Source organism: Seriola aureovittata, chromosome 17 (assembly GCF_021018895.1).
Source record: "Seriola aureovittata isolate HTS-2021-v1 ecotype China chromosome 17, ASM2101889v1, whole genome shotgun sequence".
NCBI classification, from domain to species: Eukaryota; Metazoa; Chordata; class Actinopteri; order Carangiformes; family Carangidae; genus Seriola; species Seriola aureovittata.
Window position 1 is genome coordinate 21,062,152 of NC_079380.1, and position 276,838 is coordinate 21,338,989.

Consider the following 276,838-nt stretch of genomic DNA (forward strand, 5'->3'; position numbering starts at 1 on the left):
TTCAAAAGGTATGGAGTCGTTCTAGCAGTTGTCCTTCACCATAGTTTATCACAGTACAACAGTTACCATGGTCAAAATACACCACCAGGACTGTCCCCCTTTTTATTTCATAGGTAAAAACGTTGGATATCTTAATGATATATTGACTGCCAAACTGGAAATGTCTGCGCACCTTAGGCTACTGCTTAAGATAGCTGCTGATGCCAACTCCAGTTAAGCCCCAAATAAACAACCCACTGCCAGCCAGCCATTAATTTCTTTCCTTTACACACACACACGCACACTTCTTGTGTAACATTAATGGGTGTTTGTCCAAGATCTGTTTCCCCGTTAAGCTTGGTTAACAGCTCTAGGTAGGGTTTTTTTTTTTTAAGCTAGCTGTGGCAGTTAGCTGATTAGCTAGTGACACACTGGAAACAGATGTGCGGGCAACGATTGGCGGGTGCTCTGACCAGTTGAATGTCCCACCCTCACGCTAAAATAAACATTCTGCAAAAACCATAGCCGAAAATTACTTGTTACTATACTGATCTGGAAAAAGTTAGTCAAAAATACAGCATACTTGCACTCAGAGGAATTGGGTCCCTCCTTTGGTCCTTCGTCTTTGTTACTGTTTCACTTTCTGGTTTTCTGATCACAAATTTGTTCATTTTTGCTGAAGCAAAGTCTGTTCGGTCAGAGCTAGTTTCTGGCCGGCCTTGACCCACATTGGCGCTTCATTTGACCCCGCCATGTCGAGCACGCGCGTCGTGTGCTGAGTCAGGTGGAGTGTGGCGAATGCTAGATCGGACCAATCGGATGGGCGCTCTGTGATTGCTGGTAAACTCAGAACTCAGGAAAGTTTTCTAAATGTTCCCGGAGCGTTAAATATGTGGTTCGCTAGTAGCATCAGCAAACGTTCCAGAGAATCTTTAGAGAACCTTTAGAGAGCATTCGATTAAGGTTCTCTGAAGGTTGCCTCAAAAATTAAAGGTTGTAGAATTTAAAGGCTCTCTTTAGAGTTAGGGTTAGGACACTGAAGCTTGCATACCAGCCATAGTGGTGTTTAGTGAAAGCTAAGCATGTTAGCTAACGTTAGCCAGTGGGTATCGTATTTGCTTGTTCGTGAGATAAAATTGTATTTATATCGGTGGTAAACTGTATTTTTGATTTTGCTGTTGCCTTTGACATGACTTATAGTAGGTTTATGCTAACTTGGATAGATAAGTTGACTCTTATGGAGACTTTTTGTCGACCGTTAGCTAAGGATGGCTACTTTCAATGTGAACAGATTATGTCAAACTGACTTTCAGTCTCATGATTTGTGTAAACTTCAGAGAGACCAGTTGCTTTCAAAGGCGCAGTACTTTTACACTAAGTTTGATCCACAGCTAAAAAAAACATTGAGTTTGTTGACGTCCTTCAGTTGTAGAGGTCTGTTGTTGTAACAGCAGGAAAAAGGTAAAGAACAGAGGAGAACCATAAGAAAGAGGAAGATTTTATTGGAAATACCAACATGAGTTATAGTGTCATTATTTTGGTATTAGTGCTCTCTGAATCTTATTGCTTTCAAAGTGCAGTGAGGTGAGTGGTGATCAATACAAATCCACTGCAGGACATATATAACTCAATGGATACATATATATATATATATATATATGTGTGTGTGTGTGTGTGTGTGTGTGTTTGTGTGTTTGTGTGTATAACTGGATCCCTACCGGTTGTAGGGACCTTAATCTGTCGTCTTCTGAAGTCATGGAAACACAACTGTGTGCATGTGTGTGCATCAGCCATCCTGTTAGGAAGAAGAAGGAAACATGTGCCTTAAAATTGTGATGTAGCTCATAGGTTTTGCTTCATCTTTGGCTTTTTACCCGTCAGATATCTACACCGGTGTTGTATCCCAAGTGATACATGAGAATGTGCTGATAATCTGTGCTGCCTGCTGGTTATGTGATAAGAGAGTGAGGATTTTGAGGAAACAGCTGCAGCAACTTATTCTGAAACACTTTGATTAACATCATGATAATCAGGAAGCTATAGTTCATCAAAAGTTTAGTTCTGCCACCATCTTCTGATAAGACTTCAAGCATCTTGTCTTGGTTTATACAATTCCTGTGTTCATGTAAATTCATGTCCTCAGTCGTATTTTTTCCATTAGAAAATTTAAATGTAGCTGTAGATCTGAGCTGTTGACCTTTCTGAATTGATGGTGCAGTTATATAACTCCCCGGAAGTGTTGCTGCTGTTCTTAGGAATGTAGTTGTTTATACATTATATCTCATTTCTATGGCATGTGTGAAATGTCAACACATAAATTCACTAAAATGTGTCTTCATGTTCCATTATTGACACATCACAACACACGTAACAACGTGTCATCTCGTTGGAATCTGAATCTGTTATTTGTATGTGAGTGTTATTTACAATATAGAATAAATAACTCTATTGTAATTATTTCCATCTGTGTCTTATTGGTAAAAGATGAGAGTTCATTTGGTGGTGTTTAACTTTTCTTACATGGGAGTATTCTGTTTTGTTTGGATTCAAAGTGGATCCCTGGATATTTGTGTGCTCAAGGTGTTTGTGTGTTGGCAGGCGGTCAGAGTGTAACGTCTGCAGCTGCCTCAGCACGATGTAATTTTTCTCTTTTTGTTTGAATCCAAACTAAATAACTAATTACAGTATGAGTGACCCCTTTTTATTTAAACATGAAACATTTCCAATATTTTTCCCCAAAGGACCGATGGACTAATGTCTTTTCATTTTTCATCAACATCCATAGGGAATTGTCCTGGAAAATCGCTTTATTCAATGATATTTAATTATTAAATGAAAATATTTACACTTATAAGAAAAAGATGTTGAATTTTGGACAAACCAACTTATTGACAGATTTTTTTTTTGTGGTATGTTGTACTTGGTTTTTTGCATCAATGAACTTACTGTATCTGTGGTTCCTGAACTCAGTCGGAGTCTCCTCTCCCCTCCCCAAGCTGTTTTCTTAGTAAGTTTCCCATCACTGATGAACCTGAAGGGAATAATTTTTTTGATCCACACAGATGTTCTCAGGAACATAGAAACATTATTGTCCACTTGGATCAGTGTGGGAGCTGCACGTCCAAGTAAAACAACGTGGGAAGGGCACTTTAGGTCCATGGACATTTTCAGTCACAGTAATCATCTACACAAGGTGTAAACCTGACCCGGGATGACTGTGGCCACCCCGGTTGCAGTCTGGCTGCCCCATGTAATACCGCATTTTGATTCACAGTCGTTGTTATTTTTTTTAATGTTTTCTGGTTTAAAGCTGTGCTATGATTAATATTTTGTTTAATATGGTTTCCCCCCACATAAAAATCTACTCTTACTTCCTCATTGAGACATCTGAAACAGGCCTTGTGCCTCGCTCACTATTGCAGCTTGCTCCAGGTTGACAGGTGAAACAGCAGAGCGTATCAAGATGGTTAGCGTTAGAGGAAACATCGGAAAGACTCGGCCACGTGTTTGAGCCTCAGTCAGACCCAGACTCAGATGAGGAGTCTGTTGAGACCAGAATCAGAGACTAGCAGACATATGAAAACAGTTAGCGTAGTTAGCATCTTTTATTTGTTTATGTTGTTTGTTAGCTTGTAACCGGCAGTGGCTGACACAGTGTTAGTGGCTGTGCTAATGCTAACTCTCTCTCTCTCTCTGTACCCCCCCCCCCCCCCCCCCCCCCGTCTCCACAAGTTTATGGGATTGGTTTGCATGTTTGCAAGGTTAAAAACTTGTTTTTCAACGTAGGTAGCACAGCTCAGTAAACAGCAAAGCTCAACTCTAAAAAGCAGAGATTCAGGCACAAGCTACAGAAGTACTGAAAGCTGCTAATACTGTTATTAATGATAATAAAATTAATAATAACATAAAATAAATGAAATGGCACTGTTTCTCTCTTATTGCCTTCACATCCACAGACTATCAGGGGCTTATTTTGGACACACACTTTCTGACCGTAAACAAACATAATCTGACCTCTGAACTCTGAACTCATTAACCTCATCATTGATCAGAATGATTGCTTTTACTTGAGGACATTAGTCAGGTTAATAAGAATTGATCTTGGAAGTGGCATCCTAGGTTTCAAGGTAAGGAAATTGGTGTCATAAAACTTGAAGTCATTAAAGTCTGTCTGTCATGCAGGTTCATTTGTCTCTCGCTGAGTTTAAGCATTCTTGCTCCGCATCATTAAATCTGAACATGAAGCAGCTATAATCAATATTTCTCTATGAGCAAATGATCGCATGACTACTTGTATTTGAAAAGGGGCGGCTCCAGGTGATAAGCCCACTGAGAATTATTGTCTGAATCTGTCGTTCCCTTCAGCTCTACAGAGCTCTCCTATTTTCTTCCAGTCATTGTTTTGTTTTCTGGCTCACGACTTTGCTTTTATAGTGTAAAGCAGCTGTTTTCAGTGAAAAAACAATAAAAACTCACTGCATACTACCTGCCCCGCAAAACAGACTATGTTAGGGACCAGCTGGTGAACATAGTGGAGCATTTAGCTGCTAAAGAGACCGATCAAAAACAGAGCTGAGAGAGAGAGAGAGAGAGAATACAGCACTCACATTTATGAGGTGGCCAGAAACACGACTCCAAAGGAATGAAAATGGTGCTACACTGTAATGAAGCAACTGTTTCTGCTGTCCTCAAGTGGCCGGAAAATCTGTTATTCAAGGTTAAAAGAACATTTTTGCCTGTTTTAAACCGCTGCGTTTGTGAAATGCCTACAGACATAATTTATTGGGAGGATTTGCAGATCGATCACTGAAGTACACGTCAAGCAGTATCAAGAGGAGGAATTCAAAAGCCTGTAATTATTCAATCTTTTCCAAGATAAAAGTGATTCTCTGATGAAAGGAAAGCCAGTATATCATATATACCTTGTGCCCAAATCATCAGCTTTTCCAATCTGTGGTGGGGGAAAGAAGTCGCCTACACTATACTGGAACTGTAATGGTGTGTATAGAGGCATGTCAGTCTGTGAACAGTAGAATAAAGTTATGATCAAGTCATCCGTCGAGACCACACATCTTGATCCTCTCCGGATTTTCAACCATATCACTATATAAAGGGTCTTTATTCATAGTCGCACATGGTGAATAGACGATGCACTGTGCTAGAATCAGTGATTGGACTTTGGTTTTTAATTCAAATCAAATGGTTGTTCGACTTGAGTGATAATGGTGCTCTCATCTTGTGAATCAAAGACTTTTCTGTCCAACAGACCACGGAGAGTGTTGATAAAAGAAAGGAGATGATTACGATAAATCTGTGGGACGGGGACACTGCAACAGACTGTACGTATTTTAATCACATCAATTCTCTGTGGTGATGGTGCACCTGAAATAAATGTAACAAGGGAACAGGTTGTTGTTTGTAGCAGTTGCAAAAATTGGCAAAATAATAATCAAAATGTTGCTTATTTACACACCAAGCACTGTCAGAGTAACAGTAACATCCAGAGGAGTCATGTTAATGACTGCAAAATGAAAGTCTGATATTAATCCTCCTTTTAGCTCTGTTTTGGTCTCCACCGACTCCCGCTTAGCTGCTAAACGCCTCACTACATTCAGAAACTAGTTGCCGTTTGGTGCTGGGCAGGCAGTGCGGACCAGGTACGTAAAGCTCTTTGCTGAAAACTGCTGCTGGCTGCGACTAAAAACACAGGGTGAATCAAAACACCCAAGTTTCATGTCACAAAACCAAAACAAAGAGCTGAAAGATGCTAAAATGCTCCGTAGTGCAGAGGGGAACCACAAAGTCAAGTGAATAATTTATGTGGGTTTGTCAAGCAACCATTTTGATATAAACATAGTAGTGTTAAAAAAAAATTTGAGTCATTACGCATTAGCATTATTATGCAGCTATCAATATATTTGCGATAGTACGGCATAGAAATGTGGAATATGAATCTGTAGACTGTCTGTCTGTTTTCTCTGACATATTCTTGAGCGATCATACGTGAATCATAACCTCTAAAATCTGGTGAGAGTAGAGTGACAGACAACACTACGACTCAGTGATATTACAAAAATCCTTCTTTTAGGCTTTTATTATCCATTTCTTTACTATTTTACTGATATATTGCTATATTTTTATGAACCTGTAGACTTTGGTAAACCCATTTCAAGCACCAAAACAATTCATCCACAACAGTGAAGGTTTGTTTTCACAAAATATTTGAATAATTTCAAAAACTGCTTTAATTTTTCAGCATTTGGGAGAAATTAAACGTTTACACAGGGAGGGGCCTCATTATAGAAAGAGCTGATAGTTGTGATATTAACCACTTGGGTATTATGTTATATGCAAGTACCCTTTTAAAAAGGTGAATATAAGAAATAATGCAGACTCTGAGAATATGTCCTTAGATCTCAGAGGGCAAAGAATAAAGCTTTTCACATTGACCCAATTGTAAGTGAGTCTCTTTATGGTTTAGTCAAAGACAATTTTCTCATTGCAGTTTGTGAAGTTGCTAATTAATTTGGATTGTCCCTGACTTTTAAGGTTGTATTAATCTGATCTGTTTTGAACCATGGCATATGAAGCTTGTATGTAGCTCCCCCTAGTGGCCGAAAACCCTTACAACCACAGAGTTTGCAACGCTCTCAGACCAGGGTACGAACATGGGTGATGTGCTATAGTGTTAGAATAAAGGATATGATGCAGCGTCTGAAATTGAAATCACATTTATTGTTTGTTCTGGAGTCGATTCACTTAAAACTTAACCCTCTGTGTACAGTACAGTTCTTTCCTCAACTGCATCTTTTTCTTCTTAATCATCATTGTCGTCTCACTGTCTTCTCACACACTCACGCACTCACTCACACACACATTCACACACACACTCACACACACACTAAAACAGCCAGTTACACCAGCTGAGGCTTAATCAGGTAATCTTAAAAGGGAACTCTAATGCACCAGCCTCGTAATTCACATCTCACACAGTAACGCAGCCGGAGACCTGTGAGAGGCCACAGCGTCTGCTACCCTGTGAATGCAGAGAGAGGATCACATCTCACTGTGCAAAGTGGCCCCCTTTAAGGCCTGCTTATTGGAGTCCTTTGATACCAGGACGTGACAATCACATTAAAATGTTTTCCTCACGTTCAGTCACTCGCCATCTCGCCTGCAACATTCTCACCAGCACCAAAAGTTTCAGCTTGGAGAAACTAACAGATAAAAATAAAAAATACTCTAAGATTCACCTTGCAGGACTGCAAATACAGAAATGCACAGAGCAATAAAAAATACATAGCATCAAAGGTTGAAATCAAATCACACTAGAGGAATTAAGATCACTTATTTTTTTTTAACTACCTTGCTATTAGAACTGCTGATAGCTCTACTAGCATCAACAGTTTCTTAAGTACATGTAGTTATATAGTATGTATCTATACTCCATAAAAGGGTTGGGGTATCGTTTGGATTGAACAGTCATGTTTCAAACACTGGAACAAACTTTTAAAAGGTCATCAGCCTACATGGACCCTTTAGTTCTTGCTTCAGTTTCTAGGTTGATATGAACATACTCTGAAGCAATGTAGAAAGAAACAGACTTCAGCCTCAGGTGCACCGAGGTCAGGTGCGTTTCTGTTTCTGGACTGAGGGCTGACAGTTCTCGAGAGCCCTGCTTGAAATCAAGTTTGCTTTGTGTTCATGTTTTAATTGGAATAATCTAACCCTACAGTAACAACGCGACTCCCATGAAGCTGCTCCAGTAGCCACGAGTCTTTCAAACCGGGTGACCTCGGCGGTGCCTGTAGTGGATGCAGATCGCCGCTGGTTTCAGTCCATTGTTCAGGGTGGAGCCTTGGGGAACTCGATAGCTGTGCAGAGTTTCCTCCACCATCATGTCCAATGTAAACAGCTGTTACAGAGGCAAGACAAGGAAGTAAACAGACTCTTTGGCACATCCTAACACGATGATGGATGCATATAAGTCCTGATCAGACTAGATACGGACATGCTCCAAAATTTAGTTCACTTTGAACTAAGGAGGCGTCTTCCCATCAAGCAGTTTTACTTCTGTCTTTCTCTTTAAAATGGGAAACAAATGCACATTTGCTATGCATGTACACAAACATACAAACACTCACATTGTGCACAAGAGTAAAAGTGCACCGCTGACCTATTTTCAAACATTCCAAAGATCTACTTCAGCTTTAAAATGACCTAGCTTACCACATTCAGATGCATAAGAATAAATAAATAATAATTTGGGTTACATTGAAAAAGGCAGGAAGGAAATGGCATCACTGTGAATGGAAAAAGTTGAAATGTGTAACCTTGAACATTTTCTATGGCTCCACTTCTCACGTCTGGGGAAAAAAAAAGGCAACTGCGCCTCCGACACAACAGCATCTGCTGAAAACAGCAAACTGTGGAGTAGCAACATCATGAAGGTTCAAACTTCAGAAGGTTTAGTAACATGGGGCGTACGTTTGATTGTGTTTGAATGTGTGCATATAAGGTATCAATAGGTGCTTTAAGCTACATTCAAGCAAAATGTATATTTGGGGGAAAGTATTACATTACAAAGTTAACTGGGAGGGGGGGGGTCTTCCCTTTTGGGGTAAAAACTTCCACTTCTTGCTCCTTTAACCAATCAGAAGTAGTCAAATTTCACCCATTTCAATGGGCGTTTGGGGTTAAGGTTAGCAGAGTGACAATGTCAATATTAAAAGTGCCTTTTTTTTTTTTAACACTAAGTGTTACCATCTGTTTAAAGTCTCAACCACAAGACTAGCATGATTATACATGTCATTTAATCTCAGTCAGGACCTGTATGTGAGAGCCTGAGGCCAATGGCCAAAGTCTCACAGGTCTTAGTATCGCACGGTTCATAAGGGGAAAGGTTTGGGGGGGGGGGGGGGGGGGCTGTACTAGACACGGGGCTGAAGTTTGATAAAAAACTACATTAACCCCTAAATCGCCCAGTGAATGTGAGGAGAGGTACAGCACCGGTCCAAATCAACGCCTGGACATTCAGTATAAACAAGTCAAAACACAAAACATTGGTTCATCTCTCCTCATAACCTTGGACAGTTCCCACAATCCCCAGTGCGCAGATAAGCCAGGAGAGCTTCGTTCCCATGGTAACGGGACTTAGTAACAGTCTAGAAAGCTGCTTCAAAGGTGCTTGGGGCTCAGAGGACTCTTTGGAGGGGAAACACTCCTCCACAACAACACTTTGTGAAGGCCAAAGGAAAGAAATAGATGGACGAAAAGAAAGGCAGGAGAAAACAAGACGGGGTCAAATGACAGCGAGCGATGATTTTAAGCTTACACCATCTGCGTAGGGAGGGGGATAGGAGTAGCAGTTAGGGTGGGCTGCTCCTCTGAGACCTTTACTATCTCTGTGGCAGTGACGGCGGGAGCGCACTCGGCCAGAGGTGTCGGGGAGCGGCTGTTAGAAGCTGTGGTGCGGGTCGGGGTGGAGGTGAGGGCAGGTGTGGTCGAGGTGGAACTGGAGGTAGAAGTGGAGGCTGGGGCAGAGGCCTGGACCGGGGCCGGGTCATCAGCCGGGGCAGGGGGTTCGGTGGAAGCTGCTTTGGGAGCAGCAGGCTTGTTGTAGTTCATCTTAAGGATGTGCTGCTGGAGATGTCTGATCCAGTCCTCCTGCACCGACAGCGGACCATGAAACTCCACCTCGCAGAACCTGACGCAGGGAGACACAGAGAAAACACATTTAAGATGGGAATTATGCAAAAATTAACACGGCTACTAATCTGTAAAATAACTGCAACAGCTATTGTGTCTCCATTAACGTTTTTTCACACAAAGAAATAAAATGCAATCTGCTGCTGGTAAAGTCAGTGGCTCCTTCGGGAGCAGCCGGTTTTGTAAAAACCTTTGTACTGTAGTTATATCAGAACTCACTGAAAATCTCAAATGGTTCACTATTCTCAATATAGTGCAGCAACACTATACTTCTCAGCAGGGGGTGGGGGTGGTGATTGCTGCTTGGGGATTAAGGGACTATTTAAAATTTAGCCAGACACTTCTATATTAATGCTGCCGTCTCACAATTTCTAATGACTGAATAACTGAGCACTTGCTGTGTCTGCTGTGACATACAGGTGGCACTCACCGGCACTTCAGGGTGTAGAGTTTGCCCACCAGTTTGACCAGCGGGTAGGAGGGTGGTTTGGGCACCAGGGCGGGCACGGTGCCTGTGCGGGGGGGCTTAGGAGGGCCGCTGTCTCTTTCTGTTCCATCGGGACAAGATGGATGCTTCAAGGGCCGACGCTCAAAACCTAAGAAAAGAGGAGGAGGCAACAAGTGGAGCAGAGTGTGTCAGTCCAGAGTTATTCAGTCGTTCGAACGCTGATAAGAAGAAGTTTCTTTCTGAACACAGATGAGGTATTTGTCCTCTTTCTTACAATGTGACCACCAAAACACAGTGACTCACAGAATATGAACTATGCCTTTCAAAGTGGCAGGAGGACACAGCTGATTCAAATCAGCTGATTAGAGATTCCCCCTGCTGTCAGTGGTGTTTATCAACCACTTGAGTCCAGCTACGTTCTGCTCCAACACTAAATACAAGACAATGATTTACACACAGTTCAACTGTTTTCACTAGGAAAATGTGTTTCACTGCAGTTTTAGTCACAAAAAACATTCGACGGTTCATTTCAGTTTGTCATTCTAACTCTGACTCCACATTACATATATTCTGATTGGTGGATTACTTTTGGAGCTCATTGTGATTGGTGGATTAACTTTGAAACTCAGCCTGATTGGTGGATTACCTTTAAACAGTGAGTGTGTGCTGAGTGCTACCATTTCAGACAGAAAGACAGACGGACAAGCTGACAGGCAGGTAGACAGGCAGACAGGCAGGCAGACAGTTAGGCTGGCAGGCAGACAGATTTAGTTGCAGCTCCATTTTAAATGTTACTTGCTGGCATTTCTAACAATGAAACTCAGATTCAGACTTATCGAAGCAGCCATCAACACAGTTTAGCCTCAGCTTGGGCATTTCTCCAGAAATTGCATCGTCTAGTTTAATTTTATACATGCTGCACAAATATTCTTCAGTACATCAAATGTAAAAATGTGGCCCTTTCACTGCTTTTCACAGCCAATTTAATGTCAAAAAAATAAAAATAAAAAGCAACTCCCTGTCACTGGAAACAAAGGCTAGCATGGTGCTGTGGCTCTACTCCAAGCATTTCATTTATTTCTCCTGGTGAAACACCTCTTTGTTTTTCTTTCAGCATAACAGACCCTGTTTACTTGTCATACATCTAATGTATCCCACAGTTAAAGCTGCTCTTGTGCTGCTGCGGTGAGTCACCTTTTTAAAAACGGTCTAGAGTCATGCCAGCAGCTCTGTGAGGCTGCACATTGGCAGTGGTGCCTTTTAGGTAAATGCTAATGTCAGAATGCTAAAATGCTTATGTTAAGCATGTATAATGTTTACTATGTTCACCATGTTGATCCTCTTAGGGAAGTGTGTTAGCATGCTAACGTTTGCTAATAAGCACCAAAAACAAATTACAGTTAAAGCTAACGGTATGCTCATTAGTTTTGCAGGTATTTGGTAATTAACTTCGCACTAATCTTTCCAATAATTGTCAAGACATTTCACTCAAAACCACAAATATCAACCTCATGTTGGTGCTATAGGAATTAATTAATGCAGTAAGCAACCAACATTGTCATCCCCAGACCCACGTCATTAACATAGTGGCTAAAACCGGTCAGCTAACCTCAGAGAATTTCAGTAGTTTAAATCAAATGGTTGAGAGGCTACAGTCCTCGCTGCAGTCGGCCCCGGTTCGAATCCCGCATCGGACGGCCTTTCACTGCATGTCATTCCCCCTCTCTCTGCCTCCCCGTTTCCTGTCACTCTCCACTGTGCTGTCCATTAAAGGCATAAAAAGCCCAAAAAAATATACTTTAAAATCAAATGGTTGAAATGTTTTTGTGTGTTTTTATGTGATGCGTGCAGGCACATGCACCTGACTGAGTGCATGAGAGCCAAAACATATGCTGGATCCTCACGTACCTCTGGGCAGGCGGACATTCAGCTCACTACGCGCCACCTGTGCTTGAAGCGGGAGGCCGCCGGCGAGCCGGGAGGGGCTGGGACTGCTGCGGCTGGGCCTGATGGCAGCGGCCTGCGGGTTGGTACCGGCTTCACCCTCTGTGGTCTTGGAAGAGCCCTGGCTGACCTCGCGGCTCGGTGGTCGCACCAGGCTTACGGCCAGAGAGGAAGACCACTGGGAGGTGGACGAGGAGGAGGAGGAGGAAGAGGCCTTCTGTGAAGAGATGGGGAGGACAATCAGAGGTGAGCTGCTCTTCTGGAAGATTGAAAAAGATGAGTGATCTTATAAACGACAGACAATGCAGCTGCCATGTCCTAGTTATACAAAAAAGGTCAAATAGTACAACACCAAAGTCTCTTTCTAGATATATCTCTTCAAACAACACTGACGGTATGACTGTACAGTAAATATGAAGCTTCTACCAGTAGCCAGTTAGCTTAGCACAAAAACTACAAACAGCCTGGCTCTGTCCACAACATCTGCTGACCAGCTTTTCGAAAGCAAACTAATCAGCATGTTACATTTAATTAGTTAAATGTGTACAAAAACGGAAGTGTAAAAATGATGTGGTTTTAGGAGGGGAATATGTGCTGGGCTACTTCGGTGATTTACTTGCTATTTCAAGCTAGTCGGCAGCTGCTGTTGCTTCTTTTTTTTTTTATTTTAATTAATTTTAATTTGCTTTAGAATAACTCTAACAGCATAAATCTTCAAGGAAATGTATAAAATGGACCTTTTAAAAATATTTTAGTGGTGGCGCATATTCATTGAATTAGGCCTTTTTAATGAACTACTTTATCGTCTGAATGTTGTTGCTGTATTTAAGGTATTTTGATTAACAACGTTCTACCAGAACGAGTTCATGTAGGTACCTTCGTATAAAAACACATATGTAAAGTATTCCATTTGAGAAATGTCTGACCAATTAGGCAGCTACAGAAAACATTGTCTCCATCTGTTACATAATTAATTAGTTAATTAATTAAAATACCGTATACACACACACTAGTGACCCCTGAAGCCTTCCAGTCATAAATAAAGCACTAATTAATAAAGCTTGGTAATTAAGAGTTTTATGTAATCAGCATCATGCTGATTTAGAAAAGGCAAATGGATTAGGCTTAAATACCATTTACTACCCCTTTCCAGAGCTCTCAACCGCATGTCATGGTCTTCAGTGGTAATCTTTAATGATGATAATGATCATAATAATAAGGCATAATATAATATAATATAATATAATAAGACTGAGCCGGATTTGACATTTCTCAAATTCTCCTGTTAAGTTTATCAGTCAAATTGGAAGTTGGGAGATTGGTGACATCACACAACGTCCAGTGTAGCTCCACCCACCTTCACCCTGGCCAGAGGTTTAATCATCATGACAAATACCTGTGTGCAGGTCTGTGAGGACGGTTCGATCACAATCAATGTACATGTAAATTAACTGAAATGAACATTTTTCAAACTGTTCACCTACTCTTGACTGGCTGCAAATCACCAGAGCTGAAACACGTCAATCAATTCATTGATTAGTCCAGCGACAGAAAATTGGCAACTGATCGAAATGTGAGTATTTTCTACTTTTGTGAGCTGAATATCTGCGTTTAACAGAAAAAAACTAAACTTTTGAAGACATCAGCAATGGATTCTGGGGAACTATGATGGCCATTTTTTTGAAACAATTATTTTCATAATTGATTAATCTGCCAATTATTTTGTCGATGCATCGTTTGGTCTATAAAAATTGTCAGAAAATATTGAACAATGCATTTCACAGTTCTCTAAAGCTCATGATGATATCTTCAAACAAACTGTGCAGACCAAACATCCAAAATACTGAGAAGCTGGTTTGCCTGAAAAATGACTTAATGATTAATCAGCTGTCAAATCAGTTGCTGATTAATTTTTGTTAATCAACTGATCAATAAATAAATGGATATGTGCGTTTCTACTCATACTGTCAGTCATTAATTAGTCCTCAGACGCAGGCGTAACAGTCCAACACATGTAGATTAGTTGGGTTCATTTTTCCCAGAATGAACAATATGATTACAAGGACGTTTAAAAGGTAATCCATTCTGTATGTGTGTCACATCAGAGCTCAGGGAAAAGGTGTGACAGTGACGCAAATGCACCAGAAACTAATTCAGGAGGGAAAAAGAAGAGAAAAAAAAAGAAAAAAAAAAGAAAAGAAAAGAAAACGTACATTTTCTTCTATCAACAGCATGCCATAATTTATCTGAAGATGAAACATAAGCTGCCAGGCACCCTGGTTACTATGGCAACAATCAAGTCAATAGCCGAGTTGTTCTGGCATCTGTCCCCACAGTGATTTTTGCTGGGTGTAAAGACACAGGATCTACAGTAAGGCTCAAAGCTGTTAGACAACACGTCTGAAGCTTTCCAAGACACAAAATGTCTGTCGAGCCACCAGCTGAGGCGTGTTAGATCTCCGAACATGACGCCTATTCAAAAGACACACCGCGAGGAAAAGTGAGTGTGTCAGAAAAGTAGCACAGTGGGTTACGATCTTTTATTGTATAGCTGCTCGGCTTTGTGGGAGGCACAAGTTCTTCCACTGATATGGTGCATTTTTTTTATTTTTATTTTTTCTGTGAGAAGAAAAACAACATTCATACTCACAACAGTAGATTTTGCTGGAGTGTCAGAGGCCAGAGATAAATCCAAGTGAAGCCTGAGAGCTTTTTCTATTCTAAAACAACACCTGCATTGACCTGAGTTATTACACTAAAATGAATTACCGACTGACTGACTGCATTGTCCTCACCTTCTTGAGGGTGGAGCGGCTCCCCTGCATGTAGCTGCGGTGCATCTCCAACACCTTCTGCGGCCTGCTCCGCATCCAAGCGCTAAGCGTCTCGATAGGGGATCCATTTACACACCACTCAGTCACACCAAACTGCCTCAGGTGGGCTCGAGCGTGGCTGGCCAGAGCCTTACGGTTCTCAAAGTAGAACCCACACAGCTCGCAGCTGGGATCTAGAAAAAAAATAAATAAATAAAACAACACACAGGAGAAAGAAAGAAAGAAAGTGCAAGGAGAAAGATGATCAGTGCTAAGACTTGGGGGGGGAAGTAGAAAAAACAAAAAAGCTAACAATGACTCACCTGGTGTCCGTGCTTGTCTGGGGAGGTTTTCCTCTTGTAGGAGAAATCATGTGGCAGAGGCGAGAAAGTCTTAAGCTGATGTGGTGGTGAGTGGGAAGTCTCCACGGACTGGGCCTCCTCCGACAGAGGCCTTTTCCCCAGTGGGGACATCCTGAAAAGCTTCCCTGCAGGTTGGGTAGCAGACGGGCCCAGGGACCCCAGGCCCTGCTTATGGAGCCTCGACCCTGACTGCAGCAAACCGAGAGGGGATTTACGGAATTTGGACGACTGGTAGCCTGAGACGCCCAAACCCTCCGAAGCGCCGGCGCCCGCCGCGTTCTCCCATCGGGGACTGTTGGCTCCCTGGCTCGACTCCTTCTTCACTCCCTGGTCCGAGTGAGAGGAGGCGCCCACCCCTCTCTTGTGCATGACCTCCCTCAGGGTGTCGATGGGCGAGCCGTTGACGGACCACTCTGTGATGCCCATCTGGCGCAGGTGGGAGCGGGCGTGGCTGGAGAGGCCTTTACGGTTCTCGAAATATTCCCCGCAGAACTCACAGCGGATATCCCTCGTTGGCTCCACTTCATGGGCCATGGCTGAGGAAGGACCAGAGGGAGAATGTAAACAGATTTAACACACAGACACGATGACACGGGCGTTCTTCACCACTCACTCCTAAGCAAGAGAGTAAATAAGTGTATTTCCCAGAATGTTAAACTGTTAAATAAGCCCTGCAGACAAAACTCAGGGTTTACGTTACCCAGGTTGAGGGGGAACACATTGTCAGAGCTGCTCCAGCTACAGCCGAGAGGTTCAGTAGAGAGGCCGCCGGATCTCCCCACTGCCCCGGGCGTGGTGACCTCCAGCTGCACCGGCTCAGGCTTCAGCTTGAGGATTAACCCGCTGGAGGACGTCGGTTGAGCCGAGCTCGATTTAGATACGGCGGGCTGAGGAGGGCTGGAGGGGCGTGCGAAGGCGAAGGGTAGGCGACTGAGGAGGGTGGCTGAAGGAGAGGAGGAGGTTGACAGAGGGGAACGAGGAGGTCCTGGAGAGGACGGAGGCGGAGTCTTGAGAGGTTTTAGAGGAAGGGCGCAGGGCAGGCCCCGTCTTGTGATGATCTCCCTCAGGGTGTCGATCGGAGAGCCATTGACAGACCATTCGGTGATGCCCATCTGGCGCAGGTGGGAGCGGGCATGGCTGGAGAGCCCTTTGCGATTCTCAAAATATTCCCCGCAGAACTCACAGCCTATTTCCTTTGGAGGTTCACCTAAGAGTTTGATGAAAAAGTATTAAACCTCATCCAACATTTGTGATTATTACAGCTAAGGCGCACTTTATGTGAAGGGGTTACCACTGTATACAACAGGCGGCACTTACTGTGAGGAAGGGCCATGAGCTCCCCACTACTCAGCCGGAAGACCTGCATGGAGGAGGACTTGAGACGCTTGGCAGGCGGGCCAAGTAGAGACGAGGAAGAGGTAGCTTTGGACGTCGACCCACCTCCAGCTGTGGTCACCTTGTAGAGGAGGGATGAAGGGGAAGAGGAGGAGAGGCTCAGCAGGGACTGCTTCGGGGAGGAGAGCGTGGTGGCGAGGCCCCGCGGTTCGGCGTGGCCGTCAAGCTGCAGCGCGCTGGCTTTGTGCTTGAAGTCGTCGGTGTCGATGAGCTGGTTCAGGAGGTCGATGGGAGAGCCCTTGGATTCAGAGTACTCCACCCCAAAGTGCCGCAGGTGGGCTCGAGCGTGGCTGGACAAGCCTTTCCGCGTCTCAAACCAGGCGCCACACAGCTGACAAACAATGTCCTTGGTGGGGTCCACCTCCAGCGCTGCACATGAAGAAGAAATAACTACACTGAGACTCATAAGAACAATAAACAGTGAGGCTTTTTACAGTGTTATCAGAGACGAACTCCGGTGAGTGCGGTGACACTTACTGAGGTTGAGAGGAGCATCGTTTTCCTGTGGCGCCCAGAGGGGTTTGGCTGCTGTGAGGGTGACCGGGGCAGAGAGGTTAGAGGTTAAGCTTTTCATTCCCCCGGCCTTGTGCTCCGGGGACCGCAACGGGGAAGACACTGGCAGCAGAGAGGAAATGGGGGCTTTCCTCACTACTGAGGAAGGGGAGCCAGAATGAGGCGGCGCTGGAGAGGCACCAGGAGAAGGTGTGGGTGTGGAGGAGGAAGAGGGTGCCACCGCTTTCGCCGCTTTGGCAAGGATGGAGAGAGGGATCGGTTTCTCGTCTGAGTCCATGTCTTCTAAATCCTCATCTTTCTGAGGAGCAGGAGGGGAGGAGTTCTTGGCTGAAAGGGGCTCCAGAAGAGATGAGCTTATTTGGCTGTCTATGTTGCGCTCCTTGGCAATTTGGTAGAGGAGGTCGATGGGCGCCCCGCTGCTCTCCGAGACGCTGATGCCCAGCTGGCGCAAGTGAGAGCGGGCGTGGCTGGAGAGCCCCCGTCTGGTCTCAAACTGAGCTCCACACACCTCGCACTTTAAGTTGTGGACTGCGAAAGAAGCAAGAGCAGCTGATGAGACACTTGAGAAAATTGTCATCTTATACATTTTTTAGAAATATTTCAAAATAAGGGTAACCGTTGACACTCCAAGTGCAGCATTAACACAAAGTTTGCAGAACAACAGCAGGTGGCTGAGGTTCTTTAGAGGCCACAGATATCCCAGAGGAAGTGTCACCTCACTCACCCTTCCTGTCTACATCTTCACCCAGTCTGCAGCAACACCGGCACAGTGTTAGAGGTGCTTTTATTAGCCCCTAGATACATTTGTCTACCTCTCAGGATTTCCCAGGGGACAACCCTCTCTGGTGTAGTTTCGCCACGCCTCAACGCTGACCTAAGGTCAGTTTTACAATTTCCCCAGTGACAGCTTTGCTGAGGGCTTTGCTGTAGCAAATCCAATCCCTTGTCAACACTCTGGGGTCAGCGCTCCCATATCTCTCTCTCACCCTTGGTGTCTGCATCCTCCCTGGGAGAGAGGCTGTCCGTGTCCGCGCTGCACAGCCCTGTTTTCCTGGGGCTTGAGCTCAGACTGTCCAGAGCTGGAAGCTGCAGCTCCTCCTCATCCTCTTCGTCAGCTGCTTCCTCCTCATCCCCTAAAACATAAAACACAGTATCCATATATATATATATATATATATATATATATATATATATATATAAAAAAAAGTGTAGATATATAAGTGTAGGACTGCCATGTTAATTAGGACAATTAAGTGAGTGTGATAATAAATCACCTTAAAATAAATGATGGTGTCTGAGGAATGTGTCTCACGACTAGATTTAATTTCTGTCTCAGCCTGTTAAAGCACATCAGTGTATTTCTGAGCGCCTTGAGAATAAAATAAAAGACGCAGGCTGAGAGCAGAAAAATTAACTCAGTCTCCTGAGCTCATTGCTTATGATTTCTCAGTCCTTGCAATAACAGCGCATTATAACCTCTCCTGTGAGGAAATGCACATGAAAACAATGCAAGTGATGAAACCCTGTCACAAAAGTACTAATTGCACTACTGTGTGAAACAAACATGGCAGTCCTGGTTCCCCGCAGTCAGGCATTCCTGGGACAAAAGTGCCATTTTCTGCGACAAATCGGTAAATCAAAAGAGACGTGGAGACAGACAATGCTTTTTGTCTGGTGGGCGGCTCTGCGCTTGTCAGTTCATCTCTTGACTGTAAAAGAGCGGCGATGTGACACCTCGGAGCGCAGCGTTATAACACCAGCTATTATAATGAAGACAATACTAAATCATCAGCTGAGTATTTATAAAACATAACAAAGTGGCAAACCGCTAACTTGACTTTGAATCCATGCAGGCAGAGAAACACTGAGCAACCCCCCCCCCCCCCCCCCCGATACTTCCAAGTAAAAGTGATACTTCGATTATACTTCGTTGATCCGGATAAGTTGCAATAAGATTACTGACTACGACCGCTTTCAGTCCACAAAGTTCCCACGTTTTCCGGAGCCATCCAACTCTTAGTTTATTGTTTAAAAAAACGTGCACAAATGCATGCACTTGAAAGCACAGCGTGTCCTCTATCAAAAATCAAAGCAAAGTAAAATGGCGAGGATTGGGCAACTGTAGGTAATTTTAGAGATCCTGCAGCATTGGAAATTCTGGACGTCATCCCAGACGTGCACAATAAAAAAAAAAAAAAAAAAAAAAAAAAAAAAAAACCTCTCAGACATCAAGAAAACACACAAACTGTAACAACAATATCACAACAGCCAAAAATCACCACGATTTAAACCGCGCGTGCGAGACGTGAAGACCCGAAACAATAACAATGACCAGCTTTATGAGCTTTTGACATGCATGTCATGGGCTACCTGCATGGCTGTGCGCGACACTGCTTTTCTTTACGTGGTCTCACATGATAAAGAGTTTTTTTTTTTTTTTATAATGGCTGTTGTCTGGCTACAATGTGACAGAAGATGCGGCGCGAGACACGCGCAGTGGAAAACGCCGCCGTGTGATCCGAGGGGCACGCGGTGCACAGGAATTACAGCGCGCGGTACTCACCGGTCCGCAACCGCAGTGCATCGGACTCCCGGCAGCTGAAGCCAGACAGTTTTTCCGCTATTGTTTGGGTCTGCGGGGAGGTGGAAGCAGCCATTTTGCCCCCATATGCACCGCTAAGCTAAGGCGTGACCAATCGAGTGGAGGCGGAGGTTGGGATAAATGCACCGAGTGCCACATCAACCACCGGCATCAGTGACTCTCTCACTCTCTACAACACACACATACACACACGCACACACACACTCACTCACTCACTCACTCACTCACGCATGCACGCACGCACGCACGCACGCTCTCTCTCTCACACACACACACACACACACACTCTCTGGCTCTCTGTGTTAGGGCTGATTTTCTCGACAGCCACCATCCTGATTCAAACACTTCACACAGTGCACTGTGGTGTCACCCAGGTCAGTCAGTCCCGTTTTTATTCACAGTAAAACATACAGGTGCACTTCAAACAGCATCTCAGCTCACACACCACTGCTTTATGTATTTGTAACAGTCTCCTTTATCTCCCTGTGGCATCATTTAAGAGGTTTTTACACCCTGTTCCAAGTTCAAACTGCCAACACTTAACAGGACCACCAGGTAGGAGCTACAACCAACAGAACAGCAACACACCTGTCATACTACTACTTTTAGGGATGGATCAATAATGAGAACTTACCCTCACACTCTTCTCCACCGTCCTCCTCCTCCTCCTTCCAGTGTTGAGGAGATGCTGAAGGCAGCGCATCACAGACGGCAGCACTCAGCGTCCGTTCACTTGTCTCCCCCTCCAGCTTTACCTGAGTGATTCCCTCGCCTTCCCCCTCCTCCCCCTCATCATCCTCCTCCTCCTCCTCTTCCTCCTCACCCTCCTCCTCCTGTGGTGAGCTGAGGCTCCGAGGGGGAGCGGTGGGGATAACAAGGTCCGGCCTGCTGGAGAATAACTCCCTCAGGATGTGGATGGGCGAGATGGTAACATCCCAGTTGGTGATGCCAAAGTCGCGGAGGTGGGCCCGGGCGTGGCTGGACAGGCCGGCCCGGGTGTCGAATCCGGCGCTGCAGAACTCACAGTGCATCACGCTGAATGTGTCCGGGTCAAAGTTGGCAACTGTGGAGAGGACGAGCAATACGAGAAGTTTAGACATGAGACTTTACAGCTGTGGTCCCCAAACCTTTTTGGCTTGTGGCCCCTTCAATCGAAGCTATTTCTTCTTCTGGCCTCGTTACTGGACGCACAGGTCGTTAAGACCAGTTCAACTTTTTTAAAACATTTCACTCCAGGATTTGCAGCGTTCATGTGTCGGTTCACATCTTTGGTCCAGAGTGAAATATCTCAACAACTACTGGATGAATTGCCATGAAACTCTGAAGACACTCATGGTTCCCAGAGGATGGACACTCTGCGTCCTCATTAATCTCTCTCGTTCCATCAGCAGGTTGATGAAGGTGGTTTTGAATTAAATGTCTCAGCAAATATCGGATGGATCGACATAAAATTTAGTGTGGACGTTCGTGTCCCGCTCAGAATGAATTGTAATGATTCAGGTGATCCTAAACCCTCAGCTGTACTTTGTATTTGCTGCTAATTAACAACCACTAACATGCTAACACTAAACCGAGATAATGAACACAGTCATCATACCTGCTAAACATCAGTTTAGATCGCACTCTCTCGTCTTTTTAGTATGTTCACTATCAGCGTGACTCATCAGCTTCGTCCTGTTTTTTCTTATGTTATTTGAATAATTTGTGGAGTCCTGAAGAAGTAAAATGATCCAATAATCAACAAGAAAAAGGCAAAGATTAGAAGAAAAAGTCTGAAAATATTCAACTTTGTGAAGAAGAAACAGTTCTTTACGTTGAGATTCATTTTGTGTCCCTTTGTAGGGGTCCCAGCCCCCAGGTTGGGAACCATTGCTTTAATTACTCAAGTGTTTCAAACATGTCATTATTCTTTCTGCATATTTTAAGACAAAGACATAAAAAATGAATTGTTTTCTAGAGTTACAGAATCTGCTCAGACAACATCTGCACAGCCTCGAGAAACACATGCAACAAGCTGCTGACCTTTTTTCTTCTTCTTCTGATAAGAGAACTTCTTCTCAATTGCATTGACTTCCTCGGGGGATATGAAGTGACGCACATTGTAGCTGACGCCCACTCGGTTCAGGTGGCCTCTCACGTGATTGGCAAGCCCGATGCCATTATGAAATCGATCGGGGCAGTAGGGGCATTTCCTCTCCACGCTCTTAAGCGCCTCCGTGTCCTCATCAATCTCGTCTTTGTCTTCATCCAAGATGCCCTCTGACAGGAAACGTCGCACACGTTCCTCGTCAATGTCGTCGTCGTCATCATCACTGTCAATTTCTGCAGGAGCAGCAGTAACCCGGGCACTCCTCCTCAAAAAGAAAACCTTTCCATCTTTCTCCACTTCCTGCTTGCCTTCGTCCTTCACACTCTTCTTAGGCGGGAGTGATAGTGTAGCACTCTGCTGTGCTGAACCGTCATCTATCAACAAAAAAAAAAAATCAATCTTCAATAAACAAACATGTCCTACTCAAACTGAATCAGTATCAGTAGAGGGCAAACACCTCAAATACTTTGAAAAGAAATTTGTCCACCTTATCTCAACCCTTTAAAGAATAGTTTTGATTTATTACAACAAGGGTTTTTATTTTGTAGTTATAACCACTGACCATTATTCCGATTAGTAATAATCACATTATACTCATCAAATTAAATGCTGTCATATGGGAACACAGCAACATAGCCACAAAGATATTCTATGGGGCAAAAATTGTTTAGGCCTCACGCTTTTATTTTGGCTGCCACTTCCGGCAATGCAAAGCACGGGTGTGGTTTCACATTGTTTACCACTTGTGTGGCGGGATTGAGACAAAGAAGGTGAGTCGGGCGCCATTATTTTTTGTCGAATGCTCTATCTCTTGACCTTTAAGTATTGAAGTACAACAGTTTCCAGTCTGAACCTGTGGTTGGTGTATAAAGTGTATAAAACTCATCTGGAGACAAAGTATGGGTTTGACAGCCGTCGCTACAGTAGTAATTTTGACTGCGCCCTCGTCTTTTACGAGATTACACTTTCAGGTAAAGGTATCATAGTTGTGTGCAAGTGTTTGGTCACATTACATGATTATTTTGTTGAAGTAAAAAAAGAGGTTAATACAAAACCCCTGCAGTGAGCAGGGACTCTGGGACTTGTCAGGCAGGTCAAGCATCGTCATTAGGGACCGTCAGCCCCAGAGATAATAAATCATCTGACTCTTCAAACCTTGTGGTGACATTCACCGACCACGGACTCCTCTAAGCAACTGACTGAGGATCTAAAATGAATCTAAGTGATAACTACAAAGCAGGGGAGGCTGTAAAAAGATATCAAAGTGCTTCCATCTTGCAATTTCCGCTGTCCGAAATGTCATTAAGAAATAGCCGTTAAGGGGAACTGTGGAAGTCATGACAAGATTTTGAAGACCAAGACAACTTCCAGATAAAACTGCACACCTGCTGGTAAGAGAGGCAAAGCGAACCCCCCCCCCCCCCCCACACACACACACACACACACGACTGCAGAGGAGCTGCAGGAAGGATTAGCTGACACACGAGAGGGGGTGCGCCGTCCCACTGTGCAGCGTTGATGCACAAACAGGGTCTACATTGCAAGAGTCATCAGAGGAAGTCGTACCTGTGACCTCTTTACGAGTCTGCACAGCAACATCTGGATAAACCAGAGTTGTGTGGGTAGAAAGTTTCTTGACTGACTGCTGGACATGCACATGCAGAACTTGGTGATACTTAGAAGAGTTCAATCTTCCCTCTGTCCGTGTAGTGTTTCCTCTGCGACTGACAGTATTTCCACCCTCGTGTTCAACAGTGAGCGAGATCTTCTTTTCATCAAACGCTGCTCCTTTCTTTCTCCAAACACACTTTTTGGTGATTGTGTTGATTGAGCGTCTACAGCACTTGTTTCCGAAGTGACTCTCATCTGGCTCATCCAGATGTTTGCTTTGCAGACTTCAGACGATCACTCTTGTGACGAGGTCGCAGGAACGGTTTCCTTCCAACGTCTCTTCCATGTAGACCCTGTTCGTGCATCAATGCTGCACACGCTGAACCATCCTGCAGTTTTTTCTGATCCACATACATCAGACTGGGTTTATTAAAAAGGTGGTGAGAGCGATTCTAATCCAATACACTTTTTGTTAAATCCAGTGAGTATCTCCTCCTGGTCCGCTAACGGCCCAAACATTTGCTATTTGATTATTTATACACACCCTCACCCGCACTCTTTAAGTTCGTGTATGTAGGAAAACCCTAAAGGAGGAAAGTTTTTTCACAGAGGACAGTGATGTTGCTGGAGGAAAACAGTATACTGACATGCTACCACTTAAGTGCTGGCAAACAGTTGCATAATTACACATCCAGCAGTTATGAAGCATTCGTCAAACGTCGATGCTAAAAGCTGCACTAACTTTGCCTGTCTGCGGCTTGGTGTTGGGCAGGTCGTATTTATCAAACGTTTGTCTGCGGGGTCGGTGCTGATGGGGAGTGGTGAGTGAGCCAAAATATTAAAGCTGCAGGCAAGAAAACCAAAACGATGAGCTTAAAGATGCTAAAATGTTCCCTAGAGCAGAGGAGAGAAGATAGTTGTCTATGGTTTCTACACTGCATGGGATGGTGCAGCTTTAATCTTTTCTTTTCCAGGTACGCAAAGTTTAAACTGGGATTTTAGAGCAATCGTGTTAAAATCTAATGACTCACAATCATCTGATTTGTGTGCATGCATTGCATATGTATTACTCGATCGACAAATGATCTTGCATAGAAATCCAGTACAGGTGACGTATTGTAAGAGTGGTGTCGTGTCTTAAGTTTTGCCGCTGAGCCTCACCTGTGTTGGATCGTGCTCTAGTGTGCCGTTTCACTCCTCCAGGTGAGTTGGCCTCCTGTTGGGACAGTTCAGTGTCAAGCTCTGTGCGCTCATATTCCTCCTGCTCCTCTTCTTCTTCTTCTTCATTTTCACTCCCGGGCAGCTTGTCGTTGTCCAGTCTGGGATGAAACTTGGCCAGATCAGTCCAAGCCTTTCCTCTCCTGCTGAATCTCCTGTTGCCGACACACTTGAAGACGACTTGGCTCGAGGGCCGAACCGCGGCGCTGTTTGGCGTTGTGCTGTCCTCAGAGGGAGTGACTCCTTCCTGGCTTTTGCCTTGAGCCGCGTCGGGCAGGGATCCAGTCCCAGAGAGGTGGTCGGAATCAAGGATGGGTTTAGAAATTCGAGCACCCACATTAGACTTTGAATGCTGGCCACTCTCTTCAGCCTGCGCTTCACTGATGGGGAACTGTCCCGGGTGAACAAGTTTCTGGTGTTCCCTCAGGAGGGTCTGACTGGAGGTCAGGAAGGCACAATGACCACAGGCCAGAGAGGTGGATGCTGAACATGATGGCGAACCTGGAGGTGGGGATTCGGCCGGGAGGGCGGGTTTTTTTCTGTTGTGGGTCTTTGAGTGATTCGCCAGTGCCTGGGAGGTTCTTGTGCTGAAGTTACACTTGGTGCAGAAAAAGCGACGGCGATAGGCAGAGACAGCTCGGGCCTGAGCTGGGGACTGAACTGAATTTGGAGGAGTTGCGTTTGAGTTAGCAAATGCTGGGTCTGCTTCTGATGTCGAAACTGGGGCCGGGGATAGAGGTGGAGATGTGACTATTTCTGGGTCTGACACTTTGCCTGGAATCGAGACCGGGCTTGCGTCTTGCATAACAGCTGGGTCTGGGCTTATACGTTTCACCGCCTTACTGTCCAGTTTCTGAATCTCTCTTGCCTTCCCGTTCTCATTCAGTTTCTCAATCTCCTCCAGGATCTTCTGACGGGATTCCTGGTGCCTTTTGTGGTGGTCTGCCAGTGCAAGCCGATTCGGCAGGCTCCACCCACACTCCATGCACCGAAAACGGCCGCCCTTTCCCAGACGCCTGCCGCCCCCCGAGCCGCTCTGACAGTGCTCGACCATGTGCTCCTGCAGGTGGACCTGCTTTTTGAAGTAAATGCTACATTCCACGCAGGTGAAAATGTCTTTAACTGGCTCTGCCCCACTTTCCTCCTCTTTGTCTCTTTTCCCTCCTCTGTCTCTGAACTTTATCGGCTCTTCCCCCGCTCCCTCTCCAAAGCCGACTTCCTCAAAATCATAAACCCCTCCACCTTGACTCAGCTGTGCCATCTCTGAGGTTTTTGATTTTTGAAGACTCACTCCTGCCTGCTGGCCAGTCTCGGGCAATGTGCGCTTCAAGGTGCCAAGTCCAGAGAAAGGCCTGAGCAGCACCCTCTTCTTCCTGCACCGCTGAATGAATGTGCAATGAGCCCAAGGGGCAGGAGGGGGACTCTCAGGGTCTGAGTCTCCAGGGAAGGTGTACACATCTCTCTCGGACTCCTTGGTTTCCTTTCCCTTGGGCATTTTCTCTCCCTCATCTCCCGCGCTGTTTTCCGCCTCCTCCTCCATTTGGCAACCTTCCTTTAGTTTTACTTTGGACAGAAACAGCTCAGCTCCCTCAGATACATTCCAGACTTTGCTGTCTGCTACTGTGAAGAAAAAAACAAAACAAAAAAGAAACAGAGGAATTATGAATGAGGGGAGCCTTAAGAGAAAATGAAAGATACAAAGTGTGCAGGCAGATTGTGTTCCTTCCTTATGGCACTTACACTCTGGTGGGCCAAGCTGAGATGTGTTTGGCTCTTCTGTCTTTGTGCTCTCACTGTTGTCGTTGTGCCCCTCCACGGGGGCAGATGCATCCCTTTTACTATTCAGCTTTTCGGCTTCTGCGTCGTCTTCACTATCGAGTCTGCGCAGCGTTGGAGGGAAATAGACATTAAATTAAATTCTGACCAAGTGAAGGGTTAGCTAGCATCACTGCCTGGAATAAATCACTGTGTTCCATTAAATTCATTACAGATCGTGTGCGAGCTCTTATTTCTTATTCTCAGCGCCATGATTGAGCCTACTATTGAGAGCACTGAGGTCACGTCCTTGATATTTCTTCAGGGAATTTTGTGGCTTTTAGCAAACTGGATGTAGTGTAATTATAAGCATACAAATGGTGAGAATGTTTTACACTGATTCCAGAATTTGTACACTCTATTTAAGGTTGACTACTTTTAGGCCAACAGAATAAATAAAGAATTGAATGTGTTCCCACCATGATTTTCTTGTAGGCAGCGTGGAAGAGGTTTTGAAACATAATTTAGACCTTTCATGTCGGGAAATAAAACAGTAACGCTTTATTTTACGAGTCTGTGATTTCCCAATTAAGAAGATGTTTGCTGAAAAGAACCATGTAATGTGGAATTTAGTGGCAGTCTCAGACTTTAGTCAGCTGAAGCAATATTTTGACATTTTGGAAAATGCATTTATTCACTTATCTACCCAAGGGTTAGATGAAAAGATATGACTATCGCATCTGTTTGTTATGAATAAGGCTACAGCCAGCGGCCAGTTAGCTTAGCTTAGCATAAAGACTGGAAACAGGAGGAGACAGTTAGCCTACCAGCACCTCTGAATCTCATTAATTAACACCTTATATATGGTTTGTTTAATCTGTACGAAAAAGTTTCATGTGTGGGACTATTTTCTGGCTTTCTAGCTAGCATCCAGCTAGCATCAGTACAGTTGATATATTGTCTGTTTTAAGGCAAATACACATAATGCACAAACGGTACGGCGTTCAAAAGAGTATTTGCTTCACTTTGTGTTAATAACTGAACTTTAGCTGCACTGGTGGACACATTTTGTTGCCTTTGGACGGAGCCAGTTTCCAGTCCTTGTGCAGCGTCACATCTTACGGACAGATATGAGGGTGGTATCAATCTTTTTGTTTAACTCTCGTAGAGAAACTGAATAAGAATATTGCTCACAATGTCAATACGTCCGTTGCTTTTGGTTTATATGCAGCTGATTTCCAAAGGTACTTCCTTGAAAGCACTGCTATATTTACCCCTCTGAGGTCTAAAGGCATTTTCTCCATTTCTACATTATTTCTTAAATTCACTTTTTAAAGGGCACTTGCATATAACATAATACCTCTCAACTCTTTCTATAATGAGGCCCCTCACTGTGCAAAGAGATAATTTGGCGCAAATGCTGAAAAATTGAAGCCTGGTTTGTGAAATTCTTCAAATATTGTGTGAAAACAAACATTTACTGATGTTGATGAATTGTTTTAGTGCTTGAAATGGATTCACCAAAGTCTATAGGTTCATTAAATTATTGTAATATGTGAGTAAAATAGCAGATAAATGAATAATAAAAGCCTAAAGTGAAATTTTTGAGTCATAATGTTGTCTGTCGCTCTACTTAAACCAAATTTTAGAGGCTATGAGTCATGTGTGATTTCGCAAGAATATGTAAGGGAAAGTGGAGAGACTTCAGATTCTAAATACATTCAAACCATATTTTTACACTGTACTATCGCAAAGATATTAATACAAACATCCATCGACTTCAGAGGGCTAAACATGAAAAATCCAAATAGTTAAAGAAAATTTGTGCCTAGATTTCTGTAGTGGGGGCCCCCACTACAACACATTACCTCCGTACTTTTAAAATCCTGGCTACTGCCTTGTTTAAATGTTTTATGAAAACTGTGACGTGGCTTCATGATGCCTCATTGTGAGTGTTGTGAGCGCCACCACCAAACAACTCGCCGCCTTCCCTCCTGCATCTCCTCCTCACCTGAGTCCAGAAGAAGGAGATCCTGGGCTGTGAGCAGCCAGACCATGAGGGTTAGAAAAGTGCTGTAGCTCCTCCTCTGACACATAACAGCACACAAAACACACAACCACAGGAACATCACTTCACGGCTCAACAGTCAAAATCCACAGTCAAAAATACAGCGCATACTCAGGTTACTCAGAGAGCGACAAGCAGACTGAATAACATTTAAAAGAATAAGGGGACAACAACGATAGATACACCGATGGCATTGTGTATTAGCTGAACTCAGCATTGCATCTAGCTTTGCCGCAAGAGTGTAAACACTACTACAAGTGTGCAACAGGTTTCCAATAGATATTAAAGCATGTGTTACCGTCTAGTGTTTCTTTCTCAGAATCAGAGTCCCAGCTTAGGGAGGAAGGAAAGGCTGAGGACCTGAATCTCCTCTGTGCGTTCTTCCCCGGGTCCGCACTGGGCTGAGTGCCCTCAGTCTGCGAGGAGCCCTCATCTCCAGTGTGGCCCCACGAGCATTTGGCAGACATCAGGCCGTCTCTCACATTTGGAGAACATGAGGACTGGAGGCGGCGAATGAAAACCGTTTACAATCTTACCTTGGGACGGAGAAATGAGAGAATAATGATGACGCTTTGATGGTGTCTTTTACCTGTAAGGTGCAGCTGAGGAAGGTTTGTGCTGAGTTGAAGGGTGGGGGCCCATAACTGGTCCCTGGGGTTAGCGGTCCCTCTGGCTCCATGGTCCCCCAGAGAGCAGTATGGAGTCCCACTGTTGACCAGTCTGCCTACATTGTGCAGCCTCCTCTTCCTCTGGAAACATTCACACATGAGCACACACTGAACAAAACAAAACAAAAAAAATAAAAGTTTTCAAGGGTTTTTAAAGTTACTGCCAATATTTACTGAAGTAATTTGCACAGAAAATGAGATTTCAAACAGTCAGCTCACTGTAAGAAGGAATTTTTAAAAAGCATGTCAGACAGTATGAAAGTATAAAATCTGCAGAGTCTGTCGTGTTTCTCCTGCCCTCAGTATTTTTTTTCTTTTTTTTTTTTTTTGCCTGCTGCAGTTTTCAGATTGTCTGACCTATTTTCACAATATGTCTGGTCTTAAAGAATGAAATGGGGCGCCCAATTGGTTACATAAATAAGTGGCCTTTATATTCAGGCCCATATCCTCTCGTGCTGCCCCTCTAAAAAAGCAGGAAAATGTCCGGGTACATCAAGGTGTCCCACGGGTTGGCCTCTGTTGCTTCAGAGGACGTGTCTGACATCGATCCAGTCGCTGTCAGGTGAAAATAAAAACAATGCATCCATGCACAATGCCTTTTAGAAACCCACAAACGCCCATAAACTGTTCTTTTTTTTTTTTTTTTTAGTGCAAATACTCACTGAAATCGGCCTGGGTTTTTTTTGCGGATCGCAGTGGAAGGGCTGGTTCTTCAAGCACCGTTCGCCATAGTTTGAGGACGGAGCTGAAGCTTTACGCCCCGAGACGATGCTCGTACGAGGGGTTGACTGCTCCCATGGAGAAACTTGCTCTTTTTAATCGCTGCTCAGGTTTTTGCATGGATCCTTTGGAGATGCCAGGCAGAGGACTCCATGTTATTTGGCTTGCAGGCACGCCACGGCTGCGTACGTAACGTCGACGGGGAGGGTGACGAGAAGAGTTTCGAGTAACCCAGCGGGGCTAAGTTTATTAAGTTGAACTTTTATGAGAGCCTTGTTTATTTCCTTTATTTCTATAATGAAATGTTTATCAATGCGAAAAGCTTTTTTGTTCTGACGGATACGTCAATGACACTCTGAAAAAATACGATATTAAACACTGATCACGTGTCGCACCGATAATGTTTATTAATACCGCAGATAATTTTATCCACACAGGTAAAACATTAACTGTCATTTGTGCCTTTTTAGATTCAGTTGGTAGCATCTGTTTATCCTACATATTAACTGCAGTGGTAAATGACATGTGTACAAAACATATTACAGACTTACCTCTCAGCGTGGTTTTAATTACAGGTGTATTGAGTTTGTCAATTTGTTTGTCTCACAAAATTCCCTAAATGCCGAAAATCAATAATCGCCTTACTACTGATTATTACATGGTCGTCTGGCGCCCCCCACTGGTCACAGATGGGACAACACGTTTGTTTCGTTAAGGCCATTAAAACTAGAATTACTAAAATATTCAGACCTTTAATTCAGCACTTTGTAGAAGAGGCTTCTTGGGTAAATCTCTACAAGCTTTGCAGACAGATTCAATCAGTCAGATTGGATCAGAAGAGTCTGTGAACTCCTGTTTTTCAGGTCTCTGACTGTATGAAGTTCCTTCATACTCAGTGTGACCAGAGGGCCAACTCTAGGAAGAGTCAGGGCCGGGTTCACAAAGACATGCTTTGACTTTGTCTTAGATATAACAAATAGTCAGACATTTAAATTCATCTGTTGCACAAAGCAGTTTAGTTCTTGACTACCTTAGGGCGGATTTATGGTACAATGAATTCTGGGTAAACTGTCTTTTGGAGGAATTCAACAATAACAAGGACGTTTTACTTGGGAAATTCAGCGAAGAGTGAAACATTAAAAAGAAAAAAAATGATTTTGGTCCCTTCTCTTTGCTCTCTCCATAACAATGTCAGCAAACCACTAATTATGAGCCATGTTTTCCTGCTTTTTGTTGTTGGGTGCAAAGGTTACCATGTTACCAAGGTAACAGTGGTCGCAGGCCCTGAGTTAGCCTGGGGGTAAGGTGTCTAATTTATTTGTTTTAAAATGAGTCAGTCTTTATATTTGTGAAGCGGTCTGACTTACATTAGACTGGTCTGAAGTATCTCTGTGAAACTGGCGGTTGCCCAGGTGGCGGTGATCGTGGGAGCACTCAAAGCTTTAGATACAGTTTCATAACTTTGCCCTCGACAACTATTTTATCACAGAGAATTCAATGTACCTCATGTTTTGTTTTTTGTCCTGACACGCAGGTTGCATTGTGGGACCTTACAAACACAGGTGTGTGTTTCTGAACCATGTCCGATCAATTCACTTCGCCACAGGTGGAGTCCAGTCAAAGATAATTAAAGCAAACAGGAAGCACCTGGAGCCACAGCAAAGGGTCTGAATACTTCTGTAAATGAAAGATTTCTGAAAGAGTTTTTGATTTTTAATAAATTTGAAAAAGAAAAAATTCTAAAAACATGTTTTCACTTTCAGGAGTGTAGACTGAAAATGGCAAATTTATCCCTTTAAAATTAAATGTAAAACATGATATAATGTGCAAAAAATGAAGGGGTCTGAGTATTTCCTGAAGCCAGTGTGTATCATATTATTGGATTTTAATTATTGATGTATTAATGTATACAGGACTTAAATGTTGCAGCTGGTAAAGTTGCGTCTAATTTAAATTCTTTATGCACTGCTGGGCAGCTTCTGGATTCCCCCCCAGGGATCAATACAGTCTTATTTTATCCTCTAATAATATATCATAATCTATTTGTTGATTATATTTTGTATTATTAATCTGAATCTAGTATAAAGAATAAATATAATGTAGCAGAAGTGTAATGTAGTAATGGTAGTAATCCCACACTATAATAGACACTTTATTAAAAAATAAAGGTTCTGTATTTAAAATTTTACTCATGTACAGAAGGTTAATCAGCAAAGTGCTTCAAGGATCAGGTGTGACATTAAGAACATATTTATTGTTTGAAGTTTAGGTCATCCAAAGCTCTTCATCTTGTCACGCAGATAATCACTTCTTGACCTCCTGAAAAAAAGCAAAAAAGATAGATGTTATTATCCTGTAACTTCTCATTTTTTCCTCAGTAAAACGTTTAAAAAATGTAAATACTCGCTTCTGAACATTTATTTCACATCAAACGTGTTGTTTTTGCAGACTTTTACTCAGTGGTGGTAAAAACAGAATGCCACTACAAATACCAAGGTGTTCTCTCGATTGTTAAATCGTCAGACATGCCCTGAACGTCTCAACATGTCCAAATAGGAAGATTAAAACCCACATAATGAGGGAAGCTGCACCCTGATGAAAGAAGGCTGCAGAGTCTTGCATACTTTGTGTGACATGCCAAGGCAATCAGCACATTAAAGGCTAAACCACTTCTATTTCTCTCTGGATACAGTATATAATCATGTATATAACAGCTGTTGATATGTGTCATACCCCAAAGTGTCCCCAGCCTTTGATCTCATTATAGAGAGCGTCTCCGGGACAGGAAGTGTTCACCACCTGTCTGTGGCCGTGCAGGATGAAGTCAGCTACCAGCCGCCCACCGCCGACAGCGCAGGACGCCAGCTGATCCCTCACCAGCCTCATGGAATGCCGGGAGGGCAGACTGGCGGCGTAGTCTCCGATGAAGGAAACGCCGTAGCCTATGGAGTTGTGCCCGAGGGTGTGTGCTCCTCGCCAGTGCCAGCCTCGGCCCTCGTAGATGTTTCCGTCGGAGCCTGCGACAAAGCTGTAGGAGCACAGAGGATATTGAGACTGTGTAAGTTAGTTAGGTGCAAAAATTTGAACACCCGCACACGGAGGCCCTGAAGTCTGACTGACCTGTATCCTATGTCGTCCCAGCCTCTGTCGTCCTGGTGGAAGCGCTGCATGGAGCGCATGTCTGCAGAGCACTGCTGGAAGGTGAGACAGGGCTGGCTCGGTGTGTGAGTGTGGTGGATGTACATGAAGGAGAGAGGCAGAGACAGGTTGGTGGGTGTCCCTCTGTACGGCTCTGCACCCCACATACAGCGAGGTATGATGGGGGGGCAATCTGAAACAGATGTTTAACCAGTTAGTAGCTGGTTACATGTAACTGGACTTAAGTTAAGGGATAAGTGATCAGTGTTTCCTCTGTGGTTTGGTCTCATGCTCACCCATGTACTTATGGAAAAACTCTTTAATTCCCTCCTTCACCGCAGCCATCAGCTGTTTCCTGTCCTTCACCTCCATCTTTGATCGCCCCTTCAGAGTCCGCTGCAGCTCTACTGACTTCATCACCTGTCTGGCCAGCAATGGAGGGACGACCAGGACTCTGAAGTTCTCCCTGCGACGTCGGCTGATGAGGCGAGGGGCGGCGTCCAGTCCTCCGTTGTCCAGCTGGTGGCAGTAGTACTCTGCCAGCAGACTGCTGAGCTTGAGAGGACGTCTGGCTTTGGCAGAGACCTCCATCCCTATAACCGAGCCATCCATGCCTCCGTTGACCTGAGCGGTGGTGAGCAGAGCGGGGAGGTCCGAGAGGGTGAAGACTCGAGGAGAGGTTAAGCTGTCCCAGCAGCCGTCAGGTCCCAGACGCTGGGCGAGAGGAGAGCTGCGCCTGAGAGGACGGCTGAGGTCTTTGGCCAGAGTGAGCTGGTACAGACCCCTGACACGCCCATTAGACTTGGAGAGGAAACCAGCCTCGATGCCCAGGAGGAGCGGCGCGAGGGCCACGGTGGTGCCATCAGAGGTCAGAACCACACCTTCCTCTCTGCCATCATCAGTCACCCTGTGCCGCACAGCCTTGCTGATGTAATCCGAGAGGCCAGCGTCCATGTGGGGACCACTGGGGTCGACTCGACCGAGGAAGTGCTGGATGAAAGCATCGTCTAGGCCAGCGGCCCGGCGCAGCCTCTTCAACACGGCTACTGGCTCTGCCCCAGGGTCCCCATCCTCCACCTGCTTCACCGCCCTGATGAAGTCATCCATGCGGCGGGAAAATGAAGCTGGAGACAGAAAACACAAAAATGTTTCTGTCATTCACATGAAAACCCATCTCTCCTACCCTACACACACTTGGATTATATCCATAAACACACACACACACTGTGGTCAACAGTGAGTGGAGCTAAGTAGAAAGAGCCCCAACATGGGGAGGGGCCTCACAACGCCTCCCTTTAAAGGTTTATTTTCATCAGTAACTTTGAACATTTATGTAAAATTATGTTCCTCAGTAAAAGAACTAGAAGTGTGATTGTAATACAGATTACATCAGTGTTTTAGAATAGTTCAGTAATAGCACATAATGTGGCTAGATCGTTAGCTTGCTGATAATCAGAATCAGAAATATCTTTAATGATCCGTGCACAACACGCAGTTAGAAAAGAGGAAGTTGAAAGTAAAAACTACTTGATGATAATGATAGTGATAATGATAAATACACAGTAAGTGAACAGAAAAATGTACAAACAACATGAAGTAGCATCGAATAAAGTTTCAGAAACAACCACAGAGAGTGAATCAGCAGCAGCTCCATCACCACTATGATCTCAGATTACTGAAGGTGTCAGACAAGCTGTGTTTTGATCGGTTTTACTGCTGTGCTTTTATTTATAACATGTTGCAACATACTGGGCCAGCACTCGTTGGAAGATAATCCACCTTAATTCTGTGAATAGAAATAATGCTGTAATGCCCCATGTGTGTAGAGATTGTGCAATTTCTTAAATCTGTTATAAACACTTCATTACTAATTACAACTGATAACCACATGTATTTGTTTTTTGACTGTTACTTGTACAGGCATGACAATATCAAAAGTTAAACTGAGGCTGCATATGTACACGCCTCAGGTTTTTGTGCTACTCAGCTTATAGTATGAAAAAAAGCTGATATTTTATCTATTGTTTATTATCAAAAGAATAAAAAATAAAAAAAATTCTAAAAAGAGTCGAATTTGCCAAGTAGTTACAAAATTACAAATCTCATCTGAGAATTTATCTGGCTAATAGTCAGAAAAAAAAGCATAAGTGTGCTGAAATTGGCTTTTGACAGTCTGAGTTGTTGCCTTTTTATTGCTTAACTGTTTTGTACTTTTAATGTGAGATTTTTCACTTGTGTTTTATGTTTTTTTATATTTATTGTTATTGTACAGCAATTTGGTCAACAGTGTTGTTTTAAAACAACAAAAAAAGTGCTTTATAAATAAAATTGGATTGGAAAATGAATACAGTTCCTTGATCTGAAAAGTGTAAACAAATGCTCTTACCTTCTGTGTGTGTGCTGGCCAAGACCACAACGAGGGCCAGGGTCAGTCTCCAGCAGCCTTTCTTCATCCTGAGCCTCGAACACCTTCAGCTCCAAATGTTTGTTACTGTGTCACCTCTCTCCCATTTATAGAGTCGTTCACGTGCAGATTAGGGGTGGGTGCTTATGTAACAGCTGTACACATACTGTAGATACGTGTGCATTTAATCAGTTGGTGTGGCCGACTGAGCAATGTGGGAAAATGGCACCTGTGGTGTGGGAAGTGTAAACCCGTGAGTCCTTTCCTGCTAAAGGTTTTCCTGTGTGCCTCACAAAAGCGTCGATGTGACCGACCTGGACATTTTTGAGAAATTCACAAGTTCTGTAATAAATTTCAGTCTTCTCGTTTGTGTCGTTAATGGAGCTGCTACTTGTGAAACGTACTTTCTGGGAATATTATCAGCCAGCAGCAAGCTCTGCATTATTGTACAAATCATAGGCACTCCTCTCTGAGGCAATACGCCGGCTCTTGTTAATGTCCAGAAAACACAAAGCCAGGCTGCAACATTGAGGAACTCCCAAAACCAATGAATCACATGTGTGCTTTGTGGCAGTGACAGAAACATATCTGATATACTGATTATTGATGAGCTGCTGGTTTATATGTGCACACAGACATTGGTGAAAGATCCACTGCAGTAATGCGTTCACAAACTGTTGAGGTTATAACTCACAGACCGGTGGTTACAGCAGTCACATAAAGACAAGAACAGGAAGTGGATGTAGTCTATGGGTGCGCTGGAAAGTACATTGCAGAAGGTCTTAGATGCAAATGAAGGTTAATGTTAAAGTTGCAAATCTAGCATTATTGTAATACGGATTTCTATAAGGAAGAACAAGAGAGAAGGTCACGCTCACAAAACAAACGGGAACATACAAAAATCAAAATCTCTGCAGTTTTTGAGGCTGGTGTGCAGATGACCGAGAGGAAAAGTGTAGATTGAAACTAAACTAAAAAAAAAACCTTTTTTCACAGCAGATGTTTGTTTTTTTTCCTCATCAAATTCAAGTGTAACTAATTACAATAATAACAGATTGCTGGAACTGAGCCATGTTATAGGTTTCACCTTTGCTTTTCCTGCCCAGACAAGTCACTGAGTTTACAACAGGTCTGATTCATATACGAACAAAGAAACAGTGCTATGATGTTAGCAAAGCATGTTCTAGATTAGATCTATTCAAAAAGAGAAATGGCGTGTAAAGAAGACAAGACAGACAGGGGGGAAAAAAAGTCAGTCAGTCATTCAGCACATCAGTCAAATCCAAAATATGTGTTGCTCCAGGGTTTACTGTCAGTGTGGGAAGTTTAACTTGTATTTTTCATTAGCACAACAGAAACTCAAAATAAAAATGCAGTTCATCAATCCATGTACTGTACTACGCATATGTAGGCTATTATTTTGTGTATATTAATTGTATAAGACATAATCTAGTTTACGGTGACCTTTTGACATGATACTTTGAAATTATCCTGTAGGATTAATATTTTTCTGATGACCTATGGACACTGTCCTTGTCTAGTAAACAACAAAATAAATGAATAAAAATAAAATGTAGGTACAGTAGACTACTGTAAGTAATTATATGTATGAGCCAAGAATGGAGCTTGTGATAATAGACAAATCATATGAGAAAAGCAAAATTTTTCAGGTTTTCTGTATTTAAGTCTATTGTCTATTGTAAGTACCTCCCCGGTACAGTAGGTGGCGGTATACAGCTTGAGTTGTGTAGTGATCAAACCACAGAGGCGGAAGTTGAAGAAGAAGAAGGAAGGAAGGAAAACTGAACATAATCTGATCTACTTGTAACAAAGGTTCGTTTATGTATAAAGACCTCACTTATAGAAAAATCATGATAACTGATATCACATATTGTATACTCTGTATTTGTGATTTTATATCGTGTAGTATTCATGTCTCCGCTCCTGGCAGGGCGCGCATCTTGACAGGAAGTATCAGCTAGCATCTGTGGCTAGCTAGCTAACAGCCAGTGGTCAGCAGCTGTTTCTCGGGGGTTGAACGGCTCAAACTGGGCAGTATTATAAACACTGCGGTTATAACAGCCAATCCCGTGTGTTGATAAAAGCTATCAGAAATGTGTAATTTGTATTTGTACTGCGTGGTTTAGATATAGGGAGATCTGGCCAAGCGGAGCCTGTCGATAAGAAGTAGCCACAAATTTGTCCTTAATCTGTGATGGAGGAGACCTCACCGTGGAGGCCGTGGTGGGGAAGTGGCATTATTGTAGCCTAATGTCATTTTATGTCATTATTGGTAATGACTCGCATTATTAATGGTAGGGAATTAGCCCCCGTTTGTGCCTCTAATGTGTTTCCATTATAGCACATTTGAGTTACGGAGCTAAGCAGCTTTTCCCAAAATAAAAAAAAACCCGTGATCTGTGATAAAATAAACCCAGAAGTCGTGATTTCTGTATGAAGCAACATGATGGATGTGAGTCACATGTGCTTCCGTCCCCACCTACTGGTTTATTTACATTATGGGTAATGTGGCAAGGTTAAACCCCTAACACTGCATTACTTTTAACTAAGAATTATAATTTTTACTTTTAGCAAAGTAATTAAAAATATTTATCTTACACTTAACTTTCAGATAAGTGTTTCACCTGTTTGTAGTGAAATTTTAGGTAATTATTTCAATCCTGTGTCCATTACTTTTGGCTAATTATTTTAAACTGTTGAATAATTTACCCATTACTTATACCTGACTGTTATGACTGCTATCTCACTAACTAGTTTGTATGCCTCAATGTCTCCTTTATCAATTTGTAATTTTATAATCAATTTTTATGTTCAATTTTCCACTTTCCTCTTTAAAAACAAACAAACAAAAATAAACATAGGTATATGTGTGTTTGTGTGTGTGTTTTTTCACCTCCTCGTGTGTCATTGGATAATAACCTGCGACTGTCATCACTCTTCGACAGAAAATGGACACAAGGTTCACTCGAGGGAAATCCAGCATCTTGGAGCGGTCGCTGACCCGACCCAAGACTGAGGTCAGCGTGAGCGCCTTTGCCCTGCTGTTCTCAGAGATGGTCCAGTACTGTCAGAGCCGTGTGTACTCTGTGTCAGAGCTGCAGACACGCCTGGCCGACATGGGCCAGAGTGTAGGAGCCAGCATGCTGGATGTGCTGGTGCTGAGAGAGAAGAACGGGAAGAGGGAGACCAAAGTCCTGAACATGCTGCTCTTCATCAAAGTAGGCAAATGTCAAATACTGATGTTATTTATAGGGTACAATAACTTTGTACTTTAGACTCCGTTTTATTTCCTTTTAGGTTAACGTGTGGAAGTCTTTATTTGGGAAGGAGGCTGACAAGCTGGAGCAGGCCAACGATGACGACAAGACTTATTACATCATAGAAAAGGAGCCGCTTATCAACGCGTACATCTCTGTTCCCAAAGAGAACAGCAGCTTGAACTGTGCTGCCTTTACTGCTGGCATCGTGGAAGCCATCCTCACACACAGTGGCTTCCCTGCCAAGGTCACTGCCCACTGGCACAAAGGCACTACACTCATGATAAAGTTTAATGAGTCGGTCATTGCCAGGGACAAGGCTTTGGATGGCAGATAAATAAGACTGGGGAGAGTGGCTGGTTATGTCAATCAATACAGGATGAGGATAAATCATCCAGGTCCAGGCTTGTGTTTGTTCCTGAAGTGTGGGTGACTGACTGAATTTCCTTGTGGTAACTGATGAGATAGCAACTTCATGAATGGATGAATAACTACAACGTACTGAGCCACATCTAGAGCTGAAAAGGTGCAGCTAACTGGTTCAATCCCCAGGGTTTTGTGGATCATCTCACTCGTGTTGTACCTCATGAAGGGACACAAACTTGTTTGCCGTAGATCACTTAAAATTTGTATCTTCATGTCACATTTTTACATCACATCATTCAGAAAAGATAAATATGTTGAATAATAAATTGATCACATTGTTTTGTAATTTTAGAAACTAAACAATGAATCAATCAAAGAAAACATATTACTTGAAAATGAAAGTAATTGTTAGTTGCAGCAAATGCCTGAAAGGGTAGCCATGAAACTGAGTAACAAAAAAAACTTACTGAATAGTGGCTAATTATTTTCCCTGGTGTCTATGTTAACAAAAAGTACTGTAACAATCTCTTTACTTATTTATTTTACAGATAGATGTCCAGACTATTTTTTTTTTCTGTATCTCATCCCAGTTAAACCTCCTTAAAAAAGATTCAGTCAGGGCCATAGCTACTTGAAGACACTGAGGTCACGTCCTCACTGTTTGTTTTCTTTTTAATGATATTTGTATTATTGTAATTGTGTATGTTTGCATACATGTAAATGTACATAGGGGAGTTTACATTCTACAGATAAAACATCCTGGTGACCAAGTGGTTAAGGTTCATTACCATGTAACTGCAATATGTCCAGTTTGATTCCAGCTATGGGGTTTTTGTATCTTACATCTGTTTCTATACAGTCAAAAATATAAATAGAATAGTTTGTCATTTTAGGGATTATGCTTATTTGTATTTTCCAAACTGTGGCAAGTATCAGATGAGAAGATGGATATCTATATCTTGTCTGTATGGTTAAAAAGGAAGATGCAGCCAGTTAGCTTAGCACAAAGTTTGTAAATGTGGTCCACAAAATCCAGCCCCTCTAAAGCTCATTAAGTAAAATGTTATATCTCCTTATGTAAAAACAACACATGGTTGTACTGGGGGTTACGGGCTAGGCTAGTTGTATCCCCCCGTTTTCACTCTTTGTGCTAAGCTAACTAGCTGCTGGCTGTAGCTTCATATACATATACCTATCCATACAATGTCATACACAGATTAAAAAGTGGTAACAATCTTCTCATTGTAAATGTTGGCAAAAGAACAGGTAAGCACATTTCCCAAAATGTCAAACTATTCTTAAAAAAAAGGTTTGAGGACAATGGGGGGGCTCATGACGTCATTATACAAGGCTTTAGCACTGCTGGTAATGTGCTTCTTGTTCTCATTATCAATTGTTTATTTGTCTGTAAATCTTAAATAAAACTTATCAAAGTATAAAAGTGAAATTATGTGCGTCTGAGTCATAATCATAACAAATATAACCAGATGTAAATACCCACGGCGTTTGACTACTTCCGCTTTCGTGACGCACAGCCTGAAAAGGGCCGAACAAACGAACTGCCTGAAAGTGAACGGACCAGCAACAACAAATGTTAAATTTATTCAGCGTCTCAACTTTGTGCTGAGTAACGATTTTCCCCATCAATCAATGTTTCAGTTCGATTCAATTTAATTCATTGTTTTAACCTATGCCTGCACCATACAAGTCAGCCATCTTCCCAGTCAAACAGGATATCTGATAGAGTAAACTCTAAAACTCTGACGCTGTCGGACTTACTTCCGGTACCGGGTAGTTGAGTTCTTCTGCAAACAAGATGTAAGAGGACGAGGGTTCCTGGAGACCGGCATGATGAAGAGGAGGAGAACCGATTACTTTATTTACTGACCGCAGACTACACACTGAGTCATGAGTGATTCACTGACGCCATCTTTTTTTTTTTTTTTGTCGTCCGTATTTAAATCCGAAATGGCGCCAAAACTGTCCAATCACCGCATTAGGACAGTGTATAACTATGCAGAGCTCCCCTCTGCTCGGTTTCTTCCCCTCCGACTCCTGCTCAACCGTCTGTTACAGTTGTTTGTTCCCTACCATGGTTGTATTATTCCAACCTAATATGTCCGATAATCGACCTACATCCATGTTTTCCAAATCGATGGTTCCACAGTTTACTTTTCACATGCTGTTATTCACATGACTCGGCCGAGACTGGGCCCAAGAAATCCGGTGCTGTGAGTAGTTTTGCCGCTTTGTCCCGGGGACACAGGAAAGGAAAGAGTGAACCAGCAAACATGAAGTCCAGCTGCAAGTGAAGAATTCATAAGCTGCAGCTAAAAGCCATGAACTGTACTGGAAGTGAAGGTAAAAGTCCAACAGCAGCTGTGTATGAAGTTTAAAATAATAATAAATAATAATCAGAACATTCATAAAAATACAGTTGCTTACTCTTTATGGGAACTGTTGGGTTTCTCTCTATAATAAAGTATAGGTATAATATTATGATTTGGCACTAAATGAATTGAATGAAAAGGGTTGGATTCTCCTTTAAATGCACAATCCATGATTATGGCATAGTGCTCCATCCCCAAAACATCTGGTGCAGAAAAATAACAGGCTAAAATTATACATATTAAAAAAATATTATTATAGAAGCCTGTTGGGGATTTTATTCAAATGATCATGTAAACTCAAAGATGAAGATGTAATTTTTCTAGGATGACACTGGACTTGATGAAATGAGCAAATCAGGAGAAACAGTCAACAGGTTCCATTTCAAAGTATTTAATTTTTTGCTCGCAGTCAGTCAGGTGTGAGTGGTAATATTTCTACAAATAAAAGTGCACATACAGGTCAAATTCTATCATATTATCTAGAACAAACAACAACTATGAACAAACAACAAGTACATCAATACATTCTCACTTTAAATATATATGTGAGAACAAACCAAGGAGATTAGATGTACTACTTAACAACAAAATAAACATGACTTGAGAAAATATAATGAAATGAACTCACTCAGGAACAAAGGTGAAATGATAGAGGGAAGCAGCTGAACTGAAGGGCAAACAGAGAATGAGCTCAGGACACAGAACAAAGAACATTCAAGGCACCTGTGTGCCACCAGTTAGCACACCTGTTCTCCTGCTGCTCTTCGGTCCAGCAGTCATGTGACCCCACTTCCAACAGTATACATTATTATTTAAGTAAACATTTTTTTAAATGCCCTAAGTAACAGATTAAGTAACCTTAATTAAATTAATAAGTTGATGAATAGCATACATACATGAATTGCAAGACTCTATAATTAATCTATAATCCAGTATTCATTGAAAATGTATTCTCGATCAGTTGTGGACTAGCAGTTAAACACCGATAACAGTTATTAATTGTGTTCATTTTTTTTTACACAGTTTGTTTATTTATTTAACTTAACTCTCCTTAAATTGACGCTGCAGCCGGCACGTTTGTTCAAAACGCGCAACTTTTATTTTGAAGACGAGCTGTTTCTGTTTCCGGTTCTCGACTTCCTTGTTCAATTTTCATGGTACAAGTTGGATAATGGAACAAACTGACGCTTTGGTTCGCTGCATTGAATTGCACGTCTTCATTTCAGTGGGACAATAACAGGCAGCATCGGCTAATGAATGACTCACGGACCCGTGCAATTGTTTTGTTTGGTTACCAAGCAGCAGCAGCACTACAGACATGACATCAGTCACATGACGCAGTCACGTGGTTATCAGGAAGCTGTGCTCTGTTTACCTAGGTGTCATCCATACACTGCGACACCGAGCACCCCCTTTTATTGAGATGAAATCCGGACACGCTTTAATGACATGATTTCACCCGCTGCTCGGTGTTTGTGCCGGTAACGGCTTCCTCCATCTTTCCATCTGTGATCGCCCACGCGTCACCATGGCCTCTTCAAGTTACACCTGCATCCAGGACAGCGCCACAGGTTTGTTGGTACACCATTTCTGTCTCTCTCTCTCTCTTTCTCTCTCTCTCTCTCTTTTTCTCTCTCTCTCCCTCTCTGCCTTCATGGCGCCAGTGAATCTGTGGCTCTCTCTCTCTCTCTCTCTCTCTCTCTGTGCTCCATTATTGTTCCAAATACTATATAATATATATATATATATATATATATATATATATATATGATATCCGGTCCATCTATTCTTTTCTATAGGGTAGGGTCTTACGCTTCGATGTGATCTGTATTATTGGTCTTATGAATCAACAAAGGAAATGTTTACATCATCGTCAAAGAGCCCCGCCTGTTAGATCTAATTTTATTTTTTTTATTCAAGTCCCCATTTGACACAATTTATTTTACAGGTGAGCTCAAGTACAAGTGATCTCAGATTTGATTGAAAACCTGGAATAAAATAAAAAATAATAATAGTTTGTGTTACAAGCTGGAGGTGTGGGGTTTGAAAGAAGAAAGCATGTCTGTAGAAAACAGATTATTTTCCTGATTAATAGTTTGGTCTATAAAACATATTTAAACAATGAAAAATATTTATCACAGTTTCCCAGAGCCCAAGATGAGGTCTTCAGATGTCTCATTTTGTCAGGCCAACTGTCCAAACCTCAAACAAGACAAGGAAGAGAAAATAAAATTGAAACCAACAAATGTTCCTCATTTTTTAGTTGATTAAATTTAATTAAAGATGCTACCCTGCTGTAATGTGGGAAACCTTGGATGGGTTGTTTTTGGAGTGTGACCTAAACCAGAGATTAAACATCTTGATATCTCTGTGTCTTTATGTCCTCCAACTTTATGCAAGTGCCAAATTAAATCACATGATAGCCCTTTTAACATTTTACCAATGCCGATGTTTAAGGCTCATCCTCTATCCCGAATCTTTGTGTTTCCCAGAGAAGGACAAGCTGCTCTCCTCTTTGGCCAGCTATGGGTCCCACGACCTTCTTGGGGGTGGGAGCTCCCGTTCCACTGGTGTGGTGGTCTCTGAGCTCCACCAGAAGCAGGAGGAAGAGGAGGAGGAGGGGGCCCTGAGGAGGAAACTCAAGTACTTCTTCATGAGCCCTTGTGACAAGTACTACGCCAAGGGCCGCAAGCCTTTCAAACTGGGCCTGCAGCTGCTCAAAATCATCATTGTGACTGTGCAGGTGGGAAGAGCTTTATGCTTTAGTCTGACATATAAATTCATACGACCTCAGAACATGATGAGATGTTGCAGTCCAAGAACAGTCTGTTTGTTGAATGTTATGCTGTTGAAGTGCTTTATTCTGACTGTCGTATCTTCGCTCCTGCTTTTACCTGATTGTTGTGTTTTGACGTTGACTCTCAGTTGGTGCTGTTTGGACTGAGCAACCAGATGGTGGTGACATTTAAAGAGGAAAACACAGCAGCGTTCAAACACCTTTTCCTGAAGGGTTACCAGGACAGCGTTCCTCAGGCAGTCCACACGCAGACGGAGCTGTACAACCGCATCCACTTTGCCATAGAGCAGGTAGCCTAATGCTAAAGTTGAATTTTCTCTTTTATCTCCAGCAGCATCTAGCCATGCAAATAGTTTTTAAATAGATTATATTTACTCAGGTTTAAATAATGTCTCTTATTTCTCAGAACAGTTTACATTATAATAATTTTTAATGCAGAAATAGTCCCTGTTAAGTCAGGTCTGTTGATCAGTGATTTCCAGCAGCGCAAACATACGACAGGGAGTGTGTAGAAAAGAATGTGGAGTAGCTTAGCTAATATGAAAAAATAAGAAAATTGGATTTGTTTGAAAATATACATATATATCCTTGTGTTTGTGTTCAGGAAGAAAAATAAACATTCAAATAAGATAATACATTAGTGCAAGGTTGAGCTTAGTATATTTACTGCCACAATAGCCAATAAAGCACAATTTAAGAAAAGCAGACAGCACAGAACACACCTCCTTTACACGACTGTCTGCATTCAAGTGCTTCATAAATAAAGTGTCAGTTTCTTTCACTCAAAGTAGCAGCAATATGAATGAAAACAAAGAGTCTGTGGAAATGCTAACTTCTCCATGAGGCTGCACATTGGTGGTGTGAGGGAAATACTAACAGTATTGGACAAATGAAAGTTTTGACCTGACGTGTTGGGAACCACTGCTGCAGAGGGATGGACACAGAATCTGAATGAAGTATGGTTGAAGCTTTAAAGGTTTTTTTCACCTTCAAAAGAAGATATGAAGATACCTGTGTTTTTGTTAATATGCTTCCAGTTCAGTTTTACTTCTTCACTTCTCTTTTCCCGTCCAGTACATGGCTCTGCCTCAGATCTCACTGGGGAGGTACGCATACGTGTTGGGAGTCGGAGAAAACGGAACTGCGCTGTCCCTCTGCCAGAGGTACTACAGGAAGGGCACCATAGACCCCGTCAATGACACCTTCGACATCGACCCCCATGTTGTCACCGGTAGGACGGCCTTTCATGTTTCAGACTCCCTCTCCTCACATTCAGTTGGTGTTCAGTAAATCTGTCACTGCCTATTTGACTGTAAAAGCGAAAGCATTGTTTTTAATCCAGCGCTCGTATTTTATATTCCCTGGAGGAAATGACTGTGTCAGTGAGTCATTGTGTCGCTGCTCCTGATATGTCGAGAGGTGCCCCGCAACTCTGCCCTACTTTTAAAGGCTTTAAATAGTTCCTATCACAAGAGAAATTAGACATTAAAGGTTTTTTTTTTTTTCCATAAACTCAGTATGTGGCTGCCTTGGGAAAGGGGTTATTTGCATACACCTGCTGATCCTGCAGATATGGCTATTGGCAGTGCATAATAAATCTTGTGGTAATAAATAAAATAAGACATTCAAAAATCAATGTTAATCTCCACGGAGACGATTATGCATTTAAATGCTTTGAGGAAGTTTAGAGGTTTAGTTTAGGCTTCATGTGATGTGGAAAAAGACGATTGGTATAGTTTTTTTTAAAAAAGCCTTCCTCGTGTGATTTTCTTTTTTAGTTCCTCTAATGCTATTTTCAGATTTTTTCCTTTTTCTTTTTTCCAGATTGCATCTGGCTGAGTCCACTGAATTACAGTCCTGGAAACATTGACTACAAGAATTTCACTCTCAAGTTTTACAAGTAAGTTGTTATTCTGTAGTTTTTTTTAACATTAGATACTTAAACAAAAAAAAAAAGGTTTTTCTTTTCTTTTCCAGTTTTAACTTTGCACATTCAGTTTTCTCTGTGTATCTCCAGGTTGATAAATGTAACAATCGACTTCCAGCTGAAGGCCATCAACATTCAGACCATTATAAACAATGAAATCCCTGACTGCTACACCTTCGCTATCACGGTGATCTCTCTCTCCTGTTATTTCTTTGCTTGACAGTGCAGGGCAGATAGAAATCTCTCCTCATTCAACTCTACATTTGCAGTTTTTTCCAATTTGTATTTTAAAATGAGCGAAACATTGAGAAAAGAGTTCAGATAAACTAATGCAGAGGTTGTGTATTCACCCTGGTTCTTGTTTGTGCTCTCAGATCGTCATGGACAACAGGGCTCACAGCGGCAAAGTTAAGATCAGTCTACATAACCAGGCCTCCATAAAGGAGTGTAAAGACCCCAACGTGTCTGGACACGGTGAGTAGCTGGTGGTGGACGAGCTGCAGTGGACACATGATGTGTGGAAACATTCACTCATCTGCCTCCTGATATCAACTCTATTATGTGTCATTTTCTCAACTGCCCTTGATCCCTCTTGTTTCTCTCCTCCTCCGGCAGCGGAGAGCTATGCACGAGAGTTCTTCGATGTGCTGGTGGCGATTGTCTGTCTGTTGTCCCTGCTCCTGTGTGGCCGCTCCATCCTCAGAGGCATCCTGCTGCAACACGTAAGAGAGCAGAACAAACATTTATACAGGATGAATACTTTATTCAACACTGTTTTCATAAAAAAAATTGCTTCAAATGGTGACGCAGGACCAGGACCAGAAAGAGAGAAAACATTTCACCTTAAAGTCCCTACATTAGTTACCAGTTTTTGAAGCACTTCATGGTCTTGCACCAGCATCAATCAGTACAGCCCCTCAGGTCCTCTGGCACAAGCCTGTTGGTTGTTACAAAGTGCAGGACTAAAACCTTCGGCGAGGCAGCTTTCAGCTTTTGTGCTTTTATGGTCAAGGCCGATGGAACAGTCTCCCAGAGGACCTGAGAGCAGCCCCAAGGGCTGAAACCTTAAAACGTAAACTCAAAATGTACCTGGCTTTTCATTAAATATGGTTTTTAGTCATTAGTCACTTTAATTTATTCACTTAATTTTTTGTAATTATGTTCTAAATTGTATTTTATTCTATTTTCTCTGCTTTCTTATTATTAATGTTCTTTGTTTCGGTTTGCTGAGGTTATTATAGCTTTTTAAATATATTTTTATTGTACCTCTGTCAGCTTTCTTAGTTATTTTGTCCTTTTTCTTTTTAGCTCATCAGTCGTCCTGTATGAAAAGTGCTGTACAAATATAGTTTGATTGATGCATACATTCAATCAGACCGTGCATAAGTGATTACATCCATGTTTAAAGCAGGCAGTTTTCTTCTTCTCTGCATCTTGCTGGCACATTGCTTGTTGCTTGTCATCTTACCACCACCTGTAGATCAGTGGAGCGGTGTGAAACCTTTAAACCTCGTCATAAAAACATTGCTTCATGCTGCAGCTGGTGTTAAAAAAAAAACTCCACAACACTGTTGAAGAAACAATAGAAATTTGAATATGACTATTTTCACACAAACTGCTGAACGAGTAGCATCATACACACACACAAGAAATAAAGACTGCTGCTTTCTATATTGTTGTTACTGACAGCTTCTCATTGCATTGGTCATCTCTTTTCCCAGGAGTACGTGCAGTTTTTCAAACACAGACTTGGCCGCAGTGTGAGCTGGGGAGACAGATTGGAGTTCATCAACGGCTGGTACATTCTGCTCATTGTCAGCGACGTGTTCACCATCGTCGGCAGCTTCATCAAAATTGGGATAGAGTCCAAGGTAAGACGGCTAATAACACGTTATTGTGAAGACTGCTCACTGTCTAGAAGAAGCTGTTGCAGAAAAAAAATAACAATCTCAGCCTGTGAAGTGAAAACTGTGGAGTTTTTTTACGGCGGTGCAGTTTCTGGTAATTAATGATGACTGTTGTGATGCAGAATTTCTCATCCTATGATGTGTGCGGTATCCTGCTGGGAACCTCCACTCTGCTGGTGTGGGTGGGAGTCATCCGCTACCTCAGCTTCTTCCAGAAATACAATGTACGTGAAAGACACATGCACAGATACGCACACACACACACACACACACACACACACACACACACACACACACACACACACACACACACACACACACACACACAGTAATGTTACCAGGAGATCTTTTTTTCCCCTCTTTATCTCGCGTGTCTGCCTCGCTGCTCTTTCTTTGAAGTGTAAATATATTTTGTTTTTTCCCTCTCGCTCTCGTTTTCCCACAGATCTTGATTGTGACTCTAAGAGCTGCTTTTCCTAATGTGATCCGCTTCTGCTGCTGTGCGGCCGCCATTTATTTGGGATATTGCTTCTGCGGATGGATCGTACTGGGGCCTTATCATGCCAAGGTAGTGAACACACACTCAGCAATGTCTCAATACAGAAATGAGGCGGCATCATTCAGACCAGAAGTATATGTCAGCCTAATTATCATAAAATGCCCTCTAGCATATCATCTTTGTAGCTATGTATAATGAGAGGAGAAAACTGACTATTAAATATGAATCATGACAACATTACTTTGGTTTACTATTTATGGCTTGCAATATTATGTATGTGTAATGTGTTCTGGTTAAAGGAGGGAAATCAATCAACTTCACAAATACCAGCTAATAAAACCTAACCTATAGCAAAATTTATAAAATACACCACTACAACAAAGTGTTTTGAATATATAAATGAACTTTTTAACACTGACCCCTTGTGTATACAGTTCCGCTCCCTGTCCATGGTGTCGGAGTGTCTGTTTTCTCTGATCAACGGGGACGACATGTTTGTGACGTTCGCTGAGATGGAGCAAAGCGGCACGCTGGTGTGGATCTTCAGCCAGGTCTACCTTTACACCTTCATCTCCCTCTTCATCTACATGGTGCTGTCGCTCTTCATCGCGCTCATCACCGGAGCCTACGACACCATTATGGTACGGCCTGTGGTTTGGTTTCGTGCTGTTACACGTTTCTTTCTGTGCAGTTTTTGTTTAGTCGGTCGGTCACTTGCTCCACTAATTTGGTCCAGACTGAAATATCTCAGCCAATAAACGGATTATCATGACATTTTCTACGGACATTCACGGTTCCCAGACAATGAATAATAATGACTTTTCATCTGCCATAGATCAAAATATCAATATGTTTAATATTTTAGTTTATACCAAGTAACTAGTGACATTCCCATCAGCCTGTAGTTGTACTTTGTGGTTTGTGCTATTTAGCAGCCCTTAGCATGCTAATAAGCTAAACTAAGATGGTGAACAGGTCAAACATAACACCTGCTAAAACATCAGTATGTTAGCATTGTCATTAGCATTTAGCTCAAAGCAGTGCTGTGCCTTTCTGTGTTTTGAAACACGGAAAGAAACGAACAACAACACGTGACGACACGTGAAGCAGCGATGAGGTTTACGTTGAGAAAATGTTGAGCTTGATGTTTGTCGTCCCACAGGCCCAGACACAGGAGCAGGTGCGCGTCACTGACCTGCACGCGTTCATTGCAGAGTGCACGGACACTCCCACCTCTGGCAAGTTCCGTGGGCCTGAGGGGCCGTCGTGCTCGTTCCTCTGCTGCTGTGACTGATGAGGAAGAGGAGGACGAGGAGGAGGAGGAGGAGGGCGGGGATGCACAGAGGGAGTAAGCGGTGTATGTGTGAATGGAAGACTTTTTTTTTTTTCTCTCTCTTTAAAGCACCAAATTTCCACTCCAGTGATAGCTGACTGCAATTTCACTCCTTTTTTCCCGACACCCAGCAGGGACTGTAAATGCCTTGAGAGTGAACCGACTGACCTTGGACTACAGTGTCCTCTGTGCCCGTGTTTGAATTTTGCATTTAAATTTGTGCTGGAACGGTAGAACGCACTTCACTGTCACAAGCCCAATTACCTGCTTCAGCTTTTGTACCGTATGAATAATTTATTGTCTCTTTTTGAAATGTCAGTTTGTTATGGCTTTGATGAGTAGGCGCATTATGCCAGTAAACACGTTCATTGCTGTAGACTGGACACAGGGTCCACCAAGTAAAACTGAATGCACCATATACAGGGAAACATTATTTTTGTGACTCTTGATTATGTTAATATATATATATATATATATATATATATATAGTTGTCATCTGGATCTTCATAGCAGAGGTAGAATAGACACAAGAGACAGCCGGGCGAGCTGGTAAAAAGAGCCATCATAAAGTGCTGTAAGTGTGCATTAGCTTCTGCAGCATTGTCAGTCAAGGCTGGTTCGTCCATTCCCTTTCTCATTTTTCACCCCTTATCCCCTTTGTTCAAGTCCTCCTGTGACTGGAAGGAGATGATGGCTGCACAAGGAAGGACAAGCCCTGCAGGCAACCAGTTAGTCATCAATATGTATGAGCCGTTTCTGCTGTAAAGAGCCAGGTGACTGCACGCTAATGCCCTGCAAGACAGAGCATTTTCACCATTTGGTTTAAAGTGCTCCATTCAAGCATGCAAAATAATATTCTAAAGAGAAAATCAGGATTCAAACAGTGTCAAGTGACGTTTGAAGAAAAGTCTGCCGTAGTAGAAAATTTTAGGATTTACACATTGTGCTAGATCTGCAGTAACTACAGGAACTAATGTTGAGATAAAAGGGTTTGAAGGCTTTCAGCTTTCAGACAGGTTGTAAAACCTTAATATTATGTATTTTTTATGCTGATTATTAATCGTAGTATCATAGACTTTACATAAAACCTAAATGCATTTTAATACAATGCACTCAAAATGTTGTGAATATGAAAATGTAGTCACGTCTTTTCACTACAGTGGATGGTTGCTAAGCTAGGCTAGTAAGAATTTAGCAGGACTAATTCATCTGGTGTACCTTTTTTTCTCCATTATGATTTTAGATTTAGCTACTGTCTTATTTATAGGTTATAAAAGAATGTGGGTAATTAGCTTTAGCTAAGGCTGTTACACCAGCTACCTTTAACTAGCCACTGCAGTTTGGTTTTTACTTGTGAATTATTCATGCTGTTTTTATCCCAGAAAAAAAAAAAAGGTATAATAGGTTTTATGGAAAGGTACGATGTCAGAAGTCAGATTCCTCACTCAGCTCAGTTTTAAGTGTCAGACTTGGACACTGTCATTGCTCTGACACTGAAGCCTTGTGTACGAGGTTAATAACTCATTCATTTTATTTGTGAATGACTTAAGGGCATCTCTACAAACCAGCAGTTCTTCATCAACGCTTTTTAAAGATATCCCTGTTACTATGGAAACTTACTGAAGTGGTAATGTCATTCCAGCGATGCTGTGTAAGGTCAAATGAAGGGCATTGTTCAATAGAAGAGAGACATTCACTGTACAAAAATTTGCATCAGGATAAAAGGGAACAAAAGGATTTCAGATGCTACACGAATGTTTGATGCTTTTGTATTTTCTTTTTTTTTTTGTTCTATTACTGCTTTCTGACATGTTTACTTAAATTAATTGATATTGTTTACAAACACAACAGGTGGAGCATGTGTTTTCTTTTAAAGAGGGTTTATTTACGCACTTACTTATTTGCACTGATGTACAGCTTCGTTTTATTTAAATGTGTCACACGGGAGCCATATAGCACAATGGAGCATGGAGCAAAGCACTGTGCACGTAATGCATCGGTTAATGTTCTCCTGACACTTCTGGGAAGGTTCTTCAATGCAATTTTGATTTAGTGGGAACAGTATTATTGCTCACTAGCTCTGTTTACTTATATTCTGTATGCTGTCTTAATTAATTTACCTCAATAGCTAAAAGGAGTTTATCTGTTACTGTATTGGAGGAAGTTGTACAGGTTTTTACCCTCATTTGTAGTGAATCTTTTCTGTGAAGATGCTGCCTTCTGAATGAAAGTACACATCAAAATAAACTGGAAACACTGAAACTGTGTCAAGATCAAGGTTTTTCTTTTAATTTATTTTCTGTTCCACAGTTTTACTGGTCAATTGATCAAATCTCTTACCATCTACAATACTATCAATAACTGTACTACTAAAAGTATTATTCACTTTAGTTTCTATTTCCACTGGTATGTTTAAAAATTAGTGTTAAAATAAGTTCATTTATCAACCTGTTGCCAAAATAGCCAGAAAAAAACAGTTTCTTCATGAGCCACTAACCAGAGGTTCAGTCCAGTGGTTTAGTGACATTTAACACAAGGGTGAAGATTAACATTTGACGTTTTAAAATGCAGTATGGAGCCTAAAAAATATTTAAATACCTAAATATAATACCTAAAATTATATATGTATTTTAAATAATTAGATATTTAATTTTTATACATTTTATTCCCTTGATTATTTACTATTTTTATTCCTTTATTTTTGGACACTTTGGGGGCTCTGCACCATGTTAACAGAAAGGCTGAAAATGTAGGAGATGTAGCAGTTACCCACTGCATACATTTTTCATGAACTTGGGTGTGATGTGATAGGACGGTTAAGAAAATGGATGAATGTAATACAAAGCTTGGATCTCATGAAGCTGATGAGACCCTCATATGTTGTGGTAGTGTGACACCACTAGAGGGAGAGAGCAGGCTCTGTCTGCAGCCACCAGCAAACCAATCACAGGAAATCAATTCAGTCCAGAAACAATAATGAAATGAGAGGAAGCTAACACACAGGCACACTGAAGGGGGGGGAGGCTGAAACATTAAGAAAGAGAGGGGTTTGTTGCCTTCATTAAAGATAAATAATGCTGAGACGCTGTATAATTAAAGTACTCAACCTTGAAGTCTGCCATTATCACAGACTACCTCACTTCTCAACATAAGGTAAGTGGAGGCAGAGTCGGGCAGCGCCAGCCAAAGAAAATGCACTTTACAAGAAGATGCAATTGGATGAAAATGAGAGAGCATAGGGGACAGACAAGATCAAGGCAGATATGCGCACACTCAGTCCTCTTAGTGCGGTGGAGTGGTATAGTTGTCCAATATCCTTAGTACCAGCATGCATTATTTACCCAAGGAGGCTACCAGGGCTGAGATGAAGCACTTAGAATCAGACTGACAGGAACTGGCCGTTCTGCTCTGGACATCATCAGGTTTCAAGGCAAAGCTGATTAAACCGTCCCATAGAGAAAACACACTGGCATGGCCTTGCAGCTGGTTTCTAGCTCGTTAACTGCATTAACAGGGCGACTCACTACTAATCCTTGATTAAATGACTAGAGTGAAAATCAGAAGGAATCTGAATCCTGAGGACACAGGTTACAAGGTTATTAATCTGTGGTTAATTTTATATATATATATATATATATACAGTATATACTGTGTCTGGCCCACATACTGCAGAAGAACATACATGACATATAACAGTGGTCCATTAATGAGGTTCCACTGCATTATCTGTGCATCTTTCTTCACATGTTGCCGGTCACTGAAGCAACCTTCATGTTAATAATATGCTGTGCTGGCATGTTGCGCTCTTTAGGGAGTCCATGCTGTGCAAACGGAGCAGCAGCCGCACCGGCGTGTGCTAACCTGCATCTGCCTGGTATTCATTCACACACACACCACCATTTTGTGAGACAATGATATTCATGTTAATAGAGTGTGAAGTGTTACACATGGTGATACCTCTCATGCATTTTGAAGCCACTTGTGTTAAGAGGGGTTTGATTTGTGAATATCTCCACAAAAAGATGGCGACTCTGTCTGATGCGATGGGTGTGTCTCTCAGTGCCAGCTGCTTTCTTATGTGGCTTGGCTGGCTAGCGTGAGATTCAGACCTGTTTACAATCTGACTGTACATGCTGGAATACACAAAACACAACAAGAGCATGCCACTATCTGCTGCCTGATAAATAAATAACGAATGTGTTGCCTAAGAGTTTGTCGAAGGTAGAAGATCCCTGACTGGAGGCCAGGTTGAAGGGTTTGACTGAGCGCCAGCCCTTTTGTGCTGTGGCTGCCCCAGCTGGACTGCGGGCCAGGGGGAAAAAACAATGAGATAAATAACACGGGAACTGTGCAGCGGGGTACACAGCCCTGCCCCTTCCTGTCTCCTGCTGCACACCACCGCCCGTGTGAAAAAAACACCTTCCTCTCTTTGTTGCGCCTGTTTGACCATGCCAATACGTCCATCAGCATCAAGCCAGCAGGCATCGAATCCCCCGGAGTCCCCACCCTCTTCCTGGTCTCCTTCCATGTCTCTAATACGCTTGCACACACACCTGCATGCACACAGCACCATCACATGTTCACACAATGAAATCCACTCACAGCTATAGGGCTGTATGTGGGTGCCATTTTCAACTCTGTACAATCTGACCAACTATTTGAATAACTTGATTAATCCTGCAGATATTTCAGTGGGTATCACTTGACCTTCATTTATGATTCAACAGAAAGACAAGTGGCATTGTTGAACGGCAGATAACACTGAGTGTTAGGAATTAATTGATGGGAGGTGCAGGTGAGTAGCCTGAGGTCAGACCACTAAAGAGGTGCACAAACAAAACTTCCTTTGGAAATCTGACTGAGAGAGATAAAGAGTGACATGATATAACATGTTTTTTTTGTTTTGTTTTGGGTTTTTTTTTACCAGTCAGGTGCATTATATACAGTGCAAGTTTTTCAGTTTTGTACCGTATGTTTCCACCTTGAGCTCAGACAAGCAATGCAGGGCCAAATCTCCCCTCTCCAGCATTTGGAAAGAGAGGAGTGCACCACAGGCTCGACATGAAAAGAAACCCATCCAGTACAGACCAGTACACAAAAGCCTGGCTCATGTAGACAGGGGCAGGCGGCTGCTGAGAGCTGAGCAGCAGTGCAGCAGACAGACAGGCAGACAGGCGGCATGCCCTCCCAGACTGTCTCTGATGATAAGCCCCGTTCTGGTGAGGAGCATGGCACACCGAAACAAAAGCCTTTAAGCCATGTAACAACGCCCCTCAGCCTCTAATTGTGACCGAGAGAAAACGCACAACTTAACCGAAAAGGCTTGCAGACTAACTGCTGCTCCTTGACTTATTTAATTTCTTGCTGGAAAGCTCACACTTTTCAATTAGTTTCTTCCAATTTCAGCTCTGTTCATTCATCTTTGTGGCAGACTATAGTCGCAGGCAGGTGCACATGTTTAGCTGCATGTTTTCTAACAGCCTTTTATAGCCTATAATCTGCAAGGCCTTCAATCTTATGTACATATTAGCAACATGATTACATCCTAATTTTGATCAAAAATAATCTTAATAACATTGTTGCAATCAACAGGTCTGAAATGCGTAGAGAGATTTCCAATCCTTGATGCAACAGTCACACTGACAGCAGACAATGCAGGCAACTTGATGCATGTGGGGCAGCAGTAATGCACAGTTTAAGAGTGAGTGTGTGTATGTGTGTGTGTGCAGTCGTGCATGGAGAAAAGAAGAAAAGGGTTTGAAGAGGAGAGAAAAAGGGGTGCGGGGGGCCTAAGAGGGAGGGCAACAGACAACCAAGAGGAACTCGGGCAATAGAGTAGGGTGACTTGCAAGAGGTGACATCATCCTCAATTTGAATAATCCCCCAGCCTGGGAGGTGATTGGCTGCTCTTAGAGAAAGCAGAGTTCCCCTGCTATTCGCTATTCACTCCTTTCAATTTGAGCATGGCGGGCTGTGGTGGTGAATGTTGCCTTCATGGACTTGTAGTAAGCTCCTATTTCAGGAGTTGAAATTTGTAACAAGGAAAAAAAAAGGAAGTTGTTTTTTTTTCTTTATCTTCCCTCAGGATATGTAGTGTGAGGATGCGTTTTAGGCACACCAGACAAAAGCCAAACCACCATTCCACCCTCCCTTTCAGCAGACTGCTGGGGAAGAGAAAGGGCGTAGGACAACACCTTCATTAACATTATGCAAATTACAGCAGTGTTTGCTCATCTTACCAGACTAACAATATTTGTTTTGTTCTCAGTCAGGCCTCTGCTGAAATTGATCTCGATTTACTTTTCAGTCTTCTCACACCCATGACTGACCAGCTTGGCAGGGCGGATCCCGGAATCCACACAAAAACATCTCTAATGATAGAAAATTAGACTTGTCAAACAGGTGTAAATGATAACATTATGTAATAACAGACACACTCCATGTAGATGTGCCAATACCTAGCTGGAATTAACCTGCAATGGATCCTCCCTATTAACACCCCATCCTTCCACAATGTGCATATACATAGCATTTTAATAATACTTGTCCTAAAGGTCGAAATACCAGCTAGGCTACTCCTGTTCAGGAAGCACATTTCACTGTATATTGTGCTTTAGCAGCACATATTCCTAAAAAAAAGGGACACATTGGGTCAGTTCACTTGTAATGGTAAGTGCTAAAAGCAGGTGTAAAGTGTTTTCTGTGGCTCTGCCGGGAGCTTTGTAAAGAGCTTTGTAATTGTTTGGTCAATGAAATCATAGAGATTAGTGAAATTGTACCAGAGTATTTCCTGGCCGGTAATTTCCTTCAGCCTCCACCGGTTGCCTGGCCAGTCCTCCCAGCCAAAAAATAGTGTGGCACATAATCCCAGTAAATCCCAGTGTTTTTACACTTTTGTTTTTTGTACAGATTAGACAAACAATATGTAATGTATTAAAGTCTGGATGTTTCCTCCTGTTTAAAATCTTTATGCTAATCTAAGTTAACTGGCTGTGGGCTAGTCCAATGGTAAGCAATCTTCTATTCTTACCAAGAAATAGAATAGACATATTTTCCAAATTGTTGAGTTATTCCTTTACATTATTAATCAAGTATCATGTTAGTTTTTTTGTAGATCGATTTATGAACCAGTATTTTAATTTCTAACACTGACACACAGAGAACCAGAGAACTTTTAGGGGCCCACCTTCCCTTTAGGACCCTGCTTTTTTACATTCTGACGAATTAATGTTGAATTTGTCTTTCATGTGTAGCCCTTTCATTATTCCCAGTTTTTCCAACAGCACCTGAAGGCAGCGGCAGCCCTCTCCTCTCCTCCGCCTGTCCATCCATCCGCTTACCGGTCTACTATCGTGTATGTGTGTGTGTGCGTGTGTGTGTATGTGTGTGTGTTGAGTGTGGACTGAAGCGTCATTCTCCTCCTTTCTTCCTTTCAGTGAACGCGCATCACTTGTGAAAAACGGCGCTCGAGACGCAGAAGTTTTCTTGTCTGTCGGCTCGTCTCCATTCGCTCCGCTCCGCTCTCCCGCGATTTCCTTCCGTACTTCCCGGTTTCATTTTTATCCTCATCCTCACTTTCTGTTTTTTTTTTCTGACTCGAGGATTCAGTCGGGGTGTACTGGCTAACACTGGGCGTAGCTGGAGAGGATTTTGCTAGCTCGTCGCTGCACTGACTGGTAAGGGCGAGATTGTTTTAGCTGTGGCTAGCATGCTAACCGTCAGTTTGAACTACTGTTTAGCTAATTAACGTTCATTAAAGCCGGTTTTTAAATTAACGTTACATCTGTCGTCAGTTACAGACGTTAGAGTCTCAGTTGTACTTACCACGTTATCACTTGTGGTTCCTAATTCCAAGCAGTGCATCGGAATTGTGGCTCTTTGTGTGAATGAATATTTTTACTAAATATGGTTCTCGTAACTGTTTTGTTGTAGTGTCACTATATCTTTTGTCGACGAGCCACCCTGCTTCAGATTCACTCTGATTCCTGAGGAAAGGGGTTGATGGGGCGGTGGCAGACTGCATGGTAGCTGGAAGTGCTCAGCGGATCTGTTAGGTCAACCTAAAACAGATAAATTGTTTCAATTAATACTGTTTTTTTCATTTACATGACGTTTTTCCTGATTGTTTGACCATTTTGTTTGCCTTTTCCCTCTTTAAACTTTTCATTCTTATCTCCCCTCCTTCTCCATCCTCCATCACGGATGCCCATTGTTCTGCGATGGGCCAAGTGGTGTGCGTGAGTGCTGAGAAATGTTTCAGCTGCCTTATAATTTTACAGATGCCCACTCAGTTTTCTTGTCAACTAAACAGAATAACCTTAAGGGCATTTGTGGCATGTTAAAGCAATAATTTTCCTCAGACCTTGGAGGGAGTGAGTAAAGCAGAAATATCTCTGAGAGGGCTGTGCACAGACTCAAGCTGGCATGTAATCAGAGGTGATTAATGTCACCCCCAAAAGTGATCAGCTATTGTGGTGTGAGAGTTAAAGCTGGAGGGGCCCATAGCTGCTCCTTCCCTGAGTCTTTTTTGGTGAGTGAGTGCAACAAGACAGATTACACTCCCCTCTGTAGAACAATGGGGAGGAGAAAACACTGCCAGCTCCCAAAGCCTGGCCAACAGCATTTAATAAACGGCAAACATGCAAGCATTGAAAATCTTTATCCTCAGCCCACAACTCTATTCCCTTCCCCTGAGGTGCTGCAGACAGCGACATAAATTGTCTCAAGCTTTGTGGCCACAGTGGGCATGGCTCTTTCAATAATGTGCGGTGATCGACCATGAGGTATTGATGTCATCCTGAGTAAATGGCAACCCAGGGCGACTAATATGAGGGCTTGGATTGGAGACACTCCAGTACTCTTAAGTCAGAGGTGGGCTAAGCCATCAGCTAGCACCCCCCCCACCACCACCACCACCCCCCTCCACTTTGCGTGGATGAGAGAATGGCTGACTCACAGTGTTGGTGGATGAGGCAGGGAAATGGAGGACAGGCAGCCTAATGCAATCATGTGAAATTAAATTTAGCTGCCATTAAAAACCACACTCTGTTTTATGAAGTTATTTAAGATGGTCTTAAAAGATTATTACATGAAGGATGAAGATGCCAGAGGCGTTCTGTTTGTGAAGAGGTTTTGTCTGAAACTGCACTTGAACAAATGAAGCTGATTATTATAATTGAGAAAAAATATAAAAAAAAAATGGCTGCAGTAATCTACTTTCCATTCTGGAGTGGACTGTGGTTAGTTTCTTCTTTGTTGCTGTGGGTCTTTATGACGATGTATCACTCGCTCTGTTGGAAGGGCTAGAATCAAGGGTGTGATTGTCTACAGTGTTAGCTGCTCAGTGCAATAAGAATGAGATCGCACTACCAGTGTCTGAAACAATCCTTCATACATTTAAAAAAATAACTACTATTACTGAAATTGTGATTAGTTTAATCAATGAATGGCTATTAATCGGTTGTAATTGTGATAATGGCTGATAATCAATTATTTAGTAGATTTTAATTAATGATATTCAGAGTAGTAATATCTAATAACAAATACATTGTGCTTATTGGCTCGTAAAAACAAAGAGTTGTTAGATTTTCTTTGATTTATGCCATTTTTAATTGATAATTTGGTTGTGTTAAAGCATCAGTTTGGGCTCTGGTAAAGATTAAAATTTTTCATTGTTTTTCACATTGACATTTATGTTCCCAGTGATTTCTTAATCAATTAGTTGATCAACAGAAAATTTATCTGCAACTGTTTTGATAGTCAGTTAGTCATTTCAATCATTCTTCATGTGAAAATGCCAAAAAATTCAGTGGTTTCAGCTTATAAAATGTGAGAATTTGCTGCTTTTCCTTGTCATACATAACGGCTAATTGAATTTTTATTTTTTTTTTGGTTGATTCTTTTTTTTTTTTTTTACATTTTATAGACAAAACGGTTAATCAAGAAAATATTTCGCAATTTGATTGGCATTTTCAATAATGAAAATAAGTGTTAGTTGCAGTTCTAACAGCTGCACAATGAGAGCCACCAAATTAATTCAGATTTACATTTTAAGCACACCAGCAACATGTCTCTTCAGTTGCGATTATTCTATGCAGAACCTACTTAAAAATTGCCATTGAATAGTTTCACATTGAATGACTTTCATAAGCTTGTATTTTAGGGCAATTTAAATTTTAATGACCTATTTTGCCCCCAGCTGGCTGCTGGGGGGCAAAATAGGCTGCCTCAGTCCTGAGAGGGGCGATGATTGTTGCATTAATAGACCTGTGTGTCAGATTGCCCTTAGCCTCAGGACTGGTGTTGGGGTGGGTGTGTGACTCAGAATGAGATCTCCCCAGCTCTGAACTTCTCAGTTGTGACAAGGGCAAGCCTGTGCCTCTGGTCATCCTCAAGCTTTTTTCAGCCTGAACCCGTGACCCTTGCACTTTTTGGCGTCATTAAAAATTACCACCATTATCTCTGGCCCTGTTTTAAGTCATGGAAACAACTGCACAATAGTTTCTTGTTTTGAGGTTATCAAGACACCAACAGAAACTGTGTTTGGCTGAATTTCCTCCTCTGTTTTCTGGGCGATTGAGCCTTGAGGAAACTGCTGGCGGCAACACAGTGAATTTGCACAGTGAAGATAAAGCTGATAAAAACTTTGCTGTTGTGCTCTGTGCTCACAGTCATGATAGCAACCACGGTCGATGGTGTCACAGTTGTCAGGGCATGCAGTTGGCAACTGACGGCATGGTTTTGAGGCTGTATTTGCCAGCAGCTGCAGTAATTTGCTGTGTTTGGACGCTCTGAATTCCTCTGGTGGGAGGATGGATAATGGATGTGGTTCACAGCCCTGTTGCTAGGCTTCAAGACCAAATTTTTCATGGCACAGTTTGGTAGCAGTGGCTGATTGTTTAGTGTAATGCAGCCTTGGAGATGGTAAAAAATAGGGCCAAAAATGACGTTTGCTATGTCAGTCATTAAGTATGCTCTACTACTTGTGGCAGACAGATATTGATGTCAGTGGCCCCCTCTTTACATTGGCATCGCTGTACATTTGCTGGTCTGGCCTGGTGGCTGATGTGGTCGGAGGCTACCCAGCCTGCCCTCACTATAGCCGTGTGTGGAATGATGGGCATTTGTGCCAGACACTGGTGCTCACAGAATGATAGACTCCCTTCACCATAGGCAGCTGTAGGGACCACTTTGTTTCTCTGTCATATCCATTTCCGCTGGTGACATTTAAATCTGGCTCTGTCCTGGTTCAGTGGATTTGTTGGCTGCCACAAAGATACATCATCAACTCTCTGTGAAGTGCTAAATGTATGTCTTTATGGTTGTTGTGGATGTGATTTTAAAAAACAACAACTGTGTATTAAGGCCATTTGTGTGGTTTGAGGTTTAGTTCTTAGAAAGCTGTAGTTAGTAGGTGCTGGTGTGGTCAACCATCCAACCTATCAGCCCTCCTGCGAGGGATCAGATTCCATCTGGAACGTGCCTTGTTCTACTTCAAACCGGAGGACATAATCCTCTTATGGCCACAGTCGTTCAACTTGTGCGTGTGTCCGTGTCCCTCGTGCAAAGTCTCGAGAGAGCTCCGGAGCCTCTCGGGTGTGTTTCTGCCATCCTGTCCAGATGCCTCGGTTCTGCCCTCTTCCTCCATCTCTGTATCTGCTCTATCTGGTGTCAATGATCCAAGCCACCAGCTGGTCCTGGGCTGGCCTGATCTCATTTACCCCCAGAGAGGAGCTAGTTTGTGGGCAGACGGCCCATTATGGAGATGATCCAGCAGCTCTTCAAGTTACAAATTAGCCTTAGTTTCTCTGTTGGGTCCTCTGTCTCGCCTCTTGTCTTGTTGTTTCTTACTTGTTTTCTCTGTCTCTGTCCCTTTTTACCACCCCACCCCCCTTATGTTATTGTCCTCTCCTATAACCTTTGTCACTGCTATCTCTCTTATCTCCCAGGGGAGAGGACTAACAGCATCAAGAGGAACCTGCCTTACTAATGCACTTCCTCTGTCTATCTGTTTCTGTCTCTGTCCTGCCCATCTGTGGAGCTGCTGTCCCGCCTCCCCACTCTCTCCTGTGCGATCAATATCCACACAGCTTAGCTCTACGCTGCCCTGCTGGTCATCCCTGCAGGCAGTGGAGCTCAGCCAGGCTGTAGTAGGGCCCGCGCGATGGGGCCTTGTTTGTAGTCGGGCTCTGTCTCAACCCTTATTGTTTTGGGGCTGATGGACCCTATAGCCCTGCCTCCCCACAGTATTGTCTAGTTTCTGGGACATACTGAGGCCTATGTAACTGCTACGTATCCCTCCCTCATTCTTTCTTGAGCTTCTCTCTGTTCCTCTTTCTCTCTTTCGCTGTAGCTGTGTCTGTGTAGCTACTGTTTGAGGACAGTCGAGGCCGACTGTACAAGATTAGCATCTCTCTTTGTCCAGGGTTAACAAGCTCTGTCATGTGTTAATCTGCCTGTCCCCAGGGGGCCGAGTTTCTCCGAGCCTGGACGCACCATGGGAAGGACAGGGTTTGAGTGTTTGTATGTGTGTTTTGTGTGCATCAGCTTGTTTGGTGTTTGTTGTAAAGGGGGGGGGGGGCTAAACTGTGATGGACATAGGAATTCTCCATCATCTGTGGTGATCCTACACGCATTATGAAATGAAACTCAATTAACAAAGAGGTATGTTTTTTACATAGCCTTGTAATCCCTTAACTTCAGATGAGTCCTCACTTGAGGACGTTGTAAAATCTTAGTGTGAATCTCCGAAGACTCCCAAGGATTAGTACCAGCCTTTCTGATCACATGTTTGTGTGATCCAGGTGTCTGTCACACAATCTGCTGCTCTCTTTCACCCACGCCAACACCCAAGTAAACAAGGCAGAGACTCTGAGCAGGACCTTTGTTCTGCCTCAGTTTGTCTTATTGAGCATCCCAGCAGCCCACTGACCCACTGGAAATCAATGGGTAGGAATGACTCTACTGCATACAATTAAGGAGTTCACTTAACTATCAGCAGGGGAGGAGACTGGTGTTGTGGCCCCACTGTCTTAAAGAGGTAGGTCTGGATAACTAATCGGCATCGGTGGACATATTTAGTTATTTTTTTTATGTATTTTGAATTCGAACATTAGAAAACCTGATTTGAAATGACATAAGCTAAAATATCACAATTTGTACATCTAGATAAGGTGTAAACTTGTCGTATAAACAAAGATAAAATGCACAAAAGGGAATAATTTCCACTGGGGATGGCGGGTACATTTCCCCCTCACATCGTATGATCTGTCAATATTTTCCTAAAAAGGTGCCAGAATTAAACATGAATACAAGCTTAGGCAGTGAAGCACAGGTCTCTTTTTTAGTATAGATGTAAATACACTTTATATATCATAAATCTTGCTCTGTCAAGAAATTAAACATTAAACACAGTGTATTACCATCATCAGAGGTTTATATAGCATTTATGTATTTTTGTACTACCATTAAAAGCACAATGACCAGTTTCACCATTATTTCTTATTTTCAATATTGATTTATTATGTAACTAAAAATACAAATCAGATAAGGCAGGAGTAATGTACCTTCGGATTATAGACAGTTACAACAAAACAAAAATTGCAACAGTCTCAGTGTGGGAAAAGCACACTGGGTTGCATTATTAGCCAGATTTTTGACATTTGCTCACAGCTTTGCACAACATTTTGATGGAAGCCTTCCTTCTGCCTCTCTCTTTCTCCCTCGTGGTTGCGTCCTCTCTCTCTTTCTCCTGCTCGCTCAGCCCTCCCACTGTTGGTGGGGAATGCCAAGGAGAGCAGCAGGCTTTGTTTTGAGTTTATTTGTGTGCAGGACGGAGGCTGAGGTTTCCTGACCTTAGGTCGGGGGTGTTTGGGGAATGTGTGGTCTGCTATTAGCATCAAGTTGATGAAGCCCCAGCTGCATTTATACTGCGAGTCAGCACCCCTCATCCAACTTCCACACATAAACCTCTCATTGCCATTCCTACATCCCCATGCACACATTCGCATTAGGGACATGTTTGGTAATAAGCAAGCTCATGTGTCATGGTTAGCCCTGAGACGCTTCCTCTGGAGATCAGCAGAGAGCCATGATGATGTGTGTTAATGCTGAGGAAGAGGCGGTGACATGCGGAGAAACCCTCCCACTGAGTGTCATGGGGATAGAGTTGGTGGTTGCAGTGATGGTGGGATGAAGTGGTATTAGCTTTGAAAGTATTTGCTGTGATCCTGCCACGGCTGTTACATAACTCCTTCACAATAATGACAGAGTTCTAAAAAGAAAGCTTATTTTATAGACAGGGTGAGTGTATTTGACATTTTTCAGCCTAAAACAAATCGCTTCATTGACTGTGGAAATAGCTTCTTTCAGCAACTTTTTTATGTCTTGTGCTCTGCCTGTTCAAACAGCATATGACTGATGGTAGCTGCCGCAGCCGTTATTCTGTTGTCGGTTTTCCTGCCAAGATTTGGCTGAGAGTAAACGAAACATGCTGCGGTGGGGAGTGGTAGCTGTACATTGTTACTTTTGATCTAAGAAGTAAAGATGGATCTCTCTCCCTGCCAGTCCCCGTAGCACTCATGTTCTTGTGTTTACATTTATTCTCCTCTGCTATCTCTCCTTCTCACCACCATTCGACTTGCTAATAAATTGTAGATAATTTGTCTAATGATACTGTAGGTTTTTGACAGTTCTTACAGTAGAGCTGCAACAATTAGTAAATTAATCAATTAGTTGGTTGACAGAAAATTGATCAGCAAATATTTTGATAATAGCGGGTTTTAAACTGTCATTCAAAACAGATAGCATTTTAAATTTATTTATATATTTTATATATATTTTTCCTTATTTTTATCTAGGGTTGCACAAGATTCAGTTAATAATATTAGATTCATGGCTCTAAGTAGCTAAATGGGGTGGAGAGTTGACTGAGCCTACTGTTGTGATTTAGAGTAGGTTGAATAGACAATCTCAGGCCACATGCCAGCGTGTGGCGTCTTGGATCTGACATTCTCCCCCCTCGCAGAGAGGAGGACTGATATACACACACATTAAAAAATACACATTCCACATATTTTATCATTTTCTGTCACAGTCACAAGTAAAACTACGTCAAATCTGACGCCACTTGCATCAGCCCACTTACCCATGAGCAATGGTGCCGTAAACAAGAGAACAGTAAATTATTAAGGAGGAACTGCAGAGTTTTGCTCCTCGCAGATTCAGGTTTAGAGCTGTTGTGCCAATTACAAAGAACATAAATCAAGACATTTTCTAAATAAAGACTAAATTTGGTACGGACTATTATGATATGAAGCATTAGAAAAATATGATCTTTAGTCTTTTATGGTTTGATTGATATAATTGAAAATAAATTGCATCCATATGAAGAGTGGTTTCATCTGTTGCTGGAGATCAATATTACTGTATAAGTTTGAAATTAAATGAACAGCTATTCAAGCAAAGATGGTGATGCATTGCATTTGTTACTCTACATTAGGAGATGTGCTTTGTAAATCCAACTTGGGCAGTGTCAGGGGAAGGAGGACGGTTCATTAGCAGTGTGAAAGAGCAAACGCTGCAGCCCAAGGTCTAGTGTTTGCTGCTCGTGAAGATAAAAGCATGTCAATTACAGGGTCAGAGGCCACTGAATGCTCATTAAAAATGCCTTCAAAACCAGACCCGACGATCTAACATCCTCTCCCTTCTCTGCCGGTTTCTCTGCTACAACCTTGTATCCTCTTACAGAGGCATTAGTTATGTCTTGAGTGACTCTATCAAGCTTGCACAAGCTCATGTCAGCATTAGCTGAGGGTTACATCGGCCACAAAAGCTCACTTTCTTTTTGCATCTTTTCTGCCGTCTCCTCTAACCCCCTTCCTTCCACTGCTTCCTTCCCCCACAATCCCTCTCTTTGACTACTATTTAGAGTAGGCCCCGGGGATAGAAGAAGCCTCACAGAGTGTGTGTGTGTGTGTGTGTGTGTGCGTGCGTGTGTGCGTGTGTGCGTGCGCACAGTTGTGTACTGTGAAAGCAGAGCCGACATTCTACCACAGCAATTCATACATGCTCTTAGACGGTTGGTTGGCCAAAGTGAGGGAGTGAGCGGGGGCACTTTGATTCAGGCCTTTGTGTAGTGAAGGCGAAGCGTCCCTTGTTTCTGACTGACAGTGACGGTGATTAGTCATGAACACACACCACAGCCCAAGAGCAGGTTTGACATTAACATTTAGCTCAATAACCAACACTGCAACTCCTTAATTTTAATCTGCATAATGAATCACTGCCACCCTGTGCACAATTTTTTTTTTTAAATATGATTCAGAAATTTGCTATTTTCCTGTGAGCAGTTCTTTAAAGTAACCTGCTGTATTCAAATCAGGCATGGTTAGTATATGTGAACCCCCGCACACATACGCAGAGTAGTAGATTGTACTTGATGCACAAACGGGGTCAAAGTACGAGTTTTCTGTTAAAATATGCTGATGACCTGATTATTCAAGAACGGCATGTTTGTGTCTAGACAGTCAGAAAAGCTCAGATCCCCCAGTGGAGCTGGATGCCTTCCAGTTATTGACAGTATTGGCCTAAACACTGTAGTGTTCCTGGAATACATATAAACATTTGAGCGCACACACATTTTGTTTATATCCCAGTGTGGGTATTAGGAAGGGATGATGCCTAGGAGGATGATCTCACCTCGCAGAGCTGTCTCGCCCATCATTAGTTCATTGCTTTAGGCCTATTAAGTGTAATAATGATGACAACAACAACAGGACTAAACTACGCAGCATTTGCCTGGAAGTAAACTGTACAAAATGTCTTACATACAGAATCCTTGTAATGATAAAATATAAAAACAAGTTACATTATATGAAATAAAATAAAAAAACTTATACAAATAATGTTTTTCAAATAACACACAAAAGTATGATAATCAAAACTAGAAACTATAAAGGTTGTTGCATTACAAGTCTATGAAAGTGCATGTAAGATAATAGATCACATCCAGCTGACGTTCAAACATGATCAGACGATGCATATGACTAATGAATTATCATACAAAGAATGTAAATGTGTCCGTGCGTGTGTGTGCGTGCGCGCGAAGGCTGAGGATGATCCTGCTCTCTAACCACTGCCTCTGGTTTTTGTGTGACTTTATTCGTGTGGGTTTCTTTTGTCCTCAGTTACTGTGTAGCTCATCATTGAGGCTTGCAGGGAATTTGGAGTGGGATGCTGCTTGGAAGCTCCAACCACATGACTTGGACACACTGTGAAGGGCAATAAACACATTTTTGCAAAGTCAACTACATTCAGAAGTTTACAGTAACAAAACTGCCAGACCTAGAGGATGCCAGCGCCACCCTCCCACTGTACTTCAACACAAATCTGTTCTATCTCCAGCTATTGTTTTTAGCTGAATACTGAGGATAGCAACCCCGGCCTGTTGAGTTAGTTATTCTGTGTTCATGTGTGTGTTGCTCATGCCACAGCAGGTCAGGACAGCTGATTAGTCTGAGCTAGTTTAACCAGAAATTCTCTGTAGCTTAAACACTTTTATGCTCTAAACATTTCACACAGCGCAGGGTGCCTAAAATCAAACATGTTTTGAATTGAACCTAATGTAGCTGACATAGCCATCTGTCTTGAATCTGCTGCTGGAAATATGCACTGGCTCACAGACCATTATGTCCCAGGTCATTGAATAGATTTAGTCCCTTATGGGTTGAAAATGCTTATTTGTGTATCACAGCCTGAGTTGTGGCCTTGGCAGGACAAAAGATGGGGTTAGAGAGGATATCCCAGAGCCAACCTGGGTTTTTGGAGTAAAGCCCAAGTGTTAAGACAGTTGGATGGAGGGTGAATTTTACCAAGGAAGTGATGACCTTAATGCCACAGCCACACTTTATTATTCATTCATATCAGATTGGTAGACTACAGGTGAAATGCAGGGAGGACTGTATTGTCTGGATGAAAAAGCTGTAATGTAACGTAATCCCCATTGAGTAATGTAAAACCACCTGCAGCAGCTATAGTTGCCCATTAACCAGCAAAACATTGTATCTCTAGTTGCTTTAGTGAAGCTGCTTATTTATTAATGGTGAAAACTTGCCACAAGTTATGCTAAATTGTTCCACACAACTCTATGGTCCAAATGTGTGTAATTGTACTAACATGAAGCAGGGCAAATAAAAAAGGATAATTTCTCTGCAAATTCATCCACGGATAGGTAGAAAGAAATTATTATTGAGGAATAAAACTTGCTGATTTAACTGTAGCCAGTTCTTAGAAAACATGGTTCAGGTTTTACAGTGTTTAGTAACATTACCACATTAAGCAATCATTTTACTGCCTCAAAATAGGCTTATTTATAAGTATCACAAAATGTGTGCCCTTTGTAGCAACAGCCCAGTCAGACATTTTCGGAGTGAATAACTATCTTCAATCTAATTAGGCTTAATAAAAACCTGTAATAGCATTAGTGGGGTGGTGTTTCAATTGGGAGTGACGCAGTAATTAGGGATGAAATTCATGATAATATAAAGCTGCTGCATCGAAGATTACTGTGCAATGAAGAGAGAATTATGTGTCACTGCAAAGCCTTTACGTATGGGAAAATAGACATTGTAGCTTATAATTGAGTTCAGATTTCTTCATGGTGGACAGAACAGTGAAGCCCAAGTGTTTAGTAAGTAGTGGTAAGAAAAATATGGAAAATTTAAAAACAGGGTCTCTGGATAATTTCGTCTGCTGAAATAGTGAAAGTGTCTTGATGCAGCTTGGAGCTGCCTCACCTTCAGTTTCTGTGGAGAGTGGATGAAAAAGCGTGTTCCTGCCCTGGTTTCTAGCCTGTTTATGCTCACCGCTGACTGATGGGTCTAGTGACGCAGGGCCGGCTGAATGAGCTATAGAGCCAGATAGAGAAATGCAATCTCACAGCTGTCTGGAGACGTGCGAGAGAGAGAGAGAGAGAAATGTTCCTCTGGCAGTGGGCGTGCAATCAGGATTTATCACTCTCTCTAAACCCACACACACACACACACACACACACACACCACTAATGTAGGGTACTACTGAAGAGGAGCAATGAAATGAACAGCCTAGCCAGATGCTTTAGTCTACTGTGGGAAGCAGAACGCCAGAGTCTGAAAAGATAAAGGAGGGAATGGTGATTTGACACAGTCTAATTTCCTGGTTCACTGCGTGGTCGAGTTAGGTCACAGTGTTGATAGCTATAACAGGTCTTAGTCAAACAGTAGTGTGCTTTTATTAGACATTTTGGAGGATCAAGTGGGTGGAGTTTGATGCATAAAAACTTGGAAACCTTTATTAATTTGGCACAAAAACAACATCTGGTGCTATGTAGCAGTTTGTTCCACGCGCTGTGTACTGAAACACAAACTAACAGCCACTGTTTGACCTGGTCTGGGCTGTAGGAGTATGTGAGGCAAAGAGTGACTCTCTGTAAGAGGGCAGATGATTAACTAAAGGTTGTTCAGAAGAGAACTGTGGGACTCAAACAAATCTTTTACTTTCTATCTTACCCCCACCCCACTCCTCACTCCAACCAGTGCTCACCCTGTCTCTCTCCTAAAAGCTGCGATTGGTTGTAAGATATTTAAACCAACTGTCCACATTTTGTAGCCTCACTGGCATTTAAAAACCTCTTGTGACCGACGGGTGCGGCATTAGTCACTTCTCGCAGCCACCCGTCGCCTCCCTCTCGGCCTCTTCGGTCGTTTTTGGTGGCGGCCTGTTGCACTGGTTGCGCCTATCTGCTCTTATGTGTTGTTTGGGATGCATGGCTATTTTTTTTTTTTCCCAGTGTCTCTCTCTCACTCTCTCCCCCTCTGGCCCTGCTCAGCTGCTCCAGCCATCTGTGCAAAGGCAAACAGAGAACAGAGGGATGGAAGGAGAGCAGGAGCTGTGGGGGAGGAAAGAAATCGAGGAGGAGAAAATGGTCAGGAAAAAGAGAGGACCAGTGGAAAATGAAAGAAGGCTTTTTGACATGTGAGATTTAGTTTAGAGGATGAGTAAAGGATCAGCGAAGAGGGAAAGAAAGACGAGGAAGAGTGTGCGGGAATTGTTTCCAGGAAGCTAGCGGCATAAAGATGATGTCTGTTCTCTTCTAGACATAGGGCAGTGAGTGTATTCTTACAAGTTTAGGTCAGTGGAAACTGGGATGACTAGTGATGTCTGGATTTTACAGTTCGACCAGCAATCATCAGCCAGTAGTGAGCTCATTTTACGTCTTGTTTTTCCCTCTCTGTCTCTCTCTTCCCTTCTCCCTCTCTCTCCCTCTCTCTCCCACCTTCTCTTGTTGTTCCCATGCTCCACAGGCCAAGCCTCTTCCTCTGGGCCGGCCTCTGCGTTGCCTCAGAGTTTGTCTCACCACTAAGCCTCCTGCACAGCCGGTTCCTTGCTCTGTTTGTAAACTTTGACAGGGCAGTTTCCTGCTACACCCCCCTACTTCCCTTTCTACTTCTCTCAAACCTGGGAAAAAAAAGATCCTTTTCCCCTCATCCTTTATTTTGAAAGTCACTGGAGAATCGGAATAAGGGACAGTTGTGATGCAGATAATGTATGACAGTGTATTACAGATGGTTGCCCTTTATCAGGCTTCATATGCTTCACGTCCCCATTTCTTGTCCTCAGTTGCTCATGTCTCTGACTGCTCTGTTTATGACCCATGAGTCAAACTGTCTCCCTGTCTTTGGGTTAACTGTTCATGCCTTGACCCACTTAGCAAATACATCCAAGCCTGTTTCCCACTCTCCTTAATTTCCTTTTTACAACTATTTAACTCTAATAGTTGGAAGTTGTGTGTGTTAACATTATTACAGGTGGCATATACAATCCAGTTGTGTGTATGTGTGTGTATAGTTTGCGTGCTAAAGCTTTTTGCACTCCCTTAAGTGTTCTGTCGCGGAAACCTAGTCTTCCACACTAGTGACTCCAATGCCATTTTGTACCAAGGAAAAAAAGAAGCCAACCCGTAGCAGTTCCACTAGCCAAGTGTGTCACTGAGCTTTGTAGTGTCACAGAGGGGACCATTTGCCACTGCACTGCAGTTGGCATTGAAATTAATGAAGGCTATTTGTAGAATATGTTGTTCCTCAAGTAGACATGTTGTCTTCCACTGCCCCTCCTTCTGTGGCCCCTGAGACCTCACACACACTGAACTGATCATAAAATGTGCTGGTCTAATTGTTTATCCTGAGGTTTCTCTCCGAGCATGACTTATGAGGCTGTGATCTATTTTCTTTTTATGGGTGCCTGTTCTATGTCTTTCTCTATGTATTTTACTGTCCTATATACGCTTCACTCCCCCCTGGGTTTATTATTGTGTCTGCTAACTCTTGGATGCTTGTCTAATTTTTTTTTCCATCCATGATGCTGAAGCTGAAAGAAGATAGAAGCCCCTGGTTTATCTGATTCCTAGGGCTAACAACATTCCTGGTGCTCTGTCTACTGATAGCAGAGGCAGCAAACTGCTTTTCATGCCTGGTCTTGCTGTTGACTAACTGTGTTCCACTGTATATTATCCTGTGTCTCTCCAGACCAGAGCTTGCTGTCTCCAGAAAGCCTGTAGACCTGTGGCCATCCTGCGAGATTTAAGTCAATCAGCCCTGCCCTGCAGAGACGGATCACTACCATTCTAGGGGAGATGAAGCCGGATGGGGTTGCCACGGCAGCGCTGGAGCCAATGGAAGCATTGGAATCCAATCCAGAAAATGAGGCAACACCAGCCGTGGAACAGGACCCCAACCAGGCAGCCAGTCCGGCGGGAGAGGAGATGCCACAGCAGCCTGTAGGAGAGACGGGCCAGGTGGAACCCGAACCAGAACAGGCCAAGGAAACCCCAGCTGCCAAGACCAGCAGCAAGAGTTCAGGAGACTCCAAAGCCAAGACTACCAACAAGGCCACAGCCAAGACAAAACCTACCACAGCTAACCCAACGAAGACCACATCTGGCTCACGGCCCAACACTTCTCAGAGCCGCCTCTCAAATGGCGTGTCTAAGCCTCAGACCAATGGAGTGGCTAAGAAATCCACACCTGCTCTGGACAAAAAGAGCACCCCGACCTCAGCTTCCTCCAAAAAACCAACAGGAACTGCTGGAGCCCCAGCTTCCAAGAGCAAAGTGGGTGAGAAGAAAGCTACAGGGGCTGCCCCCGCCACCAATGGTGCAAAATCAACGACCGGACCAACAGCAGCCAAGAGGACGCCATCCACAACTGCTAATGGTGTCAAAACCAGCACCACTGCAGCTGCTAAAAAGCCCCCAGGTTAGTGAAAATGTCAGCACAGGACAAAAAGTTGAGATGAGTGCAAAAGTATAATTCAGAATGTAGGCCATTTGTGACAAACACATCCACAGTAAGTGTAGGATAAACTCTAATGAGGTATGTTCATTGTAATGTGATGACATGCACATAAGATATATTCAGCACACATATTAGACATGCCCCAGTGGCTGCTGCTGATCTAGAAAATGCATATGCCCTATATCCTTATGACATACTGTGTGAAAGAAATATATCTGACCTTTATCTGTGGTACAGTATATAGCAAATAGTATATACTGTAATACTGTACTAGATGACACTGTTCTTTTTATACACATATTTATTAACTTTTTTCTCCTCTCCTCTCCTCTCCTCTCCTCTCCTCTCCTCTCCTCTCCTCTCCTCTCCTCTCCTCTCCTCTCCTCCAGCTCCCAAACCTGCCGCTGCAACTCCCACAAAGCCCAGCTCGACTGCCTCACCTAAGCCTGATAAGCCCCCTGTTTCCAAGACAACCAGGTAGGTGTGACATTTGTGTAGAGCTGAGGCCTCGCCTATGCTATCTATGTCTGAAATAGTTTTTCTGCACGTCTGTAGATAGCACAGGCTATAACTGGTCCTCTTCTCAGACATACTCCAAGAAAATATGTTTCTAACTTTCCTCCTTTTATTAAAATCCTTTTTCTGTGATTTGCCAGCAAATCAGCACATTTACTGCGGTGAATCCAAATAACTTACCAAATAGATAGGAATTGCTGGGAATGAGTTCAGCGTTATAAATCTTCTCAGTGCCAAGTAAGAGGCAGTTGGTTCAAAAGGCTTCGCTTGGCTACAGGTTCAAAGAAGACCCTGTTTAAGAAAAAACACCCTGGAGGAATGAGGGACAATGATCCCCCACATAGAGGCTTGGAGGGGCTGGGCATAAGTAGGCCAGCAACCAGCCAATGTCAGAACAAGCCTTAGAGGAATGCCTCACAGGGCTTCACCAGAGCAAGCATTATACAGCATTATTAATAAAACAAGTTTTAGGAAGGAGGAGGGGCAATTGGAAGAATTAAATGAGAGCAGGAATATGATCTCAATGCTTTGTTTCTTCAGAGTGGTGTACGGAAACGAAGACAAGCACTCAGAGTGTCTGTTTGTGTGCAATCAGGTCAGCATGTGTTCCTCACCTGAGTCACACTGGGAGCATGGTGTTCGGTCCTGAGGTGACTGGGTAATATACAGAGAGAGGAGGCTGAAGGAGGCCTTTGTCTGAGACAGTGAGGATCGTGATCCGATAGAGCCTTTGGCAATATCACTGTTCTTTCAGTATAATCTTATCCATTTGCCTCTTCCTGGTTGTTTATTTGTTTGAGGAATCGCCTCTTTCTTCCTTAATGTTTTGCCTCCATGGTGTATGGTATGATGTGTTATGTCACCATGTTGGTATGTCTGTATGTAGACACATTGTTCAGGCAGAAACATTTGCATCAAACAGATTGGACCATTTCTTGCAAACAGTGGGCAATCCTAGGAAGATGCTTTAAAAGACATTTTGGAAAATAGAAACCAGGGGGAAGCAGCCAGCCTGGCTCTGTGCAGAGGTAAAAAAAACCCACCTAACAGCACCTCTAAAGCTCAGCGCTGTATCTTGTTTGTTTAATCTGTAAAGATGAAATGTTAAAAGAAGAATTCGAACAGGATACAGCGTGTGTAGGGATCTTAGTGAGCTTCAGATTTGCTGGTGGATTTTTTTTACCTTTTGGACAGCTCCAGGCTAGCTGTTTAGCCCTGTTTGCAGTCTCTATGCTAAGCTACATTAGCAGTCTGTTGGTGGTAGCTTCATACTTACACACGAGAGTGGTATCAATATCACCATAATCGTATTTCCCAAAATGTCAAAGTTTTCCTTTAAGTGGATATAAAGCACATACTATAATAAAAATGAAGGTTTCCACAGTTTCTCTGTTGCAAATCTCATATTAAGAGATGAACTTTCAGTCAAGTACCCTCTCTTGAGCATGGGGAACACCCAGTGCTCCTACAGTTGTATTTGTTGGAAAAGGCTCTGCTATTGTTGTTAACCAGATCTATACAAGAGATTAGGCTGGGAGCACAGAATCCATCCACAGTAGAGCTAGGCTGATGTTTGTTAGCTCATGGCAGATATATCAGTGTCAGTGTCAGTACATATAAGAGGTCATTCATAAACAGTGTCTCCATTACATCATTTGTCCACCCAAGAGCTCTGATAAGTCCAAACCAAATTATGTTGATTTGTTTTAACCAGATTCTTTTAACTCTCAAATATCAAAATTTGTATTGGCCTCAACAATCCAGTATCGGCCGGGCTCCCGTTCACAGGAGGAGAGAGAGGAAGGAGAAGATGTCAATAGATTTTGCAAGTGTGTTTCCTCCACCTGAGAGCAAGGTGTTTTAGATTCCCCCCCCCCACCCCCCACCCCCCCTCTACACTCCACGTGCCACTGGTAGCAGTTGGACTGTAGAGATTACACGAAGATTACAGCTTTATACAATGGTTAATGTGCAAACATCTCATTAAAAAGTATTACACATGGGCATACCGTTAATCACCACTGCAGAACAGAACGCTCATTGTGTGACCTTTATGAACTGTCATGGTGATTTCATTCATAGAGATTGACAACCTTCACAGCTTCCTCACGTTCACCCAGTTTTCTTTGGGACATCAATTCCCACCCCCTCTTTACTCATAAAATACCTCGCAAAGAAAATCAAACACAAATGAAAAGTATCAGAGTTAAGTTCACGGGTCCACAGTTTTAACTAAAGTACTTATAGGCAAGCCTCGCCACTCAGCAGCCATCTTGGCAACACCCTCAGGCAGTTATTTCGGGCAAGCTGACCAGGCCCCTTTTTAAGGAATGGGGAGAGAGCCAGAACTTCACTCTCAATGGTCACTGGGACATAAAAACTGCATGAGATGATGTCTTTAAAAGTACACTTAGCTTTTTAATGCACAAATTCAAAATGTGCATATAAACAAGTGGAGGGAGACACACATATTGTCTGTGTGTCAACATTGATGATGTGCTGTGAACACCACCGGTTTGTTTGCTAAATAGCAGTTTTGAGTCCAAACATTTTCAATGAAAAGACCAATGAGCTAAGTAGGTAACATGGTCGAATTTATCAAGAGACTGAGCTGAAATCTAGCCGAGGCTATTATTGTAATCAGGTTAAGCTCAGAGTTTTAGTGTGTATCTAAGTAATCTTTGTGAGTGTATGAGTCAGTGAAATGTGTTACCGACAGTGGATGTGTAACCCAGAGAAAGATTTTGCCGCAGTAGACCTACATACGAATCCCCATGAGAGAGGTATAACCATTACTGACGATAGGCTCGTCTGACAGCACCGTGTACCCTTATAGGCATACTTCGTTAAGTGTGTGCGTGCACATCAGCGTCTGTATATGCAATGTGCTTTGACAAGGCCATAAATTTCTACTTTAATTAGATTTTGCCCTTTTCCTACCTCACTCAATCCTTAATTCAGGCCTGCTATCAGCAGAGTGGTGGAGAGCTCGACAGACCCATTCATTGCAACACTAGACACCCCCTGCTTCTCCTGTTGTTGTCACATACACACACACACACACACCCCCACCCTCAGTGGGTCTATCAATCTACTCAGTGTTTCTCTATGGCTCAATTGATTTAATTCCATCTGTAGCAGGTTCCACTTCTCAGAAAAATAAAAGTGCAGAGCCAATGGAGGTTCACTAAGTGACATCAATCTAATTTAAGGCCACTCGCAAGTGTTTTGTTCTTCTCTTCAGCCAGATGTTTTAGCAAAATTAGATTAGGTCCTTTAGTTGTTGCGTCTTACAGCTCATTCTTTGTCTGGCTGTTTCTGTGACAGTCTGCTCAGCCAACCTTTTTTGAAAGCAGACTTATGACTCGTCTGAAAGCTCACGTACATAAATAACTCTTCCGTTGTACACTTCAAGTTGAAAGAGAAATATCACAGATTGTCACAGCATTTCACTACCTAAGAAAACAGGCTCCCTTCACACTGCACTTTATGTGTCTACAAAAACAGCAACGGGTCAGTGAGTTTGTAGAAGCTGAGTTGATGGTTATAAGTTGTTTATGCACCACAGTGTGTATATACTGTGTCCACTTTAAATGTGTTTTTTCACGGGTGTGTGTTTGTTTTGCTTGCTATGGCACTCCTGTGTGTGTGTGTGCGTGTGTATGTGTGTGCACCTGCTGTTTGAAGCTGATTGCCCGCAGCACGCCGCCTGTGACAGGAAACATTTGAGCCTGATAAGTGTGCAAATGGAGAAAGTAGCAATCATTATGGGTTCTTTGAACATCATGTCTATGCATGCTGCAATGTATGCTAACTGATTATGTGTCAGGTTGTTTGCATGAATATGTACCAGTTTTCTTGGGCAACTGCAAAGATGATTCGTGTCCAGTTTTGCATGGATAATTGGAGACCAGTATGCCTGCAGCGTGCAACCTGCCCAACATGACTGTCGAGCAAACTGTGCATATTCTATATAGGTGGTTCAGTGTATGCACACATTATACGTGCTGTTCCTGGACGCCTGCATAGTAGGAGCAGCATGTAATTAGAATGCAGAGCATGTGTTCATTTGCCGATATATTACTCTGTATGATGTGGACGTAAAGGGGGAAGGGAAGCATACATAGCTTGCTGGACACGTGATACATGCACATGTGCCGCCCTGCTGTCTGCGGATGCAGCAGAGTTTAAGTAAAACAAAAATGGTGGCGGTGGACTATGGAAGCTACATGGCTGAATAAGTCATGTGTCCCCGCTGAGCTCCCATCACTGCTGCCAGAGATACATAGAGAGTGTGGGCTGCGAGTTGCCTGCACGCTGCGTGTGTGTGTGAATGTGTGTGAGGCAGAGGTGGAGAGAAGGCGGCGAGGACCAGAGGGTATCTCTGCGTGAAACAGGGGGAAATATTGCACTTTTGTAGATCAGAGGACAGAGCAAGGGTATTCAGTCCTTTTTGTACAAATTCACAAGAGAAAATGAGACGAGTTCAGTGATCAGGTGGTTTTCTATTTTTCTGCCATCCACTCAGCCTTTCATGTTCCCACATTAGTCATGCTGTTTTCCTCATTGATGGTCCCTAAGGGATGATAAATTTTTACTGCAGTGGATTGAATGCAACCCTCTTCATGATCTAACAAATTACTGCTGATGTAATGGTCCAGCACTGGTGTGTGTGGTGAGCAGTAGCCAGGGTCCTTGCCCCGGATACTGTTCAGCTGTCCAGCATGAAGCAGACGACATGTTGCGCAGGCTGTAAATCTTCTGTTCTGCCATGGGTGTGGCCGACAACTCTGTGATGCAGTCTTCTGCTGCCATGATTTTTTACGGGTGAAGCCGCCGAGCCAATTACCAAATGGATTTAGTGGGAATGAGTCTGAGGGAGGGAAGGAGAGAAGGACAGAGGGAGGCGTTTATGTCTGAGTGTGAGACAAAGGTTTGAGTGTGTAAAGGGTGTGTTTGTGGGTGTGTTCACTCCTGCTGCAGACATGTGGCGGATGTGATAGATATTGGGGAAAATGCTTTGTGGAAATAGTGTTTTTCTCTCTATCACAACAACATATTTACTTCTCAGTTTTCAAACCTAACAATGATATTTATTTTCATGATATTGAGTTTCCCTAAGTTCTCAATGCCTACTTCTCTAACTGATTTAGTTCATCAGTTGTACTTCCTTTGTGACTAATGTAGATGTAATATGGATAATTATTGGATCATCATTATTATATCCTCAGTATTTTATACAGTCTATGGAGATGGCTCTGCTGATACTAAAGCCTTATTTTCTGTTTTGTTCTGTCACACAGACAAACAGTTGAGAGAATGTTACAAATTTAAAAAAGCCTAAGAAGATCCGTGGGCTTTTAACATTTTTATTAAAACTAAACTCTGTTAGATTTATTATTAAGTTTGGTTTTATACATTTTCCTTTTGTAGAGGAGTTGCACAAATAATAGATAGAGCATCTCACCTAACATTGGATATGGTGGACACTCAATCGCCACTCCTGCAGCGATTATTTAGTTTGAATTTTATCTACATGTAAAACATAGAGCCTCAGGGTCCACACTTCCTGCTTTGCTGCAGCTTCAGAGCAGTGTGACAGGCAGGCAGATAGCACTGTGACTTAAGGCTACCGCAGTGACTTCCAACTAGTCTCCATACAGATACCTTGAGAAAGGAGGGAACTGCAGTTGTGATTACATTAAGAGAGGAGAGTCCCGATCAGGTTCATTTTACAGTAAAATTCCCACAGTGCCCTCAGTCACATGACTGTGTCCTCCCTGAAGTGGCTGAGGCCACTTTTACCAAGGATAGAGATCCTGCCTCCACATTTCTGCTGCTTAATTAACACAAGATCATCTTTAATTTGCTGCTTGTCTCGAGAAGAGGGAGGTCCTTCTACCATAGCTTGTTGCCTTTGCTGCAGGCAAGATGTCTGCCTGCATGCTTGCTTAGCTCCTGCTTACTCATTTGCCCCCTTCATGGTGCATCTTATTATTTAAATCATAGCCTAACTCTTGTTGTATCTGAACAAAGCAGCACCAGCAGGCAACCTCGTTTTTACACACATTAATCCTTTCTCCGCTGCAATGATTGAGGAAATGTGTAGCTGCACTAAAACCAAGGTGAACTATTTTGCTGTGTGCATCAGCGCGCCTGCAGTGACTAACTGTCAGTCATCGGATTTTTCAGCTCAAGTGCATTTCTGGGCCTTCTGGTTAACATTTGCGTTAACCCCAATTTATAGTGTTGTTTCTCTCAGCATGGCCTTTGGTGAAATATGAACAATGACCACGTTCTATTTTCCCTCTGACACAAGCTGCTCATTGAGTTAAATCTGGCACAAAGTGGCTTCATTTAAAGACAGCAATAACACTTTTAGTCTTCTCTGTCATTCAGCTGACAGTGAGCTTGATTACAGAATGAATGGAAGCTTAAAATAATTCAAGCATCAATGCGTTATTGTTTTCAGACATTGTCACCATGTTAAACAACATCTAATCTCAGAACACACAAGATCTCATTTTACTGTGGCCTGGTGTCATAAATACAATAATAGTTTTTCAGCTGTGCAGATTGCCTTCTTTGATAACACACTGATATAAGATAATGTGTAATCGGATGAATATTATCTGCCTCCTCTCTCTCTCTCTCTCTCTCGCTCTTGCTCTCTCGCCTCTTTCTTTCTCAGTGGCCTGGTTATTTTCCAGTGCTCTTAAAAGTACTCCTGCCTTTTTGGATTATCCATATTCCTTTTATCAGACAGATTATTGTGAACACTGTGTCTGAATATCCCTTCAGCATACTTCATCTCCACTGCCAGTCTCTGTATCCTTTAATTCTCCCCATTCTCCTCTGTCTGTAATTCTATTCTTATCTTTTCCTCTCTAATTCAGGCATCACAGAACTTATTCTCATTTCACCTTTTAACTTCTTGTTCACAATTTTAGTCTTAAAATCTTAACATCTCACTCACTGTTTCCCAATTTAAGATCAGGAGATAGAGCTTTGTGGTAGAGCAGCGTTATACAGAGGACATTTTAGATGGAATTTTTTTTTTGCTCAGACTAGACTAAACTTTCCTCAGCCAGCTCTGCAGTTCAGGCAAGGATTCGATGCAACGTTGTCTCACATTTTATCACTCTGCCAGCTGATAATCATTTTCATCTCTGTGTCTTTTAAACTGTCTCTATAACAAAATTGTAAGAGGGCCTTGTTTTGCCACGAGAACATTAGCGCATTAACTCGCAAATTTCCTTGTCAGCATTTTCCAGTAAACACAATCTCCTCCAAATGCAGCCAGTCAATGCATCACAGATGAGTCTGTGTGGTTTTGCTTAGCCAGAAGGGTTTCATATTAGCTGAACAGCACAGACATGATCCGGCAATCTCAATATCACTAACACACCTTTCACTACCCCAAAGCCAATTATAAATGATGTGGATCAGCTGTAAAAGCTGGTTTGAACTTTTGACGTGACCACACCCCTATTGTGTTGCCACCCGTTGCTCCCTGGCTTTAATCTTACTTCATGTTACCAAACCGTATTCCATTACATTTGCCAGGCTGCGCATAGCACGCACTACTTCATTGCCCTTACACAATGACTACGCTTCTAACACAGCCCGCGGTTCCAACTGGGGGATTTGGAGAAGTTATTTTTGTTCTCCTTTCAGCATTAAAGATTAACATGGTCTCAGCCATCTTCACTCTCCCTCTACCTCCCGCCCGTTGCCTGTTCTCTTTCTGCCAGTACAAACTCAATTCTTTATTTAGAAACAGGCAGTTAGTGTAGCATGGGCTCAGGAGATTGCACACCACAGCCTTGTCAGGACTACTAGATGTAGGTTACTTCACTCAGACGTGACATAGAATCCAGCTTTTGGGCCAGGCAGGCCGCCAGAGCAGGCAAGCTGATGCATACTGCCCCAAGTGTCATTCCCTTGTGAGTACAGGATGCAGACTGGGGTTGGGACGCCTCTTTGCGGTCCCTTGTGACTCACCTTCCAAACTGCATCGCTTCATAGGCCCTCAGGGGAGTTTGTCATGGGTCTGTGGAAGAGTGAGCTGGGCCTGGGCCTGTGACTAGTGTTTCAGATGCTAATACACTAAGAGCCAGTTCATAATAGACAAGAACTTGTTTGTACGACATGTTGTCAAACTGTATCTGAAGGCAAAAGTGATTAAGCTGTTCCAAACAGCTGTGCTGGAAGGCAAGGTTTCATAGAGAGAGGGGCAAGACGCAATAATTGTTTAAACATGGGAGTAACGGTGCATATCATGAAATGCTATTTGTTAAAAGTCTGCTATAATGAGAGGTGTGCGTCTGCCTTCCTGTCTTTGAGAGGACTGATGCCACATCTGTGAAAGGTTTTTTAGGTCAGGGCCTTGCCTGCTGGTGCACCCATTAAGAATGGTCTGTTCTGTCTTTATGAAGTGGAAAGCCTTGATGTCCTTGTATTGTTTTAGTCCTGTAAGCTTTGCAAACAGCCCTGCAGGTGTTTGTGCTGTTTCTTCTGGCATTAAGTAACGAGTGAGACGTCACAGTCTTGCTCCCTGTCACAATCCCTCAGAAACACTTGCAGCACAGAGTTGACCAGCACATGGTTGGGGTGAGACCTGATGTTTCCCCCTAGCTGTAAGTGACTTGACAACTCAAACGCTTGAGTCACCTTAAATTAATCTTCATCCTTTAGGTTTTGTAAATAGGGAAATCACCATCTTATTGAGCTCACTTAAGTCTGTCTGTCTCACGAGGGACCAGCAGAGAGAGAATCATGAGTTAAAATGAACATTTGCACATTTTGTCAGCTTTGTTTCTCTGCCCCAGTTCTCTATGAGGTGATATTTCTCTTAACCCTGTTCTTTGTGTTGTTTCTTCAGGCCCACTGCCGGCACAGCAGCATCGTCTCGTCCAACCACAGGCTCGACCCGGCCACCCACTGCCAGCACAACCAAGAGCTCCCCAGCTACAGCCAAACCTGCCACCCCTAAAACTTCCACCACTGCCAAGCCTGCTGCCTCCAAACCAACCTCCACTACCCCCTCTGGTGGCAAAGCCCCAACATCACAAACATCCAGGACTTCAACCCCTGTGAAAAAAGGTAAAAAAAAAAGTATATGTATTGTATTTTAAATTTATGGATTATAAAATCTGAAATTTCATCCTTAATTTGAATATATATATCATGTTGTGTTTTAGTTCCATTATAACATTGTTTAACCGTTCCTTGTGCTCTGTTTTCCCCTAGATGTTACCAAACCGGCCACCGCAGCAGCCAAAAAGTCTGCAGATTCTCCCCTTACCCGTGCTGCATCTACAACAAAGTCAACAAAACCTGAGACCCCCAAATCCGCCTCAAAATCAGATGTCACCGCCAAAAAGCCTACTGCTACTAAGGCTGCAGACACAAAGACACCTAAAAGCTCCAAAACACAAGAGAGTAGGCCCACACCTTCCAAGACGCCTGGCTCCAAAACGGCTGCAGGCAAGACCTCCAGCCCCAAGAAAACTGTGGGCAGCAGCACCCCCACTCCAGTGAAACGTGGCCCCAAAACTGCAACAATTGCTGAACCCGAGAAGGAAATTGCTGCAGCTGTAGCTGCTGCGGCAGCCATCGCTACTGCAGCAGCAGTTATTGCCGGACCACAGGAACCAGAACCTCCTGCAGAAGTAGCTGTGGAGCCTGTTGCTGCAGCTCTTGAAGCTGTACCAGAAAAAACTTCAGAGCCCACACCAGAACCAGTCTCAGCACCAGTGTCAGAGTCTGTGCGTGAACCAACACCAGAACCTGTACGTGAACCAACACCAGAACCCGTACGTGAACCAACACCAGAACCCGTACGTGAACCAACACCAGAGCCTGTACGTGAACCAACACCGGAGCCCGAACGTGAACCAACACCGGAGCCCGTACGGGAACCAACACCGGAGCCCGAACGTGAACCAACACCAGAGCCCGTACGGGAACCAACACCTGAGTCCGAACGTGAACCAACACCTGAGCCCGTACGGGAACCAACAACAGAGCCCATACGGGAACCAACACCGGAACCCGAACGTGAACCAACACCAGAACCTGTTCGTGAACCAACACCAGAACCCATACGAGAACTAACACCAGAACCTGTACGGGAACCAAGTCCATACCAAGTACGGGAAATATCTCCAGAACCCCCTGTCGAACCCTTTACTCAGCAGATGTCAGCAGAGCCAGAACTACAAGTCCATGAACCACTCTCCAGTGTTCAGCTGTCAGCCCAGTCGGACCTTTTCAAATTTGAGGAGTCTGCCAACGACTCAGTTCCTTCCCTGGGAACAACTGTCATGTCTCCTCCTTGTTCCCCACCAGGCCCCGTTTCTCCTGTCAGAGAGCCACAGGACGCCTCCTCTCTGCTGGACATGCATGTCCAGTCTGATCCCTGGGACAGGAGCCAGCCCCTGGCCTCGTATGAAATTCCTTCCCAGAGCGCGGTCAGTATGATGAACTTCCAGATAGAAGAGGAAAAGGAGAATAAAGAACACTTTGAGGAACAGGAGACAAGGGAAGAGGAAGAGGAGGAGGAAGAGAAGGAGAACCTCTTTATGCCTACCTCCATGGCTCCACCTGCAGAGGCCTTTAGTATGATGGCTCAACCTCACTCGCCTATGGATGATTTCATCACTAGGGGCCTGATCTCCCCTCATGAAAAGGAGGAGGCAGTGGAAAAGGCTGATGAAGAGATCAATGAGGATGATGATGAAGAGGAGGAAGATGAAGATGAGGAACAGAGGAGACTAGGCCATCAGCCGTCATCCATGATCACCGACATGAGCATGTCTCAGCCCTCTGATGAGTTCCAAGTCCGGTCCTCAGCCTTTGGCGGTTCAGCAGGTTGGCACGGTGACGACCTGCTGTCTGGGATGGACTCTGAGGACGTGAGCAGCTGCACCAGCAGTCGACTGCAGGGAGTGTCTGACCTCAGCAGCACCCAGCACACTGCAATTTTGGAGGGCACCCAGAGCTCAGACGCGCTGGTCGACTCAAGCCTCCGTGGCTCTGAGGGAGATGGTAATCTCATGTGTTCACCCAACGTCGAAACCCTGGCCAACGAGGAGGACGAGGACGAGGACGAAGAGGATGAGCGGGTGGATGATATGGACCTGAGTTCAGAGAGAGTAGAGGAGCATCACAAGGTGTTCCAGCAGCAGGAACATGATGAGGAGGATGATGAAGATGTAGAGATGCACAGTGAAGGCGTGACAGAGAGCTGTGGGAATGCAGATGAAGATGACTTTAATGAGGAGGAACGTTTAGACAACCTCAATCGCTCTGTTCCTCCACCTTGCATGCCCCCAGCCTCCTCCTGGGGTCAGACCAACCCCTTCTGTGATACCTGGGGTCAACCAGCCTCGCTGCTCTCTGTCTCCTCCCCCAGCCCTCTATCTGACCATGGTGCAGCTGAATCTGAAACACCAACTCTGTCTCCCGCCAAGGCGTGTTTGGACAGCAGTGGCCCTTCCTTTGCTCCTCAGTCAGAGGAAGAGCCCCAGCAGCAGGAGGAGATGAAGGGTTCAGCCAGCGAGGAGGCTCACATCCTGCTTGCTGCCCCAGCTGTAGGCATGTCTCAGTCCAGCACTCTGAGTGGCACCGGTCTGGCTGCCCACAGCAGCAGCGAGACGAGCACACCTGAGGAACTCCGCGATTACGACAGCAGCTCTGGGGTGGAGTCCCGTTCAGACAAGCAACAGACTCCAGTGCCTGCTTCAGTCCAGCCTGACATGGAGCAGGACCTGGGTATCCACTTGGAGAAAGGCGATGGAGAAGAAGAGGAGGCTGAGACACTCCCTGCCGACGAGGTCCTGGGAACCGGACCCCCAACTGCTCCGGCGTCCGCCCCGTCTTCCCCCTCCACCTCGGGAGATGAGGCCAGTGATACAGAGGGTGAGATGCAAATAAACGACCCAGATGCGCCGATGATGATGGGTGAGAGCGCTGGATTTGAAAGCCCCACTCCCACCTGTAATCTGCCCGCTCTTGAGGAGGATGAGGAGGCGGGCGACACACCCGCCGGAGAGGGCGAAGAGGACGGAGGCGGGGCAACCCCTCAGTCAGCCAACTCTGTGGCATCTTACGGCTTCGACTGCACCACATCCAACTCCAACGCCCACTCCATGGCCGAGAGCTGCGGAAAGAGCCCGGGGATCTTCTCCCTGGAGAACGAGGAGCAGCTGCCTGAGGAGGCCAAGGACCCCTCCCTCATCAAGGAGCTGACCCTGCCATCAGCTGCTGCCGCCGCTGCCCAGGCAGAGAACCTCCTGGGTAGACCCGTGGACCTGATGCCTCTGGGCCTCCCAGGAGACATCCAGTCCAGTTTCGATGAGCACCACTACATGCTGGGGGGGAAGGTTGCAGCAGACCACCTTGGGAAGACGATCCGTTGGAGCCCACTCACCATCTTGTGGCTGAGGAATCTGGAGACACCGGCGACAACCAGCCGCCGTACTACTCGACCATTTGTGATAAGACTGATAGTTTTCTGGCAGGTAATGTATAAGTCCCTCCTATTACCCCCGGAATGCACCTTTTCCCCGCAACCCTCCCCTTTTACCTGTTGTTCGTTTTCTCTCCAGTTGGGTTAGATGGCTTAGAAGAAAAAAAAAAAAAAGGAGAGCAAGATTGTAGGAAAAGATTTTAAAAAAATGAACAAAGGAGATGGGAAAAAAATGACTGTAGCAATTTTTAAATGAAGCCTCCCTCTTTCATACTGTTATGGTCATGGTTATGAGTGTATGGCTTAAACTCCTTTATGTACAGTAGCCACTACCATTTTCTAGTAGAATGTTCTTTTTAAGTAACACTGCATATCCTGTAGCCCCTGATGGGGTATTGACTGATTGGTCCAATGTGACTGAGCTTTTAAACCGAAAAAGAAAAAAAAACAAACAGATGGAATGAAATGGACTCATTGTGTATTTATCCTACTGTTTTTACCGAACAAATGTCAATGATTTTTTTTTTTTTTTGGTTTTGTATTTGCTTATTTGTTTATTTTTGTTTGTTTTGTTCTGTTAAAACCTGGTCCTCCCTACCCTGTGTACACACGCTTCATGTTCAACAGCACCATAGCGATAGTCACATGCTCCTTTTTAAAAGGTTGTGTTCTTGTTTCAAGACTTTTAGCTGTCAAAATAAAGGCTAGATATTAACACGGCTGTTTAGCCCTTACAGATTTGTTGAGGTAGGTATGGGAGTATTAGATTGCAGTTGGTGAAGTTTTTACTGTGTGCTTCAAGAGGTTCTGCGCTCTTTGCATAGGTCGTTAAGGTATATAAAGTGCAGTCACGTACAGTATGTGTTTCAGGCGTTTTGGTTTTAAGTGGCTAAGCTTCAAGCCTCAGTTAGCTGATCATTTGTGTTCCAGAAGAGACTAACAACTAGCCTATTATTTGTGATGAGACCCTGCATTGTCCTACATTGCTATCACAGCTTTACACTCGCTGAAACGTTTTCATAGTGGGCGTTTGGTTTACTATTTCAACAGTATATTGCATGTTTAACTAACAAAAAGACTGTGTACTACCTTGAATTTGAAACAATTCTACACTAGACATGTTCATAAATGAATGGTTCACACTAGGTTATCTTTCAAAATTCCATTAAAACATCATTGCAAGGCATTTTGTTCCTGTTTCTTATTTTCCCTATGGATCCAGCATGCCTGAATTTACTGTCCTCGTGTTTGAATCGCTGTGTATTTGTGTGTTTGCACAACGACTTTCCCATAGCATCTCCTACTTTTCCCCATGGGAATAACTGGTAAACAGGAAGTGATGCAACATTGTACAATGTTGTATCTAAAATGGAATTTTGGTTGGAAATCAAAGAGGTAATCCAAATGGTGTCCCAGTGCCCTACACTCCAGCATGCTTGTGCCTTCATGACGATCTCAGATTCAACACTAGTTGAACATCACATTGAAAACACATGCTTGGTAGGGGAGACTCAGTTAAAGGTGCCCTGTGGAGTTTTCTTGTAAACAAACACAAGTTTATCCTCGAGGTCTAACAGATGGGGTTGAGGTATTTCCCTTCTCCTAAAACATTTGCAAAGACAAATATTTTAAATTCTAAATTGTTTACGTCCATGTTTGCAATTTTGCAGCCTTCTTATTTGTTGGCGCGCTGTCTCCACCAACTGTCAATCAGGAATCCAGCAGCCAACATACTTGTACAAACAAAACAGGGACCCACTTGTAAGGATATTGCTCCATAGCACTTCCAGTGGTGAAAAACTTTACAGGGTACCTTTAACAGAAATCAGACAGGAAGTGCACCACACACCTTACTTTCCTCCTTCAGGATTTGTATGCACAGGTACCTCAAACACTCAAACAAGGTGAAACCTGCTCAGATCTGTCCACATCCTCCTGAATGTTCCCCTCGCACATTCAGCACATAGAAACACAAACATGCACACAGACATACTGGAGCATCTCCTCTCCCTACAAGCCACAAGAATGCATCTGAATGCTGAAGCTCAAGAAGACCAAACACTCTTCTCCCTCTCATGCCTTTTTCCTCTGACCTGCCTGCTCCTGTTCATCAAAACCCCGACATGGAAACACTCAAGACCCCCACCCCCCCCATGTCAAAATCAAAATCACACACACGCCTCTAAACCTGAAACTTCTCTGGTTTGTGATATGGGGCATCATTTCTTGCCTTTTGAAAAATACACAGTTAAAAAATGGCACCCAAAATTAGGTGAATCAGCTGCATAATATTTGTGGCTTGGTGATCATGAATGGCACAAGACAAGATGTAAAGTACACTTTCATATGTCCATTATCAGAGTCAGTTCTGTGTGATGTTTTTGTCAGTTTTATTCCCCATGTGTTCATTTGTCTATTCAAATACCTGTCGTCTGTATCGTACTGTGTATTTATGGCTGCTGTCTTGATAATCAACTTATTCCAAGAGGACAAAGAAACCTATTGTACTGTAGTCCACGCTAGTAAATCAATCACACTAAACTATGGTTATATTAAAGGAAATACAACTTCAGAGAGAAAACAACTTGCAGTAACTACCTTATGATGTGTTCTTCGTTCCTGGTGTGTTGATACAGTATACGGTATTGTACTCCTGTGTCATGGATGTCACTTTATTTTGAGAACCCCTTTCTTTTTGCGTCACACCTTCGCCTTCACCTCTTGTCAGATCTCTCCTGAACCCTCTTCTTCCTGGCCCCATGTTGTTGTTCCACCCGTTCTGTTTGATGCATGCATCTCTAATGGATGCACCAAGTGATCTTGACTGTCTCACAGGAGACGAGAAGAGAGGTGAAGTGGATGGAGACCACAAGCTGCAAACACACTCGCAGGAAGACAACCAGAACCAGAACCACACTACCACTGTCCGTTTAGCCAATGGCCACTACTTGGCATTGGTGCCGGGCAACAGGAGGCCAATTGACCCGAATCTGGCAGCACATTTTGCCAAGATCGCACCCCCTCCTCCTTTGATAGAGACTGGCATGGACAGTCGTGGTGGCGGGGAGCAGTTGAGGAGGCTGGAGCAGCACCAGCAGAAGCTGAGAGAGATGCAGCACCGCCAAGAACAGGAGAGGCAGAAGAGGCAGTGGCTGGAGGAGGAGCGGTTGAGGCTGGAGCAGCAGAAGCAGCTGGAGAAGCAGCGCAGGGAGCTCCTCCAGCTGCAGCTTCAGCAGCAGCAGCAGGAGCACCGCCAACGCAGGCAGGTTCTGCAGTGGCAGCTGGAGCTGGAGCAGCAGTACCGTATGCAGCAGAAACAGATCCAACAGCAGCAGCAGCTGAGGAGGAGCCCCACTGGAGTCATGGTCTCCCCATCCTCAGGGCTCTGCACCATCTACGAAGCCATGGAAACCAGCGACGAGGAGGACGAGGCCAGAGGAGAGCAGAACAGGAACAGACAGGTGGCAGGGAAGAGGGCGTCGTCCTCACAGAGCGCCACTCAGGGTTTCCACCGGCAGCTGCGTCCAGTGCCACCGCAGGACCTGGAGTGGAACAAGAAGGTGGACATGGTGCAGCAGCTCATCAACCAGACCTTGATGCTGTCTGGAGATGGGGGCTGCCCACCTCTGCTCCTCCTCCCTGTTGGGACAGGGGGCACCCTAAGCCCCTTGGAGAGCAGCATGTGGCCCAACATGCTGCCACAGTTCAGCCCTCCTGCTGCTACAGTCACCTCCGTCAGCAGCTACTCCCCAGACAGTCAGGGCAGCTCCCCATCCGGAGACTGGACTGTGGTGGAGGTGGAGACCCAGCACTAAGACCACCAACCAACAGGTTATCAACCAGTAAATAAACCAATCAAAGGAAATACGCTTATTGGCTTTCTGGTGGAGAATTAGATGAGGAGATTGATCCTTCTCTCATGTCTGTACACTAAATATGAAGCTACTACTAGCAGTTAATTAGCTTAGCTTATTTTAGCTTAGCATAAAGACTGTAAACAGGGGGAGACAGCTAGCCTGGATCTGTGCAAAGGTATCAAAATCCACCTGCCAGCACCTTGTAAAGTTCACTGATTATCAGGTTACATATAGTCTGTGTAACCCATACAAAACCACAGCATAAAAATGAGAAATGCTCATGTCATAGATGGGCTATTTGATCATTTATTAGTCTCCCCATGAAGCACAGATGGTTTTTACATTTCCATTGAAGAAAGAAGATAAAACGTGTTAGTTTGTGATGGTTGGTGGAGCTGGTTTGTCACCTTCAGACTGATCTCAGATAGCTGTTTCCACATTACCAGTCATTATGCTAAGCTAACAACAGTTATGAGAGTGGGATTTATTGGTCTCCCCTAACTCTCCATGAGAAAGCCAATAAGCATATTCCTCAAAATGATGAACTACTCCTTTAATCATTAATATGCAATTCACCAGTGACAGATTTGTATCTGTACTTAAACAAAACATTATCGTAAAACATATCGCACAACGCAGTCTTATCTGAAAGGATAAGAATAGTGATCACTACGTAACGTTTTTAATTCAGTCACAAGTCAGACCGTCATATGACCGCACAAACTTGACTTTCAATTAATTTCAGATCAACATCCTTATTATCAGAACAAGTAGACTGTAGATACACTGTGTCATTGATTACTGTTACCCAGACACGCATACTGTAACCTCACATTAGAGCATGTTTCCGTACCAGAGGCACTTAATAGCACTTAGTGGCACTCCTCAGCTGTCTGACTCTGAAATGCACTGTAGCGTCTGTGTGGGGCAGCGCTCCACTGTTTGTCTCTTTTGTATGTGTCACAACCAGATACTGAGACCAAATGTTGGTCACCCTCTAAAATGAGGACTTGAGCTATGACAAATTGCACTTGTTATTTCTTCTATTTTTCTTTTATTTTTTTTTTTATAGTGTGGGCCAGTGTTCATACAGGTAAGTGGCAGTACTGTTAATAGATTTACATGTTTGTGGACTTAGGAATCCTAAACCTTCAAGGTGAAGTGTGTGTGGAATTATTTGAAACAACCCCCATTGTATGCATATTGTGATAAAGCCTGTGGGAAGATGATGCTGTGATATAACCCCCCCTCCCCTCCTCCTCGCGCCCTCACGTCACCCAGTCTCCGGTCAGTAAATGTTACTATGACTTCACTGGACAACCAGGTTTTTATGGACTTAATAGAGCCGTCAGTCATGGAGGAGGAGGAAGAGGAGGGGGGGGGGGGGGGGGGGGGCGTGTGGGAGAAGAAGGCCCTCCTTGTTCTACTGCAAATGGAGGGAGAACAGAGGGGAGGCTAGCAGGGTGCTGCACTGGTGGGGGTGAGGGTGCCGGTCGAGGTGGGCGGGGGTGTAGCTGTTGTCTTCCCTCTCACATTCCAAAGTTGTAACCTCATTTCCTGGGTCGGCCAGTATTCAGGGAGTCTCCGAAGTTACCGATGATGTCATTGGTGGGAGAGAAAGGAGGATGTCTGAGATGAGACAATGTGCCACTCTGGAAAAAGGCAGCCGGAGGATGGGAGGAGGGGCTGGGGGCGAGGGGATGGGGTGGGATGGGAAGATGGAGGGCAGGGGGGGGTAGTCAAGTACCAAAACTCAGCCCCTTCTTAATATTTACTAATATATATTCATTATAATATAAAATGGTTATGAGTTTCTGCACGCCGTCCATATATATTTTGCTGCGTCTTGTGATTTGTGCAACATATCATTAACATGTTTGATCCTCATCACTGGACGAATCAGGTAATCAGAACATATCGGTTTATCTTATATCAATAACTGTGATTTTAAATGTCTTGTGTGGAGAGAAAAAGCACCTGCGTGTTTCTCTTTGTGTCTGTAAAAGGAAGGTGAGGTCAGTCTGAGCTCAGACATTTAAAAAAACAACACCAACACTGCCACCTGTTGGCTGCATGAGAGAGACACTCACCTAATGTCTATTCTACAATATCACTATGATGATGATTTACAATAAATCAATAGATCTGTGTTTCTTCTTCAGATCTATAATCTAAAACTTTACTTTTATGCAGTGCTACTATTAACAAAATGCACGTTTTTATAGAGGCACATGAATCCCAGATAAATATTTATGACATTTGAAAGCAGCATGTACAGAATATAGTTTTATAAATCATTTATACTGCAGCTACACTGTGCATGTTCTATCAAATTATGCTTGTGTAAAAACAGTAAATGTAGCTAGTTCTGCTATATTATCATATCTAAGAGTTTCTACTAGTTTATCAAGAGGTATAACCCTATATACATCTACTATAACAATGCATGCACTTATGAGTGGACCTATATGTTAACCTATATAGTTTTAATAAAGTCTACAGTGCCTGTAAAGTTCCTTTACATTGATATTTTGTGTGTGTGTATCCTTGCAATTAATTTTCATATAATACAATTAGCGTACAATATAAATGTTTACATTATTAATATTTTAACATTTGTTCTGTGAATGTTTGCCATCATCTTTTTTTGTATTGCAGCAATCTTTGGTGTGACGTTGTTGTTCCATTTGCCAAATCATTTTCAGTATGAAATGGGAAAAGTCACGGCTCTGCATATGAAATAAAATTGGTTGAAATCTGTTGTTCGTGTTTGTGTCGTAGTGTGTCAGACTTTTAATGCACACTTTAAAAAATAAATAAGAGAGGAAGAACTCCTGAAATGTTTTTCACTGAGTATTATTTATGTAGCACTTACAAAACGGTCTTCATAAAGAGCTTCAAAGGAGAAGTAAAACTGCTCCTTCTACTGTCAGGACTGATGTCAGACATGCACAGACACTAATAAAGAAATGATAAGAATTAGAGAAGAACCAAGTGGCAACCAAGTGCTTTGAATATATGAAGGGAAACTGGAGCGGCACTCAGACAGTTCCTGCTGGTGAATTGTCACCTTTACTCTGAGTGACATGCAAAGCACATGGTAATTAGAAACTGCTCCCCTGCAGTGATGCGGCTCAGATGTTGAGCGGCTCAGGTGGTGCTCTGTGCTTTCTGAGTGGCTGAGAAGCTGTACAGGTATTAACTCCAACGACACATAACCTGTCCTCCTGATACACCTCTAAGTACAGTCGTAGGTTACAGTTTTCCGCTCTTTAAATACTATTTTAAACTAGAATTCATTTAATTACTAGTTCTTTGCTTCAGGTCACATCCCTCTTTATCCAAATCATATAAAATATGAACCATTTGTGGGAAGTTTTGTCATAATTGCTGAGTGAAGTCTTGAGTAATGGCTGAAAAGTGTTTTCTGAGGTCACCGTGACCTTGACCTTTGACCTAATCAGTTCATCCTTGAGCCCAAGTGAAAGTTTGTGCCAAATTTGAAGGAATACCCTTGAGGAGTTCTGGAGATATCGTGTTCACAAGGCCAAAATCATGTTTTGTGAGGTCACTCTGACCTTGACCTTTGACCTTTAACCACCAAAATCTAATCAGTTTGTCCTTGGGTTCAAGTGAACGTTTGTGCCAAATTTGAAGGAATACCCTTGAGGAGTTCTGGAGATATCGCATTCAAACGGCCAAAACTTTACTTACAATAGAGAAATTATTACATGTTTTTACTCTTCAGCTACTGTGTTGAACACATTAAATCTACATTCCTGACCCTCCGACACATCATCTGCCTCTAACAAACACTAAACTAAGATGGTAGATTGGACAGCATCTAGTAGTAGCTACCTTACGGGGTCAAAGGTCAACAAAATGCAGGATCCCACATGTCTCAGCTCAGTTCAGTTGAATACTGTGTTGCTGGATGAGGGGAAATTTGGTTTGCAGATGACATAACTAAGTGCTGAAAAACACACAATACACAACAGAGGAAAACAAGCAGCATAGACAAATCACATCAAACTTAATCAAATTGATTTTGTTAATAGTGTTAAAGGTTTAAGTTGTGGCATCTTCAAGCTGCTCCTAAATGACCGGTTCTGTCCAAATCTGACTTTCTTGGCAAAAGCCGTCTTTGCTCATTATTTAATTGACGGTGTAATGAATGTATGTCAGTGGGTGAGTTAGTAAATTTCCTCTCCCTGCATATGTTTAGGGTCATGCCTCTTTTACGCCTGTGAGAGACTCCGGTGACACAGTGGTCATATTGTTGCAGCAGAAGTCTCATGCACGGCAAATTCCTCTTGTGCCAATAAGGCTTTCATTCATCCGTCTGCTGTGGTGATGTGCAGCGCAGGCTGGTTTTCTTCTCTGATTCGCTGACAGCAGATGACACTGCAGAAGAGAACAAATGCAAGTGTCTGATAAATGCCATGACACAGGTTTATCTGCCTTTGGTAAACACCAGTCCCCAGAAAGTGTTGACCCAGCTGGAGTGCTCTTTAACCCATATAGTGTAATACCCAAGCGTTTTATTTGACAATTTTTAGAACAATCTCAGCTCTTTCTATGATGAGGCCCCTTTTTGTCACAGAGCACTTTGCAAACAGATCATTTGGCCCAAATGTTAAAAAATAAAAGCCTAGTTTTTTAAATTCTTCAAATATCTTATGTGGATCAATTGTTTTTTGTGCTTGAAATGGGTGTACCAAAGTCTATAGGTTCATAGAAATAGAGCAATATATGAGTAAAATAGTAGATAAATGGATAATAAATGCCTAAAATGATATCAGAGTCGAAATGTTGTTTGTCACTCTACTTTCCCCAAATTTTAGACACTGAGTCATGTATTATCTCAGAAGAATCTTTAAGAGAAAGTGGAGAGTCTACAGATTCGAACATTTAAACCATATTTCTATGCTGTACTATCACAAACATATTAAAGAATATCCATCGACCTCAGAGGGTTAAAAGGGGTGGAGGGGATCCTTTTATCTCAGGGGCCCCTGTGTGGGTTCATTACCATGTTCTTTATTATCTGCATATTCATTAAAAAGAGAGAAATGGTATCCTCTCCAATGATCGCTATGAGCTTAAATGGTGTGATTCAAAAGCCTAAAGGCCTTCTTAAACACACATGAGTGAGCCGTACAATACAGTACATGTCCTCCAAAGAATTAGCATCAGTGAAGCTAACACAGTTGCTAGCTTCCTCAACAGGCCAGTACGCTGTCATGTTCAAATGTGATCAACAGGTCTCAGGTTGAAGCAGGAGGGCGCTCGGCTGCCGCAGAGATCTGTGCCCATTAACAGCTGCGTCAAGCTGCCTACAGAAAGCAGCGACAACAGCACAGGAAGAAGTATGCTGCTGTCAAAATAAAAGCATAAAGAGACTACCACATGCCAAATACAACAGGTGTAATCAGTTGTTAGATCACAAATGATGGCCAAAACAATGATTTTTATAAATGCTGTTTAAATGTGTAGAGCTGCAATAGTGTGCACAAATTTGCAAAAGGCAAATTATTAGAGTATTAATAACTCGGACACAACGAAGACATTGAGAAAGAAAATATACACAATTACAGTTTGACTCTCAGTCCTCCATTCAAACACAACAACGTTCTTTTAAAGGACACTGGGACTAGAGAAGCGGTAAAAATGTATTAACTTTCACACTGTGGCTGATTTGCAGTTGTTTGACGCAACTGCTATTTAACAGAGCCCCTGCAAACTTGACCGGTGCAACCCAAACTGTTGTAAAGTTATTCTGTCCCTGTGGTAGGTCTAACTGTCGTTAACTCTGTCAAAGTGCTGCTAAAAGTTTCTGTTTGACGGTTAAAATGTGTGTCATTTGTGTAATATATGTACAATATGTTACAAATTACTACAAAGATGCTTCAATGAGTAGCTGTGTTGTAATTTGATGAACAGCCAACAAACCGCTCACATAAGGTTCGCTTCATAAGAACCGTGTGCGGCGTAGCTTGCTAATCAATAATTAGCTAACTGTTAGCTTAAAGTTACTTTTTACGTAGAGTTAGATCCAAAGATTTATTAGGCCTGTGTGCCCACTACTGGACCTCTGATGCCTTATGTATATGCCCATGTTGTAATTTGATGAGTATTATACCACAGCTCACATATAGTTAGCTTCATAAGAACCCCGTGTGGCGTAGCTTGCTAACCAACAATTTAGCTAACTGTTAGCTTAAAGTTACTTTTTTCTGGAGCGTAATTCGTTAACGGAATGAACGTGGGGCTAGAGCCAAAAACGTGGTTACACAAACAAGTCTTTGTAAGGCCTGTGTGCCCACTACTGGACCACTGGTACATTATGTACATGCCGATGCTGGAGAATGTTTGTATCCGTTTATCGATTCAAGTTTTAAGTTGAAGGTTTGAACCGGAAGTCACATTTTTTTATTCTCAACCTGACTTAACACTTGTTTCCCCCCCTCCCCAGCAGCATCATTCACCGGCTCTCAGCTTTCCGCAGAGCCGAACAGGAGTGCACCGCCGTGGGGGAAGATGGCTTTAGTTACCCCAAATAAACAGGGCAGAGTCTGGTGGTGAATCCTGGCGGGTTTCGGGTTTCCTCTCAGTGTTTCCCTCACTGAGGATGAGAAGAAAGCCTGCAGCAGCGGTCGCTCTCTCACAACTACAGGACACACTGCACTGCGTGATGCAGATCAGAGTCCAAGAGTTGACATCCTGCTTTTAGGAGGTGATGGTCTCCTCCTCTCTCCTCTGCTCACCTGCTCTTCACTGCCGTCACGATGTTAACATTGTGCAACTCAGTACATCAAACTGCGCCTTTTTAAGAAAAATTCAGGACATCCGTGCTTGTGTTTAACCACTGGAGGACTTCACTTGACGTGTCTACAATGATCCCTCGGCTGTAAAGTGAGACGTACATTAAACAGAAGTCACCTGGAGTCACCATCTGATTGGCTGTCGAGGCTCATGATGGCTAATAACGAGCTACAAGTGAGTTTGACAACTTTTTCATTACTGTGGCAAGGCTGCTGTGTTAATGTGCATATTAGAGCTCAACATGTGCATGTAAAGATGCAATGACGCAAAACATCTGATGATTTTTTGTTGATATCTGTAGTGATGGGAGGATGTGTGTGATGGAAACTCCTTGTTTTTGATGTCTGATGAGGGATATTGTTCCTTTAAAGGGGTATTCTGGCAATTTAGTGTTAAGCTTTAATGATGTTAGCATTTGTAAAAGATGGATTTTTTTTATGCAAAATTGATGCTGCATCCTAATTTGTGGCTTTAGTATGGGTTAAGTTTTAAAAATGCTAGATACAACAGTTTCCATAATAGAACTCAGTAGCATGTTGTTATTAAACCTCACATGCCTGGTAAGTGCCCAGATCTTTCAAACTCCACACACCAAATCTTTTCACACAGATCTGTTAAAATTTGTAGTATCCAAAGCCGCACTCATATGGAACAGGCAGGTAGAGATTCCCACGTTTGTGAGCTGTGGGCCTTAACATCATTCAACAACTCAAGCCAGTTTAAAATGCATGTGTTTGCTTTTTCAGGCACTTCTTTGTAATTGATTGCAAAGCTGGAGAAATACATTTTTTCAATCTTAATTTCAACGCGGTTGTAAGAGACTCATAATGACTGAAACAACATGAATGCAGCACAAGCTCAAGCCAGGGTTATCTAGGAGTCACAGACATTAGTATTCTACTGTTTTCACAGGCTGGGGAGTACTGTCCATTAACAATTACTTTCATATATATATATATATTTTCATATTTATCCATCAGAAGTTCCCACAGTCAAAGGTGACGTCTTCAGATGTCTTATTTTGTCCAACAGAAAGTTTAATACACAAAGAATATTCAGTTCACATTGAAACAAAACAAGAAAACTTCACATTTGAGAAGTTGGAACCACAGTTATAGATTATCAAAATAAGAGTAAGCTGCTCTTCGTGGGTGGAGTGCTCCTTTAATGACTGTGCACTTTACGAACTCAAAGAAAGGCAGTAGTAAATTAGACTGTATGACACATTAAAGACAGAAAGTAAAACTGTACGATAAAACTGTATTAGACTGTGTTTGCCTTTGCTGCTGCCTCGCCGAACGTCTGTGCCCCTGCTGTGACCTCCCGTCAGTGATCAACATATAACAAACAGACAATGGACAAAACAAAGTCAGTGGTATTTGCAGGACAGAAGACTGCACTTAAAATGTTAATGCAACTTTAAAGCATTTCTATTTCACAAAAGATAAAAGTGGGTGAACACTGTTTCGCAGCATGTTTCCACTATACCCTTGATACAGATTACATGGAATGATTTCCCATTTGTGACACAACGGTTTCCCTCAGGTAGTCAGAGTTGAGTCATGGAGGGCGTTGTGGTGTCAGAGCCTCAGGTCTAATTTAGAGGGCTTGGGTTACAGTTACCCTGGTGTCAGTCCAGCCCACGACACAGCAGAGGAAAATGTTAAAAATTTAAAGCTGGGTTCTCGTGCCAGGAGCCAGCACATCCCCTCTGTGGTTAGTAACTCGTGTCACAAGGTTAAACTGCTGCAGAGAGCATGTGCACTGGATGTTATTGTATATTTTGAAAATTTTTAGTCACTTCAACTTGATAAAGGTTTACACAGCTGAAATAGATTTAAAAAAAAAAAAAAGATTTGTGATTGATTGTGCGACAGCATGTGCTGTAATTACAACCACAAACCACTAATGTTTCCTGTTTCTATCTACAACCTGTGTGGGTTCAGGTTCAAGTCTTTCCTGCAGCCAGTAAGCAACAAGTGTGAAGATATTTAAAAAAAAAAAAAAAAAAAAAAAAAAAAGTGTGGCAGTACCCATAAATCAGACAACTCATACTCCATCCTATACACAAACCATTTGACGTGGCTGAATTGTTTGTTGTGAGTGAAAACTGGCTTCTTCCCTGACATTTAGCAATTTCCCTGAACAGGGAAGGTGCCTGCAGTTTTTCTTGGAAAGCTGCGTTGCCTGTGCGGGAAGAGGGATCAACAGCAACAGCTAATATGTGTCATAGTGCATCATCATGTCCTGCCTTGCACCAATGGGACGGTCACAGACACGCAGCTTTGTACCTCAGTCAAACAATCAATTTGCCATTTTTAAAAAGTGTCCTCCTCAAGAGTACGAAAGAAAAATGATGATAATTGAAAATATTTTAGGTATCTTGACAACCTTGAGTCAATGATAATTATCTCTCTTGCCTTAGAAATATTGAGTAATAATTCATTCTGGCTGGGTGTTAATGTAATATACCAAAATAGGTATTTTTGTTGTGTTTTGGTTAAAAAGAATTACCTTAATTCATTATAGTGCTGCGTGGCTGTGGATTGTTGCTGGTGTAACATGGCCACCAGAGTTGTTTAACTGTTATTATACTGAACATGTCTATATGGATCATTAAACAGCATTTTGTTTTTATTTATGTTTCCAAACGTCCTCAAGACAAATGACTTCAGATTAGGCCGAGAAAACATGCAACATTTATTTTGCAATAATGTTTTCAGACATCTTTGCAGGTTGATCCTTGAGAAGTGTCCTGTAAATAAGAGCGGCACATTTGAAAGGACACTCCAGCACTTTAAGTGTTGCACTTCCACAAAGTTGGGGAACTTACAAGTTACACATTTTAATCTCTAATTGGGGTCAAGCTCCAAAAATAATGGGTACTGCATTTTCCATAGTGGCTAAAACCTTGCGCCAGCTTGTAATGCAGACTTTCAGTTATAGATTTGTAGAGAGGGCATCATTAGGTTTATTTTTCTCATACTTTTTCCCATCAGAGATTTTCTCACAGAGCGATCAACAAGCTTGTACACTGAACTCTACACAGTAGTGTTGAGTCATACACAATTAACTCTTGATTTATTTTTGCCCTGCTATGTTGATGATACATTTAAACACGTTTATGGCCTCAGGACTCAATTTATATCTCCTAGATGATTGCCTGAGCTGCACTTGAGCATTTTCTGCCCAGTGTGACGAATTCAGCTTCCCTCTGTGGCGATGACGAGGGTTCAGTCATCATTACTGCAGGCCTGCAGACAGGCACTGAGCAACGGCTGATTGAGATCAAGGGTCCACGTTGGTAATGGTGATAGGCTGAACCTGTCAAAGTGGACCAAGGCACAGCGCCGTGGTGATTGAGCTCTTCCCTTTATTTCTCCTGAGTAGCTCATCAAGGCTGTACTTTTGCCGACACTCATCCTATTGGAGGTCACGACTGCCAGACTCACTGAGGAAAACAACTGAAATGACCCTCTCTTCTTTCTCTCTACCTCCATCCCCCCTCCCATCCCTATATGCACAGAACGAGGATATCAATGTAAAATGTAGCTTAACTGTTGGTGCTTTTCTGCACTTTTCTGTGCTTTTCCTGTCGCTGACACTCCTGCATTCATCAATTTGCAGCCAGTTTATTTGTTGGCCATTCCTCTCCTCCTTCAGATGCCTTTAAGGAATGTGAATCAAGCCTCCTGCTGAGGATGTGAGCTCTGCGCTGAGCTGATAACATAACCTACACTTTGAGTTAGCTATACACTCTGCAGCCGCCCTCTCATGAATTCTTTATTTCTGCTGGTTTCCCGTCGTTATCATCTGAATGAGTTCTGCAAGTCAGAGGAGCTGGTGCTTCTTCCTTCTGTGGCAACTCCAGATTACTTTTTTATCGATCGTCCGAGAGAGAGAGAGGAAGCAACTCCGTCCATTTCTTTTATGGCACCTGAAGACTTTTGAGCACGCTCATATGGAAGTGCTGCTGGCCGAGATCCGTTGATGGTGTCACGTATGTTATAATACACAGTGATGTCCTGCATCACACTCACAATAATGTGTGTCTCCAGCTGCCACTGCTATGGATAATAGGATTAGGAAACTGTGGACTTGACTGTGTCTGACCTCCTACGAGGGTAGCATTAGTGCCCTCAGTCACCCACACATAGGCTCACATGCAAACCCCCCCCCCCCCCCAACATCCAGTGGCTCCTGCTTGAATCCAGGATTACACTGTGTCTGCAGATCTGTCTCTCCCCCAGATACCAGCAGACAAACATATAACTGCTGCATTACAGCCTCAGTGCTCTGATGGGACATCTTAATGGCATTCATGAATAAAACCAATGAGTGCGTCTAACCCTAAGATCACTCATTAGGCTGCAGTCAGAAATTCCCAATGCCAGGGCGGAAGGCTGGTATCTTAAATACCAATGCAGAAAAAAAAAAAATCTGAAAAATTTCAAGTATCCCTTCAAGTGAGGATCCGTGACTCTCTGTGTTTCTATGCCAGTCTAAGGATCCATTTCCATTCAGCTGACCAGTCTGAACACCAGCTGTTGTTGCTATATGCCCATCACCCACCAGGCTTTCAGAGGATTAGTTATCATTGATACCAAGCCAGAGAAGGAAAAAAATTAAGGAAAATACTACTGGGAAAATACACGTGAAGAATAGATGTAACTACTGGTTACTTGTGCCCAGCTACGTTTTGGCTTTTTCTAAGCTGGTTGTGCGAGTGTTTTAGGGCTTTAAGGGATTGTTGGTATTACAGGATTAAAGAATGTGTTGCTAAGAAGGACAAGTTGGAGAAATGGTGTTATGTTGAAGGAGCAACATATCGTAAATTCAATCTGGAGATGGTAATTTTGTCAGTAAGACTCGGGGATAGGAAGGTCACAGAGGAAGGGAGCCATTTAGGAGCCATGTGTTGGTCTGAGAAACGAGCATTGATTGGTTGCTAAAGTAGTTTTGTAATGCTAGTGGGCACTGAGGCTCAGCGGTGCTTGTGAAAATAGCTTAGACTGTGGTTTTTAGCCTGGGTTTGTCACAGAAAGACCTCTCTGAGGTAAAAGGGACAAACAAGAAGACGGGGTATATTGAATCAGCCGAACAGAACAGCAGAGCTGATCGATACTAACCAAATCAAATGTGATATTTTTGATTTAGAGCCTTAGACCGAAAACCTGATATTTGAATTTCATGATATTAAGGAAGTAGAATCGGTTAAAGGAGCTATTTGTAAGTTTAGCTATTGCTACATCACCAATATTAGCATTAACAGCTGTTTACTTACCAGTCTAGAAGAAACGTTGTGAGTTCAGCATCAAACTTCATTCAGTTACTCACCAACAGCTGTCTCCAGAGGTGGAAACCAACACCGATGTTAACTCTTGTCTCTTTCATGTCTTTTCTTCTACTGAAGTTAGCACGCTAAGCCGCTCACCGTCTCGTCACTATCTGAAAGTGACTCGCTGTAGCCTCCACTCTGCCCTGAAGATGCAGCACTGATGATGTAGGATGTATTATAACCTCTCGTCTTGTAAATGTAGTGATGGCCGAAGCTCTTGTCAAGCGACAATCACCATCACCTGCTCCTGGCAAGAAACCACGTTTTAGCCAGAAGAAGAAAATGACAGAAGGGAGTCATCGGCACAGTACAGAGAAAACTGAAATAAGAGATTGGAGCTGTTGTGACTTGTGGTTAGCGTGTTAGCAGGTAGTGCAACGTGCAGATTTGACATTTTTTATCTTGCTGTGACACCTTCTGGTGTGACCAGGCTACGAAGCGAAGGTAGAACTCGGTAGTTGGTCGCCAAGCATTTTAAACTTGTAGTAAAATCATGTGCAAAGTAGAGAAGTTGAGGTTGAAACAAGCTAATTGAGTAGAAGCTGAAGTAGAGAGAAACAGAGGAACCTGGTGCTGTGTGACCTGATTGTGGTTACACCTGAGGCATTTGAGATGAGTTATCCCGCCGCCGCACAGAGGTCATGTGATAGCCTGTGTGTTGTGCCGCGGGACTGGTGTTGGGTTTAAGGGAAGCACAGACCTGAGGCTTCATGGGAGCAGCGGCGCTCTCGGCCGTGATGCTGCCCTCAACAGTGGACTGTCTGTTCTGTCAGCCCAGAGGCCATAGAAGTGAGACAGACAGGGGAGAAACACAGCTATTATTACCTGTTTGAGAGGGACGGGCAGAGGTAGTAGCAGGGTAGCCCAACAACAAGCCTACCCTTCTGAGTGTAACCCAAACTGAAGCCATTGTTGTTATTAAAGTCTCAAAGGCTGAATTGCTGGAACTGAGAGATACTGAGACACAAATAGTGGCCAGGTGCCATTGTGAGTTTGGCTTCTTTTTTCTTTTTCTTTTTTTACCCACCATCAACAATGCATGAGAGATTATGAGAGTTGTAACTGGAGGAGTATAAATAGTCTAATGAAAAGGATGCAGCGTCTACAGAGGGAAAGTCCAGAGAAGAACACAGAGAAGAGAAAGTTATACAGATATGTGCAGCCTGTTGTTCTGCTGCTTAACAAGTTGACATATGTCATCTTTCATCATCAGCTGCCGCCATGTGATTTGTCATGGGCGCTGAAGCAGTATCATGAGCTGTTGAGTTGTTGTCAACTTGCTGCTCTGTGGAGCCAAAGCTTGTTTGAGGAAGTTGCCTTTTAAAAAAAAAAAATAAAACGGTATCTGTTTTTAAAGATCTATATATATATATTCAGTAGGACCCAATAGGCTTAGGGCTGAGAGCCACAGACAGGGTAGGGAAGTCACAAATTATTCAGATTGAATACCAGGAAGACCTAACGCGTTGTTGGTTTTGCTCTTTTTACTGGATTTGTTGACAATAAGAAAAATAATTCTATCCTTTTCTCTTAAATACTGCAATGTACCCAGGTCTGGGTACACATCAGAAACCTGTAAACAGCTGGGTATTTGCAGATGAGCCGCTGCTGTCTGTGGACTGCTGTGACCTTAAAGCACATTTCCTTTACTAATGGAGTCTTGTTTTCATTAGCCATTATACAGTAATTAAAGTAGCACAAATCTGTAAAGATTTGTGCCGCTTGTGTGTGTTTTTCCCCCTCTTGTCCTGTGTTTATGAGTGCCATGCTATCGTAATCAACGGCATCAGTAAAGAGGGATAATCATCTGCATTATGGAATGGACCTCTTATCCCCCTCAGCCCTTCTGCCATAATCATTTTTAATCTGCTTTCCATGTCCATTACCATCGTGCCTGCTCAGCCATTCCATTACATAGCGGGGCTCTCAGCAGACATCATGGCCCCCGCCACACAGCACTGCGCTCTGTGCCTCACACTTAAGCTGGTAACTACCAAATGTGAAAAAAACTGGGCATCAAACATTTAACAACTTTTTCAGACTGCAGTCTGCTCCATTCAGGTTTCTGTCTTTCTGCAGGTCAGGCCACAAGGACTGAGTTCTGATTAGTTCAGTTTCCAGTCAAAAGTCTTCAAACAACTACAGTGCGAAACATTTTATATTTGTCTTTTATTAACTGCCACCTTCCCTATTTGTCATCTTACACCTCCAATAAGTTTTTTCTCTTTATATACAACCCCAGCTCTCCAACATGTTTTGTATGTATCTTCCTCTCCACCCGAGAGGTGACGTTCCACATTCCTAGAACCAGTCTACAGTGCCAGAGGTTGGCATGCCTAGGTCTCTCCTATTGCCATGACACCCAACCCTGATGCCTATCTCTGCAGGTGGTGGGCCCTCAGGGGGGGCCAATCCATTTTTTTCAGCACATCAGCAGTAATGCAGGTTTTGTTCCTGACCGTTGTGACAAAGAGGGGGCTGAGCTGGAAGGCCAAAATGAGTTTGCTCCCTAGGGAAGCATCCAGACATCCAGTGGGAGCTCAGAGTAGAATCGCTGTTCCTTCACTTTGAAAGGAGTCAGCTGAGGACGCCTTTCATTGGAGGTTTTCTGGGTACGTCCGAGTGGTAGGAGAACCTGGGGTAGACCCAGAACCTCCTGGAGAGATTATGTAGCTCATCTGGGCTGGGAAAGCATCAGCATCTCCCATGAGGAGCTGGAAACCATCGATGCAGAAAGTGATTCTGGACTATCTTTTTTAACCTGCTGCCACTGCGCCTCAACTCTGGATCAACTGCAAAAAACAGATGGATCTTCCTTTTCCAACACCCACCTGCCCAATCTGGAAACATAAAATCCAGAGCACGACGGTGGTTAAAAGTGTAGAGCCATGAAGTGTCTCATTAGTTCTCCTCTGAGTAACACCCTTATCCAGGTTGACTGTTGTAGGTCAACAACTCTGTTTGCTGCCTTTTTTATATGCAGGTAGTGCTCACTGGAGCATTTGGAGAACAGGGGGCAATGTCTGTTTGATTCAAGTCCAGGGACCCTTTTACCTCTGACCTGGTCAGTGGTTGCACTTGACTGTTGTTTTTGTTTATTGTAAACACATCAGAATGTACCAGCTTCATCTATTGCTTGAGTAGATAACTATTCAGAAATGCTTTTGTTTCTGCTCAGTGTGCAAAAATTGTATTTTTGTCGTTTTGTTTCAGTGTCCTTCACCTGTCCCATTTGCGCAAGCCTCTGTTACATGCATGACAGAAGCAGATTAAGTGTGTGCACCGCAGAGCTTTTCTCACTGGGGGGTTTACGTTGCCTTATTCCTCAGGAGCCTGCACAGAGCGACTGTTTGTTGCCGCAGAGTTCACAATGGACAAAGCTGGGAACACAAACATAAGCGTTTACTGAAGTCTCTTGAGAAGATCGACTCTTTCACAAAGATGCCATTCATGGTGATCTGCTCCTCCCCAGCTGTGGAGTGGACACTGCTGGAACACACACGCACACACGCCGCCTCAGACGCAGGCATGCAGACAGATGTGCACTGAAACACACACAGAATAGTCTTTCTCACCTAACCTTCAACACAGTCTTTCTCCTGTTTGCTCAGACCGGGAGAATCGTCTGCTCTCGCTCACGCACGTGATGCCTTCATCAAGCTGTGTTTGCACAGAAGGATATACATACAGCCATGATGCACTGTAAAACGGCAAAAGGAGATTTGGCAACAGAATTTCCTCTGGAATATGAGGGATTTTAGGGATTAACAGGAAACACACATAGTCCAAGGTACATTCTGTAAACTGTTACCTCATTCATAGAGGGCCAGAGTTGAATTTGTAACATAAGACTAGATATCAGCTGGGAATTTGGGTTTACTAACTTGATGGTTTTGTTTATATTTGTTATTTGTTTAAACAAGTTCCTTAAACAAGAGAAGTCATTGTTTCCACTCTAAGGATTAAACAAAAGAAATATAATATGGTTGATTAATGATCTTTTAGAGATACGTTTTGTCACCCTTTCCAGGCTTTATGCTAAAGCTAATTGCTAATTGCTTGCTATGATATTTGACTTTGTCAATCAGTACAAATTACAAAACCCATAAATCACCAAATGGTTGTTGAGACCGAAGTATCGTTTAACCTTGCTGCTCTGCAGTCGAACTGGCCCACTCACCCACATAAGAGTCTGCTCACTGAGTGTGGCAATGTCCTGAAGTTAACTCTGTAGTACGCAGACTTCCCTCTGATCTGCTGTGTTGGCATAATGAGCAGCAACATTTCCTCCTGCTAGCACTCACAGTATCCAGATGACTTTGTCTTACACTGCTGTTTTATTTTTTATGAGCAGTTACAGTATATTAGCCTCTGTGTGTGTGTGTGTGTGTGTGTGTGCACATGTTCAAGCTTTTCCTCCATGTGCCCATGTGTATTATTTATGTTTTTCATTTGGTATCCGTCAGTTTATTCTATCTGCTGTGCAGTGTGTGTGTTTAGAGAGATTAATTGGAATTCACTGTGTGTGTGCGCCCCCCCCCCCCCCCAACTCCAAACAACCCCCCCACCTCACCCCCCTTCTTAACCCAAATCCCATCCACTGTGTGTTGTAGGAGGCTGTGTGCAGACATCAGGATGTGAGGAGAATTTTAACGTGTGTTTTTACTCCCAAATTCTGTCTCGCTTTCTCTTTTACAAGCTGTGTTTCAGTCTGTAACACACACACACACACACACACACACACACACACACACACACACACACACACACACACACACACACACACACAGACACACCATTTCAGTAATGAATGGCACTATTAAGAGAACAATGACCTCCTAACTTTACTCTTTCTCTTTCCCTCTCTCTCTCTCTCCGTCTTTTCACGTTGTGGCGAGCGTCCAGCTTGGACCACTAAAGTCATGTTTTCCTCTGCCTCTCTTAATAAACCACAGTCCCTTTCTGCTCTCCTGAGGTTGCCACTTTCTTGAACAACTAGTTCAAGGGGTCACATTTGTATCTGCAGCTTCCAACAATATGTGACACTTGGAGCATCTTCAAGTTGACACATAATAAAAAAAGAGCCACATCCACTCATGCGAAAGCTCACGCCATGAACTTGTGTAATCCATATTTTCCTGCTAATAAACATATTTTCATCAACAAGAACTTCCTGGAAATCGCAATCCCCTGTTCCCTTACAAAAACACCCCTCCATGCAATATTTGGCTCAGGGTAAATTTATTAAATGATGGTTATTTTTGGCAACGCTATATTAACAATTAGGTTAAAAGTCCACTCCCAAGCCCCATCATTATTATTGCTTCATGTGAACTACAGTTGTTGGTGAGTAAGTGAATGAATGAGTTGATATGACAGAGTTAGGGCTGGCAACTGGAGCATTCCCCCACCATCTCTACTACAACAAAATGGACTTAATCTCTATTTATAGGCACAGGCACAGCAAGATGAGCTGACGGGCCATTAAAACTTAATCAGAGGGATGGTTTTCTGTCACCTACCATCAGCACCGGGCAGAAGTCTGCTAACCAGAGTTTGTGACAGGATAATGCTTGACAGATTGGTGGCAATAAAGATGAAGAAAAACAGGAGCGAGAGGAAAAGGGGTAAAGGTGTAAAGAGATGGGGAAAAAAATAAAAAACAGGGGGAGATGAAAGGTGTTGCAGATTTTAAGAGATGTGAGAATAGCAATAAATCAACATGACGGAGAAAAATTGTTTTGTTTTCGTTTTCCTCAGCAGCAGGTTTTCCCCTGAAAACAAAAGATATGTTGATTACAGCCTTAAGACCTGCAAACAGCAGACCCCAACCCTGTGTTAGAGACACTAAAGCTGCATGTTTTCACACAATCATAACATTGCAAAAGCGAAAACAGGACTGCCAGAGCTTTAACCATTTTCAGCATGACTGAATATGCCATGACTTTTAACGGCTTGGTTATACCAGAAAAGAAGAAGTTTGTATGATCTGCTGTCCGACCACATCAGAAGGCAAAGGTGTTCAGGCTGTTCGGCCAGGCTCAAAGGTGGTGGTGATAACGGCGCGTATATTCAAATAGTCTGGAACGATTCGTAGTGTTGCACAAGTAGTTCAGAAAGGTGTGGGGGTGTTCGATCATCCATCAAGCACTGCTGATGAAATATACAGGCACCTTTACCCTTGTTCTTGCTGTTTTTGTAGCTTTAGTTAAATAATGTTAACCTTGGTATTTTTTTTTTTTTTCAGCACATCATCATTTGATATGTCTCTGTCTTGCATCATTGGTGTAAGGGCTTCCTAAATAGCGGACAACTCGTTCAAAAACTATCTCTCTCTGTCCGTCTCTCTCCGGGTTCTCCGCTCAGTTCGCCCCTCCCCCACCTCCCTAAAATATTCAGCCCGAAGAGCAGAGTCAGCGGATTCAGACTTTTTTTTTTTTCCATTTCTTCATACAACAAAAATACAAATGCAACGTCAGCCCCATGCCATTTGCATTCTTTTACACACGTGAATATGATTTTTAGATTAAATTCATATTATCCTATTTCTGTTTTTACAAAAACTAGCAAATCGGTTCAAGCCAGCATTCTCAAATAAAGCTGACAGCGATGCTCAATGTGACTTTATTTCTTATGCTGAAAAGAATTCTGCATCATGCAACGTATTGAACCTGCCGTGTGATTTGATCACGCTGCCGTAATCAGAGTCTCCTGAGGGGCCAACACCACTGTTCACTTGTCTGTCTGGTCTTTGTGATGCATAAATAAGTGGTCTGCAAAGTGGGTGCCACCCTGCATTTGAATTCTTTTTATTGTGCAATTTAATGCGGTTTACCACCAAAATTAACTACATTTTTATATCTAAGCAACTATAATCGATAATATTATTATTTCACTTCACTTATATATAGCTCCAGTGAAGCGTTGGCACCAGTTAATGTTGGATATTAATGAAACTGTCAGACAGTCATTTTATTTCCATTAATCATGAGATGAATCATAATCATAAGATGATTAAGGGAAATTAAAAGGAGAAAATTAGCTGTTAATGTGTGTTGTGGTTCAGTCCTAACCTGGTGAACAGGTTGAGACTGTAACTTTAAGAGCTGGTATCTATAAACCGATGTGATCTTAGTTCCTGATACTGTGGTCAGCACCGTTTTAGTAACTGTATCTATTTCACAGACACGATGAACGAGACGGTTTGCTGCTACAGGCATCACTGCAGCTCGTGTTTGTGTTTGAGGTTTTAAGAATCCAGCTAGTAATGATGAGAGCTGAACCGTATCTGTGAAGGTGAGAGACAGTATGGATGCATGGGGGCTGCTAACTCTGCAGCCACCAGTCCACATTACACGGGAAGTATTCAGAGTCGCAGCTGCTCGGTAAGGCGATATTTTACTACCTGCCCACAGATATGGGGCACAGCGTTTATTTGTTTTATCAAAATGATGTCAAGCAAGAGCAACTGCCATGTTTTGCATATTTTGACTTAACTTCATGTTATTTCACTTCCTATTCCCCTATAGCAGTGTGAGTGAAGAAGAAGAACTAGACATGCTTTGGTGGCTTTTTTGAATGCCATGCTGCACCTTCTCTGTCTATTAGTGCGTTTCCTTTTGTGTAACCGTGTGTGTTTCGACAGATACAGATAGGGAGCCAGGGAGGGCCATCTGCCACACAGCGAGGGCTCGGAGGGTCAGTGACCCCCGCACTGCTGAGAGTCAGATAAAGCCATGGTCCTGTGTGGGGCCCTTACTGACAGGAAGAGGACAGTCTGTAGCCACCAGAACAAGGTCGAGGGGTCCGGGATCAGTCGGTGCTGCCTGTGTGTGTGATCTGTGCTCGCTCGTGTCTCGGAGGTGACGACTCAGCTTGTTGTTCTGCTTTTTGTTATGCCAGCTTGTAAAAATGCAGTTCATCTTCCAGTGGACTCGCACACAGCAGGCGAACGACCATCTCTTCCTCTCTGTGTGCACTTCATGACCATATGGCGCGGTGTTACGTCAAGGGGACGTCACAGGACTCAATGCACGGATGCTCCATTTTTTATGTTTATATTTTTTACAATTTCTTTTCATTTGTAAATTGATGCTTTTGTGAGGAAAAGTTCCTCTAGCTCATAATTATGAAGCCTCATCCTTTTTACAGCTCAATTAGATGTCAGGTCCCCTACAGTAGAGGATCTATTAAGTACTTCATGGTGGGAAATGATTTGCCCCTTTGACCTTTTATCTCTGTGTGGTTTATTTTTCACCACTTCTCATTTACAAGCAAACACAGACCTGCAGGTAAAAATGTGTGTGTGTGTGTGCATATGTATATATAAATACATGTTGTACTTCCAGGCACACACACACACACATACAAGATATACATGGTCTGATAGTCCATTTTATATGACCACAATCTATCACAACAGCCTGTCTGTCAGCATTGGAAACCCAGTAGCAGGAAGCAGAGTGGCTGTGAGCTCTCACACTTACAAAACCACCCGAGTGTGTGTGTGTGTGTGTGTGTTTCTGTACAAAGTGCATGACGCCTCAGTCTCTATCTGGCATAGAGCAGAACAGGAAGCAGCGAGGTGGGGCTCAGAGTATGCCGTTCTCTCTTCCTCTCCTCCGCCTCGTTCACTCGCTCCGGATTTAGACTGGCTTTTGATTCCTGGCGGGAAGGACATCCTGGATTTTGAGGAGGCAGGAATAGCACTCGGTGTTGCCTGATTGGCACTGCTGTCAGTGTTGGGTGTGTGTGATAGTGTGTGTGTGTGTGTGTGTGTGTGTGTGTGTGTGTGTGTGTGACAGCGGAGGGAGGGGGCCGGGGAGTGAAGCCACAGCCAGGCCAAACATGGCCAGTGAGGACGTACCGGAGGACCTGCCAGGGGATCAACCACTTGATTCCCTGGTACCCACTGAGCAGGGTGACACAGAGTCTTTGGTAGGCAACTGTAGACAGAGCAGGCCTCAACATGGCCGCCTTTTTCTTTCCATCCATTACTATGGCCCTTCTCTTTTCTGTCGGCTTCCTCGTTCGCTTCCTGTAAAAACATCTCCTATCAGACAGCGAAGCACTTGCGAGTTTTCATTCCTGTGTGCTGTTGTGATTTTGCCCCACTGTGCGATCTGTCTTACACCTCGCTCCAGAGCTGCTTTGTTGTAAAACACCAGGGATTAAGTTGTATTGTGTTGAACAGGAGTGCGTCACGGTACAAACTCTCCCTTCCTGTCGTTCATGGTGTGCTGCTGCCTCTGCTCTCTCTTCTGCCTTGAATAGCTGTGGCGTCCGCTGCTGCTCACACTCACAAACCTCTCAGGCCACATCCACGATGATATATGCAGTATATATGTATACATGTTCATGTCTCTGTCAGCAGTGTCAGTGTCTGTTTACATCTTTAAAAAGATGACAGATGTGATGAGTTTCTTCCACATCAAATTCCTTTAAAAAAAAAAAAACTCTTCTAAAATAATACATTTCTGCACTGTTATTCCCTTTTCTGACCTTGTTCTAGCAGCAGTTTGAAAAACATGTTCAATTACATTGCCTCAGAGTTGTGCAATGACATAACATTGCATTAAAGCAGCAGTTAAAATCCTGCAAGCACTTGGCCTTTTTCCATGTGGTTTGGTTGGCTGCTCGGGCCGAGCCTGACTGTTGTACTGTATTGTGCTGCAGATGGATTATGGCTTTAATGAGAGCAGAGCTGTAGCCCCAGCCTGCATGTAACTGGATGGACATAGAGACCTAAGAAGTTGTAATCAGATCTGCTAAGCTGGATGGCTGGCTGCACGGTGCAGTGAAAGGCCCTGAGCACCCCGTCATCATACTCTGTCAGAGGGGAGGGGACAGTCCTCACTGTCCCGAGTGTGTGTACGTGTGTGTGTGTGCGTGCGCGTGCGTATGATCTGATGAGATCTAATATCACAACATTAAATTAATGTGAGACACCTCCAGGCTCAACAGGTTTATAAAGAACATGTGTGGTTCTCTCTGTATATGATAAAATATGGACAAATGAACATAAACAACTGATAAAATGCAGTTGCTCTGAAAGATACAGTCTTCTTTTGTAAAGCTTCTAATGTTCAGATTGTGTCAAAGAGCTGGTGACTGTAGAGACCTGTAACATGGCGGTGCTGCTGGTGTTCACATTGTTTTGTCCCCTGTCTTGGGTTCAACCCGCAGTGACCGGTGACATCTCAGTTTAGCAATTCATTTTTAATATGGATGAAAACTGTTTGTTTTGTTTGTTTTTTTTTGCCTTTATTTGACAGTTCACAGAAAACAGTAAAAAGAGGCAAGAAACAAAAGCGGGGGGGGGGGTGACTTGCAGTGATTGAATGATTTAAGATGTCTGTTGAAGCTAGTTAGAATAACTCGCTATATATTATATCAACACCTGCTGAGTCAGAGGCATCTCCCACACACTTGGTGTTGTGTGTCCCCCCCCCACACACATTATATGAAGGAGGGGGGTCTAGCCAGCGTTAGATGTGGCAGTTTAATGGCTTCAGTTGTGATGATGACAAAGGACCAGACTGTCAGGACTCACAGCAGTGAGTCATTGTCTGATCTCCGCCGCTTGTATGTTACTCCGTGATTCAAATCGCAACACGGGGTAATGTGTCGCGTCACAGAGTCAGGCAGATGGAGCTTAAAGCAAAAACACTTTGGAAAAGAATAATACAATGGCTGCTACCACAGTAAAAAAAAAAAAAAAAACAACTTTAAATTTAACTTTTTTTTCTTTTTTGTAATTTCAGTATTGAACAGATATTTTATTTGTGCATTCTTTCTTTCTTTTCCTCCTTTGTGGTCTTCTTCTCGCAACAGAAAATCACAACAACTTATAGTTAAACAAAGTAAAAAAATTAGTCATGAAAAATCTGGGTGTTTTATGATGAAAGCCACACTGCATGCAACACCGGTTACACAACTGACGATTATCTTTGCACATCTGTGTTACATTTTTGGATGTTACATATAAACTCTTTGTGTTTATGTTTCCTTGTGACCCATCCAGAAGCAGACGAGACCCTGATTGATTTTAGTCTGTATTAATGCTGTTCTAATCTGCTGTAATCTGATTAGTGTTGATCAGTAGGAGAGCTGATGTGAGCACTCAGCTCTTTACACACTTAAGCGCTGCCTCTGCTGGGACGCTGCCTTACAGTCTGAGCTCGGCAGGTTTGGCATGTTGTCGGTTCACTCACAGAGTTGCTGTTTTTCGCCTCCTTTCATCCCACGGCGCTTCACTTGGTCAGAACTGTGCAGGATGACTGTTCCCAGCTTTGTCTGTCGTAATATCAGCCCAGCAGCGCTCAGCTGGAGATGTAACCTTTCTGAATCAGTTTCTCTTTCAACTCAAATTGAAAAATCCCCCTCATACACAGTTGGCTAAATATAGTTTAACTTTTGTTCTTATGTTCTTCATAAGTAACAACATCCCCTTTGACTCCTTCTTGTGTACTGTCACCACCTCCTTCTTTTTTGGCCTCTCCTTAACCATCTCACCTTCCTCCTTTTCTCCTTCCTCAGAGTGATCCAGGTGGGCTGTCGGTGCTCCAGCAGCTCGGTCTGGACCAAAACTCGGACTTCTCAGACTCCAGTGTGCAGCAGCGCCTGGACGAGCACCGCGAGAGGATCCGGAGGGAGATCCGCAAGGAGCTGAAGATCAAGGAGGGTGCGGAGAATCTGCGCAGGGCCACCACCGACAAGAGGAATGCCCAGCAGGTGGACTCGCAGCTCCGCAGCTCCAAGCGCAAGCTGGAGTTCCTCCACGCTCAGCTGCAGGAGCTTGACGCACACATCGTGGTCAAAGGCCCCGATGACAACAAAGGTAGCGTATCCATGGAGAAGTGGTTTTTATAAGCTACTGTGGCGCTGTGTGATGTAGCAGTTGTTCTCTTTGAAGCAGCTGGAACATATTTATAACACCATCATTTATTCATAGTTTACACCAAAAGATCAAACCAGTGGTTTTACATGTTTTATCCCATCACTACACATCACATGCACTTTTTTACATCACTGGTGACAAATTTCCAGAGTATGTATGATATGTTTTTTAATGTATTTACCTTCTCTGCAGACATTGGTTTCAGTTATTGGGAAAAACCTGTCGACTGAAAACCTGCTTTAGTGAGAAATAAATCCAAGTGAATCAACGGTCACATTAACATATTTTAATAAAATGCAGATAGCATAGCTAAAAATAGATGCAGTGTTTGCTGTGATGGGTTATATCCATCTCATATCATGATTTTCCTACCATACTTTCATAAATTGAAACATATGGCTCCCTTAAAATCCTACTGTGTATATGATCAGTAAGCTCAGACCAGCTTAGTGGACAAAAACAAACTTAGCGGGCTAAAACATGCAAAATCACTGGTCTTTAGCTTTATGTGCTGCCAGAGGACAACAATGATGTGTTTAAAAAAACGCCACAACAGTAACCCGTTCTCTGACCAACCAATGACAGATACCCCTAAGTCTCCAGGGTCGGTCAGTCGGACGTCGGCCAATCAGCACCGCATCGCAGCTTTGGAGCGGCAGCTAAACATTGAGCTGAAGGTCAAACAGGGAGCAGAAAACATGATTCCAATCTATGTCAATGGAGGTAGCAAGGTACTCAACCGTCAGCTGTTACTTTTACTTTACTGCACTACAGACTCTGTAACATTTGGTCTGTGCCCCTTTGCTCTCTCCCTGATCACCTCCTGTTTTATTTAAATACCTCAACAGGACAAGAAGCTTCTCCAGTCGGCTCAGCAGATGCTGCAGGACAGCAAGACGAAGATCGACATCATCCGCATGCAGATCCGAAAGGCCATGCAGGCCACAGAGCAGTCTGAGGAGAACCAAAGTACCTATCATTCCTTTGTTTTTATGTTCATCCCCTCAATTCCTCTTTCATCCCACCTGCCACTCTTTCAGCTTATACACACTGCATATTTTATGATGCGGGTGGATCAATTCTTGCTTTAGAACTTAACAGTGTACAGTCTTCCAGCTCAAACACACACACACACACACACACACACACACACACACACACACACGCACACACACACACACACACACACACACACTGTCCATTACAGCCCTCTCACTCTCCCAGGTTAGAGCCTTATTGATGTTCCTGCATCCCCTTGATGTTGCCCAACAACTAAAAGCCATGCCTCATTTAGCAGAGGTTAGAGAGGGGGCAGGTCAGATGCGGGGAGTCAGGAAGGGAGTGAGACTGAAAGGACTGAGTCAGAGATGACGACAGAGTGAAGTCGAGGGAAGGAAGGAGTCGGGGGATGAAAGAGAGAATAAGCAGGGAGAGAAAACAAAGCTCAGACCAGCAGAAAGAGCAGCAGTGATCCTGGAGAGGACAACAAGCTGACTGATTTAGACATATGCCTCTAATGAGTCGGTTTTCTCTCCGTTCTCCTTTATTTTTCTCCACATGCTCTCTATTCATCCCTGTGCTTTTGAAGCTGCTGTAATCAGTGTTTTTATATTAACATTGATCGCATGACTACTTGTTAGTTCATCTTTGTTTTTATGACACACAGCTTCACTGTTCTGGTTCACTCTCACCGCTCTCATTAGCATCTTTTACGGCCACAACAAAGTGACATGGCTCTAAAAACCCACTGTACCTTACCTGCTTTGCACCAGACGTCAGCAACTACATAGTAGCGGATCATTTAGCAGTTAAAGAGCCAGATGTTTCCCTCAGCAGCTGGTGGAGACCAAAAACAGCCAAAAGAAAGTGAATACCTGACTTATTTCATTCGTCAGGTGGCCAGCAACATGTCTTCATATGGATGCTAATGTTGCTTCCTGGCTGCTGGATGTGTTAATAGGCAAATGTAAAGATAAAAGATCAGTGTTGTGTTCACAGCCAACAGTTGTTGCAGGTTTAACAGTTAATATTAGAACAGTTTATTTGCATTCTGCCCAATAATTTATATTCCCAACAAAAACAATGTTGCATCAATATGATGCCAGAAATGAAATTTATGAAAACCTAATAGTTAAAATGAATTCTCTTGCTCTGACACATAGTCATGTTTCTGACTTATGCAATGGGGGGGTACAAACCTCACTGTATCTCCTCTGCATGTTGCTGCTGTTCATATGTTATGTGCTAAAGCTGACACCGTGTACCAGGTAAACCAGACCTGTGTGGGACGGAGCTACGTGTGGAGGAGCTGTGGCATCACTACCGTGTGGAGCACGCCATGGCCGAGGGAGCCAAGAACATGCTGCGACTGCTGGGTGCAGGAAAGGTCCAAGACAAGAAGGCCATGGCTGAGGTCAGAGAACGGACGGGGACATTACACGGTTTAAAAAATAATACAGGGTTCCCACGAGATCCCACATAGTTTGCCGTCACTGGAACGAAGCACAGAAGAAGCGTGTGCACATTCAAGCCTCTCTCTTTTTTTTAATTGTCTGTGAGCCTCTATAAAGCCAGTTACTTCTCATTATAGAAATTCTTCGTGTTGTAACTTTAATTAACCTTGAGTCGTGTCTCAAACTATGCTGTGTTGGGTCCTTGAATTTGAGGTAATTGGGGCCTGGAAAGGCCTTGAAAACTTTGAATTTGATGTTTTGAGAAGTTGTGGGAACCCTGATGATAAGTGCAGTCAGTTGTGCTCTGATAAATGCTCATAAAATGTTTACACACCAAGTACAGAGCACTTCACATTTTGTGCCGTTGTAAATTTTATAAATATTTTGTATATTATTTACATTTTTGTAATGATTTCAACATTTTAATGTATTTATTTAGCTTTTAATTTTACACTTGGCTGTAAACTTATACATAACTGATACAAGATGGACACCGCTGTCATGTCTGTGTGTTAAATATGAAGCTACAGCCAGCAACCTGTTGGTTTGACAAGACTGGAAATGTGGAAACAGCCTGGCTCTAAAGGGAATAAAATCTGAATGAGATATAACATGTAAATTAAGATTTTGTCACCTTTGGGCAGGACCAGCCCGTCTCCAGTCTCTGTGCTAAGCTAAGTTTAACAAGTGCTGAGTGAATTTCATATTTATTATAAAGACATGAGAGTGGTGTCAGGCTCCTCATCAAAACATGAGACTCACATAATTCATTTTTCTCTTAATTATACTATCTCACATGTTTTGTTGCATATCAGTGCATTTGAATTATTTGCCTGTATTGTCCTTTTTACTGTTAGTAGCTTATACTATTTCTGCAGAAAGAAAAAGAAAGAAAAGAGAAAACAAAAAACTACCTCTCCATGATCATCTTCTCTCTGTGCTCTGCAGGCTCAGTGCGGTCTGAGCGAGTCGTCCCAGCGTCTGGATCTGCTCAGGTGCTCTCTGGAGGAGAGGCTGCAGGAGCTCCCCGAGGATCACCCCAAGGCCTGTCTCATTAAGGAGGAGCTGGTGCTGGCGTCGTCCTCAGCTTTCAGCTCCCGTCACAGCACCCCCTACGTCCATAACCAGTACAGCACCCTGAGCAAACCATCGCCTCTCACAGGTAGACGCAGAAATCACACGTAGACGTCTCCATTTTGACCTCAGTCCGTTTATGTGTATAACTTCTGGAGGTGTTGAGTTTGGCTTTTCTTCCTTTTCCAGGTACGCTTCAGGTGCGTCTTTTAGGCTGCGTGGGGCTGCTGGAGATCATCCCAGGGCGGAGCAAAGGGACCCCGGTGGTTCTTCCCTCTCACTCTCCGGGAGACGGACGCTCCTCCTTCAAGCTGAGCGGCCTCTACAGCCGCAGCACCAGCAGCATGAGCCTTAAAATCCCCGGCAAGACCGATGAGCTCTCCAGTAAGTGTGTCTGTTCTTATTCTGAACAGATAAGCCTCAAATATTTAAAAAAATTGTGTTGTTCACAGTTTTTGATATGAATCATAATGTGGACTAATCAGACGTTTTATCTTGTGTTTTACAGCGGAGGTGAGCGCAGTGCTGAAGCTGGAGAACACAGTGGTGGGTCAGACGGCTTGGAGAACAGTTGGAGAACAGGCCTGGGATCAGACCTTCACTGTAGAACTGGAGAGGGTAAGATACAGTAAACCTGCAGCGTGTTACATGTCTTGTGTAACTCACAGAGAGAGTGTGATTCAGCCTAATCTCGGTCTCTTCAACAGAAATTTAAAGCTGCTGCATCATTGATGTCGGCTTTTACCATTTTCACAGAAAAACTGTTTTTAATCTAAATGTATGTCCCCACACACCCAAAAGTACTTGTGTTTTATGCTGCAAAAAGACACTGATCACCATGTTGTAGAGTAAAAGATGTTGTAATGAACGCTGCTTTGTTTTGAAGAGAGTAGAAAAATGGAGAGAAAATGGAAATGAGCTGCTGATTATGCATCAAGTCCATGTAAATAAGTGAATATATAAGAAGTGTTATTCTTAAGTTTTTAAAGATAAAAGCCGACAATAATCAGCCCTAGACACAGAGAGTAGTTTAGATCCTGTTCCGTTAATGGTAATCCTGAAACAGAACCACAGACTTCAAATATTGATGCTGGACCAGTGAACAATTTTTCATGTCACATTCCTGGTGTGTTTTGTGTGATTAGTCCAGAGAGATGGAGATAGCTGTGTATTGGAGAGATTACCGCTCCCTGTGCGCTCTGAAGTACCTGAAGCTGGAAGAGTTCTTGGACAACCAAAGACACAGAGTCAAGCTGGAGCTGGAGCCGCGGGGGCTGCTGCTTGCTGAGGTACCGGACACACACGACAACAATAAACACACATCATCAACCATAAAAACATCTTGTTATGAGTTGTTTGATAGGAATAATACATCAGAAATATTCTCAGCTCCTTGTAGCCTGTATTTGCATGTAGGGACGCTAACATCCACAGATTCTGTTTTCAGACACACACTTACTGTAGTTGTTGTTCCAGGTGACCTTCTTTAACCCGGTGATAGAGAGAGGCCGACGACTCCAGAGGCAGAAGAAGGTCTTCTCTAAACAGCACGGTATGTTCAAGTGACAGCCTTCTGTCGTAAACCTCAAAACTCACAGTCTGACTTCAAGGAACTTGATGTTTTTGTTCACTGGTGAAATTGTTTCCAGGCACCGGGTGTCTTACAGGGTTCCTTCTGGTCTTATTCAGTTCAGGTGATTTGGTAAATCTGAGAAAAGTAACTGTGGCTTTGAAAGATACTAAAAGTGAAATTACTGCCTTCAAAAATGTGTTAAATTTTAATTTTAAATTAACGACATTAACAAGTTTTAACTGAAGTGCAACAGTTTAAAGCAAATTGGGAATCAGGAGCAACACCTCAGCCAATTAGTCAGCAAAAGAAACAGATCAATGTGTGTGTAAATGTGTGGCTGCAGCTCAGGTGCTTGAGCAGATCATCCATTAATGATGTTTCAGTTTCAGCCTCTTTCTGTCCACGTGTCAATGTGTCCTTCAGCAAGGCACTGAAACCCAGACTGCTTCCGCCTCTGCAGAATGAATGTGCTGTAAAGAGATATTACTGTAATATATATCAGTTATTATTATATTAGAATAATATTTTTATGTTATAAAATTGTATTATTAGTTATTATTATTTTAGTTTAATTAATTATACTATTATAATATTATTATATTTTTATATATATATATAATATATATATATATATATATATATATATATATATATATATTGCTGTAGCATGAACTGAGATTGGAATAAATTGGAAGAATATCTATGACTCAACTTGTAAGTCAGCTCAAACAGGATTTCCTTGTAGCTTTATCAGTATCAGACACAAACGGATATGACCTCACCTGTTATGTTTCTAGAAAATAAGTGTAGCTCATATAATCTACTTCTGTTTTCCACTGTCTTTATGTGTGAATCAGCTACTTTTGCTGTTATTCATAAACACTGATAACACTGCGGATAGCAGAGAAATACGTCAGAGTTCATTTTATCGTGTGTCACCTAGCAACAGTGTTTGCATAATTAAGAGTAATTAACACTTGAAAGCCAAGCATATCATCATGGATGTATTTTTTACGTTGGATGACTCTCTTGAAGGAATCTGGGGGATCAAACCGCCAACCCAGGGATCAGCGACCTACCACCTGAATCACTCCTCCATGCTGCAATTATGACTTTATCAATTAAATATGAAGAAAGAAATAGCACAATTAAAATAAAATATTTATAATATATGATATAGCGATCTGCTGGATAGTAACTGTCTGTAAGTCACGCTGTAAGAAGTAAGGCAAAACGCAGCCGCAGTGAGGCAATGATGATTTCACTGGTCAACCTCATACAGGGGGAGAGCAGAGGGGGAGAGCAGAAGTTTCACAAGTGCACAGAAGCAGCCTGAGTGTGAGAACAAGGACTCAAAGTGAACCACAGCAACAGTCTGAGTGCAGACGAACGGTTCAGAGCAGCAGCAGAGTAAATTTGTGTTTGAGCAGGGGATGTTTTAGAGAGAGAGGGAGAGAGGGCAGGGGGGTTTGAAGGAAAGCATTAAAAAATCTGAACGTGAAGAATTAATGCTTTCGAAAATGAAAGACCGCGCTCGTGAATACAGATAGGAAAGAAACTACTTACTCTGATAATTGAACAACAACCTAAACAGAGCGGTTTACCCACTCTGCGTGCCATGCTTAATGCCTGCTGCGTTCAGAGGGGGTTATAGCCAAAGCGGTTGAGAAGCGCTGCCGCAGATAAAGTGTTAATGGCTCCTGGTACTCTCTGGAACTGGGATTATAAACATTCACAGGAAGTGCAAACCCAGGTCATGACACAGCTCAGTTGTCTCGCATCATTAAAAGCTACAGGAGGACTCCATCAGGTGCTGAAGTTAGCATGAATGGATACACACAGACGGAAATGAGTCGTCGCTGTACTAATGTTTGACTTTTAGTTTACCCGCTGTGTGTGTGTGTGTTTCAGGTAAAGCCTTCCTGCGTGCTCGCCAGATGAACGTGGACATCGCCACCTGGGTCCGCCTGCTGAGGAACGCCATCCCCAGTGGAAGCAACACATCTGCCTATACACCCAGTTTCACAAGCAACACACTCGCACACAACACAGGGTATGTAACCTACAGTATGTACCTGCTGGTTGACAACAACCACTTCAAAGTGCATGTAATTACTTTTTCATTTGAAGCACATTTAAGTGTTTAAACTAAATCCTACATTCAGGAACCATTTTCACAGAAAACTATTATTTGTTGCGTATAGCTGTTTGAATCCACAACACTGTATTCATGCACAGTAATTTCCTCTTTTTTCACACATTGATCGTTTTCCTCCACAGAGTCAATTGATTTTAATTTTCAGCGAAGAGCTTTTATTTGTGCCTGTGCAACATAAAAAAATCTGATTTTTGTGTTTGTTTGCGTTGCAGAGAAATCTCAGTGGAGAAGCTGAACCTGGGCAGCGACTCTCCTCCCAAGCCTGAGATCAGGAGAGATGTGGTGGATGCACCGGCTCTCTCGGTGAGTGAGACGGGAAGAGAGGGACGAAGGCCAAAGAGGAAGGGAAGCAGACAGAGGATTTTCAGACAGGGGAAAGATGGGAATCTTTACACTATCATGTTACTACTTTGCTCAGTTCCTACCTGCAGCCTTTGGCTTGGAAACAGTGCTCCAGTCATAGGCCACTGCACCGTGAGCTGCAGGGAAATCTAAGACAGGGTCCTGACAGCAGGGAGAAAGTAGAGGATGAATAATTAGAGAAATAGAGAACTGAAAACTCAAGGAGACAGCTTTAATGAGACATAATTGGATGGAGGGGAGCTTTAATTTGATCAAGGCCAAATCCGTGTTAGTTTCCCAGTGTGAAGAACACAATCTGCAGAGGGCGATAATGTGGCCGAGGAAAGGAGAAAAGATGAAGTGAGAGAAGGAGAGAGAAAGAAAGAAGAGGGGAGAAGGAAATCAAGAGACGGGTGAAACTGAAAGAGAAATGTAGGATAGTTACTCCCAACAAAACAGGATTGTAGAAAAATCAAAGTAACAAACAAAAGTTCAACTTTTACAATGATTTTTTACGAGTCTGACCGTCGGTTTCTTCCACATTCAAACTCCTCTAAAATCATATCTCATATCGAACTGACTCTTTCTCATTTTAAACAACTTTTTAATTCATGTAATGTATTTTGGTCTCAAACATTATTTGTGTTGTTTTAAGATCTACCATATCGCTGCATTTTAAGTCTTTTAATTTAATTAAAAAGTGGGTTAATTGGTTTTTGATACCTAGTTAAAAAAAAAAGTATTGGTTTTATATGTGATTTGCTCATATTTCTATATACTTAAGTAAAGTAAGGATGAATAAGTGTATAATGAAACTGGATTTAAGAAATCCTTAATTCTATACAGGTTACAATAGATTTTGACATCTGTGCTTCAGTGTGATGATTTCCACTCATATATTGCTCACATTTGGTTTCAGACATTTCTTATTTCAACATCATTTATAGCTTTGTTTTGTAAAGTTGTGACACAGTTGCCAAATTTAGAGAAAGTCAGTTAAAATCAAATCAACCCCTTTAGTTTTAAGACGTTTCCTTTTATAACAATTTTGTTTTTCATATTCTCACCACCACAAAATAAATAAATAATAATAAATAAACCTTACATAATATATGTACAAAATAATGGGCTTAACACTAAGTCTTGAGGAACCCCGTAAATTACTCTCAATAAATTTGAATTAATATTACATAATAATTTTATAATTGGAAGAAAGAGAAACTGAGACTCATCTCATCACATATTTTTATTTATTTATTTATTTATTTATTTTTATTACATTCTGAGTCATTACATTTACACAGTGTGGCTTGTTAACATGCTTTGGCAATGCAGTGTTTAATTATGGTCATGGCAATGAAGCAAATTTTAATTTTAGGGACCGGAGAAACAGACAGACACAGAATTAGACCAGCACAGAGAGAGTCGGAGGGGGAGAGGGCCTGTGGCAGATGGTGTGTTCAACGGGGTTGAAGTATTATGGGATTAATTACTCTGATGTTTTTTAGAGAACTAATTAGCAGTGAGGAAGGAGTGGAGAGGACAGGAAGAGGGGAGGAGCGAGGCTGTCGGCCAGCAGGGGATCTGGCAGCCGGACACGATGAGCTTCAATAACTGTCTGTTTGTCTGCTTTTACTGAAGGTCGTTACAGATGTTGGCAATCATTTCGTCCTCATTTCTCCCTCCTTTTCTGTGTCTCCCTTGTTGGCGTTTTTCCCCTCTTATTTCACTGGTGTTCCCGCTTCCCCTTCCGTCTCCGTCCTCCTCGTCTCTGTGGTTTTTCACAGGAACAGACGCCGGTCATTGAGCCCCCGTCCACAGCGGGAGTTCACCCTGTTCACGAGCAGCCAACCAGATCGCTGTCCCAGAACTCCTTACGCAGGTGCAGAAACACACACGAGGACCTGTCTCTCTCTCTCTCTCACACACACACACACACACACACACACACACACACACACACGTATATATACACATAGAAACCACACCTGAGCATATCTTTTTGCAATATGGCCAACACAGCTTGACACCAGAAACACACCCCCACACACAATCTGGTGCTGTGCTGTAACTTCTTCTTCTTTTTTTTTTTTTTAAAAACGATAGTGAAGCCAAGTCATCATCATTGTGGATTATAGCATATGTCAAGAAATACTCGCTGAGACACAGAATAAACACTGCGTTTATGCTGTGGACGTCATAGGATGTGTGTTTTTCTGATGCATCATGTTATGTTATGTCGCATGCACCGGCTGTAATCTGCCTGTAATCTTTATCTCAGACCCAGCAGAGGCCCTCTTTGCCTGCAGGACTTCAAGCTGATAGCAGTGCTCGGCAGGGGCCACTTTGGAAAGGTACTCATGCTTCGTTTATCCTCACGAGAAACAACAAAACCCCTTACGCTGCTGATTTAAAGGCCACGTCTGAGAATCAATATTTCTTTTAACAACAGATCAAATGACTAATGTGAATAGAAATACTCTAATAGAGAGTTATCACTTGACTCTGCAGTTCCTCTCAGAAAAACAGAGTTTTAGCGTCTTTCAGTTGCAGAGTTAATGTTTTGATTAAATCCCTCAGCTGTTATCAGCCTTGTTGTTATTGACAACGCACTGATGAACCCACTCAGCACCAAACAGAAGATAGACGCAGTTGGCGACTAGCTGTGGTGGAGACCAAGCACAGATCTAAAAGGACAGAAACAACTGTAAATAAACGCTGATGTTGCTCCCTGTCTGCTGGATGTGCTGCCACCAAATACTAAATTAATGCAGGTTTAGATTTTATCTCCTGGAAATGACTTCTTCTCTCTCAGACGGTTGAACACCGCCTTCTTGCACCATAATGAAATACGCTACTGACGTTTCATCTCATTGTTATTTAAAGCTCAGGCCTGCTGATAATTTATTTTTTTATTAACAAAATTCCATAAAAAGACGAAAACCAACAGAGAACTGATCTAATACCAACAAAGCCTGATGTATCTTATTCCTCTGTGTCATAGAGCTCCATTGTTAAAAACACATCGGGGAGCCACAGCATGTTCCTTCATGAACACAACCACCTTTTCTAAATATTCACTATATAAATTAATCCGCCACTAAAAATAGTCCCAATAAATGCACTATTTGTTCTGTTTGAATAATGTTTGCCAGAAACTACAAATGCTCAGCTGTTTTAGGAAAATGCTGAACTAAAAATGGAAATATATATACTTGTGAAGTGTTTTAAATAATAGGAATAAATGAAGTTGTGATGTCAAAGTGCAGATGAGTGTTGGTTCATGGGATTTAGTGACAGTTACCTATAAAAACGTTTCCTCATGTTCGTTCCATTTGTATTTTATTATTGTAAACGGTGAAGTGATTAATGAAGCTTTCTCTGGACTCTTCAGGTGCTGCTGTCTGAGTACAAAATGACCAGCAGCCTTTACGCCATCAAAGCCCTAAAGAAGGGAGACATTGTCGCGCGGGATGAGGTGGAAAGGTAACTGTACGACACAGCACACGACGACCTCAAACAAAGTCTCTGCTGCACAACACGAGTTCATTCACCTCATAATTACACCTCGTAATGTTCAGTAATTACTGTCTCATTCGCAACCCCCCCCCCCCCCCTCTTGTCTGTCTCCAGTCTGATGTGTGAGAAGCGGATCTTTGAGACCGTCAACGGCTCCCACCACCCCTTCCTGGTCAACCTGTTTGCATGTTTCCAGACACCAGAACATGTGTGTTTTGTCATGGAGTACACGGCAGGAGGAGACCTCATGATGCACATACATGCAGACGTCTTCTCTGAGCCACGTGCTGTGTGAGTTCTGCTGAGAGAGAGAGAGAGAGAGTGTGTGTGTGTGTGTGTGTGTGTGTGTGTGTGTGTGTGTGTGTGTGTGTGTGATACAGAGAAGAGACATTTACTGGAAAGCTCCATGCTCTATGTGTCTATGTCCGCAGTTTCCCATTACTGTATGAAGTGTGAATATGTCGTGGTGTGTGATGTTCTGCTCGCCGTGTGTCCGACAGGTTCTACTCAGCTTGTGTGGTCTTGGGTCTGCAGTTTCTTCATGACCACAAGATTGTGTATCGGTGAGTAGTTGGATCGTCTCCGACACGCACTCACTCTCTTTTCTCAACACTCGATATTTGGCGTAAATCCCATTCTTTTCCTCATCAGGGATCTTAAACTGGACAACCTGCTGCTCGACACTGAGGGTTTTGTGAAGATAGCAGACTTTGGTCTCTGTAAAGAAGGTGAGTGTCCATTATTTATTAGGCACTTTGGCATGAGGAGAGGTTCCATATATACAACGTCGCTCATCACTCTCACAGTCAATAACGGTCTGTCTTCCCCCTGTCTTGTCTCTGAACCACTCCCTCGTACCAAGGCATGGGTTTTGGGGACAGGACCAGTACCTTCTGTGGGACCCCTGAGTTTCTGGCCCCAGAGGTGCTGACGGACACATCGTACACCAGAGCAGTTGACTGGTGGGGGCTCGGGGTACTCGTCTACGAGATGTTGGTCGGAGAGGTGAGAATACGGAGTCAGAACACATAAGAATGATTCATTTATTAATTAATTTCAGTTGTGAGTGTGACTACTGTAAACAGAGACGTTTGGTAACATCCGCACCCAGACTCATTAAAAGCAGAACTATTACTATAAAACTATATTTCATACTTGATGGGAGTTTTAATTACAGAAACACTGGCACTAAGAATACAACTGGTGAGAGACTAATAGTCTGTTGACAGTAATTCTACCAGGATAACCCAGTTAATATTCAAATCAAGAATAAATGAATTCTCTAATAATAAGAATTATGTGTTATTTTTGTGCATGATTAAAATAAAGTGTTGAATTGTTCAAAAATAGAAATAGTCCTGAAAAGTGTAGCTTGAGTTTCTTTTTCTTTTGTTATCATCTGAACCGTCTCAACCATTTTATAATAAACAATGTCAACACAGTTTTAACACGTCTTTCTCTTATGTCTGACCCCCCCCCCCCAGACTTATGTCTCCAACGTTGTCTATCGTGATTGGCTGAGAAGCATCACCTGACATAAAGTGTCATAAAGTTCAGAGAAGCTGCGTGGGTTAAAATAGAAACGCTCCGTCAAAGTTTAATAATCCTCAATAATTTATAGGTTATACAGTAGGTGCAGGTCCTGACTACAGTCTGCCTGTTGGTGACCTCTGCTGCACATCTTAGTTCTGAGTGCATGAAATTTTAACACTGTGCCGACTTCACAGTTAGGCTAAAGGGAAAACTGTTAGCGCTCCAAGATAAACAACAAACTGCGTGTTCAGAGAGCTCGAGGTGCTTGAGCCCGTGAGGGGAGGAGGTGGACGGGTCTTGACGGGCAGGTCTGGCTTCAGGCGCTAAGTCCAGGTTGAGCTTCAGGTGGTGCCTGACAGTAACGACCAGGCAGGCAGTGCGGTGTGCCTCCACCTGAGTGTCAGATGGGTGGGGGGGGGGTAAATATTTGAAAGAGTTGTAATATTTGACATATATTATTAAAGTCCCCGTCCACTCAAAAATTTGTTTTGCTTGTTGTTACTTGGATATTTGAGCAGAATGATGGATGTGCAGAATTTGACACTTGGAGGCTGTTTTCACATTCATCTGCAGAAGGAGGAAAATTTCTCTGAGCTCACCTTTAAAATCCAAGGAAAAACATGTCAGACACAAATTATTATCCAGAGCAGAATATTTGTATAAGTCTCTTCTGGAGAGGAGGCAGTTTGGACAGTTGTGATATTGTAATGCAGCGTAAAATAATGTGTGTTTGTTTCTTTCAGTCTCCGTTCCCCGGTGATGATGAGGAGGAGGTTTTCGACAGCATCGTGAACGATGAAGTGCGCTACCCTCGCTTCCTCTCCACCGAGGCCATAGCAATCATGAGACGGGTGAGACTCACTTTCTGCTCCTGGCTGACTTACACTCACTCTTTTATTCTTACATCTTTTTTCTTTTGCTAGGCATGTTAGAAATTTAAAGTTATAAATGTCAAGATTATGTTATATATATATATATATATATATATATATAAATCTGGAGGAGCTGACGGTAACAGTGGTGAAGACATCAACTCCCATGATCATACGCCATTTCATGACGTCGCCCCAACGTCGTCTTTTTGTTATTGTTTTGAATGAGAAACCCCTAAAGGCAGAAGTTACATCCTGTGCCTTTAAACTCTATATATGACAACATCTTTTCAGCCTCTTATCACAAAGAACACTGATGTCAAACATGTTTTCTGGCACTGTTTGTTGTTTCTCGGCTGCTAGTTGTTGAGAAGGAATCCTGAAAGACGTCTGGGCTCTGGAGAGAAGGACGCTGAAGACGTCAAGAAACAACCTTTCTTCAGGGTGAGTCTGTGTTTTAAAGCTTTTCTCCTTATTCCTGTTTTTTTTAATGTTCATGATGAAGGAACTTGATGTTAATACTAAACTGAATATATGTCATGTAGGGTATGGACTGGGAGGCACTTCTTCAGAGGGAAGTCCCGCCTCCGTTTGTCCCGACCATCGGAGGAAAAGAAGACGTCAGTAATTTTGACATGGAGTTCACAGCCGAGGCTCCGGCCCTCACGCCGCCCCGCGAGCGCCGCACCCTCTCCCGCAAGGAACAGGACTACTTCAAGGATTTTGACTACGTCTCCGACCTCTGCTAGGGTCAGGGGTCATGGGGTTATTAGCTGCCCACTGCCAGCCACAGACTCTGAAAGGAGACTAAGAAGTACAGGCTGACTCTCTGCCCTGCGAAGGCAGAGAGGAACTCGATGGTGACGAGAGGCGAGGATCGCTCTCCCTCTTTCCTCTTTCTCTCTCTCTCTCTCTCTCTCTCTCTCTCTCTGTGTCTGTGTTTGTGACGGGGTGAAGGACTGGCTGGGCCAAGCGTGTGCGAACGGGGATCAGTGGAGTCTGATCGTGTGTCACACATACGCAATGCCACGGATCCGCTGACCTCCAGACAATCTGGAGTGGCTTTTAGAGGAAGAGGAAGTTGTGATGATGACAGAAGATAATCCAGATTATGTAACAAATGGAAGATGATGGATCCTGCTGTTTGCCCTGCCCGGCAACAAGTGAAGCATAAAAAAAATAAAAAAAATAATCAGTGATTGTACTGAAATGCTCCAAGAGCCTCAAAATCCCAGAATGAGAGAGAGAAAAGTGATTAATTAGAGAGGAAGCTGTTTGTCTCTTTTCTTCCTGCACTTGTGCTTTTCTCTTGTCCCTTTATCTCTGCTGTTTGTTGCTGCTCAGTGTGTGTGTGTGTGTGTCGCTGTGTACGGTGTCCCTGCCTCAGTCATGAATGTATCCACAGTTACAATCATGCACCACCTGTACATGAACACAAGGGGGAGCCAGAGGAGAGAGAAACCTCTGCTTATTTTTCAGAGCTGCCTGTGGATCGTGTCAAAGAGAGGCAGAGGAGGAGGGGGATTTGAACGGAGAGGGAGGGGAGTTAGTCGCAGTTTGTGTGTCTGTATCTCAGATAGGACGCCTCTTCATTGTCCTCTCTTTCTGTCTTTCAGTACAACACTGATTTTTAACTACAATCAATTCTCAATGGCAAAAAGCTTTTACAAATTCTGTTTCTGTTTTTGTGATTTTAGAGTTTTTTTTTTCCCCCCCGTTTGTTTCCTCTTTTGTCGTTTGCTGGTGAAACGTGTTGGAACTGTGACTCAGTAAAGATGTGAACCCAACACAGAGGCATTGATCATTTATTTCATTGAGATTTTTGCTCTAATTTTTGTTAACAAATCTTTTTTTTTGTAAATATAAAATGACAGGTACAAATCATTCAAATTGTTTGCGTACACGTGCACGTACATCCTGAAGTGCAGCCTCGCTGTAGCCTCTTACACAGATATAATGTCTTTTACCTTGTGGGCACATCTTCAGTTTAGATTTCCTGTTTGACAAAATTGCAAGTAGTAAAAAGTGTTATTTGAGCTCTCTGGTTTTGTGTACCTGCGGCCAGTTAGCAGCTTCTTGAGGCAACGTTGCAAACCAAACCAAAGCACAAAATATCATAGACTTGCTAAGATAAGTTAATCAGTGATGAGGAAGATGACTGCGTCAGGAGAGGAGAGAACAGCATCTTATCACAGAGCAGCTGAGAAAAGAGACCCAGGCTCATAATATGTTATTGTTCTGATGTTGAGGGTGGGGGATAGATCAGACTATGGCGACAGATGTTTAAAAAATTAAAAACCTGGAAACTTCATGTTCCTTACAAACTACAGGATGAGTCATGGTCATTAGTCATACAACGCTCAGTAACATAGAAATTATGTTTTGACTTACGGAAGATTGCACAGATGTTTCCAGAGTTTCTTTGAATGCATTAATTTCAGAGAGTTTGAGCTCAGAGCAGCAAACAGCTGTACATATGATTTTGTCTAAGGGTCACACTGACACCAGGCCAGTGAACTCGGTCCAAAGCCGTAGCAGCTGATGTCCACATCATTTTTCCAAACTCACAAATACTCAGATGGATTTTGCAGACACAGGTAAAATTTAATATGAGAGCTTAAAATTTCTAGCTAGCTTTGCAGCAGTGGGTAGCGAGTTAGACGGTGTACAGTGAAGTGCCTCTGAATGAAGACTCATGCAGAGCCAGGCCGGGTCCCAGCTGTTATTATTAATGATTTCCTGAAATGGTAATTGTTAAAAAGATTCTTAGAATTATTAGTGGGAAGAAAACAGGACCCAGAAGAAAAATGTAGACACACACACACTCTAAAAAAAGACTTATAAAGCAACCAAGAAAGCTGAACTATAGAACTGTTATATGAGTGGTCATTTTTAGTTTAACAAATGTGTTTTGTGGAAAAAAACAAATCTGGAAAACAAAGAAAACCTAAACTGTATTTCTTCTAAATGTTCCAAATCACTCATCCACTGCACTGCCTGCTTCACTGAGGAAGAGAAACCCCCTCTGCCAAGGGATGAGGCTGCAGATGGATGGATGCCTGATCTTGAACAAATGAACAAATAATGATGCCAGCCATTTAATTCAATCTACACCAGCGTTGTAGCTTCAGCCGCCATAACTGCAACCAATGAAAGAAATGTTGTTGCTGGTATGGATCAAACGCCTTGTGGTTGTATGTCTTTGCCACTAGTTTATATGACTCTGGATAAACAGGTTTACATCCCTGTTTATCCAGAGTCATATAAAATATGACGTTTATTGTCATATTTGCTGTGTGAAGTCTTAAGTTAAGGCTAAAACGTGTTTTGTGAAGTCAACTTGACCTTTGACCTTTCACCACAAAGTCTAAACAGTTTGTCCTTGAGTCCAAGTGAATGTTTGTACTAAATTTGAAGAAATTCCCTCGAGGTGTTACAGAGATGTTGCGTTCAAAAGTCCAAAACTGTGTTTTGTGAGGTCACCACACACGTGACCTTTGACCTTTGACCACCAAAATCTAATTGGTTCATCCTTGACTCCTAGTGAATGTTTGTGCCAAATTTGAAGAAGTTCTGTCAAGACATTTCAGAGATATCGCGTCCACGAGAATGGGACGGACGGACAACCCGAAAACAGTATGCCCACACCTACATAACCCTGATGACATCACTATGACATCATCAGGGTCGCTTTGTCAGCTTTTAGAAAGCTCATCCAGAATCACAGAAAACAACTTTTTTCACAAACTTTCAGTCTAACTTGCCATTAAACTGGCAGAGTTAAACCAGCGATAATCAATATTTTATTTATAATTTATAATTTATTTATTTTAAATTTATTTTTACAATAACAATGTATCAAATGACGTGAAAAACAACGCGTGAAAACTATAAAATATACAGATGCAAGCTGTTATAAGAGGTGCAACACAAGGCGATAAATACTCAGGGGGGTAATTAACTAATGAGACAGAAACACTAAGTCCAGGCAGTTTTTACAAACAAAGAAGTGAACAGCCTGTGAGTCCATGTGAATCTGAATCTGTTCAAATGAAGCTGCAGTGTTCTTTGTTTTTTATTTTTCCTTTTTGGTTCAAAATATCTGCTGCATTTTGAGCCGGATGGAAACATGTCACATATAAAGTAACAATGGAAACTATGCTCTAAAGAAATGAAGTGTGTATGTGTGTGTGTCGCCCCCCCCCCCCCCTGCATCTTCCCAAACATTTCACCCGCCAGTCAAACTCCTGAGGTCCACCCTTCTCCTCCTCCATCCCTCCCACCTTCCCTCCTTCCCTCCCTCCAGCCCTCCTTCCTGTTGCCATCTACGTTTGGAGACGTTTTCGGAGCCTTTTATTCCTCTCCTCGCCATCTCTCTCTCCACTCTGTCACACCATCCCACAGTCCCTCCCATGGCCCCTTTAATTGTCTCTTTTACAACCGCTCTCCCCGTCGCTCCCACTCGGTGCGTAAAATGAATTTCCCCTGAGAAATATTTCCCACAAGTCGCACCTCAGCTGGATGAAGACGCCTGACGCGACACGCAGCTGAGAGTTGAGCATTTTGCCTGGTTCAAGATGTGGAGGGTGTGTGTGACTGCGTGGTTGTGTGTTTAGGAAATGAGGGGGGCGTGTGTTGGGTCGTGAATGCAGCCCTCACAGTGAAGTCTATAAGCAACAGCTGGATCAGCAGTCCAGCCTTGTCCCTCCGCGCCGCAGGTGAGTTCAACTTCTCCTCTCATGTTCGGACCACAAAGGGTTTGCTGAAGGCAAAAAAAAAAAAAAAGTTTTAGAAACCCTGAAATTAACTGTAGACATGGGAATATAAACTCACACAAGGTAAGTGCTAAACCCTCTAAACGGACAGGCTATTTAATAATAATAACAGCATTAAAAACTTTATATTAGAATATTCCAAATCGGAAAATTGCCTTTTGTTTCCTTATTTAAAAAAGGTCGTAAAATGTGTTTTAGAAAGTGTGCACGTCAGATTAAATTGCATAATTTCCCTTCTGTTTGAATTCAATAGATATTATTTAGTTGTCATTTCATAGTTCATGAGACCATGTTAAATCCACTGCTTGTTGGTGGGTGTTAAGCTTTTCTTTTCTTTTTCCTTTTGAAAAACAGAAACTAAATTTGACTTTGTAACCCATTATTACGTAAGACATTTTTTTAGCAACTTTCACAACATCAATTTTTTTTTTGTTTATTTTTTATTTTCCCAGGCTTCCATGTGAATTACAGGCTTGCTTTAAAAATGATGATAAAAGTGGGGCTGCAACTACCTTATGAACTATTTTCACTGTTGTTGCTCTTCTGATTATTGTTTATTTCTTTAATTGATTGATCATTTTGTGTATAAAATATGAGAGAACATTAAGTAAATATCAGACTGACCATCAGTCCAAAACCTAAAGATTTTCAATTCACAATAATAGAATAATAGACTATATGACAAAGAAAAGCGTCAAATATTTATAGTATTTATTTATAATATTTAATATAGTTGCCTTTTAATATTCTGTCAATCAACTTATTGATTAATCAACTCCTGCCTATGCACAAATCATGTGCTGAATAACTCAGACCTACATGCTGTAATGACTCAGTGATATCAGTTTGTGATATAACTGTTGTGTCTGTTTGGCCGGGGGTTCGATGCCAGTCCTGGCCCTTTGCTGCATGTTATCCTCTGTCCGTCTCTCCTGTGTCTTTCCTGTCTCTCTCCACTGTTTCATAATTAAAGCAGAAGTACCAGAAAAAAATGCTTTGACTGGGCAAATTTTGAGAGCACTGATTAGCTAATGTATAAATTGTGTGATTGTGTTTCTGTTTAACAGGCTGTTGCATTGGGGCCTTTCACATTAAATCAGTCTAGTGGTTAAAAGGTCATGATGCCTTCACTGTCAGGGATCGGAAGGACTGTTTTCTGTCTCCTTTTGCTCTGGAAGAGAACAGCAGGTGAGAACACAGGTGACACTCGTCAACATTGCACCCATTTATCTTAAGACCTAGAAAAGTGATGACTTTGTTGTGGAAGAAATATCAAATTAGACATTTCCTCTGCTCAAGCAGACAAAAGTCATTAATTGAAGTGTCAGAACGAAAGTGAAAACTGTTACAGAAATTCCTCTGGGAAATTCTCCATTGGCCTCTGGCAGGGATTTAAACACAGCATGCACTTATCAGACAGTCTATTGTGTAACCCACTCATCATAGAGAGGAGGAGAGTGAAAGACGGCAGAAAACAGAGGGAAAGTTATGACACTTGGCTCAGCAAACAGCAGTCATGTAGGTTTTGGACTAGTCTGCCTGCATGTTGAAGCACGGCACTGTTCTCACTCATAACTCATGCTATTTGTTGTCTTACACAGAGGAACACCACAGTCATAACTTCTGTACTAATAAATTCAGGTTTCAGTTTTATCACACTTCGTCGTCACACCTCTGCTGTTTCTTTCTCAGCTCAAAGTGAAAAGGTGCAATGCTCCGCGGCCGGTCGAGTGGGCGTCCTACACCCTGTTCAGGGTCTGCTGGAGACGTTTGAGGCAGGTCCAGGCTGTGCTGCTAGACAACACGGGAACAAGGAGACTCATGTGATTGCTGTGGGGAGAGTGACAAACAGCCCTGAAAACAAGGTTATATTGTTAGTTAAATAATTTAAGTGGATTATAACAAGTTATGTAACGCTTCATACTTGTCCTTTAACTACCAATAAGTTGATCAAATTCATTAAAATTAATTAATTAATGAATTGAAAAATGAACTAAAATGTATTTTACTCTTCTTTTTAACTTTAGCAAGCTCATTTTATTTTGCAACTCCTTCGTTTTCTTATTCATTTATTTCTTATTTCTCCCAAATAATTTAGCTGGTAGGCTAATGCTAACAAAGTTAGTTAGCTTAGAAACCACCGTGCTTCTGTCTTCATGACATTAACTTCATCTTTAGTTGCATGTCTCTTGTTTTCATCAATACCACAATAGAAATATAACTCAGATTTTATTAAATGTCTTAATTCTTTCTCATGAAAATAAAATAAACTAACATATTCTTAGTGAAGTTAGCTAGCTAACTTTGCTAGCGTTTGCTTGCTAGCCAAAAGTCTTTAGGTATTTTTACAACAGTTTATACAGTAATACATTAACTGGTGTCAGTAAATTACTATAGTAATGTGACGTGAGGGTTCGATATGTTGTGGTTTGGATCACTTTTGATAAAAGAAACAGCTGGATGGAGACAGGTTAACTTTTCAAGCAGCAGTTTTACTTCTCCACACTTCGCCCGCTTCACAACAACAACACTTCCTGTTTCTGAGTCACATGTCGCTAACCTAGCCAATCAGAGATCAGGAGGACTTAGACCGTGGTAAATCAGAGGAAAACTAGAGAGATGGATTCAGGAAGTTACCGTAACTGTTTTTAAAGTTGCACATGTAAATATTTAAATGTGTAAATATGTAAATTATAATTGTATAGACATAAATATGTAAATAGTTAACTGTAAACATAAATATGTAAAAATTTAACCGTACAAAACACTTTAAATATATATTCTTTTAGTAAATTAACTCAAATATACAAATTAATTAACATCTAAACCTTACAGTAGTAATACCTCTGTAGTTGGAGTATTATTGTAGTCGTATGATTAAAGTCAGCTTCAGCTAAGAAGCTAACATTAGCTCATAAGATTCGTAAAACAGCTACCAGTGTTTTCGGTAAAGTTATCAAGCTTCACTATTCTCTCAACTGATCCACTCATGTTAAACACAAACACACTGGATGAATTAATAAGGAAGATGGAAATGTGTTGAGGAATATAGGAAATATAGTGAGGAAAATGGAAACTTTGTCACAGGAGAAATAAGGAATAGATAAATGGTTAAATGGTATGTAAAGACCCCAAAAACAGGACAATGTATTAAACTTGTCTGATAAACTTTTACTACATTTAGTCAATTTCATGGCTCCATAAAAGAGCACTAAAATACATGTGTTACAGCCTCACATACTGAACATGGATGAATTTAAGAACAGAGGGCTGGTTTTACAGTTGCACCCCTCTGCTCTTCTGTCTATAGGTGACGGTGTTGCTGAAGCCGTTGTCTCTGTCCCTGTCACCTCTCAGAGTTCTCCACCTGCTGCTCAGCTCCAAGCTCCCAGTCAGCTGGTGGCTGGAGGCTGAGAGGCTGCCCCCCAACCTCCCAGTGCTGGTGCAGGTCAGTCAGAGCGCACAGACGAGCGCATCGATGATCCTCATCTTCGCTATCAGTTCATTTTTTTTTTTTAAATCTCCTCCAATTCTTTCCCCTGAAGTTTTCCCTTTTTGCCGTCATCTGCCAGGTTTCCTCAAACTCCAGCGTACAATCCCACACACTGCGTCTGCATGTCCACGCGGTTCCTTTGTTACCTTTTCGCCCACGAGCGCTGCACCGCTGGGCTCTGAAACACTACGGCAACCTGTCCTCTCTGACACACACAACACACGGCAACCGGGTCTACGTCCGACTGGGAGAGGGTGAGCCACCGAGGAACTAAACGTCATCGTGATGTGAAATTGTGTTCCAATGTCTACTCTATTCTGAATGTTGAAGAGTCTTTAGAAACAGGCTTACTGTAAATTAATAGAACAATAACTGAAAATGAAATTGAAAGTAGAAAACATTATCTTTACGTGTTGGTGCAAATGCTTAACTGAAACATCTGTGCACTGAACTGGGACAATGTGGGTGAAAATTCAGCTCATATTATCTTATCAGTCATCTCGCCTCTCTGTTCTCAGCAGGTAAAAACTCTAGGTTCACACTGATAGTGGAGAAAGAGCTTATGAAACTACCAGCTCTTACTTTGTGTCCATATCGCAGATCCAACGCAGCCTGCGGTGTGCCAGCTACAGTCCATGTTCCTCTCTCACAACTACTTGACCTCTGACCTGCAGCCACAGGAGGTGCAAGGCTGTGTCCACACTCCAGCAGGTGGGATCGGCCCTGAAGTCCATGTGATCAAGCTCCATTCGGCGGGATCAGGGCTGTGTGGGTGAGAACATGCAGCCTCCTGCCAAAAGCATGTGTGGCTGTTGTCGTCCTGCAAACTTAAAACATTGTTTTTTCCCCCCTCAGCTCTCTGCAGGTGGAGGTGATTGTCTCTCTTGTGCCCCCGGTGGCCGACTCAAAGGCGCAGAAGGTTGTACTGGTTCTCAGCAGCTCGGTGCCGGTCAACTGGGCCATTGTTGCTCATGGTGTCCGGGGTCATATCTCTGTTCATGTAAGGGCCACATCCTTTAAGATCTTTTCCAGATACCAGTTTAGGAATTATCTGAAGTAACTGAATGTGTCATCTGATTTATTCTATATTTTTCTTTATGTCAGTACTGAATGGTTTCTACTCACAAGTTTTGCCCATGTGGCCGAAGCCTGACATATCTTATGACATTACGAGCCACACTGGGTGACGTGTTCCTTCATTACAGTGAACGTCGGCACTCAGTCAGACACCATCTTCCTGCTGTGAATACTCATTAGAGCACCAGATTTCTTTATTAATCCACACTGAAAATAGTTCCCAACAAATACACCACGCACTCCTGTTTCAGCAACTTGTGTAAAACCTACAGTGTCAATGTTTTACCAAATTAAAGTAGGAATAAATGTGTCGGGTCGGTCGGAAGTTTTGTAACACAGACGAACACATTGTTGGGTTTGGTCTTTTCAAACCTGAGTGTATTCGACGACATACTGTTCACAATGCACAAATCTGAGGTTGTATCTGGGGCCTAGAATTTATTTTGGGATCCCCAAACAGGTTCATGCATATTAATGTTTTTCACATGTACTTTGATTATTTAATTCTTATAATGTGTATGTGCCTGTCCTCTAATGTCTCTCCACAGTCCTCCAACAGCGTGTCCCCACCCTTCCCTCCTGAGCCTGACCTGACCCTGTCCAGTATGCTGAACTCTGACCTGTCCACCATGTCTGACCTTCTCGCCTGGGCAAGTGAAAGCGGCTACACCAAGGTGACCTCATACACTGAGGCTGACCTGGCCAATCGCTTTGTGATCCAGCTGGCTGGGGGCGGGACAGGTCAGGACCCCTGTGTGTCTCTTGTTTCCATCACAGTGTGAGTGAACTGATCATTTCTGTTTTATTTTTTAACCCACTTTACTTACTTTTTGCTTTGTCGTCTGTGTCCCTTTTTAAAATGGAGAATGAGAAATGAAAGCAGAATATTTCCATCAGCACGTAGAGTATATGTTGAATGAAGGGGTTTTAAAGTGTAAGTGTGAGTATTTAATGTCTGTGCGTGGCCGTCTCTGTGTCTCCTCTCTGTCTGTACCACAGACGTGCTCGCGGCGATGAACCCTCTGGTTGTGAGGCCTCCCTGGGCCGAGGAGCACAGGCTGAGGCAGTGGCTGAACGCCGGAGGCAGAGCGGGAGAAGGCCGAGAGAGTTTCACAGTGCAGTGTGAGGATGGACGCCTCAGCGTGACCGTGGACCAACACATCCTGCAGGTCTTCATACCTCAGTATTAGATGCTGTGATATGTAAACAGTTCAAAAAGAAAGAAGCTAGCTACCTATATACATTTCCAGCGGCTTGATCAAAACGTTCAAAGCTGCATAAAAGGAAATGGAGGGACAGTGAGACGGGGAATGACATGCAGCAAAGAGTCGAACTGAACTACCGTATTCCTACGCACAAGCGCACCTACGGAGCGCACTGTATTACGCCGCAGCCGCAGGTCAGCTGAGTGAAGCGGCGTAACACAGTGTGCATCCCTTTAAGCCATAACCAACTTATTAATGCATCACGTCAGTTTGTGTTGGCTGTTTGTTGCAGAAAAATAATTGACGATGATAATTTGATATTGGGTGTGTCTGTTGCCGTGTATTTGCTGAAGCAGCACTATTTTAATATGTAGCTTGCTGTACCTTGACGATGTTTACCACTACTGCATCGACCAAGCACCTGTTGGTTGACTGCATCGCTCCAGTGATACAGAGAAACGATTCAGTTTGGAGGTTACGTGGTCTCACATTAGTTCTCTGCTTCAGAGCTTGTCTGTCCCAGTGGCTGTCGTGACTCTGCAGGACCCGACGTGCCAGGCTCAGTCCAATGGGAGCCATTTCCTGTTGATGTTCCCAGTCATTTCCTGTGGGACTGAGGGTCTGCTCCTGGGACAGCCCAGAGGGGTGCAGTACAAAAACATGGTGAGATAAGAAATTTGGGCAGAAAACGAGTAGGGATAAAAAAAAAAAAAAAAAAAACTGTCCTTAATTTTTCTGTCTCTCAAATCCTACATATTTCTTTATTTATTGTCTTTATCTTACTACTTTATCTTACTACTAATACCTATTTTATGAATTGACTTCCTTTTTTATCATTTAAATGACATAAAATTTTGTTATTATGTCTATAATTAACACTCACCAACAGAAACAGAGGTAGAGAAAATTACAGAGGTGGCATGAGACGGAGAAAACAGCAGATTGAGTGAAGCGTTCAGAGCAGAGGGGAAAATATATGAATTTCAAAATAAGGTGAAAGTCAGTTCTGATGGTGGTGAAAACAAAAACACTTATCATGCATATTGCATGTGTGAAATTGTGGTAAGTGGAAGTTGCCCCCGGTAAGACGCGTGACCCAGGTCATCATGACCAGAACAGAGCTCAGTCAAAATCTAAAAATGAGATGCTGCACACAGGCAAATTACTGTTTTTCTTAAATCTCACTGTCACAGGCAGAAAATTGGGATGAAGGATGACACAGTGAGTGATTTCAGAGGTGAAAAATGGAAAAACAACAGAGGCGGCAGATGTATGTGATGATTCACACTGTTGCTCATTAAGTTGGAATAAAATATTTTTTACCTCTTTCCATGAAATGATTGTGACAATGTGATTTATTTCATTTCACCTGGGTAGTTGGGACACATAATGTAATCATTGCACCTGGTCAAAAGTGATTACTGATGCATTAAAATAGGAATAAACTGAGGATTGTGTCTGAAAACAAAATTATTCCAACTTTATGGGCAACAGTGTATAATGTGTTGAAATATATGGGACTTTTCTCTATGTTGTTGAGTGCAACAACCTTGTTTTTATTCCTGATAATAATCATTTCAGTGATAATATCAATAATAATGACTTTATTTGTACGGCATTATTCAAAATAAAAGTCATAAATTGCTTTACAAAGCACGAAAAATACATATACAAAAAGAAAATCATGAGATATAAGTAAAAGAAAGATAATGCAGATTAATATACACATGAGACGAAGAAATAAAATATAAAATCACACTAACCGATACTGAGCTTTCTTTGTTTTCTCCATCATCCAGCGTTTGTACCTGCTGCTTCATCACAGATCTGTTAAGTTACTCGAAATTAACCACCGTCAGCATCTTAATGGTCAAAAAAACATTTGTAACTGGCAAAGGGGAGCCTTTGATTTTCTTTTGTTTTTACACTTTACAATAAGGCTCCTTTTAACCAGTTATAAATGATTGATCTTGCCAAATAGTGAGACTGCATCAATGTATGAAAACTGTGTTATAACTTGTCAATAATGGTTTATTTATGATTTATAAAGTCTTAACAACAGAATTAATAATCCAATTATAAACCATTTATAAATCCTTTATAAGTATTGTCTTATTGTAAAGTGGTACTGTTATTTGTTAGTGATTTCCATGTACATAGAAAACAGTCATGGACCTAAAATTGAGCCCTGTGGCACACCACAGGTGAGATGGAAGAATTACCAAGAACAAGAACAAGAACGTTTCATGTTTTTTTCAACGTGCTCCTTCCTGTTGGACATTTATGAGTAAACCTGGTGCTGATGTAGAAAACTGGGCTAACACATTTGCAACGAATGATCCCATACAGTGTGTTCGTCTGTTTCAGATCTTATTGTGGAGGGACAAGCCTCAGACCATCCTGGCGCTCGATGAGACGGAGAGGAAGTCCAAACGTCCACTCGGCATACATGTGAGACATCTGTGTGTTTGTTTGTTTGTGTGTGTGTCTGTCTCGAAAATGCAATTATTCATTTACTACTATTCACCATCTCATATTCTGACTCTCCTCTCAGTTTAGCTGCTTGGCTGCAGTGCCCAGCTCCTCCGGCCCTGCTGCAGATAATGTTGACGAGACGAACAGTCCTCAGGCCGGGCTCTCCCCCTGGACACCAGGGGATCCAGGGCCCGATCCAGGGCGGACCCATCTCCCGACACCCAGACACAGATCTGGGCCCATTCTTATTTTAAGACTTTTCGTCACTGAGAATTACGAGCAGAGGCTGATCGGCCCCTGTGTCATCACTGCAGGCCACCGTGTCTATGTCGAGGTCTGTGTCAGCGGATTGTTGAGCTTTATTTTCTCTACATTATTCTGACCTGAGTGGAGCATATTAGTATATTGGAGTATATTGCCACAGTTTGTCTTCTTCATCAGTGTTTCGTTGTCTGTCGTACTGCAGGTTTCAGCCAAAGGACCCCTCGCAGATGTGGTGGAGGTGAAGTCATGTGTCGTCTCTCCTCTGTCAGACCCAAAGAAATCTCCTTTCTGGACCGTCATAAGCGACGGCTGCTCCTCAGACCCCTCGCTGACCCTCAGCGCAAAGTCAAAAGATGAAGACGAGGAAGAGGAGGAAGATGACGGCGACCTGGACGAGGAAGAAGAAGAAGAAGAAGAGGAAGAGGAAGAAGGAATGGAGAATGAAAGAATCAATCACAGAGATGGAGATGTCTCACTCCGACATAAAATTGAAAGGAGGAGGAAGGAAAAGAACCGCACAAGCATGGGAGCAGAGCAGGAGATGCAGCTGTTGAGATTTAGTTTTATCCTGCGGCCGGTTCATAATGACTCCATGCAGTTCCTCCACTGCAGCCTTCGTATGTGTGTCTCTGACTCGACCAGAGGGGAACCCATGAAGGAAGCGGCGAGGAATGAGTGTCAGGGCAGACTGCGTATTCCACCGCTTGTATCTAAGTCCCCCAAACATCAGGTACAGACACAAATGACACTCCAGAGAAAGGATTTATAGGCAAATGCCAAAATTGTGAGAAGCCACCATTACCAACCTTGTTATTATCCTGACCTGTTACCCTTTAACCCTCTGAGGTCGATCGATGTTTCTATCAATATCTTTGTGATAATACAGTGTAGAAATATTGTTTGAATGTTGTTAGAATCTGTCGACTCTCCACTTTCTCCTACATATTGTACTGAGCTCGTACGTGACTCAAAGCCTCTAAAAAGCAGTTGGTCGGTTAAAGCAGAGAGACAGACAACACCACGACTCTGTGATGTTACAAAATTTCATTTCAGGCTTTCATTATCCATTCATCTCCTATTTTACTCATATATTACAATATTTTAATGAACCTATAGACTTTGGTGAATCCATTTCAAGCACCGAAACAATCTGTCCACAACAGTAAAGATTTGTTTTCACAAAATATTGTGTAAACTAGGCTTCAGTTTTTCAGCATTTGGGCCAAATGATCTCTCTGCACAGGGAGGGGCCTCATTATAGAAAGAGGTGAAAATTGTGATATAAAACACTTGGATGTTATGTTATATGCAGGTGCCCTTTAAAAGGTGAATTTAATAAATAATGTAGAAATCACTCAGAGGGTTTTAAACCTCGAGTTGTGCGTGGTGTAACACCCTCATGTTCATCTGTTGTTGTTATAAACCTGCAAGGTGATATCAGCAGTCATTAACATCTAGCCCTTCTCCTGTATTCGCATCTCAGTGTGAGATCAGAAACCTGTCCAGGCCCATGGTTGTCACCCAGTCGATCAGCTCCCTGGCACCCAAACTGCCGAGGCCTCCTGCTGGACAAAGAACCAAGAGGCTGAGTGTCTCTCCACTGGCCAGTCCGGACCCAAAGCACAGCAGTGAGTGTCATTTGTTTGGTCCTTTTTCTTTTTTTTTTCCTCTTCAGACTATGTAACCAGCCGTCGCTCTCCCTGTGTCTAGGCTCTGTGGTGCAGGCAGGATCAGTGTTGGGAATTGTCTTTACAGCCTTTATGATGGGTGCCAGCCTGATGGGAGGGCTGTGGTGCATCTACAACTATACAGGTAATGAGATTAGCTTCCTTCTACCTCTGAAGAGTTATAGTGTGGATTGCATCATCTTACTACATCCTGAAATATCTGTTTTGCTGCTGTTGATCACCGATTGACGTAACACAATAGTGAGTTAACACGTGATTCATAAAAGCTTCTGCATTTGCAAATTTCGTGATTATTTGGCCACTTATCCAGATTCATACAAACACATGATGCATTTTTAGCCCTGCAGCCTCTAGGTATGGCAGTGTTAAATATAAGAAGATATAACAAGGTAAGATAAGATAAGATAAAATAAGAAAAGATAAGAGGAAATTCAAATTGACACAGCAGCACAAAGGGACAAATGTAATAAAGAAATAACAAAAGAACAGAAAAAGAATCCAGAATAAATAAGATAAATTAGAAATACTATATATAATAACATATACAAATGCAAAGTAGGCATTTTTATACATGCACAAATATAAGAATAAATAAATAATAATTTTGTTTATGAACAAATACAAAAAAAACCTAGCGACATTCCTACTGTGTTGCTAAGCAGCAAATGTTAGGGTGCTAACATGCTAAACTTAGGCTGTGAAACATTAAACCTGTTAAAAATCAACACGTTAGCATGCCGACTTTAGCATTTACCTGAAAGCAGGTCTGTGAGTAAGTACAGCCACAGAGCTGCCAGCAGGGCAGCGTATTTAAGTGACACAGAAATTAATTTTTGTTTCACTCTAGTAGTATTACAGTACAAACGAATCCCTATAAATAGCAAGTGAGGTAGATCCGTTTGTCCAGATAGTAAAAAGGCAAAAATACAGATTTCACTGTTTGACTGAAGTTTTACCCTCGAACATTTTGGGTTCAAACATCGCGGCAACCTCCAATCAGTAGTCAGTATCAGCGTGCACGTGAACGTGTGACAGCTGCACGGTTGTTGCTACCTAAACAGAACAAACAGATAAATAATCTTCTTGTTTAATCTGGAGCAAAGAACGAACATGTTTTCAGCTGTAAGATAACATCAGCGTGAACCTCCAGTCAGTATCAAAGAAAGAAACCGACGTCTCGATAATGAGGGAAATACGGATCTTTCGGGTCACCGCAAAAAATTGTTCACTATTTTGTACAGTATGGGGTTCTGTGGAGACATTATAAAGGAACTATTACTTTGTGTATTTATTGAAGCAGCGTATTCAACATTAATTGGAAGAGAAAGTCATTTAACTGACCAGAGCCATGGAGGCCACAACACCTGGAATCCACTGTCACAGTCTGATCAGTCGTCCAGCTCGGTGTAGAGGTAAGACCCGATGACGACAAAGTTTATTGTGTTATATGTCCTTTTAGCCTTTATTTACACATTTCCATTTATGCTACAGTCATTTTCATATGCTGATTAATATAAAGTTCAATAAGAAACAGCTTCACGGGCTAAATTCGTCTGCACTTCAGGATTTCCTAAAGTGCTGAAGCTTAGGAGAGTGTTATGATTCAGTTGTGGTGTTTTGAAACTACTCTTCACACTTATATACTTCACCTGTGTTTATAAAGTACTCAACACTTCCAGCAGAAATGATGTCGGTTCAACTCAGTAAAAAAAACAAAAAAAACAACAAAAAACAAAAAACGAAGAAGAAAAAACTTTTGATTAAACTATTATGATATTATTATTATGTTATTTTGAGGTGCTACAGAAATAAGATTAAAGCATTCGGCCAGTGAAGAAAAATAAAATGCAAACAGTTTGTCGGAGCATACTGTCAAGTCACTGTCACTTGTGTCGTCACCAGTCAACCAAAGGTCTGCTACTACTCCCTTTGTTCAAATGAAACACATCGCCGTACTCCAGCTGGGCGGCACAGAGCGAACCTAATGTCAAAGCTGTATATTAAAATAAACTTCAGTGGTTAGAAGCATCGACAGTTTCAGAAAATATATCAGCATTGGAGAAAGCACCTGCAGATTTTCAACTCTGATCGGTCTGAACAGTTTTATTCTTTTATCTCTGTCTCAGGATTTCCTCCGGCAAATCTGAGAAAAGGAGAACTGGGACAGAGGTTCTAACAACTTGTGTGTGAGCGAGCACAGCTGCCTCTCTCTCTCTCTCTCTCTCTCTCTCTCTTTCTCTTTCTCTCTCTCTGTGTGTGTGTGTGTGTGTGTGTGTGTGTGTGTGTGTGTGTGTGTGTGTGTGCAGAGCCGTGTTTGTGCAGTCCTCCTCGCGAGTATCGTTCATCGCCGTGCAGCAGAAATGCAAGAGGACTGAAACCATGTGAATACAGTAGCACCTACTCACCGCCGCTTCGTGACAAGTCAGATGTGTGACTCAAAGTGAAACGTTGTTTGTTTGATGCCGGACGCCACTCTACACCAAGTCATTTCAAAACTGGCAGCGAATCATCATATGGAGAGACGTTTATCTGGATTCAACAGGAGCTAAACTTGTTTGGAATGACTCAGACAGAAACAACATCGTCATCGACAGAACACAAGGTCACACAGGATTCATCAGGTTACCGTGCGTCTGCCTGTCTGAAGAGTCTGTGTTTTACAGAGTCATTTTCACTATTTGTCCTGTAACTGTGAATCAGCTGGATTTCAAAACTACATCTATGTGTATGTGAATTCTCTTGTGTTCATGTGGCAAAGAAGATGTTTTACACTGAGCTATAAATCCATGTGGTCTGTCGCTCTCGAATCACATGTGACGCAAATACAACAAAGGAAGTTAGTGTGTTATGAATAAGTCAAACATCTACGGTGTGTAAAATATATTCATCTCTCTGTTTAAAGCAGTAATAAATTATTTTTTGGCCTCTGAAGTGTAGCACAGTAAACCTGCTTTCATATCTGTGCATGTATGTTTGAAACGAACCCTAATGAGAGCAGAAAGAGTAAATCAAAACATTAAAGTTGTGTGCATTAAAATAACTACAACAGCAGTTCCCAACCTTTTCCGACTCATGGCCCATTTGAAAATCTCAAACATGTTGCCGACCCAAACCTGGCCAAATAATTCTCAGAGTATTTGTTGTTTTAATGATAATGAGAAACATAAGCTCAATTATTCTGTCTCTTTACTCTCTTTCTGTTTCATTTCTTTCACTCTTCCTGTTGCTAACCAGCTATCCATTTTGATATTCCATCTTTTAGCGCGCAGTCAGACTGAGATAGCAAACAAGTCTATGATGCGAGCTTTAAATAAACATTTCCTTTTAAAACATTTAAAAATAATATTGTGCTGTTTTGCGAATGATTAGTCGGCCCACCATTGTGCCCTGGGCCAAAGGTTGGGAACCACTGGACGAGGTGAAAGATTCTCAAATTGAGCTGAGTGGAAACCCCCTCAGATTTCAGATAGTCAATCAATCCATTGCTCCATTGCAATATTATTGTTTAGTGCATCTTTAAATCTCAGTATTTTTATGTTGCATTAGAAATGTTACTCATGTTTTCACGTGTAGTCTGTGTTTTGAAACTTTTATTTTTAGAATATAATTTCAAAATAAGCTTCCTGTTGTGTGCAGCAGAACAAGAACATCCTGTGAATGGATCATCATCAGTTATCGCTGTTGGTAACATGGCTGCAGTGTATTAAGGATGCCTGCTTCAGTAATGGTAGAATCACTCAGACACACACACAACAGTCACTCACACAACTTTTTTTTAGGAAAATAGGAAATTACACTGGATGATATTACGCTGCTGCCCAGCACATACTGGGAAAATAATCCAATTATCATCTGTGATGTGTCATCATGTTTCAAATTGAAAAAAAAAGCACAAACCTAAAGGATGAAATGTGTTTTTTAAGCAAACCGGTCCTGTTTTATTTAACATTTTTAAGCATGCATGTCATTACTTAATGCATATTTTCAGACTTTTACAATTATGAATGATTGCAACTTATTTACAAATCCCATTTCACTCAGTTGCGTCATGGCCTCAGTTCTGAGTGTACATGTTTCCATAGCCACACTGTGTCTCTTGGTGGTGCTGTAGGTCAACCCTGCGCTGGAAGGTGCGCTGACAGTGGGGGCAACTGAACGGCTGATAGCTGCTGTGCTTTCGGCTGTGGGTGATGAGGTTGGAGCTTTGGCTGAATCCTTTACCGCACACTTTGCACACGTGTGGTTTCTCACCTGAGGGAGGACCGGAGTGTAGAAGTGTTTAATGTTTGAGAGCAGGAGTTTGAACTTTACACAGTTTAGTTTATTCGCTTTTGTGTTGACTCACCTGTGTGTATGAAAGTGTGTTTCTTCATGTCTGACTTCTGGTGGAACCTTTTGCCGCAGTACTGGCAGGGGTAGGGTCTCGTGTCCGAGTGGATGAGGAGGTGTGTGGACAGGGTGGACGAGCGCTTGAACACCTTTCCGCACACCTTGCAGCCAAAGCTACGCTCCTGTATATACACAAACAAACACATGCACACACTCGTGAACATGAGGACAGCGTTTCTTCCAGAGCTCATGATGTGTTTGCACTGAAAATGATCAAACCTTCGCACATGTAAATATTCTCACTGTCCACTGTACCTTCGCTCTACTGTAGCTGCCAACTGCCCTGAAGCTGAAGGGCATGTGGGGCATGTTTGTGGCTATGGGGGATCTTGTCAGTGGGACAGAGACTGTGTTGAAGACATGAGCCTGCAGGCCACCTGATAGTAGGACTTCTGAGAGAGACTGGGGGAGACAGAGAAATAAAAGGAGACAGAAAGAACATGTTGTGTTAAACAATTCAACATTTTGCAAAATCCATTGGTGCAGAGTTAAACGAGAAGACTGACACCATTGCAAATACACAGCCAACAGTTAGTTAGCTTAGCTTAGCAGCAAGACTGAAAATGGGTAAACAGCTAGCTTGGCTTTTTCAGAAGGTAATTAGCACCTCTAAAGCTCAGAAATAAACATGTTAAATTTCATGGCTGCTACTAGGTAGACTTAGTCACCTAGGGACAGAACCATGTTAGCTGTTTCCCCACTGTTTCCAGTATTTGTGCTAAGAAGCTAAGCTAACCAGCAGCTAGCTGTAACTTCATATTCACCGTATGGACATGAGATTAATTTCCATCTTCTCATCTAACTAGTGCATTTCCCAAAATGTCAGAAGAGCAAAATTAACAGAAGAGCTGGACTAATATTGATCGGCCTTGCTGATATATTGAACCAATATTAGCTTATTGCAGATATATCTGTATCTGTATATTGGTATCAGTGTAAATGGCAACCAATAAATTACAAGAAATTACAAAGACATGTTTGAGGCAATTTTGAAAGTGATATAATTACACATTTGATTACTTTACTTATTTTTATATTTAGTTGATTTAGTTTGAATAAAGCTAAAGCACATATTCTATAAGGCACAATTCTTTAACACACACGTTTAAGGAATCCTCGTCAAAAAACTTTTTATCGAGAAGGCTTTGAAAAGAAATATTGATATCATTATCAGCTTCAAAAAGATCCAGTGTGAATCGGGCTCTTTTAAGAGACTGGGGACAGTTATTATATCATTTAATTAAACCTAAAATACAGGTTTCTGAGTGAAAACAAAGTGGAACAAGATTTCACTGAATTACACTGAAAAAAGTGTCAACATAATCTGTAAAGTTACATCATTTACAAATTACAAATTTATATAATGTAAATAACTAATTGTAAATAACTACTTACAAATTTTAGAGAGATTAGAAGAGATTTTAAGATATATTTTAGAGTTCACTCATATTTTGTGGTGTTTTTTTTTTTTTTTTGAAACAACAAACTTAGAATTGGTTGAATTTTTATCTTACACACCAAAACACTTTGTTGTGTCACCGACATGTAAATGTTACAGTTACTGACACTGGTTTCCTTTTTTCATTGCAGCAGCTCATAAAGACAAAGATCAAAAAGACGCGACAACTCTCACAACCCACAGGCGGACGTACCTTTTCACAGAGTGGACATTGGCTGACGGGGGATTTTAGGTCAGTGTGCGATGTGTGGTTGAGTAGCATGAAAACCAGTCTCTCCAGTTCCCTCTCTCTGTCAGATGCCTGGTGTCTGTCTGACGACCACGGCGACACAGCCAGAGGAGCCTCTCTGTTCTCCACAGGGATTTTTGCTAGAATATGAAAAGATGATGATGATGATGACGACGACAAAGTGTCTTTAGTTTATAGAGGAGGGCGAAGAATGGCTTTTGTGACCTTTAGTGTACAAGAATGAATCCTGAACGTTGAGTTGCACAAAACTATATTTCTCACATAACTCAAAGCTTCCTTTTGTCACCTTCATCACCCCTTTATGACTTAGTAAATTTAAATCACAGAGATCAACAACTCTTTCAGATGCCATCCACAGAACATGGCTGTATACTTACTCTATTTCTTACAATTTCACTGTGTTTAAATGTAGAGAAAGTGTTTGGTACCTGAAGTCCACGGATCATCTTTGTGGGGGCTGTTAAACTGGACCCCATCCCATTGTGAGCAAGCTTCAGCCAGAAGGGTTTTGACCCCAAATGTGGGGGACGAGGGCTGCACAGCATCTTCAGGATGCCTCCTGTCCTGTCGCATCACATGCTGCACAGGCTGCTCAGCATCCGTTCGGGACCTGGAGTGTGATCTGTAGGAATTCTTCGACGGGCCGAGGAGGTGAGACCTTTTACTCTTGACGAGGAACGACCGCGGCATAGCAGAGCGGTGACTGGAGAGGGGAGTGATGGGAGACGAAGTAAGAAAACAGAAACCTGCAGCAGCTCTTTTCATGTCACTTTTAGAGCCTCACGCACTCAGATGTCACACACCTGCTGGTACATGTTCAGTTACAATGCCAAAGCTTGAGGTTTCCTTAACAAATACAGCCTGCCACCTGCACTTCAGTTTCAGGGCTTTCACTGAGGATAACCCTGCTGTGGTGTAAACAGCTTTTTATACTTCCATTTGAACTGCATACAGTATGTTCTTATCTTAAAAGTAGAATCACAGCATAATAATTTAAATTTGAAAATTTCAACTTTACCAAAATAAGCAAATCAATAATGTCAATTATTCAGTCAATTAGTCAAGTGCTGAATTTATTCATTTATCATTTGGCAAATAATTGAATAGGAATGCTTTGGTATTAGTTGATTATATTAGGTCACTAGTTAAACAAGAAAGAGGAAAGCCCGACAGAAAAACTACATGAGACAAGTTTAGAGAACTACGCTGCTGCAGATGAATAAGCAAATTTTCCCAAACTTGTTTCACACCTTCTATAATGAAGATGATCAATTTATTAACCTCCTTCTCTGAAATAATATCCCTCACAACCTGAAGTTGCACAGAAGAAGTTGTAGCACACCACAAGGCTGAAATTGCCTTGTTGTATGTACAAAAGAAAGTTGAAAGTTGAAAGTATGAATTAAACGTAACCATGATACCAAAACAGTGAAATCCCAGTTGCATTGATGATCTTACCTTTGTATTGCGCAGCTGAATGTTGAGAATAATTGTTTCTCGTGTCCTCACCGTTGACAACGTCCTCTTTTCTCTTTCTCACACCCATCCACTGATGACATAACACAAAGAGATTTGATTTGATTTTGAAACGCTGCTGAGGATTGTGGGGCTGGAGGCATAGGAGGGAGGGGAGGGGGAGCCTCAAAAACTTTATCAAAATTACAAAAACATTAAAGACTATCATTTGAAAATCAATAAAAATACCCTCCATCTTTTGGGTTGTTGTTGCTACCCTCATCTTGAAAAGCAAAGTCTATAATAAAGACATGATGCCACAACGAATGTCTCAGCAGCAGCACTGCACACTCGAAAGTGTGGGACCCACTGTGTGTAAAGATATCGCAACTAATCGCACTAATGTCAAGACTAAACTATGTTTACTACGGGACCCACATTCTTGTGTCACTGCTGGATTCACCACTATAGTGACTCTTCATGTGGGTGTACTCGTAAATACACTCAGCATCCTTTGGAAAGTTTGAATATCTCATCGTTCTCATGTGAACATGTGGACCTTTACTACCACTTACACATTACAACATACCTGCCTGTGTGTGTGTGTGTGTGTGTGTGTGTGTGTGTGTTGTGTGTGTGTGTGTGTGTGTGTGTGTGTGTGTGTGTGTGTGTGTGTGTGTGGAATCCAGCCATCCCACACAGTTCCATCTGTGAGTGAAGGGAGGGATTTTTATTTTTTATTTTTCTTCACCACCTTCGTTTCAAACACTGAATTACATCCTGTCTAACTTTTTTTTTTTAATTTCTCAGGAAGACGCTGAGAATAATTACATCAAAGATTATTTTGTTTGATCTAAAATCTTGGCAGGAAGGCAGATGTGAATATAGATTTCAGGGTAATGCTTCATGATAAAAATCAGTTAGTAGTAATTTATAAACTCTTAATTAACGGTAAACCAAATATTCAGTCATTAATGTTATTTTAAAAGTTATATAATTTGCAAGTTATTTGCAGTTAACTTTCAACTGATAATATTTGTAAAAATTTTAAGGAAACATGAAAAGTGTTATGATCATTTATGAAGAATGTGTAAACTTTAACACGCGAAAAAAGAAAAAAGTGATGAATGATAAAAATAAAATATACTGAAGAGTCATCGTGCTGTGAGTGACTTGTCAATAAAACGTGCAAAGTTCCTCCTTCTTCCCAACAAGACATGAAACACCCCCCCCCCACATGTTTACCAGAACACAGCTAACTCCTCCAGCACCCACCACCTCACAGAGAGAGAAGCAGCTTTCTGTGTCAACTTGTGAACATTTACATCTTTTTCAAAGCCACAAATTCACACTCTCTGATCACAGCCACAATGATACAGAGGGGCGACAATTAATGACCATTTAAACCTTTACAAATGACCTTTAGGTAATTTATTGTAGTACTGACATGATTTGTAAATTATTCCTTATTGATAATTAATAAAAAATACTAATATTGATTGTAAAAGTTTTGCAGCCTTTACAAATGTATGATGTACAATTTCAGTGTTCCTTATCAATTACAAATTGTCTGGAAATATATATATATATATAATAATAATTTATGAACTGATTACAAAGCTTTTTCCACACCTAAATCTAAAGTTCTGCACCTCTAATAAATAATCTATACAGCTTAATCAAGTTCACGATATCATTTTAATTTCATTTTAAAGCCAAATTTAATTTATTTTATTTAATTAACCTTATGAGGCAGCTGGATTTAACTGTTATTAACCACAATGGTTCGGACCAACCTGTGAGGGATGAACTACAGGCAGCTACAGTCTCAGGTGACGACAGCGAGAAGCTACGGCTCATTAACAACAATGGCAGCTCCAACAGAGGTTAGTGTAGATGCTGCTGTAGCATCAAAAGATGTTTTCACTCTTTGGCAAGAGTTTGATTTAAAACTGGGTCCGCTGGTCGTGAAAAAATGTAAAGGATGCAGTCTGATTTGTTGAAGTTAGCCATAGACTGTAAATAAAGATGGATGTGGACTCTGTGACGTCATCCATAGGTTTCTGAAGAGCGGGCTGCTTTACTGTCGCCATCTTGGCAGTACCTGACTCCGCCAAACTCCCGGCTAATCCGGAAATGGGCAAAGAGGAGGGGCGTGTGTGGAGCCGGCTTGTGGCAAGCATACGATCCCCCACCTGTCACTCAAAGCGGCACGCCCTCCATTATGCAGAACTTTAAGACTTAATAAAGTTTAAACGGGTGAGCACGGTTGTCATGAAGGAGGAAATTAGTTCTAGAGAACAAAACCGTTTGTTGTACCAGGCTGTAAACATGTTTATTTCTGCTGTACAGTTGGACATTTTAACATGGGAGTGTGTGGGGATTGACTCACTGTTGGAGCCAGACTCTAGTGGCCTTTAGAGGAACTGCAGTTTTTGGTACTTCCCTGTTTGGCTTAATTTTTCAGTCTCGGAGGTGGTCGCTTGAAGTTATCCCGTGATAGACAAATATTTTTTGAAAGCACCTTTCCTTTTCCAAAGATGGTTCCGTGTAACAAATACAGATTTGATAGGAATGGTCACTGGAGGGATTTGTCACATGAATGCACAGGTCACTCAGAAACAGCTAGAAGGATTCCACTTCGTAGAAACTCTGAATGACTTTTCCTTCAAATTCAAGTTAGTGCTGAAAATCACATCAGTTGGATTAAACAGAAACATTCCCAGACGGGAGGAAGTTCGGCCATAAAAATGAAAACAAATGAGACGTGAATCATTGAGAAAAATGTGCTTTCTTTACCCATGAAAGAGTATTTTGCAACTACAGTGCGTAGGTGTTGTACTGTCAAGCACCGGGGTCTGAATCTGACCTCAGATTGAAATCAAATCAACAAGAGCCTCATTTGAAATGAAACCAAAGCATCTCTGAATGTGGCTGTATTTTTTTAAATCTTTTTTTGCAGACATCTCATTTGACTCCTGGTATGAACAGCGCAAAATGGAGCTGAGTTCGCCTTGATGTGCACGAAGAGAGGCATGTCAGAGCACGGTGGTTGATGTGGTGGGGGGCTTGCAGCCTTTTCCCAGGGGCTGTCGGGCAGAGCAGACGAGAGGAGTGCAGGGAGCTGAGGCGGGCTGGTGGGTTCCGTGGCTTTGTGCCTCATTTGTTTTGAGGGGGTTCAGGGGGTTCTTGTTCCCCTCATGATGATAGAAACCTGCCTTTCTAGGAACCTGAAACTCGTGGAGGAGGGGGGGTAGGGGTGGGGGGGGACAGAGAGAAGCAAGTGTAGTTAAAAGTTCATTTTTCCACTGTTTTCTACTTCTACAGATGTTCACTTCCTATGACTTCTTAAATCTTGCTATTTTATGGTAATGGATGTGAGTTCCCCGAGGTGTTTAAAAGCCTTTTCAATGTTTCCTTTTTTATTTAAAATCTTCAAAATCTTTCAATATTTTAAGCTTAAATTAAAGCTGTTTCCAATAAATTTAACAGCATGTTAACATATAAGGTTTCTTTTCTTTGTTTCTCTGAAACATATTCTATTAACTTTTTATATCAATAATAAAAACAGTAGTAACCTGATGCTTTTTAATAATCTGTGGATTTAGTTGATAACAGTCTAGACAGCTACAGGTCCATCTCTTTAAAGGGACACTCCACCAATTTTATACAATTAGAAAACGCTATTGATGATATTGGGAGTGCTATTATTCAGCCTGTAAAAACAGTTGTACGATGTCTTCTTCGGCTCCAAAGTCCTCAGATAACCCTAATGATGTCATGGGTCAGGGTTTTCTCTATTTGTGCTTGGAGACAGCAGAAAGTATCAGAGACTAGAGGCGCTGAGCTTGAAAAATGTGGGTGTTTACCAGGCAGCGAACCTAGTGAAAAGATGCTGTTGAGCTGCATTATGGGGAAGTGTAGGTAGTAGTTTCTTTTTAAGCTTCACCCATACCAGGGGATAAGCTTAGTATCTTTGATTTGTCCCCTCTTTTTTTAAAAACCTGTGTCTTGTATGTCGCCAAACTTTATAGAAGTGAAATAATAAATCGCTGCCACACCCTTTTTCTCTGTTGAGCTGACAATTGATGATATTAATGCAAAGCATAGCAAAGTAACGCTTGATCTAAAGTGGCTATAACTGATATTTTTATAATAACTATGTGGAAGTGGTTGCTCATAGTCATGAACCCACAGAAAATAATCATCCAACTCTACAGTTCCTCTTGTTTAGCTGTTTTGCATTTCTTGCCTGCAACATTATTGTTTTGTTTCACAGCAGCGTTAAAAATAAATCCCTAAAAATTATTCATACACTGTCCAGCGCTCAAGTTAGCAACTACACTGTTTCTCATAAAGTTGGAATAAAATATTTACTATAAACTATAATACTTTCCATGAAATGATTGTGACAATGTGATTTATTTCATATCACCTGGGTAATTGGGACAGATAATGTAAAAATTGCACCTGGTCAAAAGTGATTACTGATGCATTTAAATAGGAATAAACAGAGGATTGTGTCTGAAAACAAAATTATTCCAACTTTATGGGCAACAGTGTACATGCTGAACATAATGCAGAGATGTTTCCCTCAGGAGATGATGGAGACAACAAACAGCACAAAAAGAGGTTGAACACTGGACTTACATTCATCAGGTGGATGCAAACATCCCTCCCCATGAATGATGATGTTGCTCCGTAGCTGCTGCTGGTGCAAACAGGGAACTATTTGCTAGTAAGTTCGCCACATTAACTTAAATGGCAATGGCAATTTTATTTCTATAGAACATTTCATTACAAGTTAACGCAATATGCTTTACAAATAAACTACACGGCAATAAAAACCTCAAAATATCAACACAACCAAATAGAAACCCCTGCTAACTCCGCTGCGGTACAACCAGACGACCACTGCCTGGTGACCTGAGAGCCTGATCGGGTTATAATCAGTGAGCAAGTCAGAGATGTAATTAGGAGCCGAACCATTAAGTGTGATATGGACGATAAGAAGGATTTGAAGGGGATTCAAGGGGGTTCTGTATTGTACCAGGAGCCAGTGAAGTGATTTAAGTACCAGAGTAATATTATATTATTATTTTATTGTATATAAAAAAACTAGAGTGGTTGTTTCTCTCTGCCAACCAGCCAAGTTGCAGGAAATATGGTCACAATCTCTTCTTCCTGAGTTACAGGAAGTGTTTTTGTAGAGCATTATGATGTCGTGCCAGGGCATTCCTGATATATCACATTCTCAAGAACGTGAGGTCACAAGACCTTGACCTTTCACCTTTGCGCACAAAAATCTAATGATTTCATCCTTAAATCTAAATGAATGTTTGTGCCAAATGTGAAGAAATTCCCTCAAGGCGTTACTGAGATATCGCGTTCACCAGAATGGACGGACAACCTGAAAACATCACCAGCGTGGAGGAATAATGAGAATATGTCAGTGTAGAGTTTACAGGTTATTTCCACTGCCCCACGTGACTAACGCGTGATCATATATCAGTTATTGATTGGTTAAGGATAATAAAAAGTCAATTGCAGCTCAGAGAGAAAATGTAATAAAGGTGGTGCAAGATTTTGTCCAAGCTTAATCAAGCACACGACACATTTCTCCATAAAGATGAAGGCACAGCAGGTGAGGACGCACATATATACTGTATATTGTATGCACGTGTACAGACAGGTTTACAGTAGAGCAACTATTATTATATGTTATTTGAAAGATGTTGCATCGGAGTAAAAAGAGACAGGAGAATATACAGTCCTAGCTCAGGGTCTCATAGTCATGCATAAAAATTACAGTTGACAGGAATCACTCAAAACTCAGTAGTCTGTTCAGGAAAATTTATGTGATATTTACTTATATTTGCATATATGAGAACTTTGCATGCACCCATTCATGTACTTTCTCAGTGCGTGACAACAATGTAGGTGTTTCACTGTGTTAAATGACATCACTGAATCAAATGAACTGTTGTCATTGATCACAGAAAGAGAAACATCACATTATCAGGCCGCAGTCTCAGCTCTCTGTTGTTTATCTGTGTAGCTGCTGCGGCTGGTGGCTTGCAGTGGTTTCAGTTAGGGGACTTGACAAAAGAAGTGCTGTGCCATTTTCTCACGGCCAACAGCTTCTCTAGCTTTCTGTCTCCAGTTTACCCCCACCCACCCGTTCTACAATCATTTCCTCACATCTTTTCAACTTTCTGTCACTTTGGTTGGCAAAAGAGCAAAGTTTATAGACAGTGCAAGTGCTATTTCGTTTCCCCTTGATGGGCAAGGCAAAGACAAAATAATAATAAAAAAGGACAGAGAGCTTAGTGAGATTTTGATGATGATGTTGGTAACGTGTTGAGTCAGAATTCTCCTGGGAATAAGGTTTCACTGAAGTCATCGATAACTAAAGATAAGCAGTGGCGACAGGAAGAAGTAGACTTTCTTTGCAGTACATGACATATAGAATCTATATTTACCATAGCCATGGGAACCATGGACTGTACTAGCTCTCAATATCTTACCATATCACAGGGTCATGTACAAAGGTAAAGCCACAACACTTAACTAGGCTTGTGCCTCCTACTGAACAGGAAACAAGTATTTGCTGAGGTATTTTTCTTTCTATGTCACAGCTTATCATCATATCCTCCTACTCGTTGTAATCAATTTCTGTCAGATTGAAATCATCACTGATTTAGATTAAAATCTAATTGCAGTTTTTTCCATCATAGAAGTTACTGAAGAGAAGAGTTTTCTAGTCAGACGTAGCACCCCCACAGTGGTGTCTATGAAAACATTTTCCACTCTCTGGCTAAACGCACTACGACTGTTACAACACCATATAAAGAAGAGAGTGAACATGATGATGGTGATATTGGTAATGGTAATGATGATGATGATGACACCTTCTTCAATTCATCCAGCCCGATGGGCATCCCCACTCCCACACATGTATTGGTATCAGTCTGACAGTGCAAGGTTACAGAAAGGTAAGCGGGTGTGAGAACACCACAATGACATGGTACCCAAGACTGAACGCTGCCCACACTGGCAAAATTGATGGTGGTATATGTAAAGAGAGGTTAAATATGAATGAACAAGCCTAATTAGTAAATAAATACAAGAGCATTGTATCAAACAAGACTTAGAGTCTAAGAGACTATAGGCTAACTGCTAATGGTGATGCTCATCATCTAAATTTAGCATAGTTGCATGCTAATTTTTTTGCTAATTAGCACAAAACACAAACAGCTGAGGTAGAACCGCACAGTGAAATGTTGATGAAAAGTTTCATCCAGAGGGAAACAATCCATCCAGTAGTTGTTGAGACATTTCACAGGGAAAAAAAAAAAAAAAAAAGGAAAGCAAAACTGTCAACTTCACGATGGTCCGAGAGGAAACGTCAGCTGAACATCAAAGTTGGTCCAGTGGTTGTGGTGGACAGATTAAAAGACTGACCTTGACATCTCTAGTGCTCATTCAGTTCAATGAAAACACTGTGTTGTTGCAGGATATATTGTCAAATAAATGCATTTTCAGAATTGTAAAAACTTGTCTTAGATTTCAACAAACCACTGTCCAGTAAAACTATATTATTAATAGTTTGATATTTTGGGAAATATGCTTACTTGCTTCTTGTAGAGGCTAAGATATTAAGATAGACTTTGATCCCTGTAGGGTAAAATATCAGGATACAGCCGGCAGACATTTAGCTTAGTTTAGTACAAAGACTGTAATTAGGAGGAAACATGTAGCCTGACTCTGCCTATATATATCTAAAGTCTAATTAACATTTTGTTTGTTTAGTTCATATAAAATCTTAAGCGTAAAACATAAACATATTGTGATTTTACAGAGAGTTGTGTGTCGGACAAGATTAAGCTACATTACAATTTTCATGTTTTATTCGTTGTTACTATATTGTCTTATTGTCTAATTGTCTTATGTTTCTGTTCATGATCAATACGTATTGTCTGTCATTTGGAATAAGAACCAACTCCAGACAAAGAACAATACAATTTACTTCACATCAATTTTTAATCTAACTTCTTTCTCCAAAATCCTGAAACATTTAGTCGAGGACCATCTATTAACTTTGCTTACACTAACCTTTTTTTAGTCTTTTTATTCAGGGATTATAAACCAGAGAGGGAGTTATAATGTGTGTAAAGTGTAATGTGTTTACTCAAATATTTGATATGCTGAGGTCTGTTGCAAGCTTGTGATGTTTTTTTCACAACATCGACGTGTGAATCCTTTCACATAACACGACCCCACCCAAAACATCCCTGCCTATGGGCATGATTGAGCGAGTGTGTCAGTGTACTTGTGTCTGTATGTGTATATTGCAGATGAAAAGGTGTGAAGCCGCAGGCCTTTTTCTTTGCAAAACTTTGAAACCGAGGGTGTTGATAGGACATCGGCCACTTCTAATGTTGAGCTTGCCATACCACAGCCCCGCTGTCTAATTTTAAATTCTTGTTACTCTCACAGGGATATGAAAAACTCAATCAGTTTCTCATGAGATGAGCACATGGGACTTTAATGTCCTCTTGAAAAACAAACTAGCGACAGGAAGACAAAAAAAAAATCTTCAGGCACTATATTATCTCATTTACCAGTGTTACAGTTGACCCTTACAGGGCGTAATGAAACATTTAGTTTAGAGGAGCTTTAGGGTGATCGTTTGAGTTATTTGAAATGTGGTTGTGTGAGGTACATATCTATAGTCAGTGTATTTCCTGCAGTAGATTTGGATCAGTGACCTCCCAGTTTAGAGAAGCAGCAGGGACCGACGACACATAAGCTTGGTGATGTACTGCTGTGGAAACGTGTTTTAGCCCACAGAAAAAAAAAAAATGAAATGTACATTTCAATTTGAATATTTTCACCATTTTATCAGCCTTTTCCTTTGAAACTAAATTTTTTCAACTGTTGAACTACCGTATTCCTACGCTCAAGCTTTGCTATTCCTACATGGGTAATGTTAGCATTAACAGCTGTTTACTTAGGAACATTATCAATGTGCTTAACACAACTAAAAGAAGCATGAAAATAGAAGTAAAAAGCACAATAAGAAAACAGTATAAAAACAAAATAAAAACACAGATTGTAAAATAGATATCACATCAAAGTGCAAGATTAAAATTTAGATGAAGTCAGAGGAAACTTACTTACCACCAAAAGCTCTGTCTCCAGCTCTTGTTTTGCTTCTACTTCAATCACTTCTTTTCTTCTACTGAAGTCAGCATGCTAACCAGCTAGCTCCATCCTGGTTGGCCCGTCTGGTCACTTTCTGATACTGAATCACAGAAGCGTCCAGTCTGCCATGAAGAAATAGTTCTGCTCAGAGGGCGTATTTTAACCTCTTGTCCTGTAAATACATTAATGGCTGAAGCTCTCTGCAAAACTTGGTAAGTAAAGAGCTGTAGCAAGTAGCAATAGCAAAACTTACAAATAGCCATTTAGACATAGACATTTTGGGTAATTCACTTTCTTGCCAAGAGTTAAATGTGAATATTGATACCTCTCTCATCTCTGAGCGTCCCAGGAAGTCCCAGGAAGCAGTTACCTTAGCTTAGCATGAAGCTATTTTTGTTAGTAGCGGCTAAGCTAGGGACATGGTTCTAGGGATAGCAGTATTCTGTATCTGCTGGGTGAGTAAATAGGCAACTGTTTGCTAACTTGCTAACACATTAGCCATAACAACTTTGCAAGTGATTATGATATGACTATGTTGTGTTTACAGCTGGACAAAAAGTGGATTAATGCAGGTTCAAGACAAATTCATAATTAAAGTAGGTTTGGTGTTAGAGTTGTTGATATCTGGTTTGATAAATGTACCTGTTGCCCTCATATATGTACTGTAACAGCACTATTTTGATGTCTTTAGCTGCGATCAGTCAGTCTGTCACTCAGTTTGGACCGGACTGAAATATCTCAACAACTGTTGGAGGGATTGCAATGATATTTTGTACAGATATTCATGGTCCCCAGATGATAATGCCTAATGACTTTGCTAATCCACCGACCTTTCTTCTGGCACCACCATGTGTTCGTATGAAAGGACTTGACAATTAGATGGATTGTCATTAAATTTCATCTCCCCCAATCAGGATAAATTGATATAATTTTGAAAAGTCAAATTTGTTCACAAATTTGGTTTGTGACCAAATACCTGCAAAATTTATAATATTCCCATCTGCATCAGTTGTAATTTGTGTTTAGAGCTAGTTTAAAGCAAAATGCTCACATGATAAGCTAAGATGATGAACGTGGTACACTTTATCAATGCATTTGTATTAAATGCAGTCAGGTTGCCAGGGCAACTCCAATCTGTGATTGTTTTATCAGATAGCACCCATCTGATAATCTTGTAGATTTCACAACTTTCAAAAACACAGTAATCCAAGAACAATATATTGTGGGCTTGACTTTGTATTTAGCAGTAGCTGGTGATAAGACATTACCTAAGGAACTGTCCTCTTCCCTCACAGTTACACCTATCACGCTTTATCTGGAGATTTTTCACTGTACCAACAGTAGATGCCAGTCTCAACTCGCACTTACCGTTTGCCACCGCTGCTGCAGCTACCACATTCTGCACACACACACACACGCACACACTTACACACATGCACACATGCACATTTAGCAGAATTCACAGTAAATACACATGCCAGCTGTGGAGAGTAGATCACATTGTGGTTCACTGTCAGTTTGAGTCTTTGCTCCAGATTCTTCTTACCCCAGATACAAGAGAAACAGCGCACTGACTTAAATATGACCCTTACACACACAGACACACTTGACTGGCACTCCACAGTCATCAGAGTCTGTAGCTTCTGTAACCTTTAACCTCTGAGGAAGCAAACCTGTTTCAGAAGCACACATCCATTCATAAAGTGGCAGAATGACACAAAACAGAAATCAGTCAGTCATTTCTTATGTGGGTCAAACACTAAAAGCTGCAGCATGACTGAATTAGTCAAAGTCGAAAACTGCTGTTTAACTCATAGCCCTTTCACTTCAGCAGCCCCTGCTGGATATTGTTGGATATAGAGTTGTTATTTTATTTCTATATGGAACCCAATAGTCATGCAAGTGAGTGAAGTGAAAGTGGAGGATGTAAACTACATTTATCATTTTTATTCCATCTGCTAATGTTGGTTAAAAAATCTTTCATCCAAATAAGTGACAGAAGTTGACAATTAACTTACTAAAACTCAGCAAGCACATCAGTGGTGGAAAGGCCTACATCTGTAGGGTATTTTTATATTAATACCCAACTGTTTTGTTTTAGATAAACTGTAAGAACAAGTTTTCTTGTGACTGTGATTTTTGTCTGACACTCCCGTGATGTTTTCCTCAGAGTAACTCAGTTCTGAAGGAGTTAAAGGGTGCGGACGGGCCCCCGGTGGGTCTTGAACGCGCTTCTAGTGCTGAATTAGATTTTTCTGCCACACATCCTCCGCTGCTATGGCAACCCTTGAAAAGCTGTGTGACGGCCAGCTGAGGAGGAGTTTGTTGTAAGTTTCAGGAGTTTTTCACGGCAGAACCGGACAGCGCCGGAATGAAGTTTCTGTAAGGAGGCTGCTGGGAGCTGATCAGAAGAGGGGGAGAAAAGAGTTGTTTCCCTAGGTAGGTGAAAGTTAATCTGGGCTTTAACTGTAACATGAATTGTTTAGTTCTGATCTGCATTTTAACCCAAGAAGTAGAGTTGGCTACAGTGGAAGTTTTGTTTATTAGTTTACTCTTTATTTGCAACCACTAATCAAAAGATTTTTATATGATCGATCAAAAAACTTCTCTTGTAATTTCCTCTTTTATCGACTCTCCTTGAAAGCACAAAGCTTTCCTTGCAAAAGGTCCTTTTGAAATTCTTGTTTAAAGCCCCTGAAAACTTGGTTTCAAATCTGCTTTGGACCATTAAATATTATTGTTATTCAAAGTCAAAGTTCAACTCGTAGAAAATAAACATCCTTAGGTTTAAAGATTTTGTTAAATCCTGATTGCTGCGTGGACGAACGTCACATCATCTTTTTCAAAAGCAAGGACAAAAACACAAATACAGAAATCTCTCGGAAAATAAAAACACACTCTGTGAACAGAAAAAAGGTGTGTTCATGTAGGACCACATTGTTCACAGTAAGAAGCTGTTTGATAACATTTGCCGTCGGGGCCTTTAAAACAGGATCTTTATTGGGTATATGATATTCTGTGATCTGATTAGGATTTTCCTGGATCAGGCCGTGGTCACATGCTGTAGTTGTTTTGCTATTACCAGAACTGGTGACTCCACAGACAGGTCACATATTCTGACAGCTGTTATCACATGTGGTGACCCTTAAATCTTTAGATAAATTAAACTGCATTTAGATTTGTAATAATTGCTGTTGCAGAAACTAGTGTCTAAATCTGCCTGTAGAGCCATAACACTATCTGCCAATATTAGACTCGTCTTTGTTCATCACTACATCAGTTTATGTGCGCGGCCCAGACCTTTCTTTACCATCTTTTACAGTCATCCTTGTTGAACCCGGAGGTCGCCATGTTTTCCCTGTCAGAGCTGGCGCCTCTGAACCAGCATCAGAACAGGTCTAAATTGCTGAAGCCGTGGTGGGAGGTCTTCATGGACTACCTGGTGGTCCTGATGCTGATGACATCTGTTTTGGCTTGCACTGAGCAGCTGTCCCGGGACCGAGTGGTGTGCATCCCCTTGGATCCACTTACTGCAAATACAAGCAATCACAGTTTCTCAGCTAGCAGCAACGTGGCACCGAGTCCATCGTCAAAGCCTCACAGTCCACACAACATCAGCCCAAATCTGTACTCCGCAGCCCGGGGTCGACGTACTCACCTGGTCTACCAGCAGTATGTGTACATTAGCCAGGTACTGTCATACTCGCCTTACTTGCCTTTGTAATTTGAAAGCAACAAAAAATTTCATCTGTAAAGTCACTTTAAAATGGCTGTTACAAACAACGGATCAGATGATGTATGTATGTGAAAGGAGTCATGCGTACCGGTGAAACCTCAGAGAATTATGACCTGATTCTGCAGTTCCCCTCAGCTCCACTGTGGTTCATGATGATTTTCATGTCATCGTTTTGGTTTTCTGGCCCACATTTTTACTGATTTGATTCACTCACAGATCTAACCAACTGTGCATATGTGCCCTGCACTAAACAGCAGACAGTTATAGTTAGCAGCTAGCTAGTGAAGCAATTAACAGCTGAAGAGCCAGATATTTCCCTCAGGAATTGTTAGAAAACCAAAAACAGAGCTAAAAGAGAGTTTATATTGGACTTAAATGTATTAGGTGAACACAAACACAACTCCAAATGAATGCTTATGTTGCTCCGTACTTGCTGGATGTGTAAATAGGCATCTGTTTGATAAGAAGTTGCTTACTTGGTTGTAAAACGTCAGAGTTGTGTTCATAGTTTTTTGTTTCTGCTGCCCCCAAGTGGCCAAAACATCAATGATTACAGGTTGAAATGTCTGTCTGTCTGTCTGTCTGTCTGTCTGTCTGTCTGTTTATCTGTCCAGGTGTGCTACCATGAGGCTTTGCCTTTGTGCTCCCGCTTCTTTCCCTACATGGCCTTACTGCAGTCTCTAGTGCTGGTAGCCAGCGGCTCCTTCTGGCTCCACTTCCCCCACACCTCCGCCCGCATAGAGCACTTCCTGGCCATCTTAGCAAAGTGCTGCGAGTCACCCTGGACATCTCAAGCCCTGTCGCACGCTGCCCAGCAGGAAAACACCCAAGAGAAGGAGCTGGAGAGACGACAACCCCGACCTCCTCCCTCCTCATCTTCACCCCCAGTGACCCGCACAAGACGTTCAAGCATAGACTCAGGCACAGACAGCCCACTTTTAAAGAGGTCAGACAGTGTGTCCTCTGCCGTATCTCCCTCCCCGTGCCCTTCCACTCTCTCCTGTAACTCCACCATGTCGTCTGAATCTCTCGGCCCCCCCACGCACTTTCCTGAGTCCAAGCCGTCAGTCATGGTTGACAGTCCCAGGCAGGTAATCAGTCTGGATAAAAGTGATGGGGAGCAGGCCAGGGCGCTGTTCGAAAGGGTCAGGAAATTTCGGTCCCACTGTGAAAGCTCAGCTGTCATTTATAAGGTGAGAGATCCTCTATAAGATCTATACACCATATTGATAAATGATAATCTTACAGCATGATTGAACGTTTAGTCAAGCTCAATTGTTAATTTATTCATAATACCCCCTTTCATCCATTTAGGTCTACTTGGCTCAGACGATATTCAAAATGCTGATGGTGACGCTGATAGTGAGTTACACCATCCCACTTCTCAACAAATTATCCTTCACCCACACCTGCCACCCTGAGGAGCAGGCCCTGGTGGGCTACGCTACCTTCGAGTGTATCCATGTGCTCTCCTCACTTCTACGCAAACTGCTGGTGGCCTACCTGACCCTGCTGGGGCTGTACGGCCTGCTCAACTTCTACACCCTCAGCTGGATTTTACACAGGTGTGTGTACAGTATGCAGGGATGAATGTGTTGGTGCTGTAACCTAAAACCATATTTGGATAAAAACTTTTAACGCTGCTGTAATATGTATGATGTGAAAATGTTTGGTTGTAGTTAAAATCCCACAGAGAATTATCACGCAATTCTGCAGTTCCTCTCAGCTCTATCGAGGTTTTCACCCACAACTTTCTTGTTTTAATTCACGCAGCAAGAAACTGTATTCAGTACATAAAGCTATAAATACCCACTATACTTTTCTATGTAGCACAAACCAGCAGATAGACGTAGTTGGCAACTTGCCGGTGAACAGAGTGGAGCATTTAGCTGCAGAGCCAGATATTTCCTGGAGGAAGGAGACCAGAACAAAGCTATAAAGCGAGTGTATATTGGATTTACATTGGCCAGAAAAAGGGATCCTAAAGAACTGCTAATATTGCTCCACATCTGTTGGATCGATGAATTAAGTGTGAGCTGTTAACTGTTTGCTAACACGTTAGGTCAATCAATTTAATATGAAAGAACCATTACCATTTTCCATTACTAGTACCAATTTGTTTTCATACCTTTCATGCAGCCCTTTTCATTTGTTTCAGACTTACATCATTTAACTTCATTTATCATCATTTAATTTACACTACTAACATCAATGAAATAACAAAACTGACAAAAACATATGACATCATAATGCTCCATGTGATGAAATACCTATCTCAAATTCTCTGTACATTGATTTTCATACTTTACTTTAGTGAATCCTGAGCTTTTGAAACAGCAGTGACGTAAAGTGTGAACAAATTGTCATCAATGGGCGAAAACATGCAAAATGTACAGTAAGTGAAGGGAAGACTGTCCATGCACAGCCATTGAGGGGTTAAATAGGCTTATGCATATATAATTTATTGCATTTCTTACACAAGATAAACTTGTAAAATGTCAAATTAATAATTTTAAATTGACTACACAGGCTGTGGTTGTTCAAAGGGCCTTCAATAAGAACAATGCTCATGAGGTGGAGCATACCAGAGGGCCTATAATAGGATTACAGTTTAATGCTGTGTTTTGGGCTACATTATTTTCTCTGTGATATATTTCTCATTTTGGTTTTATGCTTTGTGCCCTGTGTAGCTCTTTACGACAGTACTCCTTCCACTCACTGAAGGAGTTGTGCTCCCTGAGGGATGTTCCAGACCTGAGAAATGACCTGGCCTTTCTTCTGCACATGTTGGACCAGTACGACCCTTTGCTGGCCCAGCGTCTGTCCGTGTTTTTGTCCCCAGTCAGTGAGAGCAGGCTGATGGAGGAAAGCTTAGAGAGGCGCTGGGGGGAGGAGAAGCTGCGTGCCATGAGTAGTGTGGACGCAGACGGCTGCTCCAGACTGCAGCTGGTGGCGCTGCCTCGCCTCCCTCCGGCCCTCTTCACCCTCAGCCAGCTTCAGGTCCTCAAACTGGAGCTCATCTCAGATGCCAGGTTTACTGCACAGGTAGCCAAGATGACCTCACTCAGGTGAGTTGTGCAGTGGTGTCGTTATGCTTCACACATTTTAAACAATGCACATCAAATCAAAAGTTATTTCCAATGTTTTATTTTTAAATTATATATATTTGTATTACATGAATGTGATATACAAATTAAAAACATATATTTCTGTGCATTTAATTTGTTCTTTTATTGGCTACTCCTTCAACAGAGAGATCCACCTCTACCACTGCACAGCAGCTGTGGATCCCAGTGCACTTGGATTCCTCCAGGAACGTCTGGAGGTCCTCCACCTCACCTTTACTCAGGTATCAGAGATCCCCAGCTGGGTCCTCTCCCTCCGCAGCCTGCATGAGCTCCACCTCTCTGGTCGCCTGAGCAGTGAAGGTGGGGTAGGCCGCAGCTGGGCACTGGGGAGCCTCCGCCAGTTGCGTCACCTCCGTGTACTGGTGATTCGAGGCATGTTGCAGCGGATCCCTGGCGAGTTGTATGAGGTGGCAGGCAGTTTGGTGAGACTGGAGATCTACAATGAGGGCACCAGGCTTCTTGTGCTGACAGGATTGAAGCGAATGGTCGACCTGACAGAGCTGCTGCTGCAGGACTGCCAGCTAGAGCGTTTGCCCTCTGCACTGCTGGCTCTGACCAAGCTGCGCACCCTTGACCTGCAGCATAACAACTTGAGAACTCTGGAGGAGCTGCTTAGTCTGGCTCATCTGCGGCGTCTCTCTTGCCTCAGACTTGCCTACAATCGTGTTCTAGCGCTGCCGGCTAGTGTTGGTGTGCTTCGAGGCCTAGAGCTCCTGGATCTGTCCAACAACCACCTCCAGAGCCTTCCTCCGGCGCTCTTCACTCTTCTCCGCCTGCGTAGGCTGCTCCTGGCTGGCAACTTGCTCGAAGTGCTGCCTGTAGAGATAAAGGCACTGCAGCTGCTTACAGAGCTGGACTTCAGTGGGAACAGGCTTGAGCGCCTGCCCTCTCAGCTATTCAGTGGTTGTTTGGAGCTGCGCATCCTAAATGTGGCTCACAACTCTCTTAGTTCATTACCCAGGGGGATTGCAGCTTTGAGTCAGTTGTGCAGGTTGGACTTGCGCAGCAACAGTCTGGAAGAACTGCCCGCCGAGCTGGGCTGCTGCTCAGGGCTGCATGGAGGTGGTCTCCTGGTGGAAGACTGGCTGTTTCTTTCTTTGCCTTCCCATGTCAGGGACTTCCTGACTTCATGCCCCACCTCTGGTGCATACTCAGAGGGTCATTCCCGGCCAGAGTCTGACAGTTTCCCATACTTCTCTCCGACACAGTGGAGCTTCTCCTCTGCTCTGGAATCACAGATATAAGACTAATGACTATCTGACTCCTAACAGCATCCTAACACTGACAGTATTCTGCCTGGCACCTTTTTGTATATGTATTTTGTATTTTATAATGGGATTTCCTTTTGCAGTGCTTTTGGCTAAATTTTTCAGGCATTCGTTTAGAATGTAGTTTTCCTGTTGGTCCTTCTAATGTGAGTTTTTAACACAACAGTGTTGTTGTTTGTACATTTTAGCACACACAATAAACATGTATTTCTTTCATTTTTGTTCATGTGTTTGTTTCTGATTCCAGTTGGTCACTTTATCATGAACATACTCACTGAAAGTGTTTATTTGCTATCAGGTCTGACCTGATGCTGATGTGACAATTTCCAGCAGATTACATCAGTCCCAACATTAAAAAATTTTAACACAGTTTTTTCCATCAATACTGCTATTGATTTTGTTATGTATAATAAATATAATAAGTTGTACTTACTAGTTGTGATTTTAAAAATTAGCACTGTGTGTTTCTGTTAGTAATTTAATGTTGTGTTGCTTCTCTGTGAGCACTGGAGGGCAGTACGCACCCGACTTTCTGAACAGTAAACTCCAAGTATCAAGGCAGACATAATACTATACTAAGACCTCTGGTAGATATTAAAATAAATATTTGCAAATCGATTGGCCTTATAACATTAACAAAGGTTTGATCTTTACAGCTGACACAATAATACTTGCTACAGTTCCCACCTATTCAAGGAAGCTACAAGACTAAGTTTGTATTTTGGGGCACAATGCATCACAATTTAGAATATCATTTATGTCGACTTACCTGCTCTCAATCATTTATTCATTTTATTTTTTAGATGAATATAAATTGCTTTTTTATTGTGATCATTTATCAATTAAATATTTATTTCTTTTCCGTGTCCCTCACGAGCTCCCATACCCAGAGTTGATCTGCGATGTATCCCCTCTGGTGTCCCGCTTTTTTGAACTGCGCTGTACTGCGGCACACTTTCTGTCGAATCGCTGGCCTCGTTTTTCAGCGATCGTCCGAATCCACCAATGATGTCAGAGCACTTCACCGGAGGCGGAACTTCCGGTTACTCGTATAAACCAACTGAGGCCTCCCCATGCGGTTTTGATCTGAAGTGGACTGGTAGCTAACGCCGAAAAGAAAAGGTAAGAACGCAATATCGATTTATTGTTGTAACTAGAGAGTTTGTAAAACTTAGACTGGCATCCAGGATGTTATGAGATTAATTATATGAGATTTATATTGCTAAAGTCACAACGTAGCTACTACGCAATGAAATAAGTTCTTTCATTGTTTGCTTGAGGGTGCCGTTCAGCTAGGCTAGCGTTTTGTAGCCTAGCATAAGATAGCTTAGCCAACCATCCAATCTTCCTCATAATAGTTTTCAGTAATTGTATAGCCGTTTTACATTCTTCGTATTGCGTTCTTTACAATTATCTGTATAACATCTGTGAATATCATGCGTGTTCTTTACCTGCTCAGCTAGCAAAATATCCGTTACCGTATAGCACTTTAGCTTGCCACGTTAGCAATGGTTATGCAACACAATAGCGTTTCAGTGTTGTACACGACTCTGAAGCTAACCGGTAATCCGACAGTGTCGGCTAAAGTCCAAGCCTACGTTTTGACCAAGTCTGTTTATGATATTGTGTCTGTTGTAGAAGACACTTTGCTTAAATTTAGTGCTTCAACCTTTGATTCATGTACTAATATATTCCAACTATAATGAGCTAAATTAGCTAGCATATCTCACTCGGTTGCCGCACATTTTATTATGGGGTTTGCGAGAGTGAATACAACAGTGGTATTCAGTGTAGGTTTATATCAGTACTGGTTATACTTGAATCACGAGTTGGACAAAACCTAACCCATCTTTTCATAGAATGGCGACTTCCTCACTTTTCACCCACCGCTCAAAACATGTTACTTAAATGTATCAAACCGTGTGGTCGGTCCTGGCACAAAGAATGGCAACAACTGGTGGGCTTGATTACCCCCCCTTTGTAAGCCCAGTAAGGGGGATATCACATCAGGTAGCTGATGATTAGATAAACCGACTTAAAAACAAACTGTGTTTTCCGTGTTTTTAAACAGACACAATGGCTGAGAATGACGTTGATAACGAGCTGCTCGACTACGAAGAAGATGAAGAGCCCCAAGGAGCCCCCGAGAGCGCAGCCCCAGCAGGCAAGAAGGAGGTGAAGGGTTCCTACGTTTCCATCCACAGCTCTGGGTTCAGGGATTTCCTGCTCAAACCAGAGCTGCTCCGTGCCATCATCGACTGTGGTTTTGAGCATCCGTCTGAAGGTGAGGAGCTTTTGCTTGTTTCGGTCTGTGTGTCTGTTAAGAAAGGGGCAACAGTAGTTTCTGTTGTTCTGTGTACACTATGGGGCACCTACAAGTTACTAGTATAGCTAATTAATTAAATGCAAACAATACTATTTGCATTGTTTTTTTGTTTTTTTTGTACAAGAGGTTGAAATAATTTCTATGTTCTTTGTTTTTCTTACAGTCCAGCATGAATGCATCCCACAAGCTATCCTGGGCATGGACATCCTTTGTCAAGCCAAATCTGGTATGGGCAAGACAGCTGTGTTTGTGCTGGCCACACTGCAACAGATCGAACCAGTCGACGGACAGGTTAGTATCAGTGTTCAATACAAGTTCTGTGTGTTAAGAGCATTGTCATAGACTTTCTTCAACAAAAAATGACCCTTTGGGTTGTTATCTGAAACACGCATTTGTTTTCATCCTCATATCTCATTAACCCCCTAAGACCCGAACTCTTGCATGGCGTGCATTTTTAATTTCTCTGCTATTTAGGCTGATTGGGACCTGATTAGTGTAACAACAAAGAATTATCTTTTTACATGATGTAGTTTCTGAGAAAAATGATGTCCACATATGAGGATATTAGTTTTAAATTTCGATAGAAACCAATAAAGAGGCAATTGAGTAATGATGTGCAAAACTATTTATTTGGTGCCAGAACACAGCAGCATTTTCCTGAGTGCAAAAACAAAATGAGAAAGAACAATTGTGCCCCTTTGAGGAATATGGCTCATTTGAAATACTGCTAACAGTTGCAGAAAGACGTATGTCTGTAACAAAGTAAAAAACATTCTGAACATTTTGCATTGTTACTGTTCTAAACTGTTCATTTCAATTTCTGAACATGGCTCATATGTGGTCACCAGGCCCTTGTTGAGGAAAAAGTTAGTATTGTGGTCTAGAGAACCCAAAATGTGAGGTCCACATATGTGGGCGCCAGGTCCTAGGAGGTTAAAGGGCTTCCTGTCAGCATCCTCAGATGATTTAATGGGAGAAAGAAAAGTTTAATTCAGTTTACATGGGTACATAACTACATGTTTAATTGTTTGGTAAAAGCACTTAGATCTCATAAATAGCACAGACTTTTCGAAACCCTTGTCCTTTGTTGGAACAGGATACATATTGTGTGCCGAGAATGCACACTTATATTGTTTCAATGACTTCTGCGTTTTTAAATCTTGCAGTTGAATTTTAGGTTGCATAGATATTGCGCCTACACATTTTGAGGCTAAAGAAAGTTTCCAGAAATTCACTGAAATTGAAAGTATCTGTTACTGTACTTCTACCTCCTCAGGTCTCTGTATTAGTCATGTGCCACACACGAGAGCTGGCCTTCCAGATCAGTAAAGAGTACGAGCGTTTCTCCAAGTACATGCCCACGGTAAAAGCAGCAGTATTCTTTGGTGGCCTGGCCATCAAGAAGGACGAAGAGGTCTTGAAGAAGAACTGCCCTCACATCGTCGTCGGAACACCGGGCCGCATCCTCGCTCTCATCCGGAACAAGACCCTCAGTCTGAAGAACGTGAAGCATTTTGTCCTGGATGAGTGTGACAAGATGTTGGAGCAGCTAGGTGTGTTCTTTAGTCTTCGACTTTTCTTCTTAGCTCTCTTTTATTTTTCTTTGTAAACTCAGTATTTTATCTGTATTCATTTGTATGCCATTGACGTCCCTTCTGTGTGGCAGACATGAGGCGTGACGTACAGGACATCTTCAGGATCACACCCCATGAGAAGCAGGTCATGATGTTCAGTGCAACTCTGAGCAAAGAGATCCGACCAGTCTGCCGCAAATTCATGCAGGATGTAAGTGAAAGAGGAAGCAGTGTTTTGTTTCACAGAAAATCAAAGCTTTTTTTTTATTTCACATTTTATTTTAATGTTTTGCTACTGTAACTACTGGACTAACACTCTGCCATCTCCCGTGCAGCCCATGGAAGTATTTGTGGATGACGAGACCAAACTGACACTCCACGGCCTGCAACAGTACTACTGCAAGCTGAAGGACAGCGAGAAGAACCGCAAGCTCTTTGACCTCCTTGATGTGTTGGAGTTCAACCAGGTAACCTGACATAGCTGCTGCATGACTGTCCCAATTGGCTCACTATTTTACTTTAATTTTAAGAATTGGAAAACATACAGATATTTATAAATTCACAAGCTGTGGTACTTAATTTAACCTCGGATTATATTAGGGGTGGGGTTCCAAAGTCATGTATTTTGAGATTTTACAGAAATGTTTATGGCATTGGATAATGTTACTCTTACCAGATGTATTTCTTGGTTGGGAGCAGTTGTTAGGCAACCAGTGGAGACTCCAGGAAGTTACTATTCTTATCTGAGAAATCCTGTGGCATATAACCCACCATAAAACTGCAGTTTATAATTTTATACACTTTGGTTTTTGTACATGTTAAACAAATAAAATTTTAATTGGTGAGCCTTACAGGTTGTGGTAGGCAGTTTCCAGTCGGCTCATCTAAGATAGTCGACACTTGGCTGTAGGTTGATATTGAAGGGTGTCGCTCTTATTATCAAACTCTTTTCCTAAAATTTCAAACTAATTTTTTTTAAACTGTTAAGACACCGAGATAAAATTCCACCGTCCATTTACAATCCCAAATTCATAATCAGTAGAAATCCCAGTTGCTGGCCCGTGTTGTCTGAGCAGCTGTGTTTCAATGCGTCTGCTTCTCCTCTAGGTGGTGATCTTTGTCAAGTCAGTCCAGCGCTGCATCGCTCTGTCCCAGCTCCTGGTGGAACAAAATTTCCCTGCCATTGCCATCCACAGGGGAATGGCTCAGGAGGAGAGGTAAGACAGACACACACACACACAAACATTTTCCTCTTACACGCTCTCATAAACATATTCCCTATTGCACAGTGATTGCTAAGTATGTTTATGGAGCATGAGGCCTCATCAGTTAACTCAACACATCATTGCCTTCAAAGGGGATACAGTCCAGTAATGCCTACAGCAGCTGTGTTGATAAGCCTCTCTCTGGCTCTGTCCTCCCTCCCTGCCCCTTCTTAACCCCCCAGGCTGTCTCGCTATCAGCAATTCAAGGACTTTCAAAGGCGGATCTTGGTGGCGACTAACCTCTTTGGCCGAGGGATGGACATCGAGCGAGTCAATATCGTCTTCAACTACGACATGCCAGAAGATTCTGACACCTACTTGCACAGGGTGAGAACTGCAGAGAAGGGAGAAGCTGCACTTGTTTACCCTCCATGTGTTTGCCTTTTGTAGCATCAGTCAGTACAAATGTTCAGGGACAAGGTTATTTTCCGGGACCGGAGTATTGTGCCATAACCTTTTGCACGATTCTGGAAATTTTTCCTCATTGTGCAAAGTATTGAATGTTTGGTACATGTGTTTGAGATTTCACTCACTCTTATATCTCTACACCCACCAGGTTGCCCGTGCTGGTAGGTTTGGGACCAAAGGCCTGGCTATAACCTTTGTGTCTGACGAGACCGATGCCAAGACTCTGAACGACGTGCAGGACCGCTTTGAGGTCAACGTGGCGGAGCTGCCAGACGAGATTGACATCTCCTCTTACAGTAAGTCTTTCCATATCCGAATGGCTGCTGAAAATGCTGTGATGCTTGATGTCCTTTATTGAAGTTGGTCTGTTGGCCAGACCAGTTGGTATGATTGTAATTTGTGGATTAAACGGGCACTTACGATTGCCCTACAGATAATCAGCTGATGGAATAAACCTTTAGAGTTGTTTTGGCAACTAGAGGCAGCAGTTGGTGCTGCCATGTAACCGCAGAGCTCTCGTCAAATCCCTTACATGTTTAACCTGTTGGTGAAAAGCCGGTATGCTCAGCTGTTGCTCGTCGCTCTGATCTTTAACATGCTCAACTCATGTCTCTCTTGCTCTGTCCCTCTTTTAGTCGAGCAGTCCAGATGAGTCGTCCATCCAAGCAGAAGTCTCCTCTCCATGGATCTTGTGTCTTGTATTTGGAAGTAGATGTACTTCACTGTTGATTTGAAAGCTCTGCGTGTTCCCTATGTTCACCAAACATTTATTTTTATTGCCAGTTTTTGGGGACGGGGGTATGGTCGATTTTAATTTGTCTTTTACTGTTTCTTTTTTTCTTTGCTCAATGAAATTAAAACTTTTTATAAAATTCCATTTTTACTATTGTGGTCTCTTGAGGGGCGATTCCTGTCTCTACCACATTTTCATTGATTTCCGTGTCGAGCAGAGATCTGTTCAGAGAAGTAGTCCTGAGGAACTTAAAGCAATTTTTAGCCCCCCCTTTTTTTAAATTAGTGTGTGTATAGCAAGTATTTTGTTTGTTGTGGTTTTTTCCCCGCGATGCGACACAGTTGATCTTTACAAAGTAATCAAGTAGTCATGTAGTAACAGTTAACGAAGACACAATTTTGGCTCATATGGCAGCTCTTTCTCTGAATTTCCAATTGAATGCCTCCAATAAACAAAAGTCACCCAGTTGAGTAATAGTGGTGAATTTTCAAATTTTAATACGAGTATGTCATTAGCACACTGTATAATGAAATGATTGATGTTTTACATGTATCTGTTTATGTTGTTTTTAGGTATTAAAAAAATACTTCACACACAAAGCTGCAATGACAAAATGTCATTAATTCTATGTACTGTTACTGTTCGAGCAAAAAACGGTGATTCTTTCACTAAAAGCCGCCTGATAATGATACGAAGTTCAATGATGATTATTAGCCTTGCTAGCAGAATGGCAGAAGAAACGGTTCTTTTGTTCCATCACTTTGGTCCAAACTGAAATATCTCGGCCGATCCGTTGACTCCATCTACTGCCACCTTGAGGTCAAGATTTTAAACTGTTCAATATTTTCATTTTTCATATTCAATACCTGCCAACTGTCATTCCCATCAGCCTCAGCTGGACTGAGTATTTGAGTGCTAATCAACAAATGTTAGCATGTTAAAAGGCTAAACTAAAATGGAGACAATCATGAACATTAAACCTCATAAACAGCATTGTTACTGTGAGCATGTTGGCATCTAATGCTGTTAGCATCGCTGTAGACACTTGATCTTGTTGGCCGTTAATTAAAACATCATCAGGTAATTTAATCTACTTCATAAGAAAATTATCATATTAAGTTTTCAACACAAAGTGAAGTGAAGGAAAATTTCTTTATTCAAAAAAAAAAAAAAAAGCAAAACGATGAACTCATTGAAATGTGTGTAAAGCAACCAGAGGAGAATTTGTGAGGAACATGGTAAATTGTGTTTTGCCTCTTGACTCTTTTTTTTTTTTTTTTTTAACATATAATCTTAGAAAGCATGACTTCATAATTACAGATGGTATTAATGTTCACTAGTAGACATACAATCGTCATGCTTTTAAATTGGCACTTTAATGCTCATAAAGGATCTGAACCCTGCCTCGTTCAGTGCTAAACTATACATGGACTACTTCAGTATAACTCTGTAAAAGGATTGGCCCTTATACAGCAGATAGAACTACAAAGAAGGTAACAAGGCATCTGTACATAGCTGCTCTATAGTGTCCTTTAACAAATCTAGACATACAGTACCAAAACCACAGCATCTACATAGGCAAATAGGCAATGGCAAACACATTTTCACATAATCACCTGTAAAGTTAAAAACCCCTTAACAAGGTTGTAAGTATTAGAGGCAGCAGTCTCTGAACTAAGGAAGCCTACTGTGGCCAAGAGATGGTAGAAAATGCAAAAATATCTTCCAGTTTCACAGAAAACTGCAAAAATGTCACTATGTCACTATCTCATGGCACAAAAAAAAAAAAATGAAATGGTGCTTCAAATGATTCAGAATCACCACTTTATGGCAAATGCGTATGCAGTAGAAATAAAAATCCCAATCGCTCTGCATTACATTGTCAAGAGAGAGAGAGAGAGAGAGAGGCCTGCAAGGTCAGGTCGTGAGTCAAGGCTGTGGTAAGGTGCGTGAACTTTAACCCAACCACCAGTAAAGGAAGATGCCTGGGTTCTTCAGTCATTATAAAGGATTTCAGTCACAAAAATTAAACAATAATACAGGATTCCTCTCCTTCAACCGTGTCTTTAGCAGTGTCCTTAGAAACAGGTACTTGTTTGACGTCTGGCTCCGTCCTCTCCATTGGCCACGGAGCTCCGACAGTGACGTCAGCCTTCAACAGCCTTTAACAGCGTTTCTCAGAAATAGACACAACTTAAACACGACGACGCATGAGTTATTGTTTCGTTTCAGTGAGCCGGCTTGTCGCTCGATTACAGGCCAGATTGGGCACCAGAGCGGTTCCGCCCGCGAGTCACAAATTACATGTTTACCTCAGTACACGCCGTTTTCAAATTTTATTTTTATAGCAAACCAGAGAGTGGCTGATTTTCTCTCACTGCCCCTCAGAGTCAGGATTGTAATTTGCACAGAATTAGGCGGTCGACTTCTTGACGCCAGAATCCCAGGCTTGTTCTTCTGGTGCTTGCTAAATGTCTCAGTTTCTTGTGGAGGCAAGGCAGGGGATGAGCCCAGCTGTGTAAACAACCTTTGACATATTCCCCACTAATGCGTGCAAAGCCTTAACCCATCAGGTTCAACTCTGTCTTTTTCCAGTACATACCGCCTCTTCTCCTGCAGCCTTCATCATCCATCATTAGATATGGCTCTCTGACCGCTGTGACCTCTGATGCGACCCCGGGGGTCAAGCCGCGGATTCTGTGGGAGTCCTCCTCTCCCTGTCATGGGTGACAGCTCTCAGCTGTTTTGTCCCTCTCAGATACCTCAGTTCAGCCACACTGATGCTCCAAACATAGCAGCGCCGCCTTCCCTGGTGGCAGGCCGCTGTGTCTGTCCCAACAATAAATACCAATGAATAAATACCATAAAAAGACACAAGCCTCGCTTCTGTCAGAACATCTGAGATGCTCCTCCACCTTTTGCCATCCCAGTCTTCTTTGTGAGTCTTCATTTGGTTTATTGTCACTCGGCTATTGGAGTGCACAGCTGGTTTCATATTTGGCTCCAAAGCACCAGCCAGCCAGACCAGCTTCGTATCAGCTCGTCCGATCTGTTGCTCAGTATCTGAGGTGCGAATTCACACCGTCAGCGTTCACTCGTACGTGTCAGCTCTCGCTCCATTGTCCCCAACAAAAGTCTCAGAGTTCAGAGGACGTTTTGGTGCGTGGCAGCAACATGGCAGCTGGCTGCGTCCATGCTTCCACAAAGATTTTTGTCAAAGTCTGAAGTAGTCTGGCCGGAACAGAACTACTTTTTTATCTACACTAAAGCAGGGGCTGGTCACTTTGCTGTTTCCAAGTTGGAGATGCGCCCATCTGATTCGTTCTTCTCCCCATTCCTCCCCAAATTATTTTCCAGACAAGATGTTTTGACGTGTGCACCTTTTTCTCACGTCTACTCAAAGATACACTAAGGACAGCTAATCTATTCTATGGGGGAGTTAAAGTCTTGTGAAGGAATGTAGGTTTGGGGGTGGGGTGGGGGGGGGCTGGGGGGGTACCGCTAGTCGACAAACTTATGTGTGTCGCCGTAGAGCCATCGCTGTGGAGGCATGGCGGCCTCGTTAAGATGGTTGCACTCGTCGCTGCACTTGCAGGACTGGATGAACATCACGGACCTGTTGAAGCGTTCGCCGTCAGGGCAAGCGAAGGTCACGCTGGCGGTGCGCGTGCGGCGGGGCGAGCAGCAGCGGCCGTCCCTGCATACGCCGCAGTAGTTGGGCCTGTACAGGCGAGTGCTCCTGCAGCCGGCATAGGACAGACGGTGAGGCTCAGGGGCCTTATGGGTACGAGAGCACTTCCTTCCTTTCTGTGGAGGAGGAGGGACAGAAGAGAGAAGGAATGAGAGGAGTCTACAGACAGACAGACAGACAGACAGACAGACAGACAGACAGACAGAAAGGCAGTGGATCTAGGAAGTGGCGTGTTGAGATAAATGCTAACGTCAGTATGCTCACATGCTCGCAATGTTCACCACCTTAGATTAGCGAGGGGGACATGAATGTCTGTACCTAATTTCATGGCAACCCATCCAATATTTGTCAAGACACTTCACTCAGTACTACGACTGTCAGCCTCCTTTGGGAACCATAAATGCCATTACAAAATTTCATGGCAACCCCCTTGAGTAGTTGTTGAGATATGTCAGTCTGTGACCAATACTGCCATCCCTCGAACCACGCTGCATGCATGTCTAAAGATCTTTCCTTTGGCACAGCTGTGATGCTGCGGACGACAGAAATGCGGAGCAGGTTGGATGCGGCTTCCCACTGAAAGCTTTTTAGGATCACATCACCATTAGCTCGGGATCAGAGCTGCCGTTACCACACAGCAACATGACATAACTCATTATTCAACTCTGAGACATGAAAATCAAAAGTTAATGCAGTTAAGCGCAGAGACTGGAAAACAAACTAAAGGTCAGAACAACAGATGAGTGCCGGGGAGAGGAGCATGCCAGCGATAGTTAAGGATTGACACCGATGCACATTAACACCCACAGCAGCTCTGCAAACACAGGGAGAGAGCGCAGCAAAAACAGGTGCATAACAACCCATCAGCCTCATGAGTGGCTGGTGGCGGGGAGGCAGAATGTTTCTGAGGGTGTTGTGCATGAGATGCGAGGGAGCAACAGAGTGGGCGGATTGAGTGCTCTTTAAATCACGCAGCGCCGAGCCACTGAGTGCAGCTGACAGCCACAGTGTCGCAGGTTCAGTGTGGGAGAGCTCCAAACCCAAAACCCCCAGAGTTTGTCCTCTGTCTCTGAAAACACTTTTTTAAAAATCGTGTTATTTATAAAGCTGAGCTGCAATGATTTTCAGCTATTTAAAAAGAAAACTTGGACGCAAGTTGACAATGAAGTTAAGTGCAGCTTTAGTGTTTTGGGGTTTTTAAGGCGAGGAGACATTCAGAGAAAAGCCCAGAATTCATGTTTTACGGGGGGTGGGAGGGGGGACGAGCCAGACTGCTTGACTACTACTTCTTGGCTCCAGGCAACAACCAGAGGCTCCACGAAGTTTCTGCTCCCAGCCAAGACAGGTCCGGCACATAAACACATCAAATGTCAAACGTCTGGCTGTATCTTCATATTCAAGACGGGCGTGAGCGTAGAATCAATCACCTCATCTCATCTCTGTCTTTACAGCGGGACCAGCGTGAAGCTGCAGAGGGGAAACCTGGTCTAAATCAGCTCTGCCATCATCCTGCCACACGGCAACAGAACCGTGAATAGACAGAATGAACCAGAAAAGGCTCCAGCTACAGAGGGATTCAGGGGTGGGGTGGGGTGGGGGGGCTGTATACATGCCATGATATTAATACCAATCTGACCCCTTGAGAGACATCCTTTCCTGAATCCATTTAGCATGGTGGCTTGGCTGCATAGTTGTGGGCCATTAGAGGGAACCACTGTAATTTCTCCCTTTATAAAGAATCTTAGAAGCACCACACACACATTCCTCACCTTGACGGGGATGGACATGGAGCTGCAGGGCCGAATGTTGCACAGGCGCGTCTCCTTGATCAGCTTACAGCGGGCATTGTCATTGGTAACACGAGAGGACACGCCCATCCCACAGCTCCGAGAACACTGAGACCAGGAAGTAGTCTGAACCACACACTGATCTCCCACCTGCCTCCAGGCTAGAGGAGACGAGAGAGAAGGGGAACGTGTGAGGGAGAACAACAATGGGGCGATGCAAACAAAAAAAAAAAATGGAGTCAGAGAACGAGCAGCAACATCAGCAAAAGCAAATCGAGAGGTGGGAAAGGGCCGCTGGGAGAGAGAGGGAAAAGGAGAGATGCAAAGCACACTAGCCTCATTCACCGAACAGGCAACACTGACGCATAGAGAGGGTGATTACAGAGAGGGGAAAGCTGGGTGACAGAGGTATGTGCTGTGTGAGAGCAGTGTGAGAGAGAGAGAGAGAGAGAGCACCTCTGGTGTGCAAGGAGCCAGTGGAAAACAAGCCTCACATAAATGCTGACACACACACACACACACACATGCACAGATGCAGAGGGAGCGGCTCACAGTGAGGCCGTTTGTGCGTCAGGAGGCTAAAATGGTTAAAACGTAAACATGATGCTTTGCTGCGCGGAGGAAACAGACGGCGCTCTGAGGCGACACGGCGGCACCCTCTCTTACCCGCCAGGTGCTTGTTTCCACGCGGCTTGTCCCATTTGCGCCCCACCTCCACCAGCTCGTTGCCCATGGTGTCCTTCTCCTTTTTGGGTTTGTAGGGATACAGCTTCCGGAAAGGTTTGGGGTAAGGCTTGGGGAAAGGGTAGGCCGGGTAGGGAATGAAGGGGTAAGGCGGGTAAGCTGGAGGTTGCGGCCGCCTGTGCGCCGGGGGCATGACGGTGGTCCCCTTGTGGCAGTCGATGCTGAGGCAGCACTGGCCTGGCACCTTGACCAGCTGTGGGAAAGGACAGGAAGGCGATGCCAGGGGCACATGGCTGGGGCAAAGGGGCACGCAGCCCACCGCTCCATCGATGCAGGTGCACTGGTGCTTGCAACCGGCGCGGAAATTCTCTCCGTTTTGATAAATCCGCCCATTGTATTCGCAGGAGCGGCCTTCTGCCTTAGCTGAGGGGACGGAGGGAGACAGACAAGACGGTCAAAACACTTTAAAGAACAAAAATATTCCGTCTGCAGAAATCTAATACTGTTGATCCAAAACTGGGAAGAAAGAACAAACAGGAAGAGGCTCATGTGTAAATGCATCTTTAATTGAGATAGAAGGTAGATAAGAAGAGAGAGGGAGAGACACACTATCTCCAGATTTATGCAGCAAGCTCTATTCTTAGACCAGAGGAATTCTGACTTGTTTACAATGTCCTTCCCCTTCGCTCCCTCAGTGGAACTCCCCATACAACACCCCGGATACCCCCCTTTATATAGAAACACCCCCAAATAAACACACATATAAAAATACCACTGTGTGTGTGTGTGTGTGTGTGTGTGTGTGTGTGTGTGTGTGTGTGTGTGTTTGTGTGTTTCATGGGGCTGTTTGTGTACACATTGAACTACTTATATAAATCCCGGACTTGGCCAGGTTTCAGTCGCAGCTCATGAAGGTGCTCTGTTTTCGAAACGTGGCACGGGCTTCAAACCTCGAGCCCCTATCAAAGAGAAAACTCCAGCCGCTTGGCTCGGAAGCCAGATTCCCCACCCTGAAGTTACACATTCCCCTCGCTCAACCCCGAGCTAAACCCCAAAAAACTCTGTGCCCGATCTAAACCCAAAAACTCATTAACCCTCCCCGCCTTTGATTCCTGCCGCCCTCTGCTGCACGTACCCCTGCAGATGCCGTGGGTTCGGCCCACATCGTTGCCGTAGTTGCACTCCAGGCCTTTGTGGTGGTCGCAGGGCCGTCCTTCGTGGCAATCCTGGTTGAGCTGGGCGGCGCACACCTTGCAGCAGCCGCAGCCGTCAGGGACTGAGCTGACCCCCGGGGGACAGGACGGAGGCCCCGCCGGACACTCGCAAACCGCCGGGCAGCCCGCAGTCACCTACAGGAGGGGGGACGTACGGCACAGTCATGACTTTGAGTACACTGCTATTAACCTGAAAAAAATGTCATACAGTAAAATTTCTCTGTGAGGAGGAGTCACACTGGAACCAGGCAGGACAATAGTCTGACTCATGTTTCAGAGATCACAGAAATTCCTCAAAGTGTGTGTGTGGCTTAAACATCAGCTGAATACCCAGCACTGTCCCAAGCCCCACAGGGATATCTGTAACCCTCTGTCGCCTTCCGCTTGGCATTCGCGGCGCGAGCAGGGATGAAAGGGACTTTCTCTGACCCAAAAGCTCCCCACCTCCCTGCTCCTACATCTTTTGTTTCTCTCTCTCTCTCTCTCCACACAGAGTCACTCCAACAACTCCCAGCAGGTACTGAGATCACAGGGAGCTGCCAGTCTGACTGCCCGTACTCAGATCACCCAAAGGGATCCCTTCCTGACCCTGCCACTCTCTGAACCCACGGCCCCCCCCCCCCCTCACTGCTGTCACTGACTGTTGAGGGGTCTCGGGTTGGTATGAAGGTTGGATATGACATCACACAATAACTTCGTATCACCTGGCACTGATATACTATTCCTATAGACACTTGTAGAGAGAGTGCAGTGGGTTCATATTGACATTAAGTGTATTTTTATCTCCATTGATATAACATGTTGCGTAATATGACTTGGTGTAATTTTGGACCCACAGTTTGTACTTATAGAAGACCTATAAACTCTCACAAAGACTCTGGAGAGGCACAAATTTCCTCCAATGTTTTTGTTGTTTTATCAGATTATTTAGATTTAAATCAGTGTCTCAACTTTGGACGGGGAGGTAGAAAAAATCAGCAGTGAAATGTAACTTGAGTAAATTTACTCAAGTACTGAACTGAAGTACAAATATGAGGATCTTGTATCATTTCATGCCACTTTATTTGTATACTCCACTTTTGTATTTTATTTTATTTTTTAAATCAACTACATTGCAAAACAAATGATGAGTTTCTAAAACATGATGCATTGTTATAGATTAAACTATTCAACAGTGTGTAAAATGGTGGAAACTACTTACACATTAATGCATCAGTAATAAGAATATACTAATATATGACAGTATAACAGAGTAACACTCACATTGGCAATTTCTCTGCATTATGAATGATTTTACTTTTTAATTCTTTTAAGTAAATTTAGCCAATAATATTTTCGGGGGCAGGACTTGTAACAGAGTATTTTCATATTGCAGTATTACTACGTTTACTTAAGGACTGACTGCTTCCTCCACCACTGGAAATCTACTGGAATTCATCTTTAATTATCCTGATATTAGTCCTCAAACCTGTGGTAGGCTTTGGGAACTGGTCGCTTCTGCACATGGAGGGAGAAGGTGAATAGCTGCTGTATTATAAATGACTGGTGAGGACCTGGATGGCGAGTTGGGTTTAATGACTTTGAGCATTATTTTTTGACAGGCATTACTCACTAAGATTAGGTTGTATGGAAATATTACCAGACGACAGCAGCTCAAATCCGCTGGAGCTGCAGTTACAGTACAGGCACGTGAGTCTTTATTCTTCAGTGTTTACGTGCAGCTAAACAGTGTCACAGAGAAAACTCCATACACTTACCAGACCGACTGTCACCACTTGCAAGACAGCAAATAACAGCAGTGTCCCCATGTTTAAAAAAAACAAAACAAAACAAAACAAAACAACAGCAGTTTATATGACAGAAAAATAAATCCACAAACAATAGGTTTTGTCCACAAAGGTTAAATCCGACTTGCACGACGATCTTCAAATGTCCTCCATCAGTTGTAAATTCCCATCGATCAAAGTTTGAGCCATGTTTTTATATCAGCCTCGTGCTTTCTGTGCCAGCCACGCCCACTCCAGACCTCCTTTAACCAATTAGGACGCAGGCGGGCGGCCAAGGTGTCTCAACGGCGACGGAGGGGGGCGGGGCTTGGAGCTCCAACACGGATGGCTGAGGTTTGGGGGGGGTGGGGGGGTGGAGGGGCGTGGTCAAGCATGAATGCAGTCATTCATAAAAATTCAGAATTACTACATTCCAAAGAGGACCTGGCTTTTGGGTGTTTATTTATTTATGTTTGAGCGAAAATAATATTTTTGATGCTTTAAAGTTCTTTTCACACGCATGCCTCTGTCCGGCTGCTGCTTTGTGAAAAATAAAATAAATATACTCAGCTGCTAGTCTGTGCTACATTAATACTTTGGGCAGCCATGGAAAACAGCTAGGAATTTCCTTCCCCCACTTTGTAAAAATACTTTTAAACAAGAGCTGGACAGATAAAGTACATATACAAGGAGAGCAGAGTTGGCTGTAACTACATGATTGAGTGATAGTGGTGTTGAAAATGATTATGATAATCTCCTGTGCAATTCATCACGCTCTTTTCCTCCTTGCATATCCTGTCTTTAGCCCCCACATCCCTTTTACCTACTTAGAGGTTCCCAGGCCACCACTTTCTACACACACACACACACACACACACACACACACACACACACACACACACAAACGACATGTAAACAGACAAGAATTTATTTTTTGGTTGAAGGTTTTCATTGAAGAGAGCAGAGCGGAGGTGAGAACCACCTGGATAATCTTCTTGTCATCCCCGCAGACATGCACACAGGAAACCGGCCATCTCAGTACCTGAGCTGGTGGCTTACACACACACACACACACACACACACACACACACAACACACACACACACTGATACACACTCGTACTGTATGTATGTGAGACGGTTAAATACATATTCCACATACGCACCCTCAAACGTTACATTAAACTGCACAGGCACACACAGTGGGCTGCTTGCTGAAATTGAGTGAGATGGATTGTGGGTGACTAAATTGTTATTTTCCCTTACAGTTTCCCTAACATGTATCATTAAGCAGAGGGATGGCTGCAGACATATGTGCCAACAGGGAAGATTGCATCCCCCGTCATCCTCTATAGATCACCGCCTGCACTTAACCAAATGCTTGCATTTTGAGTGGTGCGTTCAGTAGACTTGTACACAGTCGTGGAAGACTTACTGACATCCTTTACTGGAGTAAAGATGAAAATAAGTCTTTACTGATCCCCAGAGGAGAAATTCAGCATAAAGTAAAAAAATAAATACTTGTAAATATATACAAACATACGTCAAATAAAGTGACAAAATTAGAGTTTACTGTATGTAAGAGTAATATGATACCATTTACTATAAAAGTATACACCACAATAGTATATACTATGATAAGGTAATGATACCTGTATTTTTCTGTTAATAGAAATATAATATAATATTTAATGTAATAAAACAGTATAACATACTAACAAAAAGTAAAGTAAAAGTACATCAAATACTCAATTATGAAGTAAAAGTCCTGCCTTCAAAATCACTCTCAAGTTAAAGTACCAAAGTTTTTACTGGCGAAATGTATTTAAAGCAGAATTCTGTAACTTTTACTAACACCAGTGCCAATGGTAGTAAAATGGTGGAAGCTAAAATGTGGTATAATAGAAGCACAAGTAGAGAAGAGTCATGAGGTTAGCAAACTGACATACTGATGGCATTATTACAAAAATGTCTCTCTGAAGTTTGCTGACATTAGATGTTGGTCATACCAGTCCAAATGAAGCTGTAGCGGCAAAATCCCTGTGTGTAATGCATTGAAAATGTGTTATTGAATGCTATAAACTTACTTTAGGTCTTAATTTGTAAACCTATTAACTGTAGCTGTCACAAAAGTAAAAAAAAAAGAGTAATATTTCACCCTGAATTGTGGTGTGGTGCAGAAGTATGAAGTAACATAAATCGCTGCATACACCCTCATTGTAAGCATACTCACATTAGCATATCACAAGCTCACTCCACAAGCACTTAACACAGACATAGAAGAGACCGTACACACCAGCATACACATGCACGGTATGTCCTCATACATACACACACACACACACACACACACACACACACACACACACACACACAGAGGCCTACACAGAGAGCAAAGTTATGTATTTACCAAACCTCCATCCTCTTCCCACACAATCCATCTCTCTCTGTCAGTGCACGGAGGTGATGTAACAGGCCCGTGTAAACAAGCCCAACACGGTGAGAGAAAGTGGAGGGAGAAAAAAAAAAACACTGGATTTGCTGAAGCTTGTGTGTGTGTGTGTGTGTGTGTGTGTGTGTGTGTGTGTGTGTGTGTGAGGGAGGAAGGGAGGGAGGGAGAGAGAAATATGTTTTTGTTGTTTTCATACTTAAGTTCCATTGACTCATCAAAGAATGTGTCTTTTCCACTTTGGTCTCAGTGGCTTCCACCCCAGACATAATAAACAAACATGCACAATTTCCAACACACCAAAGCAGAGGCATTCATTAGCTCTTTCGGGGATACTAGACTCTGCCACTGGGAACTTGCCCCGTGCGGTGACCTTTACATTCTGAGCTGACAGCGAACGTCAACTCGTAATGGTTAAAGTGACACAAGTCTGCTTTGAGAGTTCACTGGAAAACCTCCTTGTCACTACTATTAAAAAGTCAAAGGAATGGTTGGAAGTGCAGGAGGAGGGTAACGGGCTCTGAGCAACGGCAGGTGAGAAACAGATCAAACCTTCAAAAACAAGTCAGTGGAAATAAAAGACAAGCAGACTGGGGTTTAAGGAGAGAGAGAGAGAGAGAGAGAGAGAGAGAGAGAGAGAGGTGTAAGGCACATGCACGGAGCCAAGGTAATATTAGGCAGCGAGAAAAGAAGGAAGTAGATAGAACAGGATAGTAGTGTGAGGTCAGTGGAACAAACTCAGCTCACTTTTCACTTTTGATTCGTCGCCACAAAGAGCACAACACTGTGAGTCAAGCAGAAAAGTGTTGTTTTTACCGTAAGGAAAGCGAGTTTGTTTATACATGAGGGGAATGGATGTGGAGGAGGGGTGATGGGGGGAGGGACAGGTGTGGAGTGTTTGTTTAGGAGCGCTTCTGCCACACCTGCTGCCACAATTCCCACTCTTTGTATGATAACGCCTACAGATGCACACATAAATATGAGTATGTCGCTTGTTAGCTCTTGCAAATTCTCAGATTTGATCCGGTGTTTAAGCTCTGGTTCGCTCAAGGCCGAGGTGTCAGGATTTTATGATCATACTGCCGTAGATTTATGCCTTTTGAGGAAATTCCAACAAGTCATTTTTTAATAATGCCTTCAGATGTGAAACTTTATTATGTCAAAGCATCGTAACGTCCTCTTTTATCCATCTTTCATGCAGGGGAACAGGTGTCTTTGTTATATCAACACTTTGTGAGGGAGTGTATTAAAATTACTACGGGCTGGAGAGAGGGAAAGGTAATGTTATTTTTAGTCTGACTTTTCTGACAGATCCACAGTGGTTCTTTCATTTTTATTTTTTCCTCTGCAACATCGTTAAACACCAGCTCTGTCTCTACTAAATACGATGGTGAGGAGGATAATCGTCACACCTGCTTCACACCAGGATGATGCCACAGTTGTGCTTCGAGCTAAATGCTAAGTAGCAGAGCTGCTAGCATATATACACTCTTCATCTTGTTTTGATTTATGTTTTCCACTATTAGCTATCTCTTTTTTTCTTTGCCCTGTTCATCCCAAGGATAAACGGACCAGAGTCTTATTTCTGAAAATGGCAATAGAAACATGTTTAAAGAAAACAGAGTGGAGCAAAGGGAAGTTGTAGATGTTATTAAATTTGTTCGGGGTGTTTTTGTGTCCGTGTGTGTGTGTTTGTGCGTGTGTGCGTGTGTGTATGTGCAGCAAGGACAAAGACAGGGTGACTGAAAAAAAAAAAAAACAGGCTAGAGTGCACAGCCTGTTCCAAAAGAGAAGACAGGGGAAAGAAAAACAAGTTAAGAGAGAGGTTAGGAGAGTGCCAGTAAGAAAGGATGAGAGGAGGGGGGCAAGGAATTTTAGTCCTAAAGTTATTTTTAAACCAAGAACAGGAACTCTACTGTTGACTTCCCAAACACTGAAACATAGATCGGTATAAGAGCGGGGCTGGGAAAAGGAGACAGGGAGGGTACATACAGGTGTCTCATCCCATACACATGCACCCCTCCAGACACATTCCTAGCATCATTTATGCTCTCAAACTCACACTTACTGGGAACGTGTGGCTGCATATTCATCACATCTTTCACAGTACACAGCTCTGTGTTTTAAGACGTTCAAACCTTCAATAAAAAACGAGAAAGGCATTCATTTAAACTTCTATTTGTACAATTCCATATATATACATATATATATGTATATATACAGCATCTGGTCTGACTGACTATAATCAAGACGTGGTGTACACAAGGAACAGAATCTGCCAATTACAGGCCAATGGTAAATGGAGACAGAAAGTGAGGAGTCACAACGTTTAAAAAAAGATGACAGACCAGCAAAAGGACATGTAAGGAGATTCAAAGATGACTGAGGATACAGTTTCACACTAATTGAAATAACTACAAGGTCATCTACTGTAATCGTCCTCTTGGCACGATCTGTTCAACAACAAGCCTTATCCTGCGTGTGCTTTTCCACAGGGTACGCCACCAGGCTGTTATTAACAAATAAAGACATCTGGGTTTATGGGGAGTGAGTTGGGACAAAACTCTCACACAAAGGCGGGAGGGAGCGTTCTGTGTACGCAAAGAACACACACCCTGCCATTCATGCGTGCTTTGTCAGGGGCTGTTATGAAACCTCAGCTTCATCAATGGCTGTTGTATTCCCAACTGCAGGCTTGTGCAGCCGGGAAACAAGCGAGGAGTGGGAATAAACAGCCACACGAGGAAAGCGATCAGGTGCAGCAGTTACAGCCATCCGAAGAAGTCGTTATCTGTCAGGAGACACGCAGTACAGTTTGCTCTGCGTCACAGAGTATCACTTCCTTATGACCTTTAGCCCGGGTCAGCGCCTTCGGTGACGAGAGAGGTCAGCCTTAGCACGCACTCCGGGCGCTCCTGATGGGGTCAAAGGAAACTGGGTCACCTGTACCTGTTCATCAGCGAATATGTATCTAACTGTTGGTGCCCACCAACCACCCAAGGCAAGGTCACGCCCTTCCTTCTGGATCCCCCCTCCCGCCTCGCGTCTTCGCCCTCCCTTCACCTCCAAGGTGTCACAGAGAGCACCCTTGTTCTAGCCCTCTCCTCCTTTCCACCGGGACCCCTCAAAAATCCCAGATATCCCTGCAATTTCCGGTGCAATGTTTATTTGGTGGAAAGAGGGCTGGGGGGCGAGCTGCCTTGAAAAAAGAGCCTCACTCACAAACAGTTTGGGCTGCGTTTGAGGGTAAACATGTGCAGGAATGGGTATGTGAGGCGAGCGGTAAGAAGGACTGAGGCTGGTGTGTTCTGGTCCTGACATACAGATCCCACCTCTGCAGGGACACAGAGCACAGCTCTGTTCGGGCCCCAACGGCCACAGTCTAATAAACACCCCACCTCCACCACCGCCCTCCACCCCCTCCTCTCCTGTCTGTTCAACGGATATCGCCCTCTCCTGGAAAAATGAGGGCATGACATGAAACAACAGGTAAGACCAAACAAACCAAGACCCTGAAATAAACATCTCTCACAACATTGAAATTATTTTGGTCATTTCATGCAGCATTATAATAATAGTCAATGCAGAGATTGGATGCATTACCATGAACACCTCTTGAACAATATTTCTTCTTTTTTTTATCTAACATAACCATATCTGATTCACTCAAATGCCCCTTCATCGACGCCACCAATTATTTTCCAAATGTGTTCATTTGAATTGATTTTAAATTGGATGTTATTTGACACCGTCTAAAAGTGAATATTGTTCCAATGTATTTTCATACAATTAAACTGTTCAAATTGGGTTGACCAGTTAGCAATCGAAAGCTATAGTACCACTTATCCATTACCTTTAAGCTAGGTAATGATTCTAATGTTTAGCCACTATTTTTAGTTACATGTTTTAACCATTTACCCATTATAGCTAATTAAAATCTTTACCTGATTCTTTTAGCAATCTATTTTAACTGTTTATCTCTTATTTTTAGCAATTCATTTCAACCATTTATCAATTACCCTGAGCCTTTTTTTACCATTTTTCCATCGTCTTTAAGCTAGCTAACGTTTTCAACTGTTTATCCATTACCCCACTTTTAGCTATTTCAATTTCATTTTTACCTAACTATTTAGACTGTTTATTAATCACTTATAGCTATCTATTAAACCCATTCATCCAATGCTTTTAGCTAACATCTCTGCTCACTTGATAATTACTTTTCACACTCATTTGCAACAGGTAGCGTTCAGCTGACTCAATATGTCAATAAATGAAATTGGAATTTCAATTTTTTTAAATTAGCTGAGCTAATCGACAATCTGAATGCCTATAACACGTTAACATAATTTGTTAGGAGTAAAAAAAAACAAACAAAAAAAATACAACATGAAATAATGGAAACATACAACAGCTCAACCACCTACTGAACAGAACCTCAACATCTACACAGGTGTTCATGTTATCGTGACCTCTTGTAAAACATGGACAAGGGAATAATCAAGATGACAAGAAATTAATGTATTAGAATGACCTACACAGTTTTTTTTTAAGCATGTCCATATTGTTTTTGAAATGTTTAAATGTCTGAGAGGCAGTGAGAACATAACAAGGCATAAATTAGAAACGCAGAGCCGCAAGACATGAGGAAGTCAGTGGTCGCCCTTCTTTGGCTGGACAACTGCCCCTCACTTCCTCCTCGATGAGAGTGGCTGCAGTGGCCTTACAGGTAGGGAATGGATGGGGGCGTCGGGGTAGGTGCAGGGTGTGGGCGGGGGGGAGTTTTCAGGGAGCAGGAGGGGCACATGTAGGAGGGAGTCCGACTGACAGATGGGAGGTAGGAAATGGGGGCGTCTGTCTCTCCTGTGGCTTGCCGCTGTGTCTGGCTCTCTGTGGCTCATCACTCCCCTGCATCTGGATACAAATAGTCGTTGCTGGTTGTTTGTGTTGATGGTGTCTTTCGCATTGCTATCTGCAATGCCCAGACTTTGTAACCATTCACAGAGCCTGGCATCCTCTTCTTTCTCAGTGAATGATGGCACTATGTATTTCTGTTTCCCTGCACAGTCCACCTTATAGCTCCTCTTTCTCCTCTTTTGTTGCTGCTTTTCTTTGATCGCAGGTTCCTCTGATGTCTGAATTGGAGTCACCAATCTGCCCTGTCTGCCTGTGTTTCTGCCACTGGCTCTAGCAGACGGACAGAGGTGAGAAAACAGATGTCTGTCTTGCTGCCCACTTTGATCCTGAGGACTCGCTGACACTAGAGACCATGTATCTGCAAAAACCCCTGACCTAAACACAGCTCTTCTGTGTAGATCTAAGTCCACTTCAGGCTCAAGTGCATTCAACACGGTGCTAGACTGAATATCCTCTGAAAGTGCATCGTTGCACCCGAGTGGGCACATAATTGTACGAGCATGGTTGCCTGTCAGTATGTCTGTAAAAGTGTGTATGTCTGAAGTTTCAATATTGTGTGAGTTTGCAGGCAACACAGCCTTAGACCTGCAGAATATAGAGCGAAGCCGTCTGTGTGGGGGCACGCTGGCAGAGAGCCCAGACAATCCTATGCTGCGAAACAGCGGAGGCGGTCGAAGAGTGGGGGAAGGTCTTGAAACTCCAACTTTCCTCTGAAGGCTTTTATCCATCCTAATACTTTGGGACGTGCTTCAAAAATGCCCCTCAGATGTCCTCCGGCGTAGGAATAAATGGCCCATTCCCATGTTCAAACGTGCTCAAATAGCCTACTATAATAATTCAAATCCAAAACAGTCCAAAGTGAGAGTGATCAAAAAAGACATCTTCTTTACATCTTCACTGCTCTAACCTAAAAGAGTCCAAATGGAGGTTGTTTAGTTTGTACAGTGACAAAATGTGGCAAAAATAAAAGAGGGAGTCTGACTCTTCATCTTTTCAAGAAGATGCTTGTGGTTGTCATGACAAATGACTCAAAGAACCAAGTGCTTTTCCTCTGCAATTCCTCATCTGGTCCTGGAAATGGTTTACCACAACGACTTTATGCTTTAAATCTTCTCCCATCCACTATTTCCCTATACTAACAGTTAATCTGTGCTCCTCTCTGTCCAGTGGCTGGTTCAGTCTATTTGAGTCTGACTTCTTTCACTGAGCCTTGGATGACACCCACCTCTATTCTAAACAACCCACCCACCGTCTCTCTCTTTCATCCTGTTGCCCTTGCGCATCAAAGGCTCGGTCCATCCACCGAGCTGTTCCATCTCTATAAATTATGAATTAATCGTGCAGAGCATGAGCGTAGGAGATGTCATGTTTTTACTGAAGAAAATTGGACCCACACCCACAACATATTACTTGTTTATTGTTCATATACATAAAAAACAAACAAACAGGCAATGATGCTTCACCCAATGCTTGTTTGTTATCTTAAATTATATCGTCCTACCCGTACTTCAGGGCAGTTCCTAATTCTAAGGATTGTTTTACAGGTAGGGAAGCATGCTTATTTGCTGTCTTGTCAAGAATTATATGAGAAGATTGATAATGCCTCATGGCAATAAATATTAAGCTACAGTTAGCGTAGCTTAGCATAAACACTGCAAACAGGTGGAAACAGCTAGACTTTCAGTACATTTATCTGATATAAGTAGGACTTTAAATGCAGGATTTTTATTGAAAATGGGGTGTTTTTATATTACGGTATTAGTTCTTTATATATTTATACTTAGGTAAAAGGTATGAATACTTACACTAGTGATGGCTTAACTTGTTTTGAGGGTTAAATCTCACCTCTCTCTATTGCTCCTCGTAAACGGTCCATTGTGTACTTCCGGACCTGGCCGGGGGGTGGCGCTGCTCACAGCACCGCAGCCAGGACGAGGCGATAAAAAGCCTCTCGGTCCCTTTTGTAATCTGCGGCACCAAAGCGGAAGTACTTCAGTAGTCCGCGAGGTCAAGATCAACGCTAGCTAAACGGCAAGGTAAACACGGAAAGTACTTGGCATCAGTTTATTTAATCTGTTGTTGTACGTGGTAAATGTGTTAGAGAAACAGTCCGGTGTGTGTGTGTTTGTGTGTATGTGTTTTATAAATGGTTGGAAGCAGTGAAGGGTAATGCTGGGATGAGGAGGAGGAGGAGGAGGACGACGACAACGAAGAAGAGGGCAAAGTCATACGTAACGGAGGTTAATGGAGTAAACGAACAGCCGGTAGATAGGCAGCAGACACGAGAGACGCAGTAAACCACTCCAAGCAAGTCGGGAGTGAATGGATTACTAGTAAAGAAGGACATGTTGATTATGAAAGTGTTGAACGGCTTTAGCTCGGTTGTCTCTTCGTCTGTGTGGCGTGAGTGTTGTAACAGCAGAACATCATGGCTGTACATGTGTTCACAGAGAAGCTGACCGTTAATGAAGTTAGCATCACTGGGCAGTTTTACTAGCATAGCTAAGTAGTGAAATACTAGAAAAGAAACTGAAGTCGAAAAGTGTTTGATGGAGTAAACTACCTTCACAGGCCACAGAGATTTCCTAAATCAACATTACACATCTATTGCTTGAATGTAAGAAACTATTTATTGTACAACAGCAGATCTAATGGTGATTTCTTTTTAAACTGTTTCTACTGCTAGCAAGCTCTGGGGGGTGAGCTGCTGCTGATCCCATTACTGACTGCTTAACGGGTTAAACCGCCAAGCAGTGACACTATATCTGCAGGGACTGAACCTAAAAGTCATTTTCATTACAGCTAGAGCGATTAGTCGACAAATTGTTTCTTCTATCTTCTATCGACAGGCTATTAATCGCCAGCAAGTTTGATAATGGAATAATAATAATTTACATTTTTGAATGGTGAAGTGAATGTTTTTGGGGTTTGGATGGCTGGTTCAGTCCAAACAGTTTCAATACTACAACTTGGGTTCTGTAAAATTTTGATGGGATTTTTCACCATTTTCTGCCATTTTATAGACCAAATGATAAATTGGTGAAAATGGTCATTACTGTTCTTGAATAATTCTCTATAGTACTATTATTAAATAATGTTTTTGTTTTTTTTAAAAAACAGTAAATTTCTTGTATTTTCGCTCAATGAATTGTCGAATGACTGTTGAGTTAGTGACTAATTGGCACAGCTCTAATACTCTTCCTGGCAAGGAAGTAGTGCTAATATTTTATACCTGCAGGGATTGAAGTGGATTCAGACTTTAATGCCCTGCCTTTTTATGACAAATCAGATAAGACCTATTGCTGTTGTTGATGGATTTCTTTGTGCTATGTAAACTTACATAATGTTATTGACTATGAGAGTCTTGTGAAATCTTATTTGTGCTTCAGTTTAACAAGCTTAAAGCATACAGGAAAACACACCCACCCATTGTGCACTCTGCATGGAGAAAGTGGCTGTAAACACGCTGGACTTACATAAGTGTCCTCTTTAGTGGTACAGTAAAAGCATTGAGAAGTCCTTCTGCTTTTACCTTGACCTGTGTCAAACTGGCAAAAAAATTTAAATGAATTCTATTGAACAACATTAATGTTTTGTTATCTTCTGTCTATTTTTACAGATGGCTCACAGGCTGCTAGTACGTAGAATTTGGACGCTGTCAGTGAAAGAGATCTGCTGCCACCCAGCATCCACAGCCACCACCGCTTCCTCCTCTTTTTCCACCTCCCTGCAGTCCGCCACAACCCGAGTCTCCTTCCTCTCTCCCTCACGCTCTCTTCCTCGCTCCCTTCCTCACACCTCCTGCCGGGCAGTCTCCTTCAACGTTCAGGACCATGAGGACTTCACAGAGAGGGTCATCAACAGCGAACTACCCGTGCTAGTTGACTTCCATGCACAGTGAGTACTCCAGGGACATATGGTTATAGTTGACTGATAATTTTTGTGTTTTTAAAATGTATAATGAAATTAACAAAATCCAACAGCTCTCTACATTTGAGAACGAACAACTATATAGTGCTTGTCACTTTATTCAAAATAACTGAAGTTATTAATTACTTATAACAACCAGTTGAATGAATAATTTTTTAACTAAGTGACTGCAGCACTATAAACCCTCTATATGGGATAAAATAATGTAGGACTTGAAGATCAGGCCGACTAATAAATATTTGCAAATAATGTTTAAGTAGAGATTTTCTTTAGATGTAATGTAGTGGTGACACAGATTTTGCCTGTTCAGAAGAGTAGTGTTTAAGCCATGGTTGCTAATCATAAATAGTTAAGGCTGTATTTAGGAAAACACTCCTAAAAGAAATATTTGGACCTCAGTTTTTCTGAAAGAGCCTAGATGGGTTTGGAATGCAAAATAAGAAAAGAAGGATAAAAAAAGTTAAGCTTTTTTGTCTTTATGATGAATTCACGATTCAGATTATACACAAATATAACCATTTCTATTTTATGAATAAACATGAATCACATCAGAGACTAAATCGGCGCTGTTAATCCCACAAAAGGTTTGTCAAATCTGAAGTATATTAATCATGAAATGATATTCTTTCAATCCCTACTGCAGCCTGTTTGTTCTTTTTCACGCTCTCATTACTTCAACTGAGCAGTCATTACACAGATGCTGATTTGGGTGTTGCTTGAAGCTGCTCTGTGAGCCTCCCCTTGCTCCTCGCCTCCTCCGAGACACATTTAGGGGATGGGAACGTCCTCGATGATAGTGGACCTCGATTAATTTTCTGGTTCATAGGCTGGAGGACAGAAGAGCAAGGAAGGGAGGAGGCATAATTAATTAAATGGGGGGGGGGGGGGGGACCCTGGTGCTGTGCTGGATCACTCTCACGGCTTACTGAGAAACTTGAACATGGCAATCGTTAATGTTATGTTCAGTCAAAACATCTGCTGTCAAAAAGACCTGCTGCTTTATACTTTATATTTTATATTTTTCACCTGTTGTTCAGCACTTTGTAAACCTGCTGCTTTAAAGTCTTATACAAACACATATAATCATAATTAGTTGAAAAGCCTTCAGCAGCTTGTAGTCACACATTCTGTTTGTCTTTGTTGTTTTTTTAGGTGGTGTGGTCCCTGCAAGATCCTTGGGCCGAGGTTGGAGAAGGCTGTTGCGAAACAGAAAGGCCGTGTTGCCATGGCAAAAGTTGACATAGACGACCACACAGACCTGGCTATTGAATATGGGGTGAGACTTGAAGTATTTCTGTGGCATTACTGACATTTTTTAAGTTTACCATCTAAACTTTGAAGCTTGTAGTTTGTATAGAGTATCCATTGTTAGTGGTCGTGGAGGAAATTTTTATAAAATTTTGCTAAAAGATCACATGCAGTCAGAGAGGAGGATAATACATTGCATTGTACTCAACTGCATTACATAACAATCATCAAGTCATAATATTATTAGTCTTGTCTTATAAAACATAAATTTGTCCGTTGCCAGGTGTCTGCGGTTCCGACAGTAATCGCCATGCGGGGAGGTGACGTCGTCGACCATTTTGTGGGGATCAAAGATGATGATGAGCTGGACTCGTTTGTCAGCAAAGTCATTGGACAATAGACCAACTGTTCCCGCCCTGCCATTCACCACCGTTCTGGTGCCGTTTTGTATGATTCTGGCATGGTCGGCAGCCCTTAGCCGCCATCTTGAGCCTGTTTAGCAGCAGCCGACAAATAAGTAAAATCTCTGCTGCAGTCCCAGCTGGCAATCTCTCAAATGCTCACACCCATCCCTAGACACACTGCTTCAGCTGTGCATTACTGCTTCTGTCTCTCTGTCTCCCTCTTGTTTCTTTTGTCTAGTGCTGGGTGTGTGCCTCCTTTAACCTTTTTAGTTCACGCTGTGCTCCATTTTGCAGCAGTTCCATTTCTTTCAAGTAATGTGACGGCTCCGCGGCTCTATTCATACCGCTAGAGCCGCAGAGCTGGTGTGTAACAGTTCGCTGTAAAAGTCTGTAGAATGGGGGAAAATACACCGCTGTAATGCACTTATACTGTATGACATGAGGGATGAACATTTATAGTTTTAATGGTGAAGAGGATTTAACTTAAAACCTGACAATACTGAATGAGGTTTGACAGTGTTACCTGTAGTTCCTGCGTATGTCCACTAGAGGGTGGCATTTCTTTGACATCGCAGAGCCACACATGGTCATTTTACACCAGTATGCCTAATAATGTGAGAAAGGAAGATATGTTTATGTGTATGTCTGTCTGTATGTTTGTTTGTGTATGTGTGTGTGTGTTTCTTGGGGTCCTGACTGTGAAACTGAAGTCGAGCAGGAATTGCAAATTATGAGTTTGATTTAGTTTATTACTGAAATGAACTCAATGTACCACAAACATGATCAAGTGATGTAATAAAGGAGAGAAAAGATGTTCTGTATTTGATTTGTGTGTGGTTGAAAAAGAGACGAGGGTGGAAGATTTACTGTCCCTAATGACGCTGAGGCAATATTTCTGTGAAGTTCATGGACTTTCCCGGCCCTGGATGTTTTGACAGCAGTGGAAGTCACCAGAAATAAGCTGCTGTTTTTTTGTTTCTCTGTGTGTCTGCGTCTCTAGGAATCAAAGGAGAGAAAGTTGGTGCTCAATTATTCCCTGTTTTATTATGTCTGTGTTTAGCATGCAGTGTTATATATTCCCCCATTTCTGTCTGACCGTGAGGTTGTTACTCATGCTGTCACAACCCTCTCATCAGTGTAACTGAAACGCCTCCACACAACCCTCCACTTATTGCCTCTCTGTAAATGACCTCCCTGCTATCATCCCCTTAAATCGACAGTGTCTGCCTTCTTGTCTGTCTCTCTAATCCCCACAATATCTCCGCGTCTCACACCTGACCCTAACGTCCTCCTCCAAACCACTTTTCCCTCCTCGATCAGAGTTGGGGTCAACACATGTCGAGCCAGACAGTTGACTGCCCCATTTGACCTTTCGTTTTCATTTTCACCTGCTTGGTAACATGTTTGATCACTCACCTGTGTCTTCAAACATCACACCAACGTACACGCCTCTGTACTTTGGATTTCTGACTTTTGGCGCTGCTTGCTTGTTGGGATGTTGCCATGGTTCCCAATTATTAAACCAAAAGTAATAAAGTGCTGTGTTATCACCGGACATTGTAAATGTTTAACAGTGGAATAGCATGGCAAGGCGAGTTTGCATAGCACAACAAGTAAATTAAGTGTTGTACATAAGACTAAAGAAGTATAAAAAAAAATACTTTTCCAGTGTTTTACCTGTCTCACTGGGGGGTGCACCTACATGCACTTCCCATGCAAAGACTCTTTCCTGTGTTTGTGTGGACTGTAGGATTAAGGCGTTTCTGTGTCATCGACCGCCAGAGACACTCGAGTAAATGAGGTCAAATGGGGCTGAAGGAGACAGAAGAGCACCTGCAGTCAGAGAGTCATCATTTCATCATACCCTCTTCTCTCACGACCTGCTAACCATAAAAACATTACCATCCCAGCCTGCCTTCCCATCCGGCATGCCGTAACAGAGACCACAGCTGACAGAATCATGACAAGGGCCTTCAGACTGCTTATTAACTGCACATCATTTGACATGTTCCATCTGCATTTTCGGCGGTCCCGGCTTGGATTAGATCATCGCAGAGGAAGCCAGGGGATATGATCGTGCTCGGTAGCAACCGGGTGCAGAGACCCTGTGGTTTTTTCTTTTTTGGAATAGAGGGAATTCCACTGGCATTACATAAGCAGGTGTGAATGAGGCAAGTGATCCAGATGCACAAACAAAGTTGTTGTTGTGCGCTGGATGAAAGACATTCCTGCATAGTTTAGCGATGTCTAGGGCTGCATCATAGCACCTTTGTTAATGATCTGCCATTTTAACCTCTTTCAACCTCTTCTCTGCCTCTCAGTAATCACCGAATGGTCTTGAGGCCTCAGGATTCACACTCATGAATCAATCTGCCCCCCCCCCTTCTCACACCCCCACACCCCCCTCCATGTTGTCTGCCCATCCTCTTTGTCTGCCCTCAGACAGGAGGTGACTGAAGAAATGACGACAAGCTCCAAAGGTTCAAGAGCAGCGCGTAACCCTACACCTCTTCCGCAAAAAACAATAGACCACACCTCCACCCTCGCTCCCGCTGTCTCTCTCTCTTACTCAACCACTCTTGTGACCATATAAGGCAAAAAAAGACAGGGGAAGCCAGCGGCTGCTGCTGAACAAACGGGCCGAGAGGCAGAGTTGCAGAATTCTTCGAGTGACTCTATCCCTACTCTATTTGCTCGCCTCTCTCAGAGCCTGAAACTGTTCATGTTTGCTGTGTGTTTGTTTGAAATTAAAGCAGCTGTCACTGGGCCAAATGCTTTTGCTCTGTGTGTGTGTGTGTGTGTGTGTGTGTGTGTGTGTTTGTATGTACAAGATGCATTGCAGTTTCTGTGTGTGTGTGGGAGAGAGAGAGAGAGAGAGCGACTTTGTAACAACACCCAGATCTGGCACGGCCTGAGAGCATTCTGTGTTTATAGTAAATACATAGCTGTATTTGTATTTGAAACACATGCTGCCCTCCACCTTGTTAGGTCTTCACTCTGTTCCAGACAAATACCAACCCGAGACAGACAAAGCAGCCACTGCCAGTTTATATCCCTCCATCTTTTCCTCATGCAACATACAAATGGCTTACAACAATATATCGACTTAGAGTGCATTAGTGATGCATCAGCAATCAGCACAGATGATGAATGAGCAAAGAGACGTCTTAACAAAAGAAGGGAAGCGTTCTGTATTTTCCCCTTTATTCCACATTCCTTGGTTTTGTGAGTCAACATGTGTCTTATCACTCCTTCCTGTGTACTGATTACTACGGAAAGGAGGAGGATGGTGGCACTGGAAGCAGGGCGAGACTAAAGAGCAGAAGACAGCCAGTTACTCTGCCATACTCTCATGGCTGCATTATCTTAAAAGCTGGAGCTGCTCTTAATTATTCCTTGTGGTTCTTGCCTTTTAGGTACAAACAAACAAACACTTGGCTTTATGATGCCGAGAGATTGTGTGAACTGAAGCGAGTGGCGTGAATAATTTTGGCAGGGTGTTGTACACGGCTGGGGAATGATGTCGAACAAAACGGCAAGTTGTTGAAAAGATCACTTTGAAGCATGTGTGTGTGTGTCGAATCGTCTCTCGGTATACGTCAGGTAAGAAGAGGTTACAGCTACAAGATCTGGGTCAGACAGGAGTATTAAACAACCTATTTACCAGATTTGACAAAGGGCTGAGCCACTGTATGTACATATTTCCCTGTTCATGGATGAAGGCACAGAAACGCGCACATTCTCACCAAGACACCCAAGCGTGAATACCCACACACATGAATTCACACAAGCAATTACACAGCAAGCATGGTCAGTGAGTTAACATGCCACTCTTTTAACATGCTGTCACTGAATGGGTCTCTTTCTTTCTGACTGGATGATATAATGGCTTTGCACACCCTGAATTACAGACACACCCTGCTGCTATTACAACCAACTGAAGGAAGGAGAAAGAGAGAGAGAGAGAGAGTAGGTCACAGGGAAAAGGAGAGCGTGAGGTAGCGAGAGGGAGGGAGATAGTGAGGTCAGAAGTGTCCATATTTGGTCATTTATGCCTGCATTTTAATCCTACATTTCTTTCTTTGCCCAGTTCTCTTTGTTTTGTGTCTTGTGCCATTAACTGTGTAACTACTTTTTACTTTATAGGCACACGGTTATTTTAACGTGAACTTTTCTTTCGATTTTGAAATTTGTTTTGAATTCAATGTTGTTTATTTTATCATTTTTTGTATGTAAGCAGTCTCTCACTCTCTTTTACTCCCCCTCATTCTCCTCCACTTGGCCCTCTCTCCTCTCTCGGCATCTGGTCCTGCTCAGCTAATAGGCGACAGGGTGACCTTTGACCCCGTAGCTGAAATTTTGGATATTTCCCATCCATCCCGGACAGAGATTTATTGATTTTTCCAGGCAGCCTTGCTGAATGTTCAATGTTTTGCTCTACATACATGTGATGCCCAGCTGCTAAACGTATAGGAAAACACACAGACACATTCTTTTCATAATGACACATAGCGAACATAAATCACACGTTCTGCAGAAAATGTGATTTTCCTATGTTTGTGAATGGATGGCAGCCATGCCTGAGGCCCCATTATAATGTGAATTCTTGGGCTAAATATAGGAATAAAAAGTTGTCTTTGTGTGGTGTGCTGAATGTGCAGTTGATGTCACTGATAGAAGCAATATCTGCAACAGGTCTTGTTGAAAGTTATCCCAGGACCACAGGGCAGCATCATCTGTTTCATATTCCTGCCTCTTATCAGGCATCACCTCCTGAGTGAAGAATGGAGGATAAAACAGAAAGAGGTCAAGATTTTGCTTGTCTGAGAAGAATTATCTTTGCACTTCCTTCCTCTAAACCATTTTTTTTCTTCAGATTTTTCAGACCTATCAGAAGATCACACCATCAACACCATCCATCGTGTTTCTATTGTGTTAGTTTGACCTGATTATAAACTACATGTTATTCAGTACTATTTGATGTGCTAATATATAAAATACTATAATTTTGTCATATAAGTGAACTGTCAAGGGGTTGGGTCAGTTTGGTGAAGTTTGCATTTGCCCTGTTAATGGCAGAAGCTAGACCTTTCAACCATTCATTCATTACTTTTAGCTATTTCAACTGTTTGTCCGTTACTTTTAGCTAACTATTTAAACTGTTTTATCCATTACTTTTAACTAACAAGTTCACCTGCTTTATCTCTTACTTTTAGCTAACCATTTGTACCGTTTATCCGTGGCCATTTATCAAACTGTTTAGACTTTTCTGCTCACTTGTCAACTAGTTTTCCCACACTCATTTGCAACCTGTGGTGTTCAAGTGTTACAGCTGACTCAATCTGTGGATATTTATTTTTCAATCAAATCATGGCCTAATATTTTTTTTCCCAAATTAGTTGAGCTATACCACAATCTTTCCACTGGCAACTGAGGTTACACCCTGAGGCACAAGTACCCCTGGTTAGGAATCGCTGCTTTAAATTATATTTCGGCCTCAGTTCGTGCTGATCAAAGCTGCTGACTTTTTTAATCCATGTTTCCCACTGAAAAAAAATGAAAAATATCTAGTTTCCATTGCTAATGTTTCCCTGCTGGTTGTGGCATGCGTTGGCTCTGTGCCGTCAGTTCCACTCTACAAACTGTGCTCACATCAACCAATTTGAATCCCAGAGGAACATTTGCAGTATTTGAAGTAAACAGGTTCACATTGTACTCTTCCATTCCTCTGCACAGATTTTGGCAGTGGCATCACGGAGCTTTTATCTCCACAGCCATCACTTCACACTTCTCTTTTTATTCAGTTTTCTTGCACTGTCCCACCATCTGTTCCTCTTTTTCTACCAGTGCCACTGTTTTTTTGTTTGTTTTGGGTTTTTTTTGTTTTACAGATATCTGTTGCTTTGTATTTGATTTCATTTGATAAATATGTGTTCCCTTTACAAATCTCTTTGTCTTCTTTGTTGTTTACTTTTCTGGCAGACAAATTGAAGAGCTAAATGTCAGGATTGATTAGAAGTCTGAACAAATATTTCTCTCACTCACATTAATTAGATCACCACCTGCAGCGGTTCCCAGGTAGTGCTGACATGTCTGGTCATGAATCTGGTTCTACCTGACTGCGTGATGGGAACCTGTGAGATTAAATCTATACTGTACTATACTGATCTAATCTTATATCTGACAGGTGCACTGGTTCATTTACATCAATGCGATATTCATGTATAAAAACACTGACAAGACATACTGAAAAGTCCAGTTATAGGTTTAAAGTTGGAATTATGAAACTTAAATATAAGAAAATCTTGGTTCTTCTGTTGTGGGATGGATCACACGCTGCTTTGAGAAGAGGAGTATGGGAAAAAATTTGATGATCAAATTAGCATGCACATGAATATTCAATTATCATTACCATTATTATAAATATATCAGATTTTTTAAAGGGTACTTAACTTTACATGCAAAGTGTATTTCACACATAGTTTCATCCAAGAACTCAGGCAAGCAAGAAAAAAGCTTTTTTATGAAGTAGATTATATAAAATATTTAAAATCCCTTGGCTTGAAACAGAGGCCAATAGGGTGAAGCTATTATTTTTAATAGTGACATGATCACTGATGTTTTAAATTCTTCAACAGTTCAAGGCCCTATAGGCCAGTGTCCACCCTGCCAAAGCGTCACTACTAAATCTTTAACAGCTCCATTGGTCCTATACTGCTGTTGACCTCCGACCTTCCTTTTTGGAGGAGGCGAAAGCAACTTATAAAGTGCTATACTATTAATATAACACTGATGAATATATGATCTTATTTTCAGGTGTTGGCCAGAGGTAGGTGTACAGTTTTCTTTCTGTGGAGTGAAAGTATTTGATAACACAAACACTCAGAGATAGGAGGACCAGTACAGAAGAGCCCAGACAGACCTGAGTGCGTGGGATTTGTCTGATATGTGGCAGCCTTACAGCAGAAGTAGTATCAAACCCTTGGAGCCATCACTGCTACTTGTTTTCAATGTAGACATTGGTCAGACTAGACCCTGTTGACACATAGTAGGGAGACCCTGGATGATGCAGTCCATCCTGAGAGTGACTGGTACATATATGGTCATAAAAATCCTTAGTATGCACATACCTCTCTCATTAAACACAGCTTTATCTGTCCTGCCTCCGTTCTCTTAACGCTTTCAACTTCAGTTTTGCCCATCCCAGCGGCTGTCAGCCCTCAATTTATGCACGCCCTCGGGATACCGTGATTGGCCCAAAGTGTGTGGATTATAAAAGCGCGCCAGACATTGGCCAGAGGGGCGGAAACATGAGGGTTAGGGGCCCGCCTCGTCCTGGACCGCACCCCGGCGCCTGCTGTCTACGTACTGGGTGAAATTACGCGACCCAGTGAGCAGGCAGTGGAAGAGGGAGGGCAGAAGGAAGAGGGTAAAAGAAAAAAAAAAAAAAAAGATAGAAAGAGTGACTGAAGTAGAGAAAAGAGAGGGAGGAAACAAGCGCTGTAGTTTAGCCTGAACTCTCTGCGAAGCTGCTGTCGACAGGAAAAGAAGTTTGACTCACGGCGACGCTGACTGAGCCACTCGGTTGTTGTTAGCCACCCTCTTGAAAGGCGTCCTGCACCCTAAAAGCAGGTAATATTCTCACATTTGAACACTTTTGTCTGCCATGCTCTCCCTCGGTGTACTCTTTCATTCAAGTCGTTGCCCGTCACTCCAGCAAGTGCAGCTGAACCAGGAAGCACGGTGGCTAGTCCACGGCTGCAACTCCAGCAGCCGCGCGCTGGGTGGAGCGGGACCTCCCGACCAGATTTAACCCCGGGTTTCTTTAACTTTAACGGCGCTTGAATACGTTTTTATTATTGTTTTAAACGTTTTTTTTTTTTTTTTTTAATGCGCGGAATCGTGAATAATATGCGATGAGTAGGTACGTCAAATACAGCATCAGCTTTGTTTGGCAGCTGGCGAGAAGCTAAAAGCTATAACTGTAGAGGCAGGAAGTGATTCGCTTGAATGAGTTGCAGGAAAAAAAAAAAAAAAAAAAAACGACCGGTGAAGAGTTTGAGCTCCGCTGGAAAAGAGAGAAAAATTGGGTTCAGACTTTACACGAACACCGGCTCGTTCGGGGGAGGGGGGAGGTCACCGGGAAGTGTAGCATCGCTAGTTTTGCGGTTGAACTTTTCGGTTTGTAACGGTCAGAAACGGGACGACGTGTGTGGCCAGCAATGTGTCTGGCTGGCGGCATGACGTCACCAGGTCGCCGGTAAATCGAAAAAATATATATTTTTTTTTAAAAATAAAATAAAATAAAATAAAACGAGGCTGGAGCACCTCACTGAACCATGGCATATCTATGTGTGTTTTCTTTTTGTGTTTCTGTCTGTGCGCTCGTGCTGCTGGTAATACCGGGGCCCCTTGAGGGGTTTTCAACGGGCTCCCTGTAAAATAAGGAACACATTTGACTATAGGGTAACAGTATGTATTGTATTCATTATAAGTTACCTTCTCCATTCTGTAGATGGACCTAAAAAAAATTCTTTATTATTTATTTATTTATTTATTATTAAACCATCCTCTTTTCAGAGATACATTATCTCCTTTAAAGGGGAGACTTGTCCAAAATGACATTGATAGGATACATAACAGTGAGATAATACATTTACAACTCGTTTTAAGCCTGTTGTATTCTTCTTAAAACATGTTTTGGATGTTGCGTTTGAATGTCTGATATGAAGGCAAATTAAGTTTTATGCTGAAGCTGAGGGTGCATAGTATGGAAATGCAGTTTTAACAGAATGGACTATGAAGATTATCCATCTGGTTTGATAACTGTAATTTTACAGAGGTAGATAAGCATTGGTTGTTGTATCAGTTAGCCAGATTTCTTACCCAGAAATACACAAGAGTGCCAGCTGAAAATGACCGGGTTTGTCTTCTACTTACACTGCAGTTCACTGAGATGATCATGAGCTGGGCAACATGAGTTTTCCATGGTTTAAGAGATTTTATGGGGTATATCAATATCCAAGTGAAGTACATTTTATTTCTTCAGGCCAATGCCACAAATCTTCCTCAGAGAGCTTCATAAACTGTAAAACATAAAATCTCCCTCTAATCTGGGAGGCTTGAAAATTAAGGACATATTGAGGCTAAGTTAAGTTTTTCGATGTGGAAAAACGTGGATCAGTGACGGCTTCAAACACTGTCCAGGTAGAAAATTGTATCTTGTAATTTCAGTTCAGTATCAGTTAGGAAACTTTGTTCTCTCTGCAGTCAGTACATGAGTCATCACATTCATTCAGGCTACCACAAATGCACATTACTGCAAGACATTTGATGCAGTCATTTCTTCAGGCCATACTCAGACATTGATTTTTTTACAATCTGACTTTCGTCTCATTCTCATGAAGCCTGACTCTGCTATGTCATGGTACATTTACATAAGTGTTGTGCTGTTGTCAGTACAATTTATGTTCGCTGTTTTGGCAGATCATTGTGTTTGCACTTAGGGAAGCAAATAGACTCTGGTATGCTTGCACGCCCTTCTGAGTTTACGTATGGCAAGTTGTGTGGCTCAGTATCTGGAAGAAAAAAAAAATATTACGTGTGAACTCAACCTCAAGTCAGACTGGGCATTGTAGCACTCACAACTCTGGCAAACCTGCTTCCCATTGTACCTAGTGTTAGTGGTCTCAGAAAGTGAGAGCAGCACCTTTTTTGCACTTATTTTTTATAATTAGAACCGTACACTTATGTTGTGCTGATGTTTTCTGCCAAGCGGCCATTAAACCACAGTGTGAGTTTACCACTATAATAACGTTTTGATACTCAGGCATTGACTGTGCAAATGATGGTTCATGCTGATATTCTCTTAAAACTAGCTGATGTGTGTGTGTATGCAGGTGTGTATCTCTTTTTATCAAAGTCATCTGTCACGGTGGTGTAGTCTCCGGATGATACACCGACACTCTTTCCTAGAGCAGTTTCAGTCATTCGCCGTGTTGCTTGACAGAGACACGTCTGCAAATATTCTAGCCTTAGCAGGACACATTGGGTGACATGTGGTATGTTCATATCCTGTTATTGCATTTGAGTCATTTGGTTGAATAAAGTCCTGGCAATGCATTGTGCAATACCTTCTCTGGAGGCCAGTTCCTCTCACAGGTTGCCAGTTTCAGTGCAGTTATGAAGCCCCCCGCCGAGATCGTTACATTCCTTCATTCGTGTGTCAGCAGTGTCCATACTCGAGGCCCCCTGGGACAGCTATGTACTGTAGGCTGGACAAGATTAAATGCAGACATTTTGAACATGAACAGGGAGCTGGTATGTGAGGCTGTTCAGTCTGAGAGAACATGCCTGTGGATGTTTAGATTTCATTGAACAGACAGTTGTCCTGGCTGAGCCAGATTACTTGCAGGCCCCTTGCTTTTTGTTGCAAATGAGAGCGCAGCATGGAGAGGGCAGTGTGACACAGTTTGGCACTCTGCAATCCACAGCTGTCTTCTGTTATGAAAAGTCCCAAGGTTCTTGTGAACCAAATGTGAGGTGTCTCTAATCTTTTATCTGATGTGTGTGTGTGTGTGTGTGTGTGTGTGTGTGTGTGTGTGTGTGTGTGTGTGTGTGTGTGTGTGTGATCTTCTAACTGCATTCATAGGCTCAATCATCCCTTTACCTCACATTGTCAAGGATAAATTAAGCTGGTAACACAGGCTGGAAAAGCTAAAAAAAAAAAGAACTTAATTGACTGAAAAATGACTCAGAAACTATCTTGATAATTGATTAATCGTTTGTTGTTTTGCTTAAAAGATGCCAAAAAATCACTGCTTCCAGCTGCAAGAATTAGCAGACTATTTAATCGTGGAAACAGTTGTTAGTTGCAACCCTAGTCTGAGCTTAATCTTTCTTCAGTAATACACAATATGTTAACATGGTTAAAGGGCTGAAGAGGGGGCTGCCAGTTTTGTTTTCTGAGGACATTGTACTCATTTGTTTTCTAGTAATACTTGGTGCTAATGCTTGAGAATGATTGATGGGGCAGTAAGGTCAAGTGTCATGCATATCCTAGTTTCCTACATAGTCAGCTGAGATTCATTCATGCAGGCAAAACATTCCAGTCAGAGCGGAGTCTGTTAAGATTCTCCATTAACCGTGGCGGAGCTGATCATGCCATTTCTCGGCCTGTAGTTGGAGCGTTGCTCACAGTCAACACAGGGTGAATTACTGTGTCCAGAAAAACACATAAAGTCTGTTTATTTCAGACGGACTGTGATGCAGGCAGTATGAAACACAACAGACTTGGGCCTGCACACATGTTGAACGTGCTGTCTTTACGTTGTGCAGTATATCATTAATGTTGGCCCTTTTTTTTAATTCGATGACTTTCAAACGGCAATTTTTTCTTGAATATATATGTCTATTTTGGTTCTGCCCAAACGCATTTCTTCTGGTTGAATGAGCAGCATAATTAAGTTGCCTCAGTCAGACTGGTTGAAATGTCTGGGCTCAGGATGAATCTGCAGTCGTGTCTGCTGTGGGTTTCCTATTTCCTTTCACTGCACTTTATTTTATTTTTTTATATTTCCTTGGTGCCTCAGCCTCCTCATCAAACCTTTTCTCATCGATCTCTGTTCCCGTCTACATTCTCCTTCATTTCCTTCTCCTCTGCTTGTGTTTGTTTTGTTTTTTTTTTTTGCCATCACCCCATCCTTTCCTCTATCCTCCCCCTCACAGTATGCACCTGTAAGCTTTCAATACAACCAAACAATACAAGGAAATGGCCAAGCTCTGACTTGGACTACACACAGAAAGGGCTTGTTTAAAAAAATCTGATCTCAAAGGACGGACCTTGACCATGCCTTTATTGTGATGATTGTTTGTGGCTCAGTAGATAAAACTGCTTTCTCTTTTGTGGCAGAAATAATGAGGTAATGCTTGATCAGAGATTACAGACTTATAGTCGTGCCTTCTCTGGAGTACCAGTTTATTGATCCAACTTCCTGTTGGGTTGAATTTACGGGAAAGTCAACACCTGACTGTTAGGTTATTTTAGTTGGCAGCCTTTTTTTTTTTTTTTTTTAGAAATGTTCTCAACTCTGCTGTCGTGATTTACTTGGCTCAATGCAAATGAACTAAATGGAAATAATGCAAGTGAAGTAAAGAGGTAGCGCAATGCTGTTTTACAGAAGCTGAGAAACGCCACACGATGACCCTAACACAGAAAAACAGGATCGGTGGTGACTGTGGTGCAGGTGTGTTACTGTACATGACAGAAACTAGACTTTGTTCCCAGGTGGGTGTGTGTGAGCTGCACATCTGACGTGGAACTGTGTAGAGAAGTGGTTAATACTTTTGACATTGCGCAACACGCTCACCGCAGATGCTTTAACCTCTCGTTTGCACTGTGAACTTTGAAACGCGCTCTGTAATGGGTCTTCTGGCTCCTATTGGGCATGTTTTTCCGGTGTCTGTCCGATTCGTGCTGCACACCAGATGTCCAGGTTGTCAAACTATCATGTGGCTCTTGAGTACTGTGAACACATTATTTGAGGAGACGATTGTTAAAACGAGATATCTTTGTATTGTCTGACGGAGAGGGAGTGCCCCAGGTAGAGATAACAAGTGATAAAAAGAGCTGCGTAATGATCCATCAGGGAAAATAGGTGGGGGCTGTCTGGTGATAGGATGATGAATAGTGTGACAACATAGGATGAATATTATAAGTATACAGGAGCAGATGTGAAGTAGAAGTAGCAGATTTTCATCATCGGTTCTGCCAGAAATAAAAAAAACCAAAAAAAAAAAAAAAAAACCCCAGTTGTGCCAGTGCAGCATTCCTCCGAAGAAAAACGGCTGCTGACAAACAGAAATGTGTATCTTAACTCCCCTCTGCATTCTTTCACTGTCTGTCAGCGGCTTACGTAACCATCTATCTATTTATCTAGTGGTCAATACTGGTGGAGTGTTTCAGTAAAAGGCCAAACTGGTGCTGTGCAGTATCTGCCCCGTTTTAACATATAACCAGTCGATCGTGCGTTCAATGGTGTAATCGGATAGCTGTTTTAAAGATAGATGTGGAATTTGTTCTGTGGCCCTGAAAATGACGAGCTTATCAGACCAACGCCCTATTTCCAATTATCGATTTAACTTAAGTGTCCAAAAGGTCTATCTATCTTCACACTCAATGGGTGAATGCTTGAAATGGGTAGAGATGAAATCAGTGGAAGCAGTTGTATTGGTCGGTGATTCCCAGCCAGGAGGTAAAAGATGAATAGTTGAAATGGCTAACTAAAAGTAAAGGATTAAGGATTAACATTGTATGTTGTGATTGAGAGTGTGTGAAAACCAGCAACCTAAACACTGACAATTCAGTCACACGAATGATTACTGTAACATCCCTGTTACATAATGGTGTTCAATAAGTTTAAAATCAATTCGAATTAACACAGTTGGGGCACGACTGGTGGTGTAGATGAGAGCTGTGGGGGGGAAGCCTACACCAGGCAAAAAAGGGTCGGGAACCACTGGTGTAGGTGATGTGCCGAGGGTCTTTAGTGAGACCTAGCAGGGGCCTCTTTTAGTTGTAAATGGTAGATGGCATTGGCCAGCTTGCAGTTCAAAGAGAAATTGGATCCTGGTTGGAGCAGGAATGTGAAAAGTAATGTGGAAAGTGATGTAGATCTGTCATGCAGTGCGGTTATTTTCCAGCAAGGGCTTAATTTACTTCTCACTCCTCAGAGCCGCTCTGCATGTGCTCAGGAAAGCGCCACCGTCCCTCCTCCTTGAAAGACTCGCACACAACAAGTTCCACAAATGGCAAAATAGTTTTCTCAGTTTGTCATTTCCTCTTTCCTCCCTTCGCTTCTCCTTGCCCCACCCTTCCCACTTTTAGAGAAGGAGGGCGAAGGGGGGAGAGGGAGAGGGAGTGGGGGAGGAGGAGGGGGGGGGGGTCGACGTGTGAGCCCATAATGAATTTTGACTGACTCGGTACCTTTCTCCGTCTGGCCCCCAGTCTGTCTCTCATGAGCGTGAAACTCGCAGTGAAGGGGATGGAGGGGTAAAGCCATGAGACACAAGAGGAACTGTTGCCCTAGGAATGGAGATGGGGATGTGTTTGTTAGAAAGGGAAATATAAACAGTTAAAAACCAAACAAACTAGGGTGACAACAGTGTAAAACAACATCCATGGCATGAGGAAGGACGGCTGAAGACGAGCAGATGTGGTTCAGTGCAAGCTAGCTGGGATGTTGGGAACGGGATGCGGTCGGTAGGAACACAGTGTTATTGACTTTGCTGCTGTTCTATTATTATTCCTGTCAATGGGCAGTCAACACGGCGCAGCTGGTTTATGGGTTCCCTTTAGCCGGAGCAGGAGGGTTTGACTGTACATGGATGTGCGGTTGTAGAGGCTGTCACGTCTCCTGGCTTTTCTTTTTTTTTTTTTTTTTTTTTTTTTTTACAGTAACTCAGGGAGGGTCAGTGAGGTGGAAAGGAATGAGAGGGAGTCAGACTGATGGATGGATGGCCTGAGTTTTCTATAAAGACGAAGGTTGACCTGCTTTCTAAACGGGGACAAACGGGACTGAAAAGGACGCTCTGTAGCTCGTCCCTTTTCCCATTTCTCTCCTTGTTCCTCCTCCACATCTTTCTCAAAGTCCTGGCCACTGCACTACTTCCTCTGTTTGTAACCACAGTCTGGTCTCTGTGATGAGGCCGGTTTCTAAAACTGGCCCCTGTTCTCTTCCTAGTGTTATTTATTTTGTGCTGCCTCTTCCTCTTTCAAGCCGCTGCTGCTGCAGCTTTGACAGGATACTGCTAACTCTGTTGTCATTTGGGAATTTTTAGAAGATAATCCTTTAATGGTATCTCAGTCAGGTTCCATAAAGTTTGGGGATTTTCGTCAAGGGTTGTTTCGGGATGACTGTGTGTCCACGTATTCAATTAATGAGTAATCCTTGTTATGAATACCAAGACCAGCTAATCTCGTCATAAATGGGCCTCGAGAGAATAGATAGTGAATGCTTTCGCATCCGAGCAGCGTTGCAAAGTAACAAGGAATCAAGGAAACTGTGATTCTTACAGGATTAGAGAGGACTTGGCAGGAAGGCTTGCAAGACCCTGAGCCATGGACCTCTGGTGGGTGGGGGTGATTAGTGTTAATGCACATTGTTTTATCTCAAAGTCAAGTCAACATCCCTGTCTTACCATAACCGTCAGCCTCCATGTGGGAAGGCCTGGGTCTAAAAATGTCTGGTGGGAGTTCTTTATCCCTCCTCTTCTCTCTACTTTCAATATAGACCAGCGCTTGTCAAACTAGAATAGCTGTTGGAGTAATTTTTAGTCCTCATGCTACTCTCTGGAGACGTAGTTTGAAGTGTGTCAACGAGTTATCTGTGTCAAGCATGTGTGTCGGACTGTGGCACACATCAGCGGGCTTGACTCTCACTTGTGTCTTTTGCGTCTTTACAAATTATCTCAGTATTTGAGGCGAAACAATAGTTGATTGTCAATTCATCATCAATCATCAACAGTCTCATCGACCGTTAAAGGCTTTTTTTTTCAAGCAATAATACCAAACATTCCTTAGTTTAAGCTTCTAAATCAAAGGTTTTGCAGAGTTTTGGACTGTTGGGCGAACAGTAAAACAACTCAAAGAAGTGATTTCTGACATTTTTTAGACCAGAACTGCACATAAATTAATGGATTAGATCGACAGAGAATGAATTGGCACCTGTTCAAAAAAAAAAATTGCTGTTTCTATTTGGTCAGATACGAGGATCTGATGCTTTTCTCTGCCACATGTTTGTGTTTTGTGCAACTGTTCAGCCAAAGAGAGAGATCTGAAGATGTCGCAATGGACTGTGGGAAATTATTAACGCCATTCTGAATAGTTTCTAGCAGTTTAAAGACAAACGTATATCTCCCTTAATGGCAAAATAAGTGGCAGATTTACAGAAAATAAAAATATTTGCTAGTTGAAACCCTAATGTAATTTGCAGGCGAAACAATTTTGAAAATAAATTAGTTGCAGCACTCACACACACACTAATATAATCAGACCGTTTGTTTCTGTATTGCAACATTAAATGTCTGAAACATACCAAGCGAGGCCTGAACAATTAATCAAAATTATTGAAATAGAAATAGAAAAAAGGGTAATATCCAAACTGCAGGAGCTTTAAAATTATAAATGAAGCATTGTGATGCTACAGAGATGCCCTGGCCTACAGCTCGTATTCCCCAGGTGTGAGGGAACATGCTTGTTTGGCAAAAGTCACATCATAATTTTTTTCTCTTTTAAGGCCTATCATGATCTACATCAGCAGCAGAGTTTTGGGTGTGTTCACCCCGTTCTGCTCCACCTCTTGTTTTTGCCAAACAACAAAGCTACAGGGATTATAATCAGTCATGGCTCGTATTCAACCTTGCATGGGGCCAACTGATCCAAATGTGCTGGAGCGAGTAATGGTCAAGTGAATTTTTTTTAAAGGAGCATGGGAACATGGTGAAGGCATATGCGCTATGAACAAGAGCGCTCAGGTCTGTTCGATCTGTGCAGCCGGTGTGAGCTGATGTTGATCTCCCCTGAGTGATGAAACACCGAAGGGCACACATGACCCGCTGGTGTGATGGGAATAAGGGAAGTGGGGGGAAAAACAGGAAGGAAAGCCAGAGAATAGGTCTGAGAAAGATGTAAGGGAGGAGGCACGGAGGATGGAGGACAGAAATTTGTGGAATGCCTCAGCTCGCTGTCTCTCCCTGATAAAGGGGGTGAGTAAGAGAGGAATGCGACCCTGAAAGGACTGGATAAACAGACAAGGGGGGAGGGGGGTGTTAGGATTCTGGAGAGGAATTGCAGGGTGACTGAAGGCAGAGGAGGGAGTGTGGAGCCAGCTGAGAGGTGTAGCAGGACTAATTTGCCCCACGTTCTGCTGCAGGATGGGGTCGGCACACCAGGGATGGGAGTTGGGGAGGCGGGGTGAGCAGCTTTGGGTTGGACAGCGTTGATGGAGGGATGGAGGGGTCATGAGAAGAATGGCTCTCTCCCCCTTGCGTTTCTTTCTCACAGATCAGGGTTAATGTGCTGGAACAGAAGGGACAGACACAAGCCTGTTAAATGCAACAACTTCTACTTTTTCTCGAGGGTTTGTTTTTTTTTCATAGATAGTAACTTGAAAATACAAAATTTGCATCATCATAGTTGACCTACTGTTCATAAATTTCAGGGAATACAAAATTAGTTGAAAGTTAATAAAGTCTATCACTAAGCCAGGGAAATGAAATCAGTGTTTTTTTTCTGCACTGTTAAGTACAAACAGTGTTTTATGATGCTGAGCATGAGAATTTGGCTCCAGGATCTCCCACTGGGCCACATAGCAATGTGAAATTACTCACATGGACACATAAAACAATTCAGCTAATAGTCTTCCTTCATGATGATGAAGTGTATGAGCTGAACCTCTGCAGTGATTTTAAAAAAAAATTCTTTCTTTCTTCTTAGTGTTTGCATATGAGCCACACAGCATATGCAAACAAGTGTCCATAATGCTGCTTTTTACTGTTTGCCTCGGAGGTGAGGGAACATCGAGGACGGCTAACGACCCTGGCGCTGCTGGGAAAACGTTGTCATGCCCCTGCTGCGTCGGAATGATAATTGAGATGGTAAAGTCTGGGGCACCAGTGTCAGTGAAAGCACACCATGTTCAGCTAATTGCCCCCGAGTCACTCTGCACTCCCTGAAGCGCGGGCGGTTTGATTCCAGCCCACACTCTTCGTCTTTTTCCTTCGTACCGGTTAAACTTGTCTAGTCACTCTCTATATGGGTTAAACTGCAGCACTCCCTGTCAACAACATGTTACTTATGAGCTTTCAGAGGTTGATGGACACGAGAACAGCTTGTGCAGAGTTTGTTGTCTATATGCCCGAACAAGATATTGTTTACAATCAGCCGCTCATATTTCACATGAAGCTTCAGCACGCAGCGTTAAATGTCAAGCGTTTGTGTCGGTTCGCTACAAATTTTATGGGAAATTTTAGCCAGTTTGACTTGTATCCTCTGACTCTAATCAAATTCAATCAAATTGTGTATTTAAAGTGGCAGATGCTTCTTTTCACTTGACTCCTAGAAGTTTCACCAATGTCCCATTTCCACTGCCAAAGCTTTCTAGGACATGAGGGTCTTTAATAACCAGCAATAACCTGGCTCCAGTTTTTTTCCTGCATCCCAACACAGTTACTAATAACCCAGGAATATTTTAGGCAGAGTGGAGTACTGAACTTTGCTGACTGGAGATAACAATTTGTTCCAATGAGTAACATAAAAAAAAAAAAGAGAGATGGTGGGCTGCCATGAGAAGGAGTGAAACAGGAGCCAAACAAAACTTGAACTTTATTTAGTAATTGTGGTTATGGACTAAAATCTGAAAAATAACCACGAAGTTTAAGAAATCAAGAAACGGTGAGTTACAAACAACGCGACTCTGTTGTTTAATACAAAAACTGAAACTTGCTTTTTATCTTTACTGTTCATCTTAACCAAAAAAGATGGAAAGAGGAATTGTACATATGGCCTGTTTTTCCAGATGTAGTTACTGGGACTATTTGTTTGAAAAGGAGGTTTACAGTATCTCATCGAGATCACCCTTACCAAGCAGTAGGAATAACAACAAAGGCCTGCTCCCTCACCGGCTTCCCACCAGCAAACGGACCGCTGTATTTGTCGGAGCACTCCAGCCAAACTTGGAGGCGCCTCTGCTGCGAGATGAACCGGTTTCTCTGTGATCCTAGGCAAAGGTTTTCCCCCCTCTGTCACCCCGATGGTCCAGCAGCTGGAAGTTTGATTAAGTATTCACAGCGGTTAGCGAGGGAGTAACATGGGGCCGCGTTTGACATGGTTGTGTGTTTTGTCGACCCGACCTGACTTGAGCAGACGTTTCCTGTTGTACGTCACTTCAGTGGTGAACTTTGCATTCCTCAGCGATTGCATGTGAAGATAGCAAAGGCCTTTCTATTCTTTCTTCTTTTTTTTTTTAACTTAACCACCAAACTTTATTTCTACCAGATACATTTAAATGATAATCAGAATGAAGCAGTTCAGACTTTCTGAAATTTTTAAATTTCACTGCACTGACCTTTCCCTCCCTCTCTCTCTGAAACAGCCACCATGTCAGACGCAGACAAGTTCCTGTACGTGGACCGCAACCTGGTCAACAACCCCCTGGCGCAGGCTGACTGGGCCACCAAGAAGCTGGTATGGGTGCCCTCTGAGCGCCTGGGCTTCGAAGCCGGCTCCGTGAAGGAAGAGCGCGGCGATGAGTGCGTGGTGGAGCTGGCAGACTCTGGCAAGAAGATCAGGGTGAACAAGGATGACATCCAGAAGATGAACCCGCCCAAGTTCAGCAAGGTCGAGGACATGGCCGAGCTCACCTGCCTGAACGAGGCGTCTGTGCTGCACAACCTGAAGGAGAGATACTACTCTGGTCTCATATATGTGAGTATGGAGCAGCCTTGAACACATCAAACATAGCATTCTTTCATTTGTGTTTTACACAAAAGTGCAGCTAAATTGGTCCCATTGGCGTGCTCTCAAAGCATTTTCTTCGTAATCATTTTAAGGGACCGGTGTGTAGGATTTATTTGCATTTAGCAGCGACTGAAAAACCCCTCCCCTCACCCCTCTCTTCCTAAGCGTGTAGTCGAACCTACGGTGGCCTCCAGTGTTTGGTTTGTCCGTTCTGGGCTACTGTAGAAACATGTCAGTGCAACATGGCGGGCTCTGTTTTTACAGGACCCGCTCCTCATGTAGGGCTCATTTTAAGCTAATTATAAATATTATATTCCATTTCTGCCGACAGATCCCTCTAAATCCAACACACTGGTCCTTAAAAATCCCCACAGGCTTATAGAAAACAATCTCCCATGGCCATTCTCCAAACCAATTCATCTCCCTGTCCGACCTCCTAATTATCTCATTAGTCCCCATTGTTTAAGATGATCTATTGTGTCCAAATTGCCACTGCAAAGAAACACAGTCCGTGCTATACAAGCGTTCTTTCCCTTCGCCCTCTTCATCTGTCTCTTGTTTTTTTTTCTTTCTTTTTTTTTTTTCCTCTGTGTTTGGAGTTATCTTGTAAACAGGAAGTTGAGGGGAACAATGAAGTACACAGCATGAGAGATGTGAAGAACAGCATTAAGGGAGGAGGGAGGGGCCAGGCTTTGCACAGATGGACATGGAATGTAAAATGTGTTGTAACAGCTATTACTGCCCCCATAATTAATGTTATTTATCCACCTTACCCTGGGCTGGGAATAATTTGGTCCCTTTGACCGGGTCATATCAACACAGCCCCCCCCCCCCCCCCAGGCTACAGTTGGTTTGAGAGGCTCCAGACTCCTCTGTAGTTTTTCGATTGAGTGTCTCCCAGGGGAGAGAGGGTGTACAATACAGGCAGAGATGCCTGGTACAGAGATGGTGGAAGGGCAGCACAGGAATGCAGCACGTAGAAGAAAAAAAAATCAGAAGTCAGGAGGAGAAATGTGAAAGATTTCATGGAGTTTACAGAAAGGAAGTGTTTTTAAACACCGCCTCAAAGCAGAAAAGATAATTCTGTCAAGTAGATTTGAGATAAGACTCGATGAACCACTCAAGTCGCTAGTAGTTTGACAAAGCCAAGGTCACTCATCAGTTTAAACTTGCAGCAGGGCGGGGTTGAGATTACATAATTCAGGAGGGAAACAAATCAGAGTTCATGAGAAACTTTCAGCTTGGTGTTGATGGGGGGAGGGAGGCCTTATTAATGAATGAAATACAACTTCTCCTTTTTTATGAAGAAGCCATTATACTTCAGCATATGATAGCTTGTGACATAACCAATCCATGATCCTGATCTACGCACTGAATACAGTCTTTGGAAATCTCATTTATCGTATTTTTAACCATCCCATTTCACACAAACACCTTCCTCTTCCTCTTGTGCCTTCACTTTGTTTCCTTATCCCACATTTAAGGGAAGATCTTATTAAATGCCACCTCTCTCTCTGTTCTGCAGACATACTCTGGTCTGTTCTGTGTCGTCATAAACCCCTACAAGAACCTGCCCATCTACTCAGAGGAGATTGTCGATATGTACAAGGGCAAGAAGAGGCATGAAATGCCGCCTCATATCTACGCCATCACTGACACATCTTACAGAAGCATGATGCAGGGTAAGTCATCGTCCTTACTGGATATGCAGTCTGCTGGCTCACATGGCTCACTCATACTTTCTTCTTCCCAAAGCTTGTAATTTGCATCCCTTTAAGACTACATTGTCAGTGACGCTACCGTGTCCTGAGTGGTAACACACTGAGCTATAAACTGTGAGGCTCCGAAAGCGAACGCGTTTTTACGCACACACGCTGTAATACTGGCCGATTATTTGCATCAGAGCCTGCTCTTAAAAAATCAAATGCAGTGCATGAGAGTAGTTTGTATATTGAGTTTGGGTCTTAAAATAGAATAGAAGACACCGGGGACCAAGTACTGGGGAATATTAGAGTTAATACTTGCTCGTAGTGTTTGACATGATTCACTTGCCCCAAGGGCCTCAGAAAATGCCAGACGCTCTCAACTCTTGCTAAGTTTTATTAACTTCTAGCTAAGTTGTATTTTTTATTTAACCGGGCCTCCTATTTATCACTCTCTTTGTGCAGGATATACATTTAAATCCACAAAAGTTACAGATTATGTTGATGTCATTGTTTTTCATTTTGATCTTGCGACTGATTGAGCTCAATTTTAATTTCTCAGGATATTATTCACAGTGATTATGTTAGAAACATATCCCGTCAAGTGCTCTCATCACTTTCCTGTCTTTTCACTTGCATTTTTCTTGAGACACAAACTCTTCCCTCAATATATAATTACATAGTATTGTGTAACTTAAATGTACAGTTGCAACAGAAACGTAACATTACGAGCACCTAATTGGTATTTCCTGCGGGACTGCTGTGTTTCTTTAGTCCGCCTCCTGTAGGCCTGTCTTCCCTCGTGTGCCGAGCTCCGTCATCTTTCATGCACCAACACCTAAACTACTCCCCTCCCCTCCCTCTGTCGCTTTTCTGGTTCTTTTCCCATATTTGGCTCCAAATTGTTCAGACCACGTTACAAGAGCTGACGGGTAATTAACCGGCTGGTTAGAAACCCGGCAGCACCTCTTTCCACTCACAGGAAGCCGGATATAGATTTCCTGCCTGTGGCCAATGTACATCCTGTTGTACAGAGTGAAACTGTATGTGCTGTAGTGATAATGTAGGCTCACTTAGAATACGCAGCATTGTTGCTCTGCATAATCAAGCTTTTGCACATTTTATTTTGCAGATCGTGAAGACCAGTCCATTCTTTGCACGTGAGTTTCAGATACAAAACGGACAAACAGACATCACATTCCTCTAGTGTTGTATGAACAGCGCTCTCTTTTAGACCTTCCTTCTCTCAATCCTTTGCCTTTTTTTTCTCTGTTTGTCTCGAATAGAGGAGAGTCTGGTGCTGGAAAAACAGAGAACACCAAGAAGGTCATCCAGTATCTGGCTCACGTAGCTTCCTCTCACAAGACCAAAAAAGATCAGGTCAGTCCTGCCTCTCTCGTCTACACAGTTCACCCTTCAAACCTTCCTCCTGTTACTCTTTTACATCCCCTGGTCGCACCTTTGTTTATCCATCATCTTACTCCCTTCATCTCTCCTTTCACTCCCTGCTGTTACTTCTTATTCAAATCGTCATTTTCAGGTGAGACACGATCCCTAATCCCTCCAGTGCTTTTTATTTTCACAGGATCAACATTTTCCTGTTCCTCTCTCTTGATCAACCACGTTTTTTATTTTTCATTTGTGTTTGTGCACTTGATTGTGTACATGACTGTTAATCCATCATCTCCATTGCTGTGTTCAGTGGACACATTCTGATGTGGTACTGCTGCCATCACAGGAAAAGGGGTGGCAGTCAAGATAACAGCTCCGCAGGCACAGGAAAACAGTAGTGCATATTTAAAGGCTCCTGGCACTCATTTGACATGTTATACAAAGCAGAGGCCTTACCTCATCCGTCATATGTTCTGTTTCGCTGATATTACTGCATCTACTCATCTGGAATAAAACTCAGTCTACCATGTAGCAGTCGCACATTACGTCAGAAAAACCTGCTCCCCTGTTATCTGGCCTGCCAGCCTTTTGATAGATGCTGCTGAACGCAACATGGTTGGGGTTTGATGAAAACCACATCTGTCATCCCTTTTTTTGAGGTTGTTGTATTTCTCTCTTCCCATCAACAGAACAGCTCGATCCTGTCACATGTGAGTTAACTCTCTCCCTCCATTCACCCTTCCTCCCCACCTGCTTCTGTCATCACCTTCCTCCTCCTCATCCTCCTCCTCCCCCACCCTCACCCCTCATCCTCCCTCCTCTTTTCTCCTCGCTGGAGTGCACTGTTGTGGGAGTCACTTTGTTTTAAGGGCAGAGGTGACATGTCATGCCAGCCAATAGGAAGTAAGGAGGAAGTTTGTTTGCAGATCAGTGGCAGCCGTATGTGTTCCTGTGAAAAATTCAGCCAGACAATGGGAGGATAAAGGGGGAGGGGCTTTTGCTGGAAAAAGAAACAAACAAAAAAAACAGCAATTTTTGCTCTCATGACTGTGTTCATATATTTGTCTGGTTGAATTTTTCATAACTTGTATCGCTACTTTGTGCGTGCACCTGAGTCCAAAATTGCTTTTCTCTATTTGCATAAAATTTTTTGCTTGGTGAGTGTGAGTGTGTGTGTGTGTGTGTGTGTGTGTGTGTGTGTGTGTGAACAATTAAATGATATCCTATAAAAGCGTACCTGTCTGTACCTGTTTTTGTGTCCCTCAACTTAAACCAAAGTGATTTGTTTATCAAAGTTTTTTATTTATTTATCAAGATGCTCAGTGAAGGAGCAGTAGTCCAGAATCGGATTTGCTGCATAGCTTGAAATTAATTTGATAATCCTGGACCTTCAGTCAGTCGGTGGTACAGACCTCTGACACAGCAGAATGTCATTGCTTTGAATTCTTATGCCCTTATTCGATCTTAACATGTGATATGGGCTTTTACCTATGAGTCGGAGCAATGGCAGCTTTTGGATTTTAAATGATGTCGGTCCGCATAAAAAGCATAAAAAATAGAAGTAAGAAAACAGAATAAGACAACAATAAAAACAGGGTGAAATGTTGCTGAAAATCACATATTGCTCAGCAAAGAGGGAAAAGATTTTTGCCTTTCTTTAATGACTGTTCATATCATATGTGTAAGGGAAGTTTTTTTTTTTTTTTTTTTTTTTAATTTAAAAATAACTTACCAATGATGTGATACTGTATTGCACACAATGGTGCACTGTGTACGTGCAGAGACTTCACTGAAAGCCAGTACAGCTCGAGGGAAGAGGTTAAATGTTACACTGAAGCTGAAAGGACTTCGTTTGTCTTTCGGGGGTTCACTGGATTATTCTGCTCTGGGTCACAGGTGATGGGTTACTGATGAGGGTCTCGGGGTCTCTGGGTGTTTGCAGATTTGGGCACTAACCTGACATTGTGTGTGTGTGGGGGGTAAAATGCTTGGGTGCAGTGTGTGTGTTTGTTTGTGTGTGTTGCTGGTGTGTGTATATGGTATCCCTCTTGTCACTTGTTGTTTTTTAAATGTCTTGTACACTCTATGATCTCTCTTGTCCTCAGACGTAAGTACAACATGGGTAAATTTAAATTAACAAATATCACTATGTCAACATATTTATTTAAAAGGAAGCAAAATAATCAGTTTTCTTACAATGACAAAACATTATCAGTAAGTGAACAGCAGATCGCATGATACATCACAGAGATTAATCCATTGTCTGGTTAGATTTCAATCCATGGCTGAGAACTATCCAGGTTTTAATGGTGGTGCAAAGAGAACGTATACTTTATGTTGTGCTTTGCTTTTCTCTTCATCTCCACCAGGGGGAGCTGGAGAAGCAGCTGTTGCAGGCTAACCCCATCCTAGAGGCCTTTGGAAATGCCAAGACAGTCAAGAACGACAACTCGTCCAGATTTGTAAGACTCGAAGCTTCATCTTCTTCTTCTTTTTCTTCTTATAATAAACCGCCTGCTTATAGACCTTTTTATTAAATGCCTTTTTTTTTCTCCTGTAGGGAAAATTCATCAGGATCAACTTCGACGTCAATGGTTACATCGTTGGTGCCAATATTGAAACTTGTATCCTTGAAACCGTCCGATCGCTTCCCTTTTTAGAACTGAAAACACTGCAGTGCTTGTTTTAGCCTCGTTTTTTTTTAAATGCTGTGGTTTAGATCCACTGCAGGAATTTTAACCACTAGTGTCACTACAACGCACCAAACAGTTGGGAGAGCTTCATCACAGTAGTATCGGAGAACTTGTCCTTAACAGACTGACCACTAGACCTGTTGGAGAAATCCCGTGCCATTCGCCAGGCCAAAGACGAGAGGACCTTTCATATCTTCTACTACCTGCTCACAGGGGCTGGAGACAAACTGCGCAGTAAGCAACGCGTTACGTAACTAATATGTTTAAAGACTTAAGGACTTTCATAGTAGTAATGATTGTTTATTTTCATTCTGACAGATCACAGCGTTTTAATTTCTTCTGACATTTATCTCACTGCCATCATTCTCCCCTCAGATGAACTCCTCCTTGAAAATTACAACAACTACCGTTTCCTCTCCAATGGGAACGTCACAATTCCTGGGCAGCAGGACAAGGATCTGTTTACAGAGACCTTGGAGGCCATGAGGATCATGAGTATCCCTGAGGACGAGCAAATAGGTAAAAGGCAGACAGCAAATTACTTTAAAACATATTTTTTTATTTATTTATTTTTTATTCTTTAAGTGGAACTTTGCCGTCGAATTGAAAAGTGCAACATAAAACCATGTTTGTTCTCCTCCTCTGCAGGCATGCTGAAGGTGGTGGCCTCTGTCCTGCAGCTGGGGAACATGAGCTTCAAGAAGGAGCGACACACAGACCAGGCCTCCATGCCCGACAACACGGGTAAGTTACACCTTCACATGTAGTTTTAAGATCCTGCAGTTGTATCTTAAATCTCATTGTCTTCCCTCTTCTCTCTTTTTTTCCTGTCGGCTCCACCATTTCTCTGTTTCCTCTGCACCAGCTGCCCAGAAAGTGTGCCACCTCATGGGCATGAACGTCACAGACTTCACCAGAGCCATCCTGTCACCCAGGATCAAGGTGGGCAGAGACTACGTCCAGAAGGCCCAGACCCAGGAGCAAGCTGAGTTTGCTGTGGAGGCCCTGGCCAAGGCCACATACGAGAGGATGTTCCGCTGGCTCGTGATGAGGATCAACAAAGCCCTGGACAAGACCAAGAGACAGGGAGCCTCCTTCATTGGCATCTTGGACATCGCTGGCTTCGAGATCTTTGAGGTAAACAACCGAGGCAAACTGTAAATGACTTGCCTACAGGGCAGTGTATTAGAACAAAGACTCTGTATGTACAAATAGGGCTGGGAGATTAATCGAACTTTGTTTTTGATTTATGATTTTGGCCTCAAACGATTTATAAAAACAAGATAATCGAGATAAAATGATTATTGTGTCATATTCTGTTTCACTGTGAATTTCACCCATTCAATTTGTATTTGTGCTGTGGATCGACGGTGTTCTCACCCATTTATTTTTCTTCCTCCCTCCCCAGCTGAACTCGTTCGAGCAGCTTTGCATCAACTACACCAACGAGAAGCTGCAGCAGCTCTTCAACCACACCATGTTCATCCTGGAGCAGGAGGAGTACCAGAGGGAGGGCATCGAGTGGAGCTTCATCGACTTCGGCCTGGACCTGCAGCCCTGCATCGACCTCATCGAGAAACCCGTGAGTTTGTTCGCTTCTGTTATTTTACTTGTACGTATTTTTTGTTTTTTTTTTCTGTTTCATGCTTTGAGCTCTGAACTCTTCCTTTGCTTCCAGGCCAGTCCCCCTGGTATTCTGGCTCTGCTGGATGAGGAGTGCTGGTTTCCAAAGGCCACAGACAAGAGCTTTGTGGAGAAGGTGCTGCAGGAGCAGGGCACACACCCCAAGTTCTTTAAACCCAAGAAACTGAAGGATGAAGCCGACTTCTGCATCATCCATTATGCCGGCAAGGTAAATGTGAATTTTAGTTATGATGCCATCTCATTAATGCATCACTTAAGCCTAATTTGTAATAACTTTACAAACAATCCCCTAAAGATGTGAGTCTAAAAAACACACCTTGCTTCCTGTGTGATGTCACCCCTCAGGTGGACTACAAGGCGGATGAGTGGCTGATGAAGAACATGGACCCGTTGAATGACAACGTGGCTTCACTGCTCAACCAGTCCACTGACAAGTTTGTCTCTGAACTCTGGAAGGACGGTGAGTTCAGACAGAAGTTACCTTGTCGCTGTATCCCAGGAATCACCGCCTCTCTAAAGGCGGTGCTCGATGTGGGAATATATTTTACGTTGGCTTCCTGTTCCTGTTTTGGCATTTCATCCTGCTTTTTCTTTCTCTTTTTTTTTACTGTCTGGTGTGTGGACCTTTGTTTTTACCTTCTCAAATCCCACTTGTTGTTGCCGTCCATTTCTTCCTCTGTACGGCCCCGTTTTGTCTGTCATCTTTTTTCTTGTACTGGGTCTCAGAGGTACAGAATTGTCAGAGAGCCTATTTTTATCAGCGTTTTCCTATTCTACACTCAGACTCAGGTGATGAGGTTTCTTTTTCATTTATGTAGTCTTTCCCCCTCTCTCCTGCTCTCTTGTTTTTAAACGTGCTGACCTCCGCTGTGAATCGTCCTTTTCTCCTGAAATTATCTTTCCAAAGATGCCAGCGAATTTTGTCAGTTGCTTCATTGTCTTTTAACCAGCTCTGTGTTCAGAAACAAAATCTTCTGGTCATCTGAGGACTTTGTTGCTCTGTCATTGAACTCTTCCTTCTCTCCCTCTGTGTGATAGTGTTGTTTGGGGACTCCTGGTGTTGGTCATGGGTACTGCAGCGATGGGTATATACTGCATGGGTTTGGTTTTGTTTTGTTTTTTTTTTTGTTGTTTTTTTTGTTTTTTCTTGTCACCACAAAAGATACATGCCCACTGCAAGCACCTCCGTTTGTCACCACCCTGACACACATACATATTGAGGTGAACCATCGCACATAGGTTTCACTCAGAGAACCACAGGCAGTGTGAACAGTCGACAAACCCCCTTCACTCATTGCACTGAATATTTTTTCATAATGGTGTGTGATCTTTCCACACTTCACTGACTTTTTGTGACCCCCCCCCCCCTCTGTCATCTCCTCTCCCCCCTCGATTTCTGCTTCCCTCCACATTCACTGTTTGTGTGGTGTTTCACTGGTCCCATCTCTCCTCTCTCCTGGTGTGTGTTTACCATGAGGAAGTGGAGAGACAATGGTCATATTCATTCTTCCTTGTGACATGCATTTGGTTTGAGTTTGCCTGGTTGAATATTTAAATTATTAAATTAAACCCTCACTGACTTTTTACAAAATGTCATTCCCCCTATTTCTCTCTTCTTCTTCTTCTTCTTTCTTTCCCCCGTCTTTCAGTGGATCGTATTGTGGGTCTGGATAAAGTGTCTGGCATGTCTGAGATGCCCGGTGCCTTTAAGACCCGTAAGGGCATGTTCCGCACAGTGGGCCAGCTGTACAAGGAGCAGCTGTCCAAGCTCATGGCCACTCTGAGGAACACAAACCCAAACTTTGTCCGCTGCATCATCCCCAACCACGAGAAAAAGGTATTGGAGAATTACAGGCCTCTGTTTGGGCCGTTCCCCTCGACAGAAACTTTCCCACGGGGAAATCTTTTTGAGGAACTCAGGAACTAAACCTGCTAACAAAGGAACCTTGTAGCTATGCGGTAGTTGCAGGTGCTAAAAACAGTCCCTGCTGCAGGCGAAATACCTTCTAATTGTTCAGTAATCTTCATTTCACTGACAAACACAGACGACTTGGCAGCTACAACTTCACTATTTCATTTACAAATTCACTAAACGATGAAGTAGGTATTGATATTAAGAGGAGGGGTGGACATTTTTGTGTTTATAAATGTTAAAACTAAAGCTAGAGAGTGAGGGAAAGGCAGTAGAGTGAAGTGAATCAAGGAGAGAATGTGACACAAATATAGAAATAAATGGACAACAAACACTCAGCAGATCGTCGCTGTGGGTAGATGCTTCAGAGTTTTCAGTGTCTTATTTTTACCTCTGCACGTCTCCCTCTCCTACATTAATTACATCAGAGTCACGCAGCAGTAAAATCATAGAATAACAGGATCTGTGTTTTTGCTGACGTCCTAAAATTGTGTTAAAGAGGTGAGAACACAAACAGGAATGAGCAAAAGAGACTTTTAGATCCTGAGTTGAGTTCCTCTGGTTCTGTAGTTCTTTAAACATATTGTTGTAAAACTGTTTGTTTCTCTTTTTTGCCAAATTGCTGATCAGAAAATGTTCCCCTTCCTCAGGCTGGTAAACTGGACCCCCACCTGGTTCTTGACCAGCTGAGGTGTAACGGCGTGCTGGAGGGGATCCGTATCTGCAGACAGGGTTTCCCCAACCGCATCGTCTTCCAGGAGTTCAGACAGAGGTGACAGAATAATAACATGGTCTCCATTGTTTCTTATTGTTGTCATTTAGCATTGTGTAAGAAAACACTAAACGCGTATCATCTACTCCTCCCCCAGGTATGAAATCCTCACTCCCAACGCCATCCCCAAGGGCTTCATGGACGGGAAGCAGGCCTGTGTGCTCATGGTAACCAGTCTACAAAATTCGACTTAAGCGCCACAATAATCTAGTCCTAGAAAATCATCCCTCCGCAGTGCGATTGATCCGTGTATTTCCTATTCCCGTCAGATCAAAAGCCTGGAGCTGGATCCGAACCTGTACCGCATCGGCCAGAGTAAAGTTTTCTTCAGAGCAGGTGTCCTCGCTCACCTGGAGGAGGAGAGGGACATGAAGATCACAGACATCATCATCAGTTTCCAGGCCTGGTGCAGAGGCTACGTGGCCCGCAAGTAAGAACACAACATCACCACATTCTGTGACAGTTCTGGAATCAGGATCCTGTTTAGAAGCTGCTGACAAACAACATGGAGCATCATTTAAGTGACATTTCGGACGTAAACAAGATTTCTTCTGCATCTCAGCTTTTTAGTCATTTAAAAAAAAAACTGACTTGAGTGAAGCTGAATCATGGGAAATAACTTGTTTTTTGATAACAGGGTATTTCTTATCTTAAAGTTGGTTGCATTGAAGTGCATGGTGACAGGAAATGTGATTGTCTGACTCTGTTTGAATATTTCCTTGCAGGGCTTTTGCCAAGAGACAGCAGCAGCTGACTGCAATGAAGGTGATCCAGAGGAACTGTGCCGCTTATCTTAAACTCAGGAACTGGCAGTGGTGGAGGCTCTTCACCAAGGTGAACCCCGCTCTCCTACAACATCTTAGCCAATATCTTGCTTACTGCACTTTTTCACAACCGTTTTTTTTTTGTTTCCCTTTTATTAATACCTAACACCGCCATTTTGTCCTCAGGTGAAGCCTCTGCTGCAGGTCAGCAGGCAGGAGGAGGAGATGCAGGCCAAGGATGAAGAGCTGACTAAAGTGAAGGAGAAGCATCTGTATGCTGAGCAGCAGCTGCAGGAGATGGAGGAGAAACAACAGCAGGTAACATGAAACGTAGAATAATGAAGGAGGATGCTTTGAGCGCTGTTTAACCGATGCACAATATTAAAATCGTCTTTTTACTCCGCTTGCAGCTGAGTGCCGAGAAGATGGCCCTGCAGGAGCAGCTTCAAGCAGAAACCGAACTCTGCGCCGAGGCTGAGGAGATGAGAGCGCGCCTGGCTGCCAGGAAGCAGGAGCTGGAGGAGATCCTCCACGACCTGGAGGCCCGCGTGGAGGAGGAGGAAGAGCGTGCGTCTCATTTGACCTCGGAGAAGAAGAAGATGCAGCAAAATATTTCAGTAAGTAGAGAGAGTTCACTCCTTCTCACTCTCCACCAACTTTACATTTTTTTTTATTTCAGAGCACTTACTGATTTCTTGCCTCATGTCATTCATCTAAACTCAGGACCTGGAGCAGCAGCTGGATGAGGAGGAGGCAGCCAGACAGAAGCTCCAGCTGGAGAAGGTCACCCTGGAGGCCAAGATGAAGAAGATAGAAGATGATGTCATGGTTCTAGACGACCAGAACAACAAACTAAACAAGGTTAGGATTAAAAAAAAAAAAAAAAAGACCTAGAATCACAGTGATTGGTTAATTTCAGTAGTGAGCCATACTTTTAGGGAGGTAGTGACGACTCCCGCCGAGCTTGATTTCAGTCTTTCTGCTTAAAAAATAACAAATGAAAGTGTGCCATCTCTTACTAAACCTGTTGTTTACCATGTTTGTGAATGCAGGAGAAGAAGCTGATGGAGGAGAGGATCTCTGAGTTCACCACCAATCTGGCAGAGGAGGAGGAGAAATCCAAGAGTCTGCAGAAACTCAAGACCAAACACGAGGCCATGATCACAGACCTGGAGGGTAAGAAGAGAAGACGACAGGGACATGCAGTAACATACGTTATAACCATCATAGATCCCACTGGCTCTACACTGAGTCTAAACAGAGCAATATGTTATCACAGTTTCCATCTTTGTCTTCCTGCACATAATTTGACATTTGCACTTCTTCTCTGTCAGACCGCCTGCGCAGGGAGGAGAAGCAGCGTCAGGAGCTGGAAAAGAACCGGCGCAAACTTGAGGGCGACTTCACTGAGATACACGACCAGATTGCGGAGCTGCAGGCCCAGATTGCTGAGCTCCGTGCCCAGCTGGCCAAGAAGGAGGAAGAGCTCCAGGCAGCTCTGGCCAGGTCTGTGTGGACTTCACAGCACATTGTTTACAGCTCGTTATTGTTTCCCTTTGTTGCCCTGTACTGAGTTTATTAGTCAGTTGTAGAATTTAGGCCGTCTTATTTAAACCCATGATGGATGGATGGATGGATAAGTTTGACAAAGATTCCCCAGCTCCCGCTCCCTGTTCTCATTTTCACTGACCTATCTCTCCCTGAAGGATCGAGGAGGAGGCAGCGCAGAAGAACCTGGCCCAGAAAAAGATCCGCGAAATGGAGGCTCAGCTCTCTGAACTGCAGGAGGATTTGGAGCTGGAGAAGCAGGCCCGCACCAAGGCAGAAAAACACCGCAGGGACCTGGGAGAAGAGCTGGAGGCCCTCAAGACCGAGCTGGAGGACACTCTGGACTCCACTGCAGCCCAGCAAGAACTCAGGTAGAGATAAAGGTCTTGGGACAGCTACAACAGTTAAATATTTCCCTCTCGTGTTCCGTGCTGTTCGGGGTCCGTTGGACATCTTGACACAAGCAGATTAACCTCTGCTCTTCCTCCTCAGGTCCAAGCGTGAGACAGAGGTGGCGCATCTTAAAAAGACTCTGGATGAAGAGGCCAAAGTGCACGAGCAGCAGCTGGGTGAGATGAGACAGAAACACGGTCAGGCCTTCGACGAGCTCAATGAGCAGCTTGAGCAGGCTAAGAGGGTAATTAAATACTTTTTTTTTTTTTTTTTTTTTTTCTATTTTTATCTCTCCTTAATTCACATGTTGTTTTTCGACTGCACAAACCATTAACGTTTGTGTCCCTCCTTGCAGAACAAAGTGTCGATGGAGAAGGCCAAGCAGGCTCTGGAGTCGGAGAGGAACGAGCTGGCCATCGAGATGCAGACGCTGATGCAGGGTAAAGGAGACTCCGAGCATCGCAGGAAGAAGGCTGAGTCCCAGGTCCAGGAGCTGCAGCTCAAACACTCAGAGAGCGAGCGGCAGAGGCTGGAGCTGGCCGAGAAACTGTCAAAAGTGCAGGTACAGCTCTTTGACTTGGCGGGACTCTACTTCTTTTGCTTTTACAACTATCATATGTTTACTGTTTTCTGTGCTTCTTATTACATCTGTGTTTTTTTTCTTTTCAGTGATTCTTTTGTTGTCTTCTGTCCACAGGCTGAACTTGATAATGTAAACAGCGTGCTGAGTGATGTGGAGGGCAAATCCATCAAGGCGACCAAGGACTGCTCTGCTGTGGAGTCCCAGCTGCAGGATGTCCAGGTACGCAGACGCACTTCCTGTATATTCAGAGATGTTACAAATGAATAAGTTACTCTCCCTTGAGATGCTTTCAGGACATACAGGGACATGTCCATTTGAACTTGACCATTACCCCCTTGCAAACATCGTGTTACTCAATCGAAGGGCCTACTTCATCTCATTCAGCTTTACATGTTCATGTTTACAACAGGAGCTACTCCAGGAAGAGACGCGCCAGAAACTGTCACTGGGCACACGTCTGCGCCAGCTGGAGGACGAACAGAACAACCTGAAAGAGCAGCTGGATGAAGAAGAATCAGCAAAGAGGAACGTAGAGAAGCAGCTTCAAACTGTGCAAGCTCAGGTAAAACACATGATCCTCCGTCAGACCAGTAGCTTAGAAACTTGTTCTGCCTTCTTCTAAAGACTTCAGTTTAACTTTATCCAGGATATTTTATGAAGCACAAATCTACCTCACAGCGTTGAATGTTTGAGTGACACCACCTCTTTCCATACAGCTTGCTGATATGAGGAAAAAGGTGGAGCAGGACGCAGGGTGTCTGGAGACAGCTGAGGAGGGAAAGAAGAGGCTTCAAAGGGACCTGGAGGGAACAAACCAGCGCCTGGAGGAGAAATGTGCTGCCTTCGATAAGTTGGACAAAACCAAGACGCGTCTCCAGCAGGAGCTGGATGACCTGCTGGTAGACCAAGACCACCTCCGACAGATCGTCTCCAACCTAGAGAAGAAGCAAAAGAAGTTTGACCAGGTCAGACGGTGTATATAGTGTAAATGCAGCATCGAAGTATAATAATAAATACATTTTTGATGCTTCAGGATTTGAGGATGGTTCGATTACATCTGTCTTCGTTTGAGCTTCACAAATGTTAAACACTTTCTCCAGATGCTGGCAGAGGAGAAGACCATCTCCGCCCGCTACGCAGAGGAGCGTGACCGAGCTGAAGCTGAGGCCCGGGAGAAGGAGACCCGAGCACTGGCTTTAACCCGCGAGCTGGAGTCTCTGATGGACATTAAGGAAGAGGTGGACCGCAACAACAAACTGCTGCGGGCTGAAATGGAGGACCTGGTATCTTCTAAGGATGATGTTGGCAAGAACGTAAGTCTGGAAAAAGTGTTTGCAGAGGTGTGTTTTTGTCTGTGCCTGTGTGGTCTGCTCATACTGTCGTCCTCTTCCCTGCGGTGCAGGTCCACGAGCTGGAGAAGTCTAAACGTGCAATGGAGCAGCAGCTGGAAGAGATGAAGACTCAGCTGGAGGAGCTGGAGGACGAGCTGCAGGCCACAGAGGATGCCAAGCTCCGTCTGGAGGTCAACATGCAGGCCATGAAGGCCCAGTATGAGAGAGACCTGGCAGGCCGTGACGAGATGGGCGAGGAGAAGAAGAGGGCACTCGTCAAGCAGGTACTGATGGATTTCAGACTGGAACCCACTCTGGTGTATGTTAACTGTTGTCTGCTTCCCGTGGGACATTCTCGACTGTTTGAGGGTGGACACATACAAGTACAATTTCTTGTATGGGACGTGGTTGAAATCCATTGCGCATCCTGCAGGTGCGGGAGATGGAGATGGAGCTGGAGGATGAGAGGAAGCAGCGTTCTGCAGCCGTGGCCTCGCGCAAGAAGCTGGAGTTGGACCTGAAGGAGCTGGAGGTGGGCATCGACATGGCCAACAAGAACCGTGATGAGGCCCTGAAGCAGCTGAAGAAACTCCAAGTGAGTTGGTTGTTGAAATATCTTCAATACAACAAATCATCTCCTGTCTCCTGTAGTTTTTTTTTTTTTTTTTTTTTTCCCCAGTTTCCTCGGACTTAGCTTTGCTCTTCTTTTTCCTCCTCAGGCCCAGTTGAAGGATCTTGTGCGGGAGCTGGAGGACACTCGCATGTCCAGAGAGGAGATCCTTGCCCAGAGCAAGGAGACCGAGAAGAAGCTGAAGGGCATGGAAGCCGACATGATCCAGATGCAGGAGGTCGGCACGCACGCCTCTCTAACCTTCTTTTCTATCGCCCCCTCCCTTTCTTAAAGCAAACGTCCTCTTTAAGAACTGGCTGTCACACTTTGATGAACCCCTCTTTGCTGATTCTGTGCAGGAGTTGGCAGCTGCAGAGCGAGTGAAGAGACAGGCCCAGCAGGAGAGAGATGAGCTGCAGGATGAGATTAATAACCAGGCCACCAAGAAGTAAGACGTCCTTCAATTATCAGTAAAAATAACCAAACTGTCGGTCGTGTCTATAACGTATTATTCACCTACGTCTCTTCCCTCTCTCCTCTCTTCTATCTACCTACCTATTTCTCTCTCAGTGCTCAGGCTGCAGAGGAGAGGAGACGGCTGGAGGCTCGTATTGCTCAGCTGGAGGAAGAGCTGGAGGAGGAGCAGTGCAACACTGAGCTGACCAACGACAGGCTGAAGAAAGCAATGCTGCAGGTTTGCAGGCTCACGTTATACATTTTGTCACTGCAGGTTCTGATATGACATCCAAGCGACTCGAGGCTGTGAGCAGTGTTAATCCAAGAGAAACACTGATTCCTGATTATTTGTGGTACGAAAATGTGTGTTCGGCCCAAACTGACGAGTCTGTCCCACGTGTCTAGACCGACCAGATGAACGTGGAGCTGACGGCAGAGCGCAGCGCCTCGCAGCGCGTGGAAGGGGCTCGTTCTCAGCTGGAGCGTCAGAACAAGGAGCTGAAGCTGAAGCTGCAGGAGCTGGAGGGGACGGTCAAGTCCAAGTACAAGGCCAACATGGCCGCCCTGGAGGCAAAGATCTCTCAGCTGGAGGAACAGCTGGACATGGAGACCAGGTGAAAGCTTCAGCCATGGAAATGAGAGATAACTGACTAACAGCTGCACATTTACTTAAATAAGTAAAAGAGGTGATGTTTAATCAAAGCTTGGAAAAGTCTCAGTGGCGGAACTTAAATACATTTACTCAAGCGCTGTACTTGATTACAGGTTTTAGGTACTTTTACTTGAGTATTTCCATTTTTTTCCACTTAATACTTTTATTTCACGTTGATCATTTTTGATGATTTTATAAAATATGATACACACAATATACAAACAGTTTAAATTAGCTCCAGCAACAGTAAAATGCTACTTGCATGTTATGCATCAGTAATAATACTAGACCTGCAGTCCAAGTTACTTATGTGACATATTAACTGAAGGACTTTTACTTGTAGGCCAGTGGTGGAAGAAGTACTAAAATATGTTTTTACAGTCTTAAAGTCGTTAGCCTGATCAGTGTTGTAATCTTGCCTCAGGGAGAGGCAGGGTGCCACCAAACTTGTGAGACGCACAGAGAAGAAACTGAAGGAAGTCATCCTGCAGGTGGATGACGAGAGACGCAACACGGAGCAGTACAAGGACCAGGTCAGAGGTTTTCCAGGAGCTCTGCAGTGGCTATTTCTGTCTCAGTATTCTGGCTTTTCTGAGTATTATCAGTGTAATGTTTATGCTGATCTACATCAGCACTTTCCAGAAGCCTAAAAACTGAAATATAAAAAAGTAGACGGCTCCAGTATTTTATCAGATGTACTATGAAGATCAGCTTTGCATCATTGTACCTAATCATTTTACGTAATCTGTCAAATTCTTAGGTGGACAAGTTGAACTCTCGTATGAAGCAGCTGAAGCGTCAGCTGGAGGAGGCTGAGGAAGAGGCTCAGAGAGCCAACGCCAACCGAAGGAAACTGCAGAGAGAGCTGGAGGATGCCACAGAGTCGGCAGACGCCATGAACCGTGAAGTCACCACCCTCAAGAACAAGCTCAGGTGGGCGGAGTGACTCTAGAGACCGAGCTGCTTTTATGTTGTTCCAGTTTACCGCACAGATAGTTGAAGCAGTCCTGCGCACATCTGTTGGGATTAGCGGAGAGCAGTTTGCAAGATGGTGCCGTGACTTTATCTCGAGATATTGTCTGCTCGCTCACTGTGTTTCTTCTTCTCTTGTTCTAGGCGTGGTGACCTCCCATTCACCGTGCGCCGCACCGTTCCCCGCGCCGGCATCGAGAGCGACGAGGAGAGCGAGCCCAAGAGCGAGACCCCCGAGCCCAAGCCTGAGTGAACAGCCACAGTGCCACTTGGCTCCTTAGAACTGCATCATAAATAGACAGACCCAAATACACATGAGCACACATTACTGTACCTGCTGAACAGAGAGGGACACCAAACAAACACAAGGCCGTGACAGTCTGATCTCTTTAAGATTGACAATCTATGCATTCTTAACACACTTTCACACATACAGAAGCCAGTAAACTGGGACAATCACCATGCTGACAAACACACACGTTATTTTTTGGGCCAAATTTTTCTTTTGCTTCATTTTTCGTTCTCTGGGAAAAATAAAAAAAAGAAAATGATATTTTTATAAGGAAACATTCCAGCTATGATAGTCCTGATTTAGGATCTATTTTTCTAATTGAAGAAAGAAAACAAAGAAAGAAGTATACATAAATGAAGACCGATTACTGGAAGGGGACCAAAGTAATATCTCAATCTATAGAATTGTATTTTATGCAGAAGTTTTTTTATAATGGTTAAGAATGGAAGTGCTTCATGTTTATTCCGCTCACGCTCTCGCCTCAGTTTATATTGAAGGTTTATTATGCTGAAATGTATCCTATCAGTTTAGCTGCAGTTAGCACTTGTGACTACGCTTTTGGGCTTAATAATTTGATGCCCACATTTCATGTGGAAAGTAAAATTTGAGGCAGATTTGAAGTAACAATTGGAAACCCATTGACGCATACTGAAGGCATTTGATTGTGACTGTGCTGAAATATCTTAATTTTGCACTGACAAGGAAAAAAAACACTTTAGCCTAGACATCATAAACCACTGCATTTTGTGTTTAATGGAAACGCTGACAGAAGTTTTGGAGAGACTGTGTGTACCTGCTCATTTAGCAGACGCACAGACTGCCAACACACACTAAGGCCTTAAATGCAGCTGAATTCTTCTGGGCAGGGTTGTTGGCTTTTTTTCTGGACATGCATTGATTTTTATTTTTATCAATATCAGTGTTTTTGTTAATGTTCAGGGTAAAGTTTAAATGGGGGTGGTGGGGGTAGTTTAATACTTACAGCACACACTGTATTCTCAGGGCACAGCTTGTTGAGGGAGGAGTAGCTGAGGTTGTTACAAACCAAAGGCAGATTCAGGAGGTAGGGAGCGTACTTTGTTGTTAGTCTAACCTGTGTACACTATACTCTGACCGGCCTATAGGGCTTCATATAGACATGGGGAGGTGATATGTGGCCAGGTATTGAGTAGACGTATCAGATGAAGTTCTATTGACATACAAACCCCTCACAGGCTGTGCTCAGGGGCGGCTTTTGGCTCACACTGCTGGGAAGTGAGAGGAATGTTACTTAAAGAGTAACGGTTCACAATTAAAAGGATCACATCTTTCGCACTTAAAAACAAAGGAAATCCAAACAAAATCATGGAAGAAAAAAAACTGCATCTCCTCAATTCTTTTGTAATGTTCGTCTGTCTGCACCTCTGATTCTCATTTGTGAAATGTTGGTATTATTGCAATTAAAGAGGCTTTCTAAACTGCTACATGTGGATCGTGTGTCTTTATTTCATACTGATGTTTATTTGCAGGGGTCCAGCTTGTTGTTTATGCTGCATTGTCACCAGCAGAGGGCAGTCAGGGTTTTCCATAAGGGACTAGCAGACCGCAATCAGGTCAGAACTGGTTTCACCATAGAGTAAAATATAGTAAACAGGGATCTGAAAGTCTGGTTGAGAACTCTCTCTGGTATTTTGTCTTCTGTCATGTTTCTGTTCTAGTGCAGCTTTTGAACTGAACACTTTTATGACATGAATAGAAACAACATATAAAAGAACAAAAGCTGTTTTGTTTTTTTCCCGCTGTTACTAGAACCACAGTTGTGATTGTTGTGAGAATGCCCCTGGTTTTCTTTAATACAGTCAGTGGTAGAAAATAACCAAAAGTACAAAAGTACTGTTTTAAGTACAGCTACTATTTGACCCCTATATTTGTAATTTAAATACTAGTAATGTTTATGTTTTACATTCAAAATATATGATCTTTAAAAAAGCGATGTAATCCTATAAATGAATTATACAGCAGTGTGTGACCAGCTACAACATTAAAATTCTGCTTGTATATTAATAATAGTATTACAACTATATATGATAAAATGATGTATGAGCACTTTTACTTGTTTTTTTTAAACTTTTTTTTCTTGTACTTCTTTACTATTACCTCAGTAAAATGTTGAATGTGGGAAAAGAGTAATTTTTGGTACTTTTTTACTTTTAGTAGAAAATAATTTGAATAGTTTCTTCACCAATGAATATGGTACATTTTGAAATGATCTTTGGTGGAGACATGTAATGCACCTTTAAGTGTCAAGGTGTTAGGCATATTTACGTTTTTCACGGAAAAATTGGTATAAAAAAAATTAATAAATACAAAGGTCACACTGACTATACTTTCAATTCATGGATGTAGTTTGGTTTTTTGTTCTATTTAATTTTATTTTGCCTAAACTGAGTATACAAGAAAAAATATATTTAAAAAATGTATCAATCAAATAGAAAAGATTAATCAAATTAAAAGCAGAAACGTAGATGTAATAAATAATAATAATAAAATGAATTGCAGTACGTCGCCCGTCACGTACTCAGTTAAGTAGTGCCCTCGTCATACTTACGTCACGGTCCAAGCGCTGCGTAACCAATCGAAAACAAGCGTCTCCTTGGTGGGCGGGGCTTCATTGCAGTTACACGACACGCCTCGACGTCAAACAGGAACCGGCCGGTTTAAGTGTAAGTTATCAGTCAGTGAAAAGCACGGCTATCAGTGTTTATGGCGCAGTACAGACTTACTGGTCACCGGTGAGGCTCGGGTCCGTCTCTGCGCTGATTATGACGGTCTGAACGATTGACGCAGACATTTAACCTGGTTTATTTTTCCTCCGTCGACGGAGAGAAAACCTCAGTGCGGTAAAACGAACGAACGAAGAAGAAGAAGTTAAGCATCCCCTGTGTTTCCTTTCACCGCGACCTACGCTTTTTGTGTTCATGTAATGGCTTCAGACTTGTGATATCAATCTCCGCAACAGTCTACCTGTACTGCAGGAGGCAACTTTAAGGAGGCTGTAGGGGGTAAGCTACAAAGCAAGACACACACACACACACACACATATATTTTGATATAAACTTATAATGCTGGTGTGACATCTAAGTAGCCCGACAAGAGCATGTCAAGATAACATGACACACTTTATCTTTGTTGTGTTTAAATTGTAGAATCATATTATTATATTTATGTATGAGGCTGTTTAAGGTAATGCAGGTGTCCTCACCTTCTTACACCTTTTCTACACTTCTCTTGTTGAAGGTGAATACATGTGTCGTCACTGTGTAATATTACACTGCAACCAAAACTACAGATGTGGGATTCAAACCCAGAAGCATTTATTAGGAGACAACAAACCAAAAACATTATTTACAAAACCCCCCCTGTGTTAAATCCATCTTGACTCCAGTGCATCATGCTTTTGCACTCACACACACACACTGGATTAGTACATCATGTGTTCACACTCAGGCTCACGTGAAAAACATGCCACGGGAAGACAAGCATCCATCCTAATATGTAGCAGGATGATCTTTGGTTAGTTAATGAATAGCTGCGTGTTTTGTCGGGTGGTCGCAAATAGGGAGCACAGTGTCCTTCAGGTGATCTGTACACTTATCCTGGTGTGTGTGTGTGTTGTGTGTGTGTGTGTGTGTGTGTGTGTGTGTGTGTGTGTGTGTGTGTGTGTGTGTGTGTGTGTGTGTGTGTGTGTGTGTGTGTGCTACCATGAGCAGACTGAAACAGACTGCAGGACTGTGCACATCCTCCACAGTCCTCCTCCAGATGCTGCATTGGTGCTGTTAGTTGGACGACTGAGAGGCCAGTGTGTGACTTCTCATTTCTTTTTCTTTCTTTTTTTAGGGGTCATTTACATTTTCAACATTTCAGAGACTGACAAGTGGAGGAAAGCATCATCCTGAGGAACTATGGAGCTGTCACTGGTGAGTTTTACAGTGGAATTGACTTATGAAATCTTTAGGATGGAAAGAATTACTTTATAAATTAGGTTTAAAGATGGATAAGGTACATAACACCTGTACGCCCATCATTTGCATAATGTCTTTATTTTCCCAAATGTCCTCTTTTTCTTGTACACCCCATTTTGTAAAGGGTTTTTTGTAGTTATTTAGTTTGATTGTGTCTCTCTGTTTAATATTTTATGTATCAGATATTTACTTATTTATGTTTTAGTATTTAATTTAATTTTATTTAATTTTCTTGTTGGATGCCTATAATTTAATTTACGTCACTGTTTCCGTATTATGTATTTTGACATATCAGAATCATTATTCTTGCTTGCAACTGCGTCTCACAGAAGACTGTAAAAGGATCAAGTAATACAATTTAAAAGAAAACAGGAATTGATTATGTCCTGTTTTGTTTATATTAGTGATATTAGTCGTTAATGGTGAGGTTGTTTTTTCCTCCCTTAATGTTGCACCTTTTATAACTAACTTGAGGTCAAGGCGTCCTGACATGACTCTGACATGCTGATAAACAATTTAACCTACTTTTTTCTCCTATTGTCTTTCTGTAACCCCCCCCCCCCCCCTCCCAGGCTCACCCGGCTATCAAAGCCTTCATGTGTGGCTCCCTCAGTGGGACCTGCTCCACGCTGCTTTTCCAGCCTCTCGACCTGGTCAAGACTCGTCTGCAGACGCTGCAGAGCGGCATGCAGCCCGGGTGAGTCCGTGTACACTGAACACTTCAACACAGTTATCAGTATCGCTAGCTTGCATCACTCGCTTTGTGACCTGCAAAAAACAGCTTTATTGACTGGATGAACACAACAGAAAGTTTTGCCACAGCTCAGCTTTGCATCACACACGCAGCACATGGCTCCCACATGAAAGCAGTGCTCGTCATTTACCATTGATCACCGTCAGCTGATCTGCGTGTTCCTCTCTCAGTTCAGGCAGAGTGGGGATGGTGACGGTGCTCCTGAGCGTGGTGCGGACAGAGAGGCTGCTGGGACTGTGGAAAGGAGTTTCACCGGTAAGAACGCCATTCTCCTCCCTTCTACTACACACAACCGTCCTCCTGTCTTTTAGTTTTACATATGCATGAAAAAACGTTCACAAATTCACCAGTTTCACATTTTCCCTCTCCCGTTCATCTGCTCTTCTAGTCCTTTGTTCGGACCATCCCAGGTGTGGGGATCTACTTCAGCACCTACTACTCTCTGAAGCAGCACTTCTTCCAGGACGGCAGCCCAGGGGCCTTGGAGGCCGTGGTGCTGGGAGGCGGGGCCCGGTCGGTGGCGGGGGTGTTCATGCTGCCGGTCACTGTCATCAAGACACGCTTTGAAGTGAGTACAGGCAGACATTTTTTCGTCTTTATTTGGCCCAGCATGTTGTGTGTGTATTAGACTGAGCTGATTGTCTGTACGGTTGTGTTTCAGTGTGGCAGGTACAGTTACAGGAGCGTGGTCGGGGCGCTGCGCAGCGTGTGTCGGACTGAGGGTCCCGCTGCTCTGTTCTCCGGCCTGATGGCCACTCTCCTCAGAGACGTTCCCTTCTCTGGCATCTACGTCATGTTTTACAGCCAGACCAAGGCCTCACTGCCAAAAGGTAAATACAGGCCCAGAGAGAGAGAGAGAGAGAGAGAGAGAGATACATAATGACTTGGTGTTGAAGGCGCTTGACAAACATTTACATTTAAAATTCTAACACAAGTCAAACAGGTAATTAAAAAAAAAAAAAACTTCTGTCCGTGTTCCTTCAAGAAATCAGCACGTCTCCGTCGGCGCCCCTGGCGAACTTCAGCTGCGGGCTCCTGGCAGGTGTGTTGGCCTCTATGGTCACTCAGCCTGCTGATGTGGTCAAAACACACGTCCAAGTGAATCCACAGCTGAGGACGGCAGAGGCCATCAGATACATCTATATGGTAAATATCTCGCTCCTCTTTTACTGAGTTTCATGTTTGACGCTTTTATTATCTCGCTCTGCATTATTTTCAGGGTCAGCATTAGCCTCGCTGTGTTTTTAAGCTGCACATACCTGAGCCCTGTCCCTGTCGTCTCTCTTAGGAACACGGCGTCCGGGGCTTCTTCAGAGGGGCCGTTCCCCGATCACTAAGGAGGACCATGATGGCCGCCATGGCGTGGACAGTGTATGAGCAGATGATGGCCCACATCGGGCTCAAGTCCTGAAGGGGAATGTTGATGGGAGGCTTTGTGAAAGACAGAAAGAAAGAAAGAAAAAGAAGAGATTAAAGTCAAGTCACTGAGAGAAGACTGTAATGTGTGAAGATGAAGGAATGGCTTCAGTGGACTGTGGAGCAAAGAGAGTGAGAGTGAGTGACGAGCACATTACAAAGGAGATGTGGAGAGTTTGCATATGTCAAATGTTTTTTTCTGGATTCTGGCTGAAGTTCAAGAATCCTGCCTGTGATACGTACAAAGATTTTTGAGAATAATGTTGATGTGCTGTGATGTTCTATATTGCACTACAAGTTGTACAGAAGTTTTGATCCTAATGAGTATTTGGACTGAGACTTTCCTTGTTTTAGAAATGTGGTGGGACTTCCTGTGTCTGTGAAATCACATGGAACATTTCCATGTGACTGCAGTGATCAGGACAGTGTCCCAGATACGACTCGGACTTCTCATGGCACAGTTTAAAATCTGGACTGGCTCTTAAATGCCTTTTACAATAACACAGTGTTATTTATATTCTGATATTTTTTGTATTTTTTTTGTCAAATGAAATGATATGTGCTTGTAATATTTACTCAGTACATTAATCTGCCTTAAAAATGAAATGATTTTTGATATTTTTCAAAGTGTGTGTTATATGTATTTACCACTGTAAAAGTATTCTACCTTTTGAAGGATGTTTAATAAAATGAAACACTGTACAATACATAGAATATCTTCATGTTATTCTTGTGTGCACCCATTTCTTTCAGCGTAAATGATTCAACAGAAAGCTGACAGCTTCACATTCGAGCCTCATACCTGGCTGACCTCTGAAATGTTCTTATGCAGATATGGCAAGAGGATTAAAAAACCCATAGTCGACTCTGCCAGTGGGGTGGCTTACTGCTCCAGCCGTGGTGTAAAACTATCAGAAGCACTTCCAAGAGATAAGAAAGATATATTGCTCAGCATATTGCAGCAGACTGCACGCACATAAAGACTCAGCACAGTCCTGCAGGTCAGATAAGCAGCATGGAAGGGTGGGGGGTGGTGACATAACATCGAATAGGAAATAAGGACAAGGAGTGCCGGACTGTCAGGCTAAGAAAGGAAACTATTCCTGGTGAGAGGCAGGTTAATTATTTATCAAAGAAAGTTACTTGGAGAAAAATATGTTTACTTAATAAACTTTATAAAGACTTGCTCCTCTCCATTTTTATTTGATTAGATACACAGAGTATAAGTCTCTTTATATATAAACTTCATGATATGACATGATACATGACACAGATCTCATTAGTGGTTTAGCTGCACATATTATGAAGCTCTGGATCAAGAATGTGCCTTTTTAACCTCATGTGACAGTAGGTCTCCTGTCTGTGTCATGTTAAAACAAGCGATTACTACTGCATCACACCCAAAGCCTTTTTACACTGTTGACTGGGGAATCTGTTATTTAAGATGAGATTTGACACAGTTTGTGAGTCTGAATGGCTGAATACAAAAATAAAGATTGCCCGTGTCTCTGAGTGAGGAAATAATACATGAATTATAAAGTATTTATGGTGTTGACCAAACCAACAGACTTCGAGTGTGTTGAAAATCCTGTTTTTTTTTTTATTTACTGAGTATTTTGTTCTTTAACCTTCTCTTTTCCCAGAAAACAACCCCAAATCATGTCATTCCCTCGTGTGACCCGCCGCCCCACTCCTTCTTTATAGCCATATTTGTAAGATCCATCGCCTCTAATGTCCTTGACTTTAATCCAAGCCCGAGTTTTGAATCAACACATCACTACCAATTGACCTACTTATCTCCTTGTGTCTGTACAGTCTCCCTCCACAATCAGACGTTTTTAAGGCCAATAGTGTCCTTACAGGATTACAGTATCATACATAACTTTTTATGCATAAGACAAGTTTCTTTGAAATAATTTCTCAACTTGTTGTGTCATTGTGTACATATTGTGATAATTTTGCCTGGAACGCTTTATCTCTAGCAAATACAGGGCAGTTTCAACACAGGTCAGTCTTTGACTGAGAAGTCAGCGTCTCAGCATTGTCTTAATATGGTCTTTCCATCTCCATTGTCTTAATATGGGATACCCATCCGACCCGTGATCTGACCACTGCTCCTGCCATTACAGCGCATAGCATATATCACCACCTAGTGGCCACATCAAAAAACTACACTAATTCCGAGTCATGTCAACCAACCAATCACGCGCTTGGAAATTTGGTATAAAATCTACGTCATTTCCTCCCAGTTCCCTCTTTTCACCGTGTGGTCAGATTTCCATACGGCGTTGTTTCGTGGTGAGTTTTAACCGGTTATATTTTGCTAATAAACCCTTAAAATTCAGCCAAGGACACGAAGTAATGATAAAATAATCTATAAGCACACAGGATGGCACGATAAATCCAGCTTTCTGTGTCTTTGTCGTCTGTAATTATCACAGAATAGACACTGCTAACGTCTATAGCTAACTTGCTAGCTGCTGACACGCGCTCATCTCGCTGTTCCCCCTCGCGACCAACGGCGAATACTGATCCGACTTAGTAGTCGTAGCTTTGGCAAACGAAATACAATTACAAATCTGGTTTTATAAGTGTAAGAATACGATGAAGTGTGTGGACATTTAGTGTACGGTGTGATTTTCACTCTTTTAAACGCCGTCCTCAACCCGGATGCCATTAGATAATGCCTTTTAGCATGCTGCAGTGCCCTTTAGCAAGACACTGAAGCCTCTACAACTTCAGGTTTTGTTGTTAGCAATGTGTCCTGAATATACGGACACTTAAAAAATATATTTGCGACATCCAGGTAGTTTGATGCACAGTTAACTGCCATTAGTTTTAAGCCACAACTGATTGCACACTGTGAGCTAAAACTACGAAACAAACATGTGATAATGACCAATACTTTTCATCCTTTCCCCAGCTCTCCCATCTAACTCGTAACGCAGGGAAAGCGGTCACGATGTCCGGAGGTCTGGATGTCCTTCAAATGAAGGAGGAGGATGTGCTGAAGTTCCTGGCCGCAGGAACTCACCTGGGAGGCACCAATTTGGACTTCCAGGTGGAGCAGTACGTCTACAAGAGAAAAAGTGACGGTGAGTCTCTCCACTGTGGTTTTACTCACTCAAGTTAAAATAAAGATTAATCGTGAAGTAAAAATCTTATTTCTGAGCTGTGGGCCTCATCCTAAATCTCTAGGTGTGTACATCATTAACCTGAAGAAGACCTGGGAGAAGCTGCTGCTGGCAGCCAGGGCCATTGTTGCCATTGAGAACCCAGCTGATGTGTGCGTTATCTCCTCCAGGAACACTGGACAGGTAAAGTAAAACACTATGTAAATAAGTCCTGTCACATTGTAGTGATTGCTGCTTGTGCAGTGGGAAACCAGTACATTAACTATAATATGCACACCATTAAAGCCGGGCACTGATGTCGGTGTTCAGGTGTCGGAAGTGTGCGAGAAAAATCAGGCCGGGTTTTCGCTAACACCATGAGGACGGCTGTCCCATGACTGGGGTTTGATAGTGACCTGAGCCACAGTTGACATTGTTAAAGGAAAATAATCACCTGTACTTGAAATCGAGTATAACTTGTTCTCTCTGCCCTTTTCAGAGAGCAGTGCTGAAGTTTGCCTCTGCCACCGGCGCCACCACCTTCCACGGTCGTTTCACCCCTGGTACATTCACCAATCAGATCCAGGCAGCTTTCAGGGAGCCCCGCCTCCTGATTGTGACAGACCCTCGTGCTGACCATCAGCCACTGACTGAGGCTTCCTATGTCAACATCCCTACCATTGCCCTGTGCAACACTGACTCTCCTCTGAGATACGTGGACATTGCCATCCCCTGTAACAACAAGGTGAGACCAACTAAACAAAACATATTCACTAATTGTGGTTTTATTTTGTGAATCCTTGCATTCTGCACACCGTTAGAGCCCGGCGCTGTCCTGTCTGTGCAGTGCGGGGTGTAGGATGTGTGCTAAAAAGTATGCATGGCCTCTAACTTTCTTTCTGAATCACACAGGGGGAAGCAGGTAGAGGTCTTGCTACAGAAGTCTAACTTAAAAAAAAACTTAAATATTTATACCTTCTGTGGATATGAAATAAATTGTGTATATTATGACAGTTGGTGAGGGTTTTACTCGGTTATCGATGACTAATCTGTAACTGTGTTGCAGGGTCACCACTCTGTCGGTCTGATGTGGTGGATGTTGGCCAGGGAGGTTCTCAGGATGAGGGGAACCATCTCCAGGGAGCACCCATGGGAGGTCATGCCTGATCTGTACTTCTACAGGGACCCTGAAGAGGTAAGACAAATGCAGGGCACCCTGTCAAATGTACAGTGGCTTGATGTTGCCTTGTATATTGGTTACATGAGTGAGGCTGCACACTGTAATGCACATGATTTCACTACAGATTGAGAAGGAGGAGCAGGCTGCAGCTGAGAAGGCTGTTGGAAAGGAGGAGTTCCAGGGTGAATGGAGCGCCCCTGCAGCTGAGTTTGCTCAGCCTGAGGTAGCTGACTGGTCTGAGGGTGTTGCTGTGCCATCTGTGCCCATCCAGCAGTTCCCTGCAGGTAAGATCCCCAGTTTTCTTCTGATCAACTGTATCATTACCTAAACGTTGTATAACTGCATTTGTTTTGCCTTTGTACTGATATTGAACTACTGTTAAAACTTTACTTTCTCTTTTTCTAGCCGCAGCTGCACCTGTCAAAACAGGTAAGTTATATTCTGATTAGTGTATATAAAATATCTGAAGGTGCAAGTATTTGTGTACTCAATTCTAAATGTTTTTCCCCTACAGAGGACTGGAGTACTCAGCCTGCCACCGAGGACTGGTCCACTGCCCCTACTGCCCAGGCATCTGACTGGGGTGGTGCAACTTCTGACTGGTCTTAAATCATTGACTCTGGCAACAATAAAAGTGTTTTTTTACACTTCGACTTTGTTTATTCAGTTGATTTCATTTGATATTTACTCAAGGCCACAATTGGTTCCTCTAACTTGACTTCAAATGCAAGTGTGAAAGCAGGTAAATGGATTGTGACTGCTTTCCATATTTGGTACATTTACACATCCAGGGGACTTGACTTAGTAACTGATGCGTTTTACTTAAAAATAGTTTACATATAGGATCACTGAAAAACATTAATGGTGATGAGATGAATTCATGTGCCAATTATGACACAATTTAAAATGTCTTGCAGGATTAAATGTTTTAGTTTATATCCGAAAGGTCAACTTTGCTGTGACATCATGTTCTGCAAAAACACTTCTGGCCAGTATTCAACGATAAAACTTAGGAAGGGGAGATTGTGACTGTATTTCCTGTAACTTGGCTGGTTGACTGAGGCAAACGACCATGTGGTGGTAAGTTTAGTGTTGCCAAGAAGCCACTTCATAATGTGAGAGGGATTTGCACTGAACATTATTGGGTTTTTTAAAACACAATTTGCAGCAGAAAGTAATTTTACATATGTTATCAGTGTAATAAACTGACTTGTTTTCTTTATTGAAACCACATTTATAACGAGCAATGCAGCAAAAAGACTCAGTAAATGTGAGGATCATGTAGAAATACAGCAACAAAGAAAAACATTTTTAAGAGTCCAAAACAAACTAGAGGTTCAAGGAGAGATTCCCAAGGAGATCACCACTTTCCCAAACAATTGCTTCTGGCTGCACCTTCTGGGCTGTCATGTTAAACGTGAAGTGCTGTTTGGTGAAACACTGACATCCCAGCTCCTTTTTGGTGGAGCACATGCAACTGATTTCACGGTAAATGGTCTTTCCTGGCGTGAATGTGACCATTTGGTGGATTTTCATTATAACTGGCACCGGAGGAATCTGGTCCAGCATCCTTCCCATTGTCTGCTTCGCCTGCTACATACTAGATGTTTTGATGAGGGCCTTATACCGCCATTGGTCAACAGCTTGTCCACTGTCTTCCCAACACCATCAGGGGCCCCCTGCTATGGCTACCTTATAATAAAAATTCCTTGTGCCACCTCTAAAACCTCGTCTTGCAAGCTCTGTGCTGAAAAGGAAGAAATTCCCTTTCTGTTTATGAGTAATCAGTCCATCACTCAGAAAGAGTCGGTGAGGACACACTTGTGGATATGTGGCTTGTAGATAATCCAGCACTGGCTTCATGTGTTCCCATTGCTGGGGGACTGTTTTAGTTAATTCAGTTACTTTTGAACGTGGTGATTTACTCTTATTTATGCTTTATGCTTTGCTTTTTTTTTCTTCTCTAGCAAGTTTTTCAGTTTCTTTGTGTGGTGTGTCTCTGTTCTACCTGGAAATTCGCTTTCCTTCTTCATGTTGTCTGAAACAAAACAAAACAGAAATAGTTTGGTAACTTGCATGTCAGTTATGTACATCATATGTAAAACAGTTACCCATTAATGATAGGCCTGCTTCTTATTCTGTACTCTTGTTCATTTATTTTCAGTCCTGACTGCATACTACCCTGACCCTGTAAATCCTGACTTCAGCACTGGCTGTTGGGCAGAATCTGGACTCTGAGGAGGGGTGTGCAGACTGTGCTTCCTGCAGCCTCTGCCCTCTCTGTCCTCATCTTATTGTGCTTCCTCCACTTTTACGCAGCTGACGTTTCCCTCGCTCACTTAAATCACTAATCTTCTTCTTTTTCCCTTGCTCTACATCCCGTCTCCATTTCTGACGCTCACTCTCTAGGCCTTTGTCTTTCAAATGGCACCTGTTTCATAATGAATGACTCAGCTATCGTCTATATGGGGATATAGTGGTATAGTTTTATTGCCGATCAACTTCTGTAAGTACATGTACATGTGTGTATACATGTCTTGCTGTGGTTATGGAGACAAATTTGTGTTTGAAACCATCAGTGTGAGGTTATTGTGGCCAGTCGTGACAGCTTCAAAAGGCTTTTTGAGGGACACCTGCAGTGACTGAGGTCATTGTCAGGATGAGTCTCTACGACATGATTGAAACTGAAACTAACGTCCTTTATAAAGATAGAAACGATTATACAATGTGAAAAAAAGTGAGAACTTTCTAAATGCACTGTGTGTCTAACTGATTGATCTGTCCAACAGCCATCTCTAGTATTCTCTCCTAACAGGTGCTTCCCACCAGGGAGTTTCTCCAGGATGTGGTGTAATTCAGGCAGAGTTTATGTACTTACATCTGCTTTCACACCACTGCTGTGTGTGTACTAAATTCACACACAAATATTAACATTAACATTGGAAACCTCTCTCTCTCTCTCTCTCTTTCAAAATTTTTTTTGAAAGAGGAAAGGGATTTTCTAGTTACCATTATTTTATTTTTCCTTCTTTTTTTGTCTGTTTGTGTGTAGTTGATACATTAGTTGATTTTCTTTCTTTTCTCCTCTGTTTAATGCTGGTTAGAGACTGTTGTGTTTTTGTAATGAGGCAAAGTCATAAAATTTAAGTCATAAAAGAAAAGATTGGACTCATATGCTGAGGTCAGAACTTTTATTTGGACTAAACCTGTTGACTATTTACACCCTATCCGATGTCAAACAATGACCTAAATGTGCAGGATTCAGCAGGACACTGCGCTCTGTATGTTAATGATGTTGACTGTCCCACGGTAAATCACGAGTTGTCAGACGCGGTCGTGACGTAAAGCCTGTGACGTTTCTGGGGCACCCCCTTAGGGCTGACGGTCAGTTTGTAGCGCAGACAGCAGGAGAAGCAGGATACGGCATCCAAACATGGCTTTGAATCGGAATCATTCGCAGAACGGCGGCGTTTTGATCAACAATGGAGAAAGGTATGTGTTTTATGTTTCGTCTCTGTGTTTCATTTTATTAACTAGCCGTCTGTCGCCTCTCTTTTTGGCTTGTTTACCTTCTACTTTCCAGTGCGTAGTCAACACAATTGCTATCCAACCGCTAGCTTCTCGCTAGCTGGCCTGGTTAACATTAGCATAGCGAACCCATCTGTTCTACTGTTAAAATTTGCGTTAGCTTTGAACGTAATTTAGAGCCATTTGAAATGTCGTTTACTGTTTTAAACACTGGTGTTGTATAATTTTGTCAATGACCGACTTAAGACCCTCCTCATATCTTGAAATTTGTTTTACGCAAGATGGCTAACGTTAGCCGAATACCAAAACAGGAAGTAGCGGTAGTTTTCTTTAGGATGTTGACATCTTGTTAAAACAAAAATGTAATCACATGTAACGTTATGCAATCCGGGTTAGCTATAGTGTGTGAAATGCAATAGCTGTAGTTGCAAACATAATATTCTATAATGTTCCCACAATTGTGTACGTGAATCTATATATTAGCTTTAGCAGATTACTTTATTTTCACCTGCTCCTTTACCCAGTATTTTAAGGGAATGTAAGAACGTGGAGCTGTCATTCAGCGATGCCACCTGCAAGACAGACCTGCTGAGGGGGACCAAGAAGGGCACGGTTTACCTCACACCGTACAGGGTACACTCAAAATTTCATAACATTCTTTACACATTATTACTGCTGATGTCGTCTGGTTTGGAAACATGAGAGTTTATATTCTCATAGATCCTCTTGTATCTCTCCCCACACATTCTTGTCTCTTCCCTCATTCACCGGCTTAGTTGCTGTTTGTATCCAGTAATACGAAGGATTGCCTGGGTTCAGCCATGTTCCCCTATTATCTGATGAAGGGCTGCAGCATTGAGCAGCCTGTCTTTGCAGCAAACTACATCAAAGGGACAGTTTCAGCTGAGCCTGGTGGTAGGTGGTCTTTTCTCTTTTTCTCTTAATCAGTAAGTAATGATTTGATTTATTAGATTTTGTGTCTATAGCTAATGATACTCATCATCATATTGTAAAATACAATGAAATTAGGTGCATTAGCTTATTAGAAATAAAAGGACTACATTTCCATTGTTGCTTCTGTAAAAACACGTGTAGCTTCCTGTATTTGTTTTAAATGTAGTCGACTCTCTCATCAGGTGGCTGGGAGGGCCAGGCCCATTTCAAGATGTCATTCCCCAGTGGAGGGGCCATAGATGTGGGACAGCATCTCTTCAAACTGGCCACAAATGGTTTGAATGCTTGTTTATTTAATCACTGCATCCAACATTTCACAATGCTAGATACTGAATTGAATGCTCCTTTATTGGAGGGTGGAAAAGTATTTCAATCCTTCACTGAAGTGACAATGCTACAGAATCTACAGAAGGCTCTTGAGTGGATGAACACACCCATAATCTTTGGAAAGTTCAGTTTATTTGAGATAATTTTGTACTGCTGTGTTCCAGCTTCCCGTGCTGCTCCTGCCCAGAATGGTGCTGCCTCTTACGGCTATCCCTCACCTGGAATGATGAATGGCTACGGCCCCGCTCCACCTGCTGCTCATGGCTATCCCTACCCACCTCCTCCCCAGCAGAATGGATTCTACCAGGGGCAACCCCCTGCTGCTGGCAACATGGGCTACAACTATCCAACAGCTGCTGCAGGTACACAATTCACTAGTTTGTGAAATTACATTTGTATACCAGTTTGAAGGGACCCATGACATTTGAAGCATAGTGCTTTTAGGTTATTAAATACAGTTTGCTAAAATAATCTTAATTCAAGTTCGACTTACTGGCTTTATCTGTAAATTACTTTCACTTTCATGCTATCAATAAAAATGCAGAAAATATAAACTCTAAGATGTGTCCAGGCTTTCATAATTTTTAGCCTTTAAGTTATGTATGTGTATGTGTGTGCAGCGGGTCATATTTGCTTTTGTATATGCAGTTATGCCAAATATCCTCATTGCATATAAGTAAAAATGCTTGAGGCACAAAGAATGCTCCAGGTTCTCCCTCTTCCTGTCATCATTTAGTTGTTTTTATCTTGTATGTGTTTATTTTATTTATTTTTTGGTCTTTGCTGTGTAACTAAGTGCCGACAGACTGTAACCTCCATTGACCTGTAAACTCTGCCTGTCTTCTGTGTTCCAGGAATGTACCCATCTGGTTTTGACTACATGGCCCCACCTCCCCCTTACCCTGGGCCACCCCAAAATTGGACTGCACCCCCCCAGAACTGGACAGGACCACCACCACCTCCAGGTCTGTTTCTTTCCCTCTCTCTCTCTCTCTCTATTTTTCCACTCTGTATGTCTGTGTCACTGCACCCGTCAGATCTGATCTGTCTGACTCAAAGTGAATCACTTCAAAGCACAACACCGAAAAAGGGGTGCTGATGTCTCATTTGCTACACATCAAAATTACAAAGGATAAACAATCTCCCCCCTTCCTCTCCCTCCCTGTACTCTTTTCTGGCACCTTGTGGATTTCAGTGAAAACGGTCTCACTCTGAACATGGGGTGAGCTTGGTACACTGCTGAAATGTCAGTTTGGTATATCTCTATTTTAAGGAAGAGCTTGAGTAGGACGTTTGCCTGCGTGCATCCTCAGGGTGTGCCACTACATTTTGTCTCGTGGATTTTCTGGCGCTGTCAGTTGTTGTGCTTCACATGATTAATACTGTGCTCCTCGCATCAGTTCTCCTTCCAGTGTCAGGAGCTGTGGCGTCTGTGCCTAAATATGCTCAGCAGTCATCACTGTCTGTCTCTATCTCCCTGTCTTTGTCACATCACATTTTATGCACAGGTAACTCCAAGGCGGCTGAAGCAGCAGGCAGCGCATATTACAATCCCAGCAATCCACACAATGTCTACATGCCCATGGTAAGCTGCTTTGCTCGTCTTCTCCCTCAGTTACAGTTGTGTGGCAGTGACAAGAGAGCTCCTGTGATGGCACTTATACGATATTTTTTTTTCCTTTATTCCCACACAGGAGCGGCCTCCACCATATGCACCTTATCCAGACTCTCCTAACAAGAAAACCAACTGAGGCTCAGGCTTCATCAGTTCAATGACACTCCTCTCCCTCCCTCTGTATCTTACATATATTCTAAAGTAAGGAGTAATGTTGATGGATACCCACTCGATCGTAGAATTAAGAAAAGAAAATGCAAGTAATAGAGGGCTCAAAGATGTCAGTGATAATTCACCAAGGAACTAATGATATTTTGGATACTGGAATAGCTTACAAAGCAATTACATCTTTTAAATACTGTTTATTCCTTTATAGTTAAGTTCATGTAAAATGATTGACAACTTGTTACTCTGGCTTTTCAGAGCTTCATCATTATTAACAATTTCAGCGATGGGATTCATTTTATTTCTGTCTAGTAGTGGGCGAGGGCGAGGGCACTTAAACTGTCCTTATACAGAGCTGAGAGAAGGAGGCAGTATGGGGAATGTATTTTTTAAGACAGATTTATTACCAAACTATTTTGTAGCAATTTCTTGATTGCAGTTCCTGTAGTTATTAACAATAGCAGCTCCTACTTTAAGCAGTAAAGTATTTTTGCAATATCATTGCAAGTACCATGTGTGTTTCCTAAACAGTTTTGCATTGAGTATTTGTTCATATACAAAACCACAACTGGGCTGAAGTGTTGAGTAGTTTAATATCTGACTGATTCTCTTTGTTAAAGCTTCCTTCATATGTGACCAATGTGATCCTGCACTACATAAGTTAAATTACAGTCAGTAATTCCAGTTATTATTATATGACCAATATCTCACACTCCCCTTAATAGCTTAATATATAACAGAGGTTTTGAATATCAAAAGTTGCAGCGTAATGTTTGAGAAGGGGGATCAGATAGATTTCTTACATTACAAGTCTATGTATGTGCAATATTTTAACCTCACATAATAAGGTTATACACGACAAGCTGGGGTTACCTGACTGACCCTTAGCTCTACTCTTGGCTTCTATTGTATTCATGTATGCAAAGCCGGACTGAAACCAGAACTCTCCTGTTTGAGTAATTACACGAGTGTGGGGTTACGGGGCCACGCTGATATATTAGGGGCCTATCAGTGTTTGGCCTGCTGTTGAAACTTCTTAATGCAAACCATTTATTCCTAATTAAACTAGGTCGAGGCACCAACAGGCCATGTAATTGCATCCCCATCAATGTGCATCAGTTAACACCCGTTTGAAGGACTATTCGCACACAGTAGTCGTGGAGAGCATTTTCTTGGGTTTTGGTTTTAGTTTGCTTGAGTTGATCAAATGTCTGTATATTAATATCTCTTTTGCAGTTCTTATTCCTTTTTGCTGAATTTTGTCTGTCAATTAAAATCTAATAAATGTGTCATTTATGAAATTTCACATTTTGATTTTTTTTGGCATTTATCGGACCTTCAGAAGTTTTAAACTATTAAATTTGTTAAATGTTAAATTTATCATTTATTACTATTTATTACTCAGTTACTCAAATTAAGTATCAAGTTTATTGGCAATCACCACAAGTAAAAGAATCAAATTGATTAATAGAGATATAAGGTTTTTCGGTTCGTCTGTCCGTCCATCCATTCTCATGAACGAGAAAAAGGGAACGTGTTCAAATTTGATTAGACAAAGGTCAAGGCCACTGTGACCTCACAAAACACGTTTTTGGCCATAACTCACGAATTCATGTGCGAATTATGACACAATTTAACACAGATGTCAAAGGTCAACTTCACTGTGACATCGTTTTGTGACAAACCTTCCCTGATAAAATAAAGAAATAAGACACATGGAATTATCCACTCAAACTAAACATGTTTATTATGTTATGAAACACTATCGAACCTGAACATTATAGTCACTCTTATCACAGAAAATCACACTGTACAGATGTATCGCGTAACACCGTTTCCAGAGTCTGAATAAATAAAGACGGCATTGTCATGCACTAAAACACAAAAATATTCACTACACACAAACGCTTCATGGATCAACATATAATCACAAAGTTTACAACAACACCAATAGCTAGCTAGTTTTCCACTCACGGCTGTCCACCCGTTAACTCTTAAAGACTAGTTCTACTTTATGGCTCAACTCCTGTTGCTCTCCAGTTCCTGACTCAGGAAAAGGACGTGTGCTTTTTACTACCATATTTCTAATGTTAAATTCTATACATATCTCTGTAGCCATCACTATATTGTAAACTAGATTAAAGATGTGCAAAGCCCTACTGTGCGTTCGTCAGGGAGATGGGAGCTCTACAGGGACCTTATGTACCCTTAAGGACAAACATGTATTTCTCAGAGGAATGCAAAAAAAATCTGTTCAGTTGTATTTAACTACAGATTATTCACCGAGTTACTCTCCGTTTCACACCTGGACAACAGTCTCAGTAGCAAACCAAGTACTTTCTTTAAGACCTAGTTCCCTTGGCTTACAACACTACGTTCTGCGTCTGAGCTACAAGGGTTTACAACTTTAAATTAGAAACAAAAATACAGAAGAAGTAGTAGTGAAATGAGAGAATGCTACTGCACTGATGTTGAATTCTACATCGCCCTGTTGCTTGAGCACTTAACATCAGTGTGGCATCTATACTTTATGTGTGACAAGCAGAAGATCAGTTGGGTAAAGGCAACATGGGTAATCTCTGTCTGTGCTCAAAGGCCTATCAGGTCTCCGTATCGTTCTTACCATTCAAACACTGTGAGAGCTACAGGACTGTCAGGTGTGAGAGGGTCATTAAGGTTGGATAAAGACTTCAGCATGAGATTTGACTGTGACCCTGCGACTCCTACGGCTCGTCCTGTAGAAACCACACCTCGTTGCGGCGTCCGTAAGGCTTGAGTGGTGGGTCGTAGCTGCAGCAGAAGTACTGCTTGCGCTGGAAGGGTGCCGTCTCACCCAGGGTGCGCGTCAGACGCAAGGCCTCTGCTCGGTACTCACTCTCCCCTGCGAAGCCTCCAAACTGCCTGCGGACACAAAGCAGACACAGGGAAGATCTAAATTAGGTTTATAAATTAGTGCGTTTGTTTAATGGGGTGAATTATGTGGACTTTTTTTTAATGGATGCGCTGTCTCACTGGAAAGAAACAGGGACCCTAAAAAGATACACCTGCAATTGGATTCAAAGTACAGTCAGCATTTATGCAGCAAGGGAGATGTCTTTAAACTGTTGTTCTTGTTGTACGTTGTCTTTAAATGATACACTCTCCATGACACATACAGAGCATAGACAGTCATGCCGGGCCGCTCCTCAACCCTGATGGCACTGTCGGTGGGAGTCGGGGGGCTTTGCTGGTAGATGGAGGGGACACGGATGCCGACCACCAACCGGCGAGACAGAACACCGTCATTCCGGGGGTACACTGTGATGATGATGGGAGCTGCTGTTCCCATGGCCTCACCTGAGAAAATGAAGATGAGAAAGCAAGAAAGAAAAAAAAAAGAAAAGCTAAAGGTCAGGATTTGTGTGATTCTGTGTTGAGTACATAATATCATTACGCAAATGTCAACACTGATACTGAAGCTTTTACTCTCACCCTGCAAAAACAGGTCATGTAAATGCACATCTATAAATAGTAAACAAATTAAATGATAATTCTGCACTGCACTGAGGCCTGGTTTGCACTTTTAGTAGTCGGCTGAGGTTATGTTTGTCTGTTGACCTGAAGGGGGTGGGGGGGCATGAACTCAGAGGACATTAGTGTCTGAGCATTATTCAAATGCATCCTCCAATAAAGCCAAGTCCCCTTTAGGTCAGCCAGCTTACATACAAAAGCAAATACCCACAGAGCTTCATACAAAAACACGTGAGAAGTGTAAAGAAAATTATTAGTTAGATGAAATAAATTAATAAAATCTTTTTTTCCTCCGCAGGATGAGGCACTGACTCGATATAGAGCCGTTATTAATTATGTAAAAAAAGATGAAGCCAAGATCAGTGAAAAACCTTGTTTTAATAATGTAGTGCGTCTCTTAGATTGAATAAATAATCCATTTCATGTCTTTTTAAAAACACTCTTGTTTCATATTTTTCTTATTCGTGTGATTTAAAAAAAAAAAAGAAAAAATGATGCAGCACGACTTCGCCGTAGGAACAGGACAGATTACAGAGGCAGTTAATGAGCAACATCAGATCCTATAATGTCAATGAGCATTTCTTAGCGCACCGATCCACCAGGACGTCTCGTTCTCTGATGATTTCACCTTGTTCATTGCTGCCTCCGATGTACATGAGCAGCTTCCTCACCAGCTCCCCGGTCACTTGGTCAAAACTTCGTCCCTCAGAAGAGACAACAGCGAATTTGGCTGCGTCGTATCGCCGCACCTCAAAGCTCACTCCATCCTGTAGGGACAGAGGACATGAGGATATCAGGACGGGGGTGGCTTTCAGGCATCAGTAGGCCAAACTCAGCTACACATATTTGTGAAATGCACAAATGCAGAAACTGCTCTTGTACACGTGCACCCGCACGCAGAAACACAGTGGCTCTGTTCCTGGGGACGGATGCAGGGGAGAGGTTCAGATCACATATGATTCACCTCTGACACACTGATGTTGACTATCTGCTCCTGAGGACCAAAGCCCTGAACTAGCGGGGGTTTACACTCGGAGGGTTCCGTGTGTGTGCGTGTGTGTGTGTGTGCGCAACCTACGTGGGCAGCCAAATAATAGGATGCAGATGAAACATATTCACACTGATTTGATTTAATTTCTTCTTCTGCTCTGCAGGGTTCAGTCAGCTGACAGAGAATAATAGGCAAGAGATGCATGGTCTTACATAACAGCGCACAGGCAAACACACACAAACACACACACGCACATACACGCCACTCATAACTCGCCCCCCCACCCCCCTAGACACACAGTGTTAATATGATGCAACAGTTTTGCATTAAATATGATTAAGTGGGGTTAATGTGGAGCACAGTCATTCAACTATGCTGCTGAGCAATAACTTTAATAGGTTTTGAAAGAATCTGGTTACCGTGGAGACTGTGCAGCAGGCTTCAAATGCAGCTCCTCATTCCACTCACATGGTTTTACACTGTGTGGTACTCTTCTCGGGTGTGTGTTTATGGGATGGATTTGCGCATTGTCATTTCGCTTCACACTGTCATCGTCGTTCACTCTGTATATAATGTTTACCATCAATCTATAAGCTCCACCGTTTGTTATTTTGCAGACGGATGGATATTTTGCAGATGATTTTTTTTTTTTCAAACATAAACATTTTCTAAACATGGCAGCAAGAAATAATAATAATTAAAAAAAACAAACTAATTTCCACTGCATATTCTCATTCTCACATGGGCCTCTTGAGTATATTTTCTCTTCCCCGAGGGAAAAACTCAAATCTAAGAATATCATGCAAATGATTTCGTCTTCATCTTGTAAATGAATTTGTGACTCATGAGTCTTTTTCTCCAGTCACTGGGATTTCTAAATATCTTCCAACTGCTGTATTTGTGTTTCCTAACAACCTTTCCTCCACCTCATCTTATCCCAAACCCCCACCCCCCCACCCCCCATCCCTCAGGACCTGTGAAGTGGTCCTGTAATCAGACACTGCAGCTATAAGTCAGTCCTCAACACGTACAAGCTAACACTATGTTATCATGAAGGCTCTAACTTGTGACAGGTACCCGGGCTCCTGCATAGTAATTAGCAGGGTTTTGCTCCATGCGGCTTGTCAGTGGGACCACCATTAACATTGTGTATGGGTGACATGCCAAGAAAGCGGTGCCTGAAGTTCAGTTAAGCAATGCAATTAATTTGTCTGCCATGTGTGTGCTGGTTGTGTGCATACGTGTGTTTAGCTGCTGTCTTGTGTCGTCTTATACAGCGATAATTACTCTGTGCCGGAGCAAAGCAAGACAAAGGTATAATCAACACTGTGGCTGTTAGAGTGGCTTGTCATTTCATTTTCTGCTATAATAATCTTCTAGATTCATTAGCAAACTTCTGACTAGATTTCGCCTGTGTTGCTGTGAGTGTGCGTGCAGAGGGATGTGTGTATGCCCTGAAAGGCAGCTCTTCTGTATTCTGTGTCGGTTTTAATTAAGGGTGTAGGGTGTCAGAGTCAGGCAGGTGCTCCACAGATCAGGTGACGAGCTCTGATTTCCATACCTGCTGTTTAAACATCAGTCAAATCCAGAGATTTGATGAACCTTCAGCTCTGACTGTTCAACACTGGTTAATCAACACGTAGAGAAAGCGTTTGCTACTTTTGTAACCTTGCTGTATTTATAAATGATCTATCACGATCCTCCAATTTGGAGCAAACGACAATTAAAAGTCAACGTTTTGTGAGACAGCTCTGCAGTGAAGTGCATTATTCTCCAGTTTAAATGTGAGTATGAATCTCTAAAAACCATCACAGATCAGTTGTTTGTACACAGACTGTTGGATTCAATGGCCTATTTTTGAATTTCAGACGGGGGTTGTTAGTGTGCAGTGTCAGAACAGATCTGCCTTTCTGTGGCTGTTTGTCGGTATGGGTCATTCGATTCGCTGCCTGTCTGGTCAGTTGGGCTGGAAATCCTTTGTCTCCCTGTGAAAAGTTAGTTGCTTGTTCAAACATAAACACACAAAGCCACGCATGCCGGCCGTGACATTACATGGCTTGATGCACATTTACAGTAGTGTACTGTAGGTCAAGAGGGCACCAGAGAAGAACCTCGAAATGGCTGTCAGGCATTACTTCAGTTCACGACACACATCACTGAGCTCACTGGAATCCTACCAATATGTGCATACATCAAACATAAGCAAACACAACATGCACATGAACATGACAGAGGGGAGGGGTAGCTGACATGGGAAGGACATGCCCTTCCTCCTCTGTGACGTCAGTTTTCCATATCGTTGTACTCATCAGCGATGGTCAGTGTATCAGTATACACTCCCAGTCCATATCTGAGCCCATGGGTTAACCGCAACCACGCAGCAGGGTCACTTAGCCTGTCCCCTGTGGTTTCACACGCACGCACGCACGTACGCACGCACAGACACTTATCCACAATGTCATAATGGAAAAAGCAGTGGGTCACTTTGCACGCAACAATTTATGAAACCTTAAAAAACCCTTTCTGACTTTATCCTAGTGTGTGTGTGTGTGTGTGTGTGTGTGTGTGTTATTGTTTTAAGGTTGCACACAAGTCATCACCATCTTTCTTCATTCGTGCCTTGTTGATTGGCAGAGCACCTCTGGCTGCGGCTCAGCAGGCATCTTTATAGGTCACAAGTAATTAACTGGCGGGCTGTCAGTCAAGGTTACAGGGGCTGTGACAACAGCAGCGGGAAAACACCGCAAAGTTCACGGCAATTTTAAACAGAATTGCCATAACATAACCCACATAGAGTTAAGTGCTGGATCAAATATTCATGCAAACAGAGGCGGGAAACTGGGCACCTTTACAGCACAGCAGGATTACTGTGCGCAATGACAGATGCACACGCGCCAGAAGTCACGGAGAGAGGCGCGTAGGACGAAAAACTGCAGAAGCTTTAAATATATGAGAGTGATCAAGTCGTGAGTGGCAGGTGTCTGCGCACACAGCTTACCTTCGTCTCGCTGCTGAGCAGTTTATATTCCGTCTCCTCGGTGTTTCCGAAGAGCGAATTCTTGATCATGCCAAACATGTCGCTTCGGCCAGGTCACCTCTCCTCTCTCCGCTCCTTTGGTTTGCTTTTGTTTGTCCTCCCTTTCGTCCTTGTGCTTTTTTTTTGTTTTGCAGTCAACTTGCTCTCTCGATCAGCCGCTACCTGATGAGGCTGTCCAACTCTTGGAGAAAGCTTGGTTAGTAAACAACAGAAGTAACTTGCAACAGCAGTATCCAGATTCTCCTCCAGAGAAGAGTGCGCGCTTTGAACGCAACTGATGCGTTTTCTCTCTCTCTCTTTCTCTCTCTCTCTTTTCAGGGACAGAAGTTACAGATGCTGACTCCTCACCCCCTTTGCCGAACCAAGGAATAAGCACATCATCCTCCACTCTGACGGCTGGATTGTCTCCGCCCTCCTCCTCCTCCTCCTCCTCCTCCTCCTCCTCCTCTCCTCCTCCTCCACTCTTTAGTTTTTCCTTTTACCAGCTTGATGCTCTCATGTCACCACCTTTCACTCATAAACGTTTACGTTCACCAAAAGTGGGGCATCAAGATGACAGCATATTTTTCTACAGCTTATTACTTATTTACCCCCCCACCCACCCCACCCACACACACACTCACACACACACACACACACACACACACCTCTTTCCAGATGCGTTCAGGTTGCGCTGACATTAAAAATGCATCTACTTGCATAACTTAAGTCTGGGTCTCTATGGGGCGTCACCTCCTCCAGGTCTCCCTGCAGAAAAGAAGAGTAACCTTCAGTGACACTCAGCTTTTGTTAGGGGTTCTCTCTCATCGTGTTTGTCATGGCTGTCTGTGTGAGCACACAGAGAACAGTGGGGTGTGGAGAAGCACATTTACATCCTGCTTTTTGGCGTAGTATAATTTTTGACACGAAGCCCTTGGTTTGTCAGTATGCATTGGGCTTTCTTTCCAGGTCTGTGTGTGTGTGTGTGTGTGTGTTAGTTTGGGGCAGTGCATGGGTGCACGTATTACTCCGTGTCACTGTGTGCTGCGTTGCTTAAGGGTTAGTCTATTTAAATTCACACTGAAGGCAATGTTAGTCACCACTGGAGAGTAAGAGGAAACGGGAAGGGTAGATTTAATGAAAAAAAGTGGGATGATAACAGTTGGCCAGAAAAACTGAGGTAACTGTGTGAGGGAGCTGTGGATGGAGAGAACGAGGAAGAGAGAGAAGAGACAGGAATCCATCTGAGCTCACTGCAACATGCTCATCTGTACATGGTCAGTGTGTTGCAGCTAGAGGCTGCAGCTTGTACTGTTGTTTGAGAGTCTCTGCAGTGTTCACGATGACGCTTTCCTTATTACCACTCTTCCTCTTTGCTACTGTTCTATTGGGATTTTTTGAGACTTCTCCTATTGTCCCATTACATAATGTTGCAGCATCTGCCAGTGATGCACAAGGCAACAACAGTCTCTTCTGTAAACTGCCGTACGTTGCCTCGAAACATCGCTTCACCAGCCACTGTTAATAGCTAATAATGACCTAATGGCCACTGCTATTTAACTTAATGACATGTTGTAGCCAGAAGTTAATGCCTCAGTGGACGACAAGTTTAAGAGGAAAAGCTGTAAAGAATCAACTGTGACTTGAATTTCACATTCAAAAATAACTAAATATTCTCAGTGATTCTATCCCCCTGATGGATGGTGTGATGTCATATTTACTTTTACCTGGCCCCTTAAAGGCATGTAAATGTAGTAATAGATTAATTTAATTATCTGTTTAATCAATACACAAGCAGGATGTTTTATTTAATGTGATATGTGAATTTAAGTTCTTAAAAAAACAAAACAAACTAACAGTGATTCATACTTTAGGGACAAATGAATCCAAAGTAAAATTGTACTCAGTTTTTTTTTTAATGATTTCTTTTGGTTTTCAAAAGATGCTTCAACAGTTAGGAAACAGAAATAAGAGCAGGTGTGGATAAGCTGAAGGGTAGAGTACATTTACAGCTCGACAACAGATTTTTAATTATAATACTTTCACAGTTGCTTCAAATACACTCCGATTAGATTATAATCATACCCTCCCCCCTTGAACAGGTGTAGAACAACACAACAGGTGCTCCCTCAAAGCAGTCCATGGTGGCACAGGCTCCAGTCTGCCAGACTCCCATCAAATCTTTATCCCTTTGCAGTTTTCTTTGCATGAGGTGAATTGTATGATGAATCAGCCACAGAAAAGTCATTTCTGGAGAGGTTCAAGATGTTGTACCCTCCCTCGTCCCTCACTTCTCCCAGCCTTTACCTCCTGGCTGAGTGGGCAATCTGAGCCCCACTAGGCCTGCCACTTCTTCTGGGCTGCGCTCTCCCTTGCCATGGTAAAGGTTGTGCAGGGCCAGGTGGTTCCTGGTAGCTGCCAACAAACACAGGTATGTGTGTGAGTCATGGTGTGCCTCCTGCTGGGCACGGCAGTACCTTTCTCCTGTTACCTGTGAGCGGGGAAAAGACAGAAAATATTATAACACCGCTGTTGGCTGCCGAATAGTCAGTTCGTTTACACAGTATTAGTCACTTTCTTTTCTTGCTTTGTTTATTAAATCAGTCACCACAGAGAAAAATGAAAGAAATGAACATTAGAAAATAAAATCCTTAAGGTCTAGCTGGTGGGAAACATGGAGCTCCAGTGACAGAGAACAACATAAACAGATGTGCCATAGTTTTCTCTTCATCTACTGTTAAAGCTACACGGACAATAAGCATTTGGTCCAGTCTCTACAGAGCTTCACATATACTCAATAATGCCTTTGGGTCAAAGCTGGGACAAATACACACTGACAACTGACAAGCAAGAGTTCCTCTTAGCTGTTTTGCTTCACTGACTACACATGCATTCAACCGCCCTGGTACGCCATGTTCTCCCAAGCATAAGTAATACAAGCTTTAAGCCTACATGTTTAAAACCCCCAACCCTTTATTTCAACAGGCAGCTGTGTATTGGGTAAACAGAAAAACATAAGGAATCACAAGCACTTAAGTGGCCATGATGCTTATTAACGGTGCAAGTTTCAAGGACTATCAGTTATACTCATTATAAACATGTAGCTATAATACATATGTAGCTGAATTTAGGGCTGTTGAAGGATTTCTGTGTCAAATTGATAAGCTAATTGAAAATAATAATAATAATAATAATAATAATAATAATAAATGTTCTGCAGTGCTTTTGTTGTTGTGAAGATGAACCTCATCATGCAGGACTTCTAATGAATGTCTAGAGTTTGTTCCATTAGCTATTTAAGTATCTATTTACCGCGGCGGATGGATACGAATTCCTTGATAACTTGTTTCATTCATTGAAACTTTCTAAACTTTTTTATGTTAGATGAAACATATTGCGGATAGATGATCAGAGTGAATGATGCCGTGAATTTATTAAATTTGCATATTAACGCATATCGACGATGATTTAAACACACTCCGGTTCGGGCGCACACCTATAGAGTTAATTAACCATTAGACTGAGAGGGCAGTTGAACACCTGCGCCTTAACACTGACCTGTGCTGAGGCTCATTAGCTTCTGGCTAATGTTAACGTGTCCTTCTGCCGAACAGTCACCTTGCGTTGAACTCTTACTTTTAAGTATTACACAGTTGTCAAAAACAAGACTCCAGTGTCAGGCTCTAATCCTACGTTTTGTGAAAGGCTGGAGCGCAAAAATTATTTTCACATTACAAGCAAAAGCGCAACGTTATGATTCAAGAGATATCGGATTAGCTAACGTTAGCCGTGCAGTTTGTGATGGCAGCTAGCCGAGTTAGCTAACATTAGCCGAAACACAGTTGGTGAGAAACTCGCCTTATTTTTACGAAACTGGTCCAGAACATAGTTGTAGGCCAGAGACTTTTTGTAACTCGGTCCCTGGATGGCACGTAGCTCTCTCAATATCCCTCGACAGACTCGTAAAGGCGACGACAGCGTTGCCATGTCTGAGAGTTGTTGTGATTGCTCGGCGGATGAATCGAGCCAGGCACGATCAGTCCAACACCGCACAGTCGATCTGGCGCTTCGACCACGAGGCGGCGGTGTGTCACACTAATAAGACACAAGAGATAACTTCTTCCTAACATTTCCCTGCAACAGTTTTGAGGTAATGTGAATTAATCTAAATATATACAGAGTTAGTCTGTAAATGAATGTGTAATTGCGCAGTGTAACGTTGTAATATGCAACCTACAGCCTACGTTCACTTTTTTAGTGTGTGTTTGCCATCTGGCGTTGACCGGATCAGCTGTTCCTTCCTCAGCTCTGAATGTAAATACATAAAGAAGGAAACAGCTGATGTTCTCCATCTCTCTTCACTTACTGCTAAAGCGTTTAAAGGTGCTGAGCCCGACTTGCTATCCTGAAGCAGAGGGCAGTGGCTGTACTAGAGGTCACAGTAATTAGGAAAATAGCATGAACACAGGGTGAAGATAATGTTGACTGTGTCTTTTATCACCTTGTCCCTCATTTTTTTGTTTTGTTTTACAGATGTCTAAGAGTCAGCGAAAGCTCGAGCAGAGGCTGTTAAACATGTCACAGGCCCAGTGTGGTGCTTCCCGCTGTGATGGGCCCTTCCACCATGAGCCAAGAGAAACTAAAGCTGCAGTAACTGTCTCTCCTCATTCACACGGACTACGCCTTCAAATTCACTGTGAGGTAATTTCATAAAGTCCTCATGCATTTATTCAAAAAATTAAGCAAAATTTGCTTAAAATGTTTTGCTCCTCAGTCTTACACATCCCCACTTGTCATTATAAATAAGACTGGACTGCAGTTGAATTGTGAGTTAAGTAATCACTGTCTGATAAACGGGTCAGCAGAGGAGACTGAGGGGACTGTAGGGATTTGTAATCATATTTTCTTTCAGGATCTGTCAGCATCTCTCTGCCTCCCTCTGTCTCTTTCTTCCTTTTACTATAAATAACAACTTTATTATAGATAGAACAAAACCGTACATGCACTGCAGTGTTGGTTGTGGGAATAAATTGACAACAACTTATTCCCGGATGAGGAAAAAAATCCCAAAAAACAGCATAGTTTACCCCACACTCCTTTTAGTGTAAGACTCTTTAAAGCCTATTGTACACAGTGCAGTGTCCTGTCTTGGTTGCATACTAAGTGAAATGTAATGATTCCAGTAAACGTGGTCATTTGGCACATGTCAGTCCAGAAAGCAGAAACAGAGAGAGACTAGGCTCGTGTGGAGACACACTGCAGTCTTTGCCTTTTGAAGGGTGCTTTTGACCAACCTATCTTTGTGTGCAGTACTTGCTTTGATTTGGACACTTTGGAGCGGTCATCTGTCACCATAGCAACACTGAGTTTGGCTTAGGGCAAAATGCAGAGAAAAGGATCAGTTCGCTTCACAACGTAATGGATGTGAACGGAAAGTCCTTTAATGCTTTTGTCTGATTTAAAAAAAATAAAATAAATTTATGCATCAGGGGGAGCGTGTGGCGTGAAAAAAAAAAGACGACACTGCGTCTTCACACAGAGATGAGGAACACTGATGTCAGAGCAAAGCAGAACTCCTGCCTTTTTTACATCTGACCTGTGAAGTTTGAACGTGGACTCACTCTGCAAATAGATCACGGTGATCACAGTGATGCTGCTGGAGTGACACGCTGCTAAAAAACCGAAGCGGTGAATCTGTCCTCCGACGTTCAAACAGCAGGCGCTGGGATGCCCTGAAGGCAGGTCACAGGTCGTTAGCCTTCACGGACCATCACTTTACTCCCAGTGTTTCCAGTTATTCCAGCTTGTGTATTGATAATTGACTCTAGGGGGAGCCAGTCTCTTATCAGTTTCGCACACCGGTTTGGTTCCTCGACATTTGTTGGAAGGCACCCCTCTCCTCCTCCTCCTCTCTCTCTCTCTCTGCCTCTCTCTCTCTCTCTCTCTCTCTCTCTCACTCACACTCTTTCAATGAATACTAATGCAGAGAGTGGGCCCACCTCCCTTCCTCCCATCTTTTCGCAGGGAAGGGCGGGAGAGGGGAGACAGAGCAATTCCAGCTCAGTATCCTTCCTCATGAGGCAGGCAGTGCTTGACTAGCAGCAGCCCCAATGCCTTTTTTTTTTTCTTCTCCCACTGAGCAATATTGATGATACTGTGCATTGCTGCTGCAACAATGTCTAACCTGTGTGAGTGGCACGTGATATCAGACCAGAGTTGAGAGAGAGAGAAAGAGAGAGAGAGAGAGGGAGAGAGGAGAGGACATCTGTGGCTTTTGTCATCTGGATGGGAAGTCTTTTTTGGGAGGAGAGACAGAAGAAAGCAGAAGGCAGCCGGGGAAGGGGAACAACTGGCAACAGCCAATCCCCCCTTCCACATATAGACTGGAGACAACGGAGGCCACTGGAGTATTTGCTTTTATCTTTCGTTTTTTGTTCTTTTTTTTCCTCATCGCGCTGCTGGGAGGTGCTTTACCTTTTCATTTGCTTGCTCTCTCGGTCCTCTGTCTTCTCATCTATTTCGCCATTTACCTGGTCAACAATTTCTTCTATTTATGAGCCAGACAAGGAGGGAGAGAGAGAGGCAGAGAGACAGAGAAAAAGAGAAAGAGAAAAGAGGAGGGGGATTTTTTTTTTGCCCCCCTTTATCCTCTTTTTTTTCCCCCCTTCATTCATTCCTCCTTCCCTTTCCACTGCTATCACTTCCAGCCCTTTCTATCCCTGTGCAGCCCACGCTCCCTCCTCCCTTCTCCGCCTCCCTCCTCCTCCTCTTCCTCCTCCTCCTCCTCCTCCTCCTCCCCACCACTCCACTCACTGTCCACCCTGTAACTTTGGCTACTTTTTTGACTCCACCACTGTTTTAATTTCCTTTTAAAAAGCTTTAATAGAGACATTTTAATTGGCTTGCTTGTATTTTCTATTTATGCCTTTTTCACTGTTGTACCTTTTCCTATTTTCCCCCCTTCTCTTTTTTCCTCCCACCATCCTATGCATCTTTTTTGGGCGATTCTTAAATCTAACCATAGGTAGGTCTATTTAGTGTTTAGTGTCTGTCTCAAAGTCTTTGTTCCTTTTCTGTGTATGCAAGGTGTTTTGTGTGGGGTACACACCTTGACACGCACACACACACACACACACACACACACACACACACACACAAACACGCTCACCCGGCCTACAATCTAGCTCTGGCTCCCCTCCCATCCGGCTCTCAGCTGATTGTTGCCTCATGCCATGTCATCGTCACGTCACGCTCCCCATGCATCCTCAAATCTGTGTTTTCTGACTTGTTTTTTCTTTTTGTTCTCCTCCACCGAGGCCACAGTGACTCATCGAGCAAGCACCTTCTCCAGCCGTCATCACCGAACCACGTTTTGAAAGCCGTGTCATTTCTGTGTTGTTGCACAAAAGTCTTTTTCTTTCATTAAAATGTCTGAAATGCCCCTTTATCTCACACCACCACCACCCTTCTCCTCCTCCTCCTCCTCCTCCTCTTCCTCCTCCTCACGCGTCCTTTTGTTTTCTGTCATGCACATTCAGAGACGTCAAAAAAACGCCACATCCGTTCTGCAGAGGAAATGTACACGATTAGCAAACTGAGGTGCGTTTAAGTTCCCTCGCTCCATGTTCATCAGGTGAAGGTCAAACTGAGCAAAGGCCTGATTCATGAGCAACAGTGCACTGTCCAGTCTGTCGGGGTATCATCTGTGTTTATACTCTCCTCTGCCTCCTCCTTTTTCCTCTGCCCTCGTTTCCTCTCTCCTCTCTCTCTCCCCTCTCTCTCTCTCTCTCTCTCTCTCTCTCTCTGTCTCGTATCTTTCTGAACTGACTCTCATTCCCGCAGACAGACACACACAAGCACTCAAAGAGAATGGACTAGGAAAAACAAAAAACAAAAACTGGCTTCATCATCCAGAGGATTTTTTTTCCCTTTTTTTTTTTTTTTTTTTCTCTCCCTCCACCATAATTTTCACTTTGCTACAAGCTTTCATCTCTTTAATCACCTCTTTCCACTTCTGATTTTCTTCCATCACTTCCACTCTCACCCCCTCTGCTGAATTGATCCACATATTGATTTATTTGTTGTTCCATGTTTTTTTTTTTGTTTTTTTTTTTCATTTGTCGTCTAAGATAATTTCTTTTCCTACCACTCACACGTCATTGACTTGCCTGCATCAGAGAGGAGTTGCTATTTATTTTCCCATTTTGGTGACGTGATTTTTTTTATTTCTTATTTTTTTTGCAATTCATCAGCTTGACTACTTCCATTTATTGAAATACAGGCGGCAGATTATTCATGAATATTCTTACGAATTTAAAAAAAACAGAGAAGAGACAGGTTTGGCTCGGAAGTATTAAGCTGACTGCAAAGTAACTGAATAATTTGGTGTGTGTGTGTGTGTGTGTGTGTGTGTGTGTGTGTGTGTGTGTGTGTGTGTGTGTGTGTATGTGTGTGTGTGTGTGTGAAAGCTACAGAGAGGCACAGCAATAGACAGATGCATAGCAAAGTGAAGCAAACCACACAACTCATTTCCTTGTTCATGCCATCTTTTATATTTCCACTTTTTTTTTTTTCCTGAAGGAGATTTAATGCCTCTCCTCTTCATTACATGAAGATAATGGGAAGTGGGACTTTTGAGCAAGCGTCACCCTGATAAAGGCACTCTGGATATAGCCGTTTTCCTGTGGAATTACCCTTTAAATCCTGGATTTGATTCCAAATGAAAAAAATAATTAACAATTATCAAAAACTCTTCTAAATTCGGGACACTATTTTTTTCTGACATTTTTTTTTGTAATGGGACTGAAGCTGATTTCAATATTTCTTTTTCAACTATTGAATCTTAATGGGATTTCACTAACGCGGATTAAAGACTCAAGCAACATCTTTGTCTATTAGTTGATGTAATAGCCATGATTCTCACAATTTCTCCAGCCTTCAAAATCGATTAAATTTAATATTTCTCAGTGTTAAGGGTTAAATAGGTGAGTACGGTTTGAATCCACACATGCTGTTGCTGTTGCATGTTTTGGATGATGATTATTATTGATGCAGATATTCACTTTTAATATTTTTGGTCATTAACCAAGTATTTATATGCCTGTGTGTGTGGGTGTGGGTGTGGGCGTGCAGACCTGTCGTGTGTGTGTGTGTGTGTGTGTGTGTAGGGTTAGTCAGAATTTAAATGGATATTGACGGATTATCAGAGATCTGTAATTTCCCTCACACATCACCACCATTTATCCTTTTGTAGTCGCCCCCCCCCCATGAGCTTTTAATTCTCTGACACATTTTATGCATGTGAAATAAAATCACATACATACGCTCAGATCTGTTCATGCAGTGAGTGTCTGATAATTTACTTCACATGTTAAAATGAATCTCCATACTTCTTCATCCTTATAGTTTTGTACTCTAGTCCTCTGTCCGCTCGATGGAGTGGCCACTTCTGCCTATCAAATCATCTGCTCAGTGCTGCTCCACACTCTTATTTAAAGTGGCAGAGACAGAGAGAGAGAGAGAGAGTGTGTGTGTGAGAGGAATATATATGTAGATCAATAAAGTAATCTACATGAAGAGGCAGACTACATTGCCCTTTTCTCAGTGTAATTATTTTTATCTGCTGTTATTCCAAAGCTAGAGACTGGCAGTGTATCTCATCTCCTTGTGGAGTGTGTGGGAATGAAAATTTGAGTCTGCAGCAAAATTCACATTCACACCCACTCACTCTCTCTCTCTCTCTCTCTCTCTCTCTCTCTCTCTCTCTCTCTCTCTCTCTCCCCCCCCCTCTCTCTCTCACACACACACACATGCAGTCACTTTGTCCATCTATCCATTGTAGGTCCTGCAGCGATTGACCCCTTTTCTCTGATTAACTTTCCTATCATTTGGCTGACAGCAGTTTGAATTTATACCGTGTGTGTCTACGCGTGTGTGCGCACGCCACGCGGTCAAGGTTACGGCTCCATACCTGCGAAATCCACCTGAGACCTGGTCTCATAACCCAGGAGCCATTACCCATTCTGCTCGGTGCTCTTGGCACACATGTGACCCCTGTAGCCTATCTACAGATGGGCACTTAAGCCCAGGTAGTCTGTCAAAGCTGTCACAGCTGCCACGCTGCAAAATGGATGTCTCGGGTGCAAACTCTGCCTCCTGACACATGGCTCGCCGCTGTCTTTTTACTGTAATCACCACAAAAATAGCACTTGTCAGTTTTTATGAACAGACGAAACACACTTATATCATTGTCTTGACCATGTGGTGGAGGGAGGCAGCAGGAAAATGGACAATGATGTGAACGTTATGTCCCGCTCAGATGGGAAGCTGCGGTTATACAGCTGATTTGACTAGCGCTATGCAGAGGACGCTGACAGCGGTTTCAGCGGTCCTTCAGAGCATAGCTGGGTGGTAGAGTGAGCAATCACTGTCCAAATGAACAGTTTGGAAGATGGATACAGCTGAGCATCACTTCCATGCAAATACAGAGGTGATTTGTTGGCGATCATGGCGACACACGCAGCTTCTTTGTCAAACGCTGGATTACATTTGTGATGATGATTTTTTAAGCTTTTTCCAAATGAATCGCAGGTGTTATGACAGAGTCACCTTGGAAAGCAGAATCGTATTCGGTGTATTGATGAATGTACCTGCCAAATGTCACAATGCAGTTAATGTGTTACCCGGTTTGTTTTTTAGTGTGATGCTAAATTTAAAGTGCACCTTCAATCTGAGATCGATAATGTTTGTGTGTAAATTGCCAGCAGATTTTATTTATATGTAGCACTAATTATATATTATAAGCGTTGTGTCAATTTTTAGTGTCTGAAACAGTTTGATGCCAGAAGCTTACGTGGAAAAAGAAGTCTGCCAAAAGTCTCCAAACAGAGCTTAAGAGATTTCATGGGCACAGTGTTTGCAGTCGTCATTGATAAACAGGCCAGGAGAGGAGACAGCAGGGGCTAAAGAGATTCATAATCCTATCCCCTCTTCCTCCTGATTCTCTCTCTGTCTCCCTTTCTCCCCATGTGCTCTCTAATGAGACAACAATACAACTCCTGTGTCTGGCTCTGAGCGCTGCATTAATGAAAGCAAGCAATAACACTCTATCAGACATTTTTATCTTCAACTAACTTCCACTTCTGTGCCGTCTAGGGACTGCTGTGTTCTCCAGCATCGCCGCGCCTCGGTGTGTGTGTTGAGAAAAAACAGGCGAATATGATGTGAGCCGCTGAAATCCACAGTGTGGCGGCTTCAGCTCAAACTTTTACACCTCACGTTCACATTATGTGTGACGCCGCACGAGCAGCTCGTCCATCATCTCGTTAAATGAGTGTATCAGTCTGCGGAGCTCCATCTAAAGCTCGTAACGTTCTGCAGTGTGTGTGTGTGTGTGTGTGAATCCTGTTCAACCATTAGAGAGCGAGCAGGAAGCTTATGTGGGACGACTTTAAAAAAAAAAAAATCTCGATTTTTATTGGCAGCACATTCACTTCAAGCGAGCAGAATACGGGTCATGATCTGATATAAAAAGGCTGCTCAATAATTCATCGCAGCTGATTAAGAGGACTTGTATCGACACAGACGCCGTCCATGAGAGGAGATGGGGAGTACACAGTGTGTACAGAGAGGCAACATTTAGGGCCCTTTGTGGGATTAGTCTAAGCTAAGAAACAAGCTAAAAGAGCCTGGGCGTTTCAAGTGAGCAGCGTAGGCCTTCTTTGATGTTTTAATCTGCTGTACGTTCAACCCTCCTGTTTCATGTGTCGACCGTGAAGCGGCGAGCGCAGCCTACATGTGATGGCTGTGTTTGTCTGTCGTTTACATGTTGCTGTGTATGTGTGTGTGTGTGTGTTTGTGTGTCTGTGTCCGTCCATGTTTTGTGAGTTTGTGTGAGGCCCACAACTCTATTAAATATGAAGAGTACAATCTGTTACCCCGCAGAAACTGGTTTATTATTCATCAACATATTTCAATTAATCATTCATTTACCTAAAGTATGGCCCAAGCCCCACCCCCTTCAGTTTAGGCCCTCATATGGACTCATGTGGTGGGGGGGGGGGGTGTTCATGATATATGAGTTATGTATAATCAGGATTAATAGAAGCTATTTGTTATTCTTCTGATCTAGTACGTACTGTAGTTGGGGGGGTGGGGTAGGGGTTGTTGGGGATGAAGGCAGAGACAATTTAGTATTACAGTACATTTGGAAAAAATATATTATTTATTATATTGGGCTGGATTCGCCTCAAATCAGACTGTTTTATCCCTGCACACACACACACATGCACGCGCACAGTTTACTAAAGAGAGTTGTGAGATGGATTTAAACAGATTAAGGATAGAGACACATTGTTTTGTTTTTTTTATGGTGCAGAAATGGGCTTCACAGTGGATTAGGATTGTAAACAATAACACAGAAAGCTGTATTCAGATAACCATTTTCACCACTGAGTTGTGCATTTTAAATTCCCCTTCATTTAATCTTACCTTATTAATTCTAAGGGGAGCGGGTCATGGGTTGCACACTGTGCCGAAGCGCAGTGTGCTTTTATTAGAGTCTAAGTGCCTGTGACCTCCTTCTAACCTTCTGTCCTCCCTGTTCCCTTTGCAATAACAGACTGGCAGACGTCAGAAAAACAAGCAACGCCAAACATCTCTTCGGAGGAACAGAAGTGAAGCTGCTCCTGTGGAGTACAATTACCTCGAAATTGCTGCTTTACCCTCTTGACCCGTCGAGGATTTTACCTAAAACTGCTGTGAGTTTCCCTGTGCCAAAAAAAGAAACAACCCCCCCCCCCCAAAAAAAAAAAAAACCTTCCTCGTTCGCAATCAATACTGAAAGGATTACGATGTGGAAAAGAGATAAATGCTCAGGAGCGTCACCTAATTTTTTAATCCCAGCTCTCCATTCATGAACATCTGTATTTGCAAATCCTACACACCTAATGAGGTGGTAGAGATGTGTAATTCAATTAATCATGAAGCCTAAAACATGTGGATTTGATAAAGTGCGGCTGGTTGGAGCAAACAAACCTGCTGGTGGAGTGACGCCTGAAAATGATAAAGGACTAGTTTACTTCCATGAGTTAATAAAACTCATGGTTGGTTTTATTCCAGGTTATTAGTCAGAAAAGAATGCCTCTAAATTTGACTTCATATTCCCTGTTCAGACCTGGTATTGAAGCTCCATATAGTCTAAAGGTAAATGTCTGTGTGTTGTTTGATTATAAAGCAGGTGTAGGTTCTATATTAATACTGTGAAAGTATCAAAGCCTCAGTCCACAGAGAAATGCACACAGCCTGCATTCAGACACTGAGCCTTAAAACCAGCCGTCAGGACTTCCTGTAACTTTGTGATGTCACAACAAAGCAGTCACCGCTCTTAGTCATGCCCAAAACCCCGCCCACCGGACCCACCATCCAACCTCCCAGGATTTGGTTTCTCAGAGTGTTTTACCTGAAATCTGCTATATTTTTCTTTCATCACTCAGAAAACAGTCAGCCAATCAGAAGAGGCTCTCCTCTGATTGGCTCACCGACCTGTTGTTACTAGAGCTCCGTAGAGAAGCCTGAGAGAGGAGATGTAAAACTACACTGAGATCGTTTTTGATTCTTAAAACCACAAATATATCTTTTTATGGATCAACACTAAAACACAGGAAACGATTAAAATATGGGACCTTTAACACTGACATCCAGTCATTCAGATTCATGTTCACACTGCTAAAAGATTGTGGCCACATGCGGCCCAGGCCACCTCCGAATGTGGTCTGAGTGATCGGATCTGAAGCGCGTCCTCAATACGTCTTAGGTGCGTTTACACCTGTGCTTAGAGCTGTCCACTGGTGATCAGATCACCTGAGACGGATGTTAATGCCAGGTCTGAACAGGGCAACATGTGGACGGTGGAAAAGGTTCACTCTCTGTTATGACCAAAAAAAAAAACCCATACAAATGAAAATATTTTTAAAGATGCAGTAGCTGCTAACGATCAATAATCATGGTGTCTTTTCTCTCACGCTGGTTGCAGTTCAGCCTCCCTCAGTCTGAGGCTATGAGAGGGAGAGAGGAGTCCCAGGCCGCACCATCATGCTACTTCTGAGACGCTGGGATGAGACTTTGGCTGGCAAAACACAAGGTAAGACAGTATTGATGCATGAGGCCTCTCTGCAGCCTGAGCTGTTCTTAGTTTTCCCGCGTTGTCCCTATAGAGAGCGGCCGAAACAACCCGCCTTATCTCACCTGTGCGTGTTTGTGCGTCTGCAGCCTCCCTACGTGCGCGCCTCTCCTAAAGCTCAGTGATGGATGGTCTGAAACTTCCTTCTTGCTTTGTATCTCACGCCAGGTTTGCTTGAGGGTCAGGATAATGGTTCAAGGTGGAGCCTACAGACGAATGGTTTAATCCTGGGTTTTTAGCACAGTGTGCACTTTGATCAATGGCATGCGTCAGTGCGTGGACGTTCAACCTGACCCAGCCCCTATTGACTATCGGCTTCATTTGCATGGCTCTACAGGCATTGATCAGGCAATTAAAGGATTTGTTGAATGAGATTTTTTTCCACTCAAGTGTGTGACCACTCGGACGGGTTTGTGTGTGTGTGTGTGTGTGTGTGTGTGTGTGTGTGTGTGTGTGTGTGTGTCAGTAGCTTATGAGGGGGAGAGACAGAAGCCTATGTCTTTTGTGATAACATAAAAGAAGACATAATTCTCTCTCTGTTCCAGGAACCAACTTACACAGAGCAAATGCATTTGCCACAAGGGCCCATGAGAGGCCATTATCATATCAGCACACTCCATCGTTTCCTCCTGCGTTCATTTCATCACACCTTAGTGCTGAGTTTTTTTTGTTGTTTTCTTTAGTTAAATTGCTCATAAGTTGTTCACAGTCTCTTTTTCCTTACCGCCTAACTCCCTCTCTTCCTCTCTCCCTCCTCTCCCTCCTCTCCCTCCCTCTTCGTCTCTGCCCATGCACTATTAATCAGCCGTGACGTTTAAGAGACTGACCCTCTGTGCAGAGGAGCGAGAATGAGAAACTACATTTTTTCATGTTGATGTTATTGTTTTTTGTGTATTTGGAGAAGGTGGTTGTTGGGGGGAGGGGAGGGGTGTGGGCCGGATGACGGACTGTGCGCACACTGTGTGAGCACACTACAAATGCTGCCATTACACAGTTGCTGCTATTACTTGAAGCCAGCAGCAGCAGCAGCAGCAGCAGCAGCAGCAGCAGCAGCAGCAGCAGCAGAGCGACAGTGCAGCTCAGTAATGAAGCGCCTCAGCCTCGGCCTTCTGTCGTTAGCTGAAAGTCACACAGCTGCCTCGGTTAATGCTGACGCTGCAGATACTGCCTACTATCGCCTTACGTCATAAAACATTACCATATATATGAATTAGCACTGATGGTGAATCTCATTAACGACACCGCCCCACCGTCTTTTGAAAAGGAAAAAAAAAAAAAAAAGAGCATTTATTCTCACAGTTACTAATTATTAGTCCAGCAAGCTTCCTGCTTTTACATAAACTGTTTAGAAAAGCAGAGGCTGGAATAATGCCCAAAATGAGGACATATTAGAATAATAATGTCTCATGAGTTTTAAAAAAAAGAAGCTTTATCTCCAACCCCTGTGTACCTAACCTAATTGGGATTTTGGCCCCTCATTATATCACCACCACTCAGTGCCATTAATTAAGTGCAGCGTGGCTTTTCATTCATTTTTTTCTCCCCCAAATCCAATTAACAGCAGACTCTTATTTAGACTCTGTGTCATCATTCATACCCAACGCACAAATCTGGTGGAATAATATACTGAGGCCACAATCGCTGATGTGTGAAATATAGTTATGAAATATTTTGGGATCACCTCTCTGCTCCCTGCTGATGTACAGAATATAATTAACGGCAGATTTTCTGTATTGAAGCGTAACAGTGAGTTAAATGAGCACCTCTTGGGTATGTGTGTCTACCAATACTTCTCTTTTCAGTCAGGTGTTGCATTCTTCTGCTGAATAGGCCAGTTTGTGCTTATTTTGGGAGAATATTCATAATTGACATCATTCTTCTTTTAAATTTTTTATTTATTTATTTTTTTAAACCGAAGTCAAAGGAAGTTATTTATTTATTTATTTATTTATTTCCTTTTTTCCTTCAACTGTGTCTTTCTAAATTAGAGCAAATTCAAGAGCCGGGGAGTTAGGAGGCTTTTGATGAAGAAGAGGACGAGAGAAAAGAAACGGGGAGACGAGGAGAAGAGAGGAAATGTTGTGTGGTAGTTGTTTTCTAGGGACGTGGAGTAGAGGATAGAAAGAGTGTAGCTGTGTGTTTCCTCTGGAAACGCAATGACTTCTGATGTCTATTGTGTTTTGTCACCATATGCAAAATCACACAGAGACGTGTGAGCATATCTCCTTAATTCAATAACTCGGTCTTATTGGTAGAAACTTTTCAGTCACGGCGAACTCACCCCGGCACCTTTCTCTTTTGTGATGAATCCAATCATACTATTCAACCCGGGCTCCGCTGATGTTCAATTATCTCGTAATTGAATAAACTTGTAAGATTCGGCAGCACAATCATACGAGGTGGTTATTTATCGCAGAGCAATGCTATCAGTTAATATTAATTGAATCTGAGCTGCAGGATCACGTGTTTCTTTTTTTTTTTTAGCTGAACCTGAAAACACAGCCAAGATCTGTGTGGTGGCATCGATTGGGTTGCAAAACAGCAGATCAATACAGCTTCACTCATCCTTGTCTCCAGCAGCGGAGCAGTAACATAAGTCACCTGGAAAGCGGCCTGCAGATCCAATCATTAGCCGAGCGCTGCCCTTCCAACATTTGCTTTGGTGGCATCTGTTGTTTTCTGGCACATCCTCAGATGCTGCTGTGAGGAGGCTCCAGGTGCTGTCAGACAGATCTAATGCAGAGACAACAAGTTGAGCAACAGGAATTTAATTGACAAGTATTTTTTGAAGTTTATTAATTAAGTTCATGGAAGAATGTCCAGCTTCTCATAAATAAAATAATAAATAAAATAAAATAAATAAAATAACGCACGCTCCGCCCTCCTCCTCCTCCTCCTCCTTGTCAACAGAAACTATATTTTTTAAGCTTATATTTGTTTATATTTTGGCAAATTAGCACCATTAAAAGTATGCTGAATAAGCTATTAGCAGTCCCCAGTCGCAGTGTACCCATGCATGTACAGTGATTCCACTGATACTGAAGAAAAACCTAAAAACACGATGATTCTCAGGCAAGTTCTGGAGTTCTAAGTAAAGTCTTTTTTTTTCTTTTTCTCTATGATCTCTAAGTGGGTTTATTGAGGTTTATTTGCTTCGACATCAGAGAGAGAGAGAGAGAGAGTGAGATATCCTCGGAAAGGGTAAACAGTCAAAAGAAATGTGTGTATCATGTTTGTGTCTTCAGATTTATGACTCCCAGTCAAATCAGTCGGCCAAACATCAATAACTAATTGTTGTTTTCAGAACATCAGAATGAACCCGTGTCTCTCTCTCCTCACGCAGCGTGTTTGCTTCACTTCTCTACCTCCATGTCTGCCCTCCGGGCCAAACCCATAATGGATTAATTGTAAAGATAGAGATGAATCAATAATGAAAATAATTGTTAGTGACCGTCCTCGATAGATGTGTATCTGTATATGTGAGCAGCCCTGCGATCGACTTCAGCTGACTCGTTGTTTTGTGGTCTCATCCGAGAGGTGTGTGTCGTTGAAGCCGGTGAATGATTTGTTTGTGTGTGTGTGTGTGTGTGTGTGTGTGTGTGTGTGTGTGTGTGTGTGTGTGTGTGTGTGTGTGTGCACGCTACAAGTCAGCCTCTTTGCGCAGTCGCGATCGACAGGAAACACTTGTGTGCTGATGCCTGGAGGACTCGCAATGCAGAGTGTCAGAGGGTTTTAACTGTGGAGTTGAGAGACTGCAGAACACGTTCTTCATTTGTACTCAGTTTATACTGTAATTTGTACTTCGTTTGTACTTCGTTTGTACTTCGTTTGTACTGTAATAGAGTGTAATACTGTGCAGTTGGAAGAGCAGCGCACCTTGTGTTGTTCAGCAGTGGCCCAGACTGATTATGGGTTTTACATAACTCTCTACAACTTAGAGCGACTTGGTGTTGTCATCCTTGATTTAATGGCATCTCCTCAGATCCAGCTTTAATTTGGAACAATAACTCATAGTACATGATCAATGTTATCCTTACAGAATTTGATTAATGTCTTGTTGTATAGAAGCTGCAAGTAAGTAATGCTGTTTAAACTTCTTTTTGTTCATCTCCGCTCTGCTAAGCTACGTTTTTCTTTCCCATTATGAAAGCTGCACTGGACAATAAATCAGCCTACACCAGAGAAAGGATTGCTTTCCCTGTTACAGCGTTCTACCAGGAGCAAGCCCCGCCCCCTGTTATGAGACTGGATGGTGGTGCATCATCACCTGAAACACACATACACACACACACACACACACACACACACACATAAATCTCTAAAAGCCCTGTTTGTGATGTTGCAAAGATGAAATGGTCAAGCACGGGCGGTGACCCTCGACCATCCCTGAGTGAGTGCGCTCTCTCTGGCGAGCAGAGCTGCAGATAACCCGGATGCGAGGCAGCGTCTCCCGGCCCTGCTGCTGTTGAAATGTCATAGGTAATGCTCACCTCGCTTCAGTGGCCTCGGCAAAGCAGAGCAAACTCCACAGCGTGCTCTGCCCTGCCTGCCGCCTCGCAGCCTCGGCCTCAGTCTGTCTTAAAGCCTCCTACTGCTTTTCCCTGTGACGCTGTTTGTCAGTAGATGATATTAAAAGTTATTGATTGTGTTATGTTAAGGAAAAATGCCCGCTAGGAGTTTAGCGGAAGATCTCCCAGTAGGGGAGCTATTGCCTCCCTGAGGGACCTCATCCACATACTGTCAAAATGTGTGATATGTGGCAGCGAGGCTGCAGAGAGAGCGTAATGGAGAGACGGGAGGGGAGGGAAGGGAGGAAGAGAATAGTTCACATGTGCCAGTGTCTCGTATAGAACAGAGAGATGGTATAATACTTCCAACCAGGCAGACGGACAAAAGGGAAAAAGGGCCAGATTGTGATGTGAGCTATTGTAAGGCACACGAACATAATAGGTTTGTCAAAGTCTGACTGATTAAACTCAATGCACCTGCAGACGATGCAGCTCTCACTCAGCCATTTAACCTCTTCTGTGTATTCAGTCGATTGTTCCTGTTTGCATCTCGCATTGATTTCTGAAAGCCAGAACCGGAGTTTCAGAACTACTGAAAACGATGTAAGATTGTTCAATTGTGAAAACTCCCGGATAACATTTCTTTGCGCCGCAGATTTCATACTCATGGATTAATCGTGGATCAATTTCCACACACTGTCATTTGCGTCTCTGTCCAACATCGTGAAAATGCTAGAAAGAACCTATGGATCAGTCTCTCATAAATCCTCTGACTCTTTCCTTTCGGCCGTGTGACCGTTTGAGGCCCAGGCGTGGCGCTGCATCAGTTGCTTTTCCAAAACTTCAACTTAAAAAGCAAAACAGAAAATCACCCAACTGTCCCATGTAGTGGGGGGACTATTACAGTTCACATAATCTTACATGGGGCTGTGTAACTTTGGGTGACAACATGGGTATTACCTCGTTTTGTTAAACCTGTATTAACACATTCTTTTTGGCTACTTTGGGAGCAGTGGAGCGAAGTTGTGATCGTGACTTTTTCAGTCGATGTGATGAATGTGTTTGTTAGTAGTTAGATAAAATGACGCTATGAGAGCAGCAAGAGTGAATCACAGTGGTAAAGAAACTCACTTTGTCCTGTTGTTGTTACATGTGATTTTATACACTTCTATTATAAGGATTTTGTTAACAGCCACTTTCATTTTCAAGTATTTTCATTCCTCCAACATGTTTCGGGGAAAAGGAAAATAAATATTTGCACACATTATAATGTCACTTGTAAATTCTGGTCTCAGTCTGGAGTGATGAACATCGTGACCCGTGTCAATGTGTTTGGAACAGTCCTTCGACGCCCCCGTCAACTGAAACACCTCTAGTTATCGAACTTTTAAAG

At 42.8% G+C, this 276,838-nt stretch overlaps 19 protein-coding genes and 1 non-coding gene across 31 annotated transcripts in view; 14 read left to right on the top strand and 6 right to left on the bottom strand.

The window, feature by feature from the left end:
* Positions 1-6,694: 6,694 nt before the first annotated feature.
* wizb (WIZ zinc finger b) lies at positions 6,695-32,001 on the bottom strand. The gene is made up of 17 exons (XM_056400928.1): positions 29,836-32,001; positions 29,095-29,281; positions 28,804-29,005; positions 28,449-28,524; positions 26,423-26,562; positions 24,626-26,302; positions 21,787-22,227; positions 20,399-20,827; positions 18,149-18,295; positions 17,127-17,690; positions 16,572-17,018; positions 15,955-16,461; positions 15,215-15,790; positions 14,875-15,086; positions 12,044-12,296; positions 10,118-10,283; positions 6,695-9,685 (listed from the first exon to the last, which is right to left on the bottom strand). Exons 2-17 carry the CDS (start codon positions 29,182-29,184, stop codon positions 9,310-9,312), a joined length of 6,303 nt encoding a protein of 2,100 aa, XP_056256903.1. The 5' UTR covers positions 29,185-29,281; positions 29,836-32,001; the 3' UTR covers positions 6,695-9,309.
* Positions 32,002-32,127: 126 nt separating this feature from the next.
* On the bottom strand, positions 32,128-35,755 carry pglyrp6 (peptidoglycan recognition protein 6). Its single transcript, XM_056400947.1, has 5 exons — positions 35,418-35,755; positions 33,328-34,155; positions 33,014-33,224; positions 32,627-32,921; positions 32,128-32,212 (listed from the first exon to the last, which is right to left on the bottom strand). Exons 1-5 carry the CDS (start codon positions 35,482-35,484, stop codon positions 32,198-32,200), a joined length of 1,416 nt encoding a protein of 471 aa, XP_056256922.1. The 5' UTR covers positions 35,485-35,755; the 3' UTR covers positions 32,128-32,197.
* Positions 35,756-37,180: 1,425 nt separating this feature from the next.
* On the top strand, positions 37,181-40,526 carry LOC130184870 (trafficking protein particle complex subunit 5-like). Its single transcript, XM_056400959.1, has 3 exons — positions 37,181-37,268; positions 38,402-38,674; positions 38,754-40,526. Exons 2-3 carry the CDS (start codon positions 38,405-38,407, stop codon positions 39,048-39,050), a joined length of 567 nt encoding a protein of 188 aa, XP_056256934.1. The 5' UTR covers positions 37,181-37,268; positions 38,402-38,404; the 3' UTR covers positions 39,051-40,526.
* Positions 40,527-42,662: 2,136 nt separating this feature from the next.
* On the top strand, positions 42,663-52,194 carry mcoln1b (mucolipin TRP cation channel 1b). The gene is made up of 13 exons (XM_056400945.1): positions 42,663-43,040; positions 43,962-44,212; positions 44,395-44,556; positions 45,341-45,497; positions 46,091-46,166; positions 46,284-46,380; positions 46,568-46,667; positions 46,809-46,915; positions 47,915-48,064; positions 48,223-48,324; positions 48,546-48,668; positions 49,034-49,240; positions 49,762-52,194. The coding sequence occupies exons 1-13, from the start codon at positions 42,998-43,000 to the stop codon at positions 49,891-49,893; spliced, it is 1,707 nt and encodes a 568-aa protein (XP_056256920.1). The 5' UTR covers positions 42,663-42,997; the 3' UTR covers positions 49,894-52,194.
* A 5,102-nt stretch (positions 52,195-57,296) lies between these two features.
* prr36b (proline rich 36b) lies at positions 57,297-86,437 on the top strand. Of its 2 annotated transcripts, none has more exons than XM_056400934.1 (5): positions 57,297-57,608; positions 71,493-72,221; positions 72,650-72,737; positions 81,661-81,881; positions 82,029-86,437. In XM_056400934.1, exons 2-5 carry the CDS (start codon positions 71,600-71,602, stop codon positions 85,397-85,399), a joined length of 4,302 nt encoding a protein of 1,433 aa, XP_056256909.1. In that variant the 5' UTR covers positions 57,297-57,608; positions 71,493-71,599; the 3' UTR covers positions 85,400-86,437. The 2 variants fall into 2 exon arrangements, with proteins under 2 accessions (XP_056256909.1, XP_056256910.1); XM_056400935.1 differs by lacking the exon at positions 57,297-57,608 and adding an exon at positions 57,885-57,986.
* A 9,136-nt stretch (positions 86,438-95,573) lies between these two features.
* Positions 95,574-128,481, top strand: pkn1b (protein kinase N1b). 3 transcript variants are annotated; one of them, XM_056400939.1, is made up of 22 exons: positions 95,574-96,107; positions 112,810-113,110; positions 113,756-113,901; positions 114,019-114,139; positions 115,438-115,583; positions 116,572-116,785; positions 116,887-117,081; positions 117,206-117,315; positions 117,843-117,986; positions 118,174-118,249; positions 120,182-120,323; positions 120,641-120,731; positions 122,558-122,652; positions 123,052-123,124; positions 124,165-124,256; positions 124,404-124,580; positions 124,790-124,852; positions 124,941-125,017; positions 125,152-125,294; positions 126,566-126,673; positions 127,058-127,138; positions 127,240-128,481. In XM_056400939.1, exons 1-22 carry the CDS (start codon positions 96,084-96,086, stop codon positions 127,441-127,443), a joined length of 2,823 nt encoding a protein of 940 aa, XP_056256914.1. In that variant the 5' UTR covers positions 95,574-96,083; the 3' UTR covers positions 127,444-128,481. The 3 variants fall into 3 exon arrangements, with proteins under 3 accessions (XP_056256914.1, XP_056256913.1, XP_056256911.1); XM_056400938.1 differs by lacking the exon at positions 95,574-96,107 and adding an exon at positions 108,459-108,656; XM_056400936.1 differs by lacking the exon at positions 95,574-96,107 and adding an exon at positions 109,851-110,208.
* A 1,632-nt stretch (positions 128,482-130,113) lies between these two features.
* On the top strand, positions 130,114-148,309 carry engl (endoglin, like). Of its 4 annotated transcripts, none has more exons than XR_008830064.1 (19): positions 130,114-131,412; positions 132,537-132,657; positions 133,162-133,334; positions 134,780-134,917; positions 135,042-135,216; positions 135,563-135,734; positions 135,818-135,962; positions 136,588-136,780; positions 137,039-137,208; positions 137,752-137,907; positions 139,612-139,695; positions 139,799-140,053; positions 140,186-140,713; positions 141,467-141,611; positions 141,694-141,795; positions 142,972-143,083; positions 143,798-145,398; positions 147,651-147,751; positions 148,182-148,309. XR_008830064.1 is itself a non-coding variant. In XM_056400941.1 (17 exons), exons 2-16 carry the CDS (start codon positions 132,588-132,590, stop codon positions 143,079-143,081), a joined length of 2,619 nt encoding a protein of 872 aa, XP_056256916.1. In that variant the 5' UTR covers positions 130,116-131,412; positions 132,537-132,587; the 3' UTR covers positions 143,082-143,083; positions 143,798-145,462. The 4 variants fall into 4 exon arrangements, 1 of the variants encoding a protein (XP_056256916.1); XR_008830063.1 differs by having other exon boundaries at positions 130,116-131,532; positions 142,969-143,083; XR_008830062.1 differs by having other exon boundaries at positions 130,116-131,412; positions 142,969-143,083.
* Positions 145,586-158,798, bottom strand: LOC130184863 (zinc finger protein Gfi-1b-like). Of its 2 annotated transcripts, XM_056400952.1 has the most exons (7): positions 158,408-158,798; positions 149,228-149,318; positions 148,198-148,472; positions 147,713-147,888; positions 146,316-146,462; positions 146,017-146,182; positions 145,586-145,922 (listed from the first exon to the last, which is right to left on the bottom strand). In XM_056400952.1, the coding sequence occupies exons 3-7, from the start codon at positions 148,457-148,459 to the stop codon at positions 145,726-145,728; spliced, it is 948 nt and encodes a 315-aa protein (XP_056256927.1). In that variant the 5' UTR covers positions 148,460-148,472; positions 149,228-149,318; positions 158,408-158,798; the 3' UTR covers positions 145,586-145,725. The 2 variants fall into 2 exon arrangements, with proteins under 2 accessions (XP_056256927.1, XP_056256926.1); XM_056400951.1 differs by having other exon boundaries at positions 148,198-149,318.
* Positions 158,799-160,655: 1,857 nt separating this feature from the next.
* si:ch211-106h11.1 (volume-regulated anion channel subunit LRRC8D) lies at positions 160,656-166,779 on the top strand. The gene is made up of 6 exons (XM_056400940.1): positions 160,656-160,870; positions 161,754-162,122; positions 162,782-163,360; positions 163,482-163,732; positions 164,858-165,235; positions 165,420-166,779. The coding sequence occupies exons 2-6, from the start codon at positions 161,781-161,783 to the stop codon at positions 166,537-166,539; spliced, it is 2,670 nt and encodes an 889-aa protein (XP_056256915.1). The 5' UTR covers positions 160,656-160,870; positions 161,754-161,780; the 3' UTR covers positions 166,540-166,779.
* Positions 166,780-167,544: 765 nt separating this feature from the next.
* ddx39ab (DEAD (Asp-Glu-Ala-Asp) box polypeptide 39Ab) lies at positions 167,545-173,013 on the top strand. The gene is made up of 10 exons (XM_056400948.1): positions 167,545-167,685; positions 168,635-168,847; positions 169,053-169,180; positions 170,166-170,442; positions 170,556-170,674; positions 170,799-170,930; positions 171,571-171,680; positions 171,911-172,055; positions 172,285-172,432; positions 172,772-173,013. Exons 2-10 carry the CDS (start codon positions 168,640-168,642, stop codon positions 172,786-172,788), a joined length of 1,284 nt encoding a protein of 427 aa, XP_056256923.1. The 5' UTR covers positions 167,545-167,685; positions 168,635-168,639; the 3' UTR covers positions 172,789-173,013.
* A 170-nt stretch (positions 173,014-173,183) lies between these two features.
* Positions 173,184-182,257, bottom strand: si:ch211-106h11.3 (CCN family member 1). Its single transcript, XM_056400949.1, has 5 exons — positions 182,003-182,257; positions 180,167-180,380; positions 179,014-179,454; positions 178,330-178,508; positions 173,184-176,676 (listed from the first exon to the last, which is right to left on the bottom strand). The coding sequence occupies exons 1-5, from the start codon at positions 182,051-182,053 to the stop codon at positions 176,371-176,373; spliced, it is 1,191 nt and encodes a 396-aa protein (XP_056256924.1). The 5' UTR covers positions 182,054-182,257; the 3' UTR covers positions 173,184-176,370.
* Positions 182,258-191,442: 9,185 nt separating this feature from the next.
* Positions 191,443-195,767, top strand: txn2 (thioredoxin 2). Its single transcript, XM_056400957.1, has 4 exons — positions 191,443-191,613; positions 192,993-193,270; positions 194,456-194,579; positions 194,835-195,767. Exons 1-4 carry the CDS (start codon positions 191,551-191,553, stop codon positions 194,949-194,951), a joined length of 582 nt encoding a protein of 193 aa, XP_056256932.1. The 5' UTR covers positions 191,443-191,550; the 3' UTR covers positions 194,952-195,767.
* Positions 195,768-202,314: 6,547 nt separating this feature from the next.
* LOC130184848 (myosin-9-like) lies at positions 202,315-233,651 on the top strand. 2 transcript variants are annotated; one of them, XM_056400929.1, is made up of 41 exons: positions 202,315-202,587; positions 214,107-214,438; positions 215,997-216,153; positions 217,307-217,334; positions 217,461-217,554; positions 218,256-218,276; positions 219,936-220,028; positions 220,127-220,190; positions 220,395-220,493; positions 220,635-220,778; positions 220,908-221,003; positions 221,125-221,396; positions 221,668-221,841; positions 221,938-222,111; positions 222,249-222,363; positions 223,553-223,740; positions 224,466-224,587; positions 224,685-224,754; positions 224,857-225,017; positions 225,313-225,421; positions 225,538-225,669; positions 225,762-225,968; positions 226,075-226,212; positions 226,404-226,527; positions 226,686-226,857; positions 227,058-227,270; positions 227,392-227,536; positions 227,648-227,854; positions 227,990-228,094; positions 228,285-228,437; positions 228,592-228,840; positions 228,976-229,188; positions 229,278-229,490; positions 229,640-229,801; positions 229,926-230,054; positions 230,176-230,264; positions 230,387-230,510; positions 230,678-230,886; positions 231,349-231,457; positions 231,685-231,857; positions 232,041-233,651. In XM_056400929.1, exons 2-41 carry the CDS (start codon positions 214,112-214,114, stop codon positions 232,147-232,149), a joined length of 5,883 nt encoding a protein of 1,960 aa, XP_056256904.1. In that variant the 5' UTR covers positions 202,315-202,587; positions 214,107-214,111; the 3' UTR covers positions 232,150-233,651. The 2 variants fall into 2 exon arrangements, with proteins under 2 accessions (XP_056256904.1, XP_056256905.1); XM_056400930.1 differs by lacking the exon at positions 218,256-218,276.
* Positions 233,652-234,856: 1,205 nt separating this feature from the next.
* LOC130184866 (mitochondrial glycine transporter A-like) lies at positions 234,857-239,066 on the top strand. Its single transcript, XM_056400954.1, has 8 exons — positions 234,857-235,229; positions 236,065-236,144; positions 236,762-236,886; positions 237,114-237,198; positions 237,332-237,511; positions 237,605-237,773; positions 237,929-238,089; positions 238,232-239,066. Exons 2-8 carry the CDS (start codon positions 236,130-236,132, stop codon positions 238,352-238,354), a joined length of 858 nt encoding a protein of 285 aa, XP_056256929.1. The 5' UTR covers positions 234,857-235,229; positions 236,065-236,129; the 3' UTR covers positions 238,355-239,066.
* A 1,545-nt stretch (positions 239,067-240,611) lies between these two features.
* rpsa (ribosomal protein SA) lies at positions 240,612-243,305 on the top strand. The gene is made up of 8 exons (XM_056400953.1): positions 240,612-240,657; positions 241,283-241,454; positions 241,558-241,676; positions 241,972-242,217; positions 242,539-242,667; positions 242,777-242,936; positions 243,058-243,081; positions 243,167-243,305. The coding sequence occupies exons 2-8, from the start codon at positions 241,322-241,324 to the stop codon at positions 243,259-243,261; spliced, it is 906 nt and encodes a 301-aa protein (XP_056256928.1). The 5' UTR covers positions 240,612-240,657; positions 241,283-241,321; the 3' UTR covers positions 243,262-243,305.
* On the top strand, positions 241,762-241,901 carry LOC130185928 (small nucleolar RNA SNORA62/SNORA6 family). The gene has a single exon (XR_008830227.1). It is a non-coding gene; the product is annotated as a small nucleolar RNA SNORA62/SNORA6 family (small nucleolar RNA).
* Positions 243,306-245,987: 2,682 nt separating the features above from the next.
* wbp2nl (WBP2 N-terminal like) lies at positions 245,988-250,547 on the top strand. The gene is made up of 8 exons (XM_056400955.1): positions 245,988-246,144; positions 246,705-246,813; positions 246,957-247,095; positions 247,317-247,409; positions 247,626-247,823; positions 248,316-248,426; positions 248,970-249,046; positions 249,156-250,547. The coding sequence occupies exons 1-8, from the start codon at positions 246,086-246,088 to the stop codon at positions 249,210-249,212; spliced, it is 843 nt and encodes a 280-aa protein (XP_056256930.1). The 5' UTR covers positions 245,988-246,085; the 3' UTR covers positions 249,213-250,547.
* Positions 250,548-250,970: 423 nt separating this feature from the next.
* Positions 250,971-257,179, bottom strand: LOC130184869 (heme-binding protein 1-like). The gene is made up of 4 exons (XM_056400958.1): positions 256,741-257,179; positions 253,380-253,518; positions 252,397-252,577; positions 250,971-252,142 (listed from the first exon to the last, which is right to left on the bottom strand). The coding sequence occupies exons 1-4, from the start codon at positions 256,816-256,818 to the stop codon at positions 251,965-251,967; spliced, it is 576 nt and encodes a 191-aa protein (XP_056256933.1). The 5' UTR covers positions 256,819-257,179; the 3' UTR covers positions 250,971-251,964.
* A 1,476-nt stretch (positions 257,180-258,655) lies between these two features.
* fmc1 (formation of mitochondrial complex V assembly factor 1 homolog) lies at positions 258,656-260,792 on the bottom strand. Its single transcript, XM_056400960.1, has 2 exons — positions 260,617-260,792; positions 258,656-259,249 (listed from the first exon to the last, which is right to left on the bottom strand). Exons 1-2 carry the CDS (start codon positions 260,743-260,745, stop codon positions 259,046-259,048), a joined length of 333 nt encoding a protein of 110 aa, XP_056256935.1. The 5' UTR covers positions 260,746-260,792; the 3' UTR covers positions 258,656-259,045.
* Positions 260,793-262,820: 2,028 nt separating this feature from the next.
* LOC130184849 (glutamate receptor ionotropic, NMDA 2B-like) overlaps positions 262,821-276,838 on the top strand; it is a 115,064-nt gene continuing 101,046 nt past the window's right edge. For 2 of the 4 annotated variants that reach the window (XR_008830061.1, XM_056400931.1), the window contains exons 1-3: positions 262,821-263,782; positions 269,378-269,516; positions 270,791-270,898. Coding sequence is in view for 3 of the 4 variants with exons in the window: in XM_056400931.1 (XP_056256906.1) it covers positions 270,872-270,898 (27 nt within the window). In the remaining variant the exon portion in view is untranslated. Of the gene's footprint in view, positions 263,783-263,887; positions 265,743-269,377; positions 269,517-270,790; positions 270,899-276,838 lie in introns of those variants that run through there. The other 2 variants (XM_056400933.1, XM_056400932.1) reach the window with 2 other exon arrangements.

Excerpts from the sequence above, each read along its gene's own strand:
- wizb (XM_056400928.1), bottom strand. The coding sequence starts at position 29,184 with ATGGAGCCAGAGGGACCGCTAACCCCAGGGACCAGTTATGGGCCCCCA. Across the intron at positions 29,006-29,094 it reads TCCTCAGCTGCACCTTACAG|TCCTCATGTTCTCCAAATGT; the intron begins GTAAAAGACACC and ends CGCCGCCTCCAG. Across the intron at positions 20,828-21,786 it reads TCAGAAGAAGAAGAAAAAAG|TTGCCAACTTTGACCCGGAC; the intron begins GTCAGCAGCTTG and ends TCCTCTCCACAG.
- pglyrp6 (XM_056400947.1), bottom strand. The coding sequence starts at position 35,484 with ATGAAGAAAGGCTGCTGGAGACTGACCCTGGCCCTCGTTGTGGTCTTG. Across the intron at positions 33,225-33,327 it reads GTTTTTCCATAAGTACATGG|ATTGCCCCCCCATCATACCT; the intron begins GTGAGCATGAGA and ends CATCTGTTTCAG. Across the intron at positions 32,922-33,013 it reads TGGGACGACATAGGATACAG|CTTTGTCGCAGGCTCCGACG; the intron begins GTCAGTCAGACT and ends GTGCTCCTACAG.
- LOC130184870 (XM_056400959.1), top strand. The coding sequence starts at position 38,405 with ATGGACACAAGGTTCACTCGAGGGAAATCCAGCATCTTGGAGCGGTCG. Across the intron at positions 38,675-38,753 it reads ACATGCTGCTCTTCATCAAA|GTTAACGTGTGGAAGTCTTT; the intron begins GTAGGCAAATGT and ends ATTTCCTTTTAG.
- mcoln1b (XM_056400945.1), top strand. The coding sequence starts at position 42,998 with ATGGCCTCTTCAAGTTACACCTGCATCCAGGACAGCGCCACAG. Across the intron at positions 46,916-47,914 it reads GAGGCATCCTGCTGCAACAC|GAGTACGTGCAGTTTTTCAA; the intron begins GTAAGAGAGCAG and ends CTCTTTTCCCAG. Across the intron at positions 48,669-49,033 it reads TGGGGCCTTATCATGCCAAG|TTCCGCTCCCTGTCCATGGT; the intron begins GTAGTGAACACA and ends TTGTGTATACAG.
- prr36b (XM_056400934.1), top strand. The coding sequence starts at position 71,600 with ATGAAGCCGGATGGGGTTGCCACGGCAGCGCTGGAGCCAATGGAAGCA. Across the intron at positions 72,222-72,649 it reads AGCTGCTAAAAAGCCCCCAG|CTCCCAAACCTGCCGCTGCA; the intron begins GTTAGTGAAAAT and ends CCTCTCCTCCAG. Across the intron at positions 81,882-82,028 it reads TTCAACCCCTGTGAAAAAAG|ATGTTACCAAACCGGCCACC; the intron begins GTAAAAAAAAAA and ends GTTTTCCCCTAG.
- pkn1b (XM_056400936.1), top strand. The coding sequence starts at position 110,119 with ATGGCCAGTGAGGACGTACCGGAGGACCTGCCAGGGGATCAACCACTT. Across the intron at positions 110,209-112,809 it reads AGGGTGACACAGAGTCTTTG|AGTGATCCAGGTGGGCTGTC; the intron begins GTAGGCAACTGT and ends CTCCTTCCTCAG. Across the intron at positions 120,324-120,640 it reads ACACTCGCACACAACACAGG|AGAAATCTCAGTGGAGAAGC; the intron begins GTATGTAACCTA and ends TTTGCGTTGCAG.
- engl (XM_056400941.1), top strand. The coding sequence starts at position 132,588 with ATGATGCCTTCACTGTCAGGGATCGGAAGGACTGTTTTCTGTCTCCTT. Across the intron at positions 135,217-135,562 it reads CTACGTCCGACTGGGAGAGG|ATCCAACGCAGCCTGCGGTG; the intron begins GTGAGCCACCGA and ends TCCATATCGCAG. Across the intron at positions 140,714-141,466 it reads CTAAGTCCCCCAAACATCAG|TGTGAGATCAGAAACCTGTC; the intron begins GTACAGACACAA and ends TTCGCATCTCAG.
- LOC130184863 (XM_056400951.1), bottom strand. The coding sequence starts at position 148,534 with ATGAAAAGAGCTGCTGCAGGTTTCTGTTTTCTTACTTCGTCTCCCATC. Across the intron at positions 147,889-148,197 it reads AGATGATCCGTGGACTTCAG|CAAAAATCCCTGTGGAGAAC; the intron begins GTACCAAACACT and ends TTCATATTCTAG. Across the intron at positions 146,463-147,712 it reads AATGTCCACTCTGTGAAAAG|TCTCTCTCAGAAGTCCTACT; the intron begins GTACGTCCGCCT and ends TGTCTCCCCCAG.
- si:ch211-106h11.1 (XM_056400940.1), top strand. The coding sequence starts at position 161,781 with ATGTTTTCCCTGTCAGAGCTGGCGCCTCTGAACCAGCATCAGAACAGG. Across the intron at positions 163,733-164,857 it reads CTCAGCTGGATTTTACACAG|CTCTTTACGACAGTACTCCT; the intron begins GTGTGTGTACAG and ends TGCCCTGTGTAG. Across the intron at positions 165,236-165,419 it reads GCCAAGATGACCTCACTCAG|AGAGATCCACCTCTACCACT; the intron begins GTGAGTTGTGCA and ends CTCCTTCAACAG.
- ddx39ab (XM_056400948.1), top strand. The coding sequence starts at position 168,640 with ATGGCTGAGAATGACGTTGATAACGAGCTGCTCGACTACGAAGAAGAT. Across the intron at positions 169,181-170,165 it reads TCGAACCAGTCGACGGACAG|GTCTCTGTATTAGTCATGTG; the intron begins GTTAGTATCAGT and ends CTACCTCCTCAG. Across the intron at positions 170,443-170,555 it reads CAAGATGTTGGAGCAGCTAG|ACATGAGGCGTGACGTACAG; the intron begins GTGTGTTCTTTA and ends TCTGTGTGGCAG.
- si:ch211-106h11.3 (XM_056400949.1), bottom strand. The coding sequence starts at position 182,053 with ATGGGGACACTGCTGTTATTTGCTGTCTTGCAAGTGGTGACAGTCGGT. Across the intron at positions 180,381-182,002 it reads AAGTGGTGACAGTCGGTCTG|GTGACTGCGGGCTGCCCGGC; the intron begins GTAAGTGTATGG and ends CCCCTCCTGTAG. Across the intron at positions 179,455-180,166 it reads AACCCACGGCATCTGCAGGG|CTAAGGCAGAAGGCCGCTCC; the intron begins GTACGTGCAGCA and ends CCGTCCCCTCAG.
- txn2 (XM_056400957.1), top strand. The coding sequence starts at position 191,551 with ATGAGGAGGAGGAGGAGGAGGACGACGACAACGAAGAAGAGGGCAAAG. Across the intron at positions 191,614-192,992 it reads CAAAGTCATACGTAACGGAG|ATGGCTCACAGGCTGCTAGT; the intron begins GTTAATGGAGTA and ends CTATTTTTACAG. Across the intron at positions 194,580-194,834 it reads ACCTGGCTATTGAATATGGG|GTGTCTGCGGTTCCGACAGT; the intron begins GTGAGACTTGAA and ends GTCCGTTGCCAG.
- LOC130184848 (XM_056400929.1), top strand. The coding sequence starts at position 214,112 with ATGTCAGACGCAGACAAGTTCCTGTACGTGGACCGCAACCTGGTCAAC. Across the intron at positions 224,755-224,856 it reads AGCAGGCCTGTGTGCTCATG|ATCAAAAGCCTGGAGCTGGA; the intron begins GTAACCAGTCTA and ends TATTCCCGTCAG. Across the intron at positions 229,802-229,925 it reads AGCAGCTGAAGAAACTCCAA|GCCCAGTTGAAGGATCTTGT; the intron begins GTGAGTTGGTTG and ends TTTCCTCCTCAG.
- LOC130184866 (XM_056400954.1), top strand. Across the intron at positions 236,887-237,113 it reads CAGAGCGGCATGCAGCCCGG|TTCAGGCAGAGTGGGGATGG; the intron begins GTGAGTCCGTGT and ends TTCCTCTCTCAG. Across the intron at positions 237,512-237,604 it reads TCATCAAGACACGCTTTGAA|TGTGGCAGGTACAGTTACAG; the intron begins GTGAGTACAGGC and ends GTTGTGTTTCAG.
- rpsa (XM_056400953.1), top strand. The coding sequence starts at position 241,322 with ATGTCCGGAGGTCTGGATGTCCTTCAAATGAAGGAGGAGGATGTGCTG. Across the intron at positions 241,677-241,971 it reads CCTCCAGGAACACTGGACAG|AGAGCAGTGCTGAAGTTTGC; the intron begins GTAAAGTAAAAC and ends TGCCCTTTTCAG. Across the intron at positions 243,082-243,166 it reads AGCTGCACCTGTCAAAACAG|AGGACTGGAGTACTCAGCCT; the intron begins GTAAGTTATATT and ends TTTCCCCTACAG.
- wbp2nl (XM_056400955.1), top strand. The coding sequence starts at position 246,086 with ATGGCTTTGAATCGGAATCATTCGCAGAACGGCGGCGTTTTGATCAAC. Across the intron at positions 248,427-248,969 it reads AGGACCACCACCACCTCCAG|GTAACTCCAAGGCGGCTGAA; the intron begins GTCTGTTTCTTT and ends TTTTATGCACAG. Across the intron at positions 249,047-249,155 it reads ACAATGTCTACATGCCCATG|GAGCGGCCTCCACCATATGC; the intron begins GTAAGCTGCTTT and ends ATTCCCACACAG.
- LOC130184869 (XM_056400958.1), bottom strand. The coding sequence starts at position 256,818 with ATGTTTGGCATGATCAAGAATTCGCTCTTCGGAAACACCGAGGAGACG. Across the intron at positions 252,578-253,379 it reads CGGAGGCAGCAATGAACAAG|GTGAGGCCATGGGAACAGCA; the intron begins GTGAAATCATCA and ends TCATTTTCTCAG. Across the intron at positions 252,143-252,396 it reads GGCATGACTGTCTATGCTCT|GCAGTTTGGAGGCTTCGCAG; the intron begins GTATGTGTCATG and ends TTGTGTCCGCAG.
- fmc1 (XM_056400960.1), bottom strand. The coding sequence starts at position 260,745 with ATGGCAACGCTGTCGTCGCCTTTACGAGTCTGTCGAGGGATATTGAGA. Across the intron at positions 259,250-260,616 it reads ACCAGTTTCGTAAAAATAAG|GTAACAGGAGAAAGGTACTG; the intron begins GCGAGTTTCTCA and ends CCCCGCTCACAG.